This window comes from Cryptomeria japonica, chromosome 9 (genome assembly GCF_030272615.1).
Source record: "Cryptomeria japonica chromosome 9, Sugi_1.0, whole genome shotgun sequence".
Taxonomy (NCBI): Eukaryota; Viridiplantae; Streptophyta; class Pinopsida; order Cupressales; family Cupressaceae; genus Cryptomeria; species Cryptomeria japonica.
The window spans coordinates 5,141,071-5,429,428 of NC_081413.1; the positions used below are offsets into that span (position 1 = coordinate 5,141,071).

The 288,358-nt window shown below is 38.0% G+C and overlaps 2 protein-coding genes across 4 annotated transcripts; one reads left to right on the plus strand and one right to left on the minus strand.

The window, feature by feature from the left end:
• Nucleotides 1–106,653: 106,653 nt before the first annotated feature.
• On the minus strand, nucleotides 106,654–202,452 carry LOC131050106 (uncharacterized). Of its 3 annotated transcripts, XM_059210946.1 has the most exons (7): nucleotides 202,267–202,452; nucleotides 201,691–201,823; nucleotides 131,800–131,903; nucleotides 110,150–110,321; nucleotides 109,727–109,867; nucleotides 109,569–109,625; nucleotides 106,654–109,472 (listed from the first exon to the last, which is right to left on the minus strand). In XM_059210946.1, the coding sequence occupies exons 1-7, from the start codon at nucleotides 202,296–202,298 to the stop codon at nucleotides 106,983–106,985; spliced, it is 3,129 nt and encodes a 1,042-aa protein (XP_059066929.1). In that variant the 5' UTR covers nucleotides 202,299–202,452; the 3' UTR covers nucleotides 106,654–106,982. The 3 variants fall into 3 exon arrangements, with proteins under 3 accessions (XP_059066929.1, XP_057840240.1, XP_057840242.1); XM_057984257.2 differs by having other exon boundaries at nucleotides 106,654–109,625; XM_057984259.2 differs by lacking the exons at nucleotides 201,691–201,823; nucleotides 202,267–202,452 and having other exon boundaries at nucleotides 106,654–109,625; nucleotides 110,150–110,299.
• A 13,934-nt stretch (nucleotides 202,453–216,386) lies between these two features.
• Nucleotides 216,387–242,217, plus strand: LOC131050111 (probable phospholipase A2 homolog 1). The gene is made up of 4 exons (XM_057984268.2): nucleotides 216,387–216,683; nucleotides 216,832–216,871; nucleotides 217,008–217,127; nucleotides 241,836–242,217. The coding sequence occupies exons 1-4, from the start codon at nucleotides 216,567–216,569 to the stop codon at nucleotides 242,012–242,014; spliced, it is 456 nt and encodes a 151-aa protein (XP_057840251.1). The 5' UTR covers nucleotides 216,387–216,566; the 3' UTR covers nucleotides 242,015–242,217.
• The last annotated feature ends 46,141 nt before the right edge of the window (nucleotides 242,218–288,358 follow it).

Below are 288,358 nucleotides of genomic sequence, written 5' to 3' on the forward strand. Positions count from 1 at the left end.
TGCTTGCCGGTTGCAATTAGTTCACCTTTGCTCCCATAGATTTTGCACATACCATTTTTAAACTCCAATGGATATCCTTTGTGATTGAGCTGAGAAACACTCAAAAGATTGTGCTTTAGACCTTCAACCCAGTAGACATCATCTGCACTTCTCTTTCCATTAAGATAAATAGTTCCCTTACCTTTAACCATGCAGGGTGAGTCATTACCAAATCTTACAACTCCACCATCAAATTCCTTCAAGGAATTTTTTTTTCTCCAATCATCGGTTATGTGATGTGAACAACCACTATAAATGATCCAATCATTAGAATTATCCATTCGTGAAACTAAAGCCTTCTGATCAGATGTTTCCTCTTTAATGGCTACAAACACAATGTCTTCATTAGCATCACCATCAGATTCCTCATTAGTGATACCACCATCAACTGCAATAAGACAATCTCTTTTGCCTTTTCCCTTGTACTTATTGAATTTCTCTCGCTTGTGCTCATCATCACCATTAGGACAGTTAGCAGCTATGTGTCCAATCTTATTGCATACAAAACATTTCAAAGGTAATTTACCTGTATATTTATCTGTACCTCTGGGCAACCGCTTGGCCAACAATGCTTCAAGCTCAACCAAACCGTCTTCATCATCACCTTCTCTGTTGGATCTAGATTCATAATTGTGACTGACATATCTACTTTCCTCATAGATGGGTTAGAAACAAAAGCTCTAAATATTGATTTAGATTTCTCAATACTACCATCATAACCATTTAATTCAAAAGTAGTAAGCTTACCAATGATGGAGTCAAGGGTTACCTTGGTTTTGTCAATAGATTTCAACTCCTGAATGGCTGCAACTCGAATAGCATAGACCAGTAGCGGGGTTCTCAATACCTTACTAACCACTATGGCATCTTCCACTTTACCACCAGCACTCTTGATCTCACCAACTATCTCTTTTATCCTTCGACCATATTGTTGGATATTATCACCTTCAGCCATCTGCATGTCATCAAACTTTCCTCTTAGACTCTCTTCCTTGGCAATCTTCACATGTTCATCATCGCTATAAATATTTTCAAGTTTCTTCCATACCTCATATGCAGTCTCCAAACCATGGACATCTACATACTCTACATTAGACAAAGAGCTGATAATAGCCTCCACTGCTTGATTATTTTCTTGTTGCTCTTTCTTCTGATCATTAGTCATAATCACACTAGGTGCAACATATTGAGTACCAACATGTTCCCAGTATTGATTTCCAAGACTCTTGATATAAATTTTCATTCTATCACTCCATATCCTATAGTTCTCTCTATTAAGCTTCAGACCTTCCTTCTTCATCATGTTCTACAAGATCTTTACCTCAAGTTGTTAGGCTTAGACCTTAAAGGACCTGAGATGCTCTGATACCAATTGATGCTATGATGAAAGAATAAGGATCTGGTCAACTACTGAGAGGGGGGTGAATCAGCAGATAGAAAAACTGATAAACTTCACCGATCTCAAAATCAATCTCTCAAAGTAAACTTAGAACTTTTAATGCAATATCATTGTCAAGATAAAACTATCAAGTTTAAACTGGTTGACTGTTACAACAGATTAACAGTAAACAACTTGAAACTCACAAACATCCAAATACTTTTACTGACATAAGTAAAACTTCATTTCATGTTGCTGCCGACTATCATGACTTATCAAAGTGGATTAAGTAGTTAAGCAAATGAACCATAGAAAACATAACCACAAAAATATTCACCACTTGACACAACATTTTTGACATGGAAACCCAAATGGGAAAAACCATGGTGAGATGAGACTCACAAGATAACTATCTGAACTCTTCTGAAGTTCACCCTATTAGGAGCCAAGCCTGTTAAAGCTTTACAAAATGTCTCGTTAAGAACAAATCCTGTTAGGGACCACTCGATTAAGGGATTGACTATAATGCCTTGTTAGAAGCAATACCCAGTGAGGAGTAACCTTTGTAAAGGATTTGAAATCCAATCTAATGGACCACCTTGTTAGAGGATTTGAGTAACACCAAGCTTGTTAGAGCTTACCCGGTTAGGAGATTTCAATCTATTGTAATTGTAAGAAAACAATAGTAGTTTGTCGATCCATTTTAATAGCACTACACTTGCTTGTTTAGATCCTTTTCATGCTCATATTTGCCTTTACTTAAACTGCAGAGACATCATCCAGTTCGACAACCACACACTCAACTAAAACTTTGCCAACTCTGAAACTAAACAACTCATCGACCTTATAAACAAATCAACTAGGTCGGTAACACAACAAAAACCTAATTCACATAGATATTACAAACAAGTCGGTTCAAGTATTTCTGTTGGATTACATAACAATCTCTACACATCATTTAAGAAAGCCTCGACCGCTCCTTGATCACTGCTTCATCGAACTTAGTAACTCATCACGAGCTTTACATTACATGCAATATACTTGCTCATTCCCAAGACAAAAATCGTTACCTCAACGTGCCAAAAACACTTTGAAACTCTCTTTATACAATATGCATACATTTCATAATCATTGCCGCTCACCATCAAATCATAAACCAATATAACCAATTCACCAAACTTAATCGGTTAGGGTTTATCAAAACAACAGGTAGGGTTTACCGGTTCAACTCTCCAATACTTAGTAATACCGGTTCACTCCACAAACTTACCTATCGGTTATAGTTCCCTTTCACTAGCTCTTCCTACCAATTACAAAACAACATTACAACAATATCATTACCAGTTAATTGAAATCGATGACAACAAAACATTTCATTAATGCAATCTTCATGCAAATGCCAACAATTATTGCATCCTATTGTGCCCCAAGAAAAGTGTCCAACCAGGAGTGATTATACTCCTCAATTCTCCTGCCCTGCTTGTAATCCACTCTTTCTCAATACTCAAGCTCTTGAGTTTGTTTATTAGGTTCATAATTTGGGCTTCAAGAATACTAGCAAAACCTGAAAGAGGGGCAAGAGGATTGTGAAATTGCAACTAATTGCCCTTCATATTCCCTAATCATCTTGTCGATGTCTAATATAAATTTAGGCAAAATGAGACATGAGTTAAAGATCTCACCACCTTAATCTAAAACATCCTCAACACTTTTTACCGCAGATTTCAAAACTGCCCTATCAGCCTCAATTGTTTTCAAAAGGTTTGGAGTCTCATCTCATTGAATTTGTTCAAAACTTTTATATTCACTGCTTTCTCTAATGATACAAAATTTGATTCAACTTTATTTAACATACATGTAAGCTTACCAGAGGGTGTGTCACTGGAATCCTGCTTAAGGTTAGGTAAAATTTTCTCTAGGATTGTAGTTGCCAAAGATATAACCTCTTTTTCTTCAGATGCAGAATTAAGTAAGTCCTCACTCGCTTTGATTTGAGCATGGGTGGCTAATTTTAATGTTTGAATACGAGATAGAGTACTCAAAGCAATTGGTCCATGAGAAAAGTCATCTTCATCAGTAGCAATCTGCTTCCCTTTGTCAGAAACAGTGGCTCTTTCCATGGACACCAAAGCCTTATCAGTCTTCTCTTCTCCTTTCTCTTTTACTACCTCTGCATCTGTGCTCACCCCCACATCCTTCTCAGTATTTACTTCTCTCGGTTCATTTGCAACTTTTCTTATCCCCTCAACTGTCTTGTCAATGTTAACCTCAATCACTGGAGGGTCTGCTACAACATCCTTGGAGTCATCAATTGAGTGATTAGAAGTAGTATCATCTATGACTTCCTGTTCTACTGGATCAATCTACTCAAATGATTGATACCTCTGATCACTAGGAACTTCAGCTCATACTTCTGGAATGGAAGTGTCTTTTGGTAATTGTTCTTCCGGTAGGGAATCATCCTGCTCCATATTGATCTGATAATTATTGTCTTTCAAAATTTTCTTTAGAATACCCTCTATATCTTTAAATACTTCATCAACTCTTTCGAACATTATTTTATTTACTCTGTGTTTGCTCCGAAAATTTTCCTTAGCAAGTTCCAAAATTCTTTGTATTTAATCTTTTGTTACATCAGGACATAATTTTACTAAGGTATATTCTTTTAACCTCTCATCTTCTAAACTAGTTGTGTGTCTTCGGGCATCCAAAATATCATATAACTCTTTTGGGATCATAGATGACAACTCAATGAACGCTTTACTAAAAGAGTTCATATAATGTACAACTGCTTCCTCAATAGCTCTCTGAACTTTTTTATTAGAATGCTCATAATATATAGAAAGGTTTGTCAAATTGCCTTCATTTACTATTGTGTCTATAATCTTTTGTAATGCAGGCACAATAGTGTAAGGACCTTCAAGCTTACTCGACTTGAGAGCTTCATCTATTTCCGATTTCTTCTTTCCTGCTCTCATTCTACCAGATGGCTCACCTTGTGTTTTATCTTCCTTTGTAGGTGGAGCTTCACCAGATAAGGGCTTCCAGAATACCCTAGCATATGTGGTCATATTCTTCACTTCTCTTACTTGTTCATCAGATTTTGTTTCTTCTTCCACAACAACATATTTTCTCATCAGCTTCTAGTTCTTCTTCTTTTCACTATGTCTTCCTCCTTCAATATATTTTTCTCTCTAGCTCTCTGCACAACTTATTTAGTAATGCCCATTTGTTCTGCTAATTCCTCTACCTCTTTCCTTATTTTCCTTTTCCTGGCAGGTCTGGTAAACTTCTTGTGCAAATCATTGTCTTTTTATTGACAAGTACCAAACCTTTCTTCCTTATCATCTACTGGTTGGCTCAATAGATGTTAAGAATATGCATCAAGTGTGGTAGCGTCCACCTCATACCCCATGGGTATGATCCAGACAATTCTTGGCTCAATTGCCTCCATATGACATTGGTCCTTATCAACCATGAAGCGGATGGTTTTCTCATACTTTTCTACAATCTCTTTAGGAATCATTTCCCTACTTTGCATTGTGGCTTGAAATGATTTGAAGTATCCCCACATGATGGATTTTTGTGCAACAGTATCACCTAAAGCTTGTACTCCTTCCTTTATTTGAACTGCCATTGGTTTATCATATCCCCACTAAATCTTCCCAATACCGAGGATCTCATTTAGTAGATATAGTGCCAAGAAAACAATCAAGGATCCAAACTTGAATACATGTTTCTTGTCTTGCTTAATCTTCTTCAATTTTCTTAATAACTCACTGAGAAGAACTGAACAAAGATCATACCTTTTGTCATCCTTTAGCATCTCATAGGTTGCAAATATAACAATGTTGGATACAGAGTTCTTCTTGCTTGACTAATATACCTTGTATCCAATAACCATCGAGGCAAATCTAACATCATGCTCTATGATATCATTGATAGTCATCAACCGGCTATCAAACTAAGATCCGGTAACCTTTGTTACTGTTGTATTCTGCACTTTCCTCAATCTGGGGACCTCTCTAGTTGCATGTAAACATATAACCGCTTCAATGACTCTCTTGGTAATTTTTTAAGGTCGGTCCAGCCACATGAATTCATCGTAAATTCAGCTCAGAATGTATCAGACCCATTCGGGTTCGTCGAACACCGGGAAGTGAACGAATTGCATAAAACCATTGTCGTACAGTGACTTGAATTCCGACTTCAAATTCCCCATACCATCCATCATGCACTTGGTGTAAAGTGAGAGCATATCTGCATTCCCAATCTCCTCCATGTTACAATGGATGTATGCCCTAATATCTTCATTGTGAAGTACGCCATATGGGATAGAGGAAAATGCACCTTCCAGATCATCTTCAGGAGATATGAATGAGTGCCTTTTGAATACGGGCCTTGCCCTCTCAGCAATATCGACCACCAAAGGAGTTGTAACACCAGATGCAGATGCCATTTCTAAATAAGGGTATGAGCAGATAGCTTCGCAAATGAAAAAATACCTTTTGATTCTCAACTAGGTGGTAGAAATCCCTGATTGATTACTCCAAGCTCAAATTTTGCTGCTAAAACTTTTTCACTTTGTTGCTCTTCTCTTCTCTCTTGTTCACAATGTGAATAATGAGGTATTGAAATTCCCTTTTATCAGCCAAAAACCTAATTTTTAGTTGAAATAAATGCACAACCCTAATGACTTCTGAATACACTATTTTTCATCAATTCGCTCACCGGAATCCCAAACTGCCATGAAGTCCTCCAAATAACCTTTGGATGTCGAATCTCAATCTTTTGCAACCTTTCTGAACCGGTTATAGATCTCCGCAAGGGGGTTCTATGGATCTACATGGTAATCTGCCCCCTAAGGCAAAAATGCCCTAGTTACCGGATGAGGTTCCATCACCAGATTCAGGTGTGGAGCCATTTTGCATATTTGAATCTTCCTTTTTTACCCACATCTTCTTATGTTGATCTCTAATATCCTCCACTTTATCTTTTCCTTTTTCATTTGGTTTGTTCTTGTTCACTAGAGAATTCTTGCTTCTGCAATATCTTGCAATATGACCAAGTTTGTTGCATGCATGACAAACAACATTCCTTTGCACAGGCCTAAAGTTCATTTGATTTTCTCTCATCCTGCATTGGTTAGATATATGTCCAAACACCCCACAAGCATAGCATGTCTTGTTCTGAAAATTATTTATCATTTTTCTGCACATGTTTGACTTATGACCAAAATTGTTGCATATGAAACATTGACGGGTAAAAGTACAACCATTGTTCATCACTTTATTCATCATCCCATTATTCATCCCACTTCTGCATTGACTTTCCATATGACCAAATTAACCACAAACAAAACATTTACCATTGAATTTTTAGGCATTAGGTTGTCTTACCAGAGGTTTATTATCCTTCTTATGATTTCTTTGACCAGAACCTAAGGATTCTCCTTTCCCAAATCCAAGTCCTCGCATGTCTTTTCCATGTCTTTGACTTTCCAACAACTCATCCAACTGGGCCAGTCTAGCTTTGATTTTTTCTTTGTACTCATTAGAAGTTGTCAGCTCATCTCTTAGAATTATGATCTATCTTTCAACTTCTTGTCCATCATTCTTTGTTTGCACCAATTCAGGCTTCAATTAATCATTCTCATATGTCAATCTATAACATTAATCAGATCTATCCTTTAATGACTGAGTCAAGGTTTCTACATTCTTTTTCTGGTCTTCAGTCTCCTTTGTCAGCTTCATTACAATGGATTGCATTTCATTCTTCAAGATTGCATTCTCTCTAGCGAGCTTCTCATATTCATGTGTCTTTTCTAGTAGGGCTTGATTATCAATGCTTTGTTCTTCTTTCTCCTTCAGCTTGTCCATCATCTCCTTTCTCTTTTCTCTAGAAGTGCTCACTTGATCTTTTAGATTCTCAATGAAATCTTCAGTTGCATTCAGGTTTATTTCCATGGAACTTACTTCTTTTCTTGCTGCATCAAGATCTTCAAGTGCCACACTAAGCTATCATTGCAAACCAGAGTCCACTAATTCAATCTTCCAGATCTTCCTCAAGCTGTTAGGCTTCCTCATAGGAACTAGGCTCTAATAGAAATTACTAAATTCAATGACACTGAGAGGGGGAGGTGAAACAATGTTCTGCAATTTACTAATTTATTAAATTGATTCTTTAACCACCAGATGCAAAAGATCAAAACTATAATGCAGAAACACAAAGCAAATAACCACATAACAATAACACCTAAATTTTTATGTAGAAACCCAGAAAGGTAAAAAACATGATGAGATTTGAACCCATAATATTATTATACTATGGCCAGTAATAAAACAATATTATAAGAGAGGAATGCACTTGCATTCAGGCTCACTGCCTAGAGCTCACCACTCAATTACAAAACAGGGCTGCAACCTCAGAGGACTCACTATCCTATAATTGAGATATAAAAGTAATTACAATATCTGAACTGGAATACAACATCTACAAATTCCAGCAATCAATTTTGGTTAAGCTCAAAATGATCTGTTGCCTTTGATCTAGAAAACTGTCATGTTCTACTTTGCTGCCAAATACCGGATCACCAAACCTCAAGATGCGCACATGAAACTGCACTCAATCACTCCCAAAAAAATTTCTCCTTCATACCATCATATAAAATGATCATCCAAGTCGATCTTATATATCCGCACCACCAAAATAGATCTCCATCAAGTCGGCTTCACAAAACTGTAAAATATGAAACGTGTAGTCTCATGTTGGCTTAATCCATCACAAATCCATATATCGGATCTAAAACATATGATCTCAAGCTTCACACAGAATGGTACAAACTCCTCGAACACAACACCAATCACCAAAATCATCCCTATAGTTCGACAACACACATTACCCAACTATCCACACAATAGCTCTACTCTTCCGGAATCACCGAATACCGATCCAAGAATCATGCACTATAATCGACACCCAAGCCTAGAATTACGTGATATGTCTTAAACAACCAGTCGACTATCCCAATCACCACAACCAACACTACATCACCATAAATGAATTATGCTCACTGAATCTATACACCGTGGTTACACTTTGTTGGACTTATGCCTAAAGTCAATATGACTTCCGGTAGTACAGGTACTAGATATGGTTACTAGGATGAGTTTCCATCAATGATATCCCATAAGTAATCTCCATGCATCTATCATCACCGGAATAGTATCTCTTGCCAATAGTTTCATATTTTTGGACTAAATAATTCAACCATGCTAATTGTATTTTGAACTACATTCCGTACAAGATAGTTTCAAATATCACTCCAAAGGAGGCTTGGTCCAATATCAATCTTGATGTTTCCTTCTTTAGGATATTTGGTAGTGCCATTTGCACTCATACCATATGATTAGTGTAGTCACATAAATCTGTCCACTTAATTAAATGAATACTTAGTATTTATTTGATTATTTAACCATCAATTAATGAATTAATTAAATTAATATTTAATTAATTCATCTTAACCCTCTTCTCCTATTAATTAAATAAATTATTCAATTTATTTGATTTAATTCACTTAACCAAATTCAGACCATTAATTAAATAAATAAATCATATTTGTTTAATTAAATCTTCTCTCACATTTAAATAAATTAATATTTATTTAAATCCCCCAAATCCCACCTCTCACATTTAAATAAATTAACATTTATTTAAATCACCTTTATCATCTACCCACTTGTATTTTCCTACAAATGCAAGTTGCACAATTATTTTAAATAAATAATTTATTTAAATCACCTTTATCCTCCACCCACTTGTATTTTCCTACAAAAGCAAGTTGCACAACTATTTTAAATAAATTATTTATTTAAAATCCTATTTATCCTCACCCACTTGAAACCTTTAATGGTTTCCCTTAAAGTATTCAAACTTGATGGCTTCCTTCTATAGTCTTCTTAAGACTTTAATGGTTTTCCTTAAAGTCTTCAAGCCTTTAATGGTTTATCTTCATTTTTCTCATTTAAATAAATTAATATTTATTTGAATATTTATCCAAATGCAAATTACACCATTTAATTGAAATAAATGATTTTATTTTAATTGAAAATACCAAAATTTCTCCCACTTGCATTTTCCTACAAAATCCACTTGCATGCCTAAACCCCTTCTGGAATTTTCTAATCACTTCTAAATAACCTAACCCCTTCTCTAAACTTTGTCACATTCCTAAGCAAAAGGGAAGTCACTTCTCAAACCCTCAAAGTCTTTGATAACCATTAAAGGCTTTCAACCTTCAACCACTAAATGGCTCAAAGTCTTTGATAACCATTGAAGGCTTTCAACCTTCAACCACTAAATGGCTCAAAGTCTTTGATAACCATTGAAGGCTTTCAACCTTCAACCACTTAATCCCCAAAGTCTCCAATAACCATTAATGGTTACCTCAAACCCTCCCACATGGTTAAAACATTTGTTTTGACTCAACCTCTACCCAACCCAAAGGTCTCATCAGGCCATTAATGCCTTGACCATGATTATCTCTTAAACATTTGCACAAAGGTTTATCCTTGGATTAACTCTTAATCCAGTGGGTAATCTTAATTTGGACTTGACCCTTAGCCTCTAGATAACCATGAGGTCTTCTCAGGCCTTTAATGCCTCCAACCTCTTCTCTCAACCCAATCCTATGTTGACACTTGTCACCATTTTATTGGTGCCAATTGTGCACATGGATCCCCAACTTTCAAACTTGGCCCTTGATTAAACCATTCAATCTTAACCCTTCATTTCCCCATTTCTTCTATAAATAGAACCCTTCTCCTCAAGCAAAAAAGAGAAGCATTAGAGTATTGTTGTTATACTGGTATTAGCATAGAGCTTTCTCATAGCATCACTATCTACACTTGCATAGCATTTGCTTATCATATTCAACTATCTTGAATCTCCATATGGCATCCATGGCTAGTGCTAAAAGCTGAGCTACACTCATTTGGGACTTGGAGAGGAGAGGAACAAGGGAGGAGCAACCATGAGCATCTTGATTAGCTATTTTATTCTATGTTTATATGCTTTCTATCTCATGCTTAATATCTCTCTTGATATGCCTATTTAGGATAATCTTTTGTTGCTAACACTAACGTTTGTTTCTTGTGCTCTTGTGTGTGTTGCCATCAAACAGATTTTCGAATCCTTTTTGCAGAGCATCATTTGGTGAACCCGACGTGAATCCAAACACCACAAAGATCAACTTTTTTCTTTTTAACCAATAACATGTTTGAATGTTGAAAATGTCACACAGGTTGCATTTTTGACATTGTTTTGACGTGTTTGACATTGTTTTGGTGCTATTCACCTTGTTTCAGCGCTTTTCCCTTCTCTGTCTTTCCCTTTCTTTTAGTGCGTTTGTGTTAAATAGCGCCTCTGTTCAAACGCAGACTAGCACTATTGTAACAGAACGTTGTACAAATCACCTTGTAACCAAAAAAAAATTAAAAAAATTAGGCTTGTAGAAGCCCACCAAAACATGCGGATTTTCCTAACTAATTGTCTTTTATGCAGGTTCTAATCTTTTTGTGTAGGGGAAGGAGTTAGTTTAAATGCTTTAAAAGTTTCTTTTTTACTTTCTTTCAACAAAAGTTGGTTAAAAAGAATCCATTTTTCCTTCTTGCACAAGTTAAAATAAACCTCACATTTTATTTTAGAGTGCATAAAATGAACCTCAAACTTGTTTTTGGTGCTTAAATAGAAAATTCATCTTTCTTTATTGCAAAGTAAAAAAAACAACAAACTTCAAAATTTTGCTTTCATTGCAAGTTAGGGATACATTTTGTTTTGGTGCTTAAAATCAACAAAACAAATTTTCTTTCTTACATCAAACTTAAAAATCACAAGCCACACTTCAATTTTTGGGCAAATAAAAAGAACAATCCACTTGTTTTGATTTTTGCAAAAACAAATTTTACTTCAAGCAAACGTGTTTTTCTTTAAGTTGACCAAGATTTCCGAATTCTAGGTTACAAAACACATTGCCTTTGAAGTTAAAAAGAACACCATGGCTGTTGGAGCAACATCTCCAAATAGTTAGATCACATTTGTAATGGTGGATTAAAAAGAACAAGTGTCTTTCGTACTTGGTACACTTGTGCAAAAAGTCAGTCGAGTGGTCCTACCTCTAACACACACTATCCTCTCCCTTGGCTTTCGTGGTCCTAGGTGCAAGAGAAAAGTGTTAGTAACATTCAAAATTTTATCTTTTTAAGAGAGGCCTGCCAAGGGATCGATACTCTTGGGAACGACCTCGAGCGGTAAATCCTTCGAGCCGCTATAGAAATCAGGTGAGAGCGAAAGCTGTAGCCTTGGGTATAGCTGTTCCTACAGTGTAACTGGCCGAAAGGACAAATGGGCCCCACCACCAGTTACAAGGCTCTTAAGTGAGTCACTGCAGAATGAACTTATGTCCAAAAACATCGAACATGACTAAACACCTTTTAGTAGTAGCCCACCCGTTCTATTGATTGAGGATATTTGCGATATAATTTAGTGCAAGAGCATAGATGGTTTTGCTCCCAAGATACTCACCATACATATTTCCTTGAGTAGAAACATAGCTTTTTGAAAAGTCACTTGTGGCTTGATAAAAGTGGTGACTCCCCCATCATAGGGATCATCTATTTGTTATGCTCGTGCAAGACTTAGTATATCACATCCTTACCTGCCACGGCGGGATTCATAAGGTATGTAGTACCAAAGTTGAAGAAATATCAAGATGTGGGCTAAATTTATCACAACTGGCCATTTGACCTTAGGGATAAAAAGTGTTTGAAATGTGTTCGTTTTAAACACCAAGTGCAAATTGAGCCGACTTCAGGCTTTGGAAATACACCTTAAAATACATCTAAAGGAAAGGTCATATACAAGTCCAAAGATTGGGTTGATCTAGACCCATACTCATTTGTGCCTTTGAGGCAACATTTTGGTGTTTGTGTGCTTGCTTTGTTTTCTTGTCAAAGAAACATCAAATCAGAAAATCAATCCCAAAAACAAAGTATTCATCCAACCAAACATCTTTCAAAAACAACCAAAAACATCAAAAACAAAGTGCAAACAACAAAAGAGTCAAAAAAATTATGACCATTCTTCACATCTTGCGAAAGAAGAAGCGTCATCAAAATATCAACTTGAAAAAAAGACAATTAAGCTCAAAGGCTTTGATCAAACGAAAGAAATTCTTTTATATCAATAGACAAATCTTTGTCTCCCATAGAGTTTTCTTGCGTCACATGTGTCTCTATCTTCAAGGCAAAACAAACGAATTTGATTCCGAATCATTGAACCGCAGAGCTTTTATGCAATATAGAGCTCTGAGTTATCACAAAAACCAAGGAGGAACAATTAATCCCAACTTCTTCCCAAACGTCTGTATCACATACAACACAGCTCGAGAAATACCACCAACACCTGAAAGGGAAGAGATAGAGTTTGTCCCATTTATAACACAAAGTTTTTATTGAAGTTGAAAACATTTTCATCCATCATCTCACTCATACATCATCACTTCATCATCAATCCGTCCCAACTCTCAAAACATTAAGAGGTTCTTGTCCCAAGTTCTCTTTTAGATATTGCTTGAAATCAAACACATCACATCACTTTTTAGATTGTTTCTACATCTAGGATAAGCTCATCCTAAGAGACACATCTACGCAGGTTAAAACTAGTTCATGAGTGAATCCTCTCATTACTAGGTAGTTAAATCTGTAACACATCTCAGATTTCTCTACACCTTATCACATCAAAACTTATCAAACAAACAAGCAATTCAAAGAAGGAATTTTGGTTACATCCACCTTAAAAGTGCTAGAGATCCACGTGCAACACAATTCACCAACCATCAACCTTTCATTTCATCAAAAACTCATCATTATTTTCACACAACTTCAACAACAGCTTGCAAGCGAAATGGCTCAAACCCGATCACAGTCAAGGCAACGAGAAATAGAAAGGGAAGAAGAAGAAGAGGAAAATCTCAATGAATTTCAAGAAGCACTTGGAGGAAATGCAGATGACAAAAACCCAAGTACTCCCACTCCTGCAACAATAGAAAGGGCTCAGCATAACCCTCTCTTTAACAAGCTTTTTGACGAAAAACTCAGGAGCAATGCGGATGCTCACTTCTTAAGACTCGCTCAAGAAGGAGCAAAACTCCCCTCTGACTTTGATCTTGCCCAATTAAGACAAGCATCAGAAAGACAAAGTCGCCATGAAGAGGAAAGAGGTAGAGATCCCATCAGATATAACATTCCTCGAGGTAACCCACCACCTCCTCCTCCAAATGAAATGGAGATGTTGCAGCAACAAGTCGAGAATCTCGCCCAACAGCTTCATAGTGGTGTCAAGACTAACCAATTCTCACTCAATGACATCTGTCCCTATCCTTTTGATAGGAATCTTTACATGCCACCATTTCCTCGAGGATTCGAAACACCCAAATTCGAAAAATATAGAGGAAAGGGAGATCCTCGTGATCATGTCAGAGAATTTTATTCCGCTTGTCTTGAAGTGGCATATGAAGACACCTACCTAATGCGCCTTTTTCCCCAAAGCTTGGGAGGAACGACCACATCATGGTTTTCCCGACTACCAGGTGGCATTAGAACATTTGAGGAACTCATCCAGAAGTTCCTAGCTCATTACTCTCATAACATTGAACGCGATGTCACCATGGCTGATCTATGCAACACCAAACAAAAACCAAGTGAGCAATTCTCGGTATTCCTACAACGATGGCGTCAAATGTCTAGTAGACGTTCTCTTCAGTTACCTGAACGAGAACTAGTGGAAATATTCATTTCCAACTTAAACGAAGAAATGGAATTTCACCTGGATGTCAAAGACACAGACTCTTTTAATGATATGATCACCAAGGGTTTAAAATGTGAACGGGCACTCATCAAGAAAGGACTCATCAAAATCTTTAATGAACCAAAAGATGGTCCTCGCCCGCGCTTCAATAGTGATAAACCAAGCTTCTGGAATAAAAACAAGAATATCGTCAACGATGGGGTTGTGGATGCCAAGACTATCCAAAACGCACAACCTGTGGTTCAGTTTGCAGCACAAAATCCTCCACCTCAAAACAACACAAATGTTCCTTCTAATCAAGGTCACATCACATCTCACGATGAACCTAGACCTCGTCAGCAAAAACAGAAACGCACATACACTCCCTTAGGGGAACCCATTGAAACAATATTGCGACAACTCATTTCTCAAAATTTGATCACTCTGCCTAAGCTATCAAACTATGAGCCTCAAGTCAAACCAGCATGGTGGAGAGATACTAAACACTGTGAATTCCATCAAGAAAGAGGGCACAAGACAAGTAATTGTCACCGATTAAAAGATCTTATTCAGGATCTTATTGACCGAGGAGAAATTGAAATCAAAGGACATGACCCAAAAACAACCAATAATGATCATCTGATGTTCCAAAATCCACTTCCATCACAAGATCAAAGGGGTCCTTCCACTTCTAGGCGAGGCACTGATACCACTGATTATACACAGGCTGCGTATAATTACACTGTAAATCATCTGTATGATGCCAATGAACAAGTTGCAACTATAACCTTCAAAAATCCCAACTCAAATTGCAATGTTGTTACACGCCACGACAAAGTTACCATAAAGGCAGCTCCATAAGGCACCACCTCCATCCCAAAGCAGTACAATCTTGTGGAACAATTAGACAAAACCCCTGCACTTATATCCATTTTAGAGCTTTTGCGTCTATCGCCATCTCATAAAACTATCTTGGATCAAGCACTCCAAGAAGCGTCAGTCCCCGCAAATCTAAATACGGACCAATTTCAAGCCATGGTTGGAAGTCTAAAGTCATCACCTTGTCTCACTTTTTCTTAAAGTGACAACTCTTCCTTCCAACAACCACATAATGCCTCACTCCACATCGAAGGATTTATTAACCAGCATAGGATCAAGCGAGTCTTGATCGATAATGGAGCAGGCCTAAATATTTGCACACTGCAGTTGGTCACAGCATTGGGATATGCGGTCGAATCAGTGGATCCTCGTCAGAAGATCACAATCAAAGCTTATGACGATGCAGAGCGTTCATCCAAAGGAGCTGTGGTACTACCAATCCGAGTGGGCCCCATGGTAAAGCACATCATTTGTCAGGTTCTGGACCTTCCTCTGCCATACAATCTATTGTTAGGAAGACCTTGGATACATGCCATGCAAGCCGTTCCATCTACCTACCATCAATGTATCAAGTTCCCACATAACGGTGTAGAGATCACAATTTTGGGTGACGCAAATCCCTTTGCATATTGCCATAATATCAACCATCAACCAGAGATTACCATTCCTAATAATAGAGAAGCCATTTCCTCCACATCATATATAAGTCCCTCCTCTCTTGCCCGTTCAAACACCATTATACCCAAGCAAGAAAAGCTTAAGATGAAGATAGCAGAGGAAGGTCCTGGGGAATACAACTTGAGTCAACTCTTTTGTGTGGGACAAATGCCCACTTCTCCTAGAACTCATGGTAAACCACAGCAGGTACTCCAGCAACCACTAAACATACCAGCATTTGCTTTGACACCTTTCGTTCTTGGAAAGAGTCAAGAGGAAGAAACACAAGATGAGGACCTAGCGGGATGGATCTATAAAGATCCCATCACCACTGATAAACCACGAGTTACACTTCCTATAGAACAGTATGGCAAAGGTCTCCTCATTATGCAAAGAATGGGGTATGATGGTCAAAGTGCTTTGGGATATTGCAAACAAGGATGACATGAACCCCTGCTGCCAGAATTCAAGCCCAAAGGTAATACAGGCCTCGGCTTTGAAAAAGAGATCTTTCCTAAACTCATGTTCAAAGGAAAAGCCAGCAAACCATTTTGTCCACCTACTGCAAAGCGGGCACCTTTCATAATCAAAGCACCCTCAAGCACCATCCCAACAGCCCCACTGAGGCTCAAAACCCCAACACAACTATCACCAATGCCACTCATCCCATCAAACGAACTTGTCATCTCATCAGTCGCACCATTAGCAGCAGTAACTGTATCAGCACCCGCAGCAGCATCTATAACACCAGCAGTCCCAACAGAAGCAATGGAATCAATATTACCAATACTCCCTATAACAGATTCCTTGATCCCCCTCAATCGCCCTGCAGCACCGATCATTACAAAGGTACATCAACCAATCACACCTGCAGTATTTAACTTAAAGGACATCCCAGTATGGTATAGTAATCGGATGCTGGAAAGTGATTCAGAGACTGACTCACATGAGTGGGAATTTGATTCTGTGCAGCTTAATACTTCAGATGAGGAAGACACATCACCACCTCCACCACACAAAGATATCCCTGTTTACGGAGAAGCACAGATAAAGACCACTTGGGTTCCTGAGCTGGAAACGTCTTCCACAGACCCTCGTTTCATCCTACACCTGATTCTGATAGGGAGAGTACCATTAACGACCTTCACCATAATGTCTTAACCCTCACTGATACATCTAACACACTTAACCTAATCGATGAAGTAATGCCCATTATCCACCCTGAACTCATCAAATGGAACCAACCAAATCCCCCATGTCTTGACTTCTTCCAAAACGATGAGGCTATCATTGACCTTTTGGAATTAAGGGATAACCTACCAAGCGAGGATCACAAAGCTGGATTCGCCATTGAACTTAATAGTGCAGCATACTTCGGGGCGGATGCCAAACCTTTCAGCTGCAAAAATATAACACTAAAACATGGATCTTCCAGTGAAAACCACACTGTGGCACTGTTTGATCCGACAAAAGTAAAAAGAAAGAGCGTATCCAATGGTGAAAACCTCTCTGAGGCGCCTAAGGATGAAGGGTTTGACATTCTCCCTGATAATACACAACAGGAACGATCAACAATTCTCATCGAGGAAACCAAAGAGTACAATGTGGGGACTCCTGAAAATCCTCATATCATACATCTGGCATCTCTTCTCACTCCAGAGGAACAGCCTAAATTTATAGAGTTCTTCAAGAAGCGTCAGATCAACTTCGCATGGTCATATGCAGACATGCCTGGGCTTGATCCTGATTTAGTCATGCATCACCTCACCGTCGCAGAAGGAGCCAAACCTATCAAGCAGAAGCTTCGTAAGATGCATCCCTAGATTGCAGTGCTAGTCAAAATAGAACTCAAGAAACTCCTAGATGTTGGTTTCATTAGACCAATTGATTAGGCAGAATGGATCTCCAATATTGTGCCAGTTGGCAAACCAAAAGGGGGCATCCGTATTTGTACTGACTTCAGAGATCTAAATAAGGCCTGTCCTAAGGATGACTTCCCCCTACCAAATATCGACATCATAGTGGATCTAACAGCGAGACATGCCATGCTTTCACTCATGGATGGCTTTTCAGGATACAATCAGATAAAGATCGCACCAAAAGATCAACATAAGACAGCCTTCACATGTCCATGGGGCACATATTGCTGGAATGTAATGCCCTTCGGTCTCAAAAATGCAGGAGCAACCTATCAAAGAGCAATGACCACCATCTTCCATGACATGATGCATACTATGATGGAAGATTATGTGGATGACTTACTAGCAAAATCACTCACCAGAGAAGGACATCTCCACATCTTAGATAAAATCTTTGATAGACTGGAACAATACCATGTTCGACTCAACCCAAAGAAATGTGTCTTTGGAGTAACCTCCGGGAAACTTCTAGGATACATTGTCTCAAGCAAAGGTATTGAGGTCGATCCAGCAAAGGTTAAGGCAATCATGGACATGCCACCTCCAAAGAATATCAGTCAGCTAAGGACCCTACAAGGACGACTTCAATCCATCCGAAGATTCATTGCACAATTGGCTGATAAGTGTCACCCACTTACACATCTGCTACACAAGAACATCCGCTTTCAGTGGGATGCCCGATGCCAGCAAGCATTTCAGACGCTTAAAGACTATCTCATGAATCCACCATTGTTGATGCCACCAGATCCAAGTAGACCATTGTTACTCTATATCTCGGCAACAAGTACAGCATTAGGTGTATTACTGGCACAACATAATGCAGAAGGCAAAGAGTGTGATGTATACTACATCTCTCGCACACTAGTTGGCTATGAACTCAATTACACACCTATGGAGCGAGCTTGCCTAGCAGTGATCTTAGCAGCCACAAAATTGAGGCACTATCTGTTGACACACAAGGTACAACTCATTGCAAAGATTGATCCACTCAAGTATTTACTTAGCAAAGCAGCATTAACAGGTCGCTTGGCCAAATGGGTGATGATTCTAAGTGAATTTGACATCGAGTACGTGGACCGTAAAGCTATCAAAGGTCAAGTTATTGCAGATCAGTTGGCCGATGCACCTCTCATAGGCGATCATCCTCTTATTTCCAATTTTCCAGACGAAGAGATATTCATGATCACAACAACACAACCATGGAAACTCTACTTTGATGGCTCGTACACTAGGCATGGCTCGAGGGCAGGCATTCTGTTTATCACACCTCAAGGTGATAGCATCCCGAAGTCTTACAGGCTCACATTTCCGTGCACAAACAATATAGCCGAGTATGAGGCCTTGATCACAGGACTCAGGTTAGCCATCCAATGGAAATTACAAGAACTGCAAGTATATGGCGATTCCCAACTAGTCATTTGACAAGCACCAGATGAATATCAGACCAAAGATGATAAACTCATACCATATAAGCAAATGGTGGACACTCTAAAGACATCATTTACTACTATCACTTTTGAGCAGATACCAAGAGATCAGAATCGAGCTGCTGACGCCATGGCTACCATCGCATCTCTACTAGATCTTCCACAGAATTCAACACGCTACGAGTTCTTGGTAGAACAACTTTGGATCCCCGCTTATGATATCCCTGAATCTGAGATGATATGTCACCTTGTCGGTTCTGAATCCCCATGGTACGATGAGTTCTACACCTATCTTCGCGATCATACCCTTCCTCCCAACCAATCAAATAACCAACGAAAAACCTTCATTCGCCAAACTGCTCGATATACCATTATTGCCGAAACCCTATACCGACGCAGTCTTGATGGTACTCTCCTTCGATGTCTGGAACAAGGTGAGATAACAAAGGCTTTGGAAGAGGTACATGAAGGAATTTGCGGGACTCATTCAAGTGGTCCGTCACTAGCCAAGAAACTCATGCGAGCTGGATATTATTGGCCATCTATGGAAAAGGATTCCTACTACTTTGTCAGAAAATGCAAGAAATGTCAAGTTCATGGCGACCTGATACATGCACCAGCCCAGGAACTGCAACCAATCACAACACCATGGCCTTTCTGTCAATGGGGCCTTGACCTTGTGGGTAAAATCCATCCATCTTCATCCAATGGCCATAAATTCATTATTACCGCCACCGAATATTTCACAAAGTGGATCGAAGCTGTTCCACTTACCCAAGTCACCGGCAAGCAGATCGCCTCATTCATCCTCAACTACATCATCTGCCGGTATGGTGTGCCCATGTCCATCATCACAGATAACGGTCTCCCTTTCAAAAATCAGGATGTCCGTGAACTTTATGAGAAATTTCATATCCAACACCGCTTTTCCACCCCCTATTACCCACAAGGCAATGGTCAGGCCGAAGCATCCAATAAAAACATATTAAGAATCCTCAAAAAGATAGTCAATGATGTCGGCCATGACTGGCATGTTCAACTAAATCCGACAGTATGGGCATATCGAACTAGCATTCAAACCCCTACAGGTGCAACTCCTTATTCATTGGTCTATGGTGTAGAAGCTATCTTACCTATTGAGGTTGAGATACCATCATTACGGGTTTCCTTGCATAATCTGATAGATGATGAAGCTTACAGAGTCTCACGTCTTCAAGACTTAGAGTTACTTGATGAGAAGCGACAAGCTGCATACAACCATCTCAAAGCCTATCAGCAGCGCATGAGCAGAAGCTACAATCACCGAGTTAGACCTCGTACATTTGAGGTAGGTGATCTTGTTCTACGAGAGAATCCTCGCAACCAACCAAACCGAGAACATCAGGGCAAGTTTGAATCAAACTGGCTGGGCCCATATGTTGTCACTGCTGTGTTCGGGTCCGGGGCATATCAGTTGGCTACATCAGAAGGAGAACCGCTTGCAGATCCAATCAATAGCATGCACCTCAAACGGTTTTATACCTAAGCTGTACAGAGCATCAGGCTCCCCTACATACTAGAAAATACCAAAAACATTCAGAAAAATGTCCTGAAGAAAATACAAAAACATTCAAAAAAGTAAAGAAAAATCATGCATCCAAACGGTGAACAACCACTCCGGTGGCACCTTGGGTAAGTACGATGGTGAAAACCTGGCAAACAGGCGGCACTCGTAAAGGCTATGGCTCCATTGTCTTTCAGACTTGTTGCGATCACATCTACTTCATACATACATCCATCCATCCATCAACCATGGCTTTTTATTCCTCTGCAATTATGATAGTACTCCATACATCTTGCATCCCACTGTTTCATAGTCATGTCTAAAACTGGGGGCAATGCCTTTAACCTATTGATGGAAGTGGATTCTACATTGTCTTATGATTCATTAAGTTCTTCATTCAAACAATCATCAAAAATCCAAAAACATTCAAAAATATCTCGCAAAAATACCAAAAACATTCAAAACAATTCAAAATCCAAAAACATCGACAAAACCATTGAAAAATCACACAAAAACATGGCAACACCTTGTACATACCCATCCATGCAGATACCAAAATAAACATTGACAAACTACTCACACAATGACCATTTACCAATCAACCACACAATCAACATCAACAATCAAACTGTCTTCAACAAGGATGCATCCTTCCTTACCAAAACAAAGACAAAAGTGACATTTTCTTTGACAAGAAAATTATGTTAAGCTATCAAATACTTGGTTGATTTGTGAGTACAATCGTTCATTTATCTGTATCAGGATCTTGCAGCATTGTTTTGTATCGTTTGCGCATTATTTCCGATGAAGTTCTAGGGCATGTACTAATGGTGTCTACATGGGAAGTTCACCAACCTACGTGATCTTATGCCAAATGCAGTCATAGATCATTACGGCTTGCTGACTACAGCGTATACCTCGACCATATGGGCATGCACCATTACCAAGGATCCTTATTCTTTATTCTTTATGTATATACTGTTTGTTTGCAGGTACAATGCTTTTCCTTTGGTTCTTCCTACCTCATCCAAACTGGATAAAGGTTTTTATCTCTTAGTATGGTATGCACTTGTCTCAGGATATGATCAACCTAAGATCAAGGAGGACGATCCAAGTCATGCATGAACAAAGATAATCCTTGTCTGTTCCGCAAGCAATACTCTGGTCAACTTGATCCATTATATCAAGTTGCTTGTATTAACTTGCTATATCAAAATCCATGTAAGAAATTCTCTGGTCATCTTGAATCTTTATGTCAAGTTGCTTGTATTTTCTTACAACATTTTAAAGCTCAATGATGAAAAATAAAGCACCATGGATCATCATTCCATCTCATTTGTATATATTGCATTCCATTGCATTCCATCCATCCATACATTCATAAATAGCTGCATATCATTCATACATAGTAATGACAATGGATACTCTATTTTCCTCTTCTTCCATAGGAATGTAATAGGTCCTCCATTTCTTCTATCTAACATTGAACCCCTCCCCACCCTCCCCATCTCGATAATCACCATCACATACCCTACATCGTGTCCCAATCAACCTAATCAAGCCATGTTCATCACCATCCATCTCTAAATAGGAGGGATTGTGTTTCCTATCCTAAGTCATCCAATAAGTCAAGAAAGTTACTCTATCTGCACAGATACATCGACTCCCACACACCTAGACTATCAACAAATACTCTGATCAAGTATCTTCGGGTCTCAACAGGTAATCGATCATGGTAATCCTAGACTACATCAGGCATTTATCATAATGACCTAGTCTCAACGGGGCTGCTATGATTCACCACAATCATCCATCCCATGCACACACTATCAATTGATCAACCAATCAAACACAATCCAATGGACAATTACATCAATTGTCTAAAGTCTCAACGAGTATTTTGCTTCATATACCTTGACTTCATCGGGCAATTACATCAATTGTCTAAGTCACATCAGGTCACTTTGATTCACTTACTCAGACTTTATCATGTCCAAGCGACCAACTGACATCAACTGTCACGCTTTGACTTGATCGGGGCAATTAAACTGATTGCACCAGATTGTCTAACCAATTTTGATCAATTGTATAGCATCAATCCAAACCCCACACTACATCTGCTATGTATCTCTTGCATGACCTCAGGGTACCCACTGGCTTGTTGTTTCTTCATATTCACTCCATTTTCTCCCATTCTTTCATCATTAGTTCTAATTTCTTCTATTCTACCTCCCCTCCACTTTTCATTCTTTTTCGAGAGATCGCCCGATTTTTCAAAAAATAAAAATAAAAATTCGGCCCATCTCTCGAGGGGGCATACCACCCATTAAATTTACATTTTATGGGGCATTTCTTCACACCTATTTTTCTTTCTTTGAAACGACGCGATAAACCGCACCGTCTCAAAAAGGGGCAAATGTAGTCACATAAATCTGTCCACTTAATTAAATGAATACTTAGTATTTATTTGATTATTTAACCATCAATTAATAAATTAATTAAATTAATATTTAATTAATTCATCTTAACCCTCTTCTCCTATTAATTAAATAAATAAATCATATTTGTTTAATTAAATCTTCTCTCACATTTAAATAAATTAATATTTATTTAAATCCCCCAAAATCCCACCTCTCACATTTAAATAAATTACCATTTATTTAAATCACCTTTATCCTCTACCCACTTGTATTTTCCTACAAATGCAAGTTGCACAATTATTTTAAATAAATAATTTATTTAAATCACCTTTATCCTCCACCCACTTGTATTTTCCTACAAAAGCAAGTTGCACAACTATTTTAAATAAATTATTTATTTAAAATCCTATTTATCCTCACCCACTTGAAACCTTTAATGGTTTCCCTTAAAGTATTCAAACTTGATGGCTTCCTTCTATAGTCTTCTTAAGACTTTAATGGTTTTCCTTAAAGTCTTCAAGCCTTTAATGGTTTATCTTCATTTTTCTCATTTAAATAAATTAATATTTATTTGAATATTTATCCAAATGCAAATTACACCATTTAATTGAAATAAATGATTTTATTTTAATTGAAAATACCAAAATTTCTCCCACTTGCATTTTCCTACAAAATCCACTTGCATGCCTAAACCCCTTCTAGAATTTTCTAATCACTTCTAAATAACCTAACCCCTTCTCTAAACTTTGTCACATTCCTAAGCAAAAGGGAAGTCACTTCTCAAACCCTCAAAGTCTTTGATAACCATTAAAGGCTTTCAACCTTCAACCACTAAATGACTCAAAGTCTTTGATAACCATTGAAGGCTTTCAACCTTCAACCACTTAATCCCCAAAGTCTCCAATAACCATTAATGGTTACCTCAAACCCTCCCACATGGTTAAAACATTTGTTTTGACTCAACCTCTACCCAACCCAAAGGTCTCATCAGGCCATTAATGCTTTGACCATGATTATCTCTTAAACATTTGCACAAAGGTTTATCCTTGGATTAACTCTTAATCCAGTGGGTAATCTTAATTTGGACTTGACCCTTAGCCTCTAGATAACCATGAGGTCTTCTTAGGCCTTTAATGCCTCCAACCTCTTCTCTCAACCCAATCCTATGTTGACACTTGTCACCATTTTATTGGTGTCAATTGTGCACATGGATCCCCAACTTTCAAACTTGGCCCTTGATTAAACCATTCAATTTTAACCCTTCATTTCCCCATTTCTTCTATAAATAGAACCCTTCTCCTCAAGCAAAAAAGAGAAGCATTAGAGTATTGTTGTTATACTGGTATTAGCATAGAGCTTTCTCATAGCATCACTATCTACACTTGCATAGCATTTGCTTATCATATTCAACTATCTTGAATCTCCATATGGCATCCATGGCTAGTGGTAAAAGCTGAGAGCTACACTCATTTGGGACTTGGAGAGGAGAGGAACAAGGGAGGAGCAACTATGAGCATCTTGATTAGCTATTTTATTCTATGTTTATATGCTTTCTATTTCATGCTTAATATCTCTCTTGATATGCCTGTTTAGGATAATCTTTTGTTGCTAACAATAACGTTTGTTTCTTGTGCTCTTGTGTGTGTTGCCATCAAACAGATTTTCTAATCCTTTTTGCAGAGCATCAATTAGTATAAATTAATACCAAAGAAGAGTTAAACGTTAATCTTTTTGTGTATAGGGAGGATGTGAAACATTATTGGTTGTTTGATCTTATCGTAAGAGATGTATACTTTCATAGAGATTACTAGTTTGATGAGTCCTTCCCATAGTCAGATTCTATATTCGCTTCTTCTTCCTCACTAATTTTGATTCCTTCCTTATTGAATGAGGATACCTATGCATTGGAGGATACTTAAATTGATGGTTCTATACCACGACCTCCTACTCCACCACTTCTATATCTGCCCACTCATGTTTTTCTTATGTGGGCCTACACTACTATTCAAGAGGCTAAATATTTAGTTGGTGATCCTATGGCTTCTTGTAATACTCACTCTTAGTCTTATGGTTGGCCTATTTACTAGATGGATGTAAAGAGTACTTTCTTACATGGGGAAATTTATGGGATATGCATATGGAGAAACCTTATGATATACTTTGTATGGTCTCACACAAGTTCCTAGGGATTTGTATGAGAAGATATATGGTTTCCTATTTGCATCTAGTTTCACACATTGTCTCTTTGATCACATGGTGCATATTCAAAGACATGGAGATGATCTTTTAATACTAGGTTGGTATATAGATGATTTGATTATCACTAGTATCTCATCCTCCATGCTTTAAGATATAAAACATTCATTGATAGATAAATTTGACACTACAACTCCAAGGCTTCTAAACTTGTTTTTATTATAAAAGTAGTAGAACAAGGGTGTTGACCCGATACAAAAGCAAGCCAAATAAGCCACTTACAACATGTAATATCCAGACCACTAACAACAAAACAAAGGCCATGGCAGACCACTTACATCCCTCTAGCACTACATCTAGTAAACCACATCAAGGGTGGCTAGAAAAATAAATTACAACTTAGGGATGAGTTTGGGATGAGGAGGTAGAACAATCATTCCACCATGGATGAATATCGGTCTAGGTAATACTATCATTTGGAACATCAAAAAAAAGGGGGAGAAAGAGGGGAAATCCCCTTGGGGAGTTTGTTAACACAAGGAGTAGAGTGTTGATCGAACAAAATATCCTCCACCAAAGGCGGGAGTGGAGAAAGAGTAATAGGTAGAGTAGATTCCATAAGGCTAGAGGATACCACACTAGCAAGAAGGTTACAGAGTAGGATCCAAGGGGCCTGAGGTGGACACACTAATAGACAAAGGCTCAAAAATATCCTTGGATAAGTCATCATCAGCCTATTAAGAATCATCAAAAGAAGAATCAAAAGTTAGAACAATCAAGTGACCAACTTTAGTGTCCTTCCACCAAGTGGTAGTTCCTTTACAATGCAAGAGAGAAAATTTTATTGACAAGTGACTAGTAGAGAAGGATCAACAACATCAAAATGAGAGGCCCTTATAATCCAAGGACCGAGTCCATGGCCTATCCCCAACTATGAGAACCACATCCTAAGGAAGAGGCATGTAGATGTTAATATCAATCAAAATGTGTGCAAATTTTGAATGACCCATGAAGAAAATGATATCAACAATATTCAAGAAGCATCCCATAGAGTTTCTAGTGGACTCATAACAAGAATTCTCCCAAAAATGAAAGGGAAGATTGGGAATATGAACTAGCCCTGGACACAAACTGAGTGGTTTAGTAAGAGGGTTAAAGCAGGTTGTCCAAGCTTTGATTAAGAGAGATTTAAATTCCCAATCTCATAGCTTTCTTAATACCAAATCAAGGTTAGAATAAGAAACAAAGGAAGCAATATAAAAAACTCCTAGAACAAGGGAAAAGTTGATGTTACCAACAACCAAGAGCTTCCAAGAATCCAACACCCATTGATGAAGATTCAAAACAAAAGTCTACAAACCAAAAAAAATACACACCAACCTACAACATTGATAGAAATCCACATTTTCCACCACATCTTGGCAACAAACTACAATAGGGGAGCTCTTGGTACAAGAAGGAGGATGAAATTTCCCTTTGGGAGGAGGAGTAGCAATAGATTTGACAACATGGGAAAATCTCCACCTACTAGTACAATAGAAACGAGCCTTGGTGGGGGCCAATAGCATCCTCAACACCCACCAAGAGAATGCATAGAGGGTGAAGGCCCCTCACAAGTAGCAGTCAGAATTGGTGCAGTAGCACCACCAAGAGCGACAACAAAAACTACATGAGTAACCATCAAAAGAACCCCCTCACAAGTAGGAGGGGTCCAATGGAGACAACAAAACTCCCTACTTGAGACACAAACACAGGAGGAGGCACAAAGAAGTGACCCAAAGTCAAGGCAGGAAGAGTCATTATAGGAGTGGGAGCTTGATTCAAGAAAGTCACATGAGAAAGAGCCTTCCTTTTCAAATCCATAAGGCTTCTAGATTTGTTTCTTGGTCTATAGGTTTGAAGGGTATCTCTATTCATCAATAGAAGTAAACCATTAATTTTCTTCATCATTTGCATATAGCTAATTGTAAGCCAACTCTTCCACCATTTCAATCAAGTTTCACATTGGTTTGCACTTGCACCACACCTAGTATTGATGCTAACTTATATAGATATTTGGTGGGTACTCTTATATTTGGTACATGTGTCCTTATATCAACTTTACTATTAGACTCAAGTTTCTCCTATTTTTTTCCATGATCTTCATGAGATCCGCTATAAGGTAGCCAAGAGCATTTTGAGGTATATTAGGGGCACTACATAGTTTGTCATGCAATGCACATTAGGAGCTTCAGAGATGGTAGACTTCATTGACTTAGATTGGGCATGTGATGTTAACTCACAAAATTTTAATTTTCAAGTTTATCTTTTTACTTGGTTCGGACTAGTTGCTTGGTCTTGCAAGAAAGAAATCACTATTGAATCATCATCCATTAAGGTTGAGTATTGATGTGCAATTCTTGACATTTAGGAGGTGTTGTGGCTTCAATATATTATAATAAAGTTTTTTATACTGCGTGATAATCCTAGAATTCTTTGATGCAATAACCAAAGTTCTATCAACATTGCACACAATTCAATTGAGCATCAAAGGATGCATCACATCAACATAAACATCAATTTCTTTCAACAATTGATTGATGATGGTCATCTCTCCTTAGAGTATTTGTCTACTGAGGATAAGGTTACATACATCTTCACAAAACCTTTAGCATCACCTTTTTATCTTATGCTTGATGGTTGAGGTGAAGGAAGTTGTCCTTGGTGGTTCTACTTGAGCCCTTCCTTCATATTTTGTCTCTTTTTTGGAGAGGAATAATTCCAATGAGGTTTTCTCATTTTCTTTGGTTTCAAAAGAATATCAAAAGCATGACTAAAATTCAAGATATAGATGACAAGTAGAAAAGCCAAATAGAAGGAATCACAACCCAAAAATAAAAACCATTATAAACTAAACAACCTCATCAAAAAAAGTAAATAGTCTTAAGGCATGCTAAACTAGTAATTAATAACCTTACATTATGAGAAATAATAAGGAGGGGGTGACCCCTTTGAACCATTTCACCATAACAAATATGAGATACTCTACTTGTAAGATCGAGCTACCTAAATAAATTTAATAAATTTATCCTCATCAAAACACATATTGACCAACTAAAGGAAGACGTTGATACCAAGATTAACCTCATCCTATTTGACCACATGAGGAATAGCACACTCCTTAATATATGGGAGGTTATACTCATTGGCAACCTTAAGGTTGTTATTGTGATGAGTGAAAAAAAAGTTCTCCACAATATTTTGCTTGACACTAGGAACTAGAATACATACAACAATGGATGCCTAAAGCATAAATAGTAACATATGCTAGAATGAAACAAAAATAGATATCCCACTAGATTAAAATAGACCAATCCCATGAGCTGATAGAAATCCCCAACAATTATTGCAACTATTGACCACGCTTCACTTGCCAAGGGAGACAATAAAGGATCATTGATACTTCAAAAGCATGACTTAGATCATTGAAAATCCCTTGTGCACATGTCAAAGAAAACCCTAATGATACCATATTGTATAGCTAGAGTCACTCTATCCATAGATAACCATACAATTATTACAGTTCATTTAGAAGAAAGGTCTTGGCAATGTCTTCCTAAGCAATTGAATTATTTGGCAACTAGTCATTGGGTCAATCTCCACCCCACAATTTGTAAGGAGATTCATTGCACAATTAATTTCCTCAAAACAATAGAAAATGTGATAACTTCAAATTCACTACTTATCAATAATGCTTCTATCAAAATTTCATTTGTGCTCTAATTGTTACAAGTACCCTTATTTAGGTCCTCAATCATTATTGTGGAGTCCCCTTCCACAATTGGTTTCTAGCATCTTGTCTTTTCATTTCGGTTGTCCATTCAACTTTTGTGTTAGTTCTAATATTTATGAAATAAAGATTTGCTACAACAAAACTTCTCTTATAATTTATGATCATCTAAGTTCCAATTGAATTAGGGCCTTTTTGGAGGTATTGTCGGAATTAAGTTTTAAATTTTTCGAAGTAAGAACAATCTATCTAAAAGTTTGATGAATAACCTCCTTATATCATATCACATTAATAGAGTTGTTATTTTCTTCTAATTTTAAATCCAATCGAATATAGATTTTCAATTCTCACTTTATTGTTCAGATTTATTTATTTATATTTATCTTTATTTCTTTACAATTATGATAAATATTATCAATCATATAATATATATGTTTTACTTCTTTTCTCTTTGTCGGTTCTTTACTTTTTTGTTATACTTTTTCTTAAATGAAATTCTTGAGATTGTTAAAATCTTTTGTTTTGATGCAAACAAGTGGATTACATAGAAATCGGCATTTTTATCATTTTTAGCAAGCTGATTATGACTTGATGAGTAAGCATACACCTAATCTAAAAGTCGTCTTTTGACTAAGCAGTCGTGAACAATAAGATCCAGCCCAACAAAGTCATCTACAAAACTTGATATATGATATAATAAAAAGATATACTATCATCCTTACTAATTATGCTCGACAAATCAGATTGCATCCTTCAACTTATCCATTTTTGAACTTTGAGACGCAAATAATTATTCTATTATTTACTGCATTAAGTATAGGCATCTTGACATAGACCTGACCTCTACATGGTTTATTTTTTTATGCATAAAAATATTGATGGAAGATTTGGTAAAGTGATTCTTCTTATACGAGCATTCAGCTTACTACTTAAAGGGTACACAAAAGGTGGAATACTTTTGTAAGCACAACAATTATTTGCCTATATTTTAATAAGCATGAGATTAGGGAAAGGAGATCATGGGAATAAACTATCATTTCAGTTGAACCTTGCATGTCACAGATGAATATTATATTTGATGCACATGAATATCAATAAGATTTAGATGATAAAAATTCTACTGAGATATTTGAGTACTAATTAGACAACGTAATATGGAGGGAGATAGAGACCTTCACTTCAGAGCTCAACTGAAAAAGTATGCTTCATTCTTTTCATATTATTGGATTTCAGGTAGCTTTTTTATAGAAATGTTCCCAAGAAGCTTAATATAAAAGGTTCGTTGGTCCTGTCATAAAGCACTGAGCAAAAGTAAAAGTATGTCTTCTTTCAATGTAAGAAAAAAGGCAAGAGTAAAAACAAAAAGGAAATAATTGTTCAAAACATTCTTGTAAGCAAATGGGTATTTTCTTTATGTAAAGTGCTTTACATTATGTTTGTAAAGCGTAGAAAGTAGATGCCCTGCAACCATCTTTTCAATCACTATTTACTTTCCCATCTTAAACTGAACTGAAAGAGAAATAAGAGAGTTATAATCTCCATTTTTCCAAGCAAACTGATGTATCCAATTTACAACTAAACATTCGCTATTTTGAAAATTTTGAAAAAAAATATATTAAAAGTTCATTTTGAGGTCTTATATGAAGGAATTTGGCGTTAGAAACATGTCGAAATCTGATTCAATTGACATATTTTAGAACTCTTTGAGATGCTCACCCACGTAAAATTCGGCCCAAATAAACAATCGAGTTAAAAATTACGACCTTCCGAAATCACTACATGAGAAACAATGTTTAAAATTGAAAAGTTTGAAAGTTCTTGGTATTATGAATTCTAATTATCTTTAAAAATAAGTTAAATGAGGGTCTTTAGATCTGAGATTTGAATTTAAGAAAAAAAACAGATTAAATTGCATCAAGTTTTAAAGTTTTACTTGTAAGGTAATGGGAATTTTACAGTTCGATGTGACATAAGAGAGGGGATTTTGCTGAAAATATGATATTCAGTATAATGAGCATCTTTTAAAGGTATCACAAAGAAAACTTTACAATGAGTGAGGACCTGTAATTTAAAATAAGATCATTTGAAAAAGATTTAGTTTTCTTTTAGATTAAGATTCCTTTAGCTTCTTTTAGTCAATAGTAATGAAGACTGGATGCTTTGATAGTACATTTTTGTTTCTCATATTACACAGGCCAACCGACAGTGCTTCTGCTTCATGGCCCAACTTATGCTTTTAATTCAAAGCTTAGTCTCCCACATGGAAGCCATGTTATCATAGTACTTTTCAATTATCAAGCATCACATCAACCCATTACATTGCTAAATACTTTTAATAAAACTTTAATGGTCCTATAGTTTATCTTTTTCTTTTGTATTGCTTCTTTTTTAATGTCTTTAGCTTTGTCCTTTCAAAGCCTGCAGGGCTGAGGATGGCTGTTAGGTTACATCTAAACCCCATGTGAAAACATGGAAAACATATGAATGACAACACTTGGTTTGTTTCCTGTTTTCCCTCCCATGTGCTTCTCTCAGTCACTGAGATGTTATATATGCATATGCATATACCATATGTTTATGAATCAGTCCAACAATTGATTTTATTAACAGTAAAATATTTGATGGACAGCAGATTTTCAGAATGAGGAATAAAAAGGTACATCAATGGCACCATACTTTTATCACATCAACCCATCACATGTAAATAATGGAGAGAATATTTGATAATATTGACTTGAAGGCCCTATTCTACTCATAATATTCATAATTTATGGATCCATGCAATGCAAACCTCTGATGTTGACTCTACTTTTTCAAGTCTTGACACTTGATCCAATAGCGTTCTCCATTGTCAAATTCAAAACATTCTGATTAGGTTGAGAAAGGAGACAATTCCTTGGCCAAAATGAACTCCCATCTACGTATTTAGATGCCCTCACAAGGTGAAAAGACCAGCAAAGACCTAGCAAATGCTGATATAGTAAGTTTTTACTAAATCCAAGTTGCTTAAAGATTTTATTTTTAAAAAAAATGAATTCTAATTTAGCCTGTGTGCTTGAAAGCTGCTGGAGCTTCTCTGGAGTCTGTACCAACTTGAGATTTTTTTTGTTAGGTATCTAGCTTTACTAATCTGATATAGGTGATCTTTACTTTAGGTTTCTGCAGACAAACCCTCCTGCTGATCTAGTTAAAGCTGAACCAAGTACCAACTATCCACGTGGAACAGTACATGATTCCTTCATATCCAGTCTCTACTTCTAGTCAAGGTTTTAGGGTTTGTAAGGACTCAGGGCTTTGTACCCACCCATTTACTGAAACCAAGATTTTTTGTTTTCAATCTCCTATAAATGTTGAGTCACAAATAAACACCATACAAGAGCAACCAAGACTCAATATAGAGTTTCAAAACAGGCAGTACAATCTGCCAATTCACCTCTTTGTCTTCATACTATATATGTTTTAGGACTTTTTGTGTTGCATACATATATGCAGCTTTTTAGCAAGAGTCTTCTCTGCTGAATTAGTATTCCTAGCTTTACCATACACATATATTTTGTGGTTGGGGGATGGAGGGAGATGCAGAGGGAGATAGATACTGGATAAAGGAAGTGATGGCTAATGTATTCCATCTCTTGCACACTGAACTGTGAGTGTTAATTTGTTTGATTGCAAAGTAGTTTGGTGTGCAAGGGATGGCATATATTGCCCATCTCTCTCCATCACTCCTCAGCCAAGGTAATGTTTTATCCCAGATTGCTTTGCTACTATTCCATGTTGTTTCTCTTGCTCAGATCTATAAATATGTGAATAGAGATAATCTTTTACTCTGTTATTTATGGGTTGGCAATAGCACTATATTAATGAGATCCTTGGTCTATACTAGGCTGATCATGTATTATTATGTCTGAGCAATTAGCCAATTTCTCCTCTAAGTATGGTGTCATAACTAAAGCTAATGCTACAATATTCTATTAATTTGTTCATTTACAGTTAATCATAACCCTCAAAATGGTGTTTCAACTATTCATAGATTTTATTATGTTGGGAAGAATTCACCGCTAAGACACATTAGATTTCTACAATCCATAATGATTCTGTGCATAAAATTTATTTAGATAAAATAGTAATCTTGAAGTTAATATTATGGTATTGAAATTGTCATGAATTACAGCACTGGATTCTATTATTATTTTGTAGTATCACTTTATATGAAAGCTAAATCTTTTTCTCACCTTTGAATTTCCAATATAATTCTCCTACCATTCGATGGCCCTGAACAAAAGTAATTGTATTATAATAGCCCTTGCATTGAAGCACTAAAAATAATCTGTGGACAAGGTTGGATTGGAACTCAAAGATGTTAGGCGTTCAGATTATGTATTTTTTCATCAAAATTATAGTATATTGTTGATTATTGAAATTCAAGATGCAGAACGCTAGGCCCAACACTAAGGAAACTCATAGAAGAAAATTCAAGTGTCTGTGTGAGATGACAAACAAAAAATAAATAAAAAATTAGCCAACAATCTCATCTCTGTTGGGCTGCACAAATCTGTAACGATTTTGTTTCAATTATGATTTGTTGATTAAAAGAATTCCCTGAAATGGGGTGTCTAAAGAGAGATCAAATGCTGGAGAAAAAAATGTTATTGAAATATTTATATTAGGAAGTCTAAAACCATTGTAAACATATTTTGAAGGTAGCTACCTCACAAGCCCATCTTAGTTTGGTTCATGAACAGTTTGGGTGATGTCCCTTTGTATCAGGATTGTTGTTTGTCATTAATATTTCCAGGAATAATCACTAATTTTAGCCCACCATTATCAATAATAATAGCAACATTTATGTTGATAGGTGAATTTTTTGGTGTTAGATAAGTGTTACATATTTTTCATATTTAATAGTTGGGACGGAGTTTATAATTTTTTAGATATTATTTGGATTTTTTTAATTTTATTATTTTTATTCATGCTCGAGAATATTTATATTTATCTTTTGCATGATTCTTATGAAAATTTATTTTTAATGTATTTATTTTTGTCTATATATATTGAAGGGTGAAGTAGGAGATTCATTATTTTGTTAGAGAATGGTTGAGTTTTATTAAATAAAAATGGATCTTATCGTGCTTCATTCTTTACTCAAAAGGATTTTCTCTAGTGAAAATACTATATATCAGACTAAAAGAGGGGTCAAAATTTATTCAATCGTAGAAAGAGATACAAAGCAAGAAGGGCCAACCACCCAACAGAAAAAGAGCATTACACATCTTTGTTTGTTTCCACCAAGTGATCTAACCTGTGAGACAATTCTGGAGATAATGGTCTCCTATCCACAACATTTCAACTTTGCATTTGATCAGAAGCCCATTTAGCCAAACAATCCGCTACTCCATTCCATTCCCTAGGAATGTGACTAAAAGTGACTAATTCGAAGGAGCCACACAACCGAAGAATCTATCTAATAATCATGGACAAGTGCCAACTGACATCATCTAGTCACTACTCATTTAGTAAAGTCACCACCACTTGAGAATGGGATTCACAAATAGTCTTTTTCCAATCAAGAACACTACTACGCTTCACAACATGCAAAATGGCAAGAGCCTCCATGAATATTATCTTTGTTTTCTATTCATTATATTATTATTTCATATTGTATATGCATTTCTATTGTACACATATACCAAGCTTCTTTGTCTTTTATAATTGGGTATGCTTGCATATAAAGTTCTAAAATATGAGTATTTAGGGCCTCCATGGTGAAGCCATCATAGAGAAGCTAGACACTTTGGATTTCAAATTTAATACTAAGATAGATCTAAATTTTTTTACCTTAATATGTGTTGTCCGCGATTTCAGCACGGCCAAAATCGTGAGGCAACCCTACAAAACTAGTCCGTTTCATACCTTACGACCTTCGGGAGAGCTTGATCGACTCTATCGATTAGCTCGTTTAGCTTCTTGCTTTTCTTTCTTAGTGTTTTCTAAGTTTTTCTAAGTTTGTAGTTTTACCAACAGTTCAGACTTTAAAGTCCGAACTGCAGGGTCTTTCTTTGTAAATTCTTGTGCACATCGGACTTTAAAGTCCGATGTGTACATGTTTGGTTTTTAGCTTGCAGTTCGGACTTTAAAGTCCGACCTATAGGTAGTTTACCTCTGCAATTCAGACGAACTACAGACTGTTTGGCTAGAGAATGCATGTCGGACTTTAAAGTCCGACATGCACTGCAAGTTGGTCATTAATGCGACATTAATAGTTAATTGAGGGGTTTATTTAAATCACTTGTGTTTTATCTCTTCATTTCCGTCTGTGCATTTCTCCCTCTGCACGTCTCCTCCTTCATTTCGCTCGCCATCTTGTGGATTCAATCACTCCATCATCAGATTTTTCCAAATCACTTGTAGCGAAAAAGGTAGGGTTTTTATTTTGGGTTTCTTTTCCTATTTTGCATTTTATTTTCCTGATTGTTCTTCCTTTGTTTTATTTTCTCCGGGTTTTGCTTGGTGTGTCAAGAGGGCAATCGAACTCCTTGTCTTATCCTTCTCCAACCTACATGATGGGGTTTGAAACCCGACCTGCAGCCGATATGGAGACTTCTTCGCATATCGAACTTTAAAGTCTAATATGCGGGATGATAATCTTCACATATCGGACTTTAAAGTCCGGTGTGCAAAGAATTGAGGATTTGATTGACATGTCAGGTTTTAAAACCTGACATGTCAATCAATGGTTTTTCCCCTTGTGAGCACATCAGACTTTAAAATCCGATGTGCTGGTTTTTCCAAATGGTTTTATCCTTGCACATCGGACTGTTGATCTTCCTTGGATTGCACATCGGACTTCAAAGTCCGATGTGCTAATAAACTTACCCCGAATTTGCACATTGGACTTTAAAGTCCGATGTGCAAGTTTTGTTTTCAAAAGAGCATGTCGGACTTTTTTCCCCGACTTGCTGTTTTTGGCAGTTTTACTCCCAAGCCTGTTTTGAGTCCCCTTTTTTGATCCGATTGAGAAAAATTGATTTTGATAATATGATAACTAATCCTTGGTGTTGGATACAGTCATCTCGAATGTCAAAGCTCCCTCAAGATAAACCTGAGCCTTCCACGAGTCAATTGGAATCTTCTGGGGGTAAAACATCAACGAGAAAAATGAAGTACAAGTACGATAAGTACTTGAATATGTACCTAGAGAGTTCAATGGACTCAAATATCAAGGAAATCAGAGATACTGAGATTGGACATGTCAGTATGCAAGAATTTATTGACCGAGTTGAGAAATCTCCTGCTCGCTTAACCAGTTGAAGCTCATGACCCATAATTTATACTTGCAATAGCGGATCACTTTGATCCGAATACAAGACAAGTGAAGGACGCAGATTAGAATGTCATCATGACTCTGGATAGTGTATTTTTCAATAGTGTTTTCAAAGGCTCTCCAATTGAAGAAGTAGCTGACATTTCTCAAGAGAGTGCTCAAGAGTACTATGAGAAAAATGAAGTTAAATGCAAGAAAGTGGTCAACACTGTGTACCTCTCTGGTTCAAGACATTCTACTACCTCACGATGGCCCAAGTCCTTCTATAGGAGTGAATTCAATGAGGAATACAACGACATGGTTGCCATGTTGTCAAGAGTGAAGGGGCTAAAAGACTCTCATTACTTTCAAACCTAGATGTGTTACTATATGAATATAATCAGGAAAGGGGTTGCAAGAATTGATTGGGGTGAACAGATCAGCAATGCGCTCTGTGCTCAATTGAAGGAGGTCAAAGTAACTCTGAAATTCTACATGACCTCATACCTTATTTATGCAGCTGCTTCAATGAGATAATATCCAGGTTTGTCTACCAAGCGTGATAGAAGATTGGTGCTTGTCTAGGAATATTATGATAAACTTACCATCAAGAATCAAGGAAATCACTTCAGAAGAGTTAATGATGCTTTCTTTGTTGTATGGAAGTGCATATTTAATAAGGGCTTGTAGAAGCAGAGATTATCAGAAGCTACTTATAATAGGGTATCTCACTTTGGATGTGTTTTTCTTCAATTTCCTACTTTCACTTACATCCGAATTAGATGTTTCTCAGGTGAGCCTTTTATTCTACCAAGATTTCCTTTTGACAATATCATTCTCATGGAGTTGTGTAGACAACTAATTTATGTGCATGAAAAACAATCACAAGCACATAAGACTGGGTTGAAGTTCCCAGAGTCAATCGGCAGGTACTCAGTCCTAACCAACCCTAAAGCCAAGAACATGGAGGAAGAAATGCAATGGAATACTATGCGAAGATTCAAGGCACGAAACAATTTTGACTTTCGTGGCATAAAGAACAAACTCAAGAGGAATTATACCCATGTCTATAGGTTTGAAGATGTTTGGGCAGATTGTCAGAATGAGGAGGATATAAGAAGGATGAATTGCAGCCGTCTTACCTTGAAACAAATTGAAAACTTGGATTTAGCAAAGATCCCAATGACCATGGAGGACACAAATGACATAATAGACCCTATCTATTATGAGAAGAAGATTGTTGATTCCCCGCTTCCTCCTATGCAATGGTCGAAGAAGGAAAGAAAATCTATCACTCAAAGGATTTCTCTCATCCTGGCAAACACCAATGCATGGTTGATAAAGATTAATCTCAGGATGAAACAGTTTCCTGCCAGTTCAGGAGATGACGACAACAGTGATGGCCCAGCCGACAAGATAGCTATAGCCAAGACAAGAACAAAGAGCAGGGCAGATCCACAAGCACTATCTTCAGCTTTGGTGATACAATCTAAGGGGAAAGGTCCCAAGATTAAATTCATGGTTAAGGGTTCCAAGAAGGGTGAGTCATCATCGGTAGTACAGTAAGCAGTGGCAAAAGAACAGAACAACCCCCTGCCAGTGAAGTTGAAAAAGAGAAGGGGATTGAAGAAGGTGAAATTCCTCAACAAGAGGAAGTACAGTCTGAAGAAAAATCACACCTAGCTGGAGTTGATGCCCCGATCACCTCACAGGTAATCATCCACTCTATTGATTCTGACTCTGATCAAGAGGATGAGGATTTTCAAGATGGGGCTCTAAGTATGGGCATGGTGTAGTCAGAGGCCGCTCAATAGTTTTTTAGACTAACCAACTTCTCCAATCTAGATGACATCCCTTCATCTACCCTTGAATCTAAGATGATGGATTTTAATGAAGCCTTGGAAGGGGCATTTGCAGAATAGGCTTCAGTAGACTTACCTGTTACTACAGTCACAATAGAAATTCCACCATTGGTAAGTGCTGAAGTTGCATCCACGGCGCCTTCAACCCTCCCATCAGTAACTGAGGAGGTGTTAGTAGCAGCAACTATCACAATATCGACAAGTGTTCCACTAGATACTTCAACATTGGTGCCATCGATAACACTCATAATGGCTCCGAGCTCCAGTCAGCCTGCTCCTAAAATTTTAATTGAAAATCAGCAAGGAGCTACTAATCCATCAGCCAATCCAGAATTACCCTCTTGGATGGAAGTAGTGGCCCCTAAGAGGAAAAAATAGGTAATTTCTCCAGATGAGTTTGACTTTGAGCGGTTGGTTCCTCCAAAGCCTAAGGGACAAAGCAGCCAAAGACGGTATCTCGGGTGTTAGTAGACCCGGCTTCTAAGAGAAAGTATGTTGAGGTCATGGTGCCATCGTCAGATAAGGACAAAGGCAACATAAGATCTGAGGATTATACCATGCAGATCATAGAGCTTGGGGTGGAAACACATGAGAGTGTTAAATTGGATTCTCAAACAACCTTTAATTCTTTGTTGAGGAGATTGGACCAGGAGAGGGACGAGAAAAATGAATTGAAGCAGAAGTGTGAACAACTGACCAATGTTCTTCTAAAGGTCGCACAATATTCTCAAGAAATTGAGCCCATAGGATCCTCAATGGATACCGAAGCTCTAAAGAAGATTGAACAAGTAGGAGCTAAAGGTGGAGTGATGGATGAGTGGATTTCACGGCTAAGGTCAGAAGGCTCTCATCTTCTAAGTTCAGCTATGGGACTATTGGTGGATTATGAAGTAATCCAGAGTCAGATGCAAGGACTCAAAACTTCATTATCACAAAAGATTGAGGAAGTTGTGAAAAGTACTACCTTTTGGAGCAAAATGGAGGACTTTAGGATAGATGTCCTTGTTGAAAATAAGGTAATTCCCACAAGGGAAAAGTACATCCAGATCTTGTCACTATTGTCTCATAAGCAAGAGACAATAAGGTTGATGATTGCAGAACTGGACCGAGAAAAGAAAGAAGGTGATGACGAGATTGATCTCATTTTTGCCAAAGTTGTCGATCTTCCTGGTTACTTATATGATGGCGATCAGAATCTCGTTACGGGTGAAGCTATCACACAAGAATTCCTTACCCTAATAGATCACTGCATGGGACATGATTTCTCACTTAATACATTTGATAAGCTATTGGAGATCCAGGTCAGTTTTGAAGTCCTTGCATCCATGCTGAAGGAAGAGCAAAAGAAACAGGTAAAGATTGAAGATGCAATTTCCCACGTTTGAGTGATCACAAGTTCTACCCCAATGCCGGATGAAGCAGAGATGAAAGTCATCCTGGCCAAGTTCAAAGATTTTCAAAAATCAGAAGAAGAGAAAGATGAATAAAACGTCCCCTTTTTGGCTTTTTCTTTTTATACAGTTGCATCATTAGATGCTGCTAGTTTTCTTGCAGCTACATGTTTTCCTTATGTTGTAGTTGTAGTAAAGTGGGACTGTGAAGTTGAATAAGTCAACTGTGCCCACATTTTTCTCCATTCTTTTCCTATTTAAGGAGGACCTCATTTGTAAATATTTATCTTTTTCATGCTTAGCAAAACTCTGCAAAAATTTTACCTCAACTAAGACTTTGGGCTTTTGTTCTGAAAATTCTATCAAGCAAATAAATAAAACAATTTTGTTGATCTCAAACTTTGTGTTGTATCAAGAAAATTGTTTATATGATTTAATGTTCTTATATCCATTAATTATATATGTTCTTTACTTCTTTGATATTGAAGATGTTGTTATGTGGGTTAAAGAGCTCCTAAATCGTGCAAGTAAACTATGTGCTCCTAGCATATTTAGGAAATCTTTTGATAAATTAAGTAATTAGTGGTAGGCTTTGTATTGTTGCAGTTAATTTTAGTTTAAATAATTAGGAATTCATACTTGAAGACTTTGAACTACGAGTTAAATTTCTAACATTTTTGTAATAATCAGTTTGAGTTAAGACTACATTCAAGAGAGACTTTGTGCTACTTGACTGTAAGTTTTAGCGTAGTTTGTTAGAATCATTGTTCTTTTCTTTAAGTATCTAAAGAGGTAGAGAAATTGTAACAAGGTGAAGGGAAAATACATAGACTTTGAAAAAAGAGAGTTATATGCCCAACACCAACCCACAAATTTTGATTTCTTATTAATTAGAAAAGAAATTTCAAAGGGAACCTCCCCTTGATGAGAGGAGAGATTAATTTCTCAACATAGTTGTGTGTGAATCATATATTTTGTCATTAGTATGCTAGTGACAAAATATTCACCCAACAATATGCCCTACCAAAAAACCACTCTTAAAATAAGCATTGATAATGGAATTCATAACAATAGTTTGGTTACCAATATATTTATAAAAACATCATTTGTATAGATACTAATAATATTAAAAGCAATACCAATATTGATATCGATAATTCTCCTAATGAAAAATGCATGACATATAATTTTCCCTTACTTATTGGGCCCATTTCGACATGTTTGTCTCTATTGTAAACACTAGTATATACATTGGCATCTTTGTGTCTAGAAACTAGCAAAATAGCATGATCTTTTTGTGATCTCGTCTTCACACATAAATTGAAGAGTCTAGATTTGATCTCCAATATTTTCCTTCCATCACCTTAGGTTGATTTGTAGTCATGGAAATCAACATTTTTAGATCTGCAAATGTAGATTGTTACCTATAAGTTTTTGAAATTTTGGTAAGTCGTAAACTCTTCATTGATTTTCTTCCCTATTGCGTTTGTCGTGGCCTTTCTATGTTTCTTAACCTTTGTTGCGGGGTTTTATATTTTTGAAACTTCCCGACCACTCAATATGCTTGAGGAAGGCCTATGGGAGTTCGATGCCATGATAATGTCGGGTTTGTGGTTGTCTTTAGAACAAGTTCGAGGGTTGTGGATTTGTCTGACTTCCCGATTCGTCGACACCTTTTGGGTTGGGCTTCATCAAAATCTTTGAGGACATCTCTCATTCTGAGGCGACTATACTCTTGATGATATGACTTCAAACTCATCTCGTAAGCTTGCTAAAGCGGCAACACAGGTCGTGATAAAGATGGATCAAGCTTGAACGCCGCCAGAATTAAATGAGCTTGTTAAGTTGATAAGAATAATTGCTTCTCGTTGTTGCTTTTTCGACCCCATCAGCTACCACGTCATGCATAACTTCCAGGAAACAAATGAAGGGAAGATTTACAAATTATCGTCATTAATGACATTGAACAATTAAGGACACGAAAAGGGTGGCAACATGTGTTACAACATTTAATGTTGTCATTTTTGCAGAAACATTAATATACCACCCTTGAAGATAGCTAAAAAAAGGAGATTGTCATGATTGGCCTGCATCAAAATGGTTTTGCCTCATGACGGTGAGTTGCCATTTCACAACCCAGATTTGAATTGGCTAGAGAAAGAGCAGGAGGATATAGTCCGACAGTTGCAGTGTTTTGCATGGAAAGCACGTACTGATTTCAGTGAATATAGGAAGGTCGTCATTATATTATGAAAGATTGCAAAACAAGTTGAAAACCACGAACAACTCTTGCAAGACAAGCTTGCAGCAGGAAGAAAACTGGATAATTAAGTTCAACAAGATGGTGCTCAAAGCTAAGAAAGGCCTCGTGGTGCAACCAAATGTTGATGAATTGTAGGAAGATATTCTCATTGACTTGACTGAATTTTATTGAGCTACTATTTTCGACGAGGAAGAGATTACAGATATCCTTCTGACACTGATTGAAGAAGAGGAAATAGCAAATGAGATTGACAAATGGATTGCAAAACAACACCCGACACCCGATGCTGGAGCTTGAGTCCGGTGACTTTATAGCCTTGCGGTTTTGTGATGTGATTTGGATTTTGTTGTTTAGTGGATCTTTTCTATTTTGAGAACAATCACTTTCAACACCGTTATCTTTAAAGAAATCATTTCTTGAAATGGAAAAGACTTGGGAGAATGGTTATAAATAAGTTGATTAGTATATTTAGGGGATCTTTTGGGAAAACTTTATTTTTGTCTTAAGAGCATAAACTTCTTTAAGCATGTTTCTATTTTACTATTTTACTATTTTGAATATAGAAAAATTGTTGGTGGCTTTCAGATATATGTAATCTTTGAATTATGGTGTGTGGAAAACCTAAAAATAGTGTCTTGCATTTGTGTGTGCCTTTGCAAAGCTTTCTGGTTAAAAGCTCTTTCCTTATTTGCTTTCAGGTTAAAAGCATTTTGGTTAATTCTTTATTCATTGAATATTATATGAAGGTAGTTGCCACCTTGTAAAACAAGCAGATAATCAGTCGGCAGATAGTTTGTTTTGACTGGTTCAACTATGGTTACATTTGTCACCTTCATGGGTGTGAGAATATAGAGTTAGGTGATAAATCTGTTAACCAACAAATTTTGGGTGATTCTACTGGGGAGATGAAACTAGAAAAATATGACAACTAGGGGTTCTGATTGCTAAACTAGTGCTTGCTTGTCTTTGGAATCATTTTAAATGTCTTCTGGGAAGAATATTGGCAACTCTATCTATGTATAGACTCAGAGGAGGGTTCCAGGCTAGGCCTAAATTAACAGATGGTTAACATTTGAAAGAGAATGTTAGTCAAGTATTGTCTCACCCTGTGAATACTTGTGGGGAGGAAATTAATGGAAATAAAATATATTTTGCTGAGGATTACATATGTGCACCACTGCTAAGATCAGATGCATATAGGAGATACAATCAATTAAGCTATTTTGGAAAAGGGCCTATCAGATTTCAGCTGAAGAGACACCAGAATCATCCTCATTTGATTCCTCGGCCCTTATAGGAAGAAGTTCCGAAGCTATACTATTTGAATCATCAATCCTATGAGACCATCATGAATACCCAAAAGAAGAAGTACCCATGATGGGAAGTGTAAAGGTTGAGTTCTTTCGGACATGCATACTAGTTGAGCCTAAAGAGCTATTGCTTGGTATTCCTAAAGAAGAGAAGACATTGAAATAATTCAAAAGGGTTTATGTTTCAAGCTATCTCTGGCAAGGTTTTGAAGGAGATTTTTGATGTGGTATAGTCGATGATAAAGGTCACATCACTAAAGTTGGAGTAGAAAAGTTCATAAGTGATTTTGGTGGAGTTGAAAAGAAGGTAGCATCGCCTCAATTCATCTTTCAAGATGAGATCATGTGTGCGAGGCAAGATGAAGTCTTCCCAAGATTTGATCCTATGCTATTGGAATATGACAATCAAATTTCATCATGTACAACATGCACGAGCTCTTTTTTGACTTTGGGTAAGCTAAAAAAAGGTTCTCTTTCTAATGGCCCTCTATTTGTCTTGGTTGGCTTTGCGCAAGGCGTAGCACCCGAGGAATATCTCCTCTCCTTTTCTAAAGAGTAGTCCCTAACCTGGGGAATAGAGATTGAATGGAATCCTTTAAATCCTCTACATAACCCTATATAATCTTATGAGGATACCAAGGTTAGGGATAACCCTATTTTTGAATTGACAAATCCTCAGCCGATTAAGCAATTGTTATCTCTCCATAACTCTAATGAACCTGAAAGATATGTTCTTGATGATAGCTCTGATGATGATGAGTTCAATTATTTATCTTGTCGCATGGAAATGGGAAGCGAAGATGTTCATTTCCCGAGTCAAAACCCCAGGGCCCTTGTTGATGATTTTTTTGTCTATTAATGAAATCACTAATAAATCCTTAGTCTTTGAAAATCCAAGCATTGAATTGTTGCTAAACAATGCCTTTATGACTGGCCGTGCTGGATATGTTGAAGCCTTTGAGTTGGATCGGAAGGAATTTCGCTTGAATCAAAAAATGCCAGCTAATTTTTTTCAAAAAGACTATTTCCAGCTATCACGAACAAATTGTGGAGGAATGATTGATCATGTTCAAGAAGTGTTTCATGAAGAATGGTTGTTTGGGCATGAATGCATCTACAAGAAACTTATGTGTAGTTGTAATCAGAAGTTTGGCTTCGGAGCCGTCATTGAATGTCATTCGTATTTCATCATGTCATATTTCTAAAGCCCTTTGTTCCATACAAGTATATATTTCTCCCAACTTGTCAATGGTTTCCCTTGAGTGTATTGCACTCCTTTAACATAAGGACCCTATGGCCATGTATATATTTAGGTCTCATTTTTTGTCATTACTTTGTTTAGTTGTTTCACGTTTTGGGGTTTTCCCGTTCTTTAAGTTTATGCCTAGTCACCCCTACTCCCTACTGCTAGGTAGCACCCTCATCTTTGTTATTCCTGACTTTGTTGCCCAATCTTCATGCACTAGTCTGAGTTTTGGATTTCTCTGCGCCCTGTCAGTCCTAGTCTCCATTCAAAGCCCATGTTACCTATAAGTTTTTAAAATTTTGATAAGTCGTAAACTATTCATTGATTTTATTCCTTGTTGCATTTGTCGCGGCCTTTTTGTGTTTCTTAACCTGTATTGCGGGGTTCTATATTTTCAAAACTTCTCGACCACCCGATATGCTTGAGGAAGGCCCATAGGAGTTTGATGCCATGATAATGTCGAGTTTGCAGCTATCTTTAGAACAAGTTTGAGGGTTGTGGATTTGTCCAACCTCCCGATTCCTCGACACTTTTTGGGTTGGGCTTCATCGAAATCTCTGAGGACATCTCTCATTTCGAGGAGACCATACTCTTGATGATTTGACTTCTAACTCATGTGTAAGCTTGTTGAAGTGACAACATAGGTGGTGATAAAGATGGATCAAGCTAGAATGCCGCCATAATTAAATGAGCCTGTCAAGTTGATAAGAATAATTGCCTTTCGTCGTTGCTTTTTCGACCCCATCAGCTGCCACATCATGCATAGCTTCCAAGAAAAAAATCAAGGGAAGATTTACAAAGTACCGTCATTAATGATAATAGAACAATTAAGGACACAAAAAGGGTGACAACATGCGTAACAACATTTGATGTTGTTATTTTTGCCGAAACATTAATATACCACCCTTGAAGATAGCTAAAAAAAAGGAGATTGTCATGATTGCCCTGCATCAAAATGGTTTTGCCTCATGATGGTGAGTTGTCATTTCACAACCTAGATTTGAATTGGCCAGAGAAAGTGCAAGAGGATATAGTCTGACAGTTATGTTCTTTTGCATGGAAAGCACGTACCGATTTTAGTAAATATAGGAAGATTGTCTTTATATTATGAAAGATTGCAGAACAAGCTGAAAACCACGAACAATGCTTGTCGGACGAGCTCGCAACAGAAAGAAAACAAGATAATTGAGTTCAACAAGATGTACTCAAAGCTAAGAAAGGCCCTGTGGTGCAACCAGATGTTGATGAATTGCAGGAAGATATTCTCATGGAATTGACTAACTTTTTCCGAGCTACTATTTTCGACGAGGAAGAGTTTACATATATCCTTCTTACACTAATTGAAGAAGAGGAAATAGCGAATGAGATTGACAAACGGATTGTAAAATAGGACCTGACACCCAATGTTGGAGCCTGAGTCCAGTGACTTTATAGCCTTGCAGTTTTATGATGTGATTTGGATTTTGTTGTTTAGTGGATCTTTTTCTATTTTGAGAACGGACACTTTCAAGACCGTTATCTTTAAAGAAATATTTTCTTGAAATGGAAAAGACTTGGGAGAATGGTTATAAATAAGTTGATTAGTAGATTTAGGGGATGTTTTGGGTAAACTTTGTTTTACTCTTAAGAGCATATAATTCTTTAAGCATGTTTTTGTTTTTGTTTTTTAAATATAGAAAAACTATTGGTGGCTTTCAGATATACGTAATCTTTGAATTATGGTGTGTGCATGCCTTATGTTCTTTTGAATGGTTATTAGTGGATGAATTTATATTTGAGACGGTGAATGGTTTAAATTTTCAGTTGTTGCAAGAATATTATCTGTGAATGATATTTTGTGGTAGTCTGGTTGATTCAAAAATCTGTAAAACCTAAAAATAGTGTCTTGTATTTGTGTGTGCCTTTGCAAAGCTTTCCGGTTAAAAGCTCTTTCCTTATTGCTTTCGGGTTAAAAGAATCTTGGTTAATTCTTTATTTATTGAATATTATATGAAGGTAGTTGTCACCTTGTAAAATAAGCAGAGAATCAGTCAGTAGATAGTTTGTTTTGACTGGTTCAACTGTGTTTACATTTGTCACCTTCGTGGGCATGAGAAAATAGAGTTAGGTGATAAATTTGTTAACCAACAAGATTCAACCCTTAAAGTTTTAATTTTATAATTTGTAATTTGGTTCATACTCCCCTTTTCCAACTAATTACTCTAATTTGAATTAGGTGAAAAATATTTCAAATTATACACTAGGTATTAGATAAAGTATGAACCCTAATTTATTATTACATATCGAAAAATCATTAGAGAGATTTTTTACATATCACATCATCACAGGAGCATGACATCAACAATGTATCAACATTGTAGACATATTACTTGAATGCCTCAAGAATTAACTTAATAAACTAATGGTATAGCATGTGTATTCATAAAATACTAATAAAGACCTACAACTCAATTTCTACTCCCCAAATTTATCTTTTTAATCTTCCCTCTATATAACCCTTGTACAATTAAAATGTCTCCCCATTTTCACCAAGTATCCTATGGACCTCTTCTTTGTTACATTTCTATATCTCCTTATTATTATTACCCTATCAACCAAGAGTATTTCTCACATCTAAATCTAACTCAAAATTAGTCTTAATTATTATCCCATATATTGAATCCTTAGAACAAAAAACCAAGATAAGTTGTGATAAATATGTGACCTTTTAGAAAGCTTCTATTTAATAACACACATCTCAACCCCAAAACCATGACCACACCAACTCACTTATAAATCCCCAGTAATATAACTATATTAATTATATAATATTGAATCCTTAGAACAAAAAACCAAGATAAGTTGTGATAAATATGTGACCTTTTAGAAAGCTTCTATTTAATAACACACATCTCCACCCCAAAACCATGACCACACCAACTCACTTATAAATCCCTAGTAATATAACTATATTAATTATCTAGTTTATGTATTAATCTAAATTACAATAGAACGATTTTACAAATACTTAGTGATTATTCTAGGTAAGATCATGGCATTCCCAATAGATGTCAAATAACTACTTACAAGAAATTTGGGTAGAATTATACTAATGCATGACCTTGATGCTAACATTGTTTCATTTGTCAACTACATTAAAATTAGGAATAAGTAGGAACCCCTAAGATATAAGTCTTTGACACAACACAAGACTATGTGATATAGAAAAAAAGATAGCTTCATAATCCGAGCAAGATGATCTATTTTGGTAATTTAAAAATAAAATGCATGCATAGGATAAGGTGTTTCTTTAGGAATGAATTCCCCAAGCATGACTCTATTTTCTCCAATCATTACTCAACACCATTGATTTGGTGATAGGGATTTGACCAAAGAAGGAAACTTTTAGCCGAAAAATGTTCTAAAGGATGTTGATCAATATCACTCGTTAAAAATAGGTTGTATGAATTAAGGTAGACAAGTTCTACAAATTAGAGATAGGGAAAACTTAAATGTGTTGGTCAAAGTTCATTTTTGCACATGCAATTTAGATCTACACTCACAAATATGATCTAAGTGTTAAATATATTGGAATACTAAGGTTTGGGGGGGGAGGAAAGAATCAATATTCAATCAAACTTAAGACCTTTATTTAAATGCATATCAATAAAAATGAAACATACTATATAATTGCACAAAAGACACCAAATTACATGGAAAACCCAAGGGAAAAATTATGATGAGCAAGCTACTTAAATCTGTTGTAAAATCCAACCTCACAATAATCTGAACAAAGTTACAACTTTGTTTTAGGGCTACAACCAAAGGAAGCAATAACTCCCTGAATAAGAGTTTTATGGCTTCTACCAAAGGATTTTACTACTCCTTGATGCATACAACACTAATAGAAGGAGGGTTAAACCTCGTATTAGTATGAATAATTGATTGAATTTCATTGAAATGATTCACTATGACCACATCAACTACTTTTGGCTCATTGCCCACATCACACTTCTGGGCCTATTCAAATGTAGCTACCTTCAGCTCACTACCTTCAGTAAGTATTAGGCATTTATTTGCACATTTCCACATAGCACACCACCACCACACACTTTACCATGGTTTTATCTTTCATTTATATCCTTTGAAATCCTTAAAAACACTGATTAGGTTGGTCTCAAATATCATATGTGCTTGCAAGGGTGCCAATAGTGTTTCCTATCTCCTTTTCCTCGGCACTCATGGTGCCCTCCATTCTTGTGCTTGTGCTATTGTGGATGAGTCGGCCATATGTATGTCACCTCCTCCATCCCTCCCACCATTCCCTCATCCATCTCCTCCATCCTTGCCATCATCTCCATCACCCCCCACCACTTTGTCCACCTCGTCCCCTTCCTCATATGCCTCTAGTACATTGGGTATTGTCAAACTGACTAGATTGTGTTTGTCCCATCACATTGCATATGTTGGTGTCATCCATGCATTTATAACATCTGGCCATGGATCTAAGGGTACTAGAACCATCCCTATAAAACTCAATTGATCCCACATAGGATTAATCACATCCCCCTAGGCTCCTGTCTCTCGTGTGATGTGAGGATGTGTGATCTCCTAGCCTACAATATCCTACTACCATTTGAATTGTCTCATGACCATGTGTGATAGGTATTGGCCGATGGTGTGTACTATTTTCCCAATAAGCCAACAGCTCATCTACATGAATTTTAAATAGAACCTATCCTCCACCCACACCTCACATTTATTATAGGGTCTCCATGTGAAGTCTCTTACCTCATCCAAATGGCGCCTGCAATATCCCAATGCTCCCATCTACATATAGTGTAGGCGACCTCCATATCTACATACATATGGTTGTTGTGGCTCCTTGTTGACCAGCCTTAAACCACACACACTAAGCAACATATTAAGCCTAGAGAATGTTAGTCAACTCTAATTGTTTAACACTTTTAAGCCTAGAAGTGTATTCTATTGTGACCACACACCTTAAGCAACATATTAAGCCTAAAAAATGTTAGTCAACTCTGAGTGTTTAACACTTTTAAGCCTAGAAGTGTAAGCTTAGTGTTTGTGATTTAAGCCATTCCCTCCTTGCCTCTAACTCCAATCAATCGACAAACAACTATATGCTTGAATGCCCAGATATGTAGGATTGTCACTCCTATCCCCAAGCTCTGATATATGTGGTATATACACATATGAATATCATGGTAGAAATTCCCTATCACAACATAAGCCCATGCATAGGTAACCCCCATAATTTGATACAATACACTTCCCAACCTATCAAAAATCTATGTGCACTCAGGTTTGACATCAGTTGCCCACTAAGCAATCTAGTTAGATATAACGTTATCATGGGTATCTATTTATGCCTCTTCATGGAAGGCTCTAATATCATGCACGTCTTATCCATCAGAAACTAATCAATCTCAAATACCTAGCACATATAGTACTCTCCATTATCAAATCTATACTTGAAAATAACCCCTTGGATAGGGACCTAGAGGATCATCTATACATCCTATAAGGTGATAGGTGTCTCCTTGTCAGTAGGTGGAAGTTGCATTTGTCACCATGTCATCTCTCTAGTAGTACAATCATCATCGCATTTTGCAAGCACACACGCAACCATCTTTCGACCCAATCTAGCCCTATCACCAAGAGAAACATCTGATTTACACTCTGCAACTCTGCCTGTAGTTGCATAGTCGGCAACCAATGCTCCCTCGACTCCACCAAACCTACCTACTCTTGCATCCATAACAAAATCTAGTCAACTTCTTTTTCTTCTAGTCCAACCTATCACTTTTCTACCCATGATAGTTGGGGCATCCACTTACCTTTCCCACTTTTCCTTTCCCCTCTAACCCATTTCCTCCTTTTCCCAGGGATGGCATTTCCCGCTCGCATGTGCTAAAAAGTGCAAATACTAAAACCGAGGTGCAAACACTGTTTCCTAAGGGCACTGGCTATGCAGCAATGTAAACAACACCCTCATAGCCTAGCCTGCCCTACTCCCTATGTCTGTTTATTCTACGGTGTCTGTGCCCCCTTATACGTTTCTCCTGTAGATCTGTCAGTGTCGTGACGTACCTGCAGTAGTGTGCAAAATGAAAATGATACCATCAGGAAGTTCTTTTTAATATACATATTGTTTTTTTTTTCAAACTATCTCTGGTTGAGGTTTTTAAAGGGGAGGGGGCTGGCGGACCAGTGCCCCCTCCCCTTTAAAATAATTTTTTATTTTATTTTATTTAAGTTTTATTTAATATTTCATATATTTTATTTAATAAAAATTTTATTTTTTATTTTTAATTTTTAATTTTTCAATCTATTTAATTTATATTATATTTTTTTATTTTTAGTTTATTTTAAATATTATATTGTATTATATTATATTTTTTATATACTTTCTTTATATTATTATTATTTTTTTAATAGATTTTATTTATAGTATAATATATTTTTAATTTTTTTATTGTATTCTACTTATATAAATTATTTTTATTTTAATATATTTTTTTTAATATTATATATGTAATTATGAACAAGTTAAGTTTAAAATGAACACAATAAAAATATGGTAAATATGGTTCATAAACTATCTAATTTATAATTTATCTTTTAAAATTATGTTCTTTAAAGCATAAAAATTTGATAAAAGCTTAAGTGCTTGATAAAAGTTACTTGAATAAATTTTAAAAGTAAAATTTTAGTTACTTGAATTCAATGTCTAATTTTTGATAAAATAAAAGTTTGACCTAATTAGTTTTACCCTTTTTAATATAGCAAAATAGTTTGTTTTTTCTCCTCAACTCTCCTAAAATGAGTGGTATAAAACACATAATTTGTAAGACTATACATTCTAGGTGTAAGAAAGGTAATAAAATATCATGGATTAAATTAAATCATCTAAAATTCCCAACTTCTATATCATGTTAGATGGAATAATGAACTTCCTATAACAAAACTACAAAATAAACAAAAGATAAGAATTTCAATATTTTAATATTAAATTTAATTAAATAGTAAATGAAATGAAAGAGCAACAATATATAACATTGAGTTTTCTAATTTTGAAGAGAACATTCCATCAAATGTTTCTAGTATGTAGCTATGTCTACGCATAATCATGACAAACAACTATATCATATAGGTTTAACCCTTATCATCACCCCATTCATATGATACTTACAACATAAACATAACACACTATTTATATATTACTTATATAAAAAACAAAATAACTAGTCAAAAAATTAAAGGTAGTTTGATGCATTGTTTAAAAAATATTTTGAAATTTAATAGTTATATAAAAATTAAATAGCTCTTCAAATTAAAGTTAAAGTAAATAATTTATTTTTTAACTTTCAAAAAAAAAAATTAATATTAAAATAATATTCACTTAAGATATATAGTAATTAATTCATTTTTTAACTTTCTACCACCCAAGGCTTTTATCAAATTTTTATACCTTAGCTTAGAGGACATAAGTTTAAAATAATTTCTAAGGATCTATAATTAAAATTTGACTTTGTAAAAATTTCTATCATCTTTTGGAATGCCATTTAGGCCAATGACATAAATTTCAACATGAAGCTTAAATTATTTGAAGAGATAAATTAGATAATTTATAAATCATTTTTTCCATATTTTAATTGTATGTATTTTAAATTTAACTAGTTGATAATTACATATATTAAAAATATATATATTAAAAATAAAAAAAATTAATATAAACAAAAATACAATAAAAATAATAATAATATAAAGAAAGTATATTTAAAAAAAAAAGGGTATACTATAAATAAAATCTATTAAAATAATAATAATATTAAAAAGTATAAAAAAAATATAATAGAATAGAATAGAATATTTAAAATATATATAAAAAAGAAAATATATTGAAAAATAAAAAGTCAAAAAATTATTAAATAAAATATATTAAATATTAAATAAAGTTTTTTAAAAAATTAAAAAATTATTTTAAAGGGCCAGCTCCCTCCCCAATCCCCTGCGAAACTGCGATGCCAGCGCCCCCTCCCCTTTAAAAACCTTGGACTAGTGATAGTTTAAAATAAAGAAAAAATATGTATATTAAAAAAAACTTCTGGGCGACATCATTTTCATTTTGCACACTACTGCAGGAACGACAAGACACTGACAGATCTTCAGGAGAAACGTATACGGGGGCACGGACACCGTAGAATAAATAGACAAAGGGAGTAGGCCAGGCTAGGCTATGAGGATGTTGTTTACATTGCTGCATAGCCAGTGCCTACGATGAACACTGAATACATTGTTCTACAATCCTATTAACCCATAGCTAAACCTTATTTTACTAGACGTAGACATTGATCACTAGATCAGCACATGCGCATGCGGTTCATCACATGTGCTTTTGTCGCCCCGTGTACACTTGCATCATTTCTCAAGTGCAGACGTTGGGCTCTCAATGCAGATACCAAACCGACAATCGGTGTCTGCACCCCGGCCAATCCACCCCCTCCCCCCCGGCATTAAATTCCTACCTACTAAAAATCACAAGCTAGTTTAGGGATGTACTAGCTGCTTAAACTCCAACGGTCACTAGTATAACCTCACTTACTCCCCCCGCTACGCTTGTCATGGAATGTTCTGACATTTTGTTGTTGGTTCTTCTTTAGAGCTCCTTTTACTTTGACTATTAAGAGTGTACAAATGACCTTCCATGGGCTCCTCATAGCCTATATGTAGCCCTCCCCTTTGCCTTCTTACCCCTGTCATTTGTTCCTATCTCCTCCCTTTTCTTTTGTTCCTTCACCAACCCTATTTTGGCTTTCTCCTATCCTTTTTCTTCTAATTGTCTTCTCTTTTCGAGAACTTGACTCTTTGGCTAAATTCTTGAGGGGTATCACCCTTCCATAATTGTTCCCCTATCTTCGTTGGGACATCTTTTTCTTTGGCATGTTGTTTTTTCACAATGTTATGTTAAAAAGAGGCAAAATGTAGACAGCTAAAATTAATTAAATTTTATTTAATTAATTATCTCTCGTAAAATGATTAATTCTATTAACTATGTTTACCCCTCTATTCTTCTAAAATAATTAATTAAATTATATTTAATTAATTACTCCCTTATTGATAACATTTGAGGATGGAGTGACGGCGGAGGAGACTAGGGCTTCGATCTAGGGAGTTGCAGGTTTTTCGATCACAAGAGGGACTTCCCCATGACCGAAGATATGCAGATCAGGGGATGCAGCAAAGTTTCATGTAGTCGCGACCTGGGAAACGCCCATGGCAAAATCCAAGCAAGGTTTGGGAGGATCAGAACAGGTTTTTCTATCCTCAACAATAGTTGGGGGGGGGGGGGGGGGAGGCGAAAGCCCGAGATTCTAATTTTTTTTTAGAATTGAGACTTTCAGATTTCAAGGGCCTCACAATAAGGAATAGGAACCTAAAACCATCTGGCAACATTGCTAAGAGAAAGAGTGGCAACCCAAAAGAAATTTACAGAAGTCGACCAGGGTTCCGAAGAACAAAGAGGCCATGAGGCCGGAGAAAATTTCGTTGATGCTAGACAATAAAAGCTAGACTGCCTCAATGGCTTTTTTCCAGGAGAGGGGATTCTTTATAAAATGTTTCGATGACTACTCGTCCGTGGGTAAGATGAAAGCTTGGTGTACTGAAAACTGGAAAGGCAAAGTCGAACTCAAAACCCTACCAAATGGCTTTTTCTTGGTAACCACTGAAGATGGTAAGGATAAACAGGAAATTTTGAAAAGTGGGCATTTCTTAATGGGCGGTAGGGGACTGTATATTAGGGACTTGGAACCTAACTTCAATCCGGTGCTAGCGTCGATCGAAGAGGTGCCCATCTAGCTACAGTTATATAACTTGCCCAGAGAATACTGGACTGAGGAGTCCTTTCAAGCCTTGGGAAACAAACTTGGTTTCTACATCAAAGCGGACGAGGCCATTGAGACAAAAGACTTCAGTATGTATGCACAAATATGTATTGGGTGGAAACCCCACAAGCCACTCCCAGAACAAATTGAGATCATAACAAATGCAGGACAGTGGCTTCAAAAATCGAGGTTGAGGAGTCAAATGAAAGATGCAATCATTGCAAAAAAGATGGACACACAAAGGAAACTTGTTTGATTGGCCCAAAAGGAAAAAATGTGGAGACAACGATCAAAGATGAAGTAATTTTTTTTGTGAGCAAAGCAAATACAACGGATGAGACGAGAACAAAAGATGACACAACTTAGCCTCTGCCAAAGCCTTTTTTTCAAGGGGAGGGTTCGATGGCCAACAACAATAGAACCCATGAGGTGGAAGAAATTGTAACAGATGCTTCCCTTATAAACAAACATAGGGAGGTGGTAGATTGGGTAGAAGAAGCCATTGTAAGAGTGGAGAAAGTAGTTGAGATCCTGGATGAGGTAAAGTCCAGGGCCACACCTCCTGTGGAAATAGATTTAAATTCGGAGATAGTCAAGCACACTGAGAATGCTCAATATTCTGAGACTGAGAAGGATGAAACCAAGGAAAATAGAGAAGCTGATGGAGAAGATGATGAGGATGAATGGGGATGAATGGATGAGAAAGACATTCTGGAAACAAGGACAATAGAGCAAATAGAGCCTGTGTGCAACAAGGTGCGTATGGGAGAAAAGAAATCCAAAGGTAGAAAGTCAAATCAATTCAAGATTGCACTGGTTGGGAGTGCCAAAGGCCAAAGCAAATTGATAGTAGGGAAGGGAGTCACCCTTCCTGAAGGACAATGAAAATCATAACCTGGAATGTCAGGGGTTGTAATGCCCCTGACAAATGTCGATTGATCAAACGAGGTTTGGATCAATTAAGGTCGGATGTAGTTTTCTTACAAGAGACAAAGATGAATAAAGAGGAAGCTAGTTTACTCATGAGATCTTGGAAGTAGTGGACGGAGGCCTATGTGGACTCGGAGGGAGCCTCAAGAGGTTTGGGTATTCTCTGGAATCCGAACAACCACAAGTTAGAGGAAGTCTTTATTTCCCATATGTGGCAAGTGTGTAAGATTCATTCCTTTCCTTTGAATGTTGATTTCATTGTGATTAATGTCTATGGTCCATCAAAATCAATTCATCAAATAGAATTTTGGCGCCCCCTCTCTTCTCTCAAGGACTAGAAGAAGGTGTTATCATTATTGGGGGTGACTTTAACACCATTCTGGATCTAAATGATAAATCGGGGGGGCAAGGGAGGACTTTCTGCATCCCAAGTAAATTTTCAAAATTTTGTGATGGATAATGGTCTTAGGGAAGTCAAATCCAAGGAAGGTCCGTTCACATGGTCGAACTGAAGGATCTTAGGGAACCATGTAGCATAAAATCTTGATCATTTCTTCTTGGGAGGGCCCTAGGCAGAAACCAATTTCCTTTTCATCTCAAATATCCAACCGATGGTTGCTTCAGACCACCTACCAGTGGAACTCACCATAGCTTTCGATGGCCCTCCCATTAGGTGCCCTTTCAAATTTGAAAAAATGTGGTTGTGGGATGGAAGCTTGAGAGATTTAATCAAGGAATGGTGGTCTGATGCCCCCAAGGTCTTTGGGACTAAGGCCTTTGTTTTTGTCAAAAAATTGAAATTTGTTAAGTCTAAAATCAAAGAGTGAAACCAAATCAAGTTTGGCAATATATTTGTCAATAAAAGAGATATGGAGGAAAGGTTGGCTACACTGCAAGAAGTAATAATACAAAAGGGGATGTCCTCAGAGACCTTTTTGTAGGAGCGAGATCTCAAAAGTCAATATAATGAAGTTTTGGCCCAAGAAGAGATCTACTGGCGACAAAAATCGAGGGAGTGTTGGCTTAGGGAAGGGGACGGGAATACAAAAATTTTCCATAACTCGATCAAGGCGAGGTCCCAAAAAAAAATCACAACATTTATAACAGTGAAAATGTCTTGTTGGACAAATCGGAGGACATAAATAAAGAGGCAGTTGATTTCTTTTTGGTATTACTATCCAAGGAGAGCAATACCAATTCAGAGCACCAACAAAATGGGCTCAATGTTATCCCTGAGCTAATAACAGAAGCTCAAAATCAGGCACTTATGAAACCCATCCAAGTCGAGGAAGTTCAGAAAGCGGTCTTTAGTATGGCGGGAGACAAAGCTCCAGGGCCGGATGGTTTCCTGACTTTTTTCTACCAAACCTTATGGGATGTTGTAGGAAATGATGTTTGGGTACTAGCGGAGGAATCACGGAGCAAGGTGAGTGTTGCAAAGGAACTAAACTCCACATTACTAACCCTTATTCCCAAGGTGGAGCATCCTACTTCTTTTAATGAGTTTAGGCCAATCTCATTGTGTAATACCATTTATAAAGTGGTAGTGAAAGTGATTTCAAATAGGTTGAAACCAATGCTGGGTCATATCATTTTAGAAGAACAGAGTGGCTTTTTCCCAGGTAGATCGATTGTTGAGGGAATAATAATTGCCCATGAAGCTATCCACACAGTACGCCAGTCAAAAGTGGATCGAATGCTGATTAAACTAGACATTAGGAAAGCTTATGACATGGTGGATCGGGAATTTCTTCTTCAGGTTCTGCATAGTTTTGGTTTTTCAAAAGAGTGGATTAGCTGGATACGGGCTTGTAAGGGGGGGTGTGGACTTTTGTCCTGGTCAATGGCAACCCGCAAGGATTTTTTCATACTACCCGTGGGATCAGACAAGGTGATCCATTATCACCTTTCCTGTTCATTATCTTAGCAGAAGTGTTGGGAAGATTAATTTGCTTTCAGCAACAACGTGGAACCTAGAAAGGAATCAAATTGCAGAGGGAATGGAGTCGGTAACACACCAACAATTTGTGGATGATACCCTGCTTTGTGGGCAGTCTTCACTTCAAGAGGCCAGAGTGATCAGAAGGACAATAGATGACTTTTGTAGAGCTATTGGCCAATAGGTCAACTGGGAAAAATCAGAAGTTCCTTTTTTAATATAGGGGGCAGCAGACAGCAAGAAATAACCAACATCCTAGGAGTCAAAATGGGCCTTTTACCTGGAAAGTTTTTGGGTACCCCCATATTCGGTGGACCAAACTGCACTACCTTATGGAACAACCTTATTGATAGTTGTGCGAACCGCCTTGAAGGTTGGAAAAGTAAATGGCTCACTTTGTCTGGGTGGATTATGCTCCTTAAATCAGTTCTCTCTCCTCTTCCCATTTTCTCCATGACTGCTTTAAAAATCCCGGAGAAAGTGATTAACTACATAAACAGGGGAATGAGAAAATTTTTGTAGAACGGAAAAGAGACCACTGACAAAATCCCTTTGGTTGTGTGGGATAAAGTTTACCAAGCCAAACAGGCAGGGGGTGTAGGATTGTGAAACTAGACTTTGCTAAATGAGGCAATGGGGGCAAAATTGATATGGCAAATTTACTCCCACCCAAATCAGAAATGGACACAAATTCTAAAACACAAGTATCCAGACCAGATGAGCAGGGAACACATTTTTACCATCAGCGCCCTACCAAAAGGCTCTGCTATCTGGAATTTTATTGTTTCCTGTAGACATGTCATTACTGAGCACATCACTTGGGAAATAGGCAATGGGACATCGACTAAGTTCTTGACGGATTCCTGGGATGGGAGGCCATCTCTCTCGGATAGACAAGATCTTGAGATTATCAAACAGGTCACTAAAACTCAGTGGGGACAGAAGGTAGGGGATTTTCTTACAAAAAGAAAGGTTTCTGGGGTAGATCTGTGTGAATGGAAAGAGGTGGAAAATCTTCCCTTGACAGCACATCAAAAAGACATGCTGAAGAACATCATGCAGGAGTACACACCCACGTTATCTAATAAGGAAGATACTCTTTGATGGTGTGGATCAAAATCGGGGCAGTACTCAGTCAATATTGGCTATAGTATTTTAGAAAAATTGGAAGAAAGAAATGACTGGCTAGCTAAACCTTTATGGAGCTCCCCCATCCTCCCAAAAGCAGATGCTTTCTCTTGGTTGGTTCTGAAAAAACACATCCTGACAGGGGAAAGATTGTGTAGATTAGGCTTCGTGGGCCTGTTTAGATGTATAATGTGCAAAAAGGCAGAGGAATCTTTGGACCACCTACTTCTACAATGTGAGGAAGCGCAGAAGGTATGGAGCTTCCTTTTAGGGAAGTTGGGATGGGTTGTCCCTTTACCTAATTCAATTTTTGACCTTTTCTCTAGCTGGAATCTACCTAGTTGCAGGTCGGTTTTCTCTTGTTTATGACTAGTAGCACCCTTCCTCGTTGTATGGGAGATCTGGAAGGAGAGAAATAGGACGACTTTCCAAGGAAAAGAAGAACCAGTGGGGAGCTTTTTGTCAAGGGTAGAAAGAGCAATAGCTGAAATTGTATTAGTGGTAGCTAGGAACCATAATTTGGCAAAACACCCTTACACTAATGAAGACAGAGACATTCAAGTAAATTGGCCTCTTGTGACCTGCCAACCCGTTAATGGGTCCCTGAGGGGTAATCCCACATCAGAAAAAGGGGAGGTTACATGGGAGCCACCTAGCAAGGAATGGATAAAAATAAATTTTGATGGGGCATCTAGAGGAAACCCTGGTACCTCAAGTGTGGGGGTAGTGGCGAGAAATAACAAAGGGTTTATCCTCTACAAAGGAGCACGTCATCTGCAGGATGGAACGAATAACAAAGCGAAGGCCCAGGCGGTACTTCTGGCAACTGAGTTGGCCTTAAACATGAAAGTCCAAAGGTTGCATCTGGAAGGAGACGCCCAGGTGGTCATCAATGCAATCACTAAAGTCAACACTCCATCCTAGAAATTATCTTGTTGGGTGGCGATCATCCGAGAGAAACTCAAATCCTTTAAGGAATTTTGGGTATCCCTTGTCAGGCGAGGTGCAAACGCAGTGGCAAACCTACTCTCCAACATTGGATGTGACATGAATAGCCAAATGCCCAAGTGGTGGAAGGGAGATGGCAGATTGTGGAAGTGGTCTTAAATGCAGTCCTAGAAACATGAAGCCAACAAAATGCACACAAGGAAGCCTAAAATGATAAGTACACCTCGTTCGCTAGCGGTTGCAATTAAAGTGGTAGTTGCAGAGTGCAAATAGTACTTTTTAGCGATGATGGTGGAGTGCAGCAAATCTATTGTGAAATTCTATTTCCTTTATGTCATCGTGCCTGCATTAATTACCTACCTCGAACGACGGCAGAGGAATTGAATTCCTTTGGTTTGTGAGCTCGTTAATGAGTTTGTATTTATTTTGATTGATAAATGGTTTAATGTCATTTGCATTGTAGAGGCTGGAGAAAAATTTGTGTAGGCCTAATGGAAGCAAACTTCACTCTGCGAACTAAGAAGAAGTTGGTGCCATTCTTGGGGAAGGTATTGGAGAAGAGGATGCAAGGGCTTTTCAGATACAAAGAGGAGAAATTGTGGAGTGCGGCGTGCCTGATACTAGGAGAGGAGGTGTCACATATCCATTTTCATTATTAGATGAACATGGACGTGTATTCCTTGATCTTGGTATGGGCATGCGAGTTTGAGTCGGAGGTGGAGAAAATCAAACTCACTCTGAAAAAGTTAATAGATGGGGAGTACCTAATCAACCTCGGCTCCATTCTAGATTGGGTAGTGCCTCGGACAGGCATTCGCATTAGGGAGGGAGACGATAATGAGGAGCTGCTGCCTTTTGTTCGAGGACCAGAAAATCACATAAAGGAACAATGTCGGGAACGAGCTCGCATTGGCTGGGAAGCCATGAAGCTCTATGTAAAACTCATTAGGACGGATGAAGTACTGAAGGACCTAAAGGTGGTGGCACTGATGGAGGTCGGGAGAGATCTGCGAGATAGGTTCGAGGAAGGGCGGGTGGTCCAATTGCTAGCAAGCCTGGAAGGAGACCCCGATTTTGGAAGCTTGGAATGCATTCCGAAGATGAAAAATGAAGCTGCAAAAGGCAAAGCTTTGGCTAACATTGTGGATGAGGAGAAGGTGAACCAGAGCAAGAGCAAGTGAGTGGCCATGGGGCCATTATTTTTTTCCACTATCTTCCAATATATTGTTTTTAAATAGACTTTTTAGTCATGTATGTAATATTTGGAGCATGGATGCACATAACTGGTTCTTTCTTGGTTTGTTTTCGAATGTTTTCAGAGTAGGTCATGAGTGTGAATATTTTGGGCCAATGTTTACATCATTTAGCAAGGCCTTGGATGAATTGTTGTACCTTTTATTTCCTAATTAATATACTACAAAATTACCGATCAAAAAAAAAAATTATTCTCCCTCCTATATAATTAATTAATGAATTAATTATATGTCTCACTATTTCTTTTAAGGTTTGATTCATTTTAATAAATTAAATCTCGTTTTAGCCAAACATCCCAATATTCTTCTAATCCAAATTAGTCAATTAATTTTCAATTGACTAACTAATATTCTTGATTCCTACAAATCTTCTCACTAAATCAATTAATTAAATACTTAATTAATTGATTTAGGCTAATTAATCCTCATTAACATTTCTTCCAATTTAATTTCTTCACACCTACCCAAATCCACATGTGATGCCCCTCTTAAATGACTTGCATGCACAAGTCACTTTCCCACTTCCAACATACCTTTCAACCAAATAAATAATGGGTGCTCACACATGTGTGAGAACACTCTTCCCAATAAAGCCACCCTACACTTTCCCCTTTCATACATTTGTGACCTACCTCCTCTTACATCTCTTCCATTTTGCCACTTTTGTTTTCACTTGTCATCCTCATGTTCTTCCCAAGATGTGTGAGTACACCTTGCCCTCTTCCCCATGACAATTATTCTTCCCAATTTCTTTACTTTGTGACAAGTGTTACAAGGATATGAATCCAACCCAACTCATATTCTCTTCTTTAATCCTATCCCTCCATCAACTTTCAATCTCAATCATCCATTTTCCTTCTAAAATTCTATAAATTGAAGCCTTCTCCTTCACATCCATAACAAACTTTCATGCTAAGATTATGCTATTGTTTTGAATCCAAGAATCATCACTTGTTATTAAATTCAAGAGAAATCCACATTCAACATCAATAAGTGCAAATCAAGTAGTCAAGGGTGCAACCACTTTAGCTCTATCCATGGAGCATTGAAGGTATAAGACTTTGGTTTACACTTTATATTAATGTTTAAACTAATAGTTAAGTCTTTATTTTCATTGTTTTCAATTATTTAATTTTATTTAAAAATAAAATTAAATCACTTACATTTATTTAATCATGTGTAGCAAAAAATTGTGATATGATATAGAAATGAAGCACAAATGGAGTTGTTATGGTATAGAAAAAATGTTAAATTATGATTAAATTGAATATAAATTAAGTTCCTCATTCCCCCAACTTAGCATATTGCCTACCCTCATGCAATCTTCGTACTGAAAGGTTTTGGTTTAAACTTGTAAGCTTAGAATTTATGATTTCTACCTTCTTCATCCTTGAATATTATACCTCATGCTTAATTACAATACTCTTTTAATTATTTTGTCTTCTAAATATTCATACCTCCTTTAAAAAAAAAATCATTTTTTCCTTTCTCTATTTTCAATTTTCTCTCTTTTGTTATTTTTTCTCCTATTTTTATTTATGATCTTTTGTTATTTTTTCTTCTTTTTCTATTTATGATTTCTTATTGTATGACAAATTCACAGACATTTATGAGTTCAATGTAACATGTTATTTTATATGGGTGAATGTTCTATAGAGGGTGCAATTTTCTAAATGGATAAGAAGAATTAAGTTGATTATATTATAATTAATCATGTTGTTCTTCCAATTCAAACATACCAAAATCACATCTTGTAGTTATATCGATGGATTTTAATTTAGACATGTCATTTTTAAACATGTTAATGAAATGAAAAGGGATTCTTCGAATCTCATTATTATATACAATTTAAGCCATCTTGTAAGGTAATAAATTATTGGGCATTGTAGTTTCTCTTGGTGACCATGCCGAAATGAATGTTGATGATTTTGATGATTTGGTAAAAGTTGTTGTGAATATAGAGAAGATGGTAATAGACAAATGGATATTGTGGGTATGATGGAGATGGTTGATGATGCTCTGCAAAAAGGATTAGAAAATCTGTTTGATGGCAACACACACAAGAGCACAAGAAACAAACGTTAGTGTTAGCAACAAAAGATTATCCTAAACAGGCATATCAAGAGAGATATTAAGCATGAAATAGAAAGCATATAAACATAGAATAAAATAACTAATCAAGATGCTCATAGTTGCTCCTCCCTTGTTCCTCTCCTCTCCAAGTCCCAAGTGAGTGTAGCTCTCAGCTTTTAGCACTAGCCATGGATGCCATATGGAGATTCAAGATGGTTGAATATGATAAGCAAATGCTATGCAAGTGTAGATAGTGATGCTATGAAAAAGCTCTATGCTAATGCCAGTATAACAACAATACTCTAAATGCTTCCTCTTTGCTTGAGGAGAAGGGTTCTATTTATAGAAGAAATGGAGAAATGAAGGGTTAAGACTGAATGGTTTAATCAAGGGCCAAGTTTGAAAGTTGGGGATCCATGTGCACAATTGGCACCAATAAAATGGTGACAAGTGTCAACATAGGATTGGGTTGAGAGAAGAGGTTGGAAGCATTAAAGGCCTGAGAAGACCTCATGGTTATCTAGAGGCTAAGGGTCAAGTCCAAATTAAGATTACCCACTGGATTAAGAGTTAATCCAAGGATAAACCTTTGTGCAAATGTTTAAGAGATAATCATGGTCAAAGCATTAATGGCTTGATGAGACCTTTGGGTTGGGTAGAGGTTGAGTCAAAACAAATGTTTTAACCATGTGGGAGGGTTTGAGGTAACCATTAATGGTTATTGGAGACTTTGGGGATTAAGTGGTTGAAGGTTGAAAGCCTTCAATGGTTATCAAAGACTTTGAGCCATTTAATGGTTGAAGGTTGAAAGCCTTTAATGGTTATCAAAGACTTTGAGGGTTTGAGAAGTGACTTCCCTTTTGCTTAGGAATGTGACAAAGTTTAGAGAAGGGGTTAGGTTATTTAGAAGTGATTAGAAAATTCTAGAAGGGGTTTAGGCATGCAAGTGGATTTTGTAGGAAAATGCAAGTGGGAGAAATTTTGGTATTTTCAATTAAAATAAAATCATTTATTTCAATTAAATGGTGTAATTTGCATTTGGATAGATATTCAAATAAATATTAATTTATTTAAATGAGAAAAATGAAGATAAAGCATTAAAATGCTTGAAGACTTTGAGAGAAACCATTAAAGGCTTGAAGACTTTAAGGAAAACCATTAAAGTCTTAAGAAGACTATAGAAGGAAGCCATCAAGTTTGAAGACTTTAAAGCCATCAAGTTTGAATACTTTAAGGGAAACCATTAAAGGTTTCAAGTGGGTGAGGATAAATAGGATTTTAAATAAATAATTTATTTAAAATAATTGTGCAACTTGCTTTTGTAGGAAAATACAAGTGGGTGGAGGATAAAGGTGATTTAAATAAATTATTTATTTAAAATAATTGTGCAACTTGCTTTTGTAGGAAAATGCAAGTGGGTAGAGGATAAAGGTGATTTAAATAAATGTTAATTTATTTAAATGTGAGAGGTGAGATTTTGGGGGATTTAAATAAATATTAATTTTTTTAAATGTGAGAGAATATTTTAATTAAATAAATATGATTTATTTATTTAATTAATGGTCTGAATTTGGTTAAGTGAATTAAATCAAATAAATTGAATAATTTATTTAATTAATAGGAGAAGAGGGTTAAGATGAATTAATTAAATATTAATTTAATTAATTATTAATTGATGGTTAAATAATCAAATAAATACTAAGTATTCATTTAATTAAGTGGATAGATTTATGTGATTACAGTTGATATTGTTAGGATTAAGGTGTCATCTACCTTGTGAATCCTATAACATGGTTCCAACATCCTTGGAAAGTATCTTAAGGCACTTTGGGTGTATTAGGAAAATATTTACTCTCACTATTATTTGTAATAGATTCATAAGGGGTGATGGGTTCCACTAGTAGTGGTAAAGGTGGGTTGTGAACACAATTATTTAATATTATCTTCCCCACATGTGGATTCCTATAATAAGATGATTAATGACTTACAAAGTAGAAAAATGAGTAACCTTTGGGATTCTCCAAGTGGATGCTTGGAAGAGGCAACAGGCGTCTCTTGGTATTTTGTCATAATTTATTAGATTTAATGTAATGTTTATATCTTGCAAGATTGTTCACCCAAGATGGAGGGAAAATATTGGAGCCAAAACTGGTGTCCTTTTGACTTCCATGGAGGTAATCTAAGGTCTCTGGTTATTGGGAATGAAGATCCTTCTTTATACACCTTTCTTGGTGGCTTTGGAGCTCTAGTCATTCTAGAAATTCATCTCTTTGGATGTAGAATATATAATGAGGAGAAATTCAATGTAGAGATAACTTATAGGAACAAGGACATGTGGGAGACATAAGGTGGTTGTTAACAAGTACAAAAGTGTTGTCATCTTGTAGGCTTAGAGGAAAATGGAAGTGAATGTATTGTAAGCACATTTATTGTTGATAATGCATACTCTACTTCTCTTCTTGGTGGAGTTTTTTCCACAAGGATTTCTACACATAAATTATGTATTATGTGGCATCCTTACATTGCTGATTTGTGCTTCATTGCTTCTATTTTATGGTGATGTTATTCTTTATTTATTTTTCTTAAAATTTCACATGAGATCGGGTTATCAAGCATGAAATGTAGGTTGAATTTTGGCACCATTAAGAAGAAGGATCTAATTGTGGTTTTCCACATTAACACAACTTAATTTTTATATTTGCATATGAATTTCAAATTTTTGTGTATTTGTCCAAGCCTTATATCTCATCCTTTGATTGGTTTATTTAGAGATTGATCCTCATGAGATTTGGTATTGAACCTGTATATTTCCTAACATTTGGTATAAAAAAGCTAAAGGTTTAACTAGTTTTGAGTATTCCTCTATTTTTTGTTACTTGGATTGGAAATGTTGTGAGAATTTATTAGAAGGAATTAAAGTTTTTTGAAGGCTTATGGATTTTCAATGATTGTTTTGTTTTGTTAATATTGGAAGCCATGGATATTATCAATGTAGTCTATGTTGGGCATTGGAAGCTTATGATTATGGATCTAGGTGGAGTTGGTTATGGTTTGGTAATCTAGAGCTCTTGTTTGATAATATGTGTGTATCCTCATGCATTTTGTGGTTTTTTTCCTTTACCTTGTGGTCATGTGTAGTGAAAAGGTGGTCATATTGGATGGGTATTGATGTCTTAGTTACATGGAGAAACACTAGTTATTTTGATTGCAGATGGGAGTGCTTATGTTGGATTCATGGTTTTAGCCCATGGTTACATGAAACAAATAGAAGATAAGCCGCTAACCTCTTTGTGAGCTATAAAGTTGATATATTTCATATGTTTTAAGATCCTTGACAACTTGGTTTTCATGTTAGGTTACAATGTTCTATCGTTTTCAGCTATTGAGTTTGTATATATGTGCTTATTCCATTATTCAAATTACATGTATGATGTAAAATTTTGAATGTTTAATTGGATTTCAGATTTATGGAGATGGTTTTATATGTTTTAGATGTTGATAAATTATGTGGTATGTAGATATATGATAAGATTGTATTTAGGGTGTTTTAGATTAAGGCAGTTACAGATTTGCATGGTTGTTTGGAAGGTTCTTGCTTATCTATGGTTACTCATATGTTAGTTTCTTTGAAAAATATGATCTAGCATTGATTCTAGTGTTTAAGTCTTGGAAATCCACATGTTATGTTTGATTATCTATATTCTACTTGATACTAATGCGGGATTGATTCTTTAAGTTATTTAAGATTAGAGAACAGACTATGTATTTCTCCTTCGAGATGTTACATATGTGCTAATCTTGTAAATAGTTTGGTAAAGATTCAATTTTATAGGCATCATTGCTCACTATTATTACATCAGTATGTTGGTTGTAGTGAGAAAAGGACTTTTTTAGTGTAGCATCGTAAATTGTCACCAAGCCAATTTACACCTCATGTTTGTGCCCCTACTTTAGCGTGTCCTATTCTCATCACCTTTCTAGGTCCGTTTTGTACCTATTCTCTAGCTCTGAGGCTATGAACACCCTTTGGTGGGTCCCCTTGTGAGGAACCCCTCCCCCTAAGCCTTATCTTGGTCCCTTATGCAGAAGGACCATGGCACCCATTTTCATGGTCCCTCTCAATGGGGCTCAAATTTGAATTAGGACAAGAGTTGTGTTTCCTCAACTCGAATTGATCCTCATGGCTCTGCATGATAGTTGGAGGTCGGCCTAATCGGTAATTAACCTAGATACCTCTATATAAAGATATTTTATCAACCTAATTTCATATATCAATTTTAAGTCTTTGTCCACAAGAAATCCATCATTCTTGCATCTGTGAAGCATTCATTATCAAGAATTTTCAAAGATCCTCAAGGCTACATATTAATCATTCAACCATTGTGGAGTAAAATTACATCATTCCTATGCAAGTATGTGTGTATGATTAGGGTTTTGTCATGTTCATGCCATTTCATACAATATATGTGATTACATTCAAAGAACAAAGAATCATCATCAATAATTGCATATTTGAGGTATGTTATTCCAGTATTTATTTCAGTATTTGCATTTATCCATTCAAGGTTATGTTGGTGCCCAAAACCACAGATTGGAAAACCTAAAGACTTGCCAACTCCTTAGGAAATCCAATTAGCCTTGGCCAATGAACAGGGATGGCCGAAGACCAAATCCCTCTGCACTTCAGGTTCCACTGAACCTAGGCGAGTACACCTTCCTCTCAAGCACAAAAGAGATTATTTATAGTGGAAGATAACTTAGTAATTTCACAAAACTGGGAAGAGAATGTTATGAAAATTTTCTTTATTATGTGCTTTAGAATACTTGATTGTTGAATACTTTTAAGAAAGAAAAGATTGTGATTGTAATTCTGAAAATAAACGCCTTCAGAACTTAAAAGTAATATGTATAGATTAGATCATATGAGACTCAAAAGAATGTTTCTCTATTGAGGACCTTATGCATACAAATCAAAATCTCAGAAATAAATGACAAACCGGTGCCTCTATCCAAGAATATACACGATACTTTGTGGACAAATAATTCGATTAAACTCTTGAGACAATTTTAGGCAACTTGTAACACAAGACTATCAATACAAAGGTTCCATTAAGTGTTATAAGAACATGAAGAAGCAAATCTTATATTCAATTATAACAACTTGTGGTGGCACACTGTATTAAACCTTTTATCAAATTTATCAAGAGGACAAAATGAAATTCATCAACACAAGAGTATACACGAATTCTGGAATTGAAACAACAAATCTTGTATATTAATTTCTGGAGAGTGAATGCATACAATAGCTACACTTATAGATACTCCATTACACAGTGATTGCTCAAAATGAATGCTTCCTTTTCCTGCAGACCTTTCTAGTACATATTGCCTTTAGCCCTAGCTGGCAGCATGACCCTTTGTGAATTGTTCCCACTTTTTTTTAAAAAAAAGACTCCCTATAAATACCTGATCCAAAAGACATATGTGAAAGGACACACCTTTTAGCATACAGGAGGGAGTTACAAACAGTTGTTTTTCCAAAAGACACACCCTTTGGTTTACAAGATAATTACATTTGAATCCCTAAAATACACACTAAATAAAGCTTTAATAATAGATCCTTTATCCTCCACTTTGATAATACTTCCCGTAAATATTCAATATCCCCTGCACATAAAATAAACCAATGAAATCCCTTATTAATTAAAGATTAAATATATTCCACTTTAGATTAGGCAATAATCATTTTACCCTATGTAAAATACTTATTTACAATAATTCACTTAAATCAAAGTATTAAACACTTGTAAATATTTATTCCAATAATAGTTTTTATTAAATAACATAAGGTAAAAGATTTTGTATAGTAAGTAAAAGAAAATACTTCTCTTTCGATAATGTTACAATACTTTCTCACCTTTTGGTAATCTTTTATTTGGGTAGGAAATATTATATCATATGAAGTAACCTTTGCAAAAACCAATCAAGCATTAAATGACTCACCCTAATGAATATGTTCAAATTATTTATCTAGGGTGAAAATAATATTAAGAGAATATAAGATGACATAGTAATATATCAAACCCAATTTAGGTCATCCAATACCACATATATTTTCCCTTTTGATAAAAAATATTACAATTATAATTTCTTAAAAGGCAAAAAGAAAATACTACTTGCATAAGTATATCAAGATGTTATAAATAAGATTTATTTTCAAAATGCCATTCGAAAGTAATAATTAGAAATATTATATCACAAAAAAAATGTCAAAATGTAATCTTGGATGAAGAATACTCCCTTTTAATGTTTGCCCAAGAATTTTAGCTTTCTGCACATAAAACAACATTGTAATAAATATTTATCCTTTAATTAATCTCTTAATAAATAAAATTCACCCTAAAGTATTTAATTTAGTGATCAAGGGCAAAAATAATTTACAAGAGAGTAAAAAAGGTAATATCAAGAGAGTATGGGTAGTTAGGAAGGTCGGGTTGAGAGGTTGAGTGTTCAACTCCCTCTCCCTGCCCTTTTGTAAAAATATATTTTATTTTTAAATCATTTATATGCCAAATATAATCACATTGCAAAAAATATTCTTGGGTAAGATATACTCCCTATAGAATAATTTTTTGATTGTCCAACCTAAGCAATCCGGTTATCAATTACCAAGTTTTTGCTTGTAATTTTAGGTTCCACCAGGTTAATTCCTAAACAGGGATTTGACTTAGGCAAACCCCTATTCCCAACAATTTCCCCCTTTTTTTTGTGTACAGGAAATAGGCATAGATTTGTGTTCGATAGGATCAACAAGATTCACAAAGACAAACAAGTTCCCCTTTTAACAGTGAGACTTTCGGAGGACCAAGGCGACCACCACCATGGTCCCAAAAAATCAGGCCAAACTTTTGGGAGCATATCTAAATCATATTCCTTTGACCAGATCCATGTCAGTGTCTTCGTATGATGACTGTAGCTCAATATTTATGCTTGATCTCTTCAATATTCACCCATTTACCTTGATTTCAACATTTTCACAATTCAATTTAGAAAGGGGGAATAAAGCCCTAACCCCAAGTGGAACCTAATCAGAATTTTATATATTTTTTCTTAGAGGGATTAAGCCTAGATCTATTAGGTACAACCCTCTTTCAATGTAATGGTCTTTTAATCAAAATTAGTGGTTTTGTTACCTTAATTGTAAAACCCTAATTTTTACCCTTACATTTTGGTGAACCTGACTCCTTACACCACTATTTTTTATTTGGGTTCTCAAATCTGATTTATGAGCATTTTAAATTTTAAAATTGCATTCATAGATCTTATTTTTAATCAAATTACATAAATTTAGAGGTTAAATTCATTAAAACCTTTATTTATTTTGATTAATTTGGTTTGTGGGTTGCATAATTTGTAACTTTTATTTTCAGATCCGATCTAAGATAGTCATAATGGCAATTAATAGATTTGATTTATTTGTCATTTCACATATGATTACATTGTTTTTACTTATATTTATCATAATCATGTGTTGGATAATGGTTTCTTTCACTTCACTTTGCTTCTTTTATTTATAGTACTATGGTATATTGCATTTTTAGTTATTCCAAATTGCTTCCTATTAATCAATTAAATCTCAAATCTTTTATCCATGATGCATGTTGTTTTATGGTGATATTTTTAGGAAAATGCATTACATGTGTAGATCACATAAAAGGTTTTGTAGATCATAATCCTAGAGATGCTAATGAAAAACCTAATACTTGTACCTCTCCTAGGGTATCTCATGTGATTGAAGAAAGAGCCAATACTCCTATCAATAATCTCTCTAATGGAGAGCAGTCATTGAAGAGAAACATGGCACCATCTTCTTCTCATATAGATACCCTAGTGCAAGGGGGGCAAGGTCAAAATATTGGTGTTTCAATCTCTCTAGATCCCCCTTATCTCCTAAAGCCTATCTTAACCATCAAAACATTCGTAGATAAGATGATGGTATGTATTTCATTCATGATCTATCTCCCACATAACATTAAGTGAAGATAAGGCCTTTGATGATAAGGATCTTCCTTCCCAATCTATCAAAAAGGATATGCATGATGATAGAAAGGAGAATCTCCCTACAAAGAATATTCTTTCTTCATCTACTTCTCCCTTTATTCCTTCTAGGTATACTTATACTACAAATTTCAAAGAAATTCATTATAATACTCCTTCTTTTTCTCAATTAAAATATTCTTATCGGAGTGGCTATAACATAATATCAAAACAAGGTTTTAGAGGACAAGGACTTGGAAAATTTGAACAAGGAATCAAAGTCCCTATAAGCCCTCCTAAGCAAACTAGTACCAAAGTTCTAAGACATTCCCATCATTCACTTATGGATGATCTCCTTAGAATTCAAAACTTTAAGGATTATCTTGCAAGAAATAGAACCTATCATCCATCTAAAGGTGTTTCTTCGTCAAACACTCCTTTTTGTTCTATTGTCATGAAGGTTTGCACCCTAGCTAAGATTAAACTTAGCTAACCTGTGAAATATGGGACTACTTTCAGGTTATGGGTACCCTATGGTGAAAGTAGACCTTTAGAGAGGGTTGGTTCCCTTTAAAACATTCTAAAACAGCTTACTTGATGAGGAAAATGGGTAAGAAGATAACTTTAAACAATTTACTAATGCTATTTTAGGCGATACACCAATATTTGGATGTGATTATACTGATCAAACTCATAACTTGTTTCAAAAAGACTTCAATCTATTCACAACTCAATATAAAGCATGGAGTACATAAAAATTTCATATGAAGGTATTGTTTCAATTGATTGCATGAAGGAAAACTAATCTTCATACCTTCAAACTATTGACAAACAACTCAACACAACATACAACTTGCACTCAACATGTAATCTCTTGACTAATATTGTTGGTAATACAAAGGAAAGTAAAGGATTTGTATATAAATCACAATAACTTTCTCAAAAATACACATGCACATCAAGAGATGAGAGAAACAGAGAAAGAACGCTACTAATTTATTGATATTCACAAAAGAGTTTATACATTGCATGATACTTTGATAAAATTCAGAAAAATGGAGTTACAAGACTCTCTTCATTTGTTGTGTGCACCAGAAATAAGCAAGAACTAAATTCAAAAATAAGGTGAAGTTGCCTTTTTATTGGAAAAGAAGCTCCAAAATTTTGAATTTGAAATTTTGGCTCCTTTTGGGCTTGATACTCCAGTTGTTTGACTTGGCTGAAGTAGAAGACTTGAGTGAACTAAAAACAAGGGTGTGTTGGCTACTTATTTTCCTCCAAATCAGGTTTCAAACTGAAACGACTGAACTTAAAATCAGGACTAGGTGATTGTTGAATTTCAAAAATTAGTTGCTAGGTCGAGCAGAGTTGAAAATCCCACAAAAAAAGGGTTGGAACTAGAGATACCATGCTTATTTTTTTCTATAAACTGTCCTTGGTTGATGACTAACCCAAGTAGGGTAAATTGTTGTATGCGTTTTAGAATCCCACTTTTTTAGGCCTTAAATTGATGATATTTCAAAATTTGAAATTCAAAACATCATTTAGCTCAATAAGACTCTAAACCATTGAAATGGTATTGATGACAATCACTTATCTTGAAATCTAGGTCCAGATGCTCTTTTATACCTCTGTCTTTGGTGCCCTTCTTGCAAATATACTCTATCATGGATGGCAAGTGAATGCCAACTTCAAAACCAATAATGGATTGTGATGTTCTTTCCTCTACTAGGGCTGCCACAAACCTTGTTAGATCTGTTATTCATGTCCCTTCCTTGGGACTGTATATGCATCTCCAACCTTACTGTTACTACTTTCTTTAACTTTGTTTGATGAAGGTTTGACCAATGACCCTCTATTTTTCCTAGCTCTCTGTCACTAACCCTTGGTTGTCATTCCATTATCTTTGAAATTGTAAGCTTAGGACTGCTTGCATCAATAGTGACTTTATTATTTGGTGATGTTCATTGTCTTTAATATTTCTAGGGTTGTCTTCTCTCATTTTGTAGAGATTGTTTTCATAAATTCTATGACCACAAAATCTAATGACACTCCTCTTGATTCTAGTATGGGTCTCATAAGGTCTTTGTCAAAATCCTTTTATGGAGATGTGAAAAACCTTGTTACCAAAGCATTTATCCTTTTTGATGAAATCATTGTCCTTATCTATTATGAATAGCATCATCTTTGAAAAATCTTTACTCTTTACTATCAAATGCCTTTGTCGTGACTTGCAACTCCATGTGGCATGTGACCTTTATGACTAGTCAACTTTATTTATTGTTACCTTTGCTTCTTCAATCTCTAATCTACCCAAACAAAACAAACCAACACTATTCTTCATGATCATGAACACTCTTCAACAAAAATATTTGATGTTGTCTTTCATTATGATCAAGGACTTCTCGTCCTTTTGAAGGTGTTTGTTACTTGAAATATAGGTCTCTTGACTTTTGAACCACAATCCACCCCTTTTGTATTTGTTGCAAACCCATTGCCTTCTTGGTACATGATTGTCTTTACTTTTTAAATTTTCTCAGTGACATATCACTATAAACTAATGTCTTTAAGAAACTCCTTTGTTCAAAACCTTTCTCCATGTTTAGACTGTTCCAAACCTTCTTCACTATCTTAAGTTTCTAGGATAGCTCTTCGCTTGAAGAAGATCCCTCAGTTAAGACACTTATTAGCCGCTCTTTGTATCTTGTGACTATATTGTTCTGTAATCAACAAAACCCTATTGCCAAAGTCTTGACAGAAGGTGTTGACTGATTTTTTGTGCTTCATGGTTCTTAATCAATGGATTGTCATTTCATCATTTGATCTATACATTTGTTTTTTACCATGCAACATTAGTTACTTGACATCTTTTGGATAGTCATAAGAATCTTTTGCCTTGATTTGGCTCAATCACCATCTTATCTCTTGATGATGCAGGAACACCCTTGAAGACTAACAATTGGACCATATGTTGACTATCCCTTATCAGCCATCATGGCCTCTTTATGACTGCTACAACATTTCTTGGAGTTGATCCAAATCACCTACTTGTATTTCTTGTTCTCTCCAACCTACTAACTACTCAAGCCCATCCAATGGTATTTGGTAAGGGTTCTGCTAGTTAGACCTCCAAGGCCTAATCCACTTTACCTTTCTTCCAAGGTATAGCCACAAGTGTTTAGCAACAACTCTTCCTATTGAGGATTCCACCTCAAACCCTATCACACCTTCCTAATGCTCCAACAACCTCTGCAAAGGATCATACTTCACCAACTTGTTCCATGGATGGAAAATGAATTCACACAGTTTCTTCGGGGTCTTCTAATGTTTTGATCACCTTTAAACCCATTGTCAAGCCTTCCCAAGGTCACCTTGGCTCTACTGGGCTCCAAACATGCCTAATTCAATTAGCTCTCCTATTATGGTTTTCAGGGCTTAGTTTCACATTTATGAGTCCCTTTTCTAAGTTACATACAATATTGAAAAATGGCATCTGGGTTCTCCATACACATGGGGTTTCTAGAACTGTCCTATTTTCAAGGGTTTTAGGCCTACCCTGGTGACTTGCAAACTTGACCTTAGAAGGCTTCACTAGTCAAAATCTCTAAAAAACAATCAAGGATTCTCAAAGGGCATTCAATTAGGTCTCCAAACATGTTCCAACTTTGGCTCTACCAATCCATATGTGCTATGAAAACGCACATCTCCTGTTGTCCTAGTCTCACCAACTCCTAGTTGTGAGCCTAGGGTATCATTGTAAAATCACCAAAAAGGTCTTAAAAGCTAAAAAACTCACACTAAACATATTTACATACCCTAACCTATCATTCCACTTCATTTCAACCGGTGCCATCAATGGATGCTCAAGTTAGAGCCATTTCTTGCTTAAACCCTAGCTTACAAGGGTTTTGCACCTAGTCACAGAGAATGGTTTGAATCTTTGCAACCAGACACAATCAAAATTTCTAATCTACCTTGATGGAAAGTAGATTCAATATTCCATTCCCTGCAAGTATATTCCTCTGACAAGTTCGTACTGGACCGTACAACATAGCAAAAAAAAGGAAAAACAGTGAAAACAGTGTAAAAACAAGGTTTTTGCTTACAAACAAAACTTGCTTTGCATTCCAACACTTCAAACCTGTAAAATGACGTTGTCCTTGGATTTTAACATCATGATTCAGTTGGTTAGAACCAGCTTCTTCACCGCCAACAACCAAAGTGCAACTTTTTGCAATGTTGCTTAGCATTTTTACATCTTTTTTTATTCTTAGGATGCAACCTTGCACTCAAGTGCACTCCAAGGCTCAAGAAGGCCCTCTATGCATCCTAGGAGACCTAAAAGACTACATTACACCCTTATTACATGATGACTTTGTTTTAGAGTAGTGTAGCTGTGAACAACATCAGCATTACATCTTTCTAGGATATCAACATCCTGAACACAAAAAAAGCTTGGACAACTCAACCATGACTTCATTAAGTTCCAAATGGTTGGTCCACTTATTACACCATAAAATACACATAAAATATTTAATAACACACCAAAATTTGCGTGGAGTGGTAGGTTCCCTGCACCATACTCCCCTAGGACAAAGAACTCAAGTCCCTTGAGTTAAGAGGTCTGCAATTTCCACACCATGTTGAAGTATATTTGATTCTAACATCCACATAGCATCTGATTCAGGTAACCCTACCCACTTTACAAGATAATGTTTGTATACCACTTTCCTTATCATCTTTAATACCTTGGTGTCCAAGATGCTTTCCAACTTGATTGGTTGGCTTGGTGGCAAATCTCTCACCCAATCTTCAGTACCCTGTGATGAGGTGTCCAACTGATGTGTTTGTGATTCTCCCTTATATGGATAGAGATCACATACATTAAAGATAGAGGAAATACCCAAGGTGGGAAGGAGTTCAACTTCATATTCATTCTGACCATATTTATGCACCACCTTGAGAGGCCTAATCTTCTTCATCAATAGCTTAGTAGGCTACCCTTTTGGAAGTCTCTCCTTCCTTAGGTATGCTAGGACCAAATCTCCAATCTTAAATTGAACTTTTCTTCTTGTTTTATCAGCATTCATCTTATACTGCTTGGAATTTTGTTGTAAGGTTTGTCTTACCTTATCATGCACTTCTTTGATTCCTTCTGCAAAATTCTCACCTTATGCACTCTTAGGTGTCATAGAACTGAGATCCCTAAGATCTAGTATGCCCCTAGGATGAAAACCATACACTATTTCAAAGGTACTTTTACCTGTACTCCGGTTAACTGAGTCATTCTATGCATATTCTTCCTGGTCGATTACCAAATCCCAAGTCTACCCATGATGTTTGGTGAGGCATCTTAATAGATTACCCAAGGATCTGTTTACTACCTCTATCTGACCATCTGATTGAGGATGGTAGGCAGATGAAAAAGATAATTTTGTGCCCAACTTTCTCCAAAGTGTTCTCCAAAAGTGGCTTAAGAACTTTACATCTCTATCATTGACTATTCTGATTGGAAGGCCATGAATTCTAACTATCTCTTTGAAGAAGAGTCCTGCAATGTAGGTGCCATCATTGGTGCTTTTGCAAGGTATAAAATGTGCCATTTTGCTGAACCTATCAACCACTACATACACACTGTCAAATCTGCTAGGATTTCTTGGTAAGCCTAACACAAAATCCATGCTTAAACATTCCCAAGGCCTCTGAGGTATGACCAAAGGTTGGTACAGACCTGTATTACTTGATGAACCTTTTTCTCTTTGGAAAATTGCACATTGTTCTACAAACCATCTCACTTCTTATTGCAACTTGGGCCAATGGTAAAACCTACTAACTTGCTCCATAGTTTTATCTATGCCAAAATGACCTCCTAGACCTCCTTGATGCTTTTCTTGAATAATGTTTGTCTCATAGAACTTTAAGGATTGCAAATAAGGTATCCCTTGAATAGAAAACCCTCTTGTATCATATACTCTAAATAAGAAACATGTGAGGTGTTAGAAAAATTAGAACAAACAACATATATCTCGGCAAAGTCTTTATCATCCTTATAGAGGTATTTTAACTCAGTCAATCCCACACTTTGCAATTGTATCTCCGGCATAGTCATGACTCTCCTACTTAATGCATTGGCTACCTTGTTTGAAGTGCCCTTTTTGTGCTTGATGGTGAAGGTGTAGGATTGTAAGTATTCAACCCACTCTAGGTGTCTTTGATTCAATTTCTCTTGCCCATTAAGGAAACTAAGGGCATCGTTGTCAGTATAAACTACAAACTCTTTGGGTCGCAATTAATGATGCCACTTCTTCAATGCTTGCACCATGGCATACAACTCCAAATCATATGTGGAGTATATTTTCTTGGCTTCATTCAATTTCTCTGAAAAGAATGCTATAGGATGATTTTCTTGACTTAAAACGACCCCTATTGCCCTTTGGCTAGCATCACACTCTATTGTAAACAATTGACTGAAATCAAGCAATCTAAGGGTTGGTAACTCTGCTATCTTAGCTTTCAACAATTAAAATCCCTTATTGACTTCATGTGTCCACTTAAATTGACATTTAATCCCTCCTTTAATGGTGTTAAGGATAGGAGCACAAATATAGCTAAAGTTTCTCACAAACTTCCTATAAAAAGATGTCATTCCATGAAAACTTCTAACATCACTTATGCTCCTAGGTATAGGCCAATCAAGTATTGCCTCTACTTTACTTGGATCCATCTTTAAACAACCTTGTGAAATGACAAAAACCAAGGTAAACTAACTTTGTTTTCAAGAACTCGCATTTTCAAGGTTAATTTTGAGTTGAGCATCCTTCAACTTCTTCAAGACCATCTCCACATGCTTAAGGTGTTCCTCCTTGGACCTGTTGAAGACCAAAATGTCATCAAGATACACAATAACAAATTTTCCAATAAACTCAACTAAGACTTCATTAATGATCCTTTGAAAGGTACTAGGTGCCAAAAGGCATCACTAACCACTCATATAGGCCTACATTAGTTTTAAATGTTGTCTTCCATTCATCACCAGGTCTGATTCTTATCTGATGATAACCAGATTTCAAGTCCATCTTTGTGAAGTAGCATGCTCTACCTAGATTGTCCAATAGGTCCTCTATCCTTGGCATGGGAAACCAGTTTTTTATGGTGATCTTATTAATTGCACTTGAGTCAGTGCACATCCTCCATTTTCCTCCTTTTTTAGGCACTATAATAGTGGGAACTATAGACACCTAAAATTGTCATGTCTAATTAAATAAATATTTTATTTATTTAATTATCTAAGCCTAATTCTTCTATTAATTAAATAAATCTTTATTTATTTAATTAATTCATTTATCCTCTTCTAGCCTTTCTCATTTAAATAAATATATTTATTTATTTAAATTATCCTTTCCTAAATTAAATAAATATTTTATTTATTTAATTATCCTACTTCTTCTATTAATTAAATAAATCTTTATTTATTTAATTAATTCATTATCTTTTTCTACCCATGACACATGTCATTCATCTCTTAATTCCTACACTACCTACCTCTTTCATTATTTTACTATTTCTTCTACCTACCCTCTAATCCTAGCCGGCCTCTCTTTCTACACCTCTCAATCTTAACCCTCCATTTCATATTGTGTATTCTATTTAAGAAGATGTTTTCTTCATTATCAAAACCTAATCACTAATGACTAATCAACAATTTTGGAGGACTTGGCTACACTACGATCCTACTTGCAACCACATTCCGTTCTTTGTTGAGCTCTTGTGCATATAAAAATCTGAGAGCAAATATATCAAGCAAGATCAATGGAGATAGCAAGAGTGAAGATCAAAACCCTATTGGACATGTGATGGTATAATCTTTGTGATTTTGAGTTATTTGCATTGTCTTAGGTAATCTTCATATGTTATGGTGGATCTTTGTTGATTGTTAGGCTAGGGTTTAGTGGTTGGATTCATTTAGCCTTTCCATATTGTTGTTATTGTTATCCATTTTCACCATATACATTTTGGCACGCCCGCTGGGACTCTTGTCCCTTTGCATTTAACATTTTTGTTGCAGATTTTGCATTTTTGAAGTTGCAGATCAAATATTTTTCGACGACATTTTAGGTATTTTCACGTCTGCGAGCGTTCGGATCGCGTCTCTGAGTTTCAGAAGCGTCTGCGGGATCGGGAATCACGCCTGTGTTTTTGCCAAAATTTATTTTGCAGGTTTCTGAAAGGGGCGTCTGTGTTTCCGAAACGCGTCTATGTTGCATCTTATCGCGTTTGTGTCCTGGAAGGGAAGGGCGTCTGTGTGTTCTGAGCGCGTCTGTGAATCACATAACCGCGTTTGTGTTACTGTTTTGAAATTTTCAAATTTCTCTTTGATTCAATTTTTCGGATTTCGTACTTAGGGTTTTAGATCTGGTTTATTTTCGGACTAACCCTTGCAGATCTAGCTAACCAAGTTTGTGCAGCTTGTCTTGGAAGCAAAAACGTTTTTGGTTGAAGGCCCCTTTTTTCACAAAGTCTTTTGGGTTTTTTAAATTTACCTAACTTGTGTTCTTGCAGGAAGGGGTGATCATTTGAAACAACCCAAACTACTAACAATTTTGTTGCAGGGCCTTGGCTAGGGTTTTGTAATTTTGTTGTGTGCCTTGTTTTCATAGATTAGCAAACACTTCCATTGGTGCAATAAAATTGAATCATTGTCTTTTGTGTCTTGAGCAATAGGCTCTTTTTGTTTAATCTTTAGAGGGCCTGTCTTCCCGTGTGGTCATTAGGACTACTAGTGAGAAGAGAACGACCCAAGTGGTAGCAAAAGAAAAGCCATCTTCTTCCAAGCCACTATAATCAAATGTATTCATGGTGAAAACTATGAATAACGTGTGTTGATTAGTTCATACCGACACTATGTCTCCCCATAAACCCGTTTGATCAAATTTATTTGATCATTTGTAGGGCGTAACCCCTACCGGCTGGGAGCCTTTTGTATTTACAGAGTTGAAAGTGCCGCATGTATGGCCACACAAGCGAATGCCCTTACTAGCACCTTTTTGTTTTAGAAGCCCAAATCCTTCTAGTTGTTGAGGCAGGAGGTCGGACCTCTGGTAGCGGCCCACACACATACGGTTCTTAGTAGAGATACAAAGTTCGCCATGGGGAGTTTTCATGGGGACTGATGCTTGGTTGACCCGAGAAGTGAGTGCCAAGGGTGGAGCCAGTGAGGTCAAGCATCTAAGTATCTGCTCTGAATAGCGTAGCCTCGGGGGTAAAACCCTATGTGGGATCAACAACTATTGTCTTGGCCAACCATAAGAATTGTGCTTGTCTTATGTTAAACATTCAAACATTCAAGACCAAACAACAAAACATTATGTCTTTTGTGTCTTCAAGTGTATGCAAAACATTTTACATCAAACAACACACTTTTGGAGTCTAAACACTTGCAAACATTGAGTCCTCTTGTCACGAAAAACAGTCAAACAGTCAGATTTGGTCACAACAAAACAACTTCACAGATTAGAAAAATTGCACGAAGTTTACAGAAACGCGTCTGTGTCTATTTTAATCGTGTCTGGGTCATCTAAGTGCGTCTATGAAGGGCATAATAGCGTCTGTTTTTTTATCAGCGTCTGTGTCTAACAGAGAAGCATATGTGTCTGAGAATCGCGTCTGTGAAGTATACAGAAGCGTCTGTGTCAGGAATTGAAAACTTTCACAGTCCAGCAAACAAAGGAAATTAGTTTTAGAATACTTGAGCTTCCTAGGTTGTCTCTTCAGTTTTCATCTAGCATTCAACCTGTCCTTGGGTCTCATACAGTCCATCATTGCTTCACATCTCATTTTACATTCATACTTGTCTAAACTTGAGTCAAAAAGGTCACTTGCTTGTCCTCACTATACTTTTTCAACACACTACATACAACTACACTTTGCTAAGTGGTCCCTCATCAAGGTTTCTTACCTTTGGGTCTCATTTGGTCTTACTTAGAGTCAAGGTCAGCTTACCTCATCAAGAGAAATGATCCTCTCTTTGGAAGTCACACCTACTCTACTACTTACATACTTGGTCTTACACTTTGGACATTGCAAGTACACCTCAAGATTCATTTACACTCCATACAACTCTTGGTCTTCCATACTCTTGCCATTTTTTTCATCTAGTCTCTCACATCTTGGTCAAACACCTAGTTCATGGTTGAAACCCGCCTTCAAAAATCTAGGAGAATAGCTAAAGAAGCTCAAGAGTCCGCAAACATGAGTTCTTATGAGTATGACAATGATTTATTCTTCAATCCTGAGCACACTACATTACCCGACATGGAGGTTTATAGAAACAATCCAAATGTGGAAAACACAGACACTACAAACAACAATGCTACACACAATGACAATGTGGACAACTTTTCAATACAATCAGCAGACATAGAAGAATCCATAATGAATCCTCATTTCAATAGATTGGTTGAAGAGATAATGAGGAGAGATAGACAGTACTTTTTACACATGATGGCACAAAGTGGAGCTAAAATACCTCATGACTTTGACATGTCTCAACTTATGGAAAGTCGACCCTCGCAAAAAACTCAATCCAACATGGATCAAAGGAGACCAAATAGTGGAGGAAATAGAGGACCGAATATGATGCCTGAGTCACCATCAGTTTTGCTTCAAAAACCAGAAATCCCACATACACAAGCTCAAACATATGATACTTACCTTCGAAGACCATTATGGAAGCCTTATGCAGACAGATATGCTCAATCACATGCTCAAGCTATGGATCAATCAAAACAAGTGGACAATCAAAGGCATCCTCAAAATTTGGACATAAGGAAACCTCATGTCAAATTTGGGGGCAACACAATGGAAAATGAAATGCCTATAGAATATGGTATACACGCACAAAATAGATATGGGGTTCCTCAACATGAAGCTATGCCAAGTGCTCCCTATATGTCGCATCCATATAGACCTCCATATGGACATGTTTACGATCAATATCATCCATACATGCAACAAGATCCTCCTCAAATGGGTGTATCAAACATGGGGTATGCTACAAGAAATCAATCGCCACCTAAAAACAATTTGGAGTAACAAATAAGAGATTTACAAAAGAAAATGGAGGACATGAGTACATCAAAACCAACATACACTATGAGAGACATATGTCCTTATCCCTTTGATAAGAGCATTCCAATGCCTCCATTTCCTGCACACTTTGTGACACCAAAATTTGACAAGTATAGAGGGAAAGGAGACCCCAAGGCACACATAAGACAATTTTTCACAGCCTGCATTGAGGTAGCGGCAGAAGAAACATACTTGATGAGGTTGTTCCCACAGAGCTTAGGCGATCAAGCTATGGAATGGTTTTCTCAATTACCTCCTGGTATTAAGTCATGGGGTGACTTAGCAGAGGCATTCATTCAGCATTTCTCTTACAATATAGAAACAGATGTCTCAGTCACTACCTTGTGCAATACTAAGCAAAAGGAAGGAGAATCTTTCGCAACATTTTTACAAAGATGGAGAAATTTAGCTAGCAGATGCTCTTGCGAAATCCCACAGAAACAAATGGTAGAAATGTTCACTCAAAATGTTAACAAGGACATTGGATATGATCTCAGGAAAGCTTGTTTGTCCACTTTCAAGGATGTTATTGAAAAGGGCCTAGCAACAGAAAAGGTCTTAATTGAACAAGGAGTCATTAAGATATTCAAAGAAAACAAAGAGGACTTTAAAGGAAAGGACAAACCAAAATTTTGGAACAAGAACAAGAACACAGTCAATGATGGTGTTGTTGATGCCAATACGGTGAGACCCAAATTCATCTTTTCTGGATCAAGTTCTACAAACAATCAAGTGAACACTCAAACAACTTCTAGACCACGAAGGAAGTACACCCCATTGGGAGAACCACTTGAATCAGTATTCAAAAATCTTGTGGCAAACAAAGTGATCACAGTTCCAGATTTTCCTCCATATGAACCAAAGGTCAAACCAAATTGGTGGAATGATGATGAGTATTGTGAATTTCATAAGAGCAAGGGTCATAAGACAGGTAATTGCCATCGACTGAAGAACATTGTGCAAGATCTCATTGATAGAGGTAATATTGAGATTGAGGGACACTCATCTAATCAAGAACATGAGATGTTTAAGGAACCATTCCCAAAACATGACAAGGGAAAAGGCAAAGTCACAGATGATCAAGCCAATTACACTAGAGCACCTTATAATTATGATTCTACTATCAATCATATCTCAATGGACAATCATATCTCTACTATTACCATCAAGAACAAAAATCCTGAGAATCCTCCTCAGAGACCCAAGATTGTCCTAAGAGGTGTTGGATCTTCTTCCGAACCTACCTCTGAATGTCATGTTACAACTCGTCGAGGTAAAATCACGTTGCCAGGTGCCTCCACTAAAAATACCGCTTCTTCGTCAACTAAACCTGAGTATGACCTTGTAGAACAGTTAGGGAAGACACCCGCGCTCATCTCCCTCCTTGAGCTCTTACATATATCCCCTGCTCATAAAGCTATCCTTGACAAAATCTTGAGAGACACTGCCATCCCTACTGATCTGAACGTGGACCAGTTTCAAGCCATGGTGGGATACCTTTCCATTCCACATTCCCTTACATTCACAGAAGCCGATGATGCCTCCGTAAGTCAGCCTCATAATGCACCTTTACATGTTGAAGCCTTCATACACAAACATCGAATAAAGCGAGTCCTGATAGATGGAGGAGCAGGTCTAAACATTTGTACATTGAGCACCATTAAACAATTGGGATATTCTGATAAAGCTGTGAATTCTACAAATCAAATCACCATCAAGGCCTATGATGATGAAGAGCGTTCATCCAAGGGCATAGTTACTTTACCCCTAAGAATTGGGCCAGTCACAAAGGATGTGGTTTGTCAAGTCTTAGATCTAGATCTCACATACAACATATTGCTAGGACGTCCTTGGATTCATGAAATGAGGGCAGTCCCATCGACATATCATCAATGCATTAAGTTTCCTCATAATGGAGTCGAGGTAACAGTTAACGGTGATCCTAATCTGTTCATATATTGCAATAACTTGAGATCACATACTAAGACCATCATTCCCAGTAATCGTGAGGCTACTCCTTCTTCGGCATACATTGATCCTGAGTCATTGAAACCTTCGACATCAAAACAAGGTGAACTTAAAGGCAAATTTCAGGACAAAGGCATGGGAGAATACACTTTAAATCAGACCATGTTTTTACGACAAGTCATGAGCTCTCCAAAAGAATATGGAAGGCCACATCCTAACAAGCAAATCTCCATCATGATACTCAAATGGGATCCTACTACCTTTCAAAGATGGGGCGAACTAGAAGAGGAAAATTTATACAAAATGCTCTACAAAGACATTGAAGAGGACACACATGATCAGATTAATATACCCTGTGAGAACTATGGCAAAGGCTTCAAGATTCTACAAAGATTCGGGTATGATGGAAAAAGCCCTCTTGGGTTACGCAAAGAAGGCGTCATGGAGCCCTTACAACCTGAGCTAACTACAAAAAGGGAACGTTCAAAGGGACTTGGTTTTCTGACTTCCAAGATCCACATAAAAGAACAGAAAGGACCTCACAAATCAAAGTTGCCGAAGTTCAACAAGAGGATTACTATTCCACAGATTCCAATGAATGGGAATGGGGTTCAGACAAATCTTCCAGTGACTATGAGCTCACCGAGACATTCAGAGAGCCAGATGAACCCACAGAAGAAGAGGAATTTTACAAAAAGTTTAAAGTTGGTAAAGAAACAACTTATAGGGATCCCGCACAGTCTTCGTTTCAGGGTGCTAGGTCGAAATCACATAGGATGAGGACACCTGTCCCGAAAGGCGCTACTAGTAACGACAATTTGGATTCGCTCGCGATCGAAACTGATGAGGAGAGTGCCATCGATGACCTCAATGATTGCCTCGATATACCCGAATATAACCACATCTTCACTCTTCGCCCTGCAAATTTTGAAAACATTAAAGACCTTCCCCTTGTTCATCCCCAACTCATTGACTGGGATTATGAAGGACTAGCACAATTTGACACATTTCAGAATGATGAAGCTATTATTGACTATCTTGGCATACGAGATGATTTTCCCCTTGGGGACCATAAAGCAGGATACACCATAGAACTCAACAACATGGCATACTTTGGTGAGGGTGTCGGACCTTCCAGTCACAAAAATGTGAAAATAAGAACAAAACAAGAGTCTTATGGCGAAAACCACACTGTGGCGCTATCTGATTCTAAAAAAGTAAAAAGAAAGGACGTATCTGAGGGCGAAAACCTCTCTGAGGCACCCGAAGATGGAAGGCTCGACATTCTCCCAGCATCATATGAGGAAAAGTCATCCATGTTGGTAGAGGAGACTATCAAGACAAATATTGGTACAGAAGAAGTTCCACACAACATATTCTTGGCTCAATCCTTGACAGAGTCCGAAAGGGCAAAATTCATAAGCTTCTTCAAGGAACGACAAATCAACTTTGCATGGTCATATGCTGATATGCCTGGGCTAGATCCGGATTTGGTAATGCATCATTTGACAGTCAAACCAAGGGCAAAGCCAGTGAAACAAAAATTAAGAAAAATGCATCCACAAGTGGCATTACTAGTCAAAGCAGAGCTGGAGAAATTATTGGATGTCGGATTTATATGCCCAATTGATTATCCTGAATGGATCTCCAATTTAGTACCTGTCAGTAAACCAGATCGCAACATCAAAATATGTACAGATTTCAGAGACATCAACAAAGCTTGTCCAAAGGATGACTTCCCATTACCAAACATTGACTTGATCGTGGATCTCACAGCAGGTCACAAAATGTTATCTTTAATGGACGGATTTTCTGGTTATAATCAAATCAGGATTGCACCTGAGGATCAACACAAAACATCATTCACTTGTCCATGGGGAACTTTCTGTTGGAATGTCATGCCCTTTGGGCTGAAAAATGCAGGTGCCACATATCAAAGAGCAATGACCACTATCTTTCATGATCTCATGCACATAACCGTGGAAGATTATGTTGATGATCTCTTGGGAAAATCAATAGACAGAGATACACATTTGGACATACTAGCAGTCGTCTTTGATCGGTTGGAAAAATACAAGGTAAGATTAAACCCCAAGAAATGTGTCTTTGGAGTAACCTCCGGGAAACTCCTAGGATTCATTGTGTCTAAAAGAGGAATTGAAGCCGATCTAGCAAAAGTCAAGGCTATTTTGGACATGCCGCCACCCAGAAATATCAGTCAACTCCGATCCTTACAAGGGAGACTCCAGTCTATACAAAGATTCATAGCACAACTTGCAGATAAGTGTAATCCTTTCCAAAACTTGCTACATAAAAACATCAAGTTCAAATGGGATGAGAACTGTCAACAAGCTTTTCAGACGCTCAAAGACTATCTTTTGAATCCGCCAGTTTTGATGCCACCAATTCCAGATCAGCCTTTGCTACTATACATATCAGCTACTCCAACAGCACTAGGGGCACTCCTAGCACAACAAGTTGTTGATGGCAAGGAAAAAGCAGTATACTATATCAGTTGCACATTGGTGGGATATGAGCTAAACTACACACCAATTGAGCGTGCATGTCTCGCTGTGGTCTTTGCTTCACAAAAATTACGACATTATATGCTCACTCATAAGACTAAGTTGATTGCAAGAATTGATCCACTAAAATATCTTCTCAACAAAGCTACACTTACTGGGCGACTGGCCAAATGGGTAATGATCCTGAGTGAATTTGACATCGAGTATGTAGACAGAAAAGCAATAAAAGGACAAGCAATTGCGGATCAATTAGCAGATGCTCCCATGATAGATGATGCTCCTCTAAATTCAGAATTTCCAGATGAAGCAATTTTAACAATATCACCTGCAAAGCCATGGCAATTATACTTTGACGGCTCATACACACAGCATGGGGCAGGAGCTGGTATACTCTTTATAACTCCTCAGGGCGATTCTATACCAAAATCATACCGCTTATCATTTCCTTGCACCAACAATATAGCAGAATATGAGGCATTAACAACTGGATTACGAATTGCGGTTCAATGGAAGATCCAAGAACTTCGTGTTTTTGGGGATTCTCAACTTGTCATCCGTCAAGCAACTGATGATTACCAAACAAAAGATGAAAAACTAATGCCTTACAAACAACTGGTGGATGATTTGAAGCAGCACTTCACAAAGATAGATTTTGAGCAGATACCAAGAGAGTAGAATCGTGCTGCAGACACCATGGCTACAATTGCTTCACTAATTGATCTACCGCAAAATGAGACCCACTATGAGTTCCTGGTAAACAACCTGTTGATTCCTTCATATGAGATCACTCCTATTGAAATGATATGCGTTGTTGGTCTCAAATCCCAGTTATATGGTTCCATATTCACATACCTTCGCGACAATATCCTACCTCCCGATCTATCGAACAACCAACGCCGTACTTTCATTCGCCAATCTTCTCGATACGTCATTCTAGCTGATATCCTATACTGACGAGGTCTAGATGGCACTCTTCTTAGATGTTTAGAAAGCGACGAAGCTCAGATTGCATTATGTGAAGTGCATGAAGGGATATGTGGTCCACATACTAGTGGTCCTACCTTGGCCAAGAAACTCATCAGGACTGGATACTACTGGGCCAATATGGAAAAAGACTCATATCAGTTTGTCAAGAAATGCAAGCAAAGTCAAATTCATGGAGACCTCATACATGCACCAGCACAAGAACTACAACCACTTGCGTCTCCTTGGCCCTTTTGTCAGTGGGGACTCGATCTAATAGGCAAGATTCACCCTCCTTCTTCTAATGGTCATAAATTCATTATCACAGCCACAAAGTATTTCACAAAATGGATTGAAGTCGTGCCTCTCACACAAGTCACTGGGAAACAAATTGCTACTTTCATCCTTAACTACATCATTTGCCGATACGGTATTCCCAATTCCATTATTACTGATAACGGGCGTCCCTTCAAAAATCAGGATGTTCGTGAACTCTATGACCGCTTCCATATTTCCCATCGTTTCTCCACACCATATTACCCCCAAGGTAATGGCCAAGCTGAGGCGTCTAACAAAACAATTCTTAAAATCCTCAAAAAGACAGTCGACGACGCTGGCCGTAACTGGCATATCCAACTCAATCCTGCACTTTGGGCCTATCGTACAAGTGTCCGCACACCTACAGGAGCTACACCCTACTCACTTGTCTATGGCACTGAAGCCATCCTGCCTATTGAGGTCGAGTTACCTTCTTTACGGGTCTCTTTGAGAAACATCATCAACGATGAAGATTACAAGGTCTCTCGCTTACAAGAACTAGAACCGCTGGATGAACGAAGACACACTGCTTTTAATCACCTTAAAGCTTACCAACAATGAATGAGTCGCAGCTACAATCACAAGGTGAAGCCTCGCACATTTGAGGTAGGTGACTTAGTCCTCAGAGAAAACCCCAAAAATCAGCAAGACAGAGATAAGAAGGGCAAGTTCGAACCAAACTGGCTTGGTCCTTACATCGTTACAGCAGCCTATGGATCTGGGGCATATCAGCTCTCAAATACAGAAGGTGAACCCTTGGAGGATCCTATCAATAGCATGCACCTTCGCAGGTTCTACACATAGCTTTTCAGAGTATCTTAATTCAAAAATACAAAAAAAAAAAAAAAAATCAAAAAAATTCAAAAATACAAAAAAATTATAAAAGCAAAAAAATCGTTACTTGGTGAAAACCTGGCAAACAGGTGCCTTGTGACACAAAAAAATTGAAAAATCCAAAAAAGTAAAGAGAAATAATTTCGTCCAACGGTGAAAACCACTTCGGTGGCGCCCTGGGCAAGTACCATGGTGAAAACTGGGTCACCAGCGCCATGCGTAGAGACTTTGCTCCTCTCTCCTTCAGGATTCTCTTTCATCCTTCACATTGCACACACTCACAACCTATTCGTTCACAATAAACTTACCCATTCCCATCATGGCTTGTTATTGATCTACCCAAGATTGGTTAGCCATTCATAATAAACCCCCCTTTTTTCACTCCCTTTCCATCCATAATAAATCAGATTCTATCTGTGACTACGGCCAATCCTACGTCTAGTGATGGGTGTGGAACTGAGAACATCACATGTTTCAAGGAGTACAATTTCTTCCAACTTCCTTCAAGTCTATCCGCACACAATCCGCAATAAAGCAACATTTCCATCGAAGATCCGCAATAAAGTTTCGTCTTCTCCGCAATAAAGTATCAGTTTCATGGATTCAGTCAGTTTCAGATGAGACACAACAGCAACAATGGGCTTCAACAAAATCAAATCTTTCAACAGACTCAGACAACATATGGTTCAGTGCTATCTATCCTTTTTGTGAAGGTAAACATTGTGACCACAATCAAACATGACTTATACAAGTGACAAGAGACACTAAACTTGAGGACTATAGTGGATGTTGGTGTCGAGTCTTGGTTTTCTTTTGATTTCATCTTTTTGGTGACATGTCTTTTAGCTTTTCCAAGATGTCTCTGACTAGAGATTCTATCTCCAGGATGTCTTTGACTAGAAAGGCGAGGATGGGGTATCGTCACCTATTTGCATTTGCTGTCTGTGGATTGTCTCTTAGTAATGCTATGACTTGTCCAAGGATATGAGGACACTATGAGTCTAGTGTGAACTGGGGCATTCCTTGTTTGTGACTATCTTATCTCCATGCAAACAGGTACAATGACTTTCTAGGTCGAACATATGCCTCGATTGTCATAACCTACTTGCCATAATAAAGCTCAATGATGATAACGCACAAGCAGCTCTTTCACGTTCATATCTTCTGTCTTCCATCCCCCTTTCTTGATTGACTTCCATCGTCCTTCTTGAGTCCGCGTAGCTTGCTATCACATGACTGAGTATAATGACACACCAAAAACATTTGCATTTCATATAGTTTACACCTGCATTACCACATATAAGTATTTTACATACATACATATAGATATCACAATTGCATCACATCCTGCACACAACACCTGTTAGCACAACTTACATTTGCATCATCATATTCATCTGCATTACATACATTCACATTTCATAAGCATCACATAAAACATACATCATAAGAACATCTCATCACATAATGTACACATGCATATAGCTGCCGCAAAAATGAATCATCTCTCATATATAATCAAAATGTGTCATGATACAATGATGTCAAAACAATCGTAGGGCTACAAAATCACCCGCAGGTGTCTACAATACAAAAATGGTACAAATACTGATACAAGGGAGCCCTCTATGGCTATGATGAACTCCCTCCCTCGGAGCCGCCTGGCCTCGACGGACTCTGAGCTATAGAAGGACTCGCTCCAGGATCACCCTACCTGTCTGGTGGTGGTGGAGGACCCATGACCCCACCACTAGATGCCTACCTCCTCTGACTCCCTCCCGTAGCCGTCGCTGTCCACGAGGGTCTATGGAAGCTCCTCGCCCGCTGATCTGCTGGCACGGCTCCATAATACAGGTCCCTCCAGTAACCTATCTCCTCTCCGGCTCACAAGACATATGCGTAGCCTGCTCCTGCATCCTCCGCCACCTGCCTCCCTGCCCTCAGCGCTGTCTCAGCCTCGGTATAGCGCTGGATGGCCTGATCTCTCTCCCGCTCAGTATCTCTGAGCCTCGTCCTGAGCCGGTCCCTCTCCCTCTCCAACTCCTGGATCTCGTCTGCCTGGCCCTGGCAGATCTCCCTCAGCTCTAGCAGCTCATCCTCCTCTGGATCCCCACCCTCAGCCTCTGCCTGTGGCTCTCCCTCTGCGGGTGCTTGTCCCTGTACCTGCCCCTGTACCTATCTCGGTGCCTGAACCGGTACCTGTCTCTGTGCATGCCTGGGTATCTGCACCTGTCTCTGTCCCTGTGCCTATACTGGCACCTGTCCCTGTCTCGGTCCCTGTGCTCTAGGACCCTGTGCTGCTGGTACCTGCAGGGGCAATCCACCACGACCCCTCACCACCTGGGCCTGTCCCTCCTATCCCCCCTCCCTCCGAGGTGCCACTCTCCTCTCCCCCACTACTCCCCTCCGCCTCTGTCGGCCTCGACCTCCATCACCCCCACCATCATCATCATCATCTCCTCCTGCATCTCCCTCCAGTAGCTCCCCTGGATCTGTCAGTCGAGGGAATGGATGCTCTGCCTAGTAAGCTGTATACTCTGCATCCATGCTTGCATCCTCAATCTCCAGCCACATATCCCAGGGTAGGGGCATCATCTCTGCCAGCTGTGTGACGGCCTGATCATATGATAATAATGGCCCGAACTGTGCCTGATCTCTCACTGTGCGAGCATACGCACCCGAGCCTTGTGGCATCCTTTGGATCCTGCCAAACTGTCTGCCTACCCTATCCACCAGCTGTCTCTCCAATATGTAGGGCGTCCGCCCAATCAGATATCTGCTCCTGAAAGTATACGGCAGCTCCACTGTGTCATCCTCCCACTCCTCGCACCCCAGGTACGGCCTCCAGATGACCACATCAATGTCATCTATCACACGCCTCCAGTGCTCTAACCTGCCAATCTGAGGCTATGAAGTAATCATATCATAAAGATGTACAAAACTTCGCCCATGACCTCTGCCCCTGAAGTGTATCGGCCGTGTGATAGGCAGATGCTCGTATGTCCACACCTGTAGCAGTGTCACTCCGCAACCCAGTCCCACTGATCCATGGTAGACGAACTGATGAAGCTCATAATACAGGTGTGCCAAGACACATGGACCCCATGCATATCTGGTGTGCTCAGTCACCAATATCTCCAGTGCTCCTCCCCAGCCAACTGCCAACCCCCGTTTCGCCCTGTCCGGACATAAGAACCCACTGATGGCTCCTCCGATCACAGCTGGCAAAGCTAACCCTGTCGCAGTCATGGTATCCCATGCCACATGCCCTGCTCTCATCTCTAGCCCGGAATCCTGGAACAACCGTCTCAGCGCCTCTCTATCTCCATCTCGATCGTATGGAATCAGCTCTCCATCGATCGGTATGTGCAATATCCTGTAGACATCCTCGAGGGTCACTGTCATCTCCCCCATCGACAAGTGGAATGTACATGTCTCGGAGTGCCATCTCTCCGCCAGCGCAGTCAGCAGTCCCATGTTTGCCCGAAACTCAGGCACATACAGCACATGTCTAAGGCCCATCTCCTCGATAGCAGCTCTGTCCTCAAACGACAACTCTGGTCGCAATCTCTGTGTAGACAGGAATCTCTCCCGTGACTCTAGCATAGGCAAATACTCCTGCAGTCAAAACAATCAATCATGTCAGTCATCGTGGCATTCACTGTTTATCACAAAATGCTACTTGCTATCAAAATGCAAATGGTTATCTATCCTAGTGACACTCACTGTTCATCACAAAGTGTTGCTATCTATCCTAGTAGTGCTCCCTGTTCATCACAAAGTACTATGTGTGTGACATCCCTGTTCATCACAAAGTGCAGTTCATACTTTGGGTACTCCCTGTTCATCACAAAGTACTCTATCCTGGTACTCCCTGTTCATCACAAAGTGCCTTGATCTATCCTAGTCTTCCTAGAGGACCTGTTTGAGTGTATCCTCTCAGCAGCTTATCCAATCGACAGCGTATGTTCATCACAGAACTGCTGATTTGACCTAGAAGACCAAAACTTTGCATTTTCACACATAAACGCTCTTTAAACTCACAAACGCGCCTCTTAACTGCACAAGCGCACCTAAAAAACACAGACGCGCCTTCTGGACATAAACGTGCCTACATCATGCACAGACGCGACTTTGGAACATAAACGCGTCTGAAATGCACAGACGCGGCCGCATTCAACGCAAACGCGGTCCCAGACGCATACGCACCTGGAACCAACACAGACGCGCCTGGAACCGACACAGACGCGCCTGGCGGACACAGATGCGCCTGGCACCGACACAGACGCGATTACACATTTTTGCACTTTTTTGTGCCCTATTCCTAAGCGCATTTATTGCTACCTACCATGCATTAATGACAAAAATTAAAAGCGTCAAAGTACGAGGAGGTTTGGTGGTACTTACCGGCTCTCCTGCCTCTATTGGCCTCTGAAATCGGCGAACGCGGTCGAATCTGTGTACGAAGGCCATCACTGCTGACTGCTGCTGCTCTTTTCTCGCTCTGCACTGTGATCTCGTGAGGGTGTAGATGACAATGAGGATGTATTTTGCCCGTGGTCTATCTTATAGCCTGCCCTAGCCCTCGCCTTCATTTCCCAAGTCAGTATTCTTCATACTGTGACTTTGTCACTTTATTTGGTCAGTCCATTCGAGCCTTTCTTTCTTATCGAGAGATTGTCTGCCATCTTTTCAGATATTTTCATCCAATCTCTCGAGGGGGCATATTATTTCCATACTGGGGCAACTCTGTATTAGTTCATCTTATCTTCTTTGAAACAACGCAACAAGCCGCATTGTCTCAAAGAGGGGCAAAATGTAGACACCTAAAATTGTCATGTCTAATTAAATAAATATTTTATTTATTTAATTATCTAAGCCTAATTTTTCTATTAATTAAATAAATCTTTATTTATTTAATTAATTCATTTATCCTCTTCTAGCATTTCTCATTTAAATAAATATATTTATTTATTTAAATTATCCTTTCCTAAATTAAATAAATATTTTATTTATTTAATTATCCTACTTCTTCTATTAATTAAATAAATCTTTATTTATTTAATTAATTCATTATCTTTTTCTACCCATGACACATGTCATTCATCTCTTAATTCCTACACTACCTACCTCTTTCATTATTTTACTATTTCTTCTACCTACCCTCTAATCCTAGCCGACCTCTCTTTCTACACCTCTCAATCTTAACCCTCCATTTCATATTATGTATTCTATTTAAAAAGATGCTTTCTTCATTATCAAACCCTAATCACTAATGACTAATCAACAATTTTGGAGGACTTGGCTACACTACGATCCTACTTGCAACCACATTCCGTTCTTTGTTGAGCTCTTGTGCATATAAAAATCTGAGAGCAAATATAACAAGCAAGATCAATGGAGATAGAAAGAGTGAAGATCAAAACCCTATTGGACATGTGATGGTATAATCTTTGTGATTTTGAGTTATTTGCATTGTCTTAGGTAATCTTCATATGTTATGGTGGATCTTTGTTGATTGTTAGGCTAGGGTTTAGTGGTTGGATTCATTTAGCCTTTCAATATTGTTGTTATTGTTATCCATTTTCACCATATACAGGAACAACACAAGGACTCAAACTCTTTTTAATGAACCCTTTGTCTAAGAGTTCTTGCACTTGCTTGGCAATCTCCTAATTTTGGCTAGGTGTCATTTAATAAGCAGCTTTGTTAGGCAGATTTGCCCCTGGTATCAAGTCTATTTGGTGGTTAACATCCCTCATTGGAGGCAAAGAATTAGGCATATCATCTCCTATAACCTCTTCATATTTCTTTAACAAACCTTGCACTTCTTGAGGCACTTCACTCATTGGATCTGCCTTAGTTTCATCTTTAGGCTTTAGCACTGTAGCATATCCCTGATTTCCTTCTTGTTTTAACACTTTAAGGAACTCTTTGCCACTCAACAAAATAACACTTGACCCTACTTTTTTTTCCTCCTTTGGATCAGGCAATGGATCCATTTGATACTTCTTACAATTCTTGGTGATGAGATAACTATTCCTTTCTCCATCATGACAGGCTTTCACATCATATTGCCATAGACTGCCCAAAAGCATATGATAGGCATCCATAGGCAATATGTCACATAGAAGTTTGTATTTGTATTCACTAATTTCAAAGTCCACCCATGCTTGTTCATCAACTAAGACATGTTGACCCCGATTGAGCCATGATACCTTGTAGGGAGTGAGATGAGGCAATCTTCTTAGTTTGAGCTTATCTACCATTTCAACTAAGACAATATTCTTTGTGGAACCTGAATCCACAATCACCTTACAAATTTTGCCATGTGACTTACAAGTGGTCCTAAATAGACTTTTCCTCTGTGGTGGCTCTTGAGCTTGGGGTATCTTTAACATTGTTCTTCTCATCATCAAATTTTCCCCATCTATCACTGGCCCTGCCTTGCTGATTGGAGAGGTCTCACTTTGAGTATCCTCCTCTTGCACTAAGTGAGTCCTTCTCTCACTCATGTAGGAACTTGATGAACTTGAGGCTTTTCGTAGGCACCTGCTCATGGTATGCCCAACTTGATTGCAGTGGTAACACCTACCGGTGAAGATTGTATTTCCTCTCCATGAGCTTCCAAACCTGCCTCTAAAATTGCTTCTCCCTCTAAAGGATCCTCTATATGTCCCTCTTTGAGAGTCCCCACTTCCTTCTTGGTTTTGATGCTCTTCATTTCTTAAAGTACTCTGTCCTCTGCCAAAGGTTCCTCTACCCCTGAAGTTCTTACCACCTCTATGCTTCTGATTTTTCTCACAACTCCTTTTGATCTTTTCCTCTACCCTTAATGCCAACTGAAAGCACTTGTGAACATCTAGTGTGAGGGTGCTTATTTCATCTTGTATGTTTTTCCTAAGACCATTCATGTATCTTGCCAATTTCTCCACTTCATTCTCATGTTTCCTATCCCTCAAACTTAGTTTATAGAATTCCTCAGTGTATGCATTGACATCTAGTTCCCTTTGTTTCAAATTTTGCAGTCTCTTGTGAATTTTAACTTCATAATCCCCTGGTAGAAATTGAGCTTTCATCCTTATCTTCATACACTCCCATGAAGTTATCTTTTTCTTACCTACTTGTATCCTTTCTTCTTGCATCATATTCCACCAAACCAAGGTTGATCCCCTCAATCTTCACTTGGCTACATTTACTCTTTTCTCCTCTGCTACCTCCTTATAATCAAAATGATTATTCAATGCTTCTATCCAATCTAATAACTCCTCTCCATTGAGATTTCCTCCATAGGTGGGTAATCCATCTAAATTATCCTTGGAGATTCATTTGACTGCATCCAAGAATAGTTTTTGGTCTTGAAGCATTTCTACTGTTGTTTGGTCCTCCTCATCTTCCACTTCTTCATCTGTCTCATCTCCCCATTCCGTCTTAACCTTCCCCTTCTACTTCTTAGCATCTTGGGTCCCTTTAGTTCCTTCCTGATCCTTCTAACATTTCTATCGGATGGCTTCTAGAGTCATTGCCTTTGGAGGCATTGAACTTGCTTTTGATTCCTCACAATATGACATACACCAATGTTTCAAAGGGTGGCTCTGATACCACTCTGATGCAGATATCCTTGGAGTTGATCCAAATCACCTAGTTGTCTTTCTTGTTCTCTCCAACCTACTAACTACTTAAGCCCATCCAATGGTACTTGGTAAGGTTTATGCTAGTTATACCTCCAATGCCTAATCCAATTTATCTTTCCTTCAAGGTATAGCCACAATTTTTTAGCAAAAATTCTTCCTATTGAGGATTCCACCTCAATCCCTATCACACCTTCCTAATGCTCCAACAACCTCTGCAAAGGATCTTACTTCACCAACTTGTTCCGTGGATGGAAAATGAATTCACACAATTTCTTTGGGGTCTTCTGATGGTTTGGTCACCTTTAAACCCATTGTCAAGCCTTCCCAAGGTCACCTTGGCTCTACCGGGCTCCAAACAGGCCTAATTCAATTAGCCCTCCTATTACGGTTTTCATGGCTTAGTTTCACATTTACCGACACAAGGCCACAAATAAATTACATTTATGAGTACCCTTTTCTGATTTACATACAATATTTCAAAATGGCATCTGGGTTCTCCGTACACATGGGGTTTCTAGAACTGTCCTATTTTCAAGGGTTTTAGGCCTACCCGAGTGACTTGCAAACTTGGCCTTAGAAAGCTTCACCAATGAAAATCTCTGCAAAAAAAATCAAGGATTCTCAAAGGTAATTCAATTAGGTCTCCAAACATGTTCCAACTTTGGCTCTACCAATCCATATGTGCTCTGAAAACGCACATCTCCTGTTGTCCTAGTCTCACCAACTCCTAGCTGTGAGCCTAGGGTATCATTGTAAAATAACCACAAAGGTTTGAAAAGATACAAAAATCACACTAAACATATTTACAGACCCTAACCTAGTATTCCACTGGATTTCAACCGGTGCCATCAGTGGATGCTCAAGTTAGAGCCATTTCTTGCTTAAACCCTAGCTTACAAGGGTTTTGCACCTAGTCGCAGAGAATGGTTTGAATCTTTGCAACTAGACACAATCAAACTTGATAATCTACCTTGATGGAAAGTAGATCCAATATTCCTTCATTCCCTACAATTATATTCCTCTGACAAGTCCATACTGGACCGTACAACACAACAAAAACAATGAAAACGGTGTAAAAACAAGGTTTTTGCTTACAAACAAAACTTGCTTTGCATTCCAAAACTTCCAACCTGTACAATGGTGTTGTCCTTGGATTTTAACATCATGATTCATTTGGTTAGATCCAACTTCTTCACCACCAACATCCAAAGTTCAACCTTTTTGCAATGTTGCAAAAATGTTGCTTAGCATTTTTACATCTTTTTTAATTCTTAGGATGCAGCCTTGCACTCAAGTGCACTCCAAGGCTCAAGAAGTCCCTCTATGCATCCTAGGAGACCTAAAAAAATACATTACACCCATATTACATTGTGACTCTGTGTTAGAGTAGTGCACCTGTGAACAACATCAACATTACATCTTTCTAGGATATCAACATCCTGAACACAACAAAAGTTGGGACAACTCAACCATGACTTCATTAAGTCCCAAATGGTTGGTCCACTTATTACAACATAAAAGACACATAAAAGATTTAAGAACACACCAAAATTTACATGGAGTGGTAGGTGCCCTACACCACCTTGCTTATAACAGCATTCTATCTTTAGCTTGGATTTATGAACATTGTTGCCTAAAGGATATGCCCTTGGTGTTGAAGGTGCATATCCTTGTTTCTAGCTTCCTTAAGATATCAACATAGGAAGGTTAATATCCTTGTTTCTAACTTCTTTAAGACATAAACATAGGGCTATGTTGACATCTTAAGGGGGGGAATACATATCGCCCTCTTTGTATCGTATTGTACTATTTTTTTGCATGTCTTAAATGGGGTGTTCATTCTCGAAACCAGAGAAAACAAACTCTTACATGAGATGTCCTTGAAATCAAACATATATTTGTCTTACATGGGGTTAAACATTCTCGAAACCAAAGCAAACAAACTCTTACACGAGATGTTCTTGATACCAGACACACATTTACATTTTATTTCATGTCTTACATAGGTTGTTGCATGCTCGAAACTAGAGAAAACAAACTCTTATATGAGATGCTTAACACCTGAAACTAGACATCACTTTCACACACAACAAGATGAGTGGAACTATCAAAACACAACTAGACTATTCCTACTCTCCTCCCCAACATCGATTACCTATAAAAACACAACTAGAAGTGTATTCATGTCTTCCTCTCATTCTTCTCATGGATCACCTAGAAAAACACATCTAGAATGTGTATCCATGCTTTCTCTCTTTCTTCTCATGAGCCCATAGCTTTGCTATTTTTAGTTCAAGGATGATGCATGCCCTTGCTCTTTTTATGTGATCACTTGTGTTCTTGATATGGCAATTTCAAGAGTGATATTAGTGGTTGAGACATTTTGATAGCAGGGTCTCTTCAGCTAGTTGACTTGAGGTCTTGTTTTTGGTTTTTTATCTTTTGTGTCATGTGTCTTTGGCCTTTGTTTCTCTTTGTTTACCTTTTTGTTTTTGTCTTGTTTTGTGTGCCCTTCCATGTGATTGATTAAGATCTTAAGATTGGGGGATTGGTTCCTCGAAATTAGTGATGTCTTATACTCCTTGTAATTATACTCCTAATTGTTCATCTCCTTCATCTCTTTCATCTACTTAGCTGCAAATATTTGCATAGGTTCATACTCTTGTTAAAATGGGGGTTAAATGTAGAGTCATAAATTGTCACTGAGCCAATTTACACCTCATGTTTGTACCCCTACTTTAGTGTGTCCTATTCTCGTCACCTTTCTAGGTCTGTTTTGTACCTATTCTCCAACTTTGGGGCCATGAACACCTATTGGTGGGTCCCCTGGTGAGGTACCCCTCCCCCCTGAGCCTTATCTTGGTCCCTTATGCAAAAGGACCATGGCACCGAGAGCAATGGTCCCTCTCAATGGGGCCCAAATTTGAATTGGGGCAGGAGTTGTATTTGTTGGAAACCAATAATACTGAGAGGGGGGGGGTGAATCAGTGTTATACCAGAATAGAAGATTTTAGCCTTATCAAAACATACATACACCAATTGGTATACTGGTATAAACAAAATTGAAAGAAGTAATGCAACCAATAAGCCAAACACATAAATGAGAACCATAACACACAGATTTATACGTGGAAAACCTCAATGAGGAAAACCATGGTGGGATTTGTGACCCACAATATCAATTCACTGGCCATATGAAGAGATATTACAATATATGATGGGTCCGCACTTGCAGGAAGGCTTACAGCCTAGAGCACATTGCTCATCACAATAGGAGTCTCACTGACTACATAAAAATCCAGACATCAATCCGAAGAGGTGTGAACTTCATAGTATAGCATCTCCTATGCCAGAATACAGTTCTGGTTTAAGCTCTGTCTGTTCCAGTTAAAGCCCTAAACCTCAATATCGAAATAACCCTTACAATGAATTCCTCATATACATAGTCTCTCTAATATATTTTGCATTACATTACATCCACATATCCATTCCACATGTCTATTCCTATTCTCTTATTCTTCTACCAAAATGATCTAATAATTCTCCCCTATATACCTTATACAAATTTATGCCTTATGTCGGCTTACAAGGATATATACAATATCATATTACATGTCAGCCATATAACATAAATGAATAAGCATTAAACCAAGTTGTCGATGCCGGATCCAAGATGGGTCGACCTCCAATACCGATGACCTTTACTATACCATGTCGGCCTACATTGTCGGTGTTCAAAGAAATCTTCTATCCTGTTGGTGCCGGTGTCGGTGCCTGACAGTACACCATATGAATCTGGAACCCAAAATCATGTTGCCATCAATAACAACATAATGAAACCAACCAATAGAGTGTCAATTTCCAACAGCATTTCCCTAGCAGGAATTGATCCTCATGGCTCTACATGACTATTGGAGGTCAGCCTAATCGTTAATTTACCTAGATACCCCTATATAAAAACATTTTATCAACCTAATTTAATATATCAACTCTAAGTCTCCATTTACAAGAAATCCATCATTCTTGCATATGTGAAGCACTCCTTATCAAGCATTTTTAGAGATCTTCAAGACTACATATTCATCATTCAACCATTATGGAGCAAAATTACATCATTCCTATGCAAGCATGTGTATTTGATTAGGGTTTTGTCATGTTCATGCCATTTCATACAACATATGTGATTACATTCAAACAACAAAGCATCATCATCAACAATTGTAGATTTGAGGTATGTCTTTCCAATATTTATTTGTATTCGCATTTATTCATTCAAGGTTAATTCCTAAACCGAGGTTTGACTTAAGCAAACCCATATTCCCAAAAATCCCCCCCCCCCTTTTTCTATGTGCAGGAAATAGGTATAGAGTTGCGTTTGGGAGGATCGACAAGATTCGCAGAGATGAACACGTTCCCCTTTCGATGGTGAGAAATTCAGAGGACGAGGGTGATCACCACCAGGGTCTTAAAAAATCAGGTCGAATTTCTAGGAGCAAATCCGAATCGGATTCCTTTGACCAAATCCAGGTTGAATTCTCCATACAATGACTGTATCTCACTGTTTATGCTCTATCTCTTCAATATTTACCCCAATTTCAACATTTTCACAATTCATTTTAGAAAGGGGGAATAAAATCCTAACCTCAAGTGGAACCTAATAAAAAATTTAGAGCCTTTTCCCTGGATGGATTGAGCCTAGCTCTATTAGGTCCAACCTTCTTTCAATGTAATTGTCTTTTAAGAAAAATTAGTGGTTTTGTTACCTTAATTATAAAACCCTAATTTTCACCATTACAAAGAGTACCTAATATAGTTGTTCCTTTGAATCTTAGTATAAAATTATGGTCCATGAGAAACTTTGTTCACTTTTAGTGGAGTCTTGGTTATGATGTTAGTCATGATGCCATGTATAACTCGGTATCACTTTTAGCAGGAGCTTTATGCAGTTACATAATGTGTTATATCTTCTTTGTTTCAGTATTTTGGTTGTAATTTGTTGTGGTTGTAATGTATAGCGAGCTATGGATAATATTTGATTAGAAGATGGATGTTCTTTTGCAATGGTAGTTGATGCCATGTAGAGCTCTTGGATTCCACCTTCAAATTGCAATGAGAGTTTCACATCTTTGGTTCTATTGACAAAGGATGTGCAATTGTATCTTCTTAGTTTAGAGATCGTGGTTTGACTCTTCCCTTTAAGAGATCTTGGTTTTGATTTCTTTGATCATGTTGGAGCCATGGAGGATCTTCAATTAGGAGATGGTTATGATGATGTCTAGAGTGTTTGACTACACGCTTTAGTGGGATCTTTGGTAGTGATGTGGATTCATCATTTGATGATGGATGGTTATCTTCATGTGGTTTAAAGATGGTGAGATCTTGGCTTTCCATGGAAGACTCTTAAGTCTTTGGTGAGGTGTCGTTTACAATATGTTATTTGAAACATATGATCTTCCTTTGAGGAGATCTTAAATCATGATGCCATGATATGTTCTTGATCTTATTGTTGGTACTTTGACAATGGTCTTGTTGGTTCTCTTTGGTTTTGAGTATTAATCGTTTCCTTGGAACTTACTGATTTTGTAGGGTTTCATTTGAAGTTGTCACAGATTGATTGGTGGATGCTCATGGAGAGTAGAGAGACTTGGGTGAGGCTAAGAGATCTTATGTTTTTTGGGATCGTGTGTTGAGATGGTTACTCTTTGATGAGGATCTTAGCAAGAAGACAAAGGATCTTGTGCTCAGTTATGGATGTGAATCCATTATGGACCTGAAGAGAAGATTGACATTCACTATAAGTTGTAGTTTCTTGGTGTTGTGTGCTCATGAAAAACTTGTTTCCCACTCTTGTTCTACTCGACAAGTGAATGATCTAAGAGCCAAGAGGTACTTCCCACCTGGTTATCATATGCATTCTTTATTTTGTATCTTATCTTCTCATGTGAATTAGTCTTGAATATAGTCATTATGAGGACTTGTTGAGAAGTAGATGCATGGTTTTATGGATTTTCATTGTTCTTCTTGTTGTTGGTCTTGAGATATGCATCTAGTTCTAAGGAGCTCTTCGGAGAAATACAAGAAATGGTTTGTGGATTTGGGCATATTCCCTTTGTTGTGGGAATGATCGGTTTGTTTGATCTACCTTCAATATGAGAGGTTTGCATATATTGTTGAAATGCTTTTTATTTGATTTGAAAGTTAGATGTTGATATTCTTTTAATATGGAAATGGTGAAGGACATATTACCTTACACAACTTAGTACATTTTAGTGTGGAACAAGGATATGATTTGATATGTAGGTTCAGTCTTTGGTCTTATTCTTCTTTCTGGATGTTTGTACTAACATGGTTGAGTGTGATGAACTTGGGAGAACTATGTATATTTGTGTTGAGAGAGGTAGTGTAGCATATTTGGTTGGAGGATTTGTAAATTAATGTATGTTTCCTTTTGACACTATTTAACAAAGGAATTAGCCACATCCTTTATGAGAAGTACTATATATAGACTTGATATGCTTTCATCTATATTTAGATTTGACTTTACTCATGCAGTTGGAGTTCCTAGATATATATCTAGTTATCCTCTATGATATATTGGCTTGTTGATTATTGATGTTATAATGAGTTTGCATGTTTCAATGTTTGGATCTATGAGTTATGAAATTGTGTAAGTTGATCACCTATTAAATTGCAGTGAGATGACTCAAATGTGGATTGTCTATATCCACAAGATTTTTTCAATGTTGATGCAAACTTTGTTAGTTGGCCTTGCCTATGATTATTTGTGCATTGGTATGTTGCATCCATGTAGGAGGATGGATATGCAAAGACTTGATTATAGATTTAGACTTGATATGTTAATGGCATGAAGTTTTATCAATTATGGTAAACCTAGGATTGAGGGATGATTAGCATGGATGAATTACAATTTATTATGGTTTGTAGTCTCGATAGTATGAGTATGTTAGTTACCCAAAGGCTTTGTCATTATTTGAGTTTGATGCTTATGTTCATGTAAAAATTGGTGTAGGTTTTGGTGATAATTGATATGTTTCACCTTGGCATATTTCTTTCTTCCATATGTGAGATGTTGGAGGATGCGAGGATTTTTGTTTTCTTTATGGTGGTTATCAAGTTTACTTTTGTAGGTGTCTTGTTGGAGCATAAGAGCATGGTGAAGATTTGGATGGTACGTGGATGGCTAAGGGATCGTTTTATTTGGTTTGTGATACCTATTAGTGTATGTACAATGTATGATGTCAATTGGGAGAATGCTAGGATTAAGGTGTCATCTACCTTGTAAATTATATGTTATGGTTCCGACATCTTTGAAAAGTGTCTCAAGAAACTTAGGGTGTATTGGAAAAATATATTTGTATTATTTATTCTCACTAGTATTTGTAATACATCCATAAGGGCTGATGGGTTCCACTAGCAGTTGTGAGTTGTGAACATAATAATTTAATATTGTTTTCCTCACATGTGGATGCCTATAATAAGATAACTATTGACATAGGAAGTGGAAAAATGAGTGACCTTTGGGCTTCTCCAAGTGGGTTCTTGGAAGAGGTAACAAGTTTTTCTCGGTATTTAGACATTTATTACATTTAATGCAATGTTTATCTTGCACTTGGAAAAACTAGGGTGAGAATAGTTGCTTGGATCTACTACTTAAATCTAGCCTCATGAAAATAATAATGAACTTACAATAATTTTGTAGGCACCAACCCATAGGAATTACAACCCAAGGAGACACCAATCTCTTCACTATTTTTATTTGCAAGCACCAACTTATGGGAGACATGGATCCCCTTTAACTAAGCTACAACCTAGTTGTTGAGCACCAACTCAAATCAAGGGGACTCAACCTCAGTCGAAATAAAGACATAGGAATAACAAAATAACTATTATGCGGACATTTACAATTCGATTTGCATCATCAGACAAACTAGATCTGGTTCACAATACAATCATAGTGTGGACAAGATAAAACATTTTTTTCTCACACACTTTACCACGTATGTTCACTCACCACATTCCAATACACAAGCATTGGTACATACTTTGGAATGAAATTGATCGGCAATATGTATACATTTCATTTCATTAATAGTATATTCATGTCAGCCTAGAATCAATTTACACCATCCGCAATTCACAAAGTCGACCAAGAATAAATCCTTAATTCAAACGTCATGTAACATGTAGTCATCTCGTTCTTAAGATCAAATGTGTTAAACCAAGAGTAAGAACATGCTATGTGGTTCTTATTATGAACTCAACTAATCCCATATTACCTTCACGTACTTCCCCACTTTGGCACATTGAACAAAAATTCTTGATAGCCAACCAATGAACAGAGTGTTCACTCCATCACTTCTAACTCTCTATCCTCTAGAGAAAATCCACTAAAACTCAAATAAAATGTGCTTTGTGTGTAGCCTTAATTTTCAAACTATAGAGAAAAGCAATCACTAGTGGTAGAATGCAATACCCAAAAAAACAACAATGCAACTAGGTAGAAATGTTGTCTTTGAGTAACAAACCTCAAAACTTAATGCAGACACTTCTAGACTAATACAAATGTGCTAGTCATTCAGGAATAGTTGATAAAATACATACTCTAAAAGTTGCTTTTATAATAATATTAACATTTTGCGATTGGCATTCCATCATGATATTAATGACAATATTTGTCCTATAGAATCTTTCAGACACTTTCAACAATCTCCAAAAGACGTTTGACATCCTTTGAGAACGACCTTGACATCAATGACAACACTATGATCAACATGAAAGAAGAATAAACCTTGAGGCAAAGAGTCATGTAAGAATGTTGGGATCAACAATAATATAGAGGGGGAAATACCTCTACAATAAATTTATCTAGGTTAATTAAATGAATGCAATCAACATACCTAGAAAGTGAGTTGTGAAAACAATAAGTTCTAAATTAAATGCAGGAATTTAAATTAAATTAAATGTGATAATTAGCCAAATTTTGATTATAGGAAAATGATGTGAATGATGCTAAGAACCAAGTAACCACAACATTAGGAAATTTTAGGCCTTGTTGGACAAGTGTCTCAAACTCTACAAATAAAATGTCACTCAAGTTTAAATTCACACTTGCAAAACTAATCTGTGAGTTGGAAAATAATTTAGCAAACAAACCAAAATCATAACTCATATATCTAAACTAGTAGAAGGTCAACTAATAAAATGTACTCACCTCCTTTTTTTATGTTTGAATTTGTGCAAGGACAAGTGTTTAGGAACACATTTGGGAAATTTATTGGATCGCAAGGGTTAAGTCATCCTCAATCAAATGCCTAGTTAAACTAATTCAATGGCAATGAACCACAATTGAGGACAAGAAGTAATCACACAATAGAACTTAGATGATGTGCATCCATGTAATGCTTTGAAAATTGTACTAGAATGTTCTCATGAATTCTCTATCACAAGCCATTGCATAAACCCTAGATGATATTCTTTAAATACACAAAATATCATTCAAATCAACACCAAATATGCACTAACTCAACTAACAATGACTACCAGTTGGGACTAGGTGGGATTTAATTTGAATTTCAAATTTATAAGTTTAGGGTTGAAGAGGTCTTGGTCAAGTTTTCACCTATGGAATTGATTCAGTGAGATGAAAAAAAGATATAAGGGTCAAGATCAATCTCTAGAAATTTGTTATATTAAGATAAGGATATATTGATGTCATGTACCAAATTAGCACGAGTATACTATTTATAGACTTGTCGTTATATTTAGAACAGTAATCAAAACGGATCTAATACATAAAGAAAAAAAACATTAGTACAATTTAAAGTGTGCAGATTTTATTAATTAATTGTTCAATCAAATAAAATTATTCGTCTGAACCAGAAGGGTGCAGATATATTTATACTATAACTTAGGTTAAGTTCTTATTTAATAGTTGATTCTACTGCATATTAAATGCCTGGCCAAACCTTAACAATGACCCAAAGGAGATTGTTCTAAGCAATCAGCACAAGCAATATGTTAGCAGTGACTGCTTTCCGTTGGAATTGACACTTCAAAAAGCAAAAATAGCAGGGACTGCTTTCCCATTGACTATCATTGGCCTCGTAGACATTAAAAAATTTCGGTTCTATTCTACTGCCCCGGTACTATTAAACAGCAAGGAGTACTTTCCGATTAAGCAAAGACAATAACTACTGGTTATTTTAACCCAAGAAATCTTTGTTTGCTGGCCAAACCATTTTATGTGATGATAGTGGTAATTATCTTAGTAAGTTAATAACCGATTAGAAGAGTAACGTATGAACTTGACATTTTAACAAACAAAATTTGAATTTTGAAGAAGCATTGAAGCCAAGCACCAATATTTTTTTAAGAAGAGAACAGGAGCCAGATAAAATGGTATGTGCATAGCTGTTTTTGGGTAGTCTTTTAACAATAAGATTATTAGATTTTCAGAGTCTAAAATTATTAACAATACGTGCAAGTTCTTTTGGAGTAAACTGTCAAGTGTTTTACTGTGTGACACAAAACACACAACATTACATATTTCAAGTGAACCACGCACTTACTCTGCGAAAGTATTTAACAAAAAGGCAACTCTTAGCACAAGCACGTTACTGGGAGTGGTTGAATTTGCCACTTTAAATTAAAAATAATTTTAATCATATGTATAGCTGCTACAAGAACAAATCAAAGAGCCGCCCTTCTACAGGAAATTGAGTCGGAATCAGATAGTTTCTGATAAGAAAAATATATCAACCTAAGCCACTTAAAAAGAATGATGAAAACAACAATTCATCCAAATTCTTGCTAGATGTAAATGCTGAAAGCCTGAATATACTGCAAATGATATTCAGAAATAACACTGGGAATGGACAAGCCTCCCTTATGAAGAAATGAATAGTCTACAACAGATAATAGTAGCATCTTGCTTATTCAAAATACAGTACAATTCATTGTCTCTTCATGGCTGCAAACTTGGCAGCTAAGTCATCATAGTCTGGGAGTTTTGGATGAACATGTGCAGCACGTCTTGATAAGTTCTCCTTTTGTGCCTTTGATTCTCCAGCAGAGGATGGAGATTGAAAGCTTGTCTGAGAGGATGTTGTGGGTCCTGAAAAAGATTGCTTCAGAGGTTGGAACTGTAGATCTGACTGAGCAAGATCAGCATGAGTTTCATTAACAGAACTTGGTGTTGGTGTAGAGAAATTTCCAGTAAGCTTTGGATTTACATGTTTGGTGTTTGATGATGCATTGCCGGAGGAGTTACCAGAGAGAGGAGACCTACGAATGCTTCCACTATTTTCATTATATGTCTCCAACTCAGTCTCCTCGTCACTCTCAGATGCCGTCCTATCAGAATCACTCAAGATCTCAGATGCTTGTAGGTTTGAACGTGAATATACTGTATTTCCTTTCTTTGATGGTGGTTCATCAATCAATTTATGATTATCTGTTTGCTTCCTGATAGCTCCACCAGTATTACCTTGTTTCTCCTGTTTTTTTCTCAAAGGTTGATATTTAACTGCATATGTTTTATTGCCATCATCATGGATTCTATTTGAAGGCTGACGATAAAGATCTGTGCTGACAGTTCTTTTCATAGGCATGTCATATTCATTATCAGATTCCATGCCATCAATATCACCAACAATGTCAGATGCTCGAGTATTTGTACGTGAATCTACTTTCTTTCCTTTCCTTGATAGTGATTCTTCAACTGACTTACGAATATCTGTTTGATTCCTGCTGGGTCTGCTACTATTGACCTGGTCCTCCTGTTCTCTTCTCAAAGGTTGAGACTTATCAGCAAAAGGTTTATCACGATCAATCCTATTTGAAGGCTGATGATAAATATCTGTCCTGACAGTTCTTTTCATAGGCAAATATTCATGACCAGCATTAGCAAGTTCATTTTGCTGATGTGCTTTCCTTTGTGATTTTCCATTCTTCTCATTAGTTTCAACCAAATACCCCCCAGAATGATCATGATCATTAAAAGGCCATTTTGCACTCTCTATGAGACCATTTGAACCAGATTTCCCCCTCATCATTGAATTGCTCATGTCATCATCACTTCCACTTGAATCATATGATGCATTCCCTGGTTGTGTTGAAACCTTGTCTACCGGTCTAATGTTGTTTGACAATGAGTATTGCATGTGGGAGTCAGAAGACTGAAAAACATCTGGAGGAGACCATATAGGTGGTTGAAATGCAGAATATGACTGATACAGATTACTATGTGCTTCATCCATACAACTTGCCTTTACTGCAGGGGCATCTTCATTCTTCTGTTGACTCCATTTATTATCTGATTGCAAATTCTGTGGAGAGTCATCAAACAGAGGAAACTTAGTAACTGCATTTCTCCTATCTTCAGCTCTCTTTGATTCAAACTCCTCCACACTCTTAGATTTTCTGTTAAAGGAAACATTAAAATCCTCTGATGGCTGTGTGTTTGATTGCAAAGTTATTGGGTCTCTTTTCCAAGGTCCCGATCCATCAACAGAGTTGCCAAAGTCAGAGTCCTTTTCGGAATAAGCTTTCTCTTCTTTAATGCCAATGTATTGTCTCTCTTCTCTTCTAACATATGCAGATTTCTTTGCACCATGCACAGTATCTTCACCAGTGATTTCATCTGAAGGCCACTGATAACTCTCTAGCCTTCTAATACTTTTCATTGGCAATTCATATCCATCGTCAATCTTTCCTGTTTCTTTCTGCTGATTGCTTTGCCAAGTTGCACTGTTATGAGACTTTAGAATCTCATAATCACTTTCAACATGATGCTTACCAGACAAATCATTACCATGCAAGGTTTGATTTTCAGGTTGCACAGACTCATTAGAACCAGGCCTACTAGATGTTCGTAAATTATTTAATTCCATCATCTCCTCGTCACTTGAGCTTGTAGATCTATTTTTTCTTGAATATTGCTTTTGAACTGTATTATGCTTTGAGAGTTCAGCAGCAGCTTTTGCAGCTTCACTTGCCCTTTCTGCAGAATAAGCAGCCGCCTCAGCAGCAGATGCAGCATCTTTGAATTTCATGTTCCAGTCTTTGTTGTTAGAATCTTCAGTCTCACTTGACACATTAGATGAATCAACAGCTGCATTAGACTGATCAACCTTGTAGGATGCTGATTGCTGAGATGAATCATACTCATCACCAAGAGTATTTCTTGGGATCAATGTGTTCCTTTTACCCGAGGAAAGAGAATCAAAATGCCTCTTTTCTAAAGTTTCTTGATGCAAATTTGTAGCTTTCATATTGTTTTCACTTCCTGGAGCTTGAATAGGTTTTTTCTCAACGTTGCCTCTGGAAACAGGTGAGTCCACTCTGTTTCTTTTCTCACTTTGTGAATCTTCAATAGGTGGCGTACCTAAAGTGTTAGAACTTTTGGAAATATTATTCATTGAGGATGCCCTAGAATTTGTAGCTTCTGCAGAGTGAGAGGTTCCTGAACTGTTTGGTATTTTGCTTGCAAAAACTTGAAATTCGGGTTCATACTTCTTACCAGATACAGACTGGTAAGATTCCTTCTTATGCTCTGTCGGAAATTTGGTGGCCCCAACAAACTTGCTTGGACCATTCTGTTTGACAAAAAGTAGAACAGGTTAACAACAACAAAAATTTGTTTAGAATAAAATTTTGTACTTGTCAACAGATAAGAGACTTCTTGCAAGGATCTTACAAGCAGGTCTTCAGGGGGCTTCAAAAGGTCTTTTTCGGATTCAGTTGGATCCCATTTGATTTGGTGTTCCTTAGCTATTTCTTTCATTACCTTTAATTTTTGTTCTCCGTTGGGAGCTCTAGCAGATAGTTTTTCAATAACCTGGGGTAAATAAAAAAAGCTATCACTAAAAGATTAAGAAAATCCCAAACTCTAACGAAACATTGCAGTAAAAATGGATTAAAATATAATTGTAGAATAAGTTCACAATCATAGAGCTAAAGACTCTGATTGCAAGCTCACTTCTTGTATAAAACAAAAAAATTTAAATTCCATTTACACCAATCTCAAGTAAGAAGGTAATTTGAAATTGATTTTATCTGCTAAAACTCAAAAGTGTTTTATACCAACTACAGTAAAAGGTATATCAAAGCTTGTACTTACTATCCTGTTCACACCACATTCTGGGCGCAGCTCCGCTGCTGAGGCAACAAATTCTTTCCCATATTTTGACCCAAAATGGCTGCGAATTTCTGAAAGTTCTGGAATATCGGCACATCTTGGAGCTGTAAAAATCAAAGTTGAGATTGCTTCCTGCAAATCAATAGGGCAATTCCTGTCAACAAACAAGTAAATTTAACTTAGCCAACTGATCTGGAAATACTATCAGGCTAGTAGACAACACACAAAATTGCTCATATGTTAAAACAGAAATAAAATTCATACACATAATACAGAAAGGAAAGAAAATCATATTACAATGCAAGCAAAAGCTTTACACTTTACAGATATAAGACAGCTATTTATAATGGAAGCAATGTCTTGGAAGAGATGCCTTGCTACAAAACTACATTCAAACAAAATTCTTTAAAGCAATTTATGGCACAAAATCAAACAATTGACCCAAGAATCTGAAGAGCTATGTAACAAGTGTTCCCCTCAAAAGTGGAGAGAATCTGTCACAATATGGAACTTCCTAAAACAAGAATTTTCTGTTGTCCAAAAGTTCCAGAGCTTTCTACTTTTTTGTATTTCCTAATTTTGGTGCCCTTCAAATTATTTTTCACAGATCAAACTATTCCAACCAAAATGTATGCCTGTGGAAATGACTCACATAGTTGTAATCTGTGACCGAAGCTTTAGAATGAATTAACAGGTTTTCAATTCCTATCAACTGTGAACAAGTTATGTTCCTCACAAGGTTACCAGATGGTCTGTTGGTATTTTTCCAACATGGTTGCAATAATCATCTATTTTGACCAGAGTACTTTGACATGATCTTTCAAATGCATCAAGCAATTTTCAGTTCCAATCAACAGAGGGGCTACCACCATCCCCCACAAACCTATTGTAAACAGTAGTAGAACACAATATTTTAATAAGTTCCATAGTTTTCTACTTTTTTGTATTTCCTAATTTTGGTGCCCTTCAAAATATGTTTTGCAGATCGAACTCTTCCAACCAAAATGTATGCCTGTGGAAATGACTCACATGGTTGTAATCTATGACCGAAGCTTTAGAATGCATTAACAGGTTTTCAATTCCTATCAACTGTGAACAAGTTATGCTCCTCACAAGGTTACCGGATGGTCTGTTGGCATTTTTCCAACATGGTTCCAATTATCATTTATTTTTTACCAGAGTACTTTGACATGATCTTTCAAACGCATCAAGCAATTTTCAGTTCCAATCAACAAAGGCGCTAGCACCATTCCCCACAAACCTATTGTAAACATTAATAGAACACAATATTTTAATATTCTATTAGAATAACAGGATGAAGAAGTGTGTCCTTGCCTAATGAAGTTGATTGAGGTTGAAAGGATGAAGAAAGAAGCACAAAACAAGATTTTCGCTCCTGACCCTTCCAAAGGGTCCAGAGCGAAAACCCTAAAATCCATATTATCATCCAAGATTTGTGCCAAGCCAGGCCTTGGCCAAGGTGAGAAAATCCCTTAAGATTGCCTTTGAGTGATTTTTGACCATCAAAAATATAAATTTTGAGCCAAGGCTTGAATTTCGCTCCTGACCCTTCCAAAGGGTCCAGAGCGAAATTCACAAAAGGTCCTATCCCTGGCTAGGTTTTTGAGCGAAATTTCCTTTTCAAGTTTTTTGAGGATCAATCAAATGTTGCCAAGTTGAGAAATGGATCCAAAATAGGAAGTCTAGAAGGAGCAAAGTGAAAGAAATGGAGTTGAGTGAGGATAAACAAGCAAAACATGAATTTCGCTCATGACCCTTCCAAAGGGTCTAGAGCGAAATTCCTCAAACTACCTATTTCCTCCTTGTGTGAAGCCAGGACTTTGACTCCTAGGGCGTGCTTGAGGTTGGAATGACATTTACTTAGCCTTGCATGATGAATTAGAGTGAAGGAGAAGAAGGATCAAGCCTAAGACATGAATTTCGCTCCTGACCCTTCCAAAGGGTCCAGAGCGAAATTCACAAAAGGTCATGTTTCCTCCAAGATTATGTTGAACCAAGTCAGTGATCAAGGTGGATTGACCTTAGAGATTGCCTTAGAAGAGATGGTGAATGAAAGAAGGATGAATTTTGACCTAAAAGGTGAATTTCGCTCTTGACCCTTCCAGAGGGTCCAAAGCGAAATTCTCATAATCACCTAGTTTACCCTTGATGGAAGCTAAAAAATTGAATCCCTAGGCTTTGTTGAGCTGAAACTAGCATATGCTCGCCTTCAAGAGAGATTAGGAGTGAAAGAATGAGGCAATTGAGACCTAATCAAGGAAATCGCTCCTGACCCTTCCAAAGGGTCCAGGGCGAAATCCTTGGAAATACCTATTCTTCACCTTGTTTGGACTATAAGACAAAGGCAAATTGCAAAGTCATGATGACAAAAGCATCAAGGTTGAGGAGGTGTTGATAGATGGAGTAAATGTAACTAGGTGAGAAATTCAAGCAAACCTCCTTGGTGTGATTCAAAGCTTTCTCATACCATGAACATTCTAGTGACTATGAAAAACATCTTCTAGATTTACCTTGTCTCTTTAAATAATCCACAAGCGAATTTGTTCAAGGCACATTTTTTCCTATTTAAAATCACTCACTAAGCCTTATCTTTGATAAATAATGCAAATATGCCTTGATTAAACAATTGTTAAAATTGGCAAAATCGACCTTTAGCCTTTGAAATTAACTTAAAATCAAAAAATCCATACTTTGGCGCTTAACACATTTTTTTTGTGCTTTATTACCAAGTCGGCCAGCTTGTGAAAGGTTTTATTTTATTATTTACACATTTACCAAGTCGGCCAGCTTGTAAAGATGATTTTATTTTATTTTTTCATGCATTTATCAAGTCGGCCTATTAGACAAATGATGTGAGCCCCCTATAAAGGAGAGGTGTATTTTGAATTTTTTAATCATTCATTCATTCTCTCCTATGCGAATTTGAAGAGCAGAATTGGAAGTGCGAATTTCAGCAGGTTTAGGCGAATTTCTTGCTTGAAGGCTGATTGAAGGCTGGCTGGAGGCTGATTGGAGGCTAAGTCGCCAAGGGAAGAAAATTCAGATCAAAGACCTTTCATCCAGCAAATCTCCATTTTCCTTTATCCATTTTTTTAAGGTTGATAGCTAAAAATCAAGGAAAAGGTATGTACAATCAGATTTTTTAAAGCATATTGAAAATTTGATTTAACTTTCTACAATCCTTTGTAAGGTTAAGTCTTTCATAATCTGATTTAATTCATAAGCAATATCAATTTGAAAATTCATAATTCTAAGGGTTTAGCACACTATTTTCAAATTGTAATCTATCATTTCCTTGAAAGGTCTCAAATCTCCTATCTTAAGATATTATACTTAAAACCTAACTTAAGCCTTTTGTGTAGGTATCAAATGACGACCCCCAAGGCCAGTGGATCCACTACCCGGCAGGCTCTCATCAAAGAGGATCAAAAGAACGATGATTTGGAGACCAGGATTGTGTCCAAATGGAGCAATATCGGAGACACCAATCTAGGAAACTTCAATGTGAAGAAGTTTTGAGAAGCGCCCTACATCGGCAAGCCGTCACCTATTACGAAGAAGATAATTGAGAGTGACATCATCAAGGCCGCAGGATTTCCTCCCGCAGTCAAATGTCACGAGTTGATAATTGAATGCGCCCGGCACTATGACTCACATTCAAGGACGATCGTAGCCAAGGATGGAATTGTCTTAGCCTATCTTTCAGAAGAAGCTATAAGTGAAGCTTTTCATCTCCCGGAGCCAAGAGATATGATCTACAAGAGCTTGGAAGGGGCTAGGTCTATCTATGTGGATGATCCTGACACCTATCTGAACTTCATCAACAAGAATTGGTTACTAAAGAGTAGGCCTCGCTTGAACAAAATACCTAATACGCCACACGGAATTGATTTCCAAGAAGAATTCAAGGACTTGATAACCATGCTTAATCGGGTTACTGGTGCTTCTCAAGCCTTCTTCTTCAACAAGTGGATGTTCTTCTTCATACAAGTGATTGTCCAAGGAAAAGAAATGCTCAATTGGGCTAGAATCATTAGCAACAACCTAGACGTGCAGTTGAGGAGGCTAGCCCCTACTAAGACGTTCCACATGAGTTCATATGTTGTATATTCCTTAGTCAGAAGTTTTGAGTATGCAGGGCTACCCCACAGAGGAGTTGTTGGGAGAGGACCCAGAGAGATAAGAGCATGTGATTCTTATGTTCAACTGCATCATCCGCCAAGGAATGACTACAAGCTAATCAATGACACCTTCACGATGTACATCACCAGGACATTGCAAGGAGGGATTTATCACCGGTTGTCTACCGAGGCATAGGAGCTCGTGAAGAAACATGGTGCATGGTTCATTCAGTTTCCAAAATTCACCTACATCAAGGTCCATGGATGCCCTTCACCTCCCTATATGTTGCCGAGATATCCTACAAACAAAATAATACTACCGGAAGTGACTAGACAGTTGGCTGCTTATGCTAAAGCATCAAGACATAAGCACGGAAATGGTATCCCCATACCCATTCTACTAGGGAGTTCAATTGAAGTGTGCCCTAATTCTCAAGCCGCGGAGGATGCAGAGAAGGAACTATCTCTATATTCATTCACATCCTTTGCCTCAAGGGAGAATTTCGACCCTCATGGTCACAAGGAAGAAACGGTTGGGAAGAAATACAAGCATGAGTTTCAAGTAGAAGACTTTTGGATGAATATTCAGGATGATATAGAGGTGAAAAGAAAGATGCATTCCAGATTACCCTTGGATCTTATCAGGAAATATAAAATTTACAGAGTAGCCGATCAAGCCCAGGACAGTGGTACATATCTCCAATCGTCCTATGAGAAGGAGGATAAAGAGGTGAAGATAGATTGGAATGAGCCAGAAGTTGCAGACCTAAGAGCATTAATGGCTCCTGTGTTGAATTGCACTCGCAGATGGGTGGACGTACAACATCAAAAATTGAAAGAACAGAATGTAGCCAAGACATTCACCCTAGAAACAAGAACAGAAGAAGGACAAGCAAGTGTGAGTGAGAATGCTTCTCATTCCAAGGGATCAAAAAGAAAGGAAGGACCTGAGAAGAAAGAACCTTCCAAGAAGAAACAAAAAGTGAATCTTGATCGTCCACCGAGTACATCTTCTAGGCATGAAAACGAAACAAGTCAAGGAGAAGATCAAAGACAAATAGTGTATGAAATTGATGAGTCTATGGAATCCATGGTGCAGAATGATAAACAAAGTAAAGGAAAAACACTACAGCATTCATCGAGTCAATCTCTCCAGGTTGGTGCTAATGAACAACAAGAAGAAAAGAATGATGATGAACCAGCATCTCCTTTCAGAGAAGATAGACCTCTACCTAAAGAAATACAGGTAAGGGAAAGAAAGTCTTCCATTCCAGATTGGCTAAAGGAAAGACTGACAAGGGTAGTTGTGGTTGAAGAAGAAGAACAAGTATTTGACTTGGAAAGTCTCATAGGAAGTTCCCATGAAGAAATAGAAAAGAAGAAGGCTACAAAGATGTCGAAGGTAATTAGAGATGACGCAGGATCCAGAAAGGTACAAGTAGCCACACTAGTGGTGGACAAGTATGAGGATGAGATTCTAGCAGAGGAATATGATCTAGAGACATTTGATCTTGGTCCACTTACCTTCGAGCAGGCCATGGAAGAAGCAACTGATTCAATGAGAGCACTTAATGACAAACTCAAAGAAGAAATGGAAAAGAATAAGAAGCTAGAAAGGGAGGTTAGTGCTTGGAGGAATTATTTTGGTCACCTTAGTCAACCTTTAAGGTGACAAGATCCAGCAGTGTCACCTTTGCATGCACTTCCTCCCGAATCAGTAAATGAGGCCAAAAGGATGAAGAACTTAGCTCAACTCATGAGTTCTTGGATTGATGAATCTTACAAGATAGCCATTGAATTTGCAACAAGAATGATGAAGACAGTCCAACGGGCTATCCAGATCCTTGAGATCATTCATAACCTATTGATAATTGTGGATGCATTTACTCACACTAGAGACGTTATCATCCCGATCTTGCAAGTAATAATAAGAACACCAAGACAGATTTTAGCACAAGAGAAGATAATGGATGGAGAAACTCATAGCCTTCTGAAATGGTCAACTTTGCTCCAGATGAAGGAAGTTCTTTTCGAAGACATCAATACCAGATGCAGCCGAGTTGAGGGCACTATCCACCCTATTCAAGACAAGGTGTTTGATATATTGTGTACGATCCTTGACAGAAGGATTGAGATTGAGACAGATGTGGATGTCCAAGAGTTGGAAGACAGGATCAAGATCATTTTTTGCAAGGAAGAGAACATGGTCACAGAAAGGCAGCGAGATCAGATGTATGCTACTATGTTCCTGATCGAGAAAACGAAAGAGCTAGAGCCTGGATGGGAGACGACCCTTCTCACAGCTTTTGATCAAGTCCTCCACTTGGAAGAACGAATGAAGAATCTTCATAAGATTCTCATTGCTGAAATTGAGGGGATTACGTCCAGATTCATTGAATATGCTAGAAAAGAGCATAGGAAAGGGAACAAAATCCTAGATGAAAAGTTGTTATGAGATGAGGTGGCAACTTTATTCCCATTGGGCTATATTTCCCCGTTATTTGTGCCAATTTCTATTGGCTATGGATTGATAATGTTTATCTAAATGGGGTCTTTTTTGTAACAAACCCTAATTAGGGTTTAGGTGTCAAAATCTCAGCCATTGATCTTCTTTTGATCCAGGTCGTTCATTGTATTTGAGAGTGCTATATAAGCCCTCACTCATTTCATTTTAAGGAGTTTAGAGAGTTAGAATTAGAAAAGAGAAATAAGTTTAATATTGTAAGCAGTAGAGAAATAAGTAGTGAAGAGAGAAAGTTGAACAATTGTTGTTTTATTTGGCTATGAGATCAATGAAATATTGAAGTTATGGTGTTTTATTGCAATCCTTGTGGCTATTTCCATGGTTGTTTATCTTCTTGAATCACTCTTAGTAGAGATAGCATTTACATTTTAAGATTGAAGGATGAATGTTGTGTTTGATCTTTAGTAAAACTCATAATCCAAACCACTAGCTCCTTACTGATTGTAAGTATGCCCTGTGTGGTCAACTGGAAATATTAAGATTGTTAAAGAGTTCAATCATTATTGGAGATATTGATATGTATCTTAGTGATAGTATCTAAACCATTGATGATTTGAAAATCATTGAATCCCCTTAGAAGATCGCACCAATTCCAGTGGAGTTGTAATCTTTTGGTAATACTAAATTTGGTAGAGTTTTACCTGGACCAGTCCTCATTGAGTCATTCTTAGGATTAGTTTAGTCTCAACTCCTTAAAACCATTATCTTTTGCCCTTTTTTGAACATCAGTTAGTATTAGGAGAATCCAGTTCCTCATCGAAAAGTAGTTGCACGAACAAGCTTTCTTTGAAAGTACGTAAGGCCCCTTGTAAAACAGCAAACACAACGACCACTGGTGCTTATCCACGAGTAGAGATCCTACATAACAGAACCTTGAAGTTCCTCCGATTGATCCTTCTGCAATATCTTCAGCATTTGGGAACTTTACTCAAGAGAGGATAAGATGCCTCTGGGTATTTTATTCTGTGTTTGGTCGTGTACAAAAGACACATCAACACAACCCAAAGTCATTGCAAATTTCGAGCTCTATGCAGGTGCACTTTTTGAGGAGCAGCTTTATGTTTGGTAGTTAGTAGTTATTAATTAGTTGATAGTTGGTGGGGGATATTTGTTCTTCATTAATAGGTATGGGCAGCCATATTTTGTAAGATGAATCTAGGCCACTTGTAAGAATAGATCTTGGCCATTCATCCATTTTTGAAGGTCTATTTAAGGGATAGTTTCTCCCTTATTTTGTAAGAAGTTTAAGATTGTTGCTGAGACTCTGACGAAATTTATGCAGAATTTCTAGATATTAAAGTTGTCTTATTTCCTTGTGAGTGCATGGTCTCCTTCTTCATCTTTTATTTTTCCTGTTATGTATTTTGATTTCAAATGGTATTTTTAGGATCATATTTGATAGAAACTTTAGTGTTCATACCATTAAGGATTGACTGATTGTCATTTCCTCTTGCATGGTTAATCTAAACCAGTTTTATGATCTTGTTCGGTTATTAAACATTAAATGAATGAATATATGATTCTGTGTTTATGTTTAATAGCATGAAAATCCAACTCCCATTGAAGATTGCACTAGATTTTACAGAATTGTGCTTCATTAGCTGGTAATGTTTAATCTGGTTTTTCAAGGTCTCTGTCTATTTTTCTGAACATGCTGTCTTAGGTAGATTAACTAGATATTCTCTCTCTTTCCCTTTCCTTTTTTTCCTTTTTTTTAAATCAAATTGGAGTCTAAGGAGCATCGTGTTAAAGTAAAATCTAATGGAAGCAAAACCGTAGAATCCTAGGGAACCCGTACGAACGGAACCGATTCTGCCTAACCATAAGTCCCCTTTGTGTATCCAGCAAAGCACATCATACCGTTGCGTTATCTTGCAGTCATGATCTGACAACCAAAACATTGAGGTCACGCCCAAATGATCAATCCAAACAGCATTAGGGATCTCCTTATTTCAAGAGAGGATAGGATACTCAACCAGTAAATTCTATTCTATGTTGGCTGGATAGAGTTGTATCGATACGCGACTTTAGACATGTCAACACCATCCTTGATTTCCCTCCTGGTGCAAGGGCACCTAGTTAAGTTGTGCAATTTTGATCTAAGGATAAGTTTTTGTGTTGTTGAGTCTAAATTTGATGTAATAAGGTCATTTAAGACCATGTCATGTGTGTTTGAGTCAATATTAGGTCATTAGGTGGATTGGTGAGCCAAGTTGCAAAGTATTGTCACTTATGCAAAAAATTGTAAAAATTGCCACAAAGTGCGAAGTTGAGGAATTTGAAGAGTCACATTGGAAGTTGGACGGTTGGAATGAAAAAAGGTAGTTAGAAACTGATGAAAATTTTTGTTATAACCTTGGACTTGGATGGTCGACCCAAGTGGTTGGTTGGCGTTTTTGTAAGAAAGAATAAATAAAATCTCTGTTTTCTTGCAAATCTCAGTATAACAGTCTTGTTTCTTTGCTTGTCACGTTTTTGTATGAATAGATAATGTTGGGCCAGTGATTGGGGATGAAATGAAATTGAGTTAACTTGCATTTGCTTCTGGTGGCACTCAATTTCGTTAAGATTTGAGCGAGTTATTGCATTTTTGCTCCAGGCGGGTTCAAACCCTCCATAGGGTAAGCAGTGCTAAAGAAAAATGTGTAAATCACCATTCCACCAATGAAAATCCTTGTACATTGGTGGAATGGTCTGTGTTAGCATGTACTTTAAGATTCTTGGAGTTGCAGGAGCAGGGAGTGGGGATTTGGGCAATTTGGTTGATGCCCTAGTTGATTAAACTCATGCTTTTAGGCAAATATGATACTTAGGTGTTAGGGTTTAAAGCTCTTGGGAATTGGTTGATCGGGATTGTAAATGTTTGGACGGACCCAATTTGACATGTTTGGTGACATGGTTGAAGATTGGAAGCCTTGGGATTAAAAACCTTGGTGTGGCCTAGTGAAGCAAGCCTAATTAAGCCTAATTGGGACTAGGACAATCCAATTTTGAAACATTCTTTCCAAATGAACCCTATTCCATATTGACATATGTTGTATAAAGCCCAAATGGGTATCCAAAAGTGGTCTTATATCTTCTAGATCAGTTCTGGTTTGACAGTTATGGTAAAAATACACGAATTGTTGCTCTAATTAGGCCTAATCCACTATACATAGCGGTCAAGATTTGAGTCCTTTGTTATGAAGTAACCCTATCTCAGTTTTTGATATGTTGTTAAACTCCCAAAAGGGTACTCAAAACTGGTCTTAGGTTGTTGGGATGGAGTCTGGTTGGGAAATTGTGCCCTATTGAACCCTTCAAGAGGGCTACTAGGAGAAATGAGAGTTTGAGTGTGGAACCACCAAAGTTAGGGACTCGGAATTTGCAAGGGCAGTCAATAGTGATTGTTTTCACTTGAAATGGAATTTTGAACCCTTGCTCTGCATCAAATTGGTATCAGAGCATAGGTTTTGATCATTTGAAGGAAAGAGGTTGAAGTTTGACGAGGGAAAAGTTGTAATTTGAAAGGATAAGATGCCTCCTAAAGGTAGTGCAGTCATTGCTAGTCAAATTGGTATCAGAATCGTTTGAAGGAAAGAGGTTGAAGTTTGAAGAGGGAAAAGTTGTAATTTGAAAGGACAAGATGCCTCCTAAAGGTAGTGCAGTCATTACTAGCGAACTGAGATTGATGGAGTCTCATGAAGCTGTTTTAGCTAGACTTGCAGCATTGGAAACAAACCAAAGAAAAGGTAAGGCCGCTGAAGAGGAGAGTGACTGAGAGGAAGAGGAAGAGGGAGAATGAAAACCCTCAAAGAGGATCCCATGAGCAAGAGTTGGATCCTGAAGAGATGAGGATGGTTAAGATGTTGAAGGCTATCAAGGGAGATGCTTTTGAGGTGACGATGGAATTGCCCATGTATGGTGGGAAAATGGATAGTGAAGAGGTTAGATTGGATTGATGCACTAGATAACTACTTTGAATACAAGGAGGTAGCAAAAGAACAAAAGGTAAAGTTTGCTAAAACTAAATTGAAGGGTCCTTCCCTAAATTGGTGGAATTATGTGTAGGAAGAGAGAGTGAAAAAAGGCAAAGCAAAAATAAGTTCATGGAATAGGATGGTGTCTAAAGTCAAGAGCCAATTTCTACCGGGTGACTATAAGTTTTGGTTTGAAATTTATGGTCAAAATACACGAATTGTTGCTCTAATTAGGCCTAATCCACTACGTAGCAGTCAAGATTTGAGCCCTTTGTTCTAAAGTAATTGTTGATGTGTATTTTGGGCACATGAGAACACAAAATAAAATACCCAAAAGTATCTTATCCTCTCTTGATCAAAGTCTCTCAAATGTTGAAGATTTGCATAAGGATCACTTGAGATAACTCCAAGGATCTTTAAAGTCGGGTCACAACGTGTGGATAAGCACAATTAGTCATTGTGATTGTTGTTTCTTCAAGGGGCCTTACATTATACATGAATGCTTGAATTGTTGAAACTTAGATTCTATCTACTTGCGTGGATAATAAAAAAAGGCAAAAGACATAGGGTTTAGGAAGTCTAAGGATGTAGGAACGATGTACAATCTTTGGTGAAACTTGACTAAGCCTCGCTTTGACATGCAAAGCAACAACTCCACAAAGCTTAGTGCAATCAGATGATTTTCAAATCATTATCAAGCATAGACACCATTAATTGAATGCATATCAATGATTGAATAACAATTGAATTTAAGCTCATTCAAGTATTCCAATTGACCACACAAGGCGAATTTGCAATCAACAAACTGCTAGTGGTATGGATTAGGCGTTTCACCATGAATCATGCACAACACTCTATCATCCAACTAGTCAACATGAAATCAAATGAATTAAGAAGTAAAGACCATGCCACTTGTTGAAATAACACATTAATTCATCATAGCTTCAATGAAATCAAATGCTCTTTACAACAAGGCTTTAGCAACAATCCTTGCCTTCTCCTAATCTAACTTCTATTCTAATGATCTAACTATTTAACACCTATCAACTATTCACTACTCCCCTTACAAATGAGAATATTGAGCCTTATATATAGAGAGCTCATTACAATTCAAAGGCTCAGATCGATTTGAGATCAATGGCCAAGATTGCAAGATGAAAACCCTAATTAGGGTTTGTTATAACAAACTCTTCTTAGCCAATGAAAAATTACATTTTAGGTTCAATATTGAATGTGAATCAGTAGAAAATGAGAGTAGGTTGTTCAAAGTTTGTGCCTCCATATGACGAATCAGGTGCATTGCATCTAGACATGCTGATGTGGAACTCTTCTAATTGGTGGGATGATGACTAGGATTCCATCTCAACTTGCTTGTAGACTTGATTTCATAAACTTTGATTAACTCTTCTGAAACTATTTGTTTTCTTGATCATATTTGATGTAGACTGTGTGATGACCTTGATTGATCCTCCCTTGCTCATGATACACTTGATGAATGGTACACCTAGTGTATAGTCTGGGATTCTTGGATTCCCGAAGGGAATTCAAGATTGTAAAACATTCTTTCATCATGTAAGTTATCTTTCTTTCATGCTCCAAGTTCTTGACTTTGATCTCTGCTTTGCATGACTCGAGCTTAATCTTGATGTTGACTTGTCCTTGATGTCTTACTTAATCACCTGCAAAGCAAACAAAACTGTGTCAAGCATATAAAATACATATTAACTTCATTTACCTTCTACTTTTATATGTCTGATTTTGTGCTTTCTATAGGTCTGATGCAATGTGAATTTTCACACAATTCTGCCTAGGCTGCCCGAAAATGCTTCTAAGTTAGAATAAAAAATCCTCAAATTAATCACATCTTTCTTGAAAACGTGTTTTGATCAATGAAATCATCAAAATCTGCTGCCAAAATTGCTAATATAGATAAATTTGCCCTTCAAAATCACAAGTTTAGAGATGCAAATCGGAATTGAATTGTTCTTTGATCCTAGTCTTTTGAATTTGCAGAGTTGATTGTCTTGAATGATGTTATTTGAAATGAACAAGAACACCTTCTTATATAGGCGTTGAGGGCTAGAGATGTGTCCTTTTGTTTCATCTCCCCATAGGCCGACTTGCATCTTAAAAAAAAACATTTTAATTTGAGCGCTCATCCTTGAAGGCCGACTTCTTATTTTGCTCATGATTATTGAATTTTTAGCTTTGCAACCTTGGTGGATTTTTGAAGGACCTTTGCAACTTATCATCATGGCAGCTTTTCAAGATAGCTTTGCAATTCATCATCATGGTGGATTTCTAAGGGACCTTTGCAACTTAGGTTGAAGGCGGCATTTCAAGGCACCTTTGCAAGATTTGGTTTGAGGCGGCTATTGAAGGGACCTTTGCAACTCATTCACCTGGGCGGCTTTTTGCAGCACCTTTGCAACTTTTGATGCGATTGGCTTTTCAAGGGACCTTTGCAACACTTGATTGTGGTGGATTTTGGAAAGACCTTTGCAAGATTTGTTTGAAGGCGGATTTTCAAGAGACCTTTGCAAGTCATTCACTTGGGCGGATTTTTAAAGGACCTTTGCAAGTCATCCACTTGGGCGGATTTTTAAGAGACCTTTGCAAGTCATCATTATGGCGGATTCTTAAGGGACCTTTGCAAGTCATCCACTTGGGCGGATTTTGGAGGCACCTTTGCATTGCAAAGCTTGGGTGGATTTTTAAGGCACCTTTGCAACTTTTGACCTTTGCAATATTTGACCTTTGCATTTCTCTTCCATTTGTAGCATCTTGACTTCATCAAAGCTTCATTTGTACAAACTTGAAATTGTTAAGCTAACATTTATCAAAATTGATCTTTTGAGTAAACTCGTGCCATTGTCAAGTTTCACATCAAAACCCTAGCTCATGCCATCTCAAACCCCTAATGCCCTCTAACTTGCAAATTGAAAACCTTTTTGCATCTTGACAATCCTAGCAACTTTGCGAGTTTGACACAACCACATCCTTAAACTCATCTCCTCTCATGGTGCAGGAGCACGTAGAGTTTAGTTGCTATGTCAATCAGATGTTTGAGTCTTAGGAGTTAGGGGTCATGTCATTTTGATTCAATAAGGTCTATGGAGACCATTTGTAATGTCATTTTCATGTTTTCAGGTCTGTATGTCAGAGTCGGAGTCATAATTTGCAAAGTTGAAAAAAAAATTGTCAAATGTTGTTATTGAGATAGTTATCCCGATAGAGTTTAGTCGCAAGGATTAGATCTATTGGAAGGTGAAAGGACATCGTGGCAATAAAAAAATCCTTGGAGGAAGACATGCTACAAAGGAATGCTATCTTCAAGACCAGATGTTACTGTCAAGGCAAGGTATGCAACGTGATGGTTGATTCATGTAATTTGGATAATTTGGTATCTCAGGAAATGGTGGATAAGTTGCACTTAAAATGTCTTCCTCATGAAGCACCTTACTCTGCTTCCTGGTTGAATGGTGAGCATACTTTGATTGTGAAGGAACAAACTTGGGTTGAGTTTGAAATAGGCCCATATAAGGACAAGATTTTGTGTGATGTTATACCTATGAATACATGTCATTTGCTGTTGGGATTGCCATGGGTATGTAATAGGTATGCTTTGTATGATGGGAGACACAATAGTTATAAGATTAAGAAAGACGGTATTTATTTTGATTTGACTCCATTGGTAGAAGAAAATCAAGGACAAGACAGCATTAGAAGAGTACTTATGCAGGGCAAAAGGGGACCTATAAGGCAAGAGGAGAGTCATTGTAATGATGAGGCAGCCATTGCCAAGGAGAAGAAGGCAAGAGCAATGCCTAATGAAAGGCAAGAAAGGCCTAGCCAAGCCACAAAGGAGGAAGAGTACTGTCCACTGATTGGACAAAAACGTGAAAGGCAGCAGATGAAAGTTGACACGGGGAATGAGGAAACAAATAATAAAGAGGTCTCCAAGGTTGAGATGATGAAGGAAGAGGAAAACCAAGATGGGCTTGAAAAAGTCATGATGGGAACGGTAGTGTGTCCCTTGAAGGGAAGTGAAGTTGTAGGGCAGTCAAGCACTACTAAAACAAAAGATTATCAGTCTGAAGATGCAGAGATCAAAGAGGAAGAACACCATGTACAAGGTGTAGAGCAATGTGAGCAGCAAAACAAAGAAATGGTAAGCCAAGGAGCAAGGCAAGAATTAGTCACCCCAAGAGGTGAAGAAGATGAGAAGAAGAAGAGTTTGTTGAGAGTCCCAAAGGTGGAAGGGACTAAGCAAGTGGCAGGCCAAGAGAAGGCCAAAGACACTATGTATGTGAAGTCTCCAAGGGAAGTGGAGAAAAGAGTTAGTTCTGTGGTTAAGACAATAGGATGTCCTTGGTTGCTAGATTTGATAAGGAGCCATTTAAATGCTGATATGACAGTGGTTCTAAGTGTTGAAACATGGACCAGCTAGGACTCGAACCTAGGACCTTCCATACACTGCTGGAGTGCTCTACCACTGAGCTACTAGCCCCTCTTGGACCAGTCCATCATCAGTCCGGGTGTGGCTTATTTCCAACACCAACACCCCCCCCCTTAAGCCACACCTCTCATGTGCTTGGGGCTCCTAGCCTGGACCTGGCTTTGATACCATGTTGAGACATGGAGCAGCTAGGACTTGAACCTAGGACCTTCCATACACTGTTGGAGTGCTCTACCACTGAGCTACTAGCCCCTCTTGGACCAGTCCATCATCAGTCCGGGTGTGGCTTATTTCCAACACCAACACTAAGCATAAGGAACTTAAAGGTGATAGTGAAGAAGAGAATTCAGAGACAAAGAGGGAAAGAAGTAGCTTGTTGTTTGATTGATGTGATGATCATGATGGTAGAAGTTAAGCCAAAGGAAGAGGAAGGACAAAGTATGGAATGTTTAGAGATGAATGAGACCAAGAGATCTGTTGGCAGCAATTGGATGAAGAAGGTACAGTCAAGCTAGAGCGTGGAGGTGTAGATCCAAGGTGACCAGTCAAGAGGAGCGCTAAGTTGCTTGGGCAAAGCCAAGCCCAAGGTGAAGATGAAGACAAATGGAAGCAGTTGCATGTTCAAGGAGTATCATCAGAGTATTGAAATTCAAGACAATGTTGCAGATCTCATTTCATCAGGAGCATGAAATCTTTCCTCTCTAGGTGTATGGTGCAGGAGCACCTAGAGTTTAGTTGCTATGTCAATCAGATGTTTGAGTCTTAGGAGTTAGGGGTCATGTCATTTTGATTCAATAAGGTCTATGGAGACCATTTGTAATGTCATTTCATGTTTTTAGGTCTATATGTCAGAGTTGGAGTCATAATTTGCAAGGTTGAAAAAAAAATTGTCAAATGTTGTTATCGGGAAAAATAAAGTATCATTGCTGTAAAAAGTTGTCAAGTGTTGTCATCGGGATAGGTATCCCAATAAAGTGTCATTGTAAAAAGTTGTCAAAGTAGTCATCGGGATAGTTATCTTGATAAAAGGGTCATCGGGATAGTTTCTTCTATCGGGATTGGCAAATATGGTTTAACCGACTGTGGAAGGTTATGTCGATAGTTGTCCAATTGCCTCGTTCAGTATAGCTATGCCGACATGGGGTCATCGAGGTAAGTTTACGTTATCGGAATTGCATAAAAAGGTTACCCCGCCGATATTAGTTATTCCGATGGGTGAAAAAAGACTTTAGTTCAGGATTGTTATCCCAATGTCAATGTCCAGTAGTGTTTAGTTAGTTCGGAATTGTTATTCTGATGTCTGTGTTAAAATTTGATTTTTCAAATTTGGTAGTTGAACAATCATGTAGTCCAACGGTCGTGGCGGGAAAGTAAAATTTTGGTATAAATTATATAGCAACAGTTGGAAACCGGATTCAAAAGGGGTAATATGAGGATTTGAATTTCTAAATTTGATTTTTTAACATAGTTTCAAAATTTTGCAATAGCTGGCTTTGTATTGAAGGATCATTTTTTCTGCAATTCCTCTGTTTCTTGTACATATGTGTTGTTGTGTGAATTCGATTTGATTGGACAATTGGCAACTGGGGTTTTATCCATGATTCGACAATTCTCCCTCTTTGTATTGCACCATCTCACAAGCAAGGGCAAACAGCTACTAAACCTACCAAGATAAACACTAAGTAAAGCGAAAAAAGTGGGGGTCCCCATTTGCAATGGGGCGATGTGTGAAAACGTCACAACAGTAACCCTATCTCAAATTTCAAAATTGGTCTTAGGTTGTTGGGATGGAGCCTAGTTGGGAAATTGTGCCCTATTGAACCCTTCGGGAGGGCTACTAGGAGAAATGAGAATTTGAGTGTGGAACCACCACAGTTAGGGACTTGGAATTTGCAAGGGCAGTCAATAGTGATTGTTTTCACTTGAAATGGATTTCCAAACCCTTTCTCTGCATCACCTCCCTTGTCCCTTATGTCAACCACCCTCCACCCTCCCTCCCCACCTACCTTCTCTTGGCCCCTCTATCCACCTACCCCATGGTGTTGTGCTCACTCCCCAACCCCTACAAACCTTTGTACCTGGCCCTATGTTCACTATGCCACCACCACCTACCAAATGAAGACGTTATGTTTTCCTCCATGTTTTGTCAAAAATCACACCCTCATTCAAAATATACTGAAAAACTCACAAGCATATATATCACTTCAACATAATAAAGATAAGCTTACCGATAGATTAGATTATGTCTAGGAAATAATACTACAAACAAAAAAGCAATAGTCAAAGACCATGTAAGTCTTATACATAAAATCCATCTAATTAAGCTATTATTTTTCTATAAAAAAATTTCCAATATTTAATGATTTGGCAGAAGGTAATTCAGAATGTGATAAAATTAAGTTTTATACGCTGTCTCAATACCCATATATTTTGATCCAATAGAAGGAATTTCAGTTTGGAATGTGATTAAATTAAATAATTTTGTTTTCTCTAATGGCACCTCACAAATGTACACCTAAGACCATTAAAGTTACCACAAAAATTAACATTAAAAATCATATTCTATTTACTAAAAATTGTCTTCCATTATCTTTATAGTAGAAGTTAGATGCCCATTATGGCAAAGAGCAATAAATATATTAAAATATTGTAATGTTTCTTTAATGGTCATCTTAGTTAGTTTTTAGATTGTTTCTAAATTTGTCTTTAGTTAACGATTGTTTCATTAAGATTCACCATCTTTGTAAATTATTTAAGAAGCCTTCGTCTCCTTTGTTTAATACATTGATTTACCATAACATGGTTATCAACGCAGGCCGATGGGAATTCATTAAATTTGGCAAATTTTTTAAGAAAAATTTGAGCCTCTTTTGATCTGGACTTTTTTCTAGAAATTTGTTTATTTTATTTTTTATATAAAAAAAGTTGTTGGAGGTTTTGTTGAAATCGCTTTTTACCTCTAAAACTCAAGGGTTTTGCGAGAGCCTGTAAATCGAAGCCGTTTTTCTTTCGAGGGTTTCTTGTCTGAGAAATTCGAAGGCATGCATAGGTTTTTGGTGATAGGAGGTTTTTTCTTCTTGGTCTAGCCACACGTTTTGTTGGCATCGGTTTTTTGTGCAGGAGATCAAGTTTTGGAGAGCCATATTTGCACATCTCAAAACCGTGCTTTGTTTTTTGTTCTGGGTGACATTGTTTTGGTTTCTCCCGTGCGATGGCTTTTTCAAAATTTGGAAGTTGTTAGTGCTCTTGCACATGACCCTCTTCTGCTCCGTTTCAAGTTGAATTTGTTGTGAAAGAAGTTTTGTATGTGCCAAGTTTTCATTATGCACTCTGTGACCTCGTGGCTTTGTCTTTGTTTTGACCTGTGATGGATTTTTTATTTGTCCGCGACCTAGCTTATGCTCGTGTTTTTCTCTGTTGCAACATCTGTTTTTGGGTTTTTAACTGTGGTTTTCGCAGATCTGTTTTTTTTCCACTAGGGTTTGCTTCTTTATGCCCTGGTTAGGATTTTTGCAGTTTGGGAGGACTATTTGGTTTCTGGGTTTTCTAAGTTTTGTCCATAAAAAAAGTGTTGGTTTTTCTAACTTTTCTCCATAAAAAATTAGTGGTGGGTTTTTTTATAATATTTTGTCCTGAAAAAATTATTCGTGGGGTTTATAATTTTTCTGTTAAAAAAATAATTTTGGGTTTTTATAATTTTTCCTCAAAAATTATTTGTATAGGTTTTATAATCATTTTTCCTCAAAAAATTACTGTTGGGTTTTAATTGATTTTTCTCCTCAAAAATCATGTTTGGATTTGATCAATTTTTCACCTCAAAAACCGTGTATGGTTTTTTCAATTTTTTTCTCAAAATTGTGTTTGGGTTTTGTGCAATTTTCTCCCAAAAATCGTAATTTTCTTGTAAAAAGGGTTTTGCTCGAATTTTTCCACAAAATTGTGGTTTCTTGTAGCTTTTTTTGATCACACCTAGAGTTGCTAGGGCAACGGTCTGCACAAGGGTTTGCCGATTTTTTCCACAAAATCGTTGTTGATTTTCTGAAGCAATTCGAGTATGGCGATTTTCTCCTCAAAATCGAGATTTCACTTTGAGAAGTTGTTCTCGCAAGGAGGGACAGTTTTGTTTCCCAACATCAAGTAGGATGAATCTCAGTTTGTTTTGATTTTCTTGGTCATTTCCAAAAGTTTTGTAGGATCAAGGAGGGTCTCAGCAGTAGGCTCACTTAGAAGAGCGTTCTAAAGAGAAGGGGGCAGCTTTCTCTATGCATTTGTGACCAAAAGGGGGCAGCCTTCTATGCATTTGTAACCAAAAGACCTACAGATTATGTCTTTTGTAGGGTAGTTAGAACGATGACCATCAAGGGAGGGTATTAAAATATTGTAATGTTTCTTTAATGGTCATTTTAGTTTAGATTATTTCTAAATTCATCTTCAGTTAATGATTGTTTCATCAAGACATTCATCTTTGTAAATCTATTTAAGGAGCCCTCGTCTTCTTTGTTTAATACATCGATTTACCATAACAAAATAGGGATTCCATTTATATTTTATTTCTTTCCATCTAAAAGGTTTTAAATAATATTTATTTCCTTTTAGATGCATACAGCATCAAAAGTAAATATCAATTCATTTTTAAGAAATTTATACTTATAAGGCTACTAATAAATTAAATCATATTCATGAAATCATGCTAAATAAATTCAATAAATAACATTATGTAAATGTACCTAAAATTGTATGAAAAATCGATGTAACTGAGCTATTTGTATTTCTGTTAACAAATTCCAATCCTTATAGAAGAAGCTCCAGTTTTTAAATTACAATTGAAGGAGGTTTACACATCAAAAAATGAATACAAAAAATGTACTAAAACCTCATGATTTATGTAAAACAAGTTGACCAAGATAGAATAAAGGTAACGGATAGGAAATGTTGAATATGCTTAAGAAAGAAAACTGGCAGGAATCAAAGCCTTCTTAGCTAACCTCGAAACAAAAACAATTTGACCTAACAAGCTTTCAAAAGAAGCAAATTTGTAAATCTTGGTTTGAATTGGATCATGAAGTGTTAGCAAAATATGCTATAGATCACTGTTCTCAAGAAGACCAACACGTAACTTGTGAGACATTCCCAATTGGTCATCTATGATTGATTTTGAGGCAAAATGGAGGACAGACAATACGGTGGATCTACAAGAGCAAAGACGTGTCTCAAGTGATCCAAAGATCTTGGATATGAAATTCAGTTCGGTAGACCCCTGAGAAGATAGTTTTGTGGATGGCAATGGAACCACCGGTTCAAGCAGGCAGTGGTTGCACAACCACTATTTATGCAGGCAGTGTATGCATAACCACCAGAACAGTTACATTTTTTACACCTATATAATGCAAAGGTTTCATTTCTGCCAGTTGCATAATACAGAGGTATTTTCCACAACAGAGAATAGTTGAGACTTGAGAGTATCAGCAACAGACAGTGCCTGTTTCCTTTTTGAGTCATTCCAACTTCCTTCTCAAGCTTCTAGAGGTGTGGAAATGCTTAAGACCCCTAAGGAGATTTATAATGGGATTGGTTGAGTCAGATTAGGGGTGATACAGACTAGAGTGTCTAGAGAGTTGGACTGATTGGATAGAGCGATGAGCAAGTTGCAAAGCTTATATAGGTGTTTGGGCATGCTCGTGTAAAGAATGTCCATGGAGGCCTTAAGAAGGCAGTAAAATCACAATATTTCACAAAGATGGTGGCATGAGGAGGAATTCCCTACTCTAGAGTTTTCTCCAGGTCAAACATGAGTTTGTGCAGCATTTTTGTATTTCTTGCTCTTGTTTAGAAGCCTTGTTCTTCATTATCTATAGCATACAGTTGAAAATGTAAATCTAAAGATGGAGTAACTGTTTTTCATTCGATTGCATAGGGAACTGCAACTTATTTAATCAATGTATATGTAAATAAAGAAGATTACTGTTGGGGTACTACATAAGGGACTGTCCATGTAATTATGGATCCAATCTAGTCAAGCGGAAGCAAAGAACTCACCACAGGAACTATCCAAAATTGAATTTCTACAAGTTGGTCAAATGACCTAATTAGATTGGATACTAGAGAACCAAACAAGATGAGATCTCAGGCACATCCCAATAATGGTTCATTCAAGAAAGATGATTCAAGGTCATTTCCTCTAAATCTAGGTTATTGTTGGATTGGATTAAATTAGTAATTTAGGGTGAAGGTGAAGAGATGCAGACAGGATGTGGTACTTATATGTCCAATCCAAAAGGGTCTGATAACTAAAAAGCAACCAGATTTGTTTGCCAAACAAATATACAGGTGACTGAGAAATCTGGACAAACGTGGGAATTAAGGAGCTCACCACTTTGTTGCCATAAACATTTGTTGAAAAAAGAGCTTTTTAAAGACCAAGGATTGATGATGATGATGTGGTTATAATAACATGTGATGTTTAAATTTTTAAAATACTATATAATTATTCTTCATAAATCATATATTCATTCATTTATATCAAATAAGAAATGCTTGAATATACATACTTTTGCGATTCAATCATGGGCAGTCGTGCCACAATTAGCTCACAAAAAATTTCAATAAAGTCATATGCTCCAATAATATTCTGCTCTCTTATTAAATGCTCAACCTGCAAGCAATCAACAGATAAAGAAGTCAAAATAAAAATAATAAAAGCCCTGCAAGGAATCTTTTTACCACAAGCAAAACATGAAGCACACTATTTCATAACTGTTCTGTTCTAACTAGAATAACTATTATTTCAGGATCAAGCTTTTCTAAATATTATGTTAAATGAGAACAAAAATAGATGTCCTATGGATTCCATTTGATAACTGCAGCACAAAGCAGGAAAATTGGACACCATTAAGAACATTCATTCTGCACTAACAAAAGAATTTTTTATGAAATCATTTTTTAAGAATGCAAAGGTGATAGTCACAGGGAACATCAAATCATCTAGTCACTTAAAACTACATACTGGAATGCTCCAGAAATAGTCGGAACAAGCCTAGCATAAAATAATTAAATAGCCAAAATAATTTCTTAAAACTAAAACCAAAAATATTAAATTAAGTTGAGAAAAATAAAATCCTGATTTTGTTCATCATATTTTATCTGGTCATGTCTGTAGGATACAGTTAGTAAGTCATTACTAATTTTCTTTTAAGACACCCCTTCAAGACCTAGCTAAAGAGGAGAAATAGCAAATAAACATAGTTAAAGGAAAACAATTGGAATGCCATTTAGGCAAAAAAATTAATGATATGAAGAATGACATGGATCATGCTTAATCTCACATTCCTTATAGAAAGAAATTTGATTCCCAAGTAGAGTACAGTTATAAATTGGAGGAATATATATGCTTTTTAGCTAAGTTACTGGCTCAGGTTTGGATTCGGGTTCGGATTTGAGGGTTCAGTTCACAGATTCAGTCAAAAATAAAAAAAATATAACCTAAAATAAAAAATATATTATGTAATATCCATATTTTTAATGTACAATAATATTTATAAACATTATATAGTATTAATAATATATAATTTAATTCATAGTTCCACAAAGTTTCCTGATGGGAGGTGTGGGGACAGGGAGACGATGGGCCTAAGTTTGGGGATGGCAGCAAGGGGATGGTGGAATCGGTGCAAATACATATAGTAATTGAAAAATTAGTTATAAAAAGATGTATAAGGAATAAGTAAACACATTGCAATGATTGCAATGAACATTAAGTTATTAACATTTAACTAGTTTTTAATTTTATTTTTAACATTGAACATTGAAAATGAATAATCAAATCAAAATATTGACATTGCAATGAGAATTTTCAAAATTTCGTAATGATGATTCGTGATTACAGCTAACAATGTTCAAACTTCAAAAACAGAATACTAACTAGTAATACTAAAGAATCATGAGTCAATGGCTAATGTCTTGATGCCTCTAATCATCCCTAAGCTCCTCACCAAACTCCTAATCACTGGAACTGCTGGACTCCACATGCTCAAGCTCATCTACACCAATATTAACCAGCCCTATTTATGTAACATCATCATCAACCTGTGCTGCCTCTTTTGGCTCTCTATCCCATCTGGCTGTTGGACTATCCTTGTACGTGTCTTGCAATGAGATGCAAGGCACTATGTACAGCCACAAGCTTCTCTATCCTCCAAGAAGTAAGCTTGTTCCTCCTAATGGAGTGAATGAAGCTATAAGTAGACTTATACAATGAAGACAATGAACCATTGAACAATAGAGTTGAAGAAATGAAGCTTTCATAGCCTACCTTGTAATCTTCACTCAATCATGAATCCTGATGGCTGATGCCCTCTTCCTCTTGCAAGAATCTCCCTCTTAGGCTTTTTCGCTTGCTCCCTACTATGGTTCAATGAAGTTGAACAAATGAAGCTTTCAAAGCCTACCTTGTAATCTTCACTCAATCATGAATCTTGATGGCTAATGCCCTCTTCCTCTTGCAAGAATCTCCCTCTTAGGCTTCTTAGCTTGCTCTCTACTCCCTCTCCTTCCAACTGAAGCACTCTACTTCACTTATAATTTGTGTAATTTGGAATGAGACAATATGTCTCTTTATTAGCTTTTTGGGAGGCCTTGGGGATGGGGAATCAGGCCCATTGCCACTTAGGGTTAGAGATTCATCTTTTAAAAAAAATTAATTTCTTTTTATTCAAAAAAAGCCAACTTTTTCCACTCAAGGTCGTGGGAGACGCCTGTGTGATTCCTCCAAGGTCAAGGGGCTCCCAAGTGTACCCTTAGCATTTCGGGGGCATCCCAAAGTCCCCATGTTTCATATATCAAGGGGAAATGTCCCAAAGACGTCTCTATTAGCAATCTTGTCATTGATGTCAAATAATTGACTGCCGTTTGCAGGTGGTAGTATTTCAGATTGCACAGGTTGTCATGTTTCAGATCTATAAGGTTCTTTTTGGTTGTTGTTATACTTGTTCAAACAGCATATACGGTGTTGTTCTTAGGGTATCTGTCTGCACAAATCATTGCAAAGGGTAAAGATTATATGCTGTGATTTACACTTATCCTTGAGTCTTATTCTTGCTCCTAAAGCAATTAAAATTCAGAATACTGTTGTATACCTTTCAGATTCGATGGATGAAACAGCAACCACTTCTAATATTTGCATTCCTATTGATTTGATCTAAAAGAATACGTATTGTTCAATGGTACTTAAAATAAACCATTACCTATCGGTTGTAACTATAATCCAACCAAATTTCTTTTAATCAAACTAAAGTCTTTTATTTAAAGAGGAGATTTAGGGTTGGTTGCAAGGAGTTACAAGTTGTAACTGATACAACTATCATTTGCTTAAGCCATCGATAGGAATCAGAAGTCTATATGCCTATTTTAATATAAATAGAAGTGGTACACTTGTGGTGAAGGAGATGAAAACGAGAGTATGATTGGAATACAGTTTTTATAAGTTTTTATTTGAAAAAAGACGCATCAATCATAAAAGGTTGAGTTATGAACAGAATTCTGAGAAAGAGGAGATACTGATGCTGAAGTACAAATAAACATTCATTGTTCTGGAATGATAGAGAAAGTGGAATTATATTTTGTTCAGACACTAAGGTATAAAGTTCTGATTATGTTCATGAGTGATTTTATTCCTATTTGAAGATTACTCATATATTTCCATGATGCTGCTATTGATATAATATTCAGTTCTTATTCTGGACATTTAGTATATTTCAGAAATATTTGGACACCTGGTTTACATCGTGCTGCAGATATACAGAAAGAGTTTGACAATATTTTCCAGAACCTTATCCTATAGATTTTAAGAGGAAATTGGAAACAGTTTGAAAAATATTTGTCTATGGTTATACAGAAACACTTGATAGCTTTCATTGTGCCACTGTACAGATACATAAAGATATTTGATCTATTTCTTAGTTTGCAAGGTTTCTTCAAATATTTCAAGAGATACACTAATACTTAGTTCATCAAAATATAATTGTATCTTTGATTCTTAAAGTGGATTTTAATCACATTGATTCTATACAATGATTGGGTTGGTGCCCTAAGGTGATTGAGTTGGTGCTCAATAGAAAGGGATTTGATGATTCCTTGGGTTGGTGCCCTAAAATTGTGTAAATCTTTTTAACTGTGAGACTGGACTAGGACAGTAGATCCCAGCAGCATTTCTCACCGTGGTTTTCCCAAGTTGGGTGTTGTTGACGTGTATTTTGTACACAATCATACACAGAATAAAATACCCAAAGGCATCTTATCCTCTCTTGAATAAAGTCTCTAACTGCTGAAGATATCGCAAGAAGGATCAGTTAGGGTGACTCCAATGTTCTTGTAAGTAGGGTCTCTACGTGTGGATAAGCACCAGTGGTCGTTGTGATTGCTGTGTCATCAAGGGGCCTTACGTTTCCGAAGTGAAATTTCCTATACTAACAAGCTCTCAAAAAATATCAAAAGAGTAGGGTTTACAAGAGATCTAGTCTAATCTAACCCTAAGAATGACTCAATGTGGACGAGACTTGGCGAGATTCTACCAACTTCAATATTGCCATAAATTAACAACTCAATTGAAATTGATGCGATCTTCTAAGGTAACAAATGATTTTTCAATACATCAAGGATCAAGGACACTACCACGAAGGCACATATCCAAGATACAACAACGATTGAAGGTTTAAGCGATTCAAGTTTATCCAGTTGACCACGCAAGGCGTTCCTACAATCAGCAAGAAGCTAGTGGTTTGGAAAGTGAATCTCACCAAAGATCAAATCCAACACTTTGTCCTTCAAACTAAAACTACTTTGATTGAGAATGATTCAAGAAAATGAACAACCATGAAGATAACCACAAGAATTGCAATAAAACACCATAACTTCAATATTTTATTGATCTCAAAGCCATCATGTACAACAATTGTTTGAAATTCCTTCCTCAAAACTCAATCTTGCTACAAAAACAACTTGCTTCTAATCTCTAATCTCTCTAATTCGCTAATACATCATCCTTACAAAATGAAAGAAGTGAGGGTATAAATAGCATCCTCAATTACAATGAACGGTCCAGATCGAAAGAAGATCAATGGCCAAGATTATGACACCTAAACCCTAATTAGGGTTTATTACAAATAGCCTCCTTTTTACTGAACAATATTAAATGCATAGCCAAATATTAAATTTGGCACAAAAATCTAGGAGACAGACCAATGACAATTAAGGTGCCATGTCATCTATAACAACCTTTCATCTAGAATCTTATTCCCTTTCCAATGCTCCTTTTTAGCATATGCAATGAATCTAGATATGATTCCTTCGATCTCAGCAATTGGAATCTCGGGAAGATTCCTCATTCTTTCTTCCAAGTGGATGACCTGATCAAATGCCTTGAGAAGAGCAGCGTCCCACCCAGGTTCAAGTTCTTTAGTCTTCTCAATCAGGAGCATGATAGCAAACATCTGGTCTCGTTGCTCATCTGAGATGACATTCGCATCTTTGCAAAAGATGACCTTGACCCTTTCTTCCAATTCTTGCAAATCCACATCTGTCTCAACTTCGATCCTCCTGCCAAGAATGGTACGTAGTACCTCAAACACTTTGTCCTGGATCGGGTGGATAACCTCCTCAACATGACTGCATCTAGTACTGATGTCCTCGAAGAGAACTTCCTTCATCTGGAGTAAGGTTGACCACTGAAGTAAACTATGAGGTCCTCCATCCATGATCCTTTCCTGCACTAGGACCTTTCTTGATGTTTGTCTGATTACTTGCAAGACAGGAATGATAACATCTTTAGTATGAGCAAAGGCGGCTACCGTTATCATCAAGTTGTGGATGATCTCAAGAACCTGGATAGCCCTGTGAATAGTCTGCATCATCCTTGTTGCAAATTCCATGGCAACTGTATGAGATTTGTCAATCCATGAGCTCATACGCTGGACCAAACTCCTGACTCTCTCTGCCTCACCAATTGATTGAAGGGGAAGTGCCTGTATAGGTGATCTTGCTGGATCCTGACGTCCCAAAGGTTGATTGAGATGGCTGAAATATGCCCTCCATGCACTGACCTCTCTCTCAAGCTTTCTATTTTTCTCCATTTCTTCCCTAAGCTTGTCTTTCAATGCCTCAAATGAATCAATGGCCTCATCTAGTGTCTGCTCGGCTGTGAGTGGACCAAGCTCAAATGTCTCCACATCATATTCTTCTGCGAGGATCTCGCCTTCATACTTGTCCACGACTGGTGTAGCTATCTGCAATTTCTTGGATCCTGTCTCATCTCTGATCATCTTGGACATCTTAGTAGCCTTCCTCTTCTCTGTCACTTCCTGGGAATTTCCAACAAGGCTCTCCAAATCAATCACATTGTCCTCGTCCTCGATCACAATTACCTTCGTTAGTCTTTCCTTTAACCAATCTGGGATGGCAGATCTTGTTTCTTTAACCTGTATCTCCTTAGGCAATTCTTCTTCTCTGGGAGGAGATGTTACTTCGTTATCTTCTTTATCTTCATGCAACTCATTATCTTGGAGAGATCCACCTGGTGACCTTCGAGGTGCCTGTCCTTCTTTATCGTTCGATACCATTGATTCCATAGACTCCTCTATCTCAAATGTCCTTTTCTCCTGTCGAGAAGATGTGCCAGATGAACGATCTTGGTTGGCCTCCTGCTTCTTCTTGGAAGATTCTCTTTTCTCAGGTCTCTCTTTCCTCTTCGAGCCTCTTGGATGGAGATTGCCTTCACTTGCGCTTCAAAGGTTGCCTTCGCTTGCATTTCTAGGATTACGATTACCCTCACTTACACTTGCCCCACCTTCAGCTGGTCTCTCCTCCAAAGTGAAAGTCATAGCTATGCCCTGTTCTCTCAACTTCTGATGCTGCACATCAACCCATCTGCGAGTACAAGACAAGACCGGAGCCATCAAAACATCTAGATCCACAACCTCGGGTTCATTCCAATCTAACCTTACTGTTTTGCTTTCTCGATCATAGGATGATTGGAGATGTCTGCCACTGTCCTGAGCTTGGTCGGCCACTCTGTAAATCTTGCATTTCCTGATGAAATCCAAAGGTAATCTAGAATGCATCTTTCTTTTCACTTCAAGATCATCTAAGAGATTCCTCATAAAATCTTCTATCTGAAACTCATGCTTATATTTTCTACCGACTGTCTCCTCTATATACCCATATGGATCAAAGCTCTCTCTCAAGGCAAAGAATGAAAAAGAATACAAAGCTAACTCCTTCTCTGCGTCATCCATGGCTAGAGCATTAGGACATACCTCAACTGAATTGCCTAATATGATAGGTACAGGAACTCCATTCCCATGTCTGTGTCTGAATGCCTTCGCATAAGCTGCCAACTGTCTAGTTACCTCAAGTAACACAATTCTGTCTGTCGGATATCTCGGCAACATGTATGGAGGTGAAGGACATCCATGAACTCTAATATATGTAAATTTCGGGAATTGGATAAACCAAGCACTGTACCTCTTTACTAGCTCTTGTGCATCCTGAGATAGCCTATTGTGAATTCCGCCTTGCAACGTCCTAGTGATGTTCATCGTGAAGGTATCATTGACTAACTTGTAGTTACTTCCTCGCGGATGATGCAAGTGAACATAGGAATCACAAACTCTGACCTCGCCGGGTCCTCTTCCAATCACTCCTCTGTGAGGTAGTCCTGCGTACTCAAAGCTCCTGATCAAGGCATATATGACGTATGAACTCATGTGGAAAGACTTGGTAGCCTTCAGTCTCCTTAATTGTACATCCAAGCAATGGCTAATCATTCTAGCCCAATGAATTGTTCCTTTTCCTTAAACTATCACTTGGATGAAGTAGAACATCCATTTCTCGAAATAGAAGGCTTGAGGAGCTCCTGTGACTCGGTTGAGCATTGTTATCAAATCTCTGTACTCCTCCTGGAAATCAATCCTATGTGGTGTGTTCGGGATCTTGCTCAGGCGAGGATGACTCTTGAGTAGCCAATTCTTGTTGATGATGCTTAGGCAAGCATCTGGATCATCTTCGTACATGGACCTGGCTCCTTCTATGCTTTTGTAGACCATATCTCTGTGCTCTGGAAGATGGAAAGCCTCACTTATAGCTTCCTCTGAAAGGTAAGCCAAAGTGTTTCCCTCCTTGGACACGATCGTTCTGGACTGCGGATCATAATGACGAGCACACTCGATCATCAACTCATGGCACTGGACTGCTGGAGGGAAGCCGGTCGCCTTAATGATGCCACTTTCAATTATCCTCCTGGCGACAGGTGATGTCTTGCCAATGTAAGGGACCTCTCGAAACTTCTTCGTACTGAAGTTGCCCAAGTTGGTATCTCCAATGTTGCTCCACTTAGACACGATCTTGGTCTCCAGTTCTTCGCTCTTTTGATCTTCCTTCATAAGAGCTGGACGACTGGTGGATGCTCTCGCCTTCGGGGTCGCCATTGTAACACCTACACAACATTTCATAATAAGTAATAGATTTTGCAATGTATAACTATAGATTAAAGATTAAATTTAGGAAACTTCATGATAAGTCTTTGAGTTATCATTTCCTAAATACGATCGAGCTACTGAAATTTCAAAATTTCAAAATTCAAAATTCAAGGCTATGACGATCAAAATTCAAAATTCAAGACAAAGGAAGACTTCACCATACCTTACTTGAGAACTCACTCTAAAATGCAAAATTAGGAAATTCGCCTAGGCAAAAATCGAAGTTTGATGTATCAATGTGATCCTCCTCTAGCAAAGGCGTCTTCCTTGTCAATTCCACCACCTTGGAGTCTTCAACGTGATGATGGCAAATTCGCTCCACCACAAACCAAGTTTGCACTACCTTTGATGAAATTTCGCACCTCCTTGATGAAATTCGCACTTCTTCTTTGTCTTCTCCAAATCGCATGCAAAGGAATGTTTAAATGATGATTTGAAAATGCAATAATTCACCTCCTTATATAAGCGCTTACCCTCTTAATCTCCCCTAGGCCGACTTTTGGAAAATAAAGCAATTAAAAACAAATTTTAATAAAAATAGGGGCCGACTTTATAAAATATAAAAAATAAAATCCAAGCGCTCACCCTTTTTATTTAATTAATTAATTAATTAATTTAAATGCCTTCGTAAATAATTATTTCAATTTTTTAAAAGGCAAAATTAATTATTTAAATGTTTCATGCGCAATTTTTAAATGCTAACTTAATTGAATATTTCAAATTTTATCGATTTTTAGCATTTAATATAATTTGAAAATTATGTTAGCGCCAAATTTTGGGAGATGCAGAGAGGTACAAACCACATCGCCCTGGTCCCTGGGAGAGGGACAGGAGCGATTTAGCATTTTGCTCTTGAATTTCTCGTTTTTGACGTTCAAAATCACTTCCTCTACGTTGAAACTGGCATCTTCATTGGGAATCCTGAACTTGATTGATTCAATGTTGTAAATGAATGCCCTTTAGATCATTTTCGCCCTGGTCCCTGGCTGAGGGACAGGAGCGAACTTTGCATTTACCCCTTGGCCTTTATCTTCTAAGTTGCCAAATTGATTCGTGAGGTAGGCAATGATCTCCTTGTTTGTTTCACACACGCCAAACTTCTTCTTTGTAAAGCAAATTTGTCCTTCAAGTGGTTTTCGCCCTAGTCCTTGACTGGAGGACAGGAGCGAACTTTAGTTTCTAGCTCAAATTTGTGATCTTTTAACATTCACTTCTTGTTTATCACCTTTCAAATGACATTTTCAATCTTGTATAACTTTGCTTTGATGTGATCTAGGAAAGAAAATGATTGATTTTATGAATATCGCCCTGGTCCTTGATTGAAGGACAGGAGCGAATTTGCCTCTTTGCTCAAGTTGATCACTTTTTGACGTTTGGTTCCTTGCATATCATCTTCTCAAAGACATTTTCGACCCTATGCGACCTTGTGCGACCTTGCCTTGACGTGGTTTTTGAAAGAAATGACCAATTTAGTGAATATCGCCCTGGTCCTTGACTGAAGGACAAGGGCGAACTTTGGTCTATAGTGCAAATCCTCCATTATATTGATATCAATTTGTCTTCAAGGCGTAAAATGACGTCCTTTATTCCTTCTTGAACACTTGAAACGAACGTGGCCTTCAAAATTTAAGCATACTTAGAGATTTCGCTCTGGTCCCTAGGAGAGGGACAGGAGCGAACTTAGGTAATTTCATCACATTTGGCGGTCTTTGCAACTTCATTCTTCGTCGAGGCGTTCCAAACATCATTGCCTCCTTGTACCTTGACTTGGAGTGACTTAAACTTGGAGGGAAATGTTAGATAACCTTGATTTCGCCCTAGTCCCTGGCTGAGGGACAGGAGCGAACTTGCACTTGTAGGCTCAATCACTTTTTGCCAATGCTTAAAACTATCTTCAACGGACTCGTCATGCTCCCTTTCATTCACCTTCGACATGGAATTCGTTTTATCTTGGTGAGAAATTCTCCTTAGGAAGAAATCGCTCTGGTCCCTGGGAGAGGGACAGGAGCGCCTAGGACAACATGGACTTCACTTGGCATTTTTGTAATCTTCAATGGGTTCATTACGCCTCCTTTGCTTGCCTCAAACTTAAAACTTACTTGATCTTTGCCCAAAACTTGCCTTATAAGAAAAATCGCTCTGGTCCCTAGGAGAGGGACGGGAGCTATCACTAAAATTCGCCCTGGTCCCTGGGAGAGGGACGGGAGCGATTTTGCTTCTATGGTCAATTTCCCTTATGATGGCAGTTTCAAGTTATATTCAACTGATAAACTGTATTTCCTTTGTTCTTCTCAAATTGCGAAATCGTTCAAATCTTGCAAGGGCAAGGCAATTTTGGATTTTAAGCTCCGGTCCTTCAGTGAGGGACGGGAGCGATTTTTGTCCTTGAGGGCAAATGTTCATCTTTTCTTCGCAAACGACTAAGTCTGGACCCTCCATCATGTTGATTTCACCTTTCATTATGCCCTTAACGCTTTTAGTTTGATCAAAATGAGGTCAAAATGGCCTAGGCAAGACATTTCGCCCTGGTCCCTGGGAGAGGGACAGGAGCGATTTGACCTCAAACTCCAAAAATTTGCCATTTTCGAATCTCAAAATCTTCAAAGCTTTCAATTTACGTTTGACCGCATCTCCTGGCGACCCTGCACAAGACAAATGAAACAAATTAATAACCAGGATGCATAAAATATCATTTTCGCCCTGGTCCCTGGCTGAGGGACAGGAGCGAACTTGCTTCCCTAGGCCAAAATATCATGATTTTAAGGCTTTAACCACTTGACAAGGCAAAAATAAGACTTTTCCAATGCCCGGAATCGATTATTAAAATTTTCAAAATTTGATCAAAAATTCACTCGGACAAAATTTCTTAATTCCCTCATTAACACTTAGGCAAAATTTGGACTTGCCTTCAAAATTTCCGACTGAACCTAGACAGACTCACTTGACCTCCTGACAAATTCACCTTATTCAAAATTGCAACACACGCGAGGATGCTCAAAAATCATTCAAAATGGACTGGACTCTGGCCTGAAAACACTAAAACGGAAACCCTAAGGCTTGACCCTAGTCCAGACGACTGACTCACTAACACAAAACCCTAAAAAAGCAAAGAGAAGGACGAGCAAAACGAGCAAAAAGAGGGGGTCCCCATTTTAATGGGGCGATGTGTGAAATGGTCACAACAGGTGTCCATGTAAAATCTTGTGTTCATGCTTTTGTGTGGTTGTACTCTTTCAGTTTCAGTTTTAATTCTCACAACAACATAACTAAGAATTGGAAATATGCAAGGTTTGTAGCTCTAAGACAATTTTTCTCTTATCTTTCTGACAGGAGAAACAAGGCCATCTTGTAATAGCACCAATTGTATTTGAAAGAAACTGATTTGTTTGGCCCTAGCTTACCAGGTTCGCCCCTAGACACCCCTGGTACTAGTCCAAAAAAAAATATATTATGCAAAATTTAATTTTTTTTTGGAATCCGCTAGGTAAAAAGTGAATTTTATACCCTAAAAGTGACTTCTAAAACATAATCTTGGCTCATTTCTCCTCATTTGCGTTGCAAACAAAAGTTTTTTGACAGCGGGTTGAAGAAAGGGTGAACAAAGTTTGGCTTCCAAGATCAAATAGGAGGAGTTGAAGACTGATTTTTGAAGCTTCAACAAGTGTTGCAGCATCATTTCCATACATTTGCAAGCTCCCATTGGCTACAAGAGGTAGGTTTTTTAACATTTTTTTCCAACTATTTTTGTTTCACAAATTGTCAAAATTGAAACATTAATTGTTTTTCATTATTTTGTTTTTGTTTTTGAATATGTTTATGTTATTTCTTGCCATAGGAACTAGAATGGCATGTACCTCTTCCTCCATTGGCAATGAACAAACAATTACAAAACAAAGAAATGATCCAAATTCTCCCTTATGAAAGTATGTTGACATTATAAAATCACTTCCAGGAGGTGGGGGATTCCATTGGAGATGCCAAAGATGTGGTATTGAACGTAATAGTTCATATTATCAGGTGGTAGGCCATTTGTGTGGAATAAAAGGAAGAGGCATCAAAAAATGCCCTGGAAAAGATGGTAAACCTATACCAAATGAGACAGTGATGAAATATATTAGGGAGCATGAGGAGGCAGAAGAGAGAGAAGCTTGTAGATTGAATCAAACCGCACCAAAGAAAACAAGGGGAATGCAAGCCCATCTAATCCCGATGTTGTAGTAGAAGACCAACCCTTCTTTTTCCACAAATGAACTTGAAAGTGAACCACCCTTGACACGCAAATGAACAAAGGGGCCTTTAGAAACCGCATTTCAAAATGAGAGTAGAGACATTGCTGACCAAGATGTGGTAAGGTGCATTTATGCAAATGGGTTGGCTTTCAATGTTGTTTGCTCCCCATATTGGAAGCAAATGTTGAAAAGTGTTAATGAAGCTCCAAGAGGGTATAAGGGCCCAAGTTATGAGAAGATACGTGGAACATTATTGGAGAAAGAGGTGAAGAGGCTTGAAGATGCATTGAAACCCATAAGGGATTCATGGGCTGAGACAGGTGTAACAATTGTTTCAGATGGGTGGAAAGATGCTAAAAATTGTCCCTTGATCAATGTCATAGCGGTGTCCCCTAAAGGGGCATTGTTTTTTAAAGTTGTGGATTGTGAGGGCCAAGTAAAAGATGGCCAATTTATTGCAAAAATTCTCATCTCCGCCATTGAGTCAGTGGGACCCCGCAATGTTGTCCAAGTCATAACGAACAATGCAAAAAATTGTAGATTTGCTGGTTTGTTGGTTGAGGAACGCTATGATCACATCTTTTGGACACCTTGTGCGGTCCATTCACTCAATCTTATGCTACAAAGGATTGGGACTAAAATAAAATGGATCAGACATGTGTATGTAGAGGCTGAGGACATCCAGATGTTCATCACAAACCACCACATCACTCAAGGGATTTTTAGATCCTTTTCGAATTTGAAGCTATTGAAGGTAAGTGAAATAGTAATTTAAATTTACATTTTCTAATTTTTTTAATTTTCAATGTTCACAATGTCATTGTGTAAGCTACATTGTGTATTTTTCCTTAAATTTTGGCTTTATTTTTTAATCATTTTGGCATTAATTTGTGTTATAGGTTGCTGATACCCATTTTGCATCAAACACAATCGTCTTAAGACGACTTGTGAAAGTTAGAGTGGCACTATGCAATATGGTGATCAGCACCAATTAGACTGTATGGAAGCAAAGTAGCAGTGAGAGGGCAGCAAAAATTAGGGAGAGATTATTGAATGAGAAATGGTGGGATCTACATATCTCCTAAGTATCACTTAGCCCATTATGAGCATGATTCGCTATACAGACATGGATAGGCCTTGCATTGGTGAGATTTATGATGGCATTGACTCAATGCTTGAAAAAATAAAGTTCACTATAAATGCAAAAGAGAATGACCCCGAGGAGAAATTCTTCAAAGAAGTGGAAGCAATTATTGTATAAAGGTGGAATAAGATGACCACTCTTTTGCATCTTCTTGCCTATGCCTTGACACCAAAGTAGTATAGCAATCGGTTTCTTGATAAACTAGGAAGGATTCCACCATGGAGAGATCTAGAAGTATCTGATAGGTACAAGGCAACATTTTGTAATGTCCCTAATTTTAATAAAGTGACTTAATTAAATTAATTAAGTGGTCCTAAATTTTAAATAATATCATAAGAATTTATTTAATTAATTAATTTAAATATTAAATAAGGGGGCCCAAATTAATAAAATAATAAACTATCATCGGCCTGCTTGTAACCCTTCGGGAAACCTTCCCAGAGCTCTTTATAAGGCCGAGTTTGGCATAGTTGTATGGTATGGTGAATTTGATGTCTTCTTTGTATTTGCAAATTCCAGTTGGAGTTTCGTTTTGTTGTAGTTTCGGAGGTGCAAGATCCTCCCTATTCTGTAATCATAGTTTCGGTGGTTAGCAGCCACCCTAGTCTATCATTGGAGATATCATTTCTGATATTTCACTTTGCACTTCATTGTCGAATCTATCTCTACTGTGTGGAAATATAATTACAAATATTTAGTTCTTGGCCATTCCATGTTGTTGGTGTACACTTTGTGTTGATTATTCATTCCCACACCTACAATAATATTATCGACGGAGATCCTGCCAAGAGTGAAACTCATCGAGTGACCGTACGAAGTATGGTGCATACTATACGTGGTCGGGAGTGATAACCATACGGTACTCAGTACAAAGGTGCCAATACGACTTCAAAGTATGGGTGAAGTATTGGAGCCCACTCACCGTACGGGTGGAGTGTAGCCACCGTACGGACTGCCTTCATACAGAGTAGCACAGCCTGGGTTTGTCATACGGTACGATATAGCACCGTACATTGAGTTCTCAGCCACCATGCGGGGTGAGAGTTGGGGATGTCGTACGGCTGGGAAAGTCGTCGGTACATTACAATGGTATCGAAGCCAAAATCTTGCCAGCCTATGGAATGCTTGGGATGACTACAGAGATGGAAGAAAGGGATAATGAAATTGCTGCCAATAAAATCACCAAGTGGTATAACAAATATCAAAAGAGAAAGAATCTTCTAACATTTCAAGAATATCTAATTCTGATAGGAAAAAGTATACCTGTGCATGAGGAGGTTATCAAAATCTTTGATGAATACTCAAGTGAACCTGAGGAGATCAAGGCTACCAAGTCCTTTGATAGGTACTATGTAAGGAAAAGAAAAGAGGAGTTGGGTCCTGAATTAAGAACTCAATCAGAATCAAAGAAAGATGAAGACAAGTTCACATGTTCACCCCAGCGACAGGAGGATATGGACAAGCTAGAGACAACAATTGTCCCTTCAAGTGGAGAACATTTAAACTTTCATGACAACTGCAAGGATGAAGATGTTTGTATGAATTTTGTCAAGCCAACAGTGGTTGATCAACTTCATGGAGATGCAAACTCTAGCAATGATCCCTTCCAGGAGCAATCTCTACAGTTGGTTGACTACGAAGTTTAGCCTTTGGTTGGGCATGAGGTGTGCATGATTGCCATCTCTCCTTGTGAGTGGCATCTATATGAAGAAAGCAAGTTGGATTTTGATGAGATATTCCTCAACTCTGAGCAAGGCAATGCTTATATCAAAGTGGAGCAGCGCAAGTTGATTGGAGATTTGCAGGCGGTGCTCACAGTCATGGTGCGGCATCAAGCTTTCAGCGAATATGGCTACCAACATCTGCACATGGTCTGGGATCTCGGAGCTTGTCAGATGGCAGATAACTGCGGATTGCTTGAGGGCAAGAATTCTATGGGCCAAGAGGACTGTAATGTCCCCAATTTTAATAAAGTGACTTAATTAAGTTAATTAATTAAGTGGTCCTAAATTTTAAATAATATCATAAGGATTTATTTAATTAATTAATTTAATTATTAAATAAAGGGGCCCAAATTAATAAAATAATAAACTATTGTCGGCCTGCTTGTAACCCTTCGAGAAACCTTCTCGAAGCTCTTTATAAGGCCGAGTTTGGCATAGTTGTATGGTATGGTGAATTTGATGTTTTCTTTGTATTTGCGAATTCCAATTGGAGTTCCATTTTGTTGCAGTTTCGGAGGTGCAAGATCCTCCCTATTCAGTAATCGCAGTTTCGATGGTTAGCAGCCACCCTAGTCTGTAGTTGGAGATATCATTTTTGATATTTCACTTTGTACTTCATTGTCGGATCTATCTCTACCGTGTGGAAATATAATTACAAATATTTAGTTATTGGCCATTCCATGTTGTTGGTGTATACTATGTGTTGATTATTCATTCCCGCACCTGCAATAATCTTATTGACGAAGATCTTGCCGAGAGTGAAACCCGTCGAGTGACCATATGGAGTACGGTGCATACTATACATGGTTGAGAGTGGTAACCGTACGGTACTCAATACGGAGGTGCCAATACGACTTCACCCTATGGGTGAAGTATTGGAGCCCACTCACCGTATGGGTGGAGTGTAGCCACCGTACGGACCTATATACTAGTGTAGTCACCGTACGGACTGCCTTTGTACAAAGTAGCACAGCCTGGGTTTGTCGTACGGTACGGTATAGCACCGTACATTAAGTTCTCAGCCACTGTGTTGGGTGAGAGTTGGGGATGCCATACGACTGGGAGAGCCGTCGATACATTACACATTTCTTAGACTATATCCTAATGATGATTTGCGAGATATTGTTACAAATGAGTTCATAGAATTAGCAAATGGGAATGGTCTAAGTGTTGATGCACTTTGTCACACAAGGGGAAACGAAGATGTGGGATATAGAGCCAGAGCATATTGATTTGGATGCTCCCGCTTCTCAGCTTCTTGCACTGACACTTGATGACTCGGATGCCGAGCCAACTTATAGTGCAAGTGGCATTGGCTCATCTAATATCGATGTCAATTATGAGGAGGAGGAGAAGGATGAGGAGGAGGAATTAGATGATCCATTTTATGATTAAACTTTATATTGTTGAAAGTTGAAACAATGATACTTGAATATTTTGTCATTTTGATATTAAACTTGATGTATATGATGATATTATGGTATGATCATGATGCTATGATTACAAGTTTATGTTTGTTTTGTTGTTTATATGATGCTATGTGACATGCTATCTTAATTCATGCTTATAGGCTGCACAAATATTTATATATATATATAAAAAAAAATTTACATATTTTTGTACTAACGAACCCAAACTCCTTTTCAAAATTTTGCCATACCGGCGTACCGGTTCTTCGAACCTAAACCGGTGCCCGAACCCAAACTAACAAGCTAGGTTTGGCCCTATGTTTGCACAAGGTCATGGATATCCCTTTGAATCAAAGCAAGGGCAAGCCTTCCGCAGATTAAGGATGAGAATTAGAAGCATGACACGCATCTAAGCAATGTTCTTTGTCGGGAAGGTTTCGGGAACTTTTTTTTCACAATCTTGCCTTATTTGTAGTAGGGATTGTGTTGAGTGACTACATTGGATGACAATGCATGCATTGAAAAATTATTTATATTTATGATAGATCTTGTATTATGTTAGATTAGATATGTTACCATGTGTTGACGTGTATTTTATACACCATCATACACAGAATAAAATACCAATAGGCATCTTATCCTCTCTTGAGAAAATAGTCTCTAACTGCTGAAGATTCGCGTAAAGGATCAGTTAGGAAGACTCCAAGGTTCTGTTAGTAGGGTCTCTACGTGTGGACAAGCTTCCAGCAGTATGATGTGATTTGCTGTTTCCTTCAAGGGGTCTTACATATTCCGAAAGTTCAAAGATTTTACTAAAACTAAAGGAACTTTTCAAAAAATAACAAAAGAGTAGGGTTTTTTAAGAAGTCTAATCTAATCTAACCCTATGAATGACTTAGTATGGACAAGACTTGGCAAGATTCAACCAACTTCAATTTTGCCATAAGATAACAACTCAATTGAAATTAGTGTGATCTTCTAAGGTAACAAAATGATATTCAATGCATCAAAGATCAAAGATACTACCACAAAGGTACATATCCAAGATACAATAATGATTGAAGATTAAGGGACTCAAAGTATTCTCCAGTCGACCACGCAAGGCGTTCCTACAATCAGCAAGAAGCTAGTGGTTTGGATTACGAATCCTACCAAAGATCAAGTCTCACACAATGTCCTTCAAATTAACTCACTACTTTGATTGAGCATGATTCAAGTAAATCAAACAACCATGAAGATAACTTAAGAAAGTTGCAACAAAACACCATAACTTCAATATTTTATTGATTTCCAAGTCATCATGTACAACAATTGCTTAAATTCCTCTCTTCAAAACTCAATCTTGCTACAAAATAAAATTGCTTCTAACTTCTAATCTCTTAGCTATCTCTCTTCTCTATTACATCAACTATTGACTATTAACGATTATCAAATGAAATGAAAAATGGGGGTATAAATAGCATCCCCAATTACAATGAAAGGTCCAGATTGAAAGTAGATCAACGGTCAAGATCATGACACCCAAACCCTAATTAGGGTTTGTTACAAATGGCCTCCTTTTTACTGAACAATATTAAATACATAGCCAAATATTAAATTTGGCACAAAAACCTAGGAGACATAAACCAATGACAAATAAGATGTCATGTCATCTGTAACAACCTTTCATCTAGAATCTTATTCCCTTTCCAATTCTCTTTCTTAGCATATGCAATGAATCTTGATACGATTCCTTCGATTTCTGCAATTGGAATCTCGGGAAGATTCTTCATACTCTCTTCCAAGTGGATGACCTGATCGAATGCATCTAGAAGAGCTGCGTCCCAAGTAGATTCAAGTTCCTTTATTCTTTCAATCAGGAGCATGGTGGCAAACATTTGATCATATTGCTCATCTGTAACATTTGCGTCCTTGCAAAAGATGACCTTGATTCTATCCTCTAACTCCTGCATATCCACATCTGTCTCGACCTCGATCCTTCTGCCAAGAATGGTACGAAGTACCTCAAATACTCTGTCCTGGATCAGATTGATCACCTCCTCAACTTGGCCACATCTAACACTAATGTCCTCGAAGAAAACATTCTTCATATGGAGTAAGGTTGACCACTGAAACAAACTGTGAGATTCCCCATCCAAAATCTTCTCTTGCGCTAAGATCTTCCTTGATGTATGTCTAATAACTTTCAAGACAGGAATGATAACATCCTTGGTATGGGCGAATGCAGCTACTGTTATCATCAAATTGTGGATTATCTCAAGAACCTGGATAGCTTGATGAATAATCTTCATCATCCTTGTTACAAATTCTATGGCCACTGTATGAGATCTATCCATCCAATTACTTGTACGTTGAACCATGTTCCTGAATTTTTCTGCCTCACTGATTGATTGAAGTGGAAGTGCTTGCACTGGTGATCTAGCTGGATCCTGATGTCCCAAAGGTTCATTGATGTGACTGAAATATGTCCTCCATGCACCGACCTCTCTCTCAAGCTTTCTATTCTTCTCCATTTCTTCTCTAAGCTTGTCCTTCAATGCCTCAAATGAATCGGTGGCATCATCTAAAGTCTGCTCTGCTGTGGATGGTCCTAGCTCAAATGTCTGTATATCATATTCCTCTGCTAGGATCTCACCTTCATATTTGTCTGCTGCCGGTGTAGCTATCTGCAGTTTTCTGGATCCAGTCTCATCTCGAATCATCTTGGACATCTTGGTAGCTGTTGTGACGTTTTCACACATCGCCCCATTGCAAATGGGGACCCATGTTTTTTTTTTGCTCGTTTTGCTCGTTTTCGCTTTGCTTTTTCTAGGGTTTTGTTAGTTTGTTAGTTGTCTGGATTTAGGGTCAAGCCTTAGGGTTTTAATTACCGTCTTTTCAGGCCAGAATCCAGTCGGTTTTGGGAGCTTTTTGATTTTCCTTTTCTAGAATGCAAATTTTGAATGCAATGAATTCCCCAGAATGGTCTAATTTTCAATTGGAATGTTGATGCAGAGCTTAAATTTGTCTAAGTGTTGAAGATGAAATGTGAATTTTTGTCCAATTGAATATTTTTGACCAAATTTTGACATTTTTGATTTTTGATCCTAGGCATCTGAAATGATTTGTTTTTGCCTTGTGAAGTGATAAAATGTGTAAAATCATGATATTTTGGCCTGTATGAGCAAAATCGCTCCTGTCCCTCAGTGAAGGACGGGAGCTCGTTTTCAAATATTTTACTATTCCTGCAGGGTCAAGATGAATTACGAATTGGAAGTGATGGAGAAAGGCGAGATCTTTCCATTGAATATAAATTGAAGATTTTCATGAGCACAGAAATGCCTCCAGGGGAAAAATCGCTCCTGTCCCTCAGTGAAGGACCGGAGCTACAAATCCAATTTTGCTTTGTCCTTGCAGGATTTTAACGTCTTGACGATGTGAAAAGGTCCAAAGAGGTGCATTTTATCAAATGAATATAACTTGAAGTGCTGTCGGGGAGATCACATGGATAAGCAAGTCCGGCTTGAGTGAGGTCCTAATCCTGAAATTTGGCTAAGTCTGGAATGCCCTGATCCTAAATTTGACTAAGTCTGGAAACTGAAAAAACCTCCAAAAACTAGATTTTGCAATATAACTCCTGGAGGTCTAAAACCACTCTCAAACATCCTGAAAGTATATATGGAATATAACTTAAAGTATAAGTTTCTTATACTTAAATGTTATATTCCATTAAAATTATCCTGATAAAGAGTGCGAAAAGTCAAATTTCGCTCGTGTCCTTCTCCAAGGGTCCAGAGCGAAAAGCGCTCCTGTCCCTCTCCAAGGGACCAAGGCGAATCGCTCGTGTCCCTCACCAAAGGACCAGAGCGAAATTCTTCATAAGGTACGATCTGGGCAAAGATCAAGCAAATTTTATGTTCGAAGGCAAGAAAGGAGGTCAATCGAACCCGTTGAAGACAAATTGAAGATTATCAAACGTCAACAAAGGACCAAAATGCTTAAGTTCGCTCCTGTCCCTCAGGAAGGGACCAGAGCGATTTTTTGTTGTAGATGATTTTCTCGCCAAATTTCAACCGATCTCAAGGCATGAATGAATGGAAGGACGCATTACGAACCCGTTGAATATAAATTTGGAAGCTAGCAAAGTGAAATGAAGACCACAAGAGCAAAATCGCTCCTGTCCCTCTCCAAGGGACCAGGGCGATATGATAAGTATGATGCCGTTCCTTTAAGTTCAAGACACTCCAAGTTCGAATACAAGGTGATGAAGACATTTTAAGGCGTCCTAATCAAGCGCAAAGTATCAAAGGTTGCTAACATTGAAGAATTTACACCAAGATTCCCAGTTTGCTCCTGTCCCTCAGGGAGGGACCAGAGCGAAATTTGCATAAAGGCTCTAAATTTTGAAAATTGATCACGTTCCAAGTGTCCAAGGGAATCAAAAGGACATTCAATCGCAAGGATAAGTCAATCAAGTTCGAAGATCCCAAGGAAAATGGCAAATTCAACGTAGAAATGAAGACCTTGGACGTAAAATATGCAAGGATCATGACCAAGGTAATGGATCGCTCCTGTCCCTCAGTCAGGGACCAGGGCGATGAGGTACGTATCCTTCATCTTCAAAATTTGGCGCTCAAACACATTTTTTGAATTTATTTAAATGCTAGAAAAAATCGATATTTAATTAAAAGCATTTAAATAGCGCATGGTATGTATTTATTAATTATTTTTGCCTTTGTAAAAAATCGAAATTTATTAATTAAAAATAAAGGCATTTAATAATTAATTATTAATTTAATAAAAATCAAAAGGGAGCGCTTGGTATTTTAGAGGTCGGCCTTTATTATTTATTTAAAAATCGTTTTAATTGCTATATTTTGCAAAAAGTCGGCCTAAGGTCAATATGAAGGTGAGCGCCTATAAAGGAAGGTGTTTATTTCATTTTCACATCATCATTTATCATCTCTCATATGCAACTTGGAGAAGGCAAAAGAGGAGCGAATTTCATACAAAGGAAGGGCGAAATTATCATTCAAGAAGAGGAGCGAATTTCATACAAAGGAAGGGCGAAATTATCATTCAAGAAGAGGAGCGAATTTCATACAAAGGAAGGGCGAAATTATCATTCAAGAAGAGGAGCGAATTCAATCAAAGGTGGTGCGAAACTACTATTCAAAGGAGAGGCGAACTTGAAGTTTCAAGTTAGGCGAACTTGCCAAGGACATTGAAGAACACATCAAAGATTCCAAGGGTGGCGAATTAATAAAGAGGACGTTCATTATCCTTCAAGATCAAGTCAAAGGCTTCAAATTTTGATTTTTGCCTAGGCAAATTCCTCATTTTGCATTCTAGAGTTAGCTCTCTAGTGTGGTATGGCGATATGGATTTATTGTTTTGATTTTGAACGTTGATCGTCATTGCCTTAATTTTGAAATTTTGTTTTTCCTTAGCTCAATCATTTTTTTTAGGAAATGATTAATAAAGGACTTATCATTAAGTTTCCTAAAAAATTGCTCTCTAATTTATGTTATGTATTGCAAAATCATGTTTCTAATTTTGAAATGTTGTGTAGGCATCAAATGGAGATCTCATCAAGGAAAATCAAGCCGAATCAAGGACGATCTTCGCCAGGACGGTCTTAGCCAGGACATGGGCGACCTCTTTCAATCCAGCGTTCCAAGGCGAGGTACATCATCTTCCTGCACATCAAGGACGCAAGGAGTTAGAACAAGGGCTCGTTGAAGAAGCAAAATAGATCCAGAGGAATTAATTAAAGCAAGTTTCTCAACAATATCAAGATGAATATCTACCAAGTTACAAGTGTTAGATGAGGTGGCGTCCTAGTCATCATTTCTCCAGTCAGTGTGTTCCACCTCAGCATGACCAGATTCAATGTACTTAACTCATGGAAGGTGGCACAAACTTCGATGTACCTACCCTGGCTGTCCATTGGTCAATTTTTCTAAAAGGGACATGTGTCCAAGCAATACAATTTTATCATTGGTCAAACATTAAATGTTATGTAATGGTTGTAACAAACCCTAATTAGGGTTTTTCATTGTTGAATCTTGGCCATTGATCTTGAATTGATCTAAGCCATCAAATTGTATTGTGGGCACTATATAAGCCCAAACATTTCATTTGTAAAAAATAATTTAGAATTAGAGAGAAATAGTATAGAAATAGTTGAAAGTAGTTAGTAGATAGAGAGTAGAATAGGAGGACAAGGCAAGAAATTGTTGCCATTGATTGTAAACAAACTCCATTTTCATTGAAGTAATGGTGAAATATGTCGTTTTCTTACAATTTGCATGGTTTCTTGTTGAAGTCTTCAATCTTAGATGGTAGATGATTAGATGAATGGAGGAAATGTGATTAATTGATGATGGAATTCGTATATCCATACTACTAGCAGTTTGTTGATTGCAGACTTGCCTTGCGTAGTCAACTGGAATCGTTCAGCCTAAGCTCAATTTCAATTTGTTGCCTCTTCATTGATATGCATCAACTTGGATGGTATCTATGCCTGCGGTGATGATTTGAACATCATAAAGCTTCCCATAGAAGATCGCACTAGTCTTGTGTAGATGTTCCATTGATGTCAAAACAAGACCTAGTTAGAGTTTCATCAAAAATCAATCATTGCTCCTACATCCTTAGTATTAGGATTAGATCCTCTCTTCGCCCTTATCCTTTTTCCATTTTTTTTAATCTAAGTTAGTCAGAGCCTGTGTCCAGCAAAGCAGATCGGAAGTTCAATGTAAGTCCCCTTGTGATTCCAGCAAATCACATCATACCATTGGAGCTTGTCCACACGTGGAGACCCCACTAAAAGAACCTTGGAGTCTACCTAACTGATCCTTTACGCGAATCTTCAGCAGTTAGAGACTATTTTCTCAAGAGAGGATAAGATGCCTTTAGGTATTTTATTCTGTGTATGACTGTGTACAAAATACATGTCAACAGTAGCCTTTCTCTTCTCTGTTACTTCGTGTGAACGTCCAACAAGGCTCTCTAAATCAATTGCACTGTCCTCGTCCTCTACTACGATCACCTTAGTTAATCTTTCCTTCAACCAATCTGGGATATTTGATCTTGTTTCTTGAACTTGAATCTCTTTGTGTACCACTTCTTCTTCTCTAGGAGGAGATGTCATTTCATTGTCTTCTTCTAACTCATAGTCCTGGAGAGATCCATTTGGTGAACCATGCTGTGCCTGTCCTTCTTCCTGCCTGTCATTCTGTACCATAGACTCCATGGATTCTTCCACTTGAATTGTTCTCTTCTCAGGTCTAGAAGAAGTACCGGATGATCGATCTCTGTTAGCCTCTTGTTTCCTCTTGGAAGACTCTTTCTTTTTTGACCTTTCTTTTCTCTTCGAACCCCTTGGATGGAGATTGCCCTCACTGGCACATCGAAGGTTTCCTTCACCTGAATTTCTAGGATTAGGATTGCCTTCACTCACACTAGCTCCACCTTCGGCTGGTTTCTCTTCCAAAGTGAAAGACATAGCTATGCCTTGTTCTCTCAACTTTTGATGTTGTATGTCAACCCATCTGCGAGTACAAGACAAGACTGGTGCCATCAAAGTATCTAGATCCATGACCTCGGGTTCATTCCAATCTAACCTTATTGTTTTGCTTTCTCGATCATAGGAAGACTGGACATGCCTGCCACTGTCCTGAGCTTGGTCGGCCACTCTGTAAATCCTGCATTTCCTGATGAAATCCAAAGGCAATCTAGAATGCATTTTTCGTTTCACTTCAAAATCATCTAGGAGGTTCATCATAAAATCTTCAATTTGGTACTCATGTCTAAACTTTCTGCCGACTGTCTCCTCTAAATGTCCATGTGGATCAAAGCTTTCTCTCAAAGCAAAAGATGAAAAAGCATACAAGGCTAACTCCTTCTCTGCGTCATCCATAGCTAAAGCATTAGGACATACCTCAACTAAATTGCCCAAAATGATAGGTACTGGAACTCCATTCTGATGTCTGTGTCTGAATGCCTTCACATATGCTGCCAACTGTCTCGTTACTTCAAGTAACACAATTCTGTCTGTCGGATATCTCGGCAACATGTATGGAGGTAAAGGACATCCATGTACTCTAATATAAGTGAACTTGGGAAACTGAATGAACCAAGCACCGTACCTCTTTATGAATTCCTGTGCATCCTGAGATAATCTGTTGTGAATGCCACCTTGCAACGTCCTTGTGATGTTCATCATGAAGGTATCATTAACTAACTTGTAGTTACTTCCTGGCGGATGATGCAAGTAGGCATAGGAATCACAAGCTCTGACCTCACCGGGTCCTCTTCCAATCACTCCTCTGTGAGGTAGTCCTGCGTACTCAACACTCCTGATCAAGACATAGATGACATATGAACTCATGTAGAAAGACTTAGTAGCCTTGAGTCTTCTCAACTGTACGTCCAAGCAATGGCTAATCATCCTAGCCCAATGTATGGTACCTTTCCCTTGAACAATCACCTGGATGAAGTAAAACATCCACTTCTCAAAATAGAAGGCGTGAGGGGCCCCTGTAACTCGGTTGAGCATGGTAATCAAATCTCTGTACTCCTCCTGGAAATCAATCCTGTGTGGTGTGTTCGAGACCTTGCTCAGACGGGGACGGCTCTTAAGTAGCCAGTTCTTATTGATTATGCTTAGACAAGCATCTGGATCATCTTCGTACATTGATCTGGCTCCTTCTATGCTCTTGTATATCATGTCCCTGTGCTCTGGAAGATGGAAAGCTTCACTTATAGCTTCCTCTGAAAGGTACGCCAAAGTATTTCCCTCATTGGACACGATCGTTCTGGACTGTGGATTATAGTGACGAGCACACTCGATCATCAACTCATGGCATTGAATAGCTGGAGGAAAGCCTGCCGCCTTAATGATGCCACTTTCGATTATTCTCCAGGCCACAGGTGATGGCTTACCAATGTAAGGGACATCTCGAAAATTCTTCGTGCTAAAGTTGCCCAAGTTTGTATCTCCAATGTGGCTCCACTTAGACACGATCTTGGTCTCCACTTCTTCGGTCTTCTGATCTTCTTTCATGAGAGCTGAACGACTGGTGGATGCTCCCGCCTTCGGGGTTGCCATACCTACACAACATTTCATAATGAGAAGCTAGATTTTGCAATAAATAACATAGATTAGAGAATAAATTTTAGGAAACTTCATGATAAGTCTTTGAGTTATCATTTCCTAAAATAAAACGATTGAGCTAGGAATTCAAAATTCAAAATTTCAAAATCTAGGTAATGACGATCAACTAATAAAACAATAAAATCAAATCGCCATACCTCAAATCGAGAGCTAACTCTAGAATGCAAAATAAAAAGGATTCGCCTAGGCAAAATTGACGTATAAATAGTCTTCAACGCAATCTCTCCTTATCAATTTCACCACCTTTCAAGTTTTTTAACGTGATCTCCAATGGTTTTGACAAGTTCGCTCAAATGGATCTTTAAATATCGCACCACCTTTGAATGATATTAGCGCCACCTTGGATAATAGTTCGCACTTTCCTTTGATCGCATATGAGATGAAAATGAAAATGTGAAAATAATGATTTTCACCTCTCCTTTATAGCATTCACCTCTTACCACCATATAGGCCGACTTTGGTAAAATAAAGCAATTTTTAAACGATTTTTTAATAAGTAATAAAGGCCGACCTCCATATCTTAGCGCTCTTTTGATTTTTTAATTAATAATTAATTAAATGCCTTTGTTTTTAAATTATCAAATTCGATTTTTTAAAGGCAAAATAATTAATAAATGTTAAACGCAACATTTAAATGCTAATTTATTGAATTTCAAAAATTATCGATTTAGCATTTAAAATAAATTCAAAAATATTTGCTTGAGCGCCAAAATTTGAAAATGAAATAAACATACCTCATCGCCCTGGTCCCTTGGAGAGGGACAGGAGCGATCCTTGTCTTCTAGCTTGAAATTCATCGTTTTTTATTCTAACTCTTCGTTCCTTGCCTTCCAAATGGCATTTTAGACCTTGTGCAATTTGTTTTGCTATGATCTTCGAAGGATAACATGTGTCTTGGCAAATATCGCCCTGGTCCCTTGGAGAGGGACAGGAGCGATCCTCATAATTTCTCCTTGACCTGGCATCTTTAATCTCTAATCTTCATTGTAGGGCGAATAATAACATTGTTTGTTCATTCCATGCTTGTTCCACTTGATTTTTGCAAGGCATTTAGACTTTAGAAAGATTATCGCCCTTGTCCCTTGGAGAGGGACAGGAGTGATCTGGAAGCTCTAGTCCAAATGCATCACCTCTCAATCTTGGTTCCTCGTTCATTGCCTTCCAAAGGACGTTCTTGATCTCACGTGCACTTTCCTTGACATGCATTTAAAGGATCATGAGTGTTTTAATGAAATCGCCCTGGTCCTTGTCCAAAGGACAGGGGCGATATGAGTTCCTTGCACAAATTGGTAACACTTTGACGTTCAAAACTCTTGCATATCATCTTCAAAAGACACCTTATACCTTGTGTGACCCCGAAAAACCTTGACTTGGCATGAATTTGAAGGAAAATGAAGGATCCCATACAAATCGCCCTGGTCCCTTGGAGAGGGACAGGAGCGATATAGCCTCTGTGTTCACTTTGATGATCATTTAACGTTTGAAGTCTTTGTATATCACCTTCTAATCATGCCTTGGACCCTTTACGACCTTGCAAAACCTTGACCTTACGTGATATTTGAGAGATTTGGCTAATATAATCAATATCGCTCTGGTCCCTTCCTGAGGGACAGGAGCGAATTTCAACATTTTGAGCTCGTCTTTGCCTTGTTCAACTTGCAATCGCTATCATCGTGCAAAATAAAGTTCCTTGATCGTTCTTGATCACTTGATGCTTGATAAACTTTCAAATTTTATGCCTTTATGGAAATATCGCTCTGGTCCCTTCCTGAGGGACAGGAGCGAACTAGGTGTCTAAGTGCGGTTCCCTCAATATTGGCAACTTTGGATACTTCGCGCTTGATTGAGATGTCTTAAGACGTCCTTGCCTCCTTGTTCTTCATTTTGGAGTGGCTTGAACTTGGAAGAATAGCAATATAATCATCATATCGCCCTGGTCCCTTGGAGAGGGACAGGAGCGATTTTGCTCTTGTGGGCTTCATTTCACTTCATCTCCTTCAAAAACTATCTTCAATTGTCTTGTCATACTTCCTTTCATTCATTCATGCCTTGAGATCGGTTGTAACTTGGCAAGAAAATCATCTATAACAAAAATCGCTCTGGTCCCTTCCTGAGGGACAGGAGCGAACTTAAGCATTTTGGTCCTTTGATGGCATTTGGTAATCTTCAATTTATCTTCAATGAGTTCATTTCACCTCCTTCCTTGCCTTCAAACATAAACTTGACTTGATCTTTGCCTGAATTTTGTCTTGTGAAGAACTTCGCTCTGGTCCCTTGGAGAGGGACAGGAGCTACAATGTACTTCGCCCTGGTCCCTTCCTGAGGGACAGGAGCGATTTTGGCATTCTGGACCATTTTTCTTCATGTTTGCACTTCAAGTTATATTCATTTGATAAAACATATCTCCTCGGACCTTTTCGAATCGTCACATCAAAATCCTGCTAGGACAAAGCAATATTTGATTTGTAGCTCCGGTCCTTCACTGAGGAACAGGGGCGATTTTGCTCCTATAGGCCAAAATAACATGATTTTACACATTTTATCACTTCACAAGGTGAAAACAAATCATTTACAATGCCTGGGATCAAAAATTAAAAAACTCAAAATTTGGTCAAAATTGGTCAATTGGTCAAAATTCACATTCCATCATCAACACTTAGACAAATTTAAGCTCTGCATTCAACATTCCAATTGAAAATAGACCATTTTGGCGAAATCATTTTATTCAAAATTGCATCCTACGAAAGGAAGCTCAAAAAGCTCTCAAAATTGACTGGATTCTGGCCTGAAAAGACAGCAATTAAAACCCTAAGGCTAGACCCTAAATCCAGACAACTGACAATCTAACAAAACCCTAAAAAAACAAAGCGAAAGGCGAGCGAAAAACGAGCAAAAAAAAGGGGGTCCCCATTTGCATGGGGCGATGTGTGAAATGGTCACAACACCATGGTATGGTAATAGTAATCTAAATAGTGGAGTTGGTATTTACCCCTCGCTCAATTTCATCGCGCTCCTCTTCTTGGTGCCTGTAAAACTCTCGTAGGATTTGTTGTCGTCAGTTCTCTCGATAGGTGTCTTCCCTATGGTTTTGAAGAGCCAAAAATGCCTGTGCCAGAAGGTTGGGCAAGTTGCTCATCAAATGATTTACCGTCGGGCTTACACCAAGCGCACTCCACACAGCATCCTCTGGAACATCCTCGGTTGTGGCTTCTCTTTGTACGTGTGTTTCGATCGCCACCTGGAGGATGCAGGAGAAATCTTTCGTAAGTGCTAGTTCTCCCTCGAACAGTTCTTCAGGCTCTTCGTCAGGGTTACTGCTCGTCCCTTCGAGCAATGGTTATCCCATTATCCACGTGCCATGTAGTATATTCCCGTGCTCCAGATTAATTTAGGCAACAACGCCAGATGTTTTCCCTACGGGTGTGAGTGTGTGTTTAGTGCATTGCAGATAACCAGAATATGACAATATACACAGATGCAAACAAATAGATGAACTCAATACTGCATTCTCATTGATAACATGTGCCAATACATCAGATAACATCAAACCTGTACTATCGTACCACAAACTGGAAACAAGGACGACTATATAGGTGTCGGCACAGTTACCCGGTGCCAACTGCCGGCAACCGTCAGTTAACCACCGACCTTTAACATACGTAATTACCCGACAACACCTGTGTGGCACAATTGAATATGGATTAAGATAAAATAATGTAGATCTAAATCTGCATGGATATACTGACTCAAATTGGGTTGGAAGTGTAGTTGATCGTAAGAGTACTTCGGGGTGTTGCTTCAGCTTAGGATCAGCCATGATTTCCTCATTTAGCAAGAAGCAATCTTCAATTGCATAGAGTTCCACCGAAGCTGAGTACATTGCAGCATCTATGGGAGCTCGAGAAGCTGTGGTTAAAAAAACTTCTTGTAGGATTGTTTGGACAATCCTTGGATCCTATGATCGTCCATTGTGATAACCAGAGTTGTATAAAGCTTTCAGTGAATCTAGTGTTCCATGACAGATCAAAGCACATTGAGATCCCTTACCATTATGTTAGAGACATGGTGGAGAGAAATGTTATTCAATTGAGATATATTAGTACAGATGAACAAACTGTTGGCGATAATATTGTACGAGAATAAAGCATTAGTTAATTAGGTAGTACTTTACTTTGTTAGTAATATAACCAAGGGATGGTAGTTACGGGTGCGACGATTGCCCCTCACACCCCCTCAGTACCTTTATATAACATGGAAGGTCACTTGAAAAGACACAAATGATTATGAATGGAATAGTATCTCTTATATTTGCTTGATCTTATCTGGTATCTATGGCATTATTGTTTTGCATTGAGTATTATATCTGTATGTTCTAAATTGTTCACCTAGAGGGTAAATATCTCGCGCCATTGCCGAAATTTATCCGGAACACGGGAGTATACATGGCACACGGATAATGGGACAACCATTGGCCGAAGGGACAAGCAGTAACCCAGACGAAGAACCGGAGGAACTATTCGAGGGAGAACTAGCACTCATGAAAGATTTCTCCTGCATCCTCCAGGTGGCGATTGAAACACACGTACGAAGGGAAGCCACCATCGAGGATGTTCAAGAGGACGCTGTGTGGAGTGCGCTTGGTGTAAGCCCAGCGGTAAATCGATTGATGAGCAATTTGCCCAACCTTCTGGCACAACCATTTTTGGCTCTCCAAAACCGTAGGGAAGAGACCTATCGGGAGAACCGACGCTAGCAAATCCTACAGGAGTTTCACGAGTGCCAAGAGGAGGAGCGCAATGAAACCGACCGAGGGGTGAATAATCCCTGAATGTGTACGGGCTAAGGAGAATAAACAAGAACACCCCCACTGTAGTGACATACATTGTATACCAAGGATGAATTAATAAAAGTGTTCTTTTCAATATGATGTCTTGTTCTATTGCATAAGGAGAATTTAGAATTAATGCCCAATCTGCTAAATAAGGACAAAAATAAGAAGGAATACATAGGGGACTCTGAAGCCGCTCAACGAGCATTAATTCTTGAGCAACAAGTAGAACGAAGAAGATTGAGGAGGATTGTCGAGGAAGCGAGCAGCGGAAATGGCAGCAATGGCTCTGGCGAGGGCCAGGTTTCCACACTAATAGAAACCACCAGGAAACGGTTGGGGGACCTTTCCCTAACATTGGAGGAGATTGATGACGGGAGTATGGTAGAGCCGTACACGCCATACAGAGGTGCCGAGACCAGGAGGGAAGACAAGACAGAGATCGAGAACAGAGAGGCCGAGGATACTAGTGCGACCGAGTACAGTAGAAGCAATCTGTTTGGGGCAGGCTCATCACACCCTAGTAGTCAGAGCAACTTGGTGGGACCCAACGGACCAAATCTCGGCGGAGTTACCTTCGGGAGGACCAATTTCTGGAGGGTCAAATTCGAGTTCCGGAGGGTAGACCGAGCCGCCGCCAAGAAACATAATGGCGAATTGGCAAAAATTGCCGAAGTTCACCAGAGATGGGAAAGAAGACCCTGTACGGCATTGTCGTACATGTGAGACAATCTGGTTGGCCAATGGCGTGACCGATAGGGCAGAATGGATGGTGAAATTTCCCACCACCCTACGAGGAGTAGCCATCAATTGGTACTCGGATGCTAATAAAACCAAACTAACAACTTGGGATGAGTTGCACAAAGCCTTCGAAAAGGAGTTTCGACTCCTCAGAGACGATAATGAAATCGCAGAAGTCCTGAGCACCAAGCAAGGGAAAAATGAGACCATCCGAGCATATAGCCGACGCCTCAAGGAATTGTTGGGAAGAATGGATAACCAGCCCGGCAATGGATTGAAGAAAAGGTGGTTTGTGGAGGGCCTAAAAACGTCACTCAGAAGAAAAATGAAAATTATACGCCCCACATCCTACGACGATGCCTATAACCGGGCAATGGACCTGGAGAGTGAAGGGAAGACATCCAGAAAAAAGAAAGACAGATCCTCTGAAGAGGACTCCTCCGACGGAAGTAGCAACGACGAGGGGTCGAGTAAAAAGGTGCAAGCCCTTCAAAAGGATATGCACAGCATGATGAAGGAATTCAAGAGCATGAAGGGAAGCACCAGCAAAAATGAGGAAGTATGGTGCGCAAAATGTAAGGAGGAAGGTCACACAAAAGACTCTTGTCCAAAAAAGGCCTTCTACGATATTTGCCAAGTGTCGGGACACTCTACCAAAGAATGTCCCTACAACATGAAGACACGCAGGAACCAAGTGCTCTTCACCCAAGAGCAGCCGCTAGCGACTGTAGGCACATCGCAACCTCAAGCCAACACCACAGCATCATCTGGAGGTTACAGAGGAAACTGAAAGGGAGGAAGAGGCAAAAACAATAATAGCAATAATCGGAATTGAATGCAGTATGATGCCAAGGGACGACCAATGATTCAGTGTTGGGCATGCAACTAGTGGGGACACTTAGCGCGGGATTGCCAGAAAGAGGAGGCATCGCAGCACTTGTGCAGATGGTGTGGCCCTGGAGACCACGATGAGACAAATTGCCCCAAGCCAGGGGTTAACCTCCTCGACATTGAGAAGATTGGTGAGAAAGAAATACTGGCAATAACCCATGCTTAGACCAAAAAGGCCACTTATCCCGACCCTTGTACAGAGAAGGAGAGATTACGGGAGGCAAAAGCCAACATTGAGCGTGAGATGACGGCTAAATGACAGAACAAAGAGGTGGTGAATACATCATCCCATACTGAAGCCGAAAATAACATAATTAGGCAAGTACTGCAAATGGAGGTGCCGAGAAGAGTGAAGGACCTTCTAGACACAATGCCACAGCTGAGAACCGCCATTTTTAGTTCCGTACAAACCACTGCACAGGCACCTTTGAGTGCGACACGAGCGGAAGTATCGGTCAGCCCCTCAGCTGACCCAATGTTGTTTGGCCTTAAATAGTGGTCGGCATCTTGCGGTAGTAGAGATGGGAATTCTCGAGGCTATCCTCAAAGACACCATCGTGGACGGAGGTTCGGGGGTGAATGTGCTGCCGGAGGATAAGTGGAAGAATCTCAGGAAGCCAACACTATGGCCACCCACATTCAACTTGGTAGGTGCAGACCAGCACGGCATCAAGCCACTCGGCACCCTGATGGCCCAGCCCGTGACCATTGGCACACAACCCTTCCTACTAGATTTTGTGGTAATCCCACTCAAGAAGAAGGGGTACGATGCCATCTTAGGGAGAGGGTGGCTGGTTATAGCAAAGGTGAACCATGACTGGAAGAAGAACACCCTTTCCATGGAGGAAGGGGGGTGGAAGTACACCATTGATCTGAGGACCCAGGTTGTTGGCGAGGAACTTGGGTCATCTGACTCAGATTCGGAGGATTCAAACAGATGGGAGTGGGACTCTTATGAAGATAAAAATGAGAGGGAACCAAACAAGGAAGGAGTGCTTGAACTCGGTGGATGATCAGAAGATGACACTTCCTCATTGAATGGACTCTTCCACTGGCAAATGGAAGACTGTGAAGTGTTTCACCCTGCTTGTCACATGCTACAGATTGAGGACGAGCCAGGCGAGAAGGAGTTCCCGCCAGAGTACACTGAGTATAAGGAGGGAGACGCCAAAGTAAATGATGTTCCGGCATACAAATTTTCAAAGGATAGACCAATGCGGTCCCACTGTGAAGGAGACGAACTTAGGAGACACTGCCAATCCTCGAAATATCTGGGTAGGCGATGATTGGAGCTCGGTGCTGAAGGCTGCAGCATTCAAAATCTTCATGGAATACAAGGATGTATTCGCCTAGTCCTACAAGGATCTAAAGGGGGTCCCACCAGAACTGTGTGTCCACTGGATACCATTGGTCCCGAGAGCCCAACCAGTACGGAAGAGGTCGTACCGAATGAATAAGAACTCTGCTGCCAAAGTGAACGAAGAGATCGAACGGATGTTGGAGGCCGGCATCATATTTTGGGTGGAGACAAGTGAGTGGGTCTCGCCGATTGTGATCTCACTGAAGAAGGAGGCCAACCAGATCCGCATCTGCGTGGATTTTCGATGCCTCAACGCAGTCACCACCAAGGATCTGTTTCCTATACCTTTCACAGACAGCATCCTCGAGGAAGTGGCTAGCCATGAAATGTACTCATTTCTCGATGGCTTTTCAGGATACAACCAGATTTCGATAGCTAAGGAGGACAAGTTGAAGACCACCTTTGTGGTGGAGGATGGAGTCTATGCATACAATCGGATGTCGTTCGGGTTGTGCAATGCTCCCACAACCTTCCAAAGGATAGTCCTTCACATCTACGATAAGATGTCGGTGGGAAATTTTAAAGCCTTTTTGGATGACTGGTCAATTTTCAGTAGCGAAGACGCTCACTTGGTAGTGCTAAGAGAGTGCATGGAGAGATGCCGAAGGGCCAGGCTCGCCTTAAATCCACGAAAATACAAATTCATGGTACCACAAGGGAAGTTGCTGGGCCATATCGTTTGTAATGCTGGACTGAAAACTGACCCGGATAAGGTACAGGTAATTGTAGAAATGGAGTCGCCCATTGATGTGACGGGAGTCAAGTCATTCCTGGGACACATCGGATATTACCGGAAGTTCATTAAGAACTTTGCCCAACTTTCATTTCCACTGGACAAACTGATAAGGAAGGGCGAACCGTACATATGGGAATCGGCACAAGGTGAAGCATTTGAGGAACTCAAGAGGAGACTGGTGGCAACACCCATTCTGGCTTATCCAAACTAGGACCGAGAATTCCACGTACACGTGGATGCCTCGAACTATGCCATTGGGGATACACTGGCACAAGAAGGGGGACATGGGTTGGATCATCCCATCTATTTTGCCAGTCAGTTGATGTCGAAAGCCGAGAAGAACTACAGTACCACCGAGAGGGAAGCCCTCGGAATGGTCTATGTCATACAGAAATTTCGACACTACTTGTTGGTGACACCCTTCACTTTCTATGTGGACCACCAGGCTTTGATATACTTGGTAAACAAATCCATCATCCAAGGCAGGATAAGTAGGTGGCTACTACTCCTTCAGGAGTTCACGTTCACAATAATTGTACAGCCAGGCAAGAGCCATGTCATTGCTGACTAGTTGTCTCGGATTAGGTCTGGAGAACTGCCAGAGGGGGTGAATGACGACTTTCTAGATGCTCACCTATTCAAGATCGCAGTACTGCCACCATGGTATACTGCCATCGGGGAATATCTTTCCACCTTCGTATTCCCCCAAGGTATGCCACCGGGAGAACGAAGAAAACTCGTGTTGAGAAGCCGCACGTTTTAGTTGATTAATGGATTGTTGTATAAAATGGGACCTGACCAAGTGTTACGTCGATGTGTGATGGAGGAAGAGGTGCCAAGCGTTATGAGGGAGGCACATGAGGGGCCAACGGGAGGCCATATGGGACCAGACACTATGGCAAGAAAGGTGTTGCTAGCAGGCCTGTGGTGGCCCACATTGTATAATGATGCGAGAGAATGCGTAGTTAGTTGTGATACGTGTCAGAGAGCGGGCAAGCCGCTGAAGAGGGATTTCATGCTCCTCAACCCTTCGCATGCTCAGGAACTATTCGAGCGTTGGGGGTTGGATTTTATTGGGTCACTCAAGGCCAGCCACGCCAGGAGGTGTCACTACATTGTGGTAGCCACAGAATATCTAACCAAGTGGGTTGAAGCACGGGCCCTACATGACAACTCGATTGTAAGTACAGCAAGATTCATTTATGAGCAAATCATTACACGGTATGGTATCCCTATGTAGTTGACCAATGATAGAGGTGGACATTTTGTGAACCACGTTATTAAACTCCTCACTACTGAATTTAAAAATTTTCATTCATTGTCCAGCCCCTATTATCTGCAAGCCAATGGGCAGGCCGAGGCTACCAACAAGATTCGCGTGGGGGTAATTTACAAGTCTTGCAGTGTCGAGGGAGAAGACTGGGAAGAAAAATTACCTTCGGTCTTGTGGGCCTACCACACAACCTACAAGGTGATCACCGGCCAGACTCCGTTCCAACTCATGTACAAGCAGGAAACTGTTGTGCCAGCGGAATTCATGGTACCAAGCCTTCACATTGCATTCGAGAACAAACTGGGGGACATGGAGAGCGTGAGGGAGAGATTGTATGTCTTGAACAAGCTGGATGAGAAAAGAATGATGGCCCAGTGGGCTACGGAGGCAGCCCAACAAAGGAGGAAGCTCTGGCACGACAAGCACTTGAAACGAATGAGGTTTGCTCCAGGACAACTAGTACTGAAATATAATGGGCATAATGAGATTAAACCAGGCAAATTCAAGGTACGATGATTAGGACCATATAAAGTCCGCGAGGTGGGAGAGAACGGGGCAGTGAAGTTGTGGACACTGGATGGACGGGAGGTTGCCGGTAGCACCAATGGGTCAAAAATTAAAACTCTATCACAAGCAGAGGCGATCGACCGACCCCGAATCCTCCCGAAGAAATAATAATTAAAGAAAAGAAAAAACGTACGGCAGGCAACCGTACAGTCGTACAATATGCGGTCGTACGTTTGGCAACCGTACAGTCATACGGTAGTGTTGACGTGTATTTTGTACACGATCATACACAGAATAAAATACCATTAGGCATCTTATCCTCTCTTGAGAAAATAGTCTCTAACTGCTGAAGATCTGCAAAAAAGGATCAGTTAGGTGGACTCCAAGGTTCTTTTAGTGGGGTCTCCACGTGTGGACAAGCTTTTTAGTGGTATGATGTGATTTGCTGTTTCCTTCAAGGCTTCTTACGGATTCAATAGTTCGAAGGTTTTACTAATCTAAAAGGAACTTTCAAAAAAAAGGAAAAAGGACAGGGTTTGAGAGGTCTAATCTAGTCTAACCCTATGAACGACTTAGCATGAATGAGATTTGGCAAGACTCAACCAATTTCAATTTTGCCATAAGATAACAACTCAACTGAAATTAGTGCGATCTTCTAAGGTAATAATGATGTTCAATGCATCAAAGATCAAGGACACTACTACGAAGGTACATATCCTAGATACGAAAATGCTTGAAGGTTAAGGACTCAAGGTGTTTTCCAGTCGACCACGCAAGGCGTTCTTACAATCAGCAAGAAGCTAGTGGTTTGGATTGCGAATCCTACCAAATATCAAATCTCACACTTAGTCTTTCTAATTAACAAACTACTTTGATTGAGCGTGATTCAAGTACATCCAACAACCATGAAGATAACTCAAGGAACTTGCAACAAAACACCATAACTTCAATATTTTATTGATTTCCAAGTCATCATATACAACAATTGCTTGAACTTCTCTCTTCAAGACTCAATCTTGCTACAACATAAAAATTGCTTACAATTCTAATCTCTCTATTTTGCTCTTAACTCTATTCTCTATTAACTGACTATTCTGATGTAAATGAAATGAAAAATGGGGGTATAAATAGCATCCCCAGTTACAATGAAAGGTCCAGATTGAAAGTAAATCGATGGACAAGATCATGACACCTAAACCCTAATTAGGGTTTGTTACAAATGACCTCCTTTTTACTGAACAATATTAAATACATAGCCAAATATTAAATTTGGCACAAAAATCTAGGAGGTATCAGCCAATGAGAATTAAGATGTCATGTCATCTGTAACAACCTTTCATCTAGAATCTTATTCCCCTTCCAATTTTCTTTTTTAGCATACGCAATGAATTTTGTCACAATTCCTTCGATTTCTGTGCTTGGAATCTCGGGAAGATTCTTGATACTCTCTTCTAAGTGGATAACCTGATCAAATGCATCTAGAAGAGCTGTGTCCCAGGTAGGTTCAAGTTCCTTAGTTCTATCAATTAGGAGCATGGTGGCATACATCTGATCATACTGCTCATCTGTAACATCTGCGTCCTTGCGAAAGATGATCTTGATTCTATCTTCAAATTCTTGTAAATCCACATCTGTCTCGACCTCGATCCTTCTGCCAAGAATGGTACGAAGTACCTCAAATACTCTGTCCTGGATCGGATTGATCACCTCCTCAACTTGACCACATCTAACACTGATGTCCTCAAAGAGAACACTCTTTATATGGAGTAAGGTTGACCACTGAAACAAACTGTGAGAATCGCCTTCCAAGATCTTCTCTTGTGCTAAAATTCTTCTGGATGTATGTCTTATAACTTTCAAGACAGGAATGACAACGTCCTTGGTGTGGGCAAATGCAGCTACTGTTGCCATCAGTCTGTGGATTATCTCAAGGACTTGGATAGCCTGGTGGGTGATCTTCGACATCCTTGTAATAAACTCAATGGCCACCGTGTGAGATCTATCCATCCAATTACATGTACGCTGGACCATATTCCTGAATCTTTCCGCTTCATTGATTGATTGAAGGGGCAATGCCTGCAATGGTGATCTAACTGGATCCTGACGTCCCAAAGGTTCATTGATGTGACTGAAATATGTTCTCCATGCACCGACCTCTTTCTCAAGCTTTCTATTCTTTTCTACTTCTTCTCTGAACTTATCCTTCAATGCCTCAAATGTGTCGGTGGCATCATCTAAAGTCTGCTCTGCTGTGGATGGTCCTAACTCAATAGTCTGTATATGATAGTCCTCCGCTAGGATCTCACCCTCATATTTGTCTGCTGCCGGTGTAGCTACCTGCAGTTTTCTAGATCCAGTCTCATCTCGAATCATCTTGGACATCTTTGTAGCCTTCTTCTTCTCTGTTGTCATATGTGAACGTCCAACAAGGCTCTCTAGATCGATTGCACTGTCTTCGTCCTCAATTACGATCACCTTAGTCAATCTTTCCTTCAACCAATCTGGGATATTTGATCTTGTCTCTTGAACTTGAATTTCTTTGTGTACTACTTCTTCTTGTCTGGGAGGAGATGTTACTTCATTATCTTCTTCTAAATCATAGTCTTGGAGAGATCCATCGGATGAAACATGCTGTGCCTGTTCTTCCTCCTGCCTGTCATTCTGTACCATCGATTCCATGGATTCTTCCACTCGAACTGTTTTATCTTCTGGCCTGGAAGAAATACCTGGTGTCTGATCTTTGTTGGCACCTTGCTTTTTCTTGGAAGGTTCTTTCTTTTCTGATCTTTCCTTTCTCTTTGAACCTCTCGAATGGAGATTGCCCTCACTGGCACATCGAAGGTTACCTTCACCTGAATTCCTAGGATTAGGATTGCCTTCACTAACACTGGCTCCACCTTCGGCTGGTTTCTCTTCCAAAGTAAAAGACATGGCTATGCCTTGTTCTCTCAACTTCTGGTGCTGAACATCTACCCATCTGCGAGTACAAGACAAGACTGGTGCCATCAAATCATCTAAATCCACGGCCTCGGGCTCATTCCAATTCAAACTAATTGTTTTACTTTCTCTATCATATGAAGATTGGATGTGCCTGCCGTTGTCCTGAGCTTGGTCGGCTACTCTGTAAATCTTACATTTCCTGATGAAATCCAAAGGCAATCTAGAATGTATCTTACGTTTCACTTCGAGATCATCTAGGAGATTCATCATAAAATCTTCAATCTGGTACTCATGTCTAAATCTTCTACCGACTGTCTCCTCTAAATGTCCATGAGGATCAAAACTATTCCTCCAAGCAAAAGATGAAAAAGGATACAAGGCTAACTCCCTCTCTGCGTCATCCATGGCTGAGACATTGGGACATACCTCAACTGAGTTACCCAAAATAATAGGTACCTGAACTCCATTCTGATGTCTGTGTCTGAATGCCTTCACATATGCTGCCAACTGCCTTGTTACTTCAAGTAACACAATCCTGTCTGTCGGGTATCTTGGCAACATGTATGGAGGTAAAGGACATCCATACACTCTAATGTAAGTGAACTTAGGAAACTGAATGAACCAAGCACCGTACCTCTTGATTAACTCCTGGGCATCCTGAGATAATCTGTTGTGAATCCCTCCTTGCAACGTCCTGGTGATATTCATCGTGAAAGTATCATTGATTAACTTGTAGTTCTTCCCTGGTGGATGATGCAAGTAGGTATAGGATTCACAAACTCTGACCTCACCGGGTCCTCTTCCAATCACTCCTCTGTGAGGTAGTCCTGCGTACTCAACGCTCCTGATTAAGGCATAGATGACATATGAACTCATGTGGAAGGACTTAGTGGCCCTGAGTCTTCTCAACTGTACGTCTAAGCAATGGCTAATTATCCTAGCCCAATGTATTGTACCCTTCCCTTGAACAATCACCTGGATGAAATAAAACATCCATTTCTCAAAATAGAAGGCATGAGGTGCTCCTGTGACTCTGTTGAGCATGGTGATCAAATCTCTATACTCCTCTTGGAAATCAATCCTGTGCGGTGTGTTCGGTACTTTGCTCAGACGGGGACGACTCTTGAGTAGCCAGTTCTTGTTGATTATGCTTAGACAAGCATCTGGATCATCATCGTACACTGATCTAGCTCCTTCAATGCTCTTGTATATCATGTCCCTGTGCTCTGGAAGATGAAAGGCTTCACTGATGGCCTCCTCTGAAAGGTACGCCAAAATATTTCCCTCATTGGACACAATGGTCCTGGACTGTAGATTGTAATGACGGGCACACTCGATCATCAACTCGTGACACTGAATGGCTGGAGGAAAACCGGCCGCCTTAATGATGCCACTTTCTATTATTCTCCGGGCGACAGGTGATGGCTTGCCGATGTAAGGGACCTCTCGGAACTTCTTCGTGTTAAAGTTCCCCAAGTTTGTATCTCCAATGTTGCTCCACTTGGACACGATCTTGGTCTCCACTTCTTCGGTCTTCTGATCTTCTTTCATGAGGGCCGAGCGACTGGTGGATGCTCCCGCCTTTGGGGTCGCCATACCTACACAACATTTCACTATAAGAAATAGATTTTGCAATAAATAACGTAAATAAGAGAGATAGATTTTAGGAAACCTCATGATAAGTCCCTAGAGTTATCATTTCCTAAAATACAACGATTGAGCTAAGAGATTTAAAGAATCAAAATTTCAAAATTTGAAATATGACGATGAATGAATAAAACAATAATAATTAAATCGCCATACCTCGATAGAAAGCTAACTCTAGAATGCAAAAACAAAATTCGCCTAGGCAAAATTTGAGGTATAAGATAATCTTCAATATGGTTCCCTCAAAATATACTTCGCCACCTCTGGATAGAATGTGATCTTCACTTATCGCCTTGGACGTGGTCTCAAATGGATCTTCAAATTCGCACAAATAAATCTCCAAGTCTTTAGCAAATTCGCCTTAGGCGTGATCTTCAAATTCGCACCACCTTTGGTTTGGAATCGCACCACCTTTGATAGCTAAGCGCGCCACCCTTGGATGAATGAAACTCGCACCACCTTGGATAATATTCGCACTCCACACAAGATGATACTAGCGCCACCTTTGGTTTGAAATCGCACCACCTTTGAACACACTTCGCACTATATTCGCCTCTTCTTGATTCGCATGAAGGAAGGTAAAAATGATTATGTAAAAATGAACGTTTCACTCCCCTTATAAATAGCGCTCATACCCTTTCACCTCTTAGGCCGACTTTGACAAATAAAACCATTTTTTAAATGATTTGCAATAAAATAACAAGGCCGACTTGCCTAATTGGGCGCTTCAAACCGATTTTTATATTAATTAAATAATTAATTATTAATGCCTTGCGTTTTTTTTAAATGAGAATTTCGATTTTTAATAAAGGCAAAATATAATTAATAAAAGATAACGCCATATTAAATGCTAAATAAAAATGGATTTTCAATTTTTTAATCGATTTAGCATTTAAGGAAATTTAAATTTGTTTGTTTGGCGCCAAAATTGGAAAACAAAGGGACGTACCTCATCGCTCTGGTCCCTTGGAGAGGGACAGGAGCGATTCACTATCTTTGGCATGATTCTTGCATTTCTTACGTCCAACTCCTTCATCTCCACGTTAAAAATCGATCACCTTGATGGTCCTTCGAATTTGATCGCCTTGTGTGCGCATATGGGTGTCCTTTAAGTGCATATCGCCCTGGTCCTTGTCCAAAGGACTGGAGCGATCTTCTTGTTTTCATGTCCATCTCGCATTCACCTTGCGTCCTTTGACCTTCGAAATATCATTGCTTGTGTCCTTTGCGCTTATTTCCACTTGCTTTTGCAAGGTACTTTCGATGTTATAAGGATCATCGCCCTTGTCCCTTGAAGAGGGACAGGAGCGATCCACATGTTTTCCTTGGCCTTGTCAACTTTGTACTTCGATCTTCATGGTAATGTCCTTCAAATGTCGTCCTTCACCTTACCTAACCTTGCTTCGCTTTGATCTTTGAAGGGACGGGAGTGTTTTAATAGCATCGCCTTGGTCCTTGTCCAAAGGACAGGAGCGATCTTGATTTTTTCACGTTCAACATGCATTTTGACCTTCGATCCTTCATTGTGATGTTTTCCAAACGCCTTCCTTTGTCTTGCTTAACCTCGCCTTGTTTCGATTTTGGAGGAATATGAGCGCTTTTGATAGGATCGCCCTGGTCCTTGTCCAAAGGACAGGAGCGATGTGGGGCCTTTACACCATTTGGCGATGTTTGGACGTTCAACTCTCTTGTTTATCACCTTGTTGTCATACCATGGACCCTCCAGAACATTGCAATGTTTTGTCCTTACGTAAATTTTGCATAAAATGGGCAATGCATCTAACATCGCCCTGGTCCCTTCCTGAGGGACAGGAGCGAAGTTCATCATTATATGCTTGTTCTTGTTTGTACCAACTTGCAATCAACTTCATTGCGTGAAATGACGTCCTTTCGACCTTCTTGGTTGCTCGAAACTTTGTTCGCCTTTTGAAATCTACGCCATTATGTAGATATCGCTCTGGTCCCTTACCAAAGGACAGGAGCGATCTAGGTCTTTAGAGTACAAATCCTTCCATGTGATGACCTTTGTAACGTTTGCGCCTGGTGGAAATGCCTTGAAATGTCCTCGCCACCTTTTGTCCTGGCTTGGATCGGTCTTGAACCTTGGAGGGACGACCTTGAACTTGAGAGGGACGTATCTTCACCCTTGTATCGCCCTGGTCCCTTGGAGAGGGACAGGAGCGATTTTTCCCCTGTGGCTTTCATCTTACTTTGCCATGCTCTAAGTTTATATTCAACGGACTCGTCCTTCTTCCCTCCATTCGTTCATGCCTTGACATCATTTGTAACTTTGCAAGAAGAGCAATTATATCAAAAATCGCTCTGGTCCCTTCCTGAGGGACAGGAGCGAACTAGGCATTTAGCACTGTTATGGACGTCCAAAAATCTTCAATTTATATTCAATGCGTTCATCCCATGTTCTCCTTCGTTTTTGAACGTAAACTTGTCTTGACCCTTGTCTGGTTTTTGCAAAATGGAGGGAATCGCTCTGGTCCCTGGGAGAGGGACGAGAGCTACTAGGTACCTCGCCCTGGTCCCTTGGAGAGGGACAGGAGCGATTTAGTCAATATAGGTCATTTTCTCCATTTTTTGCATCTCAAATTATATTCATTTGGCAAAGTATCTTCCTTCGGACGTCCTCCAGTTGCTGAGCTATCAAAATCTTGCATGGGCATGGCGAAATTTGAATTGTAGCTCCGGTCCTTCACTGAGGGACAGGAGCGATTTTCCTTCTGGAGACCTTTCTGTGCTCATGAAAATCTTCAATTTATATTCAATGAAAAGATCTCGTCGTTCTTCATCACTTCAAACGTAAAATTTGTCTGGGCTCTGCAAGGACAATGAGATATTTGAAATTGAGCTCCCGTCCTTCACTGAGGGACAGGAGCGATTTTGCTCCTACAGGCCAAAATAACAAGATTTTTCACATTTTAACACTTCACGAGGCGAAAACAAATCAATTCCAATGCCCAGGATCAAACTTCAAAAAAGTCAAAATTTGGTCAAAATATTCAATCAGACAAAAATTCACATTGACGGTCATCATTTAAACAAGTTTAAGTTCTGCATGAACATTCCAATTGAAAATTAGACCATTTTGGCGAAATCATTGCATTCAAAATTTGCATTCTAGAAAAGAAAGCTCAAAAGCTCTCAAAAATGACTGGATTTTGGCTTGAAAAGGCAAGATTTAAAACCCTAAGGCTTGGCCCTAAATCCAGACAACTAACTAACTAACAAAACCCTAAAAACGAAAGCGAACACGAACAAAAAACAAGCAAAAAGAGGGGGTCCCCATTTGCGATGGGGCGATGTGTGAAATGGTCACAACATCTGGCGACACCACTGAGAAATGTTGCAAAACATTTGGGAATCAATCTTTCTAAAGGAAAACTCAGAAAACCTCCCTCAACAAATCTAGGAGTTAAGAAACACTTACAAGAAGAGACCATCATATTGAGACAAAGTATCAAGTCCACAGTTACCCATGTGTGTGCAAATGCGTTAATTCCCCTCGACAAGACAATCATGATCTTCAGGTTCCCCTGTGATAAGCTACATGGTTCGTCTAAACTCCAAAAGCATCCTGGATAGAGCCTCGCTGCCAGTCAGACGTCCATAGTCCCGACGAGGTTATCGCCGCAAGCTCACGAACATTGCTCCATTGCCAGTCAGGCGTCTATAGCCCCGATGGAGTTACTCGCATATTCCCTTTAGCCAATTTGATATTTCCTTTTAGCTCATTTCTTTTCTTTTGATTTTTTCTCATCTTTTCAACTTTTCTTTTGATACTGCTTTTCAGTTCTGTCAATTCTTTGGCTTGTGAGTAACGAAACTCACTAGGGTTTGAGGATTGCGGTGGCGCTGAAGCTAGACTTTAGATTTTTCACTGATCACAGCTTCGCCTGTAAACCATAATGACTCGGAGATTATAAGTGTGTGAAATATAATAACTGGAGGACAATAATACGTGAGTTCAATAAGCTAATCTACTTCAATGCAAATATGTCCTGACTCAAAGCTTCATTAAAAGAAACTCCCTCAGTAATTCCAAAAGACCTCATGATTTTCCAAATGCATCCAACAATCCAGCAGGAAGTCAGAGCGTTATATAACAAAATCACCCAATGTCAAATGGATACCCCTCAGGACAAAAACAACTAACCTAAAAAAACAAAAGCACCTAAACTAAGAGAAACAAAAAAAGGCAAACCAACGCGAGAAAAACAAACAAACGGAAAACGACGAAAGCAAACTAAACTAGCTATGTACACGGGAAGGCCTCGGCATTTTAGGATTGGAAATAGTGTTTGAGATATCTCCCATTGACAGGCAACGGAATGTCCTCTCCAGTTAAAGTCTGCAACCTAAATGCATTTTCTCCCAATATCTCTGAAATTTGATAAGGACCTTTCCAAAGCTTATCAAACTTATCATGTTCTCCTCTTTTCTCATGAGCTTTGTCCCAATACAGGACGAGATCCGAAATTCGGAACGCCTTGACTCTTGCTTGTCGATCAAACCATCTCTTCACCACTCCTTGGTGTTTAGCAAAGTTATCTAGTGCTTGATCTCTTTTCTCTTCTAGGTTCATCAACTGTGTCAACCTGGCCTGCACTGCATCAGTGTCTTCTATGTACTCCTGAATGAATCTCAAGGTTGGAATCCTGAGTTGCATGGGGAAGACTGGGTCCTGACCATAGACTAGAAAATAAGGCGAAATGCCTAGTGCGTTCTTTGTTCTGATTCTGTCTGCCCATAAAGCAAATCTCAACTGGGTATGCCATTCTCTTGGACTTCTCTCTAATAATTTCTTGATTACGCTGAGCAAATTTTTGTTTGTAGATTCTGCTAATCCATTACCCTGAGGATAATAATTTGATGAAAACTTGAGGGTTATCCCGTACTCAAAAGCCCAATTTGAGAATCTCAATGATGTGAATGCCGATCCATTGTCGCAAACCAACGCATAGGGACATCCAAACCTCGTGATTATGTTCTCCTCTAGAAACTTGATTACAACTTCAGTAGAACAAACCTTAAGTGCCTGTGCCTCTGACCATCTGGTACAATAATCTGTAGCTGTAATGATGTACTTGTGTTGTGCTGAGGATGCGGGGTTGATAACACCAATAAAGTCCATTCCCCATTTCGCAAATGGTCTGGCTTCAATCACGGGATTCAGTGGCATGGCAGGATTTCTCTCTCTTATAGCTGCGACTTGACATGTGTGGCAAGTCTTAATGTGATTGAATGTATCTTTAAAAAGCATAGGCCAGTAATATCCTGCTCTTAGGATCTGGTGAGCTGTGGCGAGGTTGGCTCCATGTCCGGTTCCAAACTTAGAATGGAAATGTTCAATTATCTGCTTTGCTTCGTCTTTGCCAACACACCTCAGGTATACTCCTTCATAATTTTTCCGGTATAGAACAGATCCTTGAAGCACGTAATGTTGACACTTTAACCTTAATGCTCTCTTTCGTGTAGGTGTCATGTGAGCAGGACATCTGTGATTAAGCAAATATGTCACAATGTCTTTGTACCATTCATCAGGTGTGACATCTTCTAATTCATAAATTTGTTGGACTAATCCTGGCCCATCTATCGCTAATGTCTGTGCCAAAGCTTGTCCTCGGACAAGTTTCATGGGTTGTATCTCAATATCAAATTCTTGGATAATGGCGACCCACTTTCCTCTTCTCTCTCCTAATTCATTTTGCATGAGAAGAGTCTTGACTGCCGCATCAGGCACTATTGCATAAATCTTGGCTCTCAGGAGGTAATGTCTGAATTTTTTAACTGCCTTTACTAATGCGTATGCTTGCTTTTCAACATTTGGATATCTTAATTCTGCGTCTTTCAACGGGGTGCTCATGAAAGCAATGGGATTTTCATCCCTCTCTTCACTTCTTTGGGTGAGAATGGCGGCACAAGTGTATTCGGAGGCGAAGGAATATAAATAAAATGGTTTGAGATAATCAGGACTAATCAAGACTGGCGCCTCCATAATTGCGGTCTTTATTTCTTCAAACGCTCTTCTGGCTTGTGGAGTCCACTCGACCTTTGCATCTTTCTTTAACATTTCATTCAATGGCCTGACAATCTCGGCAAATCCGGTAATGAATTTTCGGACGAAGTTGATTTTGCCAAAAAATGATTTGAGCTCTTTCTTACTTGCTGGCAAATTGATAGTAGATATGGCCTTCACCCTTTCAGGATCAATAGATATTCCTTTCTCTGAAATTACATGTCCTAAAAGCTTTCCTTCTGTGACTCCAAATATGCATTTCTTCGGATTAAGGGAGACACCGTATCTTCTACATCTTTGGAAAACTCTTCTCAAATCTTCCACATGATCTTCTCTCTGTCTAGAGAAAACTGTGATATCATCCATATATATAATAATGCTTTTACCAATTAAATCTCTGAAAGCGATATCCATAGCTCTCTGGAATGTAGCTCCGGCGTTTATGAGTCCAAAAGGCATTCTCTTATAGGCAAATGTTCCCCATTTGGTGGTGAAAGCAGTCTTTATTCGATCTTCAGGTTCGACTAGGACTTGATTGTATCCTGAATATCCGTCTAGGAAGGACATCATTTGTGATCCATTGACGATCTGCAGTACTTCATCTAATGATGGAAGCGGATAGTTATCTTTCTCTGATGCTCTGTTGAGATTTCTAAAATCAACACACAATCTGATCTCTCCATTTTTCTTTCTAACAGGTACCAGGTTGGCGACCCACGTCGAATGTCTTACTGGGAAGATGATTTTAGCAGTGAGTAACTTCTTCACTTCTTGGTATATCAGCGGTTCTAACAAAGGATTGACGGGTCTTTGTCTTTGCCTGAATGGCTTGCTTCCTGGTTTCAACGGGATTGTGTGAGTGATAATCGCAGTGTCGTAGGTCTTGAGATCTTCATAGCTCCATGCAATGACATCTGGGAAGTCCCTCATGTTCTTTAGGATTCCATCCTTTTCAAGTGCTGTGCAAGACTTTCCAATGAAAACATTTTTAACTTGTGTCTCGTCACCTAGATTGATCGCGTCGCACATATTGCCTTCTACACTGTGATTCTTCTTTTCTTTCAACTTGTCAGGATCAAAAATCCTTTCTAATTCGACCATTCCTTTCGGAATAGTGTTTGTTTTTAAGTTCAGGACTCCTTCGGCATCGAACTCAGCTTCACCCACTTCATCTTCATCTATGATCTGTGTTAAGAAGACGTCCGTGCTGGTTAGGAAGTCTAGAATGTGCTTGTCGTCTTCGAAAACTTGGAAATTGGTAATGTTATCTGGGACTGAAGGGACTGATATTAACTCGATGGTAAACTTCTTTAATCCTTCCATTGCTAATGGAATCAATGAGCTCGCGGCCTGTGCAAGTGAATTGGCCACTTGATTCTGATGTCTATAAATTGAATTGATATTGAAAGCATCGAAACTTTCAATTAGATCCCAGACTCGATTTCTATACTTAGTTAGCCTTTTGTCATGGCAGACATATTGCTTCCTGATTTGTCTTATTGCGATTTCTGAGTCTCCGTATACTTGCAGTATTTTTGCCCCCTTTTGGATGGCTAACAGTAATCCATGAACCAAAGATTCATATTCTGCTACGTTGTTGGTGCAAGGGAACTGCAATCTGTGAGCGGCAAGGTATGTTTCTCCCTTAGGACTAATTAATTCATATCCAGCTCCGGATCCTTGTTTGGACTTAGATCCGTCGAACCTTAGGGTCCATATTTGATTTTCTTGATTGTCTGTTTCTGGACTTTCATGATTTTCATTTGATGTATTGGACGAGACTTCGTCTTCCACAGAACTTTCGGTGTCTGTAAAGCTTTCATTCTCTGAATCCTGAATTTCTTCTATAGTTGGTGTCTGTGGGACCCTTTTGTATACTTGTTCCAGTGCGGTCTGGCATAAAGCACAAGATAATTCTGAGTGGACGGCATTGTGGATTCTACACCAATTCGGAAGAAGCAGATCTCGGACGGATGCTATATTGCCAAGTTGTACACTTTGCTGGATGTTTCTTTGTACGAACCTTCTGAAGTTTTCAAACATCCCTTCGTCCTCTTGGTCGGATCCTTGATCACTTTCAATGACGATCTCGGTTGACTCCATGACCTCTTGTTGGGTATTTTTATCTTGTATATCTTGTATCATTAAGATCTCCTCTACTTTTGGTTTATATATTCCTAGGTCAGATTCTAAAAATAGAACTTCATTGTCCTCTCCATATTCAGTTATCATCAATCTCAACCTTGGGGTGCTATCAATTTTAATCTGGTTCGGGACTCCTCTCCATGGTAGCCACATGTGTGCGAAATCGGTCGATACATATCCATTCAATTTTCGGGACCAATCTCGACTCAGGAGCATTCCATATGAATCTGGAATATCCACTACTGATATATCTATAAAATTCTGGACTCTTGGGTCTGCGGCCAATTGCATGTGAATGTTGTTCAATTCTCCCATGACTGGAACTTCTGTCTTGTCAAGCTGAGTGACTTTTCTTTTGGTAGGTGCGGGAGTTATTCCCAGTCTTTGACAAACGGCTAAGGGCATGACATTGCTTGAGGCTCCGGAATCATAAAGGCAATTGTGTAATAATTTTCCAAATATTCTGACTGATAGTAGGAACGGGGCCGGTTCGTCCTTTCCTTGAGAAGGCACTGAATTTTCTTCACTTGGTTCTTGATGTTTAATTTGATTGATCTTTGAGTGATCTTCCTTTGCTGGGCTCTCCTCTTTTGAGTGACTGGCCTGGTTTGCAGATTTTCCTTTTTTAACCACATCTTTCTTGATTGTAACTTCTTTCTCGGGTAGAACCAAGTTAGTAGTGAGGTTCTCTTTGACTATAGGCTGAGTTTTCTTGGTTTCGCCTCTTTTGAGTAATACTTTTCCTTCTAACATATCTTCCTTTTTAGCTGGGAAGGTTATAGTTTGAACCATGCACTCATTTTGCTCAGGTTGTTCTTGAGAATCGGCTTCCTCTTGAGTCACATTGATAGTGGCTTGAACATTTGACCTCGTTGCACTAGGTTCATTCAAACTATTGATCACTGTCTCTTTAATTTCAGACACTTTGAGCAACTCATAGAGTGGTAAACTTACCTTGACTTTCTTGAGTTCATCTAACACCAAGGCGGCCAATCTTTTCGTTTCATTTCCCGCGGGAGGTGAAATATTTCTTCTTTGTCGGTATTCTTGAGTGTTTTGTGGATATTCAGGGACATTGCTGGCTTGGGGATCCGGTGGAGTTGAAAAATTGTTTGGAGGAATCGATGTTGTCAATGGTTCGGGATTTCTCTGATTCCTGTGATAAACTCTTTGGTTTGCACCTCCTGACGATTGGTGGAATACTTCCTTGATTCCTTCTACTAAAACACTGTCGTTCAATGGTGGGAAATAGTATTCTGAATCCTCTACAGGTCCGTTTGCAGATGCTGGCGGAAACTGAGATCCTGGTGGCACCATTGGTCCATTGGCCGATTCTGGAGGAAATCTCTCATTTTGTACTGGACTAATTTCTTCTTGTGAATATCTGCAGGTTTCAACGATCATGGCTTGACCATACTGCGTGGTTGGAACAATTTCGTACCCTGTGGTGGGAGGATTTTCAGGTGGATTGGTGGTGCGCATCTCTTGTTGGAAAATATCGGCCGCAATTTTAAACTCAGGACACTGCAACTCGGAATGTTGGTTCGTGTTGTGGAGTCTACACCAACTAGACAAGGCTGCTTCGGCTAAAAACACTTTGCCCGAAGAGGGGTTCTCTTGACTTTGCGCATTTGGTGGATTGTCCAAGGGCGTCACCACATTTCCATTGTTGGGAGCTGTATTCCATGGTCTTCTTTGGAAACCTTGATTGTTATTTCCTTGATAATTGTTTCTGAATCCTGGATTATTATTCCCTTGGAAATTCTGATTGTTCGCGTGTTGGCCATGGTTGGCCCTCTGCATGCTCTGGAGTTGATTATTCTGGTTCCTCAAATGGGTGACCTCAGTTGATAACTTCTTGACTTGCTCAATCAGCTCTTTCATTTCATTTTTCTCTTCTTGTGTCCTTGACGAATTTGTAGCATTTTGCAGGTACACAGGTTGAGCGGGTGGAGCTTGAGAAATTGGAGCTCCTGGGTGAAGGACCAACTGATTCGCCGGCTGTACGTTTGGATAGGTCGCTTGCGGGATTGGATTCATGACTGGAGTTTGGTTGGCTAAAGCCGTGCCAACTGCTTGCATCTGGTTAGGTGCTGCGACGGATCCCATGTGTAGTAGTGGTCCAGTGATGTTTTGTCCCATGTGCTTACTCACTTCAATGGCTCTAGTATAGGCCGCATTTAGATCATTCGGAGCTGGGTGTGTCCTTACGAACATGGCCGTGAGATGATCTAAGGCTCCATAGTAAATTTCCCTTGGATCTGCAATAAGATAAGGAGGACGTAGCATTGTGTATGCTCGGTGAAATCTGTCGTTGAAGGAAGTAATAGGTTCATGCTCTCTCCTTCGAACCTCAACGAACTGTCTATATAACTCTGCTGGTGTAGTTGGGATGCCAAATTTAGCAATGAATGCGTCTTTCATCGCGTCCCAAGTCCTGATGGACCCTGTAGGCAAATGAATAAACCAAAAGTATGCCTCTTCTCCCAATGAGTAGGGAAAAAGCCTACATGCCACATCTCCATATTCAATTTGTCTGTTACGAAGAAGGTCCTCGAACATCTTGATGTGATCTTCTGCTGTGCGATGGAAATCACTAACATTGAACTTGGAACAAAAGTGTTCGGGATTCTTTGGCATATCATGATAAACTGCAAATTCCAATGGTGATGGATTGTTGACTAGCCACGTCGCGCCATTGAGTACATGAGGAGGAGGAGGTGGTGGTGGAGCACGATGAGCCATTGTATTTCTTGAAACTGAACTTGATGAACTAGCTTGGCTCTTTGTTTGTGAAATTGCTTGGATACTAAATTGGATCGCCGCTTGGACTTGTTCTTGGAGAACTTGTGATGACTCAGGAGATCCTTCCAATCTTAGTTCGAACTCTTTGGGAGTGTCCTCTCTCTTAGCTCGCTTTGCTTTGGAAGTAAACTGAAGTTCACTTAGATCTTTGATGCCTGGTGTGGACCTCAACAACCTTTGATGTTTCTCGGGCGAGAATGAACCAATGCGATCCAGCGTGAAGTCTTGCAAGGATTATTGTACGTTCCTTTGATTGCGAAGATTCCTAGCTATGACCCTTTGATGTTCTTCGGCTATATCTTCCTCTTGCTCTAAGATGATTCTGACTCTGTTATATTCGACTTGGCTTCTCCTTGCGTTCCAAGCTACTTGATTCAATTGGGAAATGATGTCTTCTTGGGTATTGCCTACTTGCAAATTGGGTTGCACCACTTGATTCAGTCCTTCATTCGGCAACACCATCGTACTTCATGATCATGTTCGCAATGTTTTTCTCTTTTCAAAATCTTCGGACTTCGAACTTTGAAACTAAAGAAGAGCCCTCCTTCTAGCGCCAATTCTGTTGACGTGTATTTTGTACACGATCATACACAGAATAAAATACCATTAGGCATCTTATCCTCTCTTGAGAAAATAGTCTCTAACTGCTGAAGATCTGCAAAAAAGGATCAGTTAGGTGGACTCCAAGGTTCTTTTAGTGGGGTCTCCACGTGTGGACAAGCTTTTTAGTGGTATGATGTGATTTGCTGTTTCCTTCAAGGCTTCTTACGGATTCAATAGTTCGAAGGTTTTACTAATCTAAAAGGAACTTTCAAAAAAAAGGAAAAAGGACAGGGTTTGAGAGGTCTAATCTAGTCTAACCCTATGAACGACTTAGCATGAATGAGATTTGGCAAGACTCAACCAATTTCAATTTTGCCATAAGATAACAACTCAACTGAAATTAGTGCGATCTTCTAAGGTAATAATGATGTTCAATGCATCAAAGATCAAGGACACTACTACGAAGGTACATATCCTAGATACGAAAATGCTTGAAGGTTAAGGACTCAAGGTGTTTTCCAGTCGACCACGCAAGGCGTTCTTACAATCAGCAAGAAGCTAGTGGTTTGGATTGCGAATCCTACCAAATATCAAATCTCACACTTAGTCTTTCTAATTAACAAACTACTTTGATTGAGCGTGATTCAAGTACATCCAACAACCATGAAGATAACTCAAGGAACTTGCAACAAAACACCATAACTTCAATATTTTATTGATTTCCAAGTCATCATATACAACAATTGCTTGAACTTCTCTCTTCAAGACTCAATCTTGCTACAACATAAAAATTGCTTACAATTCTAATCTCTCTATTTTGCTCTTAACTCTATTCTCTATTAACTGACTATTCTGATGTAAATGAAATGAAAAATGGGGGTATAAATAGCATCCCCAGTTACAATGAAAGGTCCAGATTGAAAGTAAATCGATGGACAAGATCATGACACCTAAACCCTAATTAGGGTTTGTTACAAATGACCTCCTTTTTACTGAACAATATTAAATACATAGCCAAATATTAAATTTGGCACAAAAATCTAGGAGGTATCAGCCAATGAGAATTAAGATGTCATGTCATCTGTAACAACCTTTCATCTAGAATCTTATTCCCCTTCCAATTTTCTTTTTTAGCATACGCAATGAATTTTGTCACAATTCCTTCGATTTCTGTGCTTGGAATCTCGGGAAGATTCTTGATACTCTCTTCTAAGTGGATAACCTGATCAAATGCATCTAGAAGAGCTGTGTCCCAGGTAGGTTCAAGTTCCTTAGTTCTATCAATTAGGAGCATGGTGGCATACATCTGATCATACTGCTCATCTGTAACATCTGCGTCCTTGCGAAAGATGATCTTGATTCTATCTTCAAATTCTTGTAAATCCACATCTGTCTCGACCTCGATCCTTCTGCCAAGAATGGTACGAAGTACCTCAAATACTCTGTCCTGGATCGGATTGATCACCTCCTCAACTTGACCACATCTAACACTGATGTCCTCAAAGAGAACACTCTTTATATGGAGTAAGGTTGACCACTGAAACAAACTGTGAGAATCGCCTTCCAAGATCTTCTCTTGTGCTAAAATTCTTCTGGATGTATGTCTTATAACTTTCAAGACAGGAATGACAACGTCCTTGGTGTGGGCAAATGCAGCTACTGTTGCCATCAGTCTGTGGATTATCTCAAGGACTTGGATAGCCTGGTGGGTGATCTTCGACATCCTTGTAATAAACTCAATGGCCACCGTGTGAGATCTATCCATCCAATTACATGTACGCTGGACCATATTCCTGAATCTTTCCGCTTCATTGATTGATTGAAGGGGCAATGCCTGCAATGGTGATCTAACTGGATCCTGACGTCCCAAAGGTTCATTGATGTGACTGAAATATGTTCTCCATGCACCGACCTCTTTCTCAAGCTTTCTATTCTTTTCTACTTCTTCTCTGAACTTATCCTTCAATGCCTCAAATGTGTCGGTGGCATCATCTAAAGTCTGCTCTGCTGTGGATGGTCCTAACTCAATAGTCTGTATATGATAGTCCTCCGCTAGGATCTCACCCTCATATTTGTCTGCTGCCGGTGTAGCTACCTGCAGTTTTCTAGATCCAGTCTCATCTCGAATCATCTTGGACATCTTTGTAGCCTTCTTCTTCTCTGTTGTCATATGTGAACGTCCAACAAGGCTCTCTAGATCGATTGCACTGTCTTCGTCCTCAATTACGATCACCTTAGTCAATCTTTCCTTCAACCAATCTGGGATATTTGATCTTGTCTCTTGAACTTGAATTTCTTTGTGTACTACTTCTTCTTGTCTGGGAGGAGATGTTACTTCATTATCTTCTTCTAAATCATAGTCTTGGAGAGATCCATCGGATGAAACATGCTGTGCCTGTTCTTCCTCCTGCCTGTCATTCTGTACCATCGATTCCATGGATTCTTCCACTCGAACTGTTTTATCTTCTGGCCTGGAAGAAATACCTGGTGTCTGATCTTTGTTGGCACCTTGCTTTTTCTTGGAAGGTTCTTTCTTTTCTGATCTTTCCTTTCTCTTTGAACCTCTCGAATGGAGATTGCCCTCACTGGCACATCGAAGGTTACCTTCACCTGAATTCCTAGGATTAGGATTGCCTTCACTAACACTGGCTCCACCTTCGGCTGGTTTCTCTTCCAAAGTAAAAGACATGGCTATGCCTTGTTCTCTCAACTTCTGGTGCTGAACATCTACCCATCTGCGAGTACAAGACAAGACTGGTGCCATCAAATCATCTAAATCCACGGCCTCGGGCTCATTCCAATTCAAACTAATTGTTTTACTTTCTCTATCATATGAAGATTGGATGTGCCTGCCGTTGTCCTGAGCTTGGTCGGCTACTCTGTAAATCTTACATTTCCTGATGAAATCCAAAGGCAATCTAGAATGTATCTTACGTTTCACTTCGAGATCATCTAGGAGATTCATCATAAAATCTTCAATCTGGTACTCATGTCTAAATCTTCTACCGACTGTCTCCTCTAAATGTCCATGAGGATCAAAACTATTCCTCCAAGCAAAAGATGAAAAAGGATACAAGGCTAACTCCCTCTCTGCGTCATCCATGGCTGAGACATTGGGACATACCTCAACTGAGTTACCCAAAATAATAGGTACCTGAACTCCATTCTGATGTCTGTGTCTGAATGCCTTCACATATGCTGCCAACTGCCTTGTTACTTCAAGTAACACAATCCTGTCTGTCGGGTATCTTGGCAACATGTATGGAGGTAAAGGACATCCATACACTCTAATGTAAGTGAACTTAGGAAACTGAATGAACCAAGCACCGTACCTCTTGATTAACTCCTGGGCATCCTGAGATAATCTGTTGTGAATCCCTCCTTGCAACGTCCTGGTGATATTCATCGTGAAAGTATCATTGATTAACTTGTAGTTCTTCCCTGGTGGATGATGCAAGTAGGTATAGGATTCACAAACTCTGACCTCACCGGGTCCTCTTCCAATCACTCCTCTGTGAGGTAGTCCTGCGTACTCAACGCTCCTGATTAAGGCATAGATGACATATGAACTCATGTGGAAGGACTTAGTGGCCCTGAGTCTTCTCAACTGTACGTCTAAGCAATGGCTAATTATCCTAGCCCAATGTATTGTACCCTTCCCTTGAACAATCACCTGGATGAAATAAAACATCCATTTCTCAAAATAGAAGGCATGAGGTGCTCCTGTGACTCTGTTGAGCATGGTGATCAAATCTCTATACTCCTCTTGGAAATCAATCCTGTGCGGTGTGTTCGGTACTTTGCTCAGACGGGGACGACTCTTGAGTAGCCAGTTCTTGTTGATTATGCTTAGACAAGCATCTGGATCATCATCGTACACTGATCTAGCTCCTTCAATGCTCTTGTATATCATGTCCCTGTGCTCTGGAAGATGAAAGGCTTCACTGATGGCCTCCTCTGAAAGGTACGCCAAAATATTTCCCTCATTGGACACAATGGTCCTGGACTGTAGATTGTAATGACGGGCACACTCGATCATCAACTCGTGACACTGAATGGCTGGAGGAAAACCGGCCGCCTTAATGATGCCACTTTCTATTATTCTCCGGGCGACAGGTGATGGCTTGCCGATGTAAGGGACCTCTCGGAACTTCTTCGTGTTAAAGTTCCCCAAGTTTGTATCTCCAATGTTGCTCCACTTGGACACGATCTTGGTCTCCACTTCTTCGGTCTTCTGATCTTCTTTCATGAGGGCCGAGCGACTGGTGGATGCTCCCGCCTTTGGGGTCGCCATACCTACACAACATTTCACTATAAGAAATAGATTTTGCAATAAATAACGTAAATAAGAGAGATAGATTTTAGGAAACCTCATGATAAGTCCCTAGAGTTATCATTTCCTAAAATACAACGATTGAGCTAAGAGATTTAAAGAATCAAAATTTCAAAATTTGAAATATGACGATGAATGAATAAAACAATAATAATTAAATCGCCATACCTCGATAGAAAGCTAACTCTAGAATGCAAAAACAAAATTCGCCTAGGCAAAATTTGAGGTATAAGATAATCTTCAATATGGTTCCCTCAAAATATACTTCGCCACCTCTGGATAGAATGTGATCTTCACTTATCGCCTTGGACGTGGTCTCAAATGGATCTTCAAATTCGCACAAATAAATCTCCAAGTCTTTAGCAAATTCGCCTTAGGCGTGATCTTCAAATTCGCACCACCTTTGGTTTGGAATCGCACCACCTTTGATAGCTAAGCGCGCCACCCTTGGATGAATGAAACTCGCACCACCTTGGATAATATTCGCACTCCACACAAGATGATACTAGCGCCACCTTTGGTTTGAAATCGCACCACCTTTGAACACACTTCGCACTATATTCGCCTCTTCTTGATTCGCATGAAGGAAGGTAAAAATGATTATGTAAAAATGAACGTTTCACTCCCCTTATAAATAGCGCTCATACCCTTTCACCTCTTAGGCCGACTTTGACAAATAAAACCATTTTTTAAATGATTTGCAATAAAATAACAAGGCCGACTTGCCTAATTGGGCGCTTCAAACCGATTTTTATATTAATTAAATAATTAATTATTAATGCCTTGCGTTTTTTTTAAATGAGAATTTCGATTTTTAATAAAGGCAAAATATAATTAATAAAAGATAACGCCATATTAAATGCTAAATAAAAATGGATTTTCAATTTTTTAATCGATTTAGCATTTAAGGAAATTTAAATTTGTTTGTTTGGCGCCAAAATTGGAAAACAAAGGGACGTACCTCATCGCTCTGGTCCCTTGGAGAGGGACAGGAGCGATTCACTATCTTTGGCATGATTCTTGCATTTCTTACGTCCAACTCCTTCATCTCCACGTTAAAAATCGATCACCTTGATGGTCCTTCGAATTTGATCGCCTTGTGTGCGCATATGGGTGTCCTTTAAGTGCATATCGCCCTGGTCCTTGTCCAAAGGACTGGAGCGATCTTCTTGTTTTCATGTCCATCTCGCATTCACCTTGCGTCCTTTGACCTTCGAAATATCATTGCTTGTGTCCTTTGCGCTTATTTCCACTTGCTTTTGCAAGGTACTTTCGATGTTATAAGGATCATCGCCCTTGTCCCTTGAAGAGGGACAGGAGCGATCCACATGTTTTCCTTGGCCTTGTCAACTTTGTACTTCGATCTTCATGGTAATGTCCTTCAAATGTCGTCCTTCACCTTACCTAACCTTGCTTCGCTTTGATCTTTGAAGGGACGGGAGTGTTTTAATAGCATCGCCTTGGTCCTTGTCCAAAGGACAGGAGCGATCTTGATTTTTTCACGTTCAACATGCATTTTGACCTTCGATCCTTCATTGTGATGTTTTCCAAACGCCTTCCTTTGTCTTGCTTAACCTCGCCTTGTTTCGATTTTGGAGGAATATGAGCGCTTTTGATAGGATCGCCCTGGTCCTTGTCCAAAGGACAGGAGCGATGTGGGGCCTTTACACCATTTGGCGATGTTTGGACGTTCAACTCTCTTGTTTATCACCTTGTTGTCATACCATGGACCCTCCAGAACATTGCAATGTTTTGTCCTTACGTAAATTTTGCATAAAATGGGCAATGCATCTAACATCGCCCTGGTCCCTTCCTGAGGGACAGGAGCGAAGTTCATCATTATATGCTTGTTCTTGTTTGTACCAACTTGCAATCAACTTCATTGCGTGAAATGACGTCCTTTCGACCTTCTTGGTTGCTCGAAACTTTGTTCGCCTTTTGAAATCTACGCCATTATGTAGATATCGCTCTGGTCCCTTACCAAAGGACAGGAGCGATCTAGGTCTTTAGAGTACAAATCCTTCCATGTGATGACCTTTGTAACGTTTGCGCCTGGTGGAAATGCCTTGAAATGTCCTCGCCACCTTTTGTCCTGGCTTGGATCGGTCTTGAACCTTGGAGGGACGACCTTGAACTTGAGAGGGACGTATCTTCACCCTTGTATCGCCCTGGTCCCTTGGAGAGGGACAGGAGCGATTTTTCCCCTGTGGCTTTCATCTTACTTTGCCATGCTCTAAGTTTATATTCAACGGACTCGTCCTTCTTCCCTCCATTCGTTCATGCCTTGACATCATTTGTAACTTTGCAAGAAGAGCAATTATATCAAAAATCGCTCTGGTCCCTTCCTGAGGGACAGGAGCGAACTAGGCATTTAGCACTGTTATGGACGTCCAAAAATCTTCAATTTATATTCAATGCGTTCATCCCATGTTCTCCTTCGTTTTTGAACGTAAACTTGTCTTGACCCTTGTCTGGTTTTTGCAAAATGGAGGGAATCGCTCTGGTCCCTGGGAGAGGGACGAGAGCTACTAGGTACCTCGCCCTGGTCCCTTGGAGAGGGACAGGAGCGATTTAGTCAATATAGGTCATTTTCTCCATTTTTTGCATCTCAAATTATATTCATTTGGCAAAGTATCTTCCTTCGGACGTCCTCCAGTTGCTGAGCTATCAAAATCTTGCATGGGCATGGCGAAATTTGAATTGTAGCTCCGGTCCTTCACTGAGGGACAGGAGCGATTTTCCTTCTGGAGACCTTTCTGTGCTCATGAAAATCTTCAATTTATATTCAATGAAAAGATCTCGTCGTTCTTCATCACTTCAAACGTAAAATTTGTCTGGGCTCTGCAAGGACAATGAGATATTTGAAATTGAGCTCCCGTCCTTCACTGAGGGACAGGAGCGATTTTGCTCCTACAGGCCAAAATAACAAGATTTTTCACATTTTAACACTTCACGAGGCGAAAACAAATCAATTCCAATGCCCAGGATCAAACTTCAAAAAAGTCAAAATTTGGTCAAAATATTCAATCAGACAAAAATTCACATTGACGGTCATCATTTAAACAAGTTTAAGTTCTGCATGAACATTCCAATTGAAAATTAGACCATTTTGGCGAAATCATTGCATTCAAAATTTGCATTCTAGAAAAGAAAGCTCAAAAGCTCTCAAAAATGACTGGATTTTGGCTTGAAAAGGCAAGATTTAAAACCCTAAGGCTTGGCCCTAAATCCAGACAACTAACTAACTAACAAAACCCTAAAAACGAAAGCGAACACGAACAAAAAACAAGCAAAAAGAGGGGGTCCCCATTTGCGATGGGGCGATGTGTGAAATGGTCACAACAGGTAGGCAACCGTACGAGAACGAAAAGTGCGTTGTACGGCGAAGCTGCATGCTCACCGTACGGTGGAGCCTGCGTGCTTCCGTGCCGTGGCACGGCATGCTCACCGTGCGGTGGAGCCACATGCTCACCGTATGGTGGAGCCCGTGCTCCCACGGTAGTGCGGTGAGCGGTTTTCATGCCCCGCACAATAAAATGGTGGTGGCGAAGAAGCAGTTAAAACAAAAAAAAAAGTTTTGAGGGGTAGCATCTGGAGGAAAGGTCCCACATTGGAGGAAATTAGGCACGTGCAAAGTGGTTACCCTAACCCTATTTTTTTAATATTAAAGAGGGCACAAAAGACAAAAGCAGAATTATTTAATGGACGCCAGCGGTGGAAAAAATGGGCAAAAGCAGTTACGGCAGTTACCAACTACAATGTCGTCAACCTCTGGGAATAAGAAGGTTGTTCGGATTCTACCTTCGGGTGTGAAGGTCAGGGGCGACATGGCTGACAGCAGCAAAAGTAAAGGGAAAAAGGTGCAACCCAAAGTGCAGCAGCAGATGGCAGCAAAGAATGATGTGACGATGGACACCATTACCTTCGAGGGTTTGACTGGAACAGATTGTAGGAAATGGTGGAACAAGACCCCGCATGATGACCCTATGAAGACACGGCTACGACATGCACAGGTACAGTGGGCCATCCAGATGCCCATTTTTCACATTAAGGACTTTGAGGTGGTGCTGCAGGCCATGATTGGTGCCTATGACCCAAACAGGCGGCAGTCAATATTTGACTACGAGCACCAGCAGATTACAGTGTCCTCTTCGACAGAATTTACAAGAGTTTTTGGTATTCCGAGGGTGCAAGGAAAGAAAGTGGACAAGGGGCAGAAAATCTCCCCAGATTTAAAAGATAAACTTCTCAAGCTGATGTGTTGCGGCGACCTCACACAAGCGGAACTTGATAGTCTCCAGCATGCAAGCAAAGGAAGAGGTCGGAAGAAGTCATTCCTGAGAGGGGATATGGCGGTGCCTTGTCGATGTATTGAAGAGTCGCTTGATGGGAGCGAGTAGGGCTTCAGATATTGCCATGGCACAGGTGGTGTTGGTGAATGGCATCCGTAATGGCATGGTATATGACTGGGCATCAATACTCACAGATAGGATGGAGGAATTCATGACCCTCCAACACAGGACCTTCTACATGCCCTACCATGCAATTGGGCTCTTCCTCGATGCGGTACGCTTTCACGGCTCACCGGACGCACAGCACTTGGCACCCCAAGGCCATGTACACCCGAGGCAGCACCCTATATTTTATTGGGTTCACTTGGATATGATGGCACCGAGCAGAGATACACAATCAGGCAAGAAACGGAAGCGACGGGTGGTGGTGTCTAAGGCGGAGACAGAGTCAAAGTCCGCATCTAGTGACCCGAGTGAGGAGGCAGAAGACTCCAGTGATACATCACAGGCCACTGGGGGTAGTTTCAGAATGGTGGGTAGAGGCGAACAACAGGTGGAGGAGGAGATGGGGGTAACATCTTCTACAGTAGCACAGACGGCCACACCTCCACCTCTCTCAGTTGTGCCAGCAGCAGCCACACGACCCTCAGGTGAGTTACCCGAGTAGACGGTCTCAGCAAGTACCATTCAGCCTCTTTCTGGAGCGGCAATATTGGTAGTGCCAGTTCCTGGTTTTGGGCAGGGTTGGACACCAGTGATTATGGTTCCCCCACAAGCGGTCGCAACATTGGTAGCCTAACCAGAGCCTCACGTGGCCGACGACAGGAGTCCCACGGCAACAGTAGAGGCTGGGGGCAATGGCGGGAAGGTTGGTTGGGAGGCTGTACGAGCAAAGCATCTTGGAGGGAGTGGTATGCCTTACCAAATGGATACGAGTGCGTGGCTGAGTCGGTACAAAATGACGCCAGTAGCACGAGTTGGAGTAGCGGTCCTCTCCCCACGGCATGAGCCGAGCCCTCATGAGATTGTGGACCTAGTCGGAGACAGTTCACCAAAGACAGCACGGATTGTGCAGAGCCACCACTCACCCATTTGTGAGTTGGTGCTGAGTCCCAGACAGGAGGAGGAGTTGATCCTGAGCCCCCCTCATGACAAGCCACTCCAGAGTCCTCACAAAGATGGTGTCCTAGCATCTTCGGGAGGGGAGGGCGATAGGGAATTGGAGCAGTTCCTTGCTGATATGACTGTGGAAGCCCGGCGGATGGTAGCGTCTGTAAGGTCTCAGGGAGATACTCGAACAAATGAGGAATTGGAGCAGCTACTCGGGTTTATGAAGGGAAGGTGCACAGCACACTTTGCACAATGTTTTGAGTCTGGTGGATGGCCTACTACGAAAACCTTATAGATGTTGGATAATTGGGGCCTTCGCGAGCAGGCTGGAGAGACCAGTAGACAGTCCTTGTTGCGGAGGACAGAGCAAGTTTTCCGAGAGACCTACTATGAGTCACGGAGGACGCAGTCTATTGTTGAGAGTACCGAGACCCAGCACCAGGAGACTGTGTTGGCACGAGACGAGTTGGTTGCTCGACTCCAGCAGATGGAGGAGTCGCACAGAGAGCAATTGGCTCAGGAGAAGGCCTCATGGGATGCAGAGCGCGCTACCTTGGACTCAGTGTTAGCCAAGGAGAGGTCAACGAAGGATGCCTTGGAGGTAGAGTTGGCGGAAGCCCACGAGGACAGGGCTATGTTGGAGAGTCGCCTGGGTAGTGCCTTGGAGATGGTAGAGCAGAAAGATAAAGAGGTCTTGGAGGCGACGATGATGGTGAAAATGACGATGGAGCGCCAAATGGTTGCAAAGCGGGACCTCAAGCTACGGACTGAGTAGGTCTATGAGTTATGGGCTCGCTTGGGTGTCGCACCCCGCGCATCGGCACCCTCCTCACCAGGGACGCTTCCTCCACCCCATTCTCAGTCCTGAATTCTATGTTGTTAATCATCCCATTTTGTTTTTCAGTCGTCAGGAGACGACCTTGTTTTTTGGGGGGGGGATGATGTTGGCAGTAATATTGTACGAGAATAAAACAATAGTTAATTAGGTAGTACTTTACTTTGTTAGTAATGTAACCGAGGGATGGTAGTTACGGGTGCAACAGTTGCCCCTCGCACCCCCTCGGTACCTTTATATACCAAGGAAGGTCACTTGTAAAGACACACATGATTATGAATGGAAAAGTATCTCTTATATTTGCTTGATCTTATCTGGTATCTATGGCATTATTGTTTTGCATTGAGTATTCTATCTGTATGTTCTAAACTATTCACCCAGAGGGTAAACACAACCAGCAGACATTCTCACCAAACCTCTCTCCAAAACTAAGGTGGAATACTTTAGAGGTAAGCTTGGTATGGTAGAAATGTAAACTTATCTGAGATTGAGTCTCAACAATATAAGTTTATTGTACTAATATATTTGAAGGATGTTTAATGTGTAAACTCTTTTGTCATGTGTGTGATTACATGACTTCATGGGCCCCTATGAACATCTTGAAAGGTGACGATCTTTCAATGATGTACACTTGTTCTTATGGTTACTGTTGTAAGTTGGCAACTTTACAATAGTTAAACCTTACTATCATGATGGATATCATGTGACTTGATATCCGTGGACATGTCATGATAGTTCATATCTCTTAAGTAATATTAATTGAGTGGTGAGTAACCACAATGAGTTATATTACCGAGATATTTCATGGTGGATATTATGTGTCGTAATATCCGTGGATATGCCATGAGCAGATATTCTTTTGGTAGGCATCATGTGACTTGATGCTAGTGCACATACCAAAAAGGATATTGTGAGTATGTGAATATCATGTGACTTGATATTCGTGGACATGCCATTACTCCTGATGTCCCCATGAGGTGACATCATTCATGGTGGATATCATTAGACTTGATATTCATGGATATGCCATAACTCCTGATATCACATTGAGGTGATATCCCTCCCACACAATATATGGATCTATTGTGTTTACATGAGGATAGTAATCATCCTCCCTAGCTAAGAGGGAGTGTTAATGAATTGTAGCTTCGATCGGATTATTCCAATCAATGAAATCAAATGCATAAGTGGCCTACCGGCCTTGATCATTTGAACTCTATCCTTCTTCTGTATTCTGCTATGATTATTGGTTATCATATACATGATTGAAATATAACTATTATTAATCATGCTGTTAATTTTGTTCATATCATCAATGTTAATCATGTTGTTACTACTAATCACATTGTTGATATTAATTTAGACATACATCAATATTGAGTATCAATATCCGCATTGCTGATATTGATATCATACTATGCTATCAATGATAGCATACTATGATACCGATATCATATATATTAATGTTGCATTGATGTCATTACTGTTCGATAATGAGTATCGACCTTGGTTAAAATTACAATATGAATCGATATTAGTATCGATGATAATTAACAGCCAACACATGTTGATTAACATTAATTTGTGTTCAGTGGACAGACATGTCTATGTAGAGACATGTCTTTGTACTCCACTCATTAATATTTATATTCGATCCAATATGACTTGGGAGGTACCGAAATCGATAAGTGCTATACAAGTCTCAGCAATATATATATTGGAATCATTAGATCAAGGATATATCGGCAGCATTATATATACAGTTCTGATCTGCATTGCAATCTCATTGTATTGAAGCATCTCCTTATTAATATTGATATTAAGAATTCTGCAGATTGATATATATTCATATTACATTGATATTAATATATATCCAAGAAGAAATTATAGAGACATTGTGATCAACATATTATATAGAAAAATTTTAAAATACTATAACCTCTAAATCTGATCAAACTTTAACAAGTGTTTACTGTGTGCTTTTCACTACAAACAATATCATCACTAAAAATTGACATTGAAAATTGTTAAGTATTAAGTATTCATGATATCATCTAAATCCACAAATTATTAACATTAAATGTCAAGAATCCATATAACATTTAAATCGATATAAGCATCATTCATATTTAAATCAAAATACCTTAATATCATTAATAATTATTCCACGGTATATTCCTATAGTCAACCATATTAGGAATTCATTGGGAATGCTTGCAAACTGCAATCTCAAGGATGGTCGGCATTGTATTGCAAGAGCATGTAAGGATTTTAGACCCATTCCATCCCTCAGTCCACCTTGGAGGCTGGTCATCCTCATCAACCAAGCCCAAGAGCACAGAATGGATTTCTAGTCCACTCGGCCTCCCAGCACACGAGCATGGCAAGACCTCTAGTCCATCCATCTCGAGGTGGCATGATTGATAAGACGCATGAAGACTGTCCTCTTCAACCGAGCCCAAAGCACAGAGTGGATTTTTGGTCCATTCAACCCCCTAGCCCATGAGCATGGCAAGACCTCTAGTTCATCCATCCCGGGGTGGCATACTTGATATGAAGAATGACTGTTCCTTAACTCTCGTGAACTTGGAAAGCTGGTTGTCCTTCCTATTTTAAAGACATTTCTGATAAATTTAAAATAGATTGCTAAGGGAAGTTACTATATGAATTGCTAATAATATATTATTATGGAAATGCAATAGATTACTTAGAAGTGACTGCAATAACTTGATTTTTTATACTTTAAATTTATTTCAAAATAATACTCTAGCTAAAAACAATATTTTATTTCCAATTGATATCTCGTGTCTCAATTTCTTTCATGCCTTCAACAAATGAATTGTCCTCCTATTTATTCTTCATGTGGAGGGAAGGGGTCACACCTCTTCACCAACCCTTGCTTTGCAAAGACTCCTCAATACTAAGCGCTGCCTTGGGTTTGTTATAATTAAATTTTGTTTTACTTTAATGCTAGTCACTGCCCATAATTAATGCCATTGACCCTTTGCTTCTACCGCCAATGTTATGTGCAATTTTCTTCATGGTCTTTGACCCACATTCAAGGCTTGCGATCAGGGTGTTAGGCTGTGATTTGTTCTTTACCATGACAGGGGCATGACAGTTTTTTAGTTGCTACAAACAAATTGGTGGTATAACACTTCTTTTCACATGGCCAAAAAGGCATCACCATTCATGGTAGTCTATAGCTACCAACCACTAGTGAATCAGTGATACTATCTTCAATGTTGCATTCTGGAAGTAGATGAGCACATGCAGCATCAACAGGAAGTTATTTCAACTCTCAAAGAAAATTTGGCCATGGCACAACGAATGAAACGGAGGCACACCAACATAGAAGTGAAAGCTAGTGTGACACAAGTGATTGGACGCTTCTGAAGCTGCAACCATACAAGTGAATGTCTCTCAAGCAACAAAAGAAGGAAAGCAAGTTAGTGCTGACGATTGTAGCGGTGGGAGTCTCCTTGGCCGACTACATCCAAATATGCAATTAGCCGTTGGCTTTGCATATTTGTTTAAGTCAACCCTAAATAGCGCCTCATTATATAAAATATAATTACTTTATTAAGTGGCCAACTTTGCAAAAGTCCGCCACCCTTGTGTAAAGTCGCCTTGTTTCAAAGGAGGCCGACCCTTGGTGAAAGGGTGTCTTCGATTGGATATAAATAAGAATCGGATCTCTTCCCATAAGGATCGAATGACATAAAGCACAGATCGCATAACTTCAACAACAGTTCGCATACCTAGAGCAGATCGTGGATTCTAAAGATCAGATCGAGTTATCTATCTTGCTTCAAGGAGTGAAGCAATTCATATTGGTCCTTGTATTTGACCATTGTAAAAGCACCTTGCTGTTCTTATTTGATAATTATCTAAGATACAGGTTCTTGGCAAAATGGGCTGGATCCGGGTCCTGGTTCTTACCCAGTCCTGGTTCTCCCCGGGTTCTCCCTGGGTTCCTGGTTCCTCCTGGCCCAGGAGGAACCCAGGGAGAACCCGGGCGAGCCCAGGAGAACCAAGGCCCATGGGTTCCCAAAAACGAGGCCCACAGGTCATAAAAACACAAAAAACAATAAAAAAACACCTTTTTTAATATTTTTTTAACATCTAAACCTTGATTTTGTCCCTTATGATGCATAAAATGCATCAAAACATATATATAATTTTGATGTTTGATCTAAAATATATATGTGTGTGTGTGTGTGTACGGACGTACCCATACCCGTACCCAAGAAAGAAAGAAATTTGTCGAATCCGTACCCGAATTGGTAACTTAGATAATTATAATAGAGATACTTGTTGCTGGGTTTTTCTCCCTCAGGTTGGAGGGTTTTCCCAGGGTACATGCTGTGCAAATTTGATTGAATTGTCTTACATCTGCTTACCGTAAAATCTGATCATAAAATAACAGTTAGCACCCAAATGTTATGGCCCTTACAAAGTGCTTTGGGAAATTGGAAGTGTAGACTACATACTGGAGCTTCTGGTATCCACACATATACATCCAGTTTTTTAAGCATCTTGTTTGGCGAAGTTTATTAAAATATAAAATTTCATTTCAGACAGAGTTTCCAATTAAGAAAGAAGGATCAATTTGGTGACATTATCATTTAGACAAGAAGCCGGAGCCTACAAAGTAGGAACATATATTATCAAATGGAAGAGCTTATCACTTGAAGATGCCACTTGGGAAGATGAGCATTGAAGACTTCATTAAGTAGTACCCAGGGTTAAATGTCAAGGACAATGCTTCTTTGAAGAAGGGGGCATGTTACACCCTAAACCCTTAACCCATTGGTGGTATTGGGATATGTAATTGCCAACCTAGATACATAACCCCAGATTTAATGTTTGTAGTGCTAGTCAGCTTCATTGGGATTAAAGGATCACTATAGCCCAATTAAGGTACATATTGGAGGTAGGGAGTAGTTATTAATAATCATAGTGGAAAATTTGTTCTTACTAAGACTTTTGTAGTTGGCCACCTTGAAGTGGCTCAATCTAAATAATCAAGTGTTTGCTCTCATTTCACTCAATTTCTGTACATCTACTCTTGTTTGTGTTGAAATATCTAGCTAGTATCGGATTCTAATATGCTAAATTTTAATGTTGCCTTTGGCAATTAAAATTTAAAGTAATATGTGAGCGATTAGCTGTTGTAATTTTAAATTGGGCCCTAAGTCAATGTTATGTAAAGTGTGGCCCCAATTTGTAAATTAAAAGGTGGTGCCCAAAGCAAGGAAATAAAATAAAAGATAATATTTATAAGTCAGCCTTATAGGCCCAGCCAACTCGTGAAAGAGAGATTGAGTCTTGTATATAACAAGACTCAATCTACACATTCAAAGAACAAGCATTCCATTATCATGCGAATTCAGCTTCAGTCTACACAGCGAATTGCTACTTTGGAGTCTACACAGCAAATACATTAAGATTGATATTTTGGAGTCTACACAGCGAATTCATCACTCTATTCTGCTGAGCGAACTTGCATGCATTTGAACTGCAAATGGTATTCTTCATTGTTGACAAACCTGTGCGAACTTAGCTGGGCAATATATATTGTGAATATCTACCACAAACTGGGCTCGCCACCTTGTGCGAAATGGAGTTATGATGTAAGCGATATCCTCATACAAACATAGATTTGAATTAGATTCAGTTGCTGATTGATTTCAATCTGCACATCGGCATTGGAAAAAGCTAGATGACTGTGCATCTGTCATTGATCAGATAAGTGTAATCTGCTAATTAATGAAAAAGGTTTTGATCTGGACTTGATGCTGGGTTTTTCCTCCACGAGGGAGGTTTTCCCAGGGTATTCTTGGTGTCTTGTCTCTTTTGTGTGATTGCTTTGTGTTATTTCTGAGTTATATCTAAATCTGGTCACTAAAATTAACAGTTTGTGCATTTAATCTGTACATCTACTCTTGTTTGTCTTCTTTCTTCCAATGGGCCACTGCTTTAACAATGTTTTCCAGTAAGCTAAAGACTTCAAAATTCAGATTTCACTGCATACAATTTTTTTTCTTTTTACCTCTTGCTTTCAGATAATAAGCTATGCTGGTTTTGTTGGCCCTCACTTGAGCTTTGCTTGACTATCCTTGTAAATACAAATTGTTGATGCATCTTGTGTTTCAATATTTGTAATCGATTGTTCACTATACTCCTCCTTTTCATGAATCCAGGATGTCTGCAGATGTTTCCTGAGAATTTGCAGCTGTGCTTAGAAGATGGATATAGCTTGCCAGATGGCCATGTCAACAATGGGTACAATAGGTAAAGGGGATACTTTCATAATCTAATAGTTGCTCATATCTCATTGATGTGTGAGATTAGCAGAATGTACTCTCCCATGGTGTTACCTATTCTTCTCAGAGTTACCTCTTGCCAGACCTTGCTGGGTAGTGGATTTAGCATTGTCCAATGACCATAACGAGAAGCCCTTCCATTGGGCTGAAGGTCATTATCCAGGGTTTCATAAGCAGGCCTGATTTAAAAAGAACTCAAGGATCTCCTTGGAAAACAAAATCTTTCTCAGCCTTGAAAGCAAATATCTCTGTGAAGTGACATTTTGGTATCATTGACGTGTGGTTTTACCCAGTTCGTTTGCAGTTCACACAGACCCATATCCTGAGGGTTTTGGGCCTTGGATAGGAGCAGATGAATCTGCAGATAGTTAAGTACCATAAGTGCTATTCCACCTCTTTGCAGCTCAATGAACGTGTGGAGGTTTCTCCATCTTCCGGTACTACCCTATGGCCTTTTCAGCTGAAACATTAGGCGAGCCTACTGTCTTCTATGCTCGCTGCTGCTAGAATCTTAGCAAATCATCCCTCGATGTATACAAATCTTCTTTGGCCACTGCAGCTATGAAAGAAAATGTGGTACAGCAGAATAATCAGAATATCCTGTCTTGAGAATCTATGGGCCGACCAGATATTGTTTGAGTTTAGGAATACAGTATTTAAGAAAGAAGATAGTCTAGAAAAGGGTAAGGATTTTGACATAAAGAAGTTCACACATGATGTAAACAACAATGCTTTTCCAATTTTCGAAATTCATTTTAAAACTCTCCATTGAGTATGTGAACGAGGCCATAAAACTTCATCAACCTCTACACACAAACTGCTCTGAAATAAATTGACCCTCAAACAATTCAATTCAAATCACCCAGATAAAAGCAATTAAAACATAACCCAAAAAGCATACTAACCTGGATCCTGGCACTTGGTTCCTGCCCAGATTGAAGAAGCTGAGCCAGATCCCTCCTCGTCTGTTTCAACTGCAATTCCTTCTTGTTCTTCAGCAGCTTTATACGAGAGATCGCAAGCCTCAGAGCAGTCTTGCTGCTCAACACGCCCAAAAACAAGCATTATACATTTATTCATATACAGGGAAACAAAGAAACAAATGAAATTAATTTCTACAAATGACAACAAACAGATTTAAGGTTGTATAGCTTGTTTAACAAGCTACTTTTCCATCACAAGAAAAACCCAATACACTTAGCAAAGACTGGTATTATCTGAAATCAAATTCAAGCCACTTAGAAGCAGAATTGATTCGCACATCTAATTGTATTAGTTTGATTTCTGTTTAATTTAGGTAGTTTGTAATAACATAGCCTGAATACAATTTGCCAGCAACCCAGTTTATGGAGATTTTAAAAAGAAAACATATAAAACTAAAACAACATACTGGGCATTCCATGCACAACACAATTCATAAAGAGAAAGCAAAAACTATAAACAAACAACTGGATATTCCTTGAGCATAGCATTCTTCTTACCATTTTGCAGGCTTGAAAGTTTTCCCGAACATGAATGCCTGGAGAGGTGAATTAGTGGAATGATTTTGGATTTTTGAGTTGTTCTCTGCGAATGAGCCTGGTTACACGGAGGACGGAGGTCTGATTAGGGAAATGAAAGGAACATTTGATATCGATTAGTCAAAAGAGTAATTCCTATGTTTTTTTTATTGGAAGTAATTCATTTTTTTTTTTTCTCGTTAAAGTGACCGCTTGTGCTTTCTTTTTCTTTTTGAAATAGATTCGTGGTAATTTGGTTGTGGTAATTCTGATGGACACCATGGTACAAATTTCGTTATTTTGAAATGCACCGCACGTTCCTTGGGATACCCCAAAATAAAAAAGTTATTGAAGATTTTCTAACATTTTGTTTTTGGACATTTTCTTTGGCTTTTAATGCTATTTAGGAATTGAATATTAACAAAATAAGAGTTTATAAGTATGGGATAACTTTTTTTTAAAAATAATAATTATTGAGAATTTTTTAACCTTTTGTTTATGGACATTTTCTTTGGCTTTTAATGCTATTTACAAATTGAATATTAATAAAATGAAAGTTTATGGGAATGAAGTGAAACAAAAGAATTAATCATGTTTAGATACATTTTCTTTGGCTTTTAATGCTATTTACAAATTGAATATATGGGAATGAAGTGAAACAAAAGATTTAATCATGTTTAGATACAAGTAGTGTATGGGATTAAGAATTGTACTAAAAATTTTGATGTTAAATATAGTGGTTGTCTAGAAAGATTAAATCTTTTTTGATATTGGATCTTTTATTGTGAATCTTGATCAAAAAGTTTGTTGTTTTGTTTAGCGTGGTCTCCTCAAACAACATAGTTTGTATGTCCACTTTCAAGATGTATTTATGCTTGATACAAAAATGTAGTGTCATTTTATTTCTAAGGCTTCCTTGTTATAAAATAGACATATTCTCATTTTCCACTCCTAAAATTTTATCAACTTACCAATATTATATCTAAAATTTAATTTAATTCTTTAGTTAACCATCAATACATAGATACATATATATAGAAAATTTAGTATGTAAGGGCTTGTTTATGGGCATCATTAGGTTGATCCAAGTCTATTAAGAGCAAGGGACGTAGTTTGGGAGAAGTTGGAAGTGGGATGGGTCAAAATCAATTTTGATGGGTCATTTACAAGTAACTCGAGGCCTTCAAGTGCTAGATGTCTTGCCCAAGATTGGAACGACAAACTAGTTGTAGGCATGCAAAAGTTGGAGGATGGAACAAATAATGACACCGGAGCCAAGGCAACTCTACTTGTCATAAACTTGGCAAGCAAATTGGCTATTAAGCAATTACATCTTGAGGGAGATTTGCAAATAATTTTAAATGTAATAAAAAATGGTAATGCACAAGCATGAAAATTAAATAAAAATGTTAAAGTTGTATGTGAAAAATTAGCCTCCTTTAAAAAATTTAAAATTTTGCGTTCATATAAAGAGGCCAACTCAAAAGCTGACACCCTCTCCAAATAGGCGACATCACTACCACCGAGCAATGATGATATGTATTTTGAAGATTTTTGAGATATTATTTGGGAGGTGTAAGTAGTATGATAGCCACATTGGAGATGATTAAACTTACAATATTAATTGTGATGGGACCTTCAAAGCATTTGAAGCGTGGGAAATAATTTATGCAATGGTAATATTACAAGAAGCATTCATTTTCACTTTTTGTTATGGCAATGGTGGGTGATAAACTACATCCAAATTCTCTATAACTGGTGGTCGAAGGTCTAGAAGAGTCTAGAATACATGGAATCATACTTTAGCCTCCAAGTAAGAAAGCGACAAATGGCTTTATGGGGGGGGGTGATTTCTAATGATTGTCTTAAGAAAATTTTCACCTTCGATGATCCCAGGTTTTTTCAAGTGATGAAAATGCTGCTAGGAAATTACTATACGAAGGCAAAGTACAAGTATAGGACTAATGTGGATGTGGCATCAATGTTTTTGGCTTTGTACCTAGAATTGGGTGAGAAGGAGGACACCTCGAAGACCATGGAGATTGTTGGGGACTCAATGCCTTTGTAGCTTATCTACTCATGGACAAGGTTTCATGGTGAAGGGTGGTGATTGGTTGGATGCACTAGATTTCACCCCACTGCTATGCCCTTTCCCTTTTTGGCGTGCATCTTTCGAGTGTGGGAATCCTTTGATGAAAACCTTAGTGATTTTGAAGGACAATCTCATACAAAGATTATATTTGAGATTCATTAGACGTAGGATTCAATCACATTGCATTGATCTAATCTGCAATTGTTATTGATATGAATTGTTGTAGTTACTAATATTGCAAAACTATTTAGACGTAATAATTGATCATTGTTGCAATAAGAAAATGATTGAGATGTACACTTGTTATTTGTTGTTTATTACAATAAATGGATTAGGAGTTATTTTTTCATTTATTGCTGAAAAATTTGTGATATTATTGATGTATTAACATTAATTTAAATCCACTTTATCTACGATATAATTAAATAATTGGACCCAATAGTTTTCTTATTCAAATAATAAGTATTTTTGGAAGGTTAAGAAATAAATTTGCGTTATTATTTTGGGTGGGGACATTATAGTGGTATTAGAGTCAAATCTTCATGTCAAGGCTTGCAAAGCATGATTGGCCTTTGATGCCCCTAGTTGGACCCTAGTTGGTGTCCCTCCATCATGTTAGTCACCTATCTACAAGGGGGTTCACCTATTGTGTCACTATAATGGGATGAAAACCTCACTCTCAATGCTAGTGGGTACCATTCACTAATAATGATTGTTTGAATCTTTGTATGACTAGAATGGATTCATTAAATGTCTTTAAATTATAGTATATAGCATCACATTACACCGATGCATGCTTAGTTAGCTCAAGGCAAGAGGGTAAATAAGATTAAATGGTCAATTTTGAATTTTAAAATGGAAGGAGACAAATTCATGATTGCAAGGTCGCCCCTATGATTGAGAAATTGTTTTAAAATAGGCTCATGATTGAGTTTAGGTGACAAATGAATAAGAGAAGTTCATAGGTGAATATTCTAATTGAGTGGATAAAGTAAGTATGATTATTGAGTAGATAAAGTGAATATTTAAGAGTGCGTCTAAAAAGATAAAGTAAGTATGATTATTGAATAGATAAAGTGAATATATAAAAGTGTGCCTAAAAAGATAAAGTAAATCTAAATATTTAAGATTATATATCTATTAATTAGACAAAACTCATATAAGATTATATAGTTTGTCATTATATACATAAAAACATTTCTTAATGATATTTATTTAAATATATATCTATTTAATATTTATATTAAGTTGGACAATAGTATAAGCCATAAAAAAGATCTTAAAAATTCGGCACTCAAAATTATTGAGTAATCATAAGCAACCGCCGGATATCTTTATTATGAATTCATGGATAAATTGTCAGCATTTCGACAAGGTGGAATTCCCTAATGTGATGACACGGGAAACAAGAAAGTCAAAAAAAAGTTAAAATAATCGACCGTTAGGAATGAATGCAAACGTTCTATTTTTATTTGGTCAAAGGTTTTAACTTGGTCATTAAAAAACCGAGCCGCGTAGAACCGTCTTCGAGTTCTATTTTTATTTGGTCAAAGGTTTTACTTGGTCATTAAAAAACCGAGCCGCGTAGAACCGTCTTCGAAAAATTGGTTTTAAAATACGCCATAAAGCCGTCTTTGATTGTATCTCTGTATTGAATAGTTCTTGCCATCTTAGATGTGAGCCAAGTAAATGTTCTGATAAGTAGATGGTCTATTTTTAGAAGTGTGATGAAAGAATTTGTTTTTTTTAATAAAGGGATGATGGAAATTGAATGGCATTTCATTTTTTTAGTGTGTATTATAGGAGGATATTCACACACAATATTAGGACAATTTGAAGGGGAGCAGTCTAAACTAGCTATTTGAGGAGGCAAGACTTCACAAAATTGTGGGCTTCTTGATCAAGATCCACAATAGAAAAGTCGACAATGAAAAGAACATGAAAATTGTTAACAATGGCGCCCTTAGTCCCATAGACTTGATGGTCTCGTGGACATCATTAAAACTCATTCCTTCATTCATTGCCCTAGATGGAGGTACAATGGTTATGTCCATGGCAAAATTTATCTTTTAATAAAAGATTAAATAAATGTATGATGTATTTTTAGATTTTTAAAATTATGATATCAATATTATTTGTAATTTGATAAATAATATAATATTCTCATTAGTGGTGTTTGGTTCTTGAAGGTTAATGTCTTTTTATCTTATATTTTTAGTTAAAAAATGAGTTCATTATCAAAAAGTTAAGTTCAAAGTGAGCTTTATTTAAGTCCAATCAATTAGGTTGGTGCAATATATGAACAAAAACTTAGAAGTTGTATGGCAGTAGCAAATCTCTCACATGCACCATAGGCAACATAACTTGCTTGAAATAGTCAACCTCAATAAGCACACTAACCAACAAAAGATATATTAAAGGTGACAACCAAAAGAAAAAACAAAGGTACCTCCCCTTGAAGGTTGGTGAATCTATATTAAAATGAAACATTAAATAATGAGTTGGAACTAGTCTCAATCAATATATGTTCAAATCAATTGTAGTGCCTCGAATCAATAGTTGATGATGAAAATAACGAAGATGAAGAAGATTCCTGTATGCATACGTCTCAAGAAAATTAGGTGCTTGATGATCTTGTGTAGGTGAACATTTTGGAAAGCTTTTATGGTAGTACATGCAATTCTAGGTGATAGGCCAACACTAGGGTTTAAGATAAAATTGGTTCAGCTCGGTCTAAATGTCAATCTGGGGATTGTAAGCTTATGAAAGATGTTGTGGCTATTTGCACAAGGGTTGTAGGTAGTGAGATGAGTGGGGATGAAATGCACCCTACAAAAAAAATTAAACTTACAACAAATCAAAATAATTATGCCATTAGGAACTGTCAAATTTCCTGGTGACAATACAACAATAACAAGAATTAAACTCACAGCCCAAAGCAAACTAATTTGGAAATCGTAAATCATATATAGCATGAACATTTAATCTAGAAAACAAACTCACAAGAAATAAGCAACAAACCACACTAGCAAACAAAATAGAAACTACATTTAATACAGAACATAAATAAACACACATCTAATCTAATAGAAATCAACAGACATCCCGAGAAGTGGATCCTGCCTCCTCAGTATGTCTAGTGAGGAAGCACGAATGTTTTTCTTAGACTACTTTGATCAGAATAAAGATTATTTTATTCATCCAAATATATTACAAAGTATACACATAGTATTCTACTACAAAAATCTGCTTACATTAAAGTCTATCCCCCCGTAGCTTCTACTATGCCTCTATATATATGTGCAATCTTATAACACACGCATATAGAAATAGAGAGTTTGTTTTGTTGTGCCCAACAAACTCTACAATAGAATGGCTTGCTTAACCTTGTTTATTGGCCATAGATCAAAATAGTTTGTTATAACAACATAAAAATAAGAAACAAACAACTTTTGGTTTTCCTTCATAAAACGAATCACAAATTTGTACAAAAAGACAACGTTGAAGTGGTATGTGAATAGCTAGCAACATATTGAAAACATAATAGCAACCAAATATAGCTATAGAGAAAATATGCAAGTTTCTCCACATAGTTTTAGGAATCACGGGTTCTTCTCCTCCATAGGTTTTTTTAGTAACACATTTCCACCATGATTTGATTTAGCTTGGAAGCTAATATCATCTATTGAAAAGATGAAAAAAAAAAACTTGTTGGTCACAAAGTAACATACAACAATTCCTAACCAAAAATTGGCAATAAGAGTTGCGACCTCAAATCTGCATGCTGAAAGATTTATTTTCTTGACATCATGAAATATATATTAGTAAACATAATCTGATATTATTTATTCACATATTTAATCTAAAAATTAAATTAAATGTTACTTAGATATATTAAATCATATGCAACATAGAATGAGAAAATGATATAGAAATGGAATGTGGAAATGGAATATGGAAATGAATATGAAGGCATATGTAAGGGCTAAAATATGACATAAAATGAAACATAAGTGACTCTTATCACTAGGTTCAATAAATGCATCCTTCTTTGTTTCAAACATTATAAAAGAATGATAAATTTTAACGAAAACAAGTTTTTCTACTTGCTCATTGCCATGATAAATATCACCTCACTAAAGTAGATGAATCTATTTTCACTAGCACTTAAGCACTCTAATAGTTTGAAGACTATTCACTACTAATAGAGGAAAAAAGAAAAGAAGAAGAAGAAGTTAGCATTGAAATATATTATTTATATGGTGAAGACAATAATAACAAAACTCAAACTTGCTTGAAAGATTAAGTGGATGAGAGAATTTATTTTAAAGCTATTGGAAGATATTTATTCGATAACATTGCTTAAAATAAGGGATAGAAATTAGTTTTACAAATACTATAAAAATAATCCTTGAACATTCTTTTGACAAACATGTAATTCAAAATCTAAAAAGAAAAAATGAAAAAAAGATATTACAAGAGGAGTCTCATAATGTCTCCATCCCTAGGTGGCCAATTGATAAAACATGAGATGTAGATATATTACTTTCACTTTCTCTTACATTATTCACCAAAAGAAGAAGTGTCTTTTCAAAATAATGACTCCATGCTAGTGGAAGTTACTATTCATGATGCAAATCCACAATATTGCGATGTTGTTATTCTAGATCAAGGTATAAACAAAATAGATGATGATTCTTTTTATGATAAAAAATGCATGTTTCCTACTTTTTTTTGGTACTCACATAATAAAGTGCATTAGTAGATCAACATCAAGGGATAAATTTATTATCATCCACTCCTAATATGCCATCATTAGATAATATTTTCACTAAAAATGAAAAGTCTTTCTTATAGAAGATGTAAGTATGATTAAATAAAATACTATTCGTGAGTCTTAATTCGTGATTTTGTGACCTTGTTGTTTTCAATTGGTATATTAACACACCAAATAATGAATCATTTTATGGTGAACATATAATTAAAGGAAAGAAAAATTGAACACAAAAAGTGTAAGACTTGAATTACTATTTAGCATCTTCTATTAGGACTAAATTAAAAGCAGCGAGAGAAAAAGAAATGGACGACGATTAGATGAGAAACACTCATGAAGATGATTCATCTCATGGTAGCCTTGTGGCAAGAGGTTGTGCTAAAATATTAACCAGTGAATTTTATTAGAGAGAAGGTCGTGTTTATATTGTTCTTAAAGATAACATTTTTTTAGTTTAAGATAGTCATAATCTAGATATACAACTTATACTAGATGTATTTTTTTATGTTTTTGTAGTAAAGGACGTTTTCTTATGATCAAAGATGGTTCTATGTCTATGAAGATTAATATTCAAAAGATAGATTCATCAATAACATCTACCAGGACTTACACACTTTACATGTTATGTATAGGATGTCCAATTCATGATTTGTTTTCCTCTAATTCAATCAATCAAAATTATAATCGTGTTTGTGGTTGTAGTATTTTCATTCCATGATTCGTTGTACATCATATCATCGTTCAATCACCTTTATTGTTTATTTGTTGTCCTAAAGATTTAGGGTTTGCATGGAATGCAATGGTAGAATGAAGTAGTTTGAATGTTTTTCTAAAATTTAAAAGGTGGGTGTTTGATATAGAGAGGACTAATATTTCAATACAATGTAATGCATCAAGAGATGACGTTTGAAATACTTCTTGATGGCATGAATGGAGCAATCAAACTATGATTTTTTATAGGTGTTGCCATATTTAGTTTTTGTTTTTAATATTGCTTGAGTATTGTATATGAATGATGATCTAGAAACTTTAAAAAATATATTTGTCAAGATGGAAACTTCAACATGGTGAAGTCATTAGGTGTTATTATTTGCTTACACAACACATCAACATTTTGATCAATATTGAACATTATGAAATAATGTCAAGAAAGGCCCCATTGTCATTTATAATTTGCATCACATTACTATCTATACAAAGGGAAAAATAAATAAATATATTTTATTTAAAGGAACATGAGTTTTCAAGGAGGATTTTTTTAAAGTGATTACTGATTACACAATTTTAAGTACATGATTATAGTCATTTTGGTGTGGTTAGTTTATAAAGGAAATCACAATTTTTTTAAAGTGTTTTCAACATTTCAATAAGTTTATAGTATCTGTTAAAGTCTAAATTTGAAGATATATAAAGATAGTGGTAGAACATTTCAAATCATAGAAGAGTGAAGGTGTGTGAAGACATCAATATCAATTGTCATCAAGTACTACAAAACTGGTTCTTTTGTGGTTTAAGTTTAATTGTATAAGGGTATTATTTATTCTAATGAGAGAGATTGAAAAAAAGTAAAGAAAATAAAATAAAATTTTGATGCGTGAAAATAATATTTTGGAAGGAAAATTAGATAAAATTAGAAAGAAAAGTGAAGAATTATACTTGAGTAGAACATGTAACAAAAGGAAGAAATATCAAAACTGCCCGAGAAGAAAATAATTTAATTGGTTAATTACTTAAAGCTTACGTAAAGGAAAATCAAAGTCTAAGGTCTAAACGTACACTATATAATGTGTCATGCAATATGAATTATTTGTGTCATTCAATAGATGAATCATTTGACAAATGTGACATAGTTAAAGGTTCTTTTGATAAAAAGTGTACGGTTGGAGATAACAATATAATTGAATCTCAATGACAAAGGTTTTCTTTCAACAAATATTAATTTTAAGATAATGGAAAGAATGAGGTATGAAGTAAAAGGTTTGGAAAAACATGGACAAGGAATTGTAGAGCCCAATAAGCCAACAGTAAGGCCAAAGAATGAATGCCTTAGATATGTTAGTGAAAAATTAATTAAATATGATGTTACATGTATTACATGTTCAAACAAATCAGTTCAAGGAATGCAATTTATCCAGTTTTCTCATTGTCATAATCATGGATATGTAAAATAAATATATTGGGATCTTCATATTTGTAGTATTTATCAATTGAAGAATCATTATGAGAAATTATGTTGGACTAGAAAGTGGAAGATACAACCTCTAAAAGATAGTGTACAGATCATTGTGAATGAATTAGTCTATCTAATTGGTAAAAGGACATAACTATGTTCAAAATATTATAAAAGAATAAATATTCTCATTTCAAACAAAATAACAATCATATAAGGTTAGATATCATCCAAAAAACCATATAATTTAATCTAGACTTTTGGCCAATATAAGGACTACTTGAATTCTATCCATGCAATAACACATGATTTGTAGTTGGAGCATTCACGTATATGAAATTAGTACCATTGATTGTAAACATCATTACTAAATCTACAAATTTTTGTAGTATCAAGTGCATATATCATTACTAAATAGTCATAACATTGATCACAAAAATCATTGTTGAACCTAAAAATTTGTAGTCTTGATCATAGATATCATTATTGAATGATTGTAATGTTGATCACAAATATAATTGTTGAACCTAAAAAGTTGTATTGTTGATTATAGAGATCCTTTTTGAATGGTTGTAACATTGATTACAAAGCTCATTGTTGAACCTAAAAAATTGTAGTGTTGATCATAGAGATCATTACTAAATGGAATAATGTTGATCACAAAGATCATTGTTGAACCTCAAAATTTGTAGAGTTGATTGCAAAAAACATTGCTAGATCTATAAAGGTTTTAATCTTAAATATCATTTTTGAAATTGATTGCATGAATTTTGCTAAATCTACGAAGGTTTTGATCACAAAGATAATTAAAAATGCTTCACCTTCTCTATTGATATCACTATGAAAGACATCTTATTATGGATAATTATGAACAAAAGTAACAAGGGATTTCAAAACAAGGTTAATTTTGTATACTTTTGAAAAGACATTGGTGTTAAATATTCTTTGTTTGTACATGGGAAGCTAATAAACCTATTCATAGGTGAACCCCATCATCTAGTTATGTTGTGTGATCAAATAAAGTTTATGAGGGTGTTAAAAATATATAAACCATATTAATCATACCCCACATATCTATTACATAAATTCACATCTCATGCACACGATACATCTCTCCCAACATGATACCCATTTTGAGATCTTTGGATATATCTATCGTGTGCAATGAAATCAATTTATGTTCTCCAATTATAGCATCTATTATTAAAATATTTTTATTGATATTTCAGGTTAAGTACTTCAAATGAACACTGGTTGTGGGTATTTTAGACCTAAGTATTTTATATGAGTATTTTGATTGAGGGCCATCATAAATTGGCACAAGGTATGAGTCATGCAAATGCATATACTTTGAAGGTCCATATAATAATTAAAATTGGTGATAAAAAAGATTGGGAGATCTAGTGGATTGCTATTAATTTTGTAGACAATAGTAATAAATTTCTCTAATGCTCTATTGACAAGACTGTTAACAACCCATAAATATGAAGTAAGCACAACTTAGTGGCCAATGCACAAGATCATTGTGTGAGGTAGTTGCTCATACTTAGTAGTTGAAGAGGATATCCCCTCATTTATAGTCAAATAGCCTGAATAAATTTGGTTATTTAGAATTGGAAGTTAATAATCTATTGCTTGATTTGTAGTTTAAGTTATATTGAAACACGTGCCAAATTTTAATCATTCTCTCCTGTTGTAACAATGTATTCAATAATGCATTTTTGGCTTACTCTCTGAATATTATGTTTCAAGATAACATTTATGTTATGTTTGGATGTATAGTATAAGAGAGAATAAAATAATCAGTTAAAATTTTAATCACCAACTTAAGCCAACTTTCTATCGATTCAAAAACTTAGAGAAGTAATTGATAGAGGAACATTTTCATGTTGTGTATAAGTCTTTTGCTAGGTAACAGAGTACACAATGATATAAAGACTACAAGGAGATCAATTTTCATCTCAATAGACACAAAGTATATATAATAATAAATAATACATAGATTAGAGATCAAAATTCATCTAAAGCCTAAACTTTGACAAATGTTTCATAATTTTTGATGTGCTAAGTTTCACACGCTTTGATTTTTATGGAGAGAAAAAATTTAGAGTCAAGGGTATTTGATATTTGAGGACATTTCCACCACTTGACATTACAAATAAACGTTTGTAGCTTACAATGAGCATATGCATTAAATTCAAACTTGTACTTGTATAAAGGAAATTGATTACAATGAGAATGTGGAGAACAAAATGGATGAAAATACTCTTTTGTTACTTAAGAGGGAGTTCCATTACAAGAAAAATAAAAAATGGATGAAAATACCCTTTTGTTACTTAAGAGGGAGCTCAATTATAAGAAAAATAATGTTCAAAAAGGAAGTAAATTGCTATTTTTGTTTTTTATACATTGCTTGTAGCCTTAGGGTATATGTACATTAGATTTACAACAAATGTTTTTGTATGTGCCTTGCTTACAAGTTTTTCTATGCAATGAAATTAATTAAATCAAAGTTTCAATGCCCAAATAAGCTTCTTGCAACATTGAATTGCATTGGGTACCTTTTGTATGAAATCCAATTTTTGTAATTCATAATTGTATCTAAGAAAGTTTCAAAAAACTTCATGGTTAAATACTTTTTCATTGAAAAAAAAGACTAAACTAAGAGGTATATTTAGAAGATTTTAAGGTGAAGTTAATTTAAGGTCATTACGAATTCAAACAACTAATTTGATATAATAAATTTTTCGTGAGATTTTATTTTTTTGATCGATAACATTATGTATTAGATTGCTAATAATAGAAAAGTATTACATCCAAGGAGCAGATAGACAATCTGCAACACGAAGGGGTCACACCCCTACTACAAAAAAGAACCCAAGCACCATCCCACCATGACCCATAGCCATAAAAAGGGTTGTTAACAAATACAAAAAACCACACATTAAACCCCGACCAACCCAAACCTAGCTACGAAACCACCTCAATGCCTCCTCTCTTGAGAAATTGGGAATACCCCTGCTGGGTCCAGCCTCCTGCGTCATGCTCCCTCCACCTGGCACCGTTCTTGGCTTGCTTCCACACAACGATCCACGCTCCACCACCTTCACCAATTTCTTTGGAAGCTGATGCTGAACCAAAGGCCTCCCATCCTTGTCTAGAGGGGCCTCAGACCGAATGGGACTCACCTTCCTGCAGATCTTAACACGTTCAGTCAGCCCCAATTGGTGAACAAAGTTCACAATCTCACCCCAGCCATTCCTTGCGTCCTCCTCCTGCAAAGCAATCTCTCGAGAAGCGGACCAGATGACAAAAGGCTGTAGCTCCCCAACGACCACTCTAATCCTCCTACTCGGGCCTTCCGCCATCTTCAAACCCTCGCCAATGACAGCTCGGGCCACCACTTCCTGCAAACCTCCTACCCATTTGGGTCTTAACACCAAGGAAGTAATCCATTGCACTTCCTCAACCGACGTCTCCACTTGCAAGGCCAAAGCAGTAAAAAGCGATGAAATGTCAAGATTTGTTCTAGGCCGCCAATCCTGAGTCAGAAATTCCTCTCCCAATAGTAGCCTAACTGCCCTCCAGAAAACGTCTCCATCCACTCTGAAGACGTTCATTAACCTAATCCTCGAGACCAGCCCACGAAACGCAGACAATTGTCCATCCGATTCCAACGAAAAATTCGCTTCCATCCTTGCGCTCTACTGCAAAAGATGAAACCTTGTACACTCCGCCTACCACCAAGAAGTCACCACAAAATGCTAGGAATCAAAGCACAAAGGCCTTTAAAGCCGCCTCCATCACATGTCATGAGTACTTCACACGCTTCGTTGAACTCAAAACATCATCACCAGTCACTCACACCGCTCGCCTCCATCATCAACCGACACCTCAAGGCCACTTGCTGTAAAATTGTAGAACACACACCACGAGGAACTTAAATTCCCACTGAACCATGGCAATGAATGGTCATTTCAAATCGAGCTTGGGTTCACTTTTCTACAATAAGCCATCTACTCAAAATCATAGTCAAGAGAACTACAATTTCTAAAGTCCTCAAACAAACTAAACATATTTTCCAAGGAGCCATTCGCTCCCACATTGGAAAGTTTGTCAGCTTCTAAGTTTGCTTCCTGAAGGATGTGAGTCACCTTAAAGTCTTCAAATTCATTCAGCAGAAGTTGCATTCTATGCACCTGCTTGTCTAAACGCCACGCTTCCATTCGCCCTCGAGCTATCCCATTCACCACAACCTGAGAGTCACCTTCCAAATGAAGTTTCTTGACCCCCAATTTCCCCGCCATTAGGATTGCTTCCAACGATGCATGACATTCAGCAATGTTGTTCGTTCCATCCACCAATCTCTTGGCCCTAATGGCCAGAATGTTTCCCTGATCATCGCGAGCAATCACCCCAACACCCGAGGCCCCTGGGTTGCCCCTCGATGCACCATCAAAATTAATCTTAATCCACCCCTTCTCAGCCGGAGTCCACTCCGGGGTTGATATGCCCATACTCTGAAGATTAGCCCTCAACACATTTTTCGTGAGATTTATTAATGAAATTGTTCATTCAATTTTTTATACTATAAATTTTCACTTTCAACTATTGTCTATTTGTACTCACACTTAAGAAAAAAGGAAGTATTTGAAATACTATATCAATATAAAATCTTTAAATAAAAGAACTCTAATTACCTAAGAAGATACATTTCAAATGAAAATTATGAACACTTATAAATTGAAACCCTCCTTCATGAAACAAATATATAAATATTCTACAATGAACTAATATTATCATCATGATGCAATGGTAATCCAAAATAGAAATATGCATCAATGAAAGATACATATAATTAAAATAAATTTTTTCTTTTCCATACTTTAAAAATGATCAAATATTTCATATATTTTTATTTTTTTATTAGAATATGAAGAGAATTACAAAATACATCCTTTAAAAATGATCAAATATCTCATATATTTCAAATAATCTCCCTAAGGTATCCGTTGCATCCTCATGGGCCATTGCTAGTAGGTACTTAAAGTATCACAAAAAAGGCATTAACCCCAAGAAAACAAACTGACCAAACAGGCTCAAATTTCTCGGAAACACTTCTGAACATATGGGACGACGCTACGCGTCATTTGGAATAAATTCCTCGAATTGAACTGCACAATCAAAACAAAAACATTTTTCAGGAATTGGAAGCAGACGCGGCGAATTAAAGGAAAGCTGCTCCAATGATGGTTGCGTGGAAATTGATCGCTTGTTTTCAATTATTGTTCACATTGCTACTACTCGTATCTCCCCATCGCCTTGCAAATGCTTCATCTTCGAAACCCAACAAAACTGCGCAGGCAAGCTTTCTGTAAATACCCATCATTTTTCTGCTTGGATACGACTTTTTTCCACGCAGGGAAATGCCAATGTTATTTTTGTTGATTGCATTCAACTGTTCCCAAATACCTATATGTGAGTGTTGTTTTAATTGATTTGTTGTCGCAGCCAATTTGCAGTAGGGAGTGTATTGTACAGGACTGCAATTGTAAGCCCCTTTACCTCTATTATTATTGTTTTGTACCTATGTATATCGGAGTAGACCTTATCTTGGAATCTTTATACCAAGACCTAAATCATTGAAAATTGTTTTTGTTTTTATTGTTTATAATTGAGATATTCAGCTCTGGGAATTAAATACGGGAAATACTGCGGAGTAGGATGGAGTGGTTGCCCTGGAGAAAAGCCCTGTGACGATCTCGACGAGTGCTGTAAACAGCACGATGAATGCGTCGAGAAGAAAGGTCATTCTGAATTTCAATTTTAATATGTGGGGAATTATTTAATTAAAAGCTGAATGCTCAATCATTGGATTTGTTTAGGAGTTTTAGAAACTCATTAAAAGCTGAATGTCCAGGTCAAATCAGCCCGTCTGTTTAAGTCTTATCAATTCATTTGGTTGAGCAGCTAACCTACGTATTCAAAGATAGGTTAAGCATTCTTATCGCATAACCTATTGATTGAGAAAAGAGTTTCACTGTTTGACAACATAAATAATTGTTCACTTGTTTGATTGAATGTTTAGAGGTTCGACGCTTGAATGTTCTGTGCGTTATGGTTCATGGTTGTGGGCATGAAGTCTCTCTACCTTTGATCAGCAGTTGTTTTTGGAACATTCTTCTCAAAACTGGAAACTATAATATATAATCACACATCTAGGGTTAGTAGCAAAACTATAGAACATATTGTCTGCTATTTCTTCTGCAGTATAAAAGCTAACCCTATCTTATCAAATAGAGTATCGTGGAAGAGACAGCTTGTCAACGCTTATCTATAAGTGAGATTTTCAACTTTCTGTTTATCTTGAATCCTTAGAGTCACTACTGTAGTATATGCTTATTTTATTCAGCGTGGAGGAGACAAAAGCTCATTTTGCTATGGTTACCCCTGTGAATTTTCTTGCAAGAAATTTTGAGAATTACTGTACCAAAGAAAAATTGGGTTTATTGCTGGTCAGACTTCTTAAAAAGTTCTTCATTTCAAAGTTATGCTACCTATAAGGGTATTGTCAAATTTATGTAGAATGTCGAGGAAAACAAATAGATTACTATGCATTGCCTGTATGAAGTGCAGCAGCTGAAAGAGAAAATCTCAGCCTCGTCTGTTGCAATTTGGTAGCTACATTTTATTATGATTCAGGATTTCATTCTTATATAAGACAGGAATTATTTTCGACAAAACTTAGTTGATTCTTATAAGAAAATGAGTCCATGACATGCCGCAGGGATCTTCATTAGAAATGGACATTTTTGATAATTTCCAATAGGCCTTTGTCTGTTTCTTTTTTTGAGTTATCTAATTTATAGAGAATTAAGCAGCAGATGAGATTCTGCATTTGAGACTGCAATTGTAACACAGCTTAGTAATCCATCCCTGATTATAGTTTATACAACTTCATACATCCGGAATCCAGAGGATCTCACCCAAATTGAAACAACTTAACTGAAAAAAAGTAAATAATATCGATCACATTCAAGGATAGTAAAGAAAAAAGAATATCTTCATCCATAGGGTTTCAACCACCTCCTATATTCCTTGTCACTTGGCCAGTCGACATCTTGGATTGCCTTGAGCTTATTTGTATTATAAAAATATCTGTCATCCAGTGCTATTCTGGCTTCTGTGGCTAGGATTAATCCTGTACTCATTTAGCAAAGGTTTGATAAGCTGAGTCACAATTTGACTGAAATCATCCTTCCATTCCTCCAAAATCTTTATTGGGCTTCTTGCATCTTTCAGAGCTGGTAATTCTTGGCCCGCTAGAGCATCAAAGCCATTTTCGTTCTCTTTGATGACTCCCAAAACATGACAAATAAATGCTGAAACGTCACTTAGTAAATCTGTAGCCTCAGAAGTGGATGGGACTTTGGTAGGACAGTCTGGATCATACTTGGCATTCTTGGAAATTATTTTTTATAATTGAAACTCTAGGAAACTATTTGTTACACTCTTCTGTCCAAAAATTCACCTTGTCCAGCATAAGTACGATAGCTTTTTGAAATTTATTGTTGTATTCCCATGTAATGCCCCTTTTTGGGATTTACCTGAATTTAGTCCTGAAACAGCAATTCCAACTTAATATGAGAATAGTATTATCTTTAGCAATATAACTTTATAATGAAATTACCAATTGTAATGTCCTTTATGGGATATTCCTGGTTTAGGGCCCACAAACAATATTAATCACTAGAAACTGACATTAAAAACATCAAGTATCAAGAATCCATGATAGCATCTGATGTCATGGAAATGGGGACAAGGCAACAACAAAGTTCAATGTTAATAAGTTAGTTTCAACCATAAAAACAAAACAAAGAATTAAAAACCATTCCAAACATATCAAAAGAGATTTCAAAAAGCATGAAAGAAGTTTAACAAAATAAAAGAAAGGAGAAGAGCCTCCCTAAGATGCTTCCATGATGCCTTTTGATGCTTCTCCCTTGTTTCTCCCCTCTCCAAGTCCCAAATGAGTGTAGCTCTCAGCTTTTAGCACTAGCCATGGATGCCATATGGAGATTCAAGATGGTTGAATATGATAAGCAAATGCTATGCAAGTGTAGATAGTGATGCTATGAAAAAGCTCTATGCTAATACCAGTATAATAACAATACTCTAATGCTTCCCTTTTGCTTGAGGAGAAGGGTTCTATTTATAGAAGAAATGGGGAAATGAAGGGTTAAGATTGAGCAATCTTAACAAGGGTTAAGATTGAAAGATATTCAATCCATGTGAGACTTTCAACCCAAAAATATGTTGACAAGTGTCACCATGAGGAGGCTTGAGAGGAGAGATAAGGAGCATTAAATGCTTGAGGGGACATGATGGTTACCCTAGTCAAAGAAATAAATGCTTTGAAGAGACATATGGGTTACATGAGGGTTAAATTAGGGGTCAAAGTCCTTAACCATGGGTGCAAGTGGAATTAACCATTAATGGTCATGTAAGAGCCATAAGTGGTTTGGAAGACTTTAGAGGTTAATTTGTTGAACACACAAAGCATTAATTGCTTTTCAAAGACTTTGGAGTCTTTGAGAAGTGACTCCAATTTGCTTAGGAATGTGACAATATTTAGGGGATGGATTAGGTTAATTAGGAAGGGTTTAGAAGAATCTAGAAGGGGTTTAGGCATGCAAGTGGATTTTGTAGGAAAATGCAAGTGGGAGGAATTTTGGTATTTTCAATTAAAATAAAATCATTTATTTCAATTAAATGGTGTAATTTGCATTTGGATAAATATTCAAATAAATATTAATTTATTTAAATGAGAAAAATGAAGATAAAGCATTAAATGCTTGAAGACTTTAAAGGAAACCATTAAAGGTTTGAAGACTTTAAGGGAAGCAATTAAAGTCTTGAAGACTTTAAGGGAAACCATTAAAGGCTTAAGAAGACTATAGAAGGAAGCCATCAAGTTTGAAGACTTTAAAGCCATTAAGTTTTGAAGACTTTAAGGGAAACCATTAAAGGTTTGAGAAGACTCTAGAAGGAAGCCATTAAGTTTGAAGACTTTAAGGGAAACCATTAAAGATTTCAAGTGGATGAGGATAAATAGGATTTTAAATAATAAATTTATTTAAAATAGTTGTGCAACTTGCATTTGTAGGAAAATACAAGTGGGTGGAGGATAAAGGTGATTTAAATAAATGATTTATTTAAAATAGTTGTGCAACTTGCATTTGTAGGAAAATACAAGTGGGTGGAGGATAAAGGTGATTTAAATAAATGTTAATTTATTTAAATGTGAGAGGTGGGACTTTGGAGGAATTTAAATAAATATTAATTTATTTAAATGTGAGAGAAGATTTAATTAAATAAATATGATTTATTTATTTAATTAATGGTCTGAATTTGGTTAAGTGAAATAAATCAAATAAATTGAATAATTTATTTAATTAATAGGAGAAGAGGGTTAAGATGAATTAATTAAATATATTAATTTAATTAGTTATTTATTGATGGTTAAATAATCAAATAAATATTAAATATTCATTTAATTAAGTGGACAAATTTATGTGACTACAGCATCTAAATCCATATAAGCTGCTTTCATATCTAAATCAATACACCCAAATATCATTAATATTTAGTCCAAGGCATATTCCTTACAGTCAACCATATTAGAAATTCATTGGAAATGCTTGCAAACAGTAATCTCAAGGATGGTCGTCCTTGTATTGCGAAAGCATAGAAGGATTTATGGTCCATTTCATTCCTCAATCCACCTTGGAGGCTAGCCAACCTCCTCGACCAAGCTTAGGAGCCCAGGGGCACAGAAAGGATTTCTGGTCTATTACACCTCGTAGCCTCCTAGCCAATGAGCATGGTAGGATTTCTGGTCCATCCATTTTGGGGTGGCATACTTGATAAGATGCATGGAGGATTTATGGTCCTTCAACTCTCATGAACTCAGAAGGCTGGCCGTCCTTCCTATTTGCAAGACATTTATATAGATTCAAAATAGATTGTAAAAGGAGTTTTCTATATTAATTCTAATTAAATATCTTTCAATGAAATAATAAATTAATTCTCAAATGGCTGCCACTAATTTCTTTTTGAATATTATTTATTGCTGGTCTCAATTTCTATTCTAATTTATTCTTCAATTGATTTCTGAATACTTTCAATTCCTTATCCATTTCTCTTTTCAATAGCTATCGTGGATTCTGAAATATCTCCCCTTTTTATATCTTCCATTTGAGGGATACACGCCCCTTCAGTGTTGGTGCCCTTTTTAAGAGTTACATCTTTTCCTAACTAATTGGTGCTTCTGCTTTTAATTAATTTCATTTGTATGCCCTTTGGGAATCGCTGCCCCTATAGGCTTCTTAGTTGACTCCTTATTGAATCTCTGCCCCTTTATTTTTTTGAATTCCCTCTGCTTTGATCGTCTTCTCATAGAATTGCCTAGGTTTTATTTATTTTATTTTTAAATTCGCTTTTCCTTGGTCGGCTCCTCATAGAATCGCCTAGGTTTTATCTATTTATGCTACAGTGATCTCATAGACTAGTGGGTTATGACTGTCTGCCCTTCCCAAGATTGCTTGTCCTCATGCAATGAGTGTGGAGAGAGTGTTCAAGATATTTCCCAATATGAAATGATTGGGAGTTGCCACTTATATAACTTTGCTCTTTATGAAGATCTATCTTAGAAGTCAATTTTTGCTACTTTGATATTATCTCAAGTTGCAAATTTGAACTAGGATATGTTTTTGCCTTTTCTTCAAAAGTGAGCTATCGACTTTCTCTCATCCCAGAGAGGAAAGACGAAAGGTCATTAACCTAAAAATTGATTTGTCTTTTAGCATCAATTGTATTGGCAAAGGACCCATTTGGTAAATCTAACATTTGAACAATAACATGGATATCTCTTTGACTCAAAGCAAGGGTGTGCTTTCCACGTATTAAGAAGAGGATTAGAAGCATGACACACATCTATGACTTTTATGGTGATGTTTTCTGTTAATGCTGGCCTTCCTTCCCACTCACCCCAGATGCAAACCATAGGAACATTATGATGATGCACTGTAGATGATACTGTCTGCCTTGGTGAAAATAATTCCCTCTTCTCCAATAAATGATCTTTATTTTGTAAAAGAATCTCTTCATAGTTAGGTGGTAGGAATCTAATAAACTGATTCCCTTCTTTTGTATGAACTTATATGTACATTTGGGATTCATCCCATGGTCTGTTGGTTAAGTAGTGTTCTTGTTGTTGTGACAACCATTGTTCAAGCCCCTGTTAGGCCATTGTGATTGCATGCTTGTGCCTTCGCTTGTGCTCGTGGGTTTGAGCCTCAACTTTGATAATTTGGGATGAGGTCCCTTGTATGTGACCTCACTGGTTCATAGCTTCAGGTCAAAAGCATTTCATGTGGTGCCAGAGGGTGTGTTGTGCCAGTGTCGCGGTCATTGTAAAAAGTTTACTTGGCATTAAAAAAAAAAACTTACGTATACCGGTGTGAGTTTTGTGGGATTGTTATTCAAGGTTCCTTCCAATGAATACTATAATAAGAAGATAAAAATAATGTATCAAGGCAAACTTAGATGGGCTTAATACTATTTTGGATCAAAAACATTGTTTGACGACAAAAGAAATGCTCCGTTTGTAGACATGTTAGAGTTTCTTTATTGATGATAGACCATACATGGAATAGCTATTTTATATATAGTCGGTATGAGTATACCCTAGGTTGAAATGTTAATGCTAAACTATACATCATAAAATGGAGATCTTATGATGTTAGGAATATATTTACTGAATCCTAATTGTTTGTGTGATAGCTGTACCTTAACACAATTGTTTGAGAGAAGGTGAAAACTGTTTAATATTCATAAAGGAGCTTGACATAGTGACAGATCACTGTGTTTAATCATGTTCTGTACTTTATTAGGTTTTAATACTTGTTTCAATCTTGAACATGATCTTAGTGAGGTTACACAATTTGTGATAGTGGTAAGCAAATTGTGAAATGATAAGTACTGTTTAGAGTTAGAAAATGGACGAGCTTCTAGTACAGAGTATCAAGTACAAATTATGACCATGGCAGTGATTCTGAAGAACATATAAAACCCTAAATGATGTTTACTCCACCATTAATCACTGTTCATGATTGGTGTACAGAGATGTTTGGGTTTCTTGCTCTATTTTATTAGGTTTTAATACTTGTTTCACTCTTGAACATGATCTTAGTGATGTTTCACAATTTGTGATTGTGGTAAGCAAATTGTGAAATGATAAGTACTGTTTAGAGTTAGAAAATGGAAGAGCTTCCAGTACAAAGAGTATCAGTACAGATTATGACCATGGCAGTGATTCTGAAGAACATATAAAACCGTAAATGATGTTTACTCCACCTTTATGCACTGTTCATGATTGGTGTACAAAGATGTTTAGGTTTCTTGCTCTATAAGTTGTGGAAAGTTGTGGAATGATTATGTCTAAGACAATAGTTAAGAAACTTTGTGACAATTGGTGAGATAAATTCTCAAAAATGTACAGAGGCTGTACCCTTTAGAGAACATGAAAGATGTTTGATCCTGATTAGATAGGTCTAGGAAATGATGAGAAAAGTAAATAATAATAACTACACTTAACTTGATGTCAATACTGTCTATATAGAGAATTTCTAAGACCTAGAGTGTATAATGAGCTTGAAGCTTCAATATTGGAAGGTGATTAGCCAATGAGAAGACATGTCTTGTAATGGGAATATTAATGACAATGTAGTCACCAAATAGAGGTGAGTAGATGAACAAAAGTAACGGATTTATGATTGACAAATGTATCAAGGTGATAAAGAGTAATTCATGTGTTCATCAACTCTTGGATGATGTTGAATTTTAACTGTAATTGGTGCAACTGATGGTATCTTACGCTGGCTAGTTAAATATTGGATTACTTAAAAGGAGGGCTGAATAGTTAACCCTATTGGATGGCAATTGACTATAAAGGGTTGCTAGATAAAATTGGGATCAAATCATGTTCAAGTAATGGTTGGAAATATAAAGGAAGAACCCTAACTGCCCCAGGTTTGGTTAGACCTAATGCAACAGTATTTCTATATTGATCAAGTGACACAATACAGTATAAGAGAGCTAACGTGTCCATCCAAGCTTATTAAGTTCTGCACCCTTTCCTTATAAATACCATTTATTAATTTTTCAATATCCATCTTTGCATTTCTCCTTAGGGTTGGTTTTGATTCTCCAGATGATTGTAGTTTCTCTTTCAATGCACAAATTGCTTTGAGCAATGTATATGTAATGTCCCCTTTTTAGTTCATTCCTATTCCTGAGTGATTAGCCTATCATTCTGACCCTTGTAGGCTAATAATTGTGGATAGAGGGTCTTCTGAGGCGGAGGCTTGGTTAATGGGGGTTCTCGTCTTCTCCAGAATTCAGTATGTCCCAGTTTGGTCTTTGTTTGGTTTAGATTGGACTTCGTTTGGGCTCAGTTTCATATACTTATGATTTATATAAGTCAGGAGACGATCGAGAGGGACCCTTTCTATTTTTAGTAAGTCAGTGGGTTGGACAGAGGGAAAAATGGTCAACTCCCCGGTGCAGACAGAATGAAGAAATAATGATTAATAAAGGAGATATTAATGTTTTAATGGCTCAGATGATAATGAAATAATTAAAAGTGATATTATAAAGTTATAACTTAACTTTATAATTTGAGGGTCAAGTCATCATTAAAGGGGGCCATTTATTGAATTAATTTATGAGGTGCCAAGACCAAGGTATTAATGTTAAATATTAAAAGATGTAAATGTTATAACATTTAATTGTTATTAATGTGCTTTTTGAGGAAATTGACCTCCTCTTTGGAGTTATTTATACTTGCCTTGGGAATCGAGCTATTCATTCTATGAGCATTTGATAACTTGACATTTATGTTTTCTTGGCATTTGGAGAAGGGAAATCCAAGGGTTTCTGTATTTCTGCAAACCAGGGCATTGGAGAACGTAATATCTTCATTGTGACAACTCCCTGAGGTGGTGAAATATCTTTTGAAGGTTGCTTTTGAGTTGGCTGTAACCAGCAGTCAAATTTGTGGATATATTGGAGGTCATTTTTGAAATAAATTGGAGATGTCCCAAGGCTGCAATTAATTAATTCTGAGGACTGTTATACTACAGCAAGGGCAGCATACATAGAGGGCACAATTTTATCAAATAATGTGAAGTTTCATCAGCATCAAGGGCTGCAGCATTGTTATAGAGCCCATCGATTTGTACATCAGGTTCCTTTATGTTTATTTGCATTGTCATATTAATCTGCGAGTTGTTGCTGTAGATGTACATTTTATCAGACCTGTGTTGGCATTTAGATTGTGAGCCAATAGTCTTGGCATTGAATATTGGATAGTTGAAATCTTAATATGCGTTGTGCATTCCAACTTGTATTTGGTTTAGCATAAAAATGAAGATAGAACAAGGTTGCATGCCATTTGTTTGTCAAAATGCTTAATTGCTGCATACTGGTTATCTTAGGATGCATGAGAAGTGTTTGTTAAAATGTCCATTGGCTGTAGGTGCACATTTTACCTGTAGAAGTCATATGTATGCATTCAAAAGACAAAAAGGATTGCATTTGCATTTTCACTCTTGGCCTAGATGTTTTAGTAGTCAATTGCAAGCATTTAAACTTCATTTGAAACCATTCCAAGCAAGCAAAAACAATCTGAAAACAAAAGACAGCAAGATAGAGGTTTCATGACAACTACTTGACAATATTCCTTGAGGTCCAAGTCAGCAATTTGGGATCAGATTTAGCAAGGGATTTTACAGTATCATTATTAATTGGCTGACCAGAAACATTCTTAAAGGGTCCTGAATGCTGCTCCTCAATTTGAAGCTTCAACTATTTAACAGTAGCCCCTTCCTTATTAAATTCACTAAACAAGTTGGTATGTTCTTCTTGTAACTTATTAAAATAAGTCTGCAATTTCCTTGTGCTGGCTTCACTAAACATGGCTGTATTTACTGCAAAAGTTGGCTTCTGGGGTGGATATATCCCCTACTCTCCTTACTATCAAATGGCCTCCCAATTCTTGAGCGTTTTGGTATAAATGTGGTTTGTTGTATGCAGGTGCAATGGTCCATACTGTCAAAGTTTCAAACTTTGGGTGAAATTCTGAACCAAAGTCTTAACTTTTTCACTTGACCAATATCTTGAAAACTATCCTGATTCTCTGACCCTGCATCTCTCCTAATGGTGTCTAGAGCAATTGTAGAGGCCATATCCCATCCAAACAATAAAAGGGAACTACTACCGTGCACAATCTGCCTTTCTTGCTTAGGAGTAATTTTATCAACTTCTATATCTAGTTTTTAATTACCGTCAGATTGTGCATCAGGGGTAGGAAAGATTTATGCCCAAGTTATTGATTTACCATCCTAGATTTAATCTTCATTCTTAATACAAGCAAATTAAACTTTTTGGTACTCACAAAATCTTCATCAATCATGAATTCTTCACATGTTCTTTTTCTCATATCCTGCATTGCAGGATCCTTTCCAAGAATAGCCATCAATTGGTGCTTCTTGATTATCAAAATTCTCATGTCTTTGAGGGGATGCAAGATTAAGTACTTCCTGAAGGATATGCTCACCCACTTCTTTAGTCTTAGAGTATTCGACTAATTCCTAGGTAGGGACCTTTTCTTTATCTATTTGGCCAGTTGCATTGTGATCTCTTTTTAGTGATGCACCATCAGGGGCATCCCTTACCATAGTTATACCTTCCTCCTCATAACCTTGTTGATCATCTCCAATAAGGGCAACAATTTGATGTTGAAATGGTGTCAACCTTGGATGAATGACTGCCAATGTGTACACAGTTTGCAGCAAGATTTGAAGTATGTGTACTGGATTCTTTATTTTGCAAAAAAACCCACAGTATGCAATATCATTATGCTTCTTCCTCAACTCAGCTATTACAATTCTTTTCGTGTTTTCTTTTTCAAATCCCTCTCCTTCTCGGTGAGGAAATTTCTCATTAACTCTTGTAATATTTCCACTAATGATTTTGGCTGATAACTTTCAGATTTAAGTATTTTTAACCAGATCTTGCAAACCTAGAATTTTCTTCACATTTACACATCACATTCACAACCCAATCTTAAGAAATGGAGTCAGCAAAGAAAGATAAATTCCAGAACTTTTCTTATTCTTTAAAGAAGTCCAAAATACATTTGTAGTACCAAAAAATTTCGAATTGATTGTAAGAGCAACCACAAAACTCAAAATCAATTACAAACAGAACTAATCGCATCAATGAAGGGATACAAACAAATGCAATAAATGGAATTAACATGAAAAACAAACCAATAGCGCATCCTTGCATGAAGCCTCCATTGTTCTTCTCACTTTTGTGTTGTATGAATTGGCTTTCAAAATTGTAGCACTTTATTGAGTAGTGTGATCACACAAAAGCTCAAAGACTATGGTTGTTGATGAATGATGATTAATAGAATATTAAAATAATGTTATTTTAGTATTAATGCTCAATAGTGTATATTCTATTCTAGTTAGATCGTCTTCGATCTTCTCAGCAGTTTCTTATTAGAAACTTGCTATTCTTGTAAATATCCTTGTATTATTTATGAGCGTCTTGCTCATTCCGTTAATAGATCGATTTTTTGAAATCCATATGCTTCTGCGTTTGTTTTATGGTATCAGAGCGGTAGTGATCTTGAGCGGATTTTTCCCTGTAATTCACATTTTCGTGTGAGGACCTGTAATACACGTTTGTGTGTGGACCTATAATTCACGTTTTTGTGTGGGGGGCTATCGCAAGGTTTTTCTGTGTTTTTTGTGCCCGCACTATAACTCCCGCGCGACCTGCAACTCTCTGCAACGCGCAACCTGCAACGTTCCGCGACCTGCAATGTTCCCTTGGCGTCGCGACCTCAACCCTCGGCAACCGAGGCTCTGTCTCCAGCGGCGTCCGCGGCTCTGTGCGTGCTCTGGGCTCGTTTCTATGGGTTAAAATAACAAAAAAAAAAAACCGCGTGAGGCCATCTCTACTGGTGGCGCGACTGTGTCTTCTTCCCCGTGCCAAGTTTTCTTTGGTCTGCAGATTTTCTAGGCGTATCATGGCTTCCACGACCCTTTAATTTTTCGATTAAGGTGTTTACCTTCAAGTTTTTATCGAAAATAAATTTTTCTTGCAGATTCTTTGTGGGTTTTTCGAAACCCCAATCTGGGTAGTTGTCCGTTTTTTCTGGGTGCCTTGATTTTCGAGCCCGCGGATCCAGATTCTAACAGCAGATTCCTTCTGGGTTTTTCGCATGCATTTTTGGGTTGTCTTTGGATTTTTCTGGGTCAGTTGGGAATTTTTTTGGGAAACGTGCAAATGGCTTCTCTAACCAACCTGATGTTAGAAGGCAGTCAACGCTTTAATGGCAACAATTACAACATCTGGAAATAGCGCATGTTGACCATTTTTGAATAGAGGCGTCTTGACCAGCTTGTTTTGGGAAAAGAGCTCAGTCCTAGTACACCTGGTGCAGATCAAGATAAGTTTGATGAACGCAATCGGGAGGCAGTTATGCTTCTCAAACTCTCAGTGATTGATGATCAGTTACTGCAGATTCCTTCCGGTAAGACAGCTTCTGACATCTGGAAGCATCTGAAGGAACTGCATGAGACATCCGACAAGAGCCGAGCATTCTTTCTAAAGAATCAGCTGTTCTCCATTATGATGGACGAACGTATGTCCTTACAAGAACACCTCACGAGGATTAAGGACATTGGAGATCAGCTCGAAGCTTTTGGTCAGACTATGGAGGAAGAATACATGGTAGTAATCACTCTGAAAAGTCTTCCGAAATCGTATGAACACTTCATTGAGACCCTCAATATTACTTCCACTAATGTTGATCTGAAGTTTTCAGAATTGTGCACCAAACTTCTACAACAGGATCGCTGGAAACAACAATTTGGTAGTGGTACTACATCAGCCTCCTCGGAAAATGCTTTCACAGCCCAATCCTTTCACAAGGATAAAGGCAAATTTCAGTCCTCTCAGTCTTCTTAGCAGAAAGGCTCTTCTCAGACACAGGATGGAGCTAAGAAGAAGAATGTGCAGTGCAATTACTGTCACAAGTACGGCCATATGAAGAAAGATTGCCGTCAGAGGCTCGCTTCTGAACAAAAGAAGCAGGGAGGGTCACACTAGAAGGCGCATGTTGCTGAACATTCCGAGCAGAAGGAGTCTGCCTTTTACGCCTTTATGGCTAAGAGGTCTTCAGATCATGCCAGGTCTTCTGCTTGGTACATCGACTCTGGTGCATCACGTCACTTTTCTCATCGGCATGACTGGTTTACAGACTTCTCACCTTTCAATGATTCCGTTGTATTTGGCGAAGGTGAGGAGTATACAGTTGTTGGCAGAGGCACTGTTCAGATACAGTCTGGTGGCAGGACTCTCCTTTTTTTGAATGTGTACTATGTTCCTGGAATGGAACTTAATCTGCTCTCTGTCAGCCAGATTATGAGGAATTCTCCTCAGCTAGATGTGGTGTTCAGTGCTCACAAGTGTTCCATCATTGATCGGGAGACTCGTCTTACTGTTGCTGTTGGTCTAGAGGATCATGGCCTATATAGGCTTCTTGACATTGGTGATTCTCCTGAAGTGGCTCTGGTAGCTCGTGTTTCTCCTCTCAGCACTTTGTGGCATTAGAGATATGGACATCTCAACATTCAGTATCTCTCTCAGCTATCTCGGGAGGGACTTGTTTCAGGGTTACCTGATATTCAGACTCAACATCTTGGAGTATGTGGCGCCTGTCAAGCTGGCAAACAACATCAGACTTCATTCACACATGGAAAGTCTTGGCGCGCATCTAAGGTACTTCAATTACTTCATGCTGATATTTGTGGTCCTATGAATACATCTTCTGTTACTGGTTGCAAATATTTTTTGCTTATTGTAGATGATTTTAGTAGAAAGATGTGGGTGTACTTTCTTAAACATAAATCAGATGTATTTAGTATCTTTTAGAAGTTTAAGTCCTTTGTTGAAAAAGAGTCTGGACATAGTATCATTACTCTTAGGACAGATAACGGGGGGGAATTTTGTTCTGCTGCATTCTCCAACTTCTGTGATACCCATGGCATCAAACGCCAATTGACTACACCCTACACTCCTTAGCAAAACAGTGTTGTCGAGCGTCGCAATCGTACGGTTGTTGAGATGGCTCTCTCTATGTTACAACATAGGAGTGTTCCGAATAAGTATTGGGCTAAAGCAGTGTCTACTGTTGTCTACCTTCTTAACCGTTCCCCTACTCAGGCTGTTAAGGGGAAGACTCCAGAAGAGGTTTGGTCTGGTCGAAAGCCTAAGATCAGCCACCTGAAGGTTTTTGGCTCTGTTGCCTATGTTTGGATTCCAGATGCTAAACGCTCCAAGTTGGATTCCAAAAGTCAGAAACTCATGATGACAGGATACAGTGATCACCATAAGGCCTACAGACTGATAGATATAGACACTGAACGTCTTATCTTCAGTCGTGATGTTGTATTTGATGAAGACAGAGGATTCTTTCCGTCCCCTTCTTCTGAGCAGAGTTCTGAGGATCAGCCTCACAGTGTTCTTATTCCATTAGGTTCGCCTGATGGGAGGGATGATGCAGAATCTATTTTCGATGATGCACTACCTGAGTTCCCTCCGGAGAACAATCCTCCTCATGCTCCTGATCCTGAGCCTCTTCCAGCTCCTCCAGATGTTTGCACTTCTACTCCCCGGCCTAAATGGTGGGCCAAGACCATTGGTGATCTCAGGGATACTGAGCTCATTGAGGGTAGAACCTCCCGTAATAAGAGCAAACAGTAGCATACAGTCAATTTTGCTCTCATGGCTAACATACATAGTGTTTTTGAGCCTCAGACATACTCAGAGGCTAAAGGTATACCTGAGTGGGAACAGGCTATGGAAGCTGAGTTCCAGAGTCTTCAGAAGAATCACACTTGGGCCCGTTCTAATCTTCCTTCAGGGAAGAAGCCCATTAGCTGCAAATGGGTGTACAAAGTAAAATACAAAGCTGATGGAACCCTAGACAAGTATAAGGCTCGTCTTGTTGCTCGTGGGTTCTCACAAAAAGAAGGCATTGACTACGAGGAGACTTTTGCTCCTATAGCCAAAATGAGTACCATACGGCTCGTTCTTGCCTTGGCAGCCTAGTTTAGTTGGAAAGTCCATCAGATGGACGTCAAGAGTGCTTTTTTGAATGGTGACTTACAGGAAGAAGTCTACATGATGCAACCCCCAGGATTCAAGGTTGCTGGTCAAGAACAGAAGGTTTGTAGGCTAGTCAAAGCACTCTATGGTCTGAAACAAGCTCCTCGGGCTTGGTACATTAAAATTGATAAGTACCTGACAGATCATAATTTTCAATGGAGTCCATCTGATGCAAACCTGTATATCAAGCATACTAGTAATGATATTCTGTTTGTGGTTGTCTATGTGGATGACTTAATCATTACTGGCAGTTCAACACATTTGATCACTAGGATCAAACAGGATTTGTGCCGCACCTTTAATATGACAGATTTGGGACTTCTACATTACTGCTTAGGAGTTGAAGTCTGGCAGACTGAGAACAGTATCTTTCTCTCTCAGTCCAAGTATGCCAGAAGTCTTGTGGACAGGTTCAGAATGCAGGATTGCAAACCTGCCTCCACTCCTATGGAACCCGGGCTCAAACTTTCAGCTCAGTCATCTTCACCAGTTGTGGATGAATCCCTGTTCAGGCAACTAGTGGGCAGCCTCATCTATGTTACTGCCACTAGACCTGACATCAGTTTTGCAGTGAGCTACATTTCACGCTTCATGACAACTCCCAAGGCTGATCATTGGATAGCAGCGAAGCGTGTGCTGCGTTATGTGAGTGGCACTCCTGATTATGGACTCCTGTACACTCAGAGTTCTGATCCTCTACTCAGTGGTTACACAGATTCTGACTGGGCAGGTTCGGTTGATGACCGTAAGTCTACAGCAGGGTATGTGTTTAGTTTGGGATCTGGTGTTGTCACATGGACTAGTAAGAAGCAGCAGGCAGTGGCTCTCTCCTCGACAGAAGCAGAGTATCGGGGAGCAGTTAAGGCATCTTGTGAGGCGGTTTGGCTTCGACGAATGCTTGCGGATATGCATGTCTCCCAAGCAGGTCCTACTCCCTTGTTCTGTGATAACCAGGGAGTGCTCAAACTCGCCAAGAATCCAGTCTTCCATGAAAGAACCAAGCATGTGGAAACTCATTGTCACTATATTCGACAGCTGGTTGAAGACGGATCCATCCAGTTGCTGTATGTTCCTACCTTGGAGCAGCTAGCAGACATCTTCACCAAGCCCCTTGGTCCTGATAAATTTGTAAAATTCAGGGGGTCTATAGGTGTAGTTAATAGATTGAGCATTAAGGGAGGGTAATAGAATATTAAAATAGTGTTATTTTAGTATTAATGCTCAATAGTGTATATTCTATTCTAGTTAGATCGTCTTCAATCTTCTCAGCAAACTTGCTATTCTTGTAAATATCCTTGTATTATTTATGAGCGTCTTGCTCATTCTGTTAATAGATCCATTCTTTGAAATCCATATGCTTCTGCATTTGTTTTAATGATCGAGGTTGCTTTTATAGGTTTTTGGGCTATTGATCAACGGTTGAGATTTGAGGAGAGGATTTGGAGATCAATGGATGAGATTTGTTGAGAAGAATTGATGAGGAGTTAACTGACTTCGTGATTGAGGTTGATTGATTAGTTAACTCAGTTGACTAATTTATTAAGAGAATTGATTTGGTTGTTAAGTGAATTGAAGAGGTGATTGTGAGTGGAACTTAGGGTAGTTAAGAGGAGGACTTGATTAGCTATGTAAATAATAAAAATTATTTAAGCCATGTGCATGAGATAAATAAATAAATAAAATAAAGATTTTTGTAATTTTAGAGGAATTTAATTTCAAAAAGTAAATAATTAAATAAATTAAAGAATTTATTTTATTATAGAAGACTTAGTTAGCTAATTAAATAATTGATATAATGTTTTTTTGATCAGTAAATAAGTTTATATATTAATATTTTAGAAAATTTCAGAATGCAGTAAGATAGTATCAAAGAACAAAGACCATAACAGTCATGGACTGATGGCAAAACATCCATCCACCAAAGTAACAGTGCAACCAAAGAAAAGCAAGGACCCCTTTTGCCCACTCGAAACCAACACCTAAACCTTGACCGAGTGGTGACAACCCACAATGACAACAACAGTATTGATTCTAAAACAAAACAAGAATCACTAAGACATCAAAATGATCCATTCGACACACAAAACAAACTAAGGAGAGAAAGGCTGCAACTCATTTCATTGACATCCTACGACTCAGCCAATAATCATCCTTCTAAAAAATCAGCTTATTTTTTCCTTTCTTCATCTCCATTGGTCCCATTACTTGTAGCCACTGCTCCCTACTTTGCAAATAATCTTTGATATAGTTCCAACCAACTAGGGCCTCCTTGCAATGCGCCTCTCTACCCATATCTGTGTTAGAATAATATTTAATATTATTACTGTTGATGCCTAATGGTCAATAATGTAACTGGCTGTTAGACATCTTAAATGTCTACAGTAATAGGTAGTTAGAAGTAGGTGTCTTCTTAAATATCTACAGTGCTTTGTATTTCTATAAAATGTAATCTTTTCCCGGTTTATAAATGAACAAAATTTTTACCAGTGAATTTGTTATTCACATGGTATCAAAGCCAAGGGTTTTTGCATTTGTCTAACCCTAAAAATTGCGGATTTGTTTAAGAAATTCGAGGGTTTGAAACCTTTGTTCTGGGCGTCGTTTTTTTTCTTTCACACCATGTTTTTTCTTGCCCTGGACTTGCGATTCTCGTGACTTGCGACCCTCTTGTTCCTGTGTGCGTCACAATTTTTTTGGGCCTTGTTTCCTTTGCGCGCATGTGTTTTTTTTTCGTTTTTATTGTTCCGTGTTTTTTTTGTTCACAGCTCTGTTAAAAAAATGAAAAAACAAAAACAAAAACAAAACGTTCATGTCGCCTGTGCTTCTGCCTCTACCCGCAGATTTTTTTCGCCGAGGGTTTGTTTTTCAGCGACGAAAATTATTTTCAGTTTTTTCCAAATTTTTTTGCTATTTTTCGTCGTGTTTTTCTGGCTCCGTATTTCGTGGTGGCTTCTGTGACTGTGCACGCCTAAGGTTTTTAAAACCCTCAGTTTATTTCGTGCTTAGGGTTTTCAAAACCTTGGCTTGGTTTTGTGCAAAAAAAATCATTCTCAGAAACCTATCACCTAGGTTTTTCGTAAGCTTTTTTGGGTATTTGTCCGTTTTTTCTGGGTCCTTTTTTTTCGCGGCTAGGGTTTCTGCACATTTGCCTAGGGTTTTGACCCTCTGTTTCAAGGCAAAATATTATTCTGATTGCAGATTCTTGGTGGGTTTTTCGAAACCTCAAATGGGTTGCTTTCAAAATTTTCTGGGTCTTCTGGAATTTTTTTGCCTCGAAAACCATGCTAGGGTTTCAGTTTTTGTTCAAGAATCTGACTTGTAAAATTCTTTAAAAACCCTCTGTTTTCATTTGTTGTTTTTCGTGTACGTGATAGCATCTTTGACGAATATAATGCTTGAAAGTAGTTAGAAGTTCAATGGCCGCAACTACAACACCTGGAAGCAGCATATGCTGACCATTTTTGAGTATCAGTGTCTTGATGCAGTTGATTCACTTAGGAGATAGAAATTTAAATTTTTTTGATGTCTACTATGTTCCTGACGGTTTTTATCGTCATTTATTGCTGTTGTAGAGGTGGGAACACCAACATAGGGCTTGATTTAGGCAAGCCCCTATATATAATAACCTTTTCCCCTCTTTTCATGTGTACAATTTCAAATTTGAAGATTGCAATTGAAACGGTCATATAGTTGAAACTTTAATGTTTCTTGACAATTTTAAAGTTCTATCAAAATTTAATTTGAAAAGCTAAAACATAAAAGATGCAACAACTGAAACTGTGAAAGATGCAACAGCCAAAACACACCACACAAAATTTTACATGGAAACCCAATGTGGGAAAACCACAGTGAGAAATGCCGCTAGGATCTACTGTCCTAATTTGGCCTCACAATTGAAATTTATTACAATTTTAAGGGCACCAACCCTATGGGGTCACCAAACCCCTATGAGCACCAACTCATCTGCTATCACAACTCAATGATCTGAGCACCAACTCAGTAACAATTACAAAATAGAGTAGCCGGAAACTCCTTTGTCCCTCCCTAGGCACGCGTATCCCCGTATTCGTTCCCGTATTAGAGATGGATACGTATCCAATACAACTTGGATACACGTTAAACATTGTACCCACATGTAGGTTTTTTGAAACCTCAACTGGGTTGCTTTCAAAATTTTTTGGGTCTTCTGGAATTATTTTGCCTCAAAAACAATGCTAGGGTTTCAGTTTTTGTTCGAGAATCTGACTTGTAAAATTCTTTAAAAACCCTCTGTTTTCATCTGTTGTTTTTCGTGCCTTGAAATTTGTGCTTTCACCAGTTCGACCTCGAGGTACGTGATGGCATCTTTGACTAATATAATGCTTGAAAGCAGCCAGAAGTTCAATGGTCGCAACTACAACACCTGGAAGTAGCATATGCTGACCATTTTTGAGTATCGATGTCTTGATGCAGTTGTTTTGGGCACGTCTCAACGTCCAACCACTGTCGGAAAAGATTAGGACAAATGGGATGAGCGCAACCGGGAAGCCATCATGCTCATCAAACTCTCCGTCACTAATGAGCAACTACCTCAGGTACCGTCCGACAAAACAGCGAAGGAGATATGGGACCATTTGAAGAGTCTCCGTGAAACCTCTGACAAGAGCCGAGCATTCTTTCTGAAGAACATGCTCTTTTCGATTATGATGGACGAACGGACACCTCTGGAGGATCACTTGACAAAGATCAAGGGCATCCGTGACCAACTTGAGGCGATTGGTCGCACAATGGAGGAAGAGGACATGTTCGTCATCACACTGAAGAGTTTGCCCAAATCTTATGAGCATTTCATCGAAATGCTGAATATCACTTCCACTGACGACGATTTGAAATTTTCCGATCTTTGTAACAAGCTTTTACAGCAAGATCGGTGGCGCCAACAGTTTGGAAGCAGTACCAGTTCCACCTCCATCGAGCAAGTGTTCTCTGCCAAATCTTCTGCTAAGGACAAAGGGAAGGTTCAATCTTCTCAGCCAAAAGGCTTTGGTTCTTCTCAGGATAGCAAGAAGAAGAAGAACGTTCAGTGCAATTATTGTCATAAGTTTGGTCACATGAAGCCTGAGTGTCGAATTCGTTTGGCTTCTGAACAAAAGAAGCAGGGAGGGTCTCAACAAAAGGCAAATGTCGCAAAGCACTTAGAGTAGAAAGAATCTGCATTCTATGCTTTTATGGCCAAGAGAACAACAGATCCAGTACACTCTTTTGCCTGGTATATTGATTCAGGAGCTTCGCAACATTTTACTCATCGTCAGGATTGGTTCATGAAATTTGAAATATTCTCAAATTAGTAATCTTCGTCGGAGGAGAAGAGTACACAGTTGCTAGTAAGGGCACTATCCAGATTCATTCAGGAGATAGAAATTTAAATTTTTTTTATGTCTATTATGCTCCAGGCATGGAACATAATCTCCTCTTCGTCAGTCAGATCATGAGGCATTCTCCTCAATTAGATGTTGTATTCAGTTCGTCCATCTGCAACATTGTTGATAGGGAGACTCGTACTACAATTGCTATGGGACTTGAGGATCATGGTCTGTATAGACTTGCTGATTCTGACGATTCTCGGGAGCACGCTCTAGTTGCTTGGAGTACATCCATCAGAACACTTTGTCATCAACGTTATGGGCACTTAAACGTGCACTATCTCTCAATTATATCGGGAGGGTTTGGTTACTGGTCTACCTGAGATCCAACCTCAAAATCATGGAGTTTGTGGAGCCTGTAAAGTTGGGAAGCAGCATCGGACACCATTCTCAGATGGTGATTCTTGGTGAGGCTCCAAGGTCCTTCAGTTGGTTCACGTTGATGTATGTGGGCCAATGAACACTCCATCTCTTACTGGTTGCAGGTACTTCTTGTTATTTGTTGACAATCTCAGTCGTAAAATGTGGGTGTATTTTCTGAAAAATAAATCAGACGTGTTCAGTACATTTAAGCAGTTTAAGGCCTTAGTAGAGAAAGAATCCGGTTCTCAGATTGTCACTCTAAGGTCAGATAATGGGGGGGAGTTTTGTTCCAATGACTTCTCTACATTTTGTGCTACACATGGCATTAAACGTCAACTCACCACACCATACACCCCTCAGCAAAATGGTGTCGTTGAATGTAGGAATCACACCATCACTGAAATGGCTCGTTCTATGATAGAGCATCGCAATGTTCCTAAGAAATACTGGGCTGAAGCAGTTTACACTGCAGTCTACCTTCTGAATCTGTCACCTACACATGCCGTCAAGAAGATGACTCCTGAAAAAGCATGGTCAGGATGCAAGCCTAAAGTGGGCCATTTGAAAGTCTTCGGTTCTACCGCTCATGTATGGATTCCAAACGCCAAGCGTGCTAAGCTGGATTCAAAGAGCCAAACACTTATGTTTATTGGTTACAGTGACGACCACAAGGCCTACAGCCTGATTGATGTGGAGATAGATCGTCTCATTTTCAATCGTGATGTTGTGGTTGATGAGACTAGTGGTCCATTTATGCCATCTACTACTCCTAGTCCTACGACTCCGTTTGTGAAGACTTTTGATGTTGGTGTTCCTCTTCCTCTTGGTTCCCATGATGAGAGGGCTTCAGAGCATTCTGACTCTAAAGATGAGGAATCTACCAATCCAACACCACTTGATTTGTCACAAAATTTGCATCCAGATCACTTTGTTCCAGAAACTCGAGGGGATGTTCCTCCAATGCTAGATGTTGGTACTTCTACCCTCAGGCCTAAATGGTGGGCCAAGCCAATAGGAGATCTTCGTGATGATGAGCTTCTTGAGGATAGATCAGTTGGCCACAAGAGAAAGCAGCAAAATACAGTCAACTTTGCACTTATGGCCAACATCCACAGCATCCATGAGCCCCAGACATATTCCGAGGCTAAAGGCATTCCTGAGGGGGAAAAGGCTATGGAGATGGAATACCATAGTCTTCTAAAGAATAACACTTGGGTTCTTTTTGATTTGCCTCTTGGGAAGAACCTATCAGTTGTAAATGGGTTTACAAAGTCAAGTATCATGCAGATGGTACTTTGGATAAGTACAAGGCCAGATTAGTTGCTCGGGGTTTTACACAGCGGGAGGGCATTGACTAAGAGGAGACTTTTGCTCCTACTGCCAAGATGAGCACTATTCGTCTTCTTCTCGCCATTGCAGCTCAGTTTGGATGGAAACTTCACCAGATGGATGTTAAGAGTGCATTTCTCAACAATGATTTGCAAGAAGAAGTTTATATGACTCAATCTCTTGGCTTCAAGGTTCTTGGTAAGGAACATCAGGTTTGCAGATTGGTAAAAGCCCTATATGGCCTAAAGCAAGCCCCTCGGGCTTTGTACTTCAAGATTGATCAGTATTTGGTTGAACATGGTTTTCAGCGCAGTCCCTCTGACACTAATCTGTATCTCAAACTCTCTGGTGATGATCTCCTCTTTCTTGTTGTCTACGTGGATGACTTGATCATTACTGACAATTCAACACATTTGATTACAGCCATCAAACAGGACTTGTGCCAATCTTTTGACATGACAGATTTGGGGCTTCTCCATTATTGCTTAGGTGTCGAAGTGTGGTAGATTGGTGACAGTATCTTTATTTCACAGTCCAAGTATGCCCGCAGTTTGCTTGACTAGTTTCGAATGCAGGATTGTAAACTTGCTTCCACACCTATGGAGAAAGGGCCAAGTCTGATTTAGCTGCAGTAGATGAAACCGAATTCAGGCAACTAGTAGGCAGCCTCATCTATCTCACTGCCACTAGACCTGACATATGTTTTGCTGTCAGCTACATCTCTCGCTTCATGACAGCCCCAAAAGCTGATCATTGGATTGCAGCGAAGCGGGTACTGCGATATGTGAAAGGCACTTCAGACTATGGCATTCTGTATGCCAGGTGCAACGATCCAAAGTTGATTGGTTACACTGACTCAGATTGGGCAGGCTCAGTGGATGACAAAAAATCCACTTCTGGGTATGTATTCACTTTGGGTACAGGTGCCGTCACTTGGAGCAGCAAGAAGCAATAGGTCATGGCTCTTTCCTTGACCGAAGCCGAATACCGGGGAACAGTCAATGCTGCATGTGAGGCAGTTTGGCTCCAAAGGATGCTTTCTGACATGCAGATGCCGCAAGCAGGCCCTTCTCCCTTGTATACAGATAATCAAGGGGACGGCAGGGAATGTATGGGATGTCCCCTGACTATCTCAAGACGACCAGACATCCTTGACATCAGGGGGCATTTAAAAAAAACTCACTCAACTTAAAAACTCATTGCCAAGACTAGTCATGTTTGCAACTACTGGAACATGTTGAAATTGAATAAATCAGTTAAAATAAAATCAGATCAACAATCTATCACAGGTGTACATCAACAATTTAGTTATTAGAGCATCTAGGGCATCACACCCTATAACCTTTCACAAGTCTGATATAATTCAATGGATGAAGTAAAGCACTGAAATCTTCTTGCAACTCCCTATCACAGATAGCAGCAAATTCTATTCTTGAACCTGGAAGATCTTAGTAACAGTGCTCTGATACCATTTTAAATTCAGCACTGGTCTGTAGATTGTTCTTATTAGGGTTTGAAACAAATTGACTAACTCAACCTTTGATCAAACCTGCAATTCTGAGACCTGCAATTATGAGTGCTCTAACTTGCATGCACAAACTTTTGAAAGTACAAAAAAATAAGACAATAAATTATAAAACTGAAACCAGAATTCTGGAGTTGCAATTTTTATTATTATGGAAGAATCTTAGAATTTTGAATATGAAAGATGGATATTGCAAGGTTATATATTAAGTTATTAACCATAAACTTGACACCTAAATTTAGGAAAGGCAACCGTAGTATCTTAAATTTAGGATGTTTCTGCTAATTTTCTGCATCCAGGAACAACAGCCGAGTGACCCAAAATTCTAACAATATTTTCTTTAAAAATCTTATTGTTATTAAACTATGTTTGCACATGTCAAAATAGATTTACTGCATTGTATGGGACAAATTCTCTCCTCTATTACAAGGGGAGGTTCCCTTTAATAATATCACATGCATATTGATAATGAATTCCAAATTATGAATGCATATTGAGTATTGACAATGAATTCTGAACACAAATGTTGTATGCTAAGGTTCTATAATGTATGTATGCATGCTTTATCCATGTTTTTATATGAACATTTAAAATTTCCCTATATATTTAAAATTTTCCCTATATTTTATATAGCCATCCCATTTGCCATCCCCAAAATTGGCAAAAAAAATCGCCATCCCAGAAACGTGCCCCCCATCTCTTGCCATCTCCATCCCGGAAACTTGGGGTAGGTTTAAAATGAAATAAATCAAAAAAGCCTTTTTTAGGGCCTAACCCGGAATAATTGTGCAAGATGTAAAGCTACTGAAGACCATACTCGACCCATTCTGATTGAATGTGATGTTGCTCCTTCAAATGCTGTCAAACTGTCAAATTTTTTCCAAAAATCCTTTGGAAAATTTGCCAAAATTCACTGCAGACAGTACCAAAAATGCCTAGAAGACAGATTTATAGGTCAAAGAATTGCGAATTATTTGTGATTATTTGCTTGGTTTTATAGGTTGACCAATTAAATGGACAAAAATCAGCAGCAGGGGAGGGTCACGATTAATCATACTTTATTGCAGTTTTTGCCTTATTTCTGCTTCTATGACAATAGACTATATACAACATATCTCCGCTCAACTCTAGAAATTTAACTGAAACAGAGACTATGTATGCCTGGTATTCAAGCCAGGGTGGAGATAGCCATGAATGGATGGGTTACTGTGTCAAAACAAAAGACATAGGAAAGCATGAGGCAGCTATAATTTGACTTTTACAGAATCTTAATACATTTTGAGCTTATATCTTTTTTGTCAGTGATAGGTACTATAATGATATTGCTTTTCCACGATAATTTATATGATTGCAAATGAGGTAAAGAATGCAATGAATGCTTGTTATTGATTTATGGATTTAAGATGATGAATTTTCTGACGCTCTCTTTGAAGGTTGCACCGCAATTTCCTATTCACACTGTTATGCCTTTTCATCAGTAATCTTTTTTCAATTCACAATAACGGCTATTTTGTAAGTCTTGATTTAGTTTTTCTCATTCATCGAGCTGAATTTTAATGGTGATTATGGTTATTCTTATATTGCAGGGATGATGAATGTCAAATGCCATGAAAAGTTTAAGAAGTGTATTAAGAAAGTTCAGAAGTCTGGAAAAGCTGGATTTTCTAAGAAATGCCCATATGATGTGGCAGTGCCAACAATGACACAGGGTATGGATATGGCAATTATGTTCAGCCAGTTTAACAGCCCTGGGTATGAATTATAAGGACCATTTGTCAATTATGTTCATTTAAGATGAACACTTTCACCATTCTTTGTTTCAGACTGGGAATCATAGTGAAAACTTGGAGTAAAAGAATATTATATTCTTCAATTCAAAATGTGTACTCCTCCATGTCTGAAAATCATTTTTTGTTGATGTTATTCATGCCAAAGAAATATATTTCCTTACTCCATAATGTTTATTTTTGTATTTCTTTAGACATGTTGACATTTTCCTCCTCAATAACATGAAGAGCTTCCTTTATTTCTTTAATATGCAGTCAAAAGTTTCATGCTAAAATAATTCTTTAGTGAACAATGAAAGTTTTTTTCGCTAGGCCGAGATTCTATATTTCATAATACATAATAAATCAGAAGTACAAGCAACTAATGTACTAATGCCATGCAGAGGTGCACTCATAAAACCCAAGTAATCAATATTTCAATGTGTCTTTTCTTGGGCTTCTGAATTCTTTTTCTAGTTGGACTTTGAAGTTATTTACAAGTGACCTCTTAAGCACAAGTGTTTTGAATTATTATAATTATTTATTTAGCTTGATCTTCATGTTCACAGCTTATACTTTTTTAACAATATCTTGCTAGTTTGTTATGACTGGAAGCAAAATACCCATGTATTTCACTCTGAAATATGTCAACCTCCTTGCAAAGGGCCTTGAAAGCAAGTTTGAAAACACCCAAGAAAGCTTGATAGGTTATTTTGCAGTCCAATTGATTAATCTGTATCAATTGAATGCAAAGTTCCCAGTCTTGGCAAGGCTGACTCGACTCGTGACTCGGCTATGACTCGGCAACGACTCAGCAATGACTCGGCAAAATAAAAAAAACCCTTGAAATTTAGAGATTTCTAACGATTTAAAACTTGTTTCATGCACCTATTATTGAATAAAGCTTAAAGACACTATAACATCATCAAATAGAAGCTAATTTGATCACATACATAAACATACATCCATCACATGCGTAGAAATGTAAATTGTAGCTGAAGGAAATAGAAAACATAGATATATAGAGTTATAAATGTTGTCAAATGTTTATAAAATCCATGAGATCAAATGTTTCCAAACATATATGTAACTGTAAACAAAAACAAGTCTATAGCTCAGGTTCTAGCTCATCCTCAGCGTTAGCCTCAGAGTAGTCTATCTGCCTCCTACAAAGGCATCTAAGGTAGGCCCTGGATGACTGAGTAGCCATAGTCTCCCCCTGTGAGGTGCCACAACGATCAACATCAGTTGTGTTCGTGCCGGATCGTGCTCTATCCTCCTCTACCATAGCCACAGCCTCAACCTCTCTGTTTGCTTGGTCAACCCACTCATGGTCCTCCTCAGTGAAGACGAGATCGGTAGACTCAGTGATCCACTCATACTCTGGATTGATCTCCGCTAGAGTGATCGAAGAGGAGTCAGTGTCCAAAATCTGTATGGTCCTAAGACGGAGGTTGTAATGAATAAAAACAAGATCATTCAACCTCTGCACAAACAATCTGTTACGCCTCTTCGAGTGGATGTGCTTGAACATGGACCAATTGTGCTCACATCTAGAAGCGTTGCATGGCTAACTCAAAATATGGATGACAATTTTTTGAAGATTTGGGGTTGAGGGTCAAAACATTTGCCACCATCTATCTGAAATAACGAAAAAAAAAAAAATCAATCTCATTTTCAACTTTAAGGCTAGATTATAAAATCAAAAATTAAAATGTGTAAGCCATAAACTTAAGAATCTTAATTTTACATATATTTCTACCTAGCTGCAATTGTGTTTGAGCCTCTATGCACATGCTGCTTGCAAAGATTGGCCCTCCTTGATTATTATATTTATCCAACTGGAGCGTTGTACTTGAGGTTGTGCTATCAGTACACAACTTCTATACCATTGTATATAGGCCACTAAGAACCTCCTCATCCACCTTGAAGCTATCACAGAATCGAAATGCCGGATTGAGGTGATAGGTTGCTTCATGGATGGGCCTGTGAAGCTAGTTCTGCCATCTCCTATCAATAATCTCCCAAATGGGGCCATACTTATCCTCATTTCCTGCATATATGGATCTAATGGCCTCCTTGGCCCTATCCATACCCTCATATATATAGCCCATAGAGGGCTTCTCCCCATCAACAACTCGTAGGAGAACTACGAGGGGTTCAGTGACCTACACATAATGTTAAACAAAAACAATTAAGCCAAATTAAATAAAAAAAGAGCAAAATTGCAAAGTTAAATTGTTAATAAATTAAAAGTAAATTACTAAATGGTAGATATTAAATGTTAAATTGTAATAAATTTACCTGCACGATTTTTCCACAAAGGGTACAAAAACCTAGCTCAACAAAAATGCAATTTACCACATCTATCCCTACAGTGGTCGTAGCATAGGATGAGGAAGTCCACTCCTCACCAACAAACATATGCCTCAAAGCCGCCTTTGATTTCATCAAGGATTTTAGTGTGAGGAAGTTTGAGGCAAACCTCGTGATACCAGGACGAGCCAACTCCTTTTGCCCCGTGTATTGCCTCATAATGCTAAGGACCAATTCATGATTGTAGATAAACTTGCTGATATTTTTGGCCCTTTCAACTATTGATTTCACCCATTCAAGCTTACCAATATCCTCCAACATGAGGTCAAGGCAATGGGCCAAACATGGAGACCAAAAAGTTTTCGGGTGCCTCTCCATCAAAAGTTTACTTGCAACAATTTTAAATTAATTAGAAATTTTGATGTGTTAAGAAAATTTTAAATAATCATAGATGCCTCTCCATCAAGACTTGAAAAGTTCAAATTTTACCTGCAACAACATAACTTGCTGCATTATCTGTCACCACCTGCACCACATTTTCTTCCCCCACCTCTTGTATGACTTCCTCAATAGCCTCACATAAGTATGTGACATTTTTCACATGTGAGGAAACATCAATAGACTTCAAGAACGTGGTGGATCTTGAAAATAGAGAAAAATAGTTATCAATTATCATGTATCAATCAAGTTTCAACAAATCAAAATTTAATTTATTCAATGCATTTAGGGAAGTAGAAATTAGAATGATCAATCACCTCCACAAGAAACAAGAAAAAATTAGGAGTGTTTTATTTCTCCTATCCGTCCAACCATCTGTCATGATGGTGCAACTCTTTTGGCTCCAAGACTGTTAGTGGTCCTCTAGCTCAACTTTCATATCCTCAACCATTTCTAACAAGAGGGGGCCACTTAACTCAGCATCAGTAGGGGCTTTAAACCCTGCACCACAAATGGTTATGACATCTACCATGCCTTGCCAATAAGGAAACCTGTCACAAATAGATTATGATTAGACAAAGTAGAGTTCAACTTCAAACTATAAATTTACTTTTAAACTTAAAGCAATCAAATAAAACAGAATTACCTACTTGCAATAAATGGAATGTTGCAAAAGTACCAAAACTTGCAAATTTGTTTTCTTGCAGCATCATGAACCTCCTTGTTTCAATCCATGCTCTCAAGCGAGGGTTGTGCCCCAGGAGTACTGCACGACACAAAATATCTATCCAACATAGATTTCCAGACTCTAGGGCCAAAGGTAATAGTGCCACTAGGAGGAGTAGAAGTAGAAGCACTAGTACTAGCAGAAGCACTAGGGCGAAAGGGAGGCATGGAAGAACCCTCTCCAACACAGAATGCAGATGCGGATGCAGGTGCATGGGAGCCAATAGCACTTAACTCTTCCAATTGCCTCTTCTTAGTTAACTTTTCGTGTTCACGTGTTTTTAATTGGACATAATAGAAACATTTTGCCTCAACAGTTTGTAATTTACATACCTCAATATCATGGCCAGGTATGTCTGCAATATGCTATTTAAATCTATTGATGACACCAAAATTTTTTTTTTTACAAAAAAAACATTTTGTTTGATTTTTTTGTCTATCAGGAAACTCTTCAGTATATTTCCAAGCCTCATCCTTTTTAGGTATTGTGAAAAATGAATGTTTTTAAAATGTGAAGGCAGCTGCAATAAGAAAATTTTATAAAGTTATAAACTAATAGAAAAAATCAGCAAACCCTACTTTTTTTTAAGAAAAAATTGTAAATACATGTTTACAATTTTTTTCTAAAAAAAATGTAGGGTTTGCACTTTGCTATTATTCTACTACTTTCATTGAAGTTAAACTTAAAAAAAAAAAAAACATTCAAACTTTGGAAATTTAACAAACAAATGAAAAAAATCCGTTAACATACCAAAAAAAACCAACAAAATCTACAAAGTTTAACACTTACCTCTTTCCAAGTTGAGAAGTCTTGCTATGGACTCTTTGATGCTCTCAATTCAAGCCTATGGCCTCCCTAATGTGATTTGTGGTCTCCTTGATGCTCTTCTTCTCCCCTGGTTGCAAACCTATGGCCTCTTGTTTTCCTTCCTCTCTTTCACTTTTCCTCTCTTCTTCTCACAACTAGCAATTAGAAGACCTTTTAGGGTTAGATGAAAAAGAAATTAAAAAAAAACATGTCAAAAAACTCTTTTTTTTTTGGTTTTGCAAGTCAAAACATTGACATGTCGCGACGCGAGTCCGGGAGCTCGGACTCAGTGAGTTTTGCTCATAACTCGCCTGACTCGCGAGTCACAAGTTGGAAAAACTCGTTGAGCTTGGCTCGACTTGCCAAATCGGCCGCAAGTTAGGTGAGTTATGAGCAAAACTCATCAAGTCCGAGTCACGAGTTGGGAAAACTCGTCGAGCTTGGCTCGACTTGCCAACTCGGCAAACTTGCAGCGAGTTTGGGAACTCTGATAGAATGTACAAGGAGATAAGGAAGATGATATTTAAAATCCTTGTTAAGGTCAGTTGTTTATACTAATATATTCTCCATTGGGGATTGAGTGATTTTCCAGCTTTGGATAAAATTGATGAATATATTCTCACAGAGAGAGAGAGAGAGAGAGAGAGAGAGAGAGAGAGAGAGAGAACTGTAGTTCATCACACGACAAAACACTAAAAAAAAGATTGTAAGCTTGACATCAGAAGAATTCACATCACAAAGAAATTGTACCTCGGGTTACAAAATAGCCAGATTATTCTTTACTTATTCCTTGAAATTTTAAGAGCACAAAGACTCTTTCCTTTCTATATGAGAAACCCCCATCTCCTTCTAGCCAAGAATTGTTAAGAACTAAATCAAAAGATTGAATAAAAAACCGAACCCCTCATTACATTGCGTTTCAAAGCATTTATAGCCTTTCAGTTTTATAGCTAATTCTCTCCTATTTTGGGAGTTCATAAAGATTTATAAATAAAATATATATAACTTCCGAGCGTATTTCTCAAAACAATTTTGTAACTAACATTAGAATAAAGGCTCTGGATGATAACATATATGATCCCGTGATGTCTGCTCTTTTGTCGGGCCTTCTTGCCTAGTGGAATTCAAACTCTGTGCTTGTTGTGCCCTCCTCCTTTGTTGTGTTTGTGCTCGTTGCACCCTTGTCCTCTTCTGCACGGGTGGGCTTTGTCCCCTTTGTACCTTAGTTTGCTGTGGGGGTCGATGCTCTACATTGCCCTCCACCTAATTCTGGCATTGTGGCTGCTTTGGTTGGTGGTGGTGGTGGTGCTCCTACTGAGGATGTTAGCCTTGTTGATACAGGTGCTAAGGTCCCCTCCAAACATTCTTCTATTGCTAGTGGAAGAAGTTTTTCTCGTGTGGCCTAATCTGCTGCTCATCCTAGTAAGGGAAATTCCATCCTCTCCTTGTGCTAAGACCTCCCTTGTGGTGGTTTGTGGCCAAGATGAGGTAGAATTGGATCTATGAACGTTGTGGGTTGGTGTGCAGATTTGTTGGGTTTTGGCCTTCTCTCCCTGACCTCCATTATTGGGTGAGTGATTCTTGGAAGCCTTTGGTTGTTGGTAGCATTGAGCTCTACCCTCGTGCTAAAGGTTTTTTCATTGCTTCTTTTTTTTTTTTTTTTTAATTTTATGATCGTGATTTGGTGTTGGGCAAGTTGTGTGCTCCGAGAGTTAATTGTCTCTCAGTCAAACCCTAAACAACCTCTTTTAATCCTCTTATTGAACCACTCAATGTGCGTCCGGTATGGGTTTGCCTTCCCGATCTCTCCCTTCATTTCTGGGAGCATTCTTGTTACGAGGCCATTGATAACTGTATTAGTTGACTCTTGAAGGTTGTTGATGCCATGTCCTCTATGGGTCATTCAACCTTTGCTCGCATTTTAGTCAACATTGACATCTCTATGCCTCTCCCTAGAGATGTGGTGCTTATGGTTGGGGATAGGCCATGGACTTAGTTGTTGGATTACAAGGGCCTCCCCTTTTGTTGTCGTATATGCTTCTCAACATGACATTTAGCTTCAAATTGTTCTTTGTCTCGCCGTAAAGGTGCTGCTACTTGGTGGAAAAACATTATTGCTGATCATTTTACGATCAAGGATTCTGATTTTGTTGATCTTGATTACTCTTTTCACTAGCGAATGACTCCTCCTCCTAGGATGAGTTTGTGTCTCTTACTGTTGAGGTCCCTGTTGACCCTTTGGCTACTATTGGAGTGAATCCTTTTGGCCTTGAGGCTTCTACCCCTGTTGCTCCTGTTTTGCAACAACATTTTGCTTCTAGTGAGTCTGCTCCTGATGCTATTTTGTAGCAACAATTTGCTCTAGTTGTGGACAAAAACACTGTGTGGAACTCCCCGCTTGATCCCTCCTATGATGTTACTAATAATAGTATTGCTTGGATTGTTGTTTGTCGTAGGCAGAAACGTAAGTCTCCCCCCCAAACTCCTCTGTGTCAAGTTTTGGGTGTTTCTCCCTACTCCCGAGTTAGGTTGTTTGGGTTGTTGTTGGTTTGGTAGGCCTTTAACAATGGTTTTCTGACTTTTTGTTAAAGGCCCGTCCGACTTGGGTTTGGGATGGGTCAGCACCCTTGTTTCCCTGTCTTTCTTTTTGCCACCTATAGGTTGTTGTATAAAGGGCCAACACCCTTGTTTTGTTGCTTATTTTAATAAAAAATATTAGAATAAAGGCTTTAAAATAACAATTGTGTTTTGTTAAAATTTGAAGGGTAAATGACTATCAGAAGATTTATGAATTGATTTGGTTTATTTTTTTAATTGTCATCATCGCATTCTTGATTTCTTAGCAGAAGAGTAAACAACAAACAAAATCCATAATCTTTGCTCAATTTGTCACAATTGCAAAAGTCCCCAACTACCACATCAAAGTTCTTTGAGGCAACTTGTCACACAAGCTCATCATAATTTGGGCTTGATTTTTCATTTCCAAAAGGCACAATTGTGTATGGAATAGGATGAGCTAACTACTTTACTCCAACAACAAATACATCAATAAAAAATCCCTTCATCATGTTGGTTCCTTCCACTACTCACATACTCTTGAAATTTAACCTTTCAGGTACACTAGCTAGAAGATGTTTACCTTTATTAGGAAATACCCACACGTGGCAACAATTTGTTTTCACCTAGTCTTGCAATATCAAATATTTTCTACTCGATATGTTGAGCATACTATTATCCTTAGATAGGGAATTGAGCGAGTTGAACATCTCAATGATCATTAATACAGAGAGAGTTGCTGCTTTTACTTTTGTATTTGAAAAATAATCACAAGGATTGGAATCAAATGAAAGAATTTTCCCACCAATTGAAAATGGCAAAAGACAAACTTTCCCAAGATGGACAGTCGCTCCATGAGTCGAGTTGAGAAAAGGTTACCAATTTGTGGACATTTGTGTATAATAAGTCTATCCCTAAAAATGAATCATGTGTGAACCACAAAGCAATATACGAGTCATTGCCCACATATAAACCAATGACCAAGTAGCAGAAAAATACCAAGGCATTAATTAGGGCTGTTAGAAGTACGATTATTGTTGCACCAAAAGATTGACCTATTAATATCCGATACAACCACTAGACATAGAATTCATAGGAAGCGGTTAAGCCTAGACTTATAGATTTCATAGGAAGCGGTTAAGCCATGTCACAAACTCGAGTGTTGCGCTGCACACCACAAGGAGACCAAGGGCACACACCTTGCAACAATCCCCCTCCCCTCCCCAGTGCAAGCAAGGGGGTTTGAACTTGTGACCCAGGCTTTTGATACCGATTGTTGAACATATCAGAATACTAAGAGGGGGTGGGCATTGAATCAGTATTCCCCTTTAGAAAGATTAAAAACTGAACTTTTGAAACTTAACTTATTGTCAATTAACTTCAACCCAATAGAAATGCATGCAACATAACTGAAATGAAAGAAATGCACAATCATAAGAGAGAGACATCAGATTTTTATACGTGGAAAACCCAAATGGGGAAAACCATGGAGAGGGTTAACTCTAAAGAAAATATAACTAGTTATATGAAGATTACAAGCCTCACTATTAGAGGGCTCATTGCCCGAAATACAACGACTTACTGTCGGAAGGCTCATTGCCAAGAAAAAGAGAGAAAAATGAACTGAGAAAATTGCATCTACACATGCGTGGGATCAATTCCTGATAAGCTCAGATATTCAAACAACTTCTTGTAGCAAACCCTGTCAGTAATCTCTCTACAAATCTAACTCAATCTGCCTTCTCCAATCATATCGCATCAATTCTGCCTTTCTCCTTCAACACACGAACTCATGAACATTTATACTTGCATTTTCACACACTCATTCACTTCCTCTCACTCTTCTTTAACTCATACCACAATTGGATTGGATCGTAACACACACACACACACACACACATACACACACAGATATATATATATATATATATATATATATATATATATATATATATATATATATATATATATATATATATATATATATATATATATATATATATATATATATATATATAGGCACCAAGTCGGCCTTAAGAACACTTCCCCCAAGAATACTTCTTCATCGATCTTTTTCAAGAATATTCCAATGGTCAGATTACACGTTACAAGTACTAGGACAAAACAAGAACAAAAACATTAAAGGTTAGTTAGACTCGGATTGAACATATCCTCAAACTTCCTTAAGCACAAAAACACGATCCAACTTGACATAGAGAAATTGAGATCATGAACAATGTATTTCCAAAATATCATCACCAGAAACCAAAAAGTGGAGGAATGGAGAGCATTGCAATCACTACCGACCACCATCAGTACTGAATACACTTCTAGAGCACAAATTCTAGAGCACCAAAATGATTGCTACAACCAACACCAAAACTCAGACAACATGAGAAACATATCCACATACTAGCAACACACATTTTTAGAACAACATCCTTCCGAAAAGCACATCTGCAATATTTGCAACGACTGTAACAACTGCAACACTTTTGCAGTGACTATAACAACTGCAACACTTTTGCAACTTGACATATCAACAATGTTCTCCACCTTTATGCATACATACCTATCTTACATTGTTCTGCATCACACATACGTATCACTTCTCTGCAACACTTATACATAATAACTTGCTATATCTGTACCAATTTGGATCACCGGGTTTGATATCAATGACAACCAAACATATATTTCTAACAATCTCCCCCTTTGTCATTGATGACAAAACACTTATAACTACTTTTCTCCCCCTTAGAAACATATGCGGTATTCTCCATATCTCTCCCCCTTAGGAAATATCAATATTTCTCCCTAGTTCTCAATATTTCTCCCCCTTTGACGTCAAGGACAAAGGGCAAAAACAAAAAGATTACCACAAAACTCTATTTCCAAAAAGAAAATGTTTCAATTGCGCTTCACATGAATTTTTTTCTTATACCTCTCTTTAAGTTTCGAAAGAAAGATTTTCTAGGAATTCACTACCATTTGGAAGTTCACACACAAACTGTTATTCTCCACCAACAAATCAAAATAGCATCTAATAAGGAATCAGGTACACAAGGATTCTGCACACACTTTTCAGCTTCAGAAAGGATATTAGAGAAATGTTCCAATTTAGCTTCAACTATCTCCTTCACTTTCCAAAAAGTATTCACATCCTCTTTCTACCTTAGAATAAATAGAAGTTCTAACTGCAAAGAATTTATTCTTTTTCTCTGTTCACCATCTTTATTATTGAAAATGTCAATTGTCTTACCAAGAGAGTTCAACTTGGATTCAATGGAGTCAGTTTTAACTCTGAAATTCTCAATAACAACAAACCACCAAAAACAATATTTGTACACTCTGGCCACATCTTCAACACAATCTCTCATATCCTTTATGATTTCAAATAATCTTTTCTGCACACTGATACACCTTTTCTCCATAGCTTCTTGAACTTCATCTTTCCAACAATTTGTTCAGGTGACTTCTTCAAACGATCTTTAAGCAGCTCAACCAAGACATCCGATAAGATATCTAATAGATATTTCAAATCAATGCTCTTCTATAGCAAATAATCAACTAAGACTTCTTCAATTTTATCATGATCATATGATGGATGTGAAGCCACAAATCAACAGTCTTCCTCATACCATCTTCTTCTTCAAGCATACTCAAAATGTTTTTTGTTTTGCACGAGTCATCTTCATCCATACTGTCTTCTTGTTTTTCAATTTTAGCCATCTTTTCTTTAGCTTCTCTGGGAGGTTCCAAATCATTCTTCCTTTAACTTCAATTTCGAAGGGGAAACAAGAGACCTCTTCAATCTTCTTCTGCCGAAGGAAGGACTCTCCTCAAAACAATTGACAATACTATGAACCAGATCAGAACACCACAACTTCTGAAGATTTATGAAATGATCTTTGCATGCCTTTTCTTCATATGCTAGACAACTCAGATACTTGTAAATTCGCTTTGCAACTAGGATATTTGACTTCCACACAACATTCTCCTCCAAGGGTAAAGATCTCATCAAATAAAGCGTCAAACACACGATTAAAGAACCAAACGGAAGGGATATCCATTCGCTTTTGACATAGTGATATTCTCAGTTAATTGCATCAATAACAACTCACAAAAATTGAAATCCTTGCCTTCTTTCACCATCTAATATGCAACATACACAACTATAGCAGAGGTAGAACCTTCTCTATTTTGGAAATAGATCTTGTAAGAAATACCATAAGAAACATACCTGAAGCAGGAACATCCCCGGTTCATGCAGGAACATCCCCGGTTCATAGCAATCTTGGATCAACCAAAAATATTTCCTTTCTGTTTTGCTTTCTGTTTGCAGTTTCAACATTTCTTTCTGTTTGTCTCGGATTTGGCTCACTGGAACCTATGGAGTTGGATTTTACTTGAAGACTTGATCATCTTCGTTATTCCCAAACCGAGGAGCATTTGGATAATTTTCTGACAAGTTATCGCTACCGGTTTCCATGACAATTTTCTGTTACCGGTTGCCTGGACCTATTTAAATTGGTGATCTATTGGATCCCCTTCTGCAGCTTGTGGAGCCTGAGTGTTGATTCCGATGTTCCTTAGCGTGTGGCGTACCTTTCCTCGTGATCTGCACTTCATCCTTTGGATTTTCTGGAGGAATTTCTTTGGCGGAGGCCGACCTTGTTGGTTTTACACATCAAGTCTTGTTCTTCGGGTTTCGATTCCTTTTTGGGCCAACCGGATCCCCTTGGATCATATAAATCATTGTAATAGAGCATTAGAATGTAATCAAGAAGTTAGATTGAGCATAGAAAATAGATCTTGAGATTTGAGGTCCCGGTTGTGACCTGTTTTGTATTTTGAGCATGTTTTAGCAGGCCTGTGAGCCGGTTTCTGTAACCCGGTTGTTACCGGTTGATTGTAAACTATTTTCATGATACAAATCAATTTGTTCTGCATTGCCTCCATCATGTCCTTGCGTTTCTGTTGTGTTTACTCTTGCTGACCGGTCCCTCCTAACTGGTGACTGCTTCAATACCTCACCAACAGATTAATGATTGCATCAATTAGCAATGCTCTCTGATATTTTGTAACACCAGTTAGGGTTTCGATTTTTTTATTCTTGACTAATTTCTTCACTGAAACAGTTCCAATACCACAAAGACCAAAAATCGTTGATATATATTCCTTTGAAATTTGATAAGGTTTATCTAACATCATGAAACCATTTTGAACACGACTCAAAATGAACTTGATTAAATCCTCATCGACAAACCACAGATTCTCTCTCCAAATATCTTAACCTTTATACCCTAATTCTCTGATTCTATGAGATTCTTCATCTGTGAAAGAAATTTCAAGATTCTTGATTTTCTTATGATCAAATTCATCTAATTGAACTTCTGCTAATTTCCCAAAATCTCCATTGCTAGATTCTCCTATCGTTTTCCTGTTGGATTCCATAAAGAATAAGGAAATAAATGCCTCTTTTCGCTAACCCTACTTGATTCTTATTTTAAGCTTCAATTGCTCTTCTTCAGATTCTTCAACATGCAATGCCAAAAAAGATAAATTTTTTTTCGATATTTAACTCACTTGATACGCCTAGGGTTTTCTCGCTAAAATTGTCTTATCATAATGACACAATCTACCAGAGCACTCAAACACCAATACCAATACCAACACCAGCATGTCGATGCCACAACATGCAACACATCGCAAAAGGGGGAGACAAATAGTTTTTTCTTCAAGGTTTCCCCTAAGCCAACACTCTCGGATCAATTTTCTGAGGAGGCACTTGTACCGGATTCAGGCACAACAAACACTTACTCCATTCACAAATTGTCTATAGCTTCTATTCATACTTTGATTACTGCATTTTTTATTAGCAATTAACAAATATTGATGCTAATATTCAAGATGATTAATGACAGATATTTAATATGAATGTTGGTCGACTTCTCTAAGTCCAAACGCATATTAATGGACCATGGGAGAGAGTAACAAGTGTGATGAGCAACAATTAGATGTGGGGAAGATCCATTCTAGATGACTGTCATATAATAAATTACTATGGAAGTGAAGCATTCATTTTTGATGATCGACTACATGGCAACACTAAGGCAGAAATAAATCAAAATGATATGCTTGCTATAGTGTGAAATAATGTTCATGTTGGCTGACCTACAAGGATTGAATCTGAAGCTCATGAAGATCATGATGACCACAACTTTCATCATGAAAATACACATAAGCATGCATAGTGGCCGGGCTGAGTTATGAAGTATTAAGGTGGCCGATTTAAATCTGTCATAGAGTGGCCGAATTCAATAATATATTGGAATTATAAGTGATTAATATAGTCTGAAGTATAGTGATGATTATGTGTAGAGTTTCCATTATGAAGGTAACGATCAAGGTTATGGAGACAATAGTTATATGTTAGATCACGCAGTGAATATCACAAAAAATCACTTTAACAAGTCTGCAATTGAAGAAGTCAAAATGCAATAAATATTCGAATAAAGAGCAAATATTTGTGACTGAGCAAAACGAAGCATGGTAGAGAGCAAAGTAGAGCAAATCCTCAATATCTATGAATGAAGAGATAGAGCGGTAGTGGTTGGTGCTTGTGAACAAGACACTATCGCAAGGAAGTTAATTAATATTATTAATTGAAGTTAAATAAAGTTTGTTTAAGAATAGTCAAAAGGACATGATAAAGATGGTATGTTTCATAATGAGATAAGATATATAAGAGAGGGCATTCGATGAAATAAGTGTGTGAGAGAAAATAAGAATAAATATATAAAAGATCATCCAAGGAGAACCAAACAAAATGGAACAATAAAGCTATATATATAATACATCAATAAAGAATATATAAGAATATCTTTCAAAGAGACATATGAAGAAATATCAGTGGTGAAGTGTGTTGAAAATAAAATATATATAACGATCACAATAAATATTTGAATATTTGAAGATAAAGAAAACTTTCAAAGGCAAGTGATTAATATTTAGAAGTTTGTTTCAAAGAATATACTCATTCAAAGGGTTGTTTTTTCTAAAAGTTGCATCCTTTCATGAAGATATAGAGATACAAGATGTGGACATGACTTGTGAAGAATAATAGAGTGTGGAGATTAGAAGATTATATCAATGCAGACTTATGAGAGAGGTATGCATACTTATGAGAGAGGTATGTACACTTATGGCAGAATTGTAAGAGTAATATACTTAGATATAAAAGAAGAATATATACAGATATAAAAGAGATTTATATGCAGAAATAAAAGAAGTGAATTGAATATTTGGCTAAGAATAGCCAAGAGATAGGTTGAAGCACTGTGACCATTGAAGAATTAATAAAGATCATTCAAGGAGGATAAATCAATAGAAAATATGTCAATCATGGAATGAATGAAATCGTAATATTCATTATCTGTTGAAGAAGCAACATTCGTAAGGTGTAACTTTATTTGGAGGTTGGTGCCTTACATTGAAACACAGTGGTGTGTGTCTTATTGAGTTGGTTCTCAAGTATTGTGGATTGGTGTCTTTTGTAGGTTGATGCCTACAAAGCTTGTAGAGACAAGTTTGTGCAAAGCAATATTTTTGTTGTGGTTTTCTCTCGTAAGGGTTTCCACATAAATCTCATGTTCTTCTTGTGTTGTGTAATTGTTGCATCTTATGTTGTTGTTATTGTGCAATTGATATGCTCTTGGTATTAAGTTTGAAAAAGTAAAGATTGTTGTTACACTAATTCACCCCCCCCATCCCACCTCCCACTTTACTCATCAACTGATGTCAAAGCCAATTCCTTCAGAGATAGTCTAATCGCTAGAAGGTTGATTTTTGGAGCATACATGGCAAGAAGAAATGAAAATAAGGGAAAAGGAAATGCCAAGAAAAGTGTTGATCAACAAGCACCAAATGCAAGTGATGAGATGAAAAATGGAACAACTAGAAATAGAAACAAAAGATGATATATTCGAAAGAGAAAATGAAACAATTGGAAATGAAAAGAACTAGAAACTTGAGCTACAACTTGAAGAGGGCAATCAATCTAATGTAGAGTTAGTACGAAGCTTTTAAGAATTGGAATAGGTGATTATAGATCTAAAAGCTGAAATTGAAGAAAGGAAAATGATTGAAAAGGAGATGAGATCTCAATTAAAGATAAAGGAAGAAAATTGTGAAAGATTAGAATTCGAGATTGTCTCTCTAAGGAGGGAATTAGAGAAAACAACCATCAATTTTTTTACAATATGTTAACTGGGAAGTCCCTTGCTTATAACTAAGGTTTCAGTGTCACATCATCAAATATGATGCGACATTAATATGTTTTTTTGTTGAGGTTTCAAAAAAGACCCTAAAAGAAAGTTAGATTAGTAGTTATGCACCAAGTCATGTTTTATTAGTGCACTAATGTGGCATCACATGTTTTGTTGCTTTTTAGATATAATGAATACATGTCATTCAATTAAGAGTACTCATGATCAACACTAAAAACTTTGAAGTCACAACTATTTTGTGATTTTATTAAAAATATTGGACATTAAATCAACAAATGCTATCCCAACTATTGGAACCTGCTTAACTATTGAGTCTTTTCCTCTATGCAACAAAAATAACTTTCACATACTTTTAAGTTTGGTCAACTTCTAAAACACAAATCAAAAGAAAATATTGCATGCTTAACATTTTTTCTCTAATTTGAGAAATTCTTATTACAATGTTCTTACTTTCACAAACTTTGCAAATGAACTAAGTTGCCAATGTCGCATTTTTCATAAATTCTTAAACTTGCAATTTTAAAATCTTTGAAATTTTTTTTTACATTTTTTATTTTCTCTATGTTTAGCAAGTGTGTTAACAATCTCTAGGTGCATTTATGCAAATCTCACAATTTGTTTTCAATAAATCCATAAGCTTGGTGAAAGAAGATCAACTCATATTTTAATTAGAATCATATTTTTGCCTAAAAATTGGCCACATTGGGCATAATGATCCCATGAGCTTCTTTGTTAATTTGTTTTTCTCTAGCCTTATAAACAGTCCCATTTTAATTGTTTTCTACAAATTGCCAATAAAATCTTGTAAAAACATAATATTTCAAATGACAAGGAATTTTGGCACCAAATCTTGCCACAATGTGCTCAATGAAGTCACAAATGTCCATGTGAAATGAATTTTTTTGTATCTTGAATAGATTTCTAGATTTAATTGTCTTCATGTATCATTGTACCAATGAACTACTTCAAAGATTACGATTGAATGAGTGTGCACATAACTCATGTTATGAGGACATTGGAAACTCTATTGGTTTTTTTTTAAAGGTTGATGATGCCACTTCCTGCTTGGGTCACCCCGCCTTTGCGTTCATTCTTGTTGATATTAACATCTCCAAACCTCTTTTTGGGGAAGTGGTTTTGATGGTTGGAGACAGGCCTTGGTCACAACTACTGGATTATGAGGGCCTCTCCTTTCATTGTTGTCGTTGCTTCGCTACTAGATAGCTGGCTTCAGACTTCTGTTTGGCATGTCAGAAAGATATTGCTACTTGGTGGAAGGGTGCTAAGGAAGATCACTTGATTGTTGAGGGTTCCTTTGCGGTGGTCCTCAACCAAGTTACTACCAAGAACCATGATTTGGGTGTCCCTTTCGTGCCTAGAGGTTCCTTCAACATTGCCTGACATTTCTTTGGAACCTCATTCCATTTCTAGTCTGTCTCTTGCTATGCAAGTTTATCCCTCCTAGATATGTTCGTTGAAGGAGGAAAGATCCTTCTCCTTCTCCCCTTACTCTCTCGAGGTTGGTGAAAGATATTTCTATTGATTAGGGTCGATACACTTGTCTCTTGTCAATTCCTATCTCCGAGCAAAAACCTCTTTCAAAAAAGCGCTTGTGTTTTTTTGGTTGTCTTGTTGCTCATGAGATCCCTCTGTTCCGCTTGGATGTTTGTTATGTAAGAGTCTAGAGCCTCTCCCACTTTACCTAATCAGAATAAATGTGCAACTCCTTTAGACTAATGAATATATTCAAATCCCAATGCAATTAATCTACACACATTTGATCAATTATGATTTATTCTAACGATTATGCGACACTAACAATTTATGAAAACATTGACCTAGTGATGCTTGCCAATTTGACCATCTAGGAAAGGTTTAAAATTTGATGAAGTAAAAAATGGGATAAATTCACTCCTATTATTGCATTGCTCCTATGGTTCAATGGCTTTCTTTTTTCCTCTTATTGCAAGACTATTACTCCATGATTTCCTCTTCAACCCCTTATGAGTCTACCAAAAGCTATCATAAGAGCAAGAATATCACTCTAGGAGGAGAATTGAGTCTCACTCTTCAAAATGAGAACCTAGTGGTCCTACCAATTGACCACAACCCCTTTGACAATAATTTAATTCTTGTTGTATTGGTGTTTCAGTCTCACTTGTTGACATGGTCCTTAATCTCTCTAACATCTTGATGTGGATCATGGATCATGGAATGTAATCTAAAATGTTTATGCTCAAAATCTTACACAATCAGATCCAAAAATAACAACATTAAGGTCTTTATCCTTTGATGTAGTCTGTGTCAAAGGTCCTTATCAAACTCCCCAACCTCGCAACCCTTACAACACCATATCTATAAAAGAAAGAAACCAATTACTTTATCTTATTTGTAAACAATCATATAATGTTACAATCTCAAATAATTCAGTCTCCACCAAAGATCATATTATACATCAAAATCTACTTCCAACATATCAACAACATACCCTCAAAGCAAGCATGGAAATTACAAGAACTTACAACAAAAATTGGCATTATTGTCCCTCATAGAAGCTCCCTCTATTCAATCAAAACCAGAATTCTCTATCATTCTTATTCTCTAAATTTGAAAACCCCTTCATTATAGACTATCAACTCCTTTTATACACAAGCTTGAGAAGTTAAGGAGTCATCAATTATCCTTTTCAAAATTGAATCGCAACCATTGCCAAGAATCTAAGTAGTTATTGGATTGAATCGCCTCGATTTCCATGTGTCATTACTTGATTACTTGACCAGTGCATTTGTTTCATTGTTAACTATCAAAAGTTCTAATGCTATTGGGGTCAAAGTTTGAAAATGTCAAATTCTTTTTAACTTTGGAATCACTAAATTTTCCATAGCTCAAAACTTTGATGTAGGTGATGAATATCAAGTATTGATCATCAATCATAACCCTTGCTTCCAACCTTTCTTCATCATTGAGTAGTTACTTTATTGAAAGGTTGACAAATTCTGCCAATTGGTCTTCGTCAATGTGTTTTGGGGTTGGAGAGCTTGATGTATCCTTTACTAACAAGATGTGAGGGTTCAAGAAAACCTAAACTTCACCCAAAATAGATATCAGGTTGAATTTTTACCATTAGGTCCATGCTCGCCATCCCATTAGGTATTGGAGTTTACGAAAATCCCTTACTCCCTTTCCATTCTAGTGTCAAGTTTATGCTTTGGCCAAACTTTGATCATTGGGGTATGAGTTAGTTTGAGACTCCTATGTCCTCCATGCTTATCGGGGTTTGACTAACTTATTTGTTTAATGGTATCCTTGAAATGTGTTAGCTTACTCCATTAGACCATTAGAAATAAACTTCTCATCTAGTGTATTCTAGTTATCAAGATCATTTTTCCCTTTTGTCATAAGTCAAGGGTATGTGTTGGCCCAAACTCTTAACTCTATTGAGATGTTGTGGTCGCTATAATTTCATGCTCATTTTATTTCATGGCATCAGATTGAAGACATTGCCAATACCTGATGACTGCCACTTATTTGAATGTATTCCCAAAATCTTGAACCTCTTCTAGACTTATTAAGGTTTGACGAAATCATCTTCTTAGAGACACCTTCCAATGAAACTTGAGGTCCTAGAAATTAAAATTTTCTCAACTCGACCCACTAAGCGCTTTAGTAACTTGATCTCATATTTGACCAATTTTTCCACCTAGAATATCTTTTGGAGCACATCACCCAAAAATACACCCAAATTTAATAGAAAGAGAAAAACAAAACTTGATTTTTGTTGTTGATGTTGATAACTCGTCCAGCTAGATGCTCCTACATTAGACATGCCAGGTAAAATGCACAAGGACTCACAAAATAGAGTTGAGTAGTAGAACTACCCTTGTAGGTTGTAAACAACATACAATGAACTCGACTACTAGATAAGTACATTAGAAGCCTTCTTCCTTCACCTCTTCTAGAATCTAATTGGGACAAATACAATCCTCTACCAAGTGTTCTCATCAATCCTCTTCCATCTCGTGGACCTATATCCATGACTAACTAAGATCCTCCTAACACTTTTCATCCCAAATTGTGCTTCCTCATCTCACCTTTCTCAACTTTTTTTCTCCTTGTTAGACTTAATTCATGATAGCCTAATCTCATCTATTCTTCAACATGTTTTTCTAAAACATCTTCTATCTCCTCATCCTCTACTTCTCTTTCTCTACAATCACCTTCTCTACACTTTGTTTCTTTGCACTTTCTAGCACCTTCATGTCCTCTTAAGGAAAAAAAATCTACTATTTTTGCAACATCATTATTTTCTTGCTCAACCTCTATCACAACATATTCAACTTATTTCTCCATGCCTTGAACAAGACATGCATCTACCATTGAAATCTCTTCTTCCTCTATCTCTACACATACAATTACTTTTGCACACAAACCCTTCTTCTCTTCTTCTCCATTGCTACTTTGGCCCCCCTCAATATTTTCACCATACTCTTCATCTCTTCAATTCCATCCTTGTACATTATCTATCTCCTCACAAGAACTAAAATCACTAAAGGCCTTCCCACAACCAATCCCATGATCTTCCTCTTTGCCATCTTTCACCACACACAACTTCTCACAATTGACAACGTTTACAACTTGCAACAATCCTCTCTGCATACACACCCTCACTTGGACTCACCAATTCACAAATCCCCTTCAACAATTACACGTCCTCTTTCATACTTGCAACACAAACTCTCACTTTCTTGCCTATCCTCTACCCCATAAATATTTCTCAAAGATGCTTCCTCTACCCACACTCTCTCTCAGTGGAGGAACTCTACACCTTCTACCTAGCTTTATCTCTAGTTGGAGGACAACCAACACTCTCATTTTTCCAACTCCCCCACCACACACATCTCACACCCTCAATCCCAATGATTACTAGCTCGGATATCTTTTGGTGCAGTTAGGGTCAAAGGCCTTATTATGCTACCCAACATTGTAGCCCTTACAACACCATATCTATAAACATAAAAAAAATAATCAGTTTATTTCATTTGTAAACAGGAGTACAATGTCACAATTTCAAACAATTTAGTCTCCACCTAAGACCATATTCTACATCAGAATATATTTCCAACATATTGGCAATATTCCCTTAGAACACTGTAGTAATAACTTAATTTTTTTTTTCTCTTGTATTGATTCTTCAACAAACCCTAACTAAGAGCCTCTCGATGGAATCCAACGGCTCTCCAAATGGCTCTCCTGCCTCTACAACTTGGAACACAATCGGCTTGCATACACCCACTGATCCTCCTGGTCTAGGGACTGCTTCCTCTGGCATTGGTGTTGATGGTGTGCTGGTTGTCGGTGGGCCATTCCCCCCACCCCCCTTGTGATTTTTTCAGTTGTTTCAGGCGCTCCCCCACCCCCTCTTGTGGGTGCTATGGGTCTGAGAGGTCTTGCTGCTACTAGCATGATTGAGGATGTGATTTCCAATGTCGTGGTCCCTCCTTGACCTCCTCTCTCTGGTGGTAGAATCTTTGCTCGAGTGGCTAGAGCTGTTGCTAATCCTCCTAAGGGGATTCAACCTCTTCCTTGTGCCAAATCATCCCCTGTGGTGGTTTGCGAACATGATGTGGTGGATAATATTAATTTCTACCAACACCGTGCATAGGTGTGCAAATTTGCTGGACTCTGGCCTTCCCTTCCAGACCTCCATTGTTGGGTGTGTGGATCTTGGAAGCCTTTGGTAGTACATAACATGGAGCTCTATCCTTGTACTTTATTTATTCTTCGAAAAGAGATTTGGTGTTGAGTAACTTGTGGGCTTGGGGAGATCACTCTCTTTTTGTGAAGCCCTGGACAACTTCCTTCAACCACCTTACAAAACTACTCAATGTGCGTCCACTTTGGGTTTGCCTTCCTAATCTTCCTATCCATTTATGGGAGCTTTATTGCTATGAAGCCATTGGCAACTCCATTGGATGTTTCTTGAAGGTGGATGAGGTAATGTCTTCTATGGAACGCTCTACCTTTGCCCACATATTAATTGACATTGACATCTCTTCACCTCTCTCAAGAGATGCGATTCTTATGGTTGGGGATGAGTCATGGACACAACAATTGGACTATGAGAACCTCCCCTTTGGCTACCGGAAATACTTCTCAATAGGCCATCTTGCTTCAGACTGTTCCATTCCTCATCATAAGGGTGTTGCTACTTGGTGGAATAATGCTATTACAGATCACTTGATGGTCATAGTTGGCCCCTCTCAGGAGGATGATGCCTCCTCCCAAGTGGAGGTTGTGCCCCTCTCTGCTACAAATTCTCCTATTGATCCTCTCACTTCTATTGTTTTGGCCTCCTCTGCTAGGTCCCCACTCCTATTCTATAGCCTTGATCTACTCCTGCTGAACCTACTTCTGATGTTGTTATGTTGTTGACACCTTCTACTGCTTTACTACACCAACCTACTTCCATGGCGGATAGCTTCGCTACAGAGACCTCCCCGCCCGATCATTTTGTTGTTGATCCTCATGATAGTATTTCTTGGACCATTGCTTGTCGCAGGCGGAGGGGGAAGTCTTCCCCCCTACCCCAAACCCCTCCGTGTCAAGGATTGGGTGCTTTTCCCCCTCCTCAAGCCGAGCTTTGGGTATTTGTCTTGATAGGTTTTCTTTTCACCTGTCTTGTTGTGGAAGTTTCGTTATGGCTAGTGTAGTCACACAAATTTGTCCAGCTTAATTAAATAAATATTCGCTATTTATTTGATTAAAAATCCACTAGCCATCAATTAATTAAATTAATATTTAATTAATTCATCCCCAAACATTCTTCTATTAATTAAATAAATTATTCAATTTATTTTAATTAATTCATTAAATCAAATTCAAATCAATTAAATAAATAAAATCTATTTATTTAATTAAATCCCCCTATTCCTCTTTTAAATAAATTAAATAAAAACATTTATTTAAATCATTATCCCCCCCCACTTGCATTTTCCTACAAATGCAACTTGCACACATTTATTGAAATAAATGAATTTTTATTTTAAATAAAATCCTATTTTCCCTCACCCACCAAATCCAATTGCATTCCTAAATCCCCTTCTAGATTCTTCTAACCCCTTCCTAATTAGCCTAATCCATCCCCTAATTATTGTCACATTCCTAAGCAAAATGGAGTCACTTCTCAAAGACTCCAAAGTCTTTGAAAAGCATTTAATGCTTTGTGTGTTCAACAAATTAACCCCCAAAGTCTTCCAAAACCACCAATGGCTCTTACATGACCATTTATGGCTCTTACATAACCATTTATGGTTATTTCAAACTTGTCTCCCCAAACATTTATTGTTTTGACCATATTCCTCCATTTCACATTTGCAAAAGAGTTTATCCATTGGATAAAAGCTTTATTCTTTGAATAAAAAGTTTATTCATTCAACCAACCTTGACTTTAACTCCCAAAGTCATGTCAAGCATTTAAAGCTTATTCCCTCTCCTCTTTACCTATCTCACATTGACACTTGTCATCTTGGGATTGGGTTGAAAGCCATCACATGGATTTGAAATCATTCAATCCTAACCCTTGTTGAGATTACTCAATCTCAACCATCCATTGCTCCATTTTTCCTATAAATAGAGCCCATTTCTTCATAATCCAGATCTTGAAAACTTGTATGCATTTAAGCTATAGACATTTTAAGAGAGAATTTTAGCATAATTAACTCATATATTGTCATTTTGGTTAAAATAAATCATTTTAGTATCAATAGCTTAATATTTGCTTCTTTATTTACATTTAGAGCAACATTTCAATCTCAATCCTCCATAAGCATCCATAGTGCAAAAAACTGTTGAGAGCTACACTATTTTGGAACTTGGAGAGGAGAGGAACAAGGGAGAAGGAACTAAGAGCATGCTAAGAGGCATTTGGAGATGCCTCATTATCTTTGTTTCATTAGTTAGAGATATTAGCATGATTTTAGTGTCTCTCTTGATATGCCTGTTTAGATTAGTCTTTGATTAAATAACACTAACGGTTTCTTGTGTGTCTTGTGTTGTTTATCTTAGACTAACCTTGTCCATTTTGCAGGGCATCAGCTAGTATTTGTCTTGTCTTCGTAGTTACGATTAATGTGTTGTTAATGTGCAACTACTAGATTTTTGTTTGGCTTTACGCCCTCTAGACTATTGTTTTTGGGGACAACACCCTTGTTTTGTTGCTTTTAATTTCAAATACATTCCCTTATAACAAACATGGGGATTACACACATTCATTGAAACTCCATCCATTCGGTCAAAACCAAAATTCTCTATGGTTATTCACTTAAATTTAAAATCACTTCATTTGAGATTATTGATTCCTTTTGTACACAAGCTTAAGAAGGTAAGGAATTGTTAGTTATCCCTTCCAAAAATCAAATTCCAATTGTTTCCAAGCATTTAAGCAGTTATTGAAATGAACCACCTCAATCTCCATGCGTCATCAACCCTGATTGATTGTCTTATGCATTTGTTTCATTGTTAATCATTAAAAGTTCTCATGACATCGGGGTCAAAGTTTGAAAGTGCTCAAAATCCTTTTAACTTTAAAGTCATTGAGTTTGCACTAGCTCAAAATTTTGATACAAGTGATGAATATTAGGCATTAGCCATTGTCCATATCCCTTGTTTCCAACCTTTCTTCATCATCAGTTAGATACTTTGTTGAAAGGTTGACAAAATCTACCAAGTGGTCCTCGTCAATGTGTTTGGAGGTTGGAAAGATCGATAAAAGTATCCTTCACTAGTAGGATGTCAGGGTTTAGGGAAAACCCAAACTCCATACCAAAATAGATATTAGGTTGAAGTTTCTTTGTTAGCTTGATGATCGCCATACATATTAGTTATTGAAGTTTGCAAATATCCCCTACCCCCTTTCCATTCTAGCGGTAGGGTTATGAATTGGCCCAAAACTTTGTTCATCAAGGTATGAGTTAGTGTGAAACTTTGAACTCCATCATGCTTAAATTGTGATTTAACTAAATTCTTTGCTTAATGATATCCCCAAAATATATTGTCTTGTTCCAAAATATCCATCATGGCTCCTTGTTGAATCAGGCAATGGAGGATCTAGTCTAACCTCTCATTTTGCACATTATTTTGGCTACTACTAGACCCACCATTCCTCATGTTTACCATGGGTGACTAGGTTTACTTGCCCAACAAATCACACTTTCACATAGTGGTCATAGGCCCTAGAGTTTAACCAAGTGCTTTGATACCAAAAGGGAAGGTCTCCTACCTCAATTTCTCACAAATTAAACTAATCACTCATTTAACACATCATCAAATTTAAATCAAGAACCTCAACTCCATAAATAAATAATGGAATATAATTAGGATTTCTAGTGCTTGTTCCAGGAAAACACATCATAATCTATACAAGTTGAGTTTATGACTACAATAATGACATTGATGCCACGAGGATAACAAACCAACATGAAATACAATTTACGATAATTACAAAATATACATATATCAATCGTCCTTGCTCACCACCAACCACAAGGCCATTTGCAAGCTGAGGATGGGAACATGGCCTAGGTGCTTTCCTGCCCACCCATGAAGCAATTATGCTTCTTTGGAGTTCTTCTTGACACAAAGAACTACTAACCCTACATAAAGAGCCTAGATAGCTAGAAACAATGGTAGGATGGAAACCATAACGCAACCTGATACATCTACATGCACATCTAATATATGATAATGCAATAACATATTATTAAGATATGCTAGAGAAATGTATTAAGAGATTTTCTAGGCAATTAATCTATTTCAATGCACTAGGTTTTGGCCAAAGCACTTTTAAAAGAGAGATTTTTTCAAAAAGAGGATCATCCTTATTTGTTTATCCATATTTGGCATTCCTTCATAGAAACATAGCTTAACATACACATAATGCAATCTATGCCAATGAACCTATTAATTCACCATGTCAATGCATCTTCCTATGGTAAGCTATATTGACTTATCTCTATATGGTTGTTCACATGCAAATAATAATGCATTAATCTACATGGATGTTCATATGCAAATTCTAATACATTAATTTACATGGTTGTTCATATGCAAATACTCAACATGATTGTTCATATACATTTACTAACATCTTCATGATCATTTGTAAGTATGATAATACATGTTGTAGACTTTATTTTAAGAATAATAATACTTAAAAAAAAAAGCTCTCTCTCTCTCTCTCTCTCTCTCACACACACACACACACACACACACACACAGAGATCATTTTAGACATCAGAAAGACATAGCAAATAACTTAAAGTAATTCATTTAAAATAAAACAAGTGTCATGTAGTGGCCAATACTTTCCGCTTTAATATTGTAATAGAAGTAGAAGTAATAAGAAAAATATATAAAATTTTATTTTTTGTAATATATATTGTAGGTTAAATTTATATGTATTGTAATTTGATTTTAATTTTGATTTTGAGTTGAGTATTAGAAAGAGTAAGATATATTGTAATATTAAACTACATGAGGATAACCCTAACCTAACTAAAATAATAATTTTACTATTATAATACAAGATATAATTTAAAAATATAAAAGCTAACCCTAACGCTAACCCTAATAATAACCCTAATTATGATTTAAGAAGATTAATTCGTACGGTTGCATGAAGTCTAATCATAAAATCTAATTTTATTGCAATCTTAAAAAGTAAAAAATAATGTAAATCCGATAATAAGATGTAAATTTTTCAAACCAATTAGATTGGAGAAAAATAGTTTCTATAATTTGAAAACTTAAAAATTATGCATTTTAACTTTATAAAAAAAACAAAAAACATATCCAAACAAAAAACTCATACTTCTAATTAGTGGACAAATAATTGAATAATAACCAGTTAACAAAAAATGATAGCAACCCATTGCAATAGTGTTGGAGTTGAGAAAATACAACACCATAGGAGCCCAAATGATCTTTGCAAGCTGAAAAACCTGTTACAAGGAGAAGCAAGGAAGCAAATCATAGAAGGAACAAAAACACAGGAAAAATATGCTCCAAAAGATGAGAGCTCAATAATCTCCAAAAATGTATTGTCAATAATAATCCTTCTTCATACAATGAAAAGAAAGAACTCAACCTTTAATAGTTCAAGAAACCCTAAAAGGGAAAACCCTAGGCTTGCACATAATAATTAATAAAAGAATTAATTATTATGCACCTAAAGTTAGCTTAAGTGTAAAAGAGATAAAGGGAACTTAAATAATTAAACAAATATTGTTTGATTAATCAAGTAAATACCCGAATACACTAACACCCCCCCTTAAGCTAGACTTAGGGAGAAGCTAAAACCTAGAACAACTACTGAAAGCAATAAAGATGGGTCTCAACAACAAGGCCTGATCAGGTACCCAAATACAATAAAATCTCTATGAACTGGAGAAATAGAGAAAACCACATGGGAACAAAACTCTACTGGACAAAGATGGATGGCAAACAAAAGGCAAACATCAACCCACGATGGCACTTTATCAATAGTGCATGTACAACAAGGCACAACATGTGCAAGATCCCAAGTAAACAATGCATGATGGCACTTTATCTCAGTACGTTTGCATAAATACAATGCGAGAATGATAAGAATATTGGAAATAGACAGGAGAACCAAAATAGAAACACCCTACTCAGAGAAGAGATCCCAGGACCTGAAACAACCACGATATCCACCAGAGTGCTGAAAAGCAAAAAACTGAATAAAATATGCATGGAGCAGAATCTGGAAATAAAACTCATATGGCTGGAAAGTACACAACACGCTTTTTGAAAATATAAAGTTTTCGAAAAACGAAGGTCGGATGCTCATTCTACGTCTCCTAGAGTGCAAAAAAAAGACCCCACTTTGACTGAAAAAAAACATAGTCAAACAGTAAAATTGAAAAAAATTACCAATATGACGAGGTCTGGCTCGAAACCATCTTTTCGACGTCTACTCATTTTCGAAAAAATGACTCCGTATACCCAAGATATGGCGAAAAAACCAAACCCCCTTTGAAAGAGGCAAAAAAGGTAGTCTGGTGGCTGGGCGGTGCTCTGGTGGCCAATGGGTGGCGCTCCAGTGGCAGCTTGGTGGTGGTCCGGTGGCCGGGAGGAGCTTCGGTGGTGGAGCTTGGGCAGCCACTGGCGGAGTGGCGGCTGAGCTCTGGCAGCAGGCCGTGGCGGTGGAGTTGGTCGGCGGTGCTACAGGCGATGACCAAGGAGCTGGGGGCAGCAACGACAGGAGGCGCTGCAGGCAGCGGAGCCAGAGGGAGCGGTGACGGGGAGGCGCAGCAGGTGGCCGTGGCGGTGGTGCTGCAGGCGGCGATCGGCGACAGAGGAGGCCGGGCCAGGCAGAGTGAGCTGCACAGGCGGGTGGGGGCCGAAGTTCCAGCGGTGGCTGGGAACGGCGACCGGGGAGAGCAACAGCGATAGTGGTCTTGCAGGCGTTGGGGGTCGGGAAAAGGGGGTGACCAGCAGGAATGGAAGCCGGGGCCGACAGGGCCTGCAACAAGGTTTTTTTGCCAAAAACTTTTTTTGTGTGCCCTATTTTTTTTATTTAAAAAAAAAAAATCAAAATCCGGCCTGCATGCCGTAAAAAGGCAAAAAAAATTTTATGAAATTTTTTCTTGAATTGCGTGCCAAGGTCGTATGACCTGGATCTGGAGAAAAAAAACTCTCAGAGGCTCAGGAACCAAAATAGGCCAAATTTTATATGACCATAGGGGTTTTCGGGCCTTTTGAGCACGATGGTGAGGTCCATTTAGGCCCAAAGTGCTCAGAAAAAAACCTAACCCTAGGTGTATAAAAAAAACTTTTTGAAACCCCAGATCTGTTTCCAATGCAAAAATTCTCAAAACAAGAATAGGTAGCTGCAGATCTGAAGCTCTGATACCATGTTGGAGTTGAGAAAATACAACACCATAGGAGTCCAAATGATCTGTGCAAGCTGAAAAACCTGTTACAAGGAGAAGCAACGAAGCAAATCGCAGAAGGAACAAAAACACAGGAAAAATATGCTCCAAAAGATGAGAGCTCAATAATCTCCAAAAATGTATTGTCAATAACAATCCTTCTTCATACAATGAAAAGAAAGAACTCAACCTTTAATAGGTCAAGAAACCCTAAAACGGAAAACCCTAGGCTTGCACATAATAATTAATAAAAGAATTAATTATTACGCACCTAAAGTTAGCTTAAGTGTAAAAGAGATAAAGGGAACTTAAATAATTAAACAAATATTATTTGATTAATCAAGTAAATACCCGAATACACTAACACCCCCCCTTAAGCTAAAACCTAGAACAACTACTGAAAGCAATAGAGATGGGTCCCGACAACAAGGCCTGATTAGGTACCCAGATACAATAAAATCTCTATGAACTGGAGAAATAGAGAAAACCACATGGGAACAAAAATCTACTCCAAAAAGAGATGGAAAAGAACACCACTGAAGCATGAAGAACCTACAAACTCTGTCAAAGAATAACTGCTGATCTGAAGAACCTCCACTGAAATAGAACATGACCAGGTACAAAAGACTGTAATCTGCATGAGTGCCCTTAAATGACACTACTCGAACCAGATGGCAAACAAGGCAAACACTGAACTTGAAGATACAAATGGCATGAAAAACCAAAGCCTGAAGAACTGATCAATCGAACCACGAAAGCATTAGAACCAACAGGACAAACTTCCCCATAATGCTGAAGAGGGACATGAACACTTAGAAGAACGGCCAAGAAGAACTGCATGACGAAGAACCGGGAACATCAAAGGTGCTGAGAAAAGTACATGGTGTCGTGAAAGGAACACTCACTCGACACACAACATGAGGTGAATATCGTGGAAGGAACACTCACTGGACAAAGATGGATAGCAAACAAAAGACAAACATCAACCCCCCATGACACTTTATCAATAGTGCATGTACAACAAGGCACAACATGTGCAAGATCCCAAGTAAACAATGCATGATGGCACTTTATCTCAGTGCATTTGCATAAATACATTGCGAGAATGATAAGAATACTGGAAATAGACAGGAGAACCAAAATAGAGACACCCTACTCAGAGAAGAGATCCTAGGACCTGAAACAACCACAATATCCACCAGAGTGCTGAAAAGCAAAAAACTGAATAAAATATGCATGGAGCAGAATCTGGAAATAAAACTCATATGGTTGGAAAGTACACAACATGCTTTCCGAAAATATAAAGTTTTTGAAAAACGGAGGTCAGATGCTCATTCTACATCTCCTAGAGTGCAAAAACAAGACCCCACTTTGACTAGAAAAAAACATAGTCAAATAGTAAAATTGGAAAAAATTACCAACATGACAAGGTCCGGCTCGGAACTAGCTTTTCGATGCCTACTCGTTTTTGAAAAAATGGCTCCGTATACCCAAGATATGGCCAAAAAACCAAACCCCCCCTGAAGGAGGCAAAAAAGGTAGTCTGGTGGCTGGGCGGTGCTCCGGTGGCCAGTGGGTGGCGCTCTAGTGGCGGCTTGGTGGTGGTCCGGTGGCCGGGAGGAGCTCTGGTGGCGGCTGAGTGGCGGAGCCTTGGCAGCCACCGGTGAGGGAGAGCACTGATAGAGTGGCGGCTGAGCTCGGGCAGCGGGCCGTGGTGGTGGAGCTGGCTGACGACGAGCGGGGAGTTGGGGACAGCAATGGCGGGAGGCATTGTAGGCAGCATAGCAAGAGGGAGCAGCGGCAGGGAGGCACAATAGGTGGCCGTGGCGGCGGTGATCGATGATAGAGGAGGCCAGGCCGGGCGGAGCGGTCTGCACACGCTGGCGGGGGTCGGAGTTCCAGCGACAGCCAGGAGCGGCGACCGGGGAGAGCAGCAGTGGCGGGGGTCCTGCAGGCGTCAGGGGCCGGGAAGAGGCGGTGATTGGTGGGAACGAAAGCCGGGGCCGGTAGGGGCCGGCATGGCCTGCAACAAGGCAGGGGCCCCATGGTACCCTGCGTGTCGTGGGACCCCCCCCAAAAACTTTTTTCGCCAAATTTTTTTTTTGTGTGCCCTATTTTTTTTTATTTAAAAAAGAAAATTCAAAATCCGGCTTGCATGCCATAAAAATGCAAAATATATTTTTTTTGAAATTTTTTTCTCGAACTGCGTGCCAAGGCCGTACGCACTGGATTTGGAGAAAAAATACTCCTAGAGGCTCAGGAACCAAAATAGGTCAAATTTTGCATGACCATAGGGGTTTTCGGGCCTTCTAAGCATGATGGTGAGGTCCGTTTAGGCCTAAAGTGCTCAGAAAAAAAAAACCCTAACCCTAGGTGCATAAAAAAAACTTATTGAAACCCCAGATTTGCTTCCAATGCAAAAATTCTCAAAACAAGAACAGGCAGCTGTAGATTTGAAGCTCTGATACCATGTTGGAGTTGAGAAAATACAACACCACAGCAGCCCAAATGATCTCTGCAAGCTGAAAAACCTGTTACAAGGAGAAGCAAGGAAGCAAATCACAAAAGGAACAAAAACACAGGAAAAATATGCTCCAAAAGATGAGAGCTCAATAATCTCCAAAAATGTATTGTCAATAATAATCTTTCTTCATATAATGAAAAGAAAGAACTCAACCTTTAATAGGTCAAGAAACCCTAAAAGGGAAAACCCTAGGCTTGCACATAATAATTAATAAAAGAATTAATTATTATGCACCTAAAGTTAGCTTAAGTGTAAAAGAGATAAAGGGAGCTTAAATAATTAAACAAATATTATTTAATTAATCAAGTAAATACCTAAATACTATAACAAATAGTACTAGCCTAATGCAAGTACTAATAAAAAGAAGGTATATTGCATGTATGTATATTTAAAATATAAATATGTGAGATATACATTATCAAGAAATATCTAATTCACGTATTTTCAATTATAAAACAATTTGTTTTTAGTTGAACATAAATTCAAGTTGTTTATGCATAATTTCTCCAAGTGCTAGTTTTTATAATAGATTTTAAACTATGTTTCAGGTTCATGTGAAATGGAATTTTGAAAGAGCTTATCTAAATTTATAAATTTTTGAAATACTAGACAATGGATAAGAGAATTTAATTTTTACTTTCTAACTATTTTTCTCATTTCATAATGTTTTACTATTCATATTTTAACTAATTTTTGATTTGTCAATTCATAAGAAGGAAGGAAAAAGTTTTTTGTTTTTTTTAAATAAATAAATTCTATTACACTTTGTTTCAAAGATATTTGCAAATATATGAGAGACCCATCTCTCTATAATAATTTTCAGATTTAAAGATAGCTCTGAACCAATGCATGTGTCAATTTACAAAGCATTTTACCATGATGTCAATGCTATATTGTAGAAAGAAGGAATACTGCTATTTTAACATAGGCTGGACAATGTGTTAAAAAAATTGATTTATGATAAGTTTTCATAATGAAGGCATCAAACCATAACTTATTTATGATTAAATTAGCAAGTGAAACGGCTAGCAACAACTATTAGGTGATAGGGGGCGTTTGGCTTATACGTCCAACTAAAGGAATAAATATAATATTATTGAAGTGCTCATAAAGCATGTAAACAAATAACAACATCCATGTCAATGAAACTCAACATATCCTTATCATAATAAAAGTAATAGTATACTTAGTCACATACATGATATACAAGTAAAATCTCATTTTTTTCATTTCAATTAAAACAACATGATAACAAATCATAAGAGAACATCATCAATCACACAGAAAACATCTATCATTTCATTTACTATATAAACTATGAGGTGTGTGTAATGGTTTCCATGATCTGCATTCTTGACGGTTAGACTCTTCTCCTTGAACATGTTCTTATTTGCAACCAAACTTGTATTTTTTCAAACTCATTCACATGTCAATAGATTATTCCTCAATATCATAATTGATACTGTAGACACTTAAATTTGACTGATTAATTCAATCAAATCAAATCTCCTAAGTTGCTTGTACTAGTTGAATAATTCATATTATTCAATCAAAATCAAGTATCATGTTGGCTAAATCAATTTAATTAATGAAGCCATGCCCCATAGCCAATTAATTAATTAATCCCTTAATTAATTAATCCTTCTCTTTTCTTCCAATCCCTTGAATTAATTAATCCAATTAATTAATTCCCCCTATTCATCCCCTTATTTGAATTAATTTAATTCAAATAATCTCATTTAAGTCACATGTCTCCTAACTTCTAACCACTTAACTAACCCTCCTTCTAACCTAACCTCCAATCTAACCCATAGGTTCTAACTAACCCTATCCTCCCAAACTAACCTTATTCTATCCTATCCTAACCTCCTCTCACATGTGTGTGCACACACACAATTCCCTATTTTCCTTAAATTAGGAAATTGTATCCTATTTTGGGTGGCTTCCTCCCAAAATGGACATGTGTCCCCTTCTTGACATTTTTCCCTCTAAGGGACACGTCCTCCCTTGTTGAGCCACTTGTCCCCTTTGAGGACAAGTGTTGCATTTTCCCAATCCCCTCCTCTCCTTCCAACTCCTATTTAATCCCCCCCCCCCCCCCTTTTTCAAGAAAATCCTCCACCTTCATGCAATCATAATGTTATAATGCCACATTTTAATCCTCCCATAATGCATCAATTCCATCTCATCCTCATATCTTGAATCCAATCCTCACATCCTGCATCATGGAGCAATATCGAACACTCATCGCATCAATGAGCACACATCTGAATATGCGATAATCAAATCAAAGATTTTTGAATAGAGTGCATATTATTTGGTTTTTAATGTCTTTTGTGCTTTATTCATGTCTTTCTAGCATCCTAATCTTGAGGTGTTTGAGCTAATTGTGTTTGCTTGATTGTCTTCATAGGTATTTCAATCTCCCATATTTGAGCGCAATTTTCTCTCACACATTTTATGGCATGCCCGGTGGGAGCCACTTCATGGGTCATATCTCATGTTTTCTTGTTGTTTAAGTGTGTTTTTTCACAAATTTTAAGAACTTGCAAGCAAAACCGTGTAAATACAGGTCAATTTTTACCTCAACAAAAGTCAATTTCATCAACATCTCAATTTCAAGAAACGACGTATTTTCTCTGTGAAACAATGGGATCGTCAACAAAACTAACGAGAACTCATTCTCGTCGTCGTATGGAGGGTAAAAATTAAATTTTCTACTCTTGGAATGTTTTGTGTGAGTTTTCTATGCATTTAACAGTGAAATGGCGGGTTTGTGGGTAACTCTAACGGGTTTGTGGGTAGATCCAATGGCTTTGAAAGAAACCCCGAGATGCACTAGGAAACCTTGAGAATGCATTAAAAAGCCTCGGGAATGCACTAAGAAGCCCCAAGAATGCATTAAGAAGCCCCAAGAATGCATTAAGAAGCCCCGGGAATGCACTAAGAAGCCCCGAGAATGCATCAAGAAACCCCAGGAACGCACTAAGAAACCCTAGAAATGCACTAAGAAACCACATGAATGCATTAAGAAGCAGCGAGAACACTTTGTGTTTCATTTTCCTGAATGTTAATTTAATCATTCTACTTCTAACCTATTAATTTGCTGCTATTTTCTAGTCTTTTGCTAACATTTGTGCAGATTTGTTGGTAGAAGACCCCAAATTTTCAAAAACATTAATGTTTTTATTTTAGGACTGCCAAAGAGGGGTTTTGCTGAAACAATTTCATTTCCTTTATTTATTTTCAATTTTGCATTTGTGTCTTTTGTTAATAGGCACACTTCAATTTGATTAAAGGAAATGAACCCCATGTCTTCCATGATTGGCATGTTTGTGTACACGTAGGTTGGACCAACTGTTACACCAAGTATCCTTTCCCCTCACCTTCGTGGACCTTGGGTGAAGAGAAAGGTGATTAACGACGCCCACTTTTCTTTTTATTAGAGAATCACCTCTTGGGGGCCTCATCACCTCAAGGGAGTGTTTCAAAATAGGGGCACATTGGGGATATTGGACCTCTCCTAGCGCAACCTTAAGCGGTGTTTTTTGAGCCGCTATACAAATACCTAGTCAAACAACCAGAGTGCTAAGTGAATTTGTTGTATGTGGAGGCCTTCTCTACACCAATAAGCTCAATTAGAGCCTTGAGTGGCTTGCTTCATGCATTCATTGTTGGACTAGACCTATTGGAAAATTACTATGAACCATTGTTATAGTGGCTCCAATTCTTCTACTTGTTGACTCAAGTGTTGTGATACGCTCATACCAAAGATACCCCTCATGTACCCTTGAATTTAAGATAGAAAATTTCTCGAGATCCTAGGATCTTTTAGAAATTCAAAGCTTGGCATGCCCGAGAAGTGTGTGCCGAGGGTGGATCCAATGCTGCCAAGCTTCTATCTATCTGGTTGGATGTGTTATTCTAAGCTAGGGGATTCAACAAGTATTGTCCTTTGACTATCCTAGGAAGTGCATGACTATTTATTGCACTCTATCATTCGTATGTGCTTGCTGTGTTTGTGTCACAATGATGTTTTGTCAAAATTAGTATTAATCATCAAACACATCACATTTCACATGGTCCTAGTTGTTGTTGTCTTGCAGAGGGTTTGCTTCCTGGTATAGAGAGAATGCCTCTATTTTGAGCTAGATCAACATATTTAGCGTATTCATTGTCTTTCGAACTCTCGCGGGTTTTCTTTGAAGACTCGCGGGTTTTTTCCTTACTCTAGCAAGTTCGCTATCATTCTTGCTAGTCCTCTCAATCTTTTGATATACGAGTTTGTGTTGGCAATTGACACTCATTTGATTGGTTTAAATATGTTGTCATTGATGGCAACATGTTCCGGCTTTCACATTTTGGTTTGGTTGTTTACCGACAGACACTTCATCGACATTGATAAGTATCTTCACCGGTTGGGAGGAATTCTTTGGTTACCAACATTGCAGGCCGACATGACTTCATCAAGTTATAGGTATTGGAGGACGACATCATTTTGGGAGCTCTGACATCGACAATTGATTTTGATATTTATGTATTTATGTAATTGATCCGACATGTATATTCACTTTGTAATTATCTATGTAAGCCGACATAATGCATGAAGGATTGTGAGGGTATATAGGTCAGTTGATTAGATCATTTTGCAATGTGCAAGATGTGTTGAGAGATATGGAATGTTGTAATGTGAAGATTATGTAAGAGGTTATTCCGATAAGGGTTTAGGGTTTCAGACTGAAAAAGACAGAGCTTAACCAAAACTACATTCAAGCATAGGAGATGCTATCTTTGCAGTTCACTCATTTCTCTAGATTGTAGTCTGGATTTGTATGTAGTTAGTGAGACTTTTTTGTGATGAGCAACGTGCTCTAGGATGTAAACCTTCCTGCATGTGCAGGCCCCTATATTTTGTAATATATTTTCATATGGTCAGTAGATTGATATTGTGGGTCACAAATCCCACCGTGGTTTTTCCTCTTTGAGGTTTTTCACGTATACTTATCTGTGTTATGGTATTTATTTGTGTGATTGGCTTATTGATTGCTTTACTTCTTTCAATCTTATATGTACCGGTGTACCGGTTGGTAAAAACATGTGTTGATAAGGTTAAAATTGATCATTCCGAAATAACACCAATTCACCCCCCCCCTCTCAATGTTCTTGGATTCCAACAATTGGTATCAGAGCCTTGTGCGTTAGAGGAAGTTTAATAGCTTGACGAAGATCCTGAATCCAGAATCCATGGATATGAGTTTGGAGAAGCAACTTGAGGTAGCACTTGAAGATTATGATGCTGAAAGGATGAAGAACTTGAAGTTACAAGAAGAATTGAATTCTGATCAGGATTTCATTCTTATCCTACAAGAGAGGTTGTCATCTGTTCAAGCTAGGAGGAAGGAACTTTTGCAAAATCAGGATAATGATGAGAATGATGCCCTTAATGAAAGATGTCAGAAGATGAGTCAAGATAACATTGTCATGAGGAATGAAATGCAAGCCTTAACGATGAGGATGTCAAAGGAGATTGAAGACTGGAAAAAGGAAGAAAATCTTGCTATATCTCTGAAAGAAAAATTTGAAGAATTCTCCCGGTTGGTTCATGAAAATGATACGTTGAGAACTGATTTAATGCAATCCCAAAGTAATGAACAAGAACTTGAGAGACAAATAATAATTCTGAGAGATGATTTGACTGCTGCAAGTGAGTACACAGACAAATTCAAGGTTAGTTCAACATAACTTGATGAGTTATTGAAAAGTCAAAGTCAGAATGGAGATTCCAGTGGACTTGGATTTGAACAAGGTTAGAGCTCCAGTACTGCAAATGAAGATCAAAACCAGAAGGAACTAGTAAGGCAACTTAATGCTTACAAATTTAATGGTAGATGCTTTGTTTGTAATAAATTTGGTCAAATGGCTAGGCAGTGTTGAAATAGAGCAAATCAGAACTATAATTCTACTCTTGGTCAATGTTCTAAATGAAATAAGTATGGTCATAAGACAAAAGATTGCAGAATGAGTGTTAAATGTTATGCATGTGGAAGATTTGGACATATGGCTAATCAGTGCAGGTCAAGCAATTATACCGGTTTTAGCAAAGCAATTCAAAAGAACAATGTTACATGTTATACATCCAACAAGGTTGGACACATAGCTAAGTTCTGTAGAAGCAGAAATCCACTGGTTAACAATGATGGATCAAATGATAAAGGAAAAGAGAAGGTCAATGAAATTTGGCAAGATCATATCGAGAAATGGGTCATGAAGTCAAATGATCAATCAACGGATGCAAATGCTTTGGTTACTCAACCAAGAGAGGTTTCTCCTACACTAGCAGGAAGCTCATTCAGTAACTGAGGCAGATGCCTTAGGGGTAGGCAAAATTCATGACAATGCTGCTTATGCCCTACGAAGAGGTTTTGGAAGATGTTCTAGACATTGAAAATGCTTATCTGACATGGAGATGTTTGACCGAGATCCGGTATCTTTCATCGGAAGTCATTCATATCAATGACGGATTAGGGTTTCTTGGAGTTTAAAAGGTTGAATCTTTTGACCATTTGGTGGAATTGATTATGTGTTGCATTGATGTTTTGTCATTGATGTCAACACTAGCTATTTGGATGGTTTACCGACACCCTTCTGGTCCCGGTAGGTTGAGTAGTTTTTGGTTAACTTGGATCCGACATGATCCAGTAGACTCTGGTATAATCTGATGATGAAATTGTCTTGTTCATGATACTCATACTCATATTTGGTCAATTGGTTTCGGTTTGGTGATTGGATGCTATTCTGCTTACTTAGAAGATTGGTTTCTGGTTTCAGTGAGGGTTTCATCGGCAGATCTTTTGGTGGAGATCTTTGATGCATTGCATAATTGGTGTTGGTGCAGCTTCTAATGGGGTTTTTAGGATGTTGTTGGTGATCATATTCGAGACTTGGCATTTGGAGATCATTGCTGACGTGTGTGTACCTATACTTGGTCCCGGTTGATCTAGGTTATGGACCGACATTAATGTAACGTGTGGATAGGACCTATTGTTGTATTTATGGGATGTCTTATGTGTTGGATATTATTTGTTTGGTCTAAGGCCGACATGGTTTGTAATTATGTAATTGGTTTATTGTCTGGTGGTTGACCTGATTGTTTATGGTTGAGGGTTTGTGTAAGAGGATTTATTCCTCCGGTATTGAGCTTAACCAGAACTGTACTTAGGAATAGGAGATGCTATCTTTTGTAGTTCACCACCTCTCCGGATTTTAGTCTGGATTTATATGTAGTCAGTGAGGCTCCTTTTGTGATGAGCAGTGTGCTCTAGGCTGCTAGCCTTCTTGCAAGTGAAGGCCCCTTCATTGTAATTCACATACTTACTGCAAAAGTATTATTTGACTATGGGTAGGCTTCCCACTGTGGTTTTTCCCTTTACTGGGTTTTCCACGTACAAATCTTGGTGCTGTGTGGATGGCTTTTATTCTGTGATTATTGTTTATGCTTAATTGGATTAACTGCTATTTTGGTATTATTGTTTTGGCTTCCGGTATTAAAGTTTTAAATTGCTAATGCTTTTGGTAATTTGTGACGAATGATTCACCCCCCCTCTCAGTTGTCTTCCAGTTATTTGAACCGTCTAACAAAATCCATTTCATTTCTGATCACTTTGCATTCAGAGCGATTAAGAGTGATTTAGAGTGAGTCTAAGGCAATCCAGTACGATCGATATCTTCTTGAGCGATTTCACCAGCGATCGGAAGAGTTCTTTGGGTTTTCACCAATAACTATTTCATAGGTATTTATCTTTCATCATGCAAGCAGAATCATCCTTTTCACCAACTTTTATTGAAAATCCTACTATTGTTGAGGTCAAGGACCGTCCTAGGCCGATTTTCAAATGATGTCCGCATATTGCCACCTTGGATGATTTGATTGGCACTTTTTCCCATGTCCCGGAAGGAGTTGTATATGTTGAATATGTCAAAGCTTACATTCACTATCATATTGAGGATTTGGGAACTAGTGATATTAAGAGCATGTATATGAGTGAGTTAATGGGAGATTCTGGAAAGATTTAGCTCAAGTGTTAGCATATTGAGGATCTAGGGTTTAACGAAATTCTGGATATTCCTGAATTTGAGGATGAGATTGTTAGATATGTTTTGAGTAGAGTGCATGGAGAATTCATCTAGTTGGATAGACCTTACAAGATCTTTAAGGAGGCCATCAGGTTCATCACCGGTTTGCCGTAGATTGGGCAGTGTCCAGAGAAGAAGGTTTCTAATAATCACGTCAACAAAATCACCGGTGCAACATCGGACAAGCGATCAATGAGGATTAGCACTATCACCAATAGAGATATTAGATTCAGAAGCATGCTTATTGGTTACAAGGTAACTCAATCAAACCATATGAAATATGTTTCTAGCTCGTGCATTTATGCAGCACATAAGATGATGAGGGAAAATGAGAAGTTAGATCTTTGTGGATGGATGTTAGATGAATTGTTAATTAACCTAGGGAAGATAAAAGGAGAGAAGAAGGGAACATTCCGGTATGCAAATCTTATTGTCTATTTGATGCTATTTTTCATTAATGAAATTCCTAGTTTTGGGAAGAGACAATGGGCATTTGATATCCTAGTAGGAAGGCAACTGAAACAATCTATTGCTACATTGGGTAGTCAGTGAGATGACAAAGTTTGGGGTTACTTCAAGGCATTCCAGAAGGCTATGAATTCTAGGGAGAGGGTTCCAAAGAAAATTGTTGAGAAATACTCAACCGAGATATGATTCATGGTTAAGAAGGATGAAACTTTGATGGAAGTTGTCAAGCCCTGGAAGATATGGATTGAAGAGATGGGTTATGAAGTTGATGCACAAATTCTAGATGCTTATGCATAGTTGCCAATTGTTGCACCTATTGATGAAGCTGAGAAATCCTTTGGTATGGCTAAACAAAAGAAGCAAGAGGTTGAAACTGAGTTTAACCGAAAGAAGAGGGAGAAGTAGCAGGGAAAGGCAAGAAAATTTGTGGAACAAGTATCTCAGGATATCAAGGCATTAATTGATGTTGTTTCGGAAAAAGGAAGGAAGAGGAAATAGCCTGAAATATTTATTAAGCGTATTCCGTCACAATCTGGATCTGATGATGACACACCCTTAGCATTCAAGAGGGTATTGAGGAAGAAAACCGAAGAGACTAAGGTAGAAGCTAGGAAGCAACCAGTTAGGAAAGCTACAATCAGGGTACCGACACAGAAGCGAGCTCCAAAGGAAACACCTTCTGCCCCATCCGGTACTGGAAGAAGAAAGAAGATGGATGACACTGATCTTGCACTTGTATCTGGTAATGTAACTATTATTCCACCTAAGACTTGTGCAAAATTAATTGATGAAATAACTAAGAATGGTATGTTGAAAAATGTACAATTTTATTATGAGCATTTAGATAATGATGAATAGAGAGAAGTTGAGGAAGCAATTTTATTGTATATGGATATATATAAGAAAGCTTCGTTGGAAATTGAAAATATAATACCAGTACAATTATATGACAATTTAGATGCTAGAATATTATCAGCTATGGAGGAGGACAAGCATATAAAGATTCAAGAGTTGTTAACTACTTGTGCATCCATTACTCCAGAGTAGTTGGACATGACTCTTGAGGTTGCAGACAGGAAAATCTTTCACAAAAAGCACAGGATAGTTTTTCTTATGTTTGGTAGGGTTAATGAGATAGTCAAGGAGACCCACAAGGCATGGGTTCAATTCTTTGCTACAAACCCTAGTTTTTATACTTCACCGAAGACTAATACAGATACTACAAACATCCCAGTTGAAGGGAAAGGTAAAGATATTGTGGGTACCTCATCTACAATTGTGAAGGATATTAAGATTTTGGATATAGAGCCACCTGTAGAAACTAATGTATAGGTAAATGTTAAGATACCAGCTGAATCAGAGAGTGTAAAGGTTGCAAATGTTGAGGACATTAGTCCTCCGGATCCAAATGTACATGTTGAGGTCACAAATCATAAGGAGGAACCAATAGTAACTATTACTGCACCAAGTGGCGAAGCCACCAATGCAAGAGAGGAAGCTATAAAAGTTAAACCATTGGTGTAGGAGCACCCTTCCAGACTCTTTCTCTTTCTTTGTCTTATTGGTGTTATGCTTCTTTAGAAGCCATTGTACATAAAATAATGAGCCATGTGCTCATAGGTCCTAGGTAGGATCCTAGAGGAGATCTTAGGGGTCATAAGTCAAGATTGTGATTTTCTTGTAAATGGAGGGTAGGTGTGTCCTAGAGGTGTTTAGAGGTCCTTTATATCATGGTGGTGTCTTTAGGTTGGCCCATTGTGGGTCTAGGAGTCAGGAAGAGCAACATTGGGAAAGTTGCTCAAAAGTTGCATGACAACTTTTAAAAGTTGTCAAGCAACTTTTCCACCATGTTGTCAAAATCCTTAGGTTGGCATGGACAAACCTAAATGTGGCACACTGACCAAGGTATGGGTAGTATAAGATGTTACAAACTCTAATTTAAAGGGTTCGATGTCAGAGATTGTACGACTCAAGCAAACTGAATAGACTGTGACTGTTTTTGGGTTACTAGACAGTTTGAAAGCAGTTACCGAGCAAACTAATGGATTGATTTGCAAGAAAACCTGTGTGAAATGTCTTCTTTGGTGTATATATATTCACTATGAGTGATTAGATTAGTTTTTTGTTTACCAGAGTGTGTTTGTAAATAATTTGTGAATTGCAGTCTCACTGTCCAGTTTTGGACCGGTTTAAGTAAATGAAGTCTTGACTCCATTCCCCATTGTGGAACCACCATGAAACCATGGGGAATGGATGTGAAGACCCTATAATATAGTCCCAAGCAAGCAGGGCCCTTGGAAATGCAAGGAGGTCAAGCAAAGACTCATTCCTAGGCGAGACTGGACAGTGCCCGGTTAGGAATGGTTGTTGGTGCAGAGGTCTTGGAGAGCAAGGTTGATTAGTGGAGAGTGCATCCTTTGGAGGAAGTGAAAAGGAGTGAGTGAAGCATCACTAGTGTGAAGGAGGAGCCTCCACCAATCCAAACTAGGTGGCTAAAACACAAAACCTTCACTATGACCTAGGTAGACCCTAAAAAAAAACCCTCACAAAACCCTTGAAAACCTTAAAATCCACCTAGGACAGTGTACGGACACTTGGAGACCTAAAACCTAGAAAATCCTTGAGTCCTTGCCAAATGAATGGCAGTCCTTTTTGGGAGATTGGGTTGTTTGTGCACCGTTTGTGAGAGGGAGCCCTAGAAGACCAGTTAGGAGGCCTAATTGGTCCTAATCCTTGTAGCCCTATTTGAAGGCAAAAACACAAAATAGTGAAATCGGTAAGGGGTTGAAGGCTTGAAACCTCTTGGGGGCTCATGAATGGGTGGATAGACCATGAAAAAGACCTGAAACAACCTTGCTAAGACCTTGGAAGGTGTGGAACAAAATTAGCCCTTATTAGCCATAGTAAGGGGTTTTGAGTCTCATGAGTAGGTGAGACCTTAGGAGCAGTTTTGCAACTCATTGGTGGGTGGATTGGGCATGTTCAAGGGATTCCTCAAGCAAAGGGAAGTCCTAGAGACCCTAGGGTGTGTAGAGAACACCAGGTGATCCAAGGAAAGGATCCAAGAGCATAGACTAGGCTAGTCTATCCCAAACCCCATCCCATCAACCATCAAAGGAGAAGAGAGAGGAATCCGATAGGGAACCGGTAGTGAGCCCATCATTGTTGTCAATCAACACCTCATAGGTTGAACATAAAAGCTTAACTAAGATGAGTTCTAGTGAGCTCATGATGATGGCTGCATAGAAGATGATAAAAGAAGGATCTATGGACAAAGGAGTTATTGACCAGTCTATCCCAATTTGGCATAAACTTGTCCTAGAGTGAAAATTTGACAAAGAAGCAAGCCCATATGACAAGATTAAAATAATCACAAAACACATTTCTAAGGACTTTCAATCTTTACAACAAATATCAAACCGACAGGCGTTGGAAAGGTTTACACAGGCTAAGAGAGCAACATTTGATCAGATGATCGAGTCAGAGAAGAAGGGGATTAATGATAAGCTAAAGTTGATTGATAATGCTTTGAGGCAATGTAATAATATTTACAGAGTATGTTGTACAACAAGTTTACTTTCAACAAATTTAGATAAAAGGATTAAGGATACTCAGGAGAAGATTGTAGGTATAGTCAATTATTTTGATGGGTCACATTCTTTGACTACATCTATTGATGGTCAAATTTTGGTATGGGAAGCCCAAATTTCATCTCTTGAGAGGGATAAAGATAAAATCATAAGGAGAGATAGAGGTCTTAGAGGATTGGTGAGTCCTTGGTTGGACTCAATAAGTGTACATAAGAAGGAGTGTATTGATATGGCTGGTAAGCCCACACTGACAAAACTTAAGGATAAAGAGTCATATGCCCATATTCTTAATAGACTTGTATATGTTTCCGACACACTCAAATCAGGTTGGGATACTTATCTAGAGATTTTGGATAAATCCTATCTAGAAATTTTTAAATATATTCAGCTCTGGTAAGGCATTTTGGGACATTCTTTGTACAATATTTCATTCTTCATTTCGGTTTTTGGTATTTTTTTAGCATTGATGTCAAAGGGGGAGTATAGGTGAAATATATATTCTTGGCATCGGGAGATATGGAGGTATGGAGTATTTTTGTATTGATCATGATCTCAGATGGATATTCAGCTCAGGGGGAGCAATCTCGGGATGAAACCGACAGATGGAAACCATTATCATTTTTCACATGAGTGTTGCCATCAATACCAAAGGGGGAGATTGTTGGCAATTGAAACTCATTTGATTGATTTCAATATGTTGTCATTGATGACAACATGTTTCGGCTTTCACATTTTGATTTGATTGTTTACCGATAGACACTTCACCGACACCGACACTGACATGTATCTTCACTGGTTGGGAGGAAGTATTTGGTTATTGACATTGCAAGCCAACATGACTTCATCAGGTTATAGGTATTGGAGGCCGACATCATTTTGGGAGATCCGACATTGGAAATTGATTTTGATATATATGTATTTATGTAATTGAGCCGACATGTATATTCACTTTGTAATTATCTATGTAAGCTGACATAATGCATAAAGGACTGTAAGGGTATATAGGTAAGTCGATTAGATAATTTTGCAATGTGTAAGATGTGTTGAGAGATATGGAATGTTGTAATGTGAAGATTATGTAAGAGGTTATTCCGGTAAGGGTTTAGGGTTTCAGACCAGAACAAATAGAGGTTAACTAGAACTGTATTTAGGGACAAGAGATGCTATCTTTGCAGCTCACCCATTTCTCCGGATTGTAGTTTGGATTTGTATGTAGTCAGTGAGACTCTTTTGTGATGAGCAGTGTGCTCTAGGCTGTAAGCCTTTATACTGTGCAGGCCCCTATATTTTGTAATATCTTTTCATATGGTTAGTGGATTGATATTGTGGGTCACAAATCTCGTCATGTTTTTTCCTCTTTGAGGTCTTCCACGTATAATTCTCTGTGTTATAGTATTCATTTGTTTGATTGGCTTATTGATTGCTTTACTTCTTTCAATCTTATATGTACTGATATATTGATTGGTTAATGCATGTTTTTATAAGGTTAAAATTGATCATTTTGGAAGAACACTGATTCACCCCCCCTCTCAGTGTTCTTGGATTCCAATAGTTTGCACCTAGGTCTAGAGGATTTGCACCCTAGTCCAGCGGGTTGGCTATTATTATCACCAGTCATTTCAATCTTTGATACTATAGCGGGTTTGCACCTAGGTCTAGCAGGTTTGATCCTTACCATGGTAGGTTCACCTCTTCCTTTAGTGGGTTTTATCCTTATTGTCTAGTTATACTACCAAAATTTGTCCAGCAAGTTTGCTTCATAGTCTAGAGAGATTTCCTTATTCCCAAGGTCCCGATTTGCATTGTCACTTTATCATCCTAGTTTTTGAGTCGTCACCTTGCTTATCATCATCTCAAATCTAACGTCGTCATTATCATCTAATAGGATCTTGACTTGCATGGTCACTTTTTTCATCTTAGTTTCTAGTCATAACTTTGGTTGTAATCATTTCAAATCTGACGTTGTTATTATCATCTATCTAATGTGTGGTTTATCTCATTGCGTTCGATCCTCCCAGTCACTAATCAGATCTTGGTCATCCTTTCAATCTTGCATCATTACTATTGTCCATCATTACCTCTCATCCCCTAATTCATGTCATCATTTCCTTCTTCCTAGGTTATAAATCCAAACATCAAACATCCAAAATCAAACATCAACCTTCATCCTCTTTCTAGTTTCCTTAGAGTCAGTCCCTATTCTAGTCTGAGTTGATCATTCATCCTATTCTGAGCTTTGGTCCATTGTCCGTCTTCATCTTTCATCTCTTCGAATCATCAACTAATCGTTATGTCATAATTTTATTATGATGAGTTTGGTCATCCTTCATTTTCGTCCACTACGTCCCATCCTGATGATGATGAGGGTATGGTTGATCAACCTGATGAGACAAATGTCCAAGTCATGTCACACAATTTTATTATGATGAGTTTGGTCGTCCTTCATTTTCTACCACTTACATCTGTAATCCAAATCCACCATCTCATTATCCCCAAATTCATTACACAATCCCTTATCCTAGTCCTCAATCTTATCTAAATTCTCCACCTGGTTCTAATCCTCCGTCTTATTTAAATTCTCCATCCGGCTCTAATCCTCCCATATTATCTTACTACTCCATCCAGTTCTAATTTCCCATCTTATCTCACTGCTCCATCTAGTTCTAATCTCCCATCTTATCTCACTTCTCTATCCAATTCTAATCTCCCATCTTATCTCATTGGTCCATCCAATTCTAATCCTCCATCTTATTTAAATCTTCCATCCAATTCTAATCTTCTATCCTGTCTCAATCCTCCATCTAATACTAATCCCAAATTATTTGTCACACATTCTATGACTGGGGGCATGAATTACACCATACCATTATCATCTATGTCTCCACCTATCCAATCGACACCACTAGTGGTTAGTGCCCCACAACATTAACCTCAAGTGGCAACACAACCCATTGTTTCAAAACCGTGTGTTAATTATCTACAACCACCACCTTCATCCATTGTTGTGATGAATATTCATGAATTGGCAAGTGGCACCAGTCACACTCCCCAATCGTATCTCAACTTACCATCCACTTCACCCTACCTTAGTCCACCTTCATCCATTTCATCCTACTACTTCCATTTCAGCAACTTCCCTTCCACCTCCCACACCTATTATTCCTCTCCCACATCCTAACATCATCGAATACCCCCCATCCATTGAGACCATTCAACTATAATCCCCATCACCTACTCCTACCATCATTCAAACTCAATCTAATGAATCCCCCATCCTTTCATCCACTTCATTTATCCTAGTTGGTGAATCCCCCATCCTTTCATCCACTTTGTCTACTCTATTTGGTGAATCCCCCATCCTATCATCCACTTCATCTACCCCAGTTGATGAACCTCCCATCCTTCCATCTACTCCATCTACCAAAGTCAATGAAGCTCCCATCATTCCATCCAAAGAGTCTACCAACTCACCCTTTGTCACACCATCCACACCAATCCCCTCATGCCAAGATCTTCTTCGAGAGCATGTTGACAGAATTATTG

What these genes read in the sequence shown, in the direction of transcription:
- LOC131050106 (XM_057984257.2), bottom strand. Translation starts at nt 202,298, where the DNA reads ATGTTCGGGAAAACTTTCAAGCCTGCAAAATG. An exon ending in AACCAAGTGCCAGGATCCAG is followed by an intron (nt 131,904 to 201,690) that starts GTTAGTATGCTT and finishes GATTGCTTGCAG; the next exon opens with GTTGAGCATTTAATAAGAGA. An exon ending in AATGTGGTGTGAACAGGATA is followed by an intron (nt 109,868 to 110,149) that starts GTAAGTACAAGC and finishes TATTTACCCCAG; the next exon opens with GTTATTGAAAAACTATCTGC.
- LOC131050111 (XM_057984268.2), top strand. Translation starts at nt 216,567, where the DNA reads ATGATGGTTGCGTGGAAATTGATCGCTTGTTTTCAATTATTGTTCACA. An exon ending in TATTGTACAGGACTGCAATT is followed by an intron (nt 216,872 to 217,007) that starts GTAAGCCCCTTT and finishes TGAGATATTCAG; the next exon opens with CTCTGGGAATTAAATACGGG. An exon ending in TGAATGCGTCGAGAAGAAAG is followed by an intron (nt 217,128 to 241,835) that starts GTCATTCTGAAT and finishes CTTATATTGCAG; the next exon opens with GGATGATGAATGTCAAATGC.